General features: G+C 37.1%; 6 protein-coding genes and 1 pseudogene across 14 annotated transcripts; 2 read left to right on the forward strand and 5 right to left on the reverse strand.

Annotated features, from left to right (window-relative positions):
* Positions 1-4,083: 4,083 nt before the first annotated feature.
* Positions 4,084-5,441, reverse strand: LOC131435714 (adenine phosphoribosyltransferase). Its single transcript, XM_058603867.1, has 3 exons — positions 5,186-5,441; positions 4,580-4,817; positions 4,084-4,523 (listed from the first exon to the last, which is right to left on the reverse strand). Exons 1-3 carry the CDS (start codon positions 5,260-5,262, stop codon positions 4,287-4,289), a joined length of 552 nt encoding a protein of 183 aa, XP_058459850.1. The 5' UTR covers positions 5,263-5,441; the 3' UTR covers positions 4,084-4,286.
* A 6,434-nt stretch (positions 5,442-11,875) lies between these two features.
* Positions 11,876-73,661, reverse strand: LOC131434750 (uncharacterized). Its single transcript, XM_058601829.1, has 5 exons — positions 71,807-73,661; positions 12,829-13,015; positions 12,371-12,757; positions 12,209-12,306; positions 11,876-12,139 (listed from the first exon to the last, which is right to left on the reverse strand). Exons 1-5 carry the CDS (start codon positions 72,616-72,618, stop codon positions 11,917-11,919), a joined length of 1,707 nt encoding a protein of 568 aa, XP_058457812.1. The 5' UTR covers positions 72,619-73,661; the 3' UTR covers positions 11,876-11,916.
* On the forward strand, positions 18,389-71,778 carry LOC131434751 (carbohydrate sulfotransferase 11). Of its 2 annotated transcripts, XM_058601831.1 has the most exons (7): positions 18,389-18,758; positions 42,084-42,817; positions 69,682-69,946; positions 70,046-70,251; positions 70,329-70,496; positions 70,561-70,986; positions 71,048-71,778. In XM_058601831.1, exons 2-6 carry the CDS (start codon positions 42,683-42,685, stop codon positions 70,948-70,950), a joined length of 1,164 nt encoding a protein of 387 aa, XP_058457814.1. In that variant the 5' UTR covers positions 18,389-18,758; positions 42,084-42,682; the 3' UTR covers positions 70,951-70,986; positions 71,048-71,778. The 2 variants fall into 2 exon arrangements, with proteins under 2 accessions (XP_058457814.1, XP_058457813.1); XM_058601830.1 differs by having other exon boundaries at positions 18,390-18,758; positions 70,561-71,778.
* LOC131439711 (U4 spliceosomal RNA) lies at positions 48,307-48,424 on the forward strand (annotated as a pseudogene).
* Positions 73,662-76,569: 2,908 nt separating the features above from the next.
* Positions 76,570-121,718, reverse strand: LOC131439597 (transcription initiation factor TFIID subunit 4). Of its 7 annotated transcripts, none has more exons than XM_058610817.1 (11): positions 121,477-121,718; positions 115,103-116,264; positions 97,406-97,570; positions 96,744-96,998; positions 95,805-96,329; positions 95,624-95,737; positions 88,706-89,029; positions 78,237-79,262; positions 77,996-78,169; positions 77,807-77,932; positions 76,570-77,737 (listed from the first exon to the last, which is right to left on the reverse strand). In XM_058610817.1, exons 2-11 carry the CDS (start codon positions 116,021-116,023, stop codon positions 77,582-77,584), a joined length of 3,786 nt encoding a protein of 1,261 aa, XP_058466800.1. In that variant the 5' UTR covers positions 116,024-116,264; positions 121,477-121,718; the 3' UTR covers positions 76,570-77,581. The 7 variants fall into 7 exon arrangements, with proteins under 7 accessions (XP_058466800.1, XP_058466798.1, XP_058466799.1 ...); XM_058610815.1 differs by having other exon boundaries at positions 121,101-121,718; XM_058610816.1 differs by having other exon boundaries at positions 121,085-121,718.
* Positions 121,719-128,086: 6,368 nt separating this feature from the next.
* Positions 128,087-192,363, reverse strand: LOC131434909 (sensory neuron membrane protein 2). 2 transcript variants are annotated; one of them, XM_058602172.1, is made up of 9 exons: positions 191,425-192,363; positions 148,068-148,225; positions 147,864-148,011; positions 147,495-147,629; positions 142,418-142,672; positions 142,115-142,344; positions 141,849-142,048; positions 128,855-128,973; positions 128,087-128,786 (listed from the first exon to the last, which is right to left on the reverse strand). In XM_058602172.1, the coding sequence occupies exons 1-9, from the start codon at positions 191,533-191,535 to the stop codon at positions 128,409-128,411; spliced, it is 1,734 nt and encodes a 577-aa protein (XP_058458155.1). In that variant the 5' UTR covers positions 191,536-192,363; the 3' UTR covers positions 128,087-128,408. The 2 variants fall into 2 exon arrangements, with proteins under 2 accessions (XP_058458155.1, XP_058458156.1); XM_058602173.1 differs by lacking the exon at positions 147,495-147,629.
* On the reverse strand, positions 129,133-133,232 carry LOC131434908 (uncharacterized). The gene has a single exon (XM_058602171.1). The coding sequence runs from the start codon at positions 132,141-132,143 to the stop codon at positions 129,192-129,194; it is 2,952 nt and encodes a 983-aa protein (XP_058458154.1). The 5' UTR covers positions 132,144-133,232; the 3' UTR covers positions 129,133-129,191.
* Positions 192,364-204,241: the final 11,878 nt, after the last annotated feature.

The following is a 204,241-nucleotide window of genomic DNA, read 5'->3' on the forward strand; positions in this document are numbered from 1 at the left end:
CTGGTTTCGACTGTAACTTGCATTCCATTAGCAGGTGCGACTGTATGCATTCAAATGCACCTTTTACGAGCCAAGCAGATGTGGTTCAGTCGATTACTAGACGTACTTTGTGATCCATTGAATCCGGTTCAAGTCACGGCGGTCGCTATCAGTTTTCATTTTTTTATTTCAATGTATTTCATGTCATGGAATTTAAGACACAATGGGCCGTATGAATAAAATGTAGTAAAGTCTGTTGTTTATAGTATCTTCTCAAAAACAAAGTCCACAGAGTATAATTATTTAATTTAAGTATTTACTGCATACCGTATCGACACAGAGCCGAAAAAGCTGGCATAAACATGCACAAAACAAGAAACGTACTTACATCTGTAAAAATGCCACTTTTTTAATTTCTGTACTTCACTTTATCAGCAAACACCTCTAGAGCTACCTACCGAAAACTTGTAGTAAATACTACAGTTTGTAGCATGTTTTGACAGGAACGTGATCCACACGTAGCATTTACTACCGAAATTCAAGCATGCTACGTTTTATTCATACGGCCCAATATTTCAACGTAAATTTCAACGGGTTTTTTTAAAGTGTGTAGAACCAATTTCATGGCCTGAATTTCTGATTTTTGCAGCAAATTTGTAAATCAATTCAATCCAGGTCTAGTGTAGATGAATAAATGATGACAAAAATGAAACTGAGATGAAACTTAAAACATACATCGGATGAATTCCGTAAATCAATTTTTTTTAAAACCATTAAAATATTCTCGAAGCCGTCCACATTATCAGATCCGAATGGGTTCCGAATCGGCGAGAAATTTTCATTTGGAATTCCATGTGGAAATCATAATGAATTCCGAATCAATTCCAACTCCAGTGCAACAGTTTTCAGTTTATTTTTAAATGAAAACATTATATAACTGAAAAAGTAAATTTAAATCTTCAAGTTTTTCAGTTATACAGAACTAGTAAATAACCAGTTCTTAGAATTCCAGCATAAACTGTTGAAATTCGCTGGAAATTAACAAAACGTCCTACCTGAGTCAACATCATCCGTTCCTCTAGCTGGAATGTAGTTAAATGGTTTAAGTCGCCTAACTTTTACACTAACACATTCATAAAATGAGCGAATATTCAATGACATTTCTAATGTCACTGTCAATCGGGTTGATCGGGCAGCCAACTCAGGTGAAAATTCTAGCACTGAAAAATCATGCAATCGAGTGAGAATGCATTGCTCATTCCGTCATTTCGACAATGTGGGCGTCTGAGGGGAAATCTGCAAGCTGAACGAATATTTCGTGCAATATTTCGTTCAACAAGCGCTCAGCGGCCAACAAAATAGCAGTTCGGCTGAAAAGTTCGTATCGATTAATAGAAACACACATTTTTTTGCCAAAATTCGTTTTTATTATTCAACATAATTGCCATCAGAGGCGATACAGCGATTATAGCGATCTTCCAACTTTTCGATACCATTTTTGTAGTACGATTTGTCCTTTGCCTCAAAATAGGCCTCAGTTTCAGCGATTACCTCTTCATTGCTTCTAAATTTTTTACCAGCGAGCATTCTCTTGAGGTCTAAGAACAGGAAAAAGTCACTGGGGGCCAAATCTGGAGAATACGGTGGATGAGGGAGCAATTCGAAGCCCAATTCGTTCAATTTCAGCATGGTTTTCATCGACTTGTGACACGGTGCATTGTCTTGATGAAACAAAACTTTTTTCTTCTTCAAATGAGGCCGTTTTTTGAAATTTCGTCCTTCAAACGCTCTAATAACGCTATATAATAGTCACTGTTGATGGTTTTTCCCTTTTCAAGGTAGTCGATGAAAATTGTACCATGCGAATCCCAAAATACAGACGCCATAACCTTACCGGCCGATTGTTGAGTCTTTCCACGCTTTGGGTTCGGTTCATCGCGTGCAGTCCACTCAGCTGACTGTCGATTGGACTCCGGAGTGAAGTGATGGAGCCATGTTTCGTCCATTGTTATATATCGACGAAAAAAATCGGTTTTATTTCGATATAACAGCTCCAAACACTGCTCAGAATCATCAATTCGTTGTTGTTTTTGATCGATTGTGAGCTCACGCGGCACCAATTTTGCACAAAGCTTTCTCATATCCAAATATTCGTGAATAATATGTCCAACACGTTCCTTTGATATCTTTAGGGTGTCAGCTATCTCGATCAACTTCATTTTACGGTCATGGAAAATTATTTTGTGGATTTTTTTCACGTTTTCATCGGTAACAGCCTCTTTTGGACGTCCACTGCGTTCATCGTCTTCGGTGCTCATATGACCAGTACGAAATTTTGCAAACCACTTACGAATTGTTGGATCGCCCGGTGCATAGTCTGGATAACACTCATCAAGGCATTTTTTGGTATCGGCGGCACTTTTTTTCATTAAAAAGTAGTGATTCATCAACACACGAAATTCCTTTTTTTCCATTTTTTTCACAATAACAAAAGTAGCTTCACTCAAAATGCAATATCTCACAAACTAATAATCAGACAGCTTTCAAATTTATGCACGTATCTTTTGAAGGTTGGTACCAACTGAAAATGGTATGGATTTAATTCTAGTGGCGCCCTCTCATAGAAACGATACGAACTTTTCAGCCGATCTGTTAGAACGGCCTGCTGAGAGGGATGGCTGGAAAAAATCCATATAGAGTCCTACACTGAAAAAAATTGACTTTAAAAATTTTAAATCGATTTACAAAAAAACATTTTTGATTTCGATAAAAAAAAATTTCGAAGGTAGATGGTTTTGTTCCCTACCAACCGCCCATACATTGAAAGACGAACGCTTTTCAGGAAATAAAATTTTTCAAACAAAAGCTATTTCATGTTCAAACTTCCAGTGTATTTTTATCGAAAACTAAACTGAACTGCAAGTCATTATCATCCAATGAAACTCAATATGAGAGAAAATTAAACTGAATACTCTATTGCTTGTTGATCGATATTAACGTTGACCCTATTATTTGAGTTTAAGTTTGTGAAAATCGACTTAGCTGTTTCTGAGAACATGAAGAGAGTTCCATTTTTGAGTTTCCGGTATTACCGAAACCGGGAGCTAGGAACCGGCATAGCTGAAATCGGTTAGTTTGGCTAGCAACTAGCATAATTGAACAGTTTTGAACCAAATTTAGAAGGATTTTTACGTGTTTAATATTATCGCTCTAAATGCCAGGTTGCAATTTCATGCACACTACCCTGTATTTCCGGAACCGGAAGCCGGATCTGGATAAAATTCTACATTAACTTATGGAAACATAATACTTTTCATTTGAATCTGAGTTCGCGAAGATTGCTTTAGCCGTTTCTGAGAAATTGGTGTGATTTCCGGTTTAGAGTACACTAGCACTTTTCCGGTACTTCAAGAACTAAAAACGATGATCCGGTATAATCGAAGTCAACGTATTTGGTCATAAACTAACCATACCTACCTAATTGAAGAATTATAGGGCTATTTAAATGTATTTGGCTTGTTTTTTTCGTGTCATATATAAAACACTATCCTGAAAATAGAATTTTTATACTTCAACCTATAATTCCGGAACCAGAAGCCGAATCCTGATGAAATCCAATAGTGTTATATGGATTGTAAGACCTTGCATTTGCAGCTAAGTTTGTGAAAATCAGTCCAGCCATCTCCGAGAAAATCGAGTGCACTTTTCCGTTACATACACACAGAGACATCAGCTCAGTTCGTCGAGCTGAGTCGACTGGTATATGACATTCGGGCTCCTGAATATGCCCTAACTGACATTGGCCCCTCTAAAATGTTGTATGATGCAACGAATATGATTCACTATTTCCTAATCAAAGGGCGAAACTGAAAACTTATGTGTAAGTGCAAGAGAAGAGATCATTCGGGATTTCAATAGGAAAAGAATATCGATTTTTATTTGGTATGAGTTACCACAGATAAACTTTGATCTATGGTAACAATAAATATGGAATGGTATAGGCGAATGGAGAAAAAAATCAATTAAGCTAACAAGCTAACCAGAATCGAAGTCAATAAAGTAAACAACAGTTCTAAGACATGTAGTGAGGAATCAGCTTAGATATTGATTGAAATGAGATTTTATTTTAGTTTACGTAACAAAGAAACGCATGTAATAAATGTTAAGTCTTAGCATAAACCCAACACGCATTTTTTTTCTTCATCGCACAGATAACAAATGACTGAATAATATTGACCCTATTCGCACGTTGGTCTTCTCTTCCGAACCTTAAAACTAACCGTCTTTTGAAAACGTATCAACAGAAATTATTCAACATCATGGTATTGAATAAAGGAATGTACTTTCCAACCGGAAGACTCCAGCTTGTTTCTACCTCCCAGCGTAGTCAGTTCTATGACGACAATGTTTTGTTCGACTACTCCTCCGATTTGTTGGACCAATTTATTGGCGGCTTCCATGGATCCGCCTGTTGCCAACAGGTCGTCGATTACGACAACCTTCTGGCCTGGTTCAATACTATCTTTCTGAATTTCAAAAATGTCCTGAAATGAAACCATTCTAGAATAGTGATACAACAATGTACATCGTTAAACAATACCGTTCCATATTCCAGCTCGTATTCGTACTGCACACACGGGCCAGGAAGTTTTCCTTTCTTCCGAATCGGTACACAGGAAATCCCCAGTTCGGCAGCGATCATTAGACTAAACAAAAAACCACGTGCTTCAAGGCCAACTATGACCTTTGCATCGGGACAGGTCTGTCGAACATGCTCGACCAGAAGATGTTTCAGTGCTTGGCAGACCGGACCATTTCGTAGAGCCGTGAAAATGTCTCTACAGGAAAAATTATTTGCGATTGTGATTAGTGTTAGAATTGCTTAGTTATATTGTTAGTCAATCAAGGATAATATATTTACGAAAAAATCACACGCACACACGACAGATTAGACAAGAAAACGAAAGCCTAATGTTAAATTGACAATCAAAACCATACTCATTCAGCCACGTACATTTAAAAACAAATTCATCACGGTGATTCGATTTTGTAAGAAAACACGACAAACTATTCAAATGTGTAGTGTATTTATCAGAATTGCTGGACATCATAAGCTGCAATATATTATTTATTTGGAGATATTTTTGTGTATTTCTAAAAGCCCAAGAGAATAAGTTACCACGTTTATATGCGAACACGAACTTACTTGAACAAAATGCCTTTCTTTGGAAAATCAGGATACTCTCCAATGTGCTTTTTTACTAGCTCCAAATTGTCGGACATTTTCTGCAACACGACTTGTACTGATCGGAAAATATGATTATCAGTTATCAGCTCATGAAGACTGCATCAAAAACATATCGGCGAAATATGCAACAGCTGATTCAATGACAGATCGATGTTGTTTACTGCATGATAAGGCACGCATGAAAATCATGATTCGTATTTATCCGCAATACATGTATTGAAATACTCCAGTAGAACTACTATCCTAATTCCAAAAGAGGTTTGATTCGATTTAGAAAATGTTTTACGGTATTTAGCTATATATTTATTTTTATATTCAATCTTCAGAACGGGTTCAACAATAACTGAAATATAATGTAGGTCAAACATTCGTAACAATTTCGCACTTTTTTCTGCGTGCACAAACTTAATTACTTCAGGGTTGCCAGACAAAATGCAAAAGATGATGACAGGTCACCAACAGAGACAATAAGTTAGAGAGTCGTCAAAACCCTGCATTATTACTGGCGATTTCACTTGAAGATTAAACCAAAACCAAATAAATCGGAACCACATCTGTACACAGAACCGAAAAACTGCATAATTTTGCTCAAAGTAGTTTCCATACACTCAGGCAAATTGAGTAGTGAAAATCATAAGGCAAATCTTATGATGCATCAAAAATCACCAAAATCGAAATTTCATAAGATAAATATGAAAAATATACCTCTGCAATGTACATCTTATCTATCACTATTATAGTTTTCATACGAACAACTTATGAACTTCACAATATATGAGAGAAGTTATGTTTATCATAGAATTTTCGCACAATGTTCCTAAAAATTTCGTATAAATTTCATAAGGCGTTTTATTGGAATTCCTGTTTTCGGGATTTCATAAGGCGATCTTATGATTCGCTTACGATATTCTTGTGGCTAAAAATCATACGAAATCATTATGAAATTCCATATATTTTTTGCCTGAGTGTAAGGCACATCCAAAAATGTATTGAAAGATGAGTTAGTAGTAAATTATTTAATTAGTAATTTATTTCAGCTTATTGAATGAAGCTTTAGCTGGTGGACGGTTTTGCTTTTTGTGTTTGACGAATAATGGAAATAGCGTATGGGAGAAATGATTCAAAACAACTCAAAATTTTAAAAAATATGCTATATTTTCTCTATGTACTTTACCAGAGATATATGAATCGAAACCATTCGTCGTTTGGTTGAGTGATTGTTTTTCGGCAAAATACTGATCAACAATATTTAAGCTGATCTAGCTAGTCTATCTGTTTATCGATAGTGCAAAACAAACAGAAGAATGATTCTTATGAAAGTTTTGTATTACACCCGCTTTGTTCATTTCATATCGATTTTAACTCTATCGAAGAATGTATACTTAATGGGTTTAAGTGTATGACAGAGACAATTCGATGAGGATCTGACGCTTTACCCAAACGAACTACACACTTAAAATCAATTCTCGAGCTCGGTTAAGTAAAATGCCGACACAGATCGGCAACACACAATGATTACTGATTGCTCAGTAATCAGTAATATTACGTTTTCCGAGGTTCGTTACTGATTTTTCGGAAATGTGCATCTTTTTGGCCAGATTTGGTTAAATCTTAAGCTGAACTCATCAGTGATTAACAATTGTACCGAAATCAGCAAATGCGTTTGCCTTTATGTGTTAGCTTTTGCCAAAATTCAGCTAGAAAACTGTCATTAACGTTTTACATTTTCGCTGGGAACTATGCAGTTATTTTCTAATGAAATGTTTCGGAGAAAATTTCCGATGGTCATTAGAAAAAATGGAATTAGTTCAAAAGGAAGACGTGAGAATCGATCTAATCAGTACGTATAATTAATACATATTATTATTGATTATTTGTAGAAAACCCTTTCCAGATCTTGCTTTAAGTGTAGGAAAGTCATTTAAGGATATGTCGAAGAACTTCAAAGACACGTCAACCAACATATTCGACAATCGTCGTTTAGTTCGAATTGCATATTTTACAATTGTACGTTCTCGAAACATAAGTTATGTAATATATGTTTTTTGTATATTTATACGAAAATATGATGAAATCTTGATTTCCAATTCCATGTTTGAAATTTAAAAAAAAAATCTTGGTTTACTCTTAATTGCTGAAGGCCATTCATAAATTTCACTTTGTTGTTTTTGCCGAACATTCAGTAATGGTTATGCCTAGCAGACAGTAAACTTTTTGCTGACAATTTCGGTAATAGCTGACATTTGTTAAATTTGAGATGGCCGAGATTCCGCAAATTTATCTTTTGCTACCGAGTACTCAGTGATGCAAATCTCGGCAATTATTTTACTGAGATTCGGCGAAAAAAAAAGTTCGTTTTCTTCATGATATGTTTTACATTGATGTCGCTTGTTAGAATTAGTGCGAAAGGATTTTATCAGTTATCAGTTTAATGAAATTTTAGTACAAAATAGCTCATTCTGTCTATTCGCCACTCCAATATCGATTCGTTTTGCAGGAACCCAGATATTTATATCTATTTAACACTAGAAAGCTCAGAGTTTAGCTTGTACCTATATTGTTCAAAAGCAGTTAAAATGACTCCAAGAGAAAAAATATAAACTGTGGTATCACAACTAATTCGTAGATTTTTTTTATACAAAATTTTCATATTATTTACAGTTATACAACAAGTTTTCTTCAACAAATCACAAAATTTCAAGCAATTGTGCCACTGATTTCTTTGGGCAATTTACTGTTAACCCAACAACGCTCTCATGACTTTGTCTATGCGTAAACACTCTCTGGGTATATTTCTCAATGTTGCCAGGTATAGCGGTTTACTTCTGTTTTTTGGCAAATAACGAGCAATACCTCTTCTCCTATGAAAATTTATTATGGTCAGAATAAATGTCACATGCAGAATGTATTTCATTTGAAGCTCGTAACTTCGTTTTTCTTCCTGAATATCACTTTGAACCTTCTGAATCAAATAATAATGTGATAGGTTGTGTTACAGATGAATGGAAAGGCAAAACACAGATATTTAAATACAAGCACAACTCAAATTGTTGAATTGATTCTGAGATATCAACCGAATATAAAAACTTCATGTTACTTAATTTTGAGTTCTTTTGCATCTTTTCCTACATTCTGTTGTTGTAAAAATACAAAGAGCAAAGCCAACTTACAGTGAAAGTTTCGTTCACGCAGAGAAATTGAGCTTGTTTAAAATAACAAAACAGTCAGTAGATTTTAAAATATGATTTCTGTTAATTTCAAGCTAGAATATGATTGTTTTGAACCAATTTCTCCCTTCTACATCAACAATTATATCTATTTGATTTTATCGTTGAAATAAATCAGCCATTTATTACATGTCAACAAAAGTTGAGTTGAAGCTAATGGCAACGCATTTGTTGATTCAGTCGTGTTTAACATTTACATAAAAAAAATGATTCATTTTATCTATGATCTTATTTGTGTAATGACAACTAAGTTTATTGTTTGAATTAACCGTATCAGTTTTGTTTCTTATAGACCAGAGAGTTTGTCTCTCGTGGATAATCAAAATGGTTTGCACGTGCTTTAGAAGGTAAATTTAAGTGTTTCTTTCGTTTCCTTGGGGTCTTTTAACAGTTCAAGTGTATGTATGGATAATTCAAGATATTACTATACTTGCATTACATTACATAACACGTTTTTTACAGAAAATATTTGATGCAGGAACTCTATCTTGACCAGATTAATGGAGCACCGAATCATTGATTGTGACATGTGAAAAATTTGACAAAAGAGCCCAACAGCTATTGAAAGCAATTAACAACTCATTAACGAAAATAATGAGTCAATAAAACATTGAATATTTAAGGAAATATATCATACCGGCTTCTAATTAATAATGTTATGCAGTAGATTAGCGTTACGAGCGTCTTCATTTTTCTGGGAGATTTCTCATTACGAATAATCGCCCAATTCATTTTTGATATTGCGAAACATTTCACTACATTCGGATTTAATTTTTAGTTGCAACTGGTTTCACATATGAGCACATGCACTTAAGTACGATTCAGACGGTCCGTCTCCTTCCGCCACAGACACGGGAACGTCAGCTTCCGTCAAAATTAGTTTGATTCTTTCTTTACCGGAACGTTTACACTTTCCGTCCGTCAAGACGTTCCTTGACGGTGACGTTACGTGTGAATGTATCCGATCCATAAGAATGCATGCAACTCCGTCAACGACGGTGACGGAGGCTGACTGTGACGGAAGGAGACGGATCGTATGAATCGTACATTATTTTCATCTTTTTTTTGGCTACTTTTATGAATCGCCGAATCTCGGTTGTCTAAAAGCTGTTTATCGAGATTCGAGTAAGTTGATATTAATTTACTAATTTCGGTAAAGCGACCAATTACTGCTAAACACAATAATTTTTAAAACCGAATGGCAGTATAACATTTTGAATTTCCGACAAATCGGAAACAACAAACCGAGTATTTTGGTACAAGTTATCTTTGCCGAAATCTTAGTAAAATATCTTTTCGCCGTTCGTTTTAGGACAAATTCAAAATGAAGTTTAAGTGTGTAGAAATTAATTGCGTTTTTACTTTATTCATCGGCTAACAGAGAATTGATATCCTAGAAGATCTTACGTATTTAATTTGGCAAACATCAAAGTAATCATTTAGGGGTTAGCCAAATTTTGTGCTAGGGCACATAACCGTTTTCATTATTTTTACGTTTCGTCTTTGACTCATCAGTGCAGAGCAGTTCAAATTGAACTGCTTAGTGCTAAACTCGGCAGTTCAATTTGAACCGCTAAGCAGACGTAAAGTTTCTGCTATTTACAGAACACTTTTTGCAAAACAAAAAGTGTTCTGTAAATAGCAGAAACTTTACGTCTGCTTAGCGGTTCAAATTGAACTGCCGAGTTTAGCACTAAGCAGTTCAATTTGAACTGCTCTGCACTGATGAGTCAAAGACGAAACGTAAAAATAATGAAAACGGTGATGTGCCCTAGCACAAAATTTGGCTAACCCCTAAATGACCATACCTGCATCGGCCAGAAATAGTCGACAACACGTTTTCGTTCGGCACGTCAGAAAAGACATTGCACTTCGTTGCAAAACAAAAAGTGTTCTGTAAATAGCAGAAACTTTACGTCTGCTTAGCGGTTCAAATTGAACTGCCGAGTTTAGCACTAAGCAGTTCAATTTGAACTGCTCTGCACTGATGAGTCAAAGACGAAACGTAAAAATAATCAAAGTAATGTTTCATATAAACCTATCTGAATGTATTCCTGAATGCTTCATTTTGTTGTTGTTAGAAAAATATTACAAGAACTAGTGTAAACCGAAATATGAATTCGGTTATAAAATTTGAGCATCATCTAATGAAAATAATAAAAATTACCTGGTTCCTCCACTTTGTTTAATTCGAATGTGACATTTGGATATGACATATTTAAGATGCATACATGTATGAGAAAGGGAATAAAAAAGTCATGCCGTGGTTTACCTATATCACAACAATACCCTCTTAGTAAAAAACGTTCAACGGTGGTCCTTCATTGGTCCAGTACGTTGGATCATTGGTCCAGACCGTTGAACCGAATGCCATTTTTTTCGTTCAACAAATCCGGCAGACAGAGGTCCATTGTTGAGCCATTTTTAACATGAGGAGTTGGAGCCCCGTTGGACTAGTTTTACTGCAGAATTTCTGAAGTGTTTTTCCACTTATTTGTTTAAACTAACACTATATACCTGCACAATACTTCTACTTCATGTAGAATAACAACAAATTTTCTTTCTATGTAAAGGTAACACTTAATTTTCACACTGTTTTTGCAAGAGAAAAAATAACAACAAACCGTTCCAGCAAATTGAACGAATATTTCGTGCAATATGTCGTTCAACAAGCGGTCAAAGACCAACAAAATAGAACGGCCTGCTGAGAGGGTATTTACAAGATTTCGATATGAAATATTTTCAATACAAATTGAAATAATTCAGATTAATTTAATTTGAATTATTCTTTAGAGGAAATTCGCTATGTATTAATCACTATTTTGTAATTTGAAAGCATTCGAAACATTAGTTCAAGGTAAAAATTCCCAGAATAGAGGAATCACACGTGAGCAAAATGCCGTCTTCATAAAATTACATTTCAGTAATCATCATCATCTCATTTTCATATTTCGAAGAATGAAAATCACGACGAATAGTTAAATAGCCGAAAAATCTCAGTGGCAAATAGCAAACATATTTCTGAACTTTAACCTTTTTCAAAGGCTTTCTGCTAAAACTCTGCAAACCAATAAATTCCTAGGCACCCGCAAATCGCAAATCGCAAGCAACTACCGCGAAATACATGCGGATATCGAATCAGTTCATAAGTAAGTGGGTGAAACCTTAAAGAGAGGTTGGTAATGTTAAAGATTTTCCTTATCGAAGGTTTACAATATAAATAAAATTGAATAACATTGATGATAGATAAAATTAGACCTCCATTGAACAACCACCAAAAGTAGACTGCTCCAACGGACTGTTAAACGCCCAGTCAAGGTCAATGGTATGAAATGATTGGGAGTCGAAACGCGGTAAAACAACTCAAACGGTGACTGATCCTGGCTGTACATTTGGCGGACCACTTTATTATGGAGTTGCTATAATATGCTGCAAAGTTATTTGATCGTTTTAATTTTGTCTTTATTCTAGGGCCAACTTTGAATAGATAGAATCTGTTTTCAGCTCATGGGAAGCGATTTGCTGAATATCCAATGGCTTTTCGATTTTCACCTTCAGTTCATTGATGATGCTGTCCTTGAATTCCTCCAAGGTAGTATTTTTATCTTCTGCTAACATCAAAGAGCACCTTTCCTCATAGTCCGAATAAATGGTTTGAATCAGTGTTATTATCTGATGTTTATATCTGTAAATGGTAGACAATGATAGATGATGATATTTTTCAAAAGAGGTAATAACTGGAAAAGACAATTACCTGCCGTAAATTTTAATTTTTTGTTTAGATTGATTCAATTCATCCAATCTAATCAGCACTCCCTGCCAATATCCGCTATCAGGGTAGTACAAAATTTCCTGCGTCAATCGAATAGTCATTATCAATTGAATGTTCGTATTTTCATTGTAACTAACTACTTACTTGGGAATGGATTGCGCTAGTCAACAAAACTGACTGAAACTTGAGCGCTTCAATGAAGAACCGGTCCAAACCCCGATCGGGCGCTTTCTCAAAACTAACTTCAATAGCTACAAACTCAGAGGTTGCGGTCAACGAAAGGAGATCTTTGAAAATACTTCGACTGTCCTTAAAACTAACAGCACATCTATCACTGAACAGATCACTTCGTTTCACTTCTAACGCTCCCAAATACAGCTGAAGTCGGTCGCAGATATTTGCTTCCAGCGTAGCCACGTCGTACAGAACAAAGCACTCAAAAGTGGTTGCCGTTTCCAGCTGATCAAGGACGGATGTCAACTCCATTGTGGCCACGAAAATAGCTGATTGTTCCGGATGAAGTACATTGTTCTGGAAACAAAATAATAAACTTATAAGATAGATTGGTTGAACTGTTGAAGCGCAGTAAACGGTCCCAAAACCTTTGGCACGGCCCATTCTTGCTGGAACAAGGGGACATCGGATATGATATCCTCGGCAGCCAGAATTTGTTCGTAGTTTTTGAACAAGATATCATCGTCATCTAACTGGTAAAATTTGCACGAATAAGCAAGACGAGCCTTAGAAGCATTATCCAGAAACAAGCTCAGGTTCGTTAAGGTTAGACGTCTGAAACGAGAATGAGAGAACAGGAGCATGTTTTGTAGTAGTTTAAAAAAATTGTTTTAATGAGACTGCTTGAACGACAAATGTCAAAATGTAAGTTATCGTGATAACAATTAAAATGATATGTAAACATGCTTGTAAAAATGATGATGAAATTGTTAGTTTAGCCATAACATCGTAAACAATATTGTAGACAAAGAAAATAAAATATCATGAAAATTATTATTCACAAATTGGCCCAACAAAGAAGATTGATTCAAACATTCGTGCTCTTTTTGCAGCTTTTTTTTATTGAATCTTCCATATATTGATGGTTTATATATGTTTTGTTATAGTTGGCAACTCTGTAGTTTTGTCCCTTGAGTAGAAACACATAACGGCGACGTTTCTTACCATTTCGTTGTGTATTATAATATTTAAAGACGTACTTTATATAGGCATCGTTTCAAATAATGGTAAGCGATTTTCTATTCCTATTTTTTCTGCCTATTTTATTTCTATTCACGTCAATCCGGTTATGTTTCTGATACTACCCATTCGTTTTCCATTTAATCTTACATAAAAACAAGAATGTTTGTTTGGGCATAAACTATAATATCCTACAAATTGAGACAGTTTTAAATAATCAAATTTAGAAGAATTTCTCCCAAATTCAGAAGAATTTTGAACACACTTCACCCTGTAGTTTCAGAATGCGAAATAAAGGGTGATTTTTAAGAGGTATAGGATTTGATTTAAAAAACAATAAACAAAAAAATGAGAAAATTAATGAAATGTTTATTGCAATCGACAGAACGATCAATTTAATTTAATGTTTAAAGATGGATAACATGGACCCACACGAAATAGTCCAAAGGCGTTAAATCACATGATCTAGATGGCCAATTGACGGGTCATAAACATGAGATAAACTGTTCACCGAATGTGGCTCTCAGTTTGGACATTGTTTCGCATGACGCATGACATGTGGGATGTGGCGCCGTCTGGTTGAAACACCCCTGTCAGGCATGTCCAATTCTTCCATTTTGGGTAAAAAAAATCGTCAATCACGGTACCGCTCGCCATTCACAGTAACGTTCCGCCCATCGTACAGTGGTCCCAAACATGTCGAAACACACGTTTTTTTTTTATTTCTGCTTCGGGGGTTAATTTTAGAGCTTTCATGTCTTCAGAAGAATTTCTATTTGAAATAGTCTGCTTCTTTTAGTATACTCAAAGTTGTCATTAATCTACCTACAAATGAGTTAACAAAATTATTTTGAAAATTATTAAGACTCCCAAAATTGAGTTTTTCTATCATAACTTTTTTCAATGAATTTTTAGAATTCTTGAATGTTCTACAATTATATTTTAATTATCAAAATAGATATATTTGTCAAGTTATATTTTAATTATCAAAATACATGTTTTTGTATACACATGCTTTTTTAAAAGTGTATTTTCATATAAATTTAACTGAATTTAAGTTGTGACTACTAGTGTTTCTAATAGTGCTTTGATCATACCTTCAAACTTTGTTGAAATTGGTTCCACATATTTCCACATTTTCGAGATATTGATACTGGAATATGTAGTACATGTAACTAACCCAAAATTAACCCTTGAAGCACAAAAAACGCGTGCTTTGACATGATTGGGACCACTGCGCATCGTCGCCTTTGAAGAAGTATGGCCCGATGATGCCACCGGCCCACACCAAACAGTGACATTTTTTTAGATGCATTGGTAGCTCTTGCAATGCTTCTGGTCGGTCTTCACTCCAGATGCGTCAATATGCTTGTTGACGTTCCATTCAACCAAAAATGAACTTCGTCGCCTAATACAATTTCTCGACCATTCACCAAATGTTAGGCGTTGTAAGTCATTATTGAATTATAGTGCAAACTGAAAAAGTTTGTCAATGACACAAGACACGATTCACGCGTGATCTGTCAAAAACAGTATTGCCAAAAAGATACCAGCAAAAAAATCACCCTTTAGGATCCGGATAAAATTCACCAGTACTGTATACAGCCATAAAACTTTTCATTTGAAACTAAGAATATGAAATTCCATCACTGTAAATATGAAATGAGCTCGGCATTGAGGTTTTTGACTTGGTGCATCCGGAACTGGAAAGTGGGGTTGTCTGACCAGCAGCTGACATAACTTTTAAATAAAAAAAGTTTCGTGACAAATTTAGATGACACGGGCGTAGGTTTTTGGCTACTATTTCTGGTACTTCAGGAACCGGGAGCTAATAACCGATATCTCCTAAATAAATTTTTATGGCCAATAACGTACACGCTCTTGAATGAATATTTGTTTACTCACCACCATGTATTTTCGGAACCGAAAGTAGTCTTCTAATGAAAGTCAGTATCGTTATACAAGTATGTGAGACCTTTCATTCGAATCTAAGTTTGTAAAAATGGGTTCCATCATCTTCGAAAAAAATAAGTGCATCTGACAGACAAAATGTCAAAACGTCGAGTCACATTTCAGAAATCAGAAATTGTCAATAAAAAACTGTAAATGTTTTGCACTGAACAATCCAGTTTCGTTTAAAAGCACTCTAACTCGCTATCGTTCGTGACAAAAATTCATATCGTTTTAGAAATCATTCATGTAGGCTAATCTTTTTCTCGGCATTCTTGCGACATGTTAGAGATGGTCGGCTAAGCCCTTTTCCAAACCCGACCCGTACCCAATAGAAAATAGAAAACTTTAATCCATATCGGACTCGAACCCGAGATTAATTTTTCTTCCAACCCTAAACCCGACTCGAATCCGAAGAAAACTTGAAATCAGATCAATTTTTTTGAATCGAACCCGACCCTTACCCGTTGAAAATGAAAAAAACTGGGACCCGTTCATGACCCGGGTTCGGGTTCGGTTCGAGTTTCAGCTATATGTACAGTCCACTGTAGTCTGCCGTGTTTAATAAGCCTTCCGATATCCACATGTTTATACACTTGATTGAGCTCGTGATTCATGAGTCTGCGTTATTCTCCATTCTTCTCTTCTTTATCGCCGAGTATTGAGTCTACGTGAGTTACGGAGTCCGTAGAAAGCCCCATTAGCAGCTACAACACGCCTCACGGATAACATCGCATGTCACTAGTGTTCCAAGATATATAAACTCTTCAACAACCTCGTATCGTACCTCATCAATCCCCTCGTTCTTTACCAACCACCATGCACTTTGTCTTGAAAACGTAAAGCTTATCGTTAACCTTATACTCGCAGCTTCTCTCTTGAAGGTCACAAAGCCTCTTCCACACCTCTACGATCCACTCCAATAATTTTAATGTCGTCTGAAAAACTAAAGACCACGTGAGACTTGGTTGATGATGGATCCGTTTTTATGCACGCCGGATCTTCGTATCGCACCTTTAATACGTGTATCGAAAAGTAGTTAGCAACATTGATTATTGAATAAAAAAGCGAAATAAACATATTTTGACATCAGTTTTCGATATATGGTAGAAAAATTACATTTTTATGCATTTCACTGATTATATTGAAGAAAATTCTAGTTTCTGTGAAACGCTCGCACTTTGAACTTGACATTCTTCATTAAATTCTGCAGTTACTTTTGTGACTTTCCTGGTGGCAGCTGTCCAGTTTTTTCAACTCCTGGATGTTTTGGGACACTGTACCTTCCTTCCGAAAGTGCCGCTTAACAACATCCGGGCAGTTCGGTGAGTTGATGTCCTTTTCCACGAATTGTACATTATTTTTTGACAACCACTGTAAAACGGAGTTGGCGTAGTGGGCTGAAGCCAAATCCGGCCAGAAGAGAGGAGATGCCTTATGCTTTATGTACAGTGGCAGCATTCTCTTCTTCAAACATTCGTTACCTCGTACACCTTGGCGTTAATTGTGCCATTCGTGGAGAAAATCGACGACCGCAAACCACAGGTACAAATTGCTTGCCAGACCAACACCTTTTAAATATCTCCAATTTTTCCAAACAGCTCATGTGTAACATTTCAGTGTGAATGGTTATTGAGGCGCTGGTCCAACAAGCCAGATGCCGTATGTTCGAGTCCTGACTTGAATGGAAGGGTTCTCTTAGTATCAGTAGGCAGGCAGTGTTGGTGATTCCCGATAAGCTCGATATTTCTCTACATGGTATACAACATTTTCAATCAGATAGAAGATGCTACAAGAACTCGTGTCTCTCAATGCATGAATCGTGAGAAAATTTTTCTACATTTCTTCTCTCCACTTCATACTCTGAGTATTTCACGGCCCTTAAAAAAATTTACAGTCTGGTAATGAACGGTGCTGTGTGGAATTTACCAAGTTGACAATTATCACAGAAAATCGAATCGATGATTCGACTTGATGATTCTCATACTAGGTTGCAATATTTCAAAACCTTTGTGTGGAACATTCACATACATTTTCATAGACACAACTTATACAAAGATTATATGCACATAGTTAGAATAAGCGGCAATAGTAAAATGATTCTATCGCAATTATCAACTGCCCATGTAGAATCGGATCGCGAAACGAGAATGAGCGACCGTTTGTTGCTTCAGAGAGAATCCCCAAAGCAGCGTGCTAGCCTTTGATTCTCAGACAGGTCATCGAGAGAAATTGGCTCTCGCACTATTCTATTCTATGTTAATTGAACCATGCCGGTTTATTCTTGCTGCGATGATATCCGTCTCTCTTTGATGGTACTGATTGAATCGTGTGAAGAGTTGCTAGTGAACGTTCTTTGATATGATAAAAACCATCCTTGTCAGTAGGTAGAACTGGCCATGCAACGGTTCCTGTACACACTTACTTGACGATGTTAAACATGTCATCCGAAAACAATTTGATAACCTTCCACTGTTAAGATATCTCTTTAAGCTGGAAAAGGATAACAGAAAAAATACTCATGATTGCGTTGGCCAAAAAAATGTTTAATTCAAGTGCAAATTGATTTTATCATCATAGTTGTATAAAATATTGTGAAAATTGCACTAAAATTTCACTTTCTTATCACTCTCAAACTGAAGTCTCTAATGCGTAATAAACTAATCGTACGGAATAAGCAAATAAACTGCCACTCGCTCATTTCAGCCCACAGTGAACTTTTCGTAAATCATCCCGAAACCCGTAATAAGCTTTCTCCATCAACAATACTTCGGACGCTAAGATGCATGCATTAATCGGACAACTAAACCAGCATTGCACTCACAACGTCGCAAAACGTGACATCCGCCGTCACTCACAATAGGCTGTGAGAATCTCCGAAAAATACTGCATTATCCATTCCGGTCACTCACTCTCGTACTCACTCGTTTCGCGCAGTGGTCACTCCTCTCTCAGTCGGGTGGGAAAACCCAATTTTCCTCCCAGCGTAGCGCAGCGAGCTGCTGATTTCGCATTCCGGTAGAATTTCAGTTTGGCAGAGAACTTTGTGCCGTCAACATCCAAACGCCAGGAACAACAGAAACGACGGTCACGCGTTTACTCTTTGGCAACATTCCATCACTTCCTCTTCACAAACTCGGCCGTGTCGCTTATTTAGAGCATCTCACACTTTTCGATTCATTGTTTTATTTTATCAAACCTCGAAAATCGGACAGCAAAAATCAGTTGAAGATAACGTGGAACTCTTTTCTATGTCGATTAGTGCAATCAACGTTTGTCTGACAGTTGTGATTATCAGCAGCGTCGCTCTCCGACCGCAGTGTTGTGCTATTTTTACTGTTTTGTGTTGAAATAAATGACAAAGTGGCATCAATCTTCTCACGAAAAGGTAAAAAAAATCAATTTCCAATAGCCAGCACACGAACCGTGCAATTTTACTACTCTACGGAAAAATTTAACTCGCGTGCTCAATAATACAGTAAAGGATTCAGTCAGTCTAGAGGCTTGGAATATGACGAAACGGGTGCGAAAGATATGCTCTCGAGTAGAAGGACAGCACAGTAGAAACTGTGTGTGTGTGTGTGCGCGCGGAAAATTGAACGCTCTTGTGATGAGAGACAAAGGATACTGTGGGCCTAATTGGGAAGGAATGGCACGCAGAAAACAATAAACGTGGGAGTTTATGAATTTGGCATTAACTTTGAAAAATCACGCAGTAGGCTACGATTACTAGTCTGGTGCGAAATCTAGCGAATCAAATCACCAACTGCTGACAGCACTGTAAAATTTTGTGAATATTATGTTTTAATATGAGAATAATTTATTAGGATATCGTGATTCTGAACAGAGCCATAGAACATTGATAACGATTTCGTGGGTAACCAAAACGACGAAAGCATTCTAGTCCTCGGCCGTACATCATGCATTAAAAATTAACAAGTATTGACTGAATGGCAAATGTATGCATTTGTTACCGGATGGAAGAAGAAATCATTTCGCGAAAACGAAAATACCTCGCTCTTACTGACAAGTTATTTAAAACAGTTCCGCAGAAATCGATAACCCTCCGATAAACTGAGCCTATTTAGTCAAGCTCTGACTGCGAAATACAGTCAGTATTATTTATAAAAAAAATACAACACTTATTTTGAGTTACTTTTTTGAAGTCGACTGAACAAAAAACGAATAATCAAACGTTTAGGAATTTTGTCAAGCTAACATTTCAAATACAGATTCAGTAATCACACTAGAATTTGAATCAAAAACACCTTTTTAGATGCCGAATCGTTGATTAAAAAAATAGGAAAATAAAGTTTAGTTTAGTTTATTCTGGACTTGTACTAGAAAAAAAAACTTTGATAGGTCATCAATCATAAAGATCAACAAATCTTAGCAAATTTGTAATAATTTTTCATAGGAATCACAATGTAGAATCAAATTTAGAAAGCATTCTAAACGGCAGTTTGAGAGTTTAAGCTCCTCGTAATTCCGAAACCGAAAGTCGGATGCGGATAAAGTGCACAAGTTCTGTATATTACTATTACACCTTTCATTTAAATCTATTGAGAGTATAAATTTGTTCAGCCCGTTTTAAAAAAATGGTTCCGGCTGTTATGAATATTGAACAGCTTTCGTAGATAGTTCCAAAATTTTAGACATCTGTCATTAATATTCAGTTCAGCTTCGAGTTTAAAAAAAAAATTGGTTTTCAGTGTTGAATATGAATAATTTTGTGCTAACTAAAATGTGAATGTGAAAAATGAACATTCTATGATAACCCCAAGAGGAAAAATACTAAGCATTGCCCGGTCAATTGTTGCCATCGACCTCAACATCAACACCTAAGCCGAATATTCATCATGGTTCGAAGGTCATGTTGTGTACTACCAGGCGATACAATAATGGCTGCAAATAAAAACGGCCGGAATACAAGCATGATGAAGTTATTGTCCTGCATGACAACGATCGGCCTCATGTCGCAAAGGTCGTGATGAAATATTTGGAAACGTTCAAGTGGGACGTTTTGCCGCACCCGCAATACTCTCCTGACATGTCTCCTTCTGATTACTGATGGTTGGATGCAACACGATCTAGCAGTTCATCGATTTACTTCTTTTGCAAAAATCTAAAATTGGTTTCAAACTTGGATCACCTCAAAAGACAAGACATTTTGTCTAGATGGATTTCGAAAACTGTCTAAGAGCTGGTAAAAAGTAGTAATTAACTTTCTCATATCTCACATATTCTCATATATAAATGTGTGGTATTCTTCAAAATAATTTTCTTTGATTCTTAAGGTTTGTCCATAAACTAGTATGACCTACAAAGTGGAACAGTACTCAGATCGGGTAGGCCATCGCTGAGGAAACGAAAAGAGGTACTTCCGAAACCGAGTCTGGGAACCGGTATAATCGAAGTTGGTTCGAGAAAAGTGACTGAGATTCATTTTTGAGTCTATGGCTACAATCTTCGGTCGTTCATAAAAAAACCCAAAAAGAAGGAAAGCCAAATCAATGTTTGGCTGTCTACTGACAATGACTGGAAATTATTTTACTTTTTATTTCCGGTGCTTCCGGAATCAGAAAACGAGAACCAGCATAACCGGAATTGGGTTCTTTGGTTGTCTATTGACAATGGCTACCGATTGGAATAGTTTCAAGGCAAGTTAAGAAATATTTTTACGTGTTTAGTTTTGGCGCTTCAAGTGCCAGTATTCAATTTTCAACACATTTAACCATATAATTCCGGAACCGGAATTCGGATCCGAATGAAATTTGGACGTTTTGTATTTTCCATTTGGATCTAAGTTTGTTGAAATCGGTCACGCCATCTCTGAGAAAAGTGAGGAAGTAATTTGAAATAAGGATTTTATCACTAATCACCCCGTAGCTCAGGAGCCGGAAGTCGGATCAAAATAAAACTCAGGAACTTTGTAAAGGACAATTTTACCATTCATTTTAATCTAAGTCTGGTTCAGCCGTCTCTGAGAAAAGTAAGTGCACTTATTTTCATTTTTTTGCACATATCACCCTGTAATTCCGGAACCGGAAGTCGGATTCGAAAAAAAATCAGGAACTTTATGTGGGGTTACAAGACCTTTCATTTAAATCTAAGCTCATGAAAATCGGTGCAACCATCTCCGGGGAAAGGGAGTGCAAAAACGGTTACATACAAACACATACACACATACAGACATTTTGCGTACTCGACGAACTGAGTCGAATGGTATATGACACTCGGCCCTCCGGGCCTCGGTTCAAAAGTCGGTTTTCACAGTGATTGCGTAACTTTTCTATATGAGAAAGGCAAAAATCAGTTGTGAATAGCTGAACAGAAAACATTCTTCTCGAAGATATTCAAGAAAAAAGCCTTTCTGAAAATGTTCAGTGCGCGTATGGTGGTTGAAATGAAACAAAAAATGCTAAATTCTTAGCTCTTGCAATTTGATACTCTGTTGATGAGTGGATCAATAGTGGTGGAGTATTTTAAATTTATTCAAAAATGCCATGGTGGTGGAGTAACAGTAACAGCTGAAGTAACAGGAGCGCAGGTTATCGCTACGTCAATTCAAACACGTCATTCAAACACTGCGCCTGCTGTATGTTCGAGACATGCAAAATCCTGCGCTCCTGTTACTTCTATAAATCAAATAAATAGCATTTTATTGAGTTTCTAAATCTAAATAGTGTAGTGTAATCAACCAGCTGGGATTGGAACAACCTTTCGTCGCTATAATCACTTCGAAGTCGAACTGAAGTGTAGTAGAAATTCAGTATCGAAACATCATCGGAGACTCTTCTTCCTTTCGATTACCCCTTCTGTGGGTGAAAATTCGTCATCAAGTTTCGCTGACACAGAAAATCAATTGTGAACTTCGAGGAACTCTTTTTCTGATCATGATTTTCCCAACAGTTGCAATTTTATGTAAAACAACAGTTGCAATTTTATGTTTTCCAACAGTTGCAATTTTATGTAATACATTTTGTATTATATTTATACACAAAGCTAACTACGGTGCCACGTAACTTAAAATTGTTACGAAACTAGACGTTTTGTTTTCTTTTGTCAAATTCTCATAATTTTCAAAACGATGAATATTTTTTTTTTAATTTGTTTAAGGACCTTTTCAACTGTGTCATTTAGGTCCGTAAAACGATAAATTTAAAAAGTTTGAGTAATTTTAGTACGTTCAAAAATAGGCTACAAATATTACTGAAAGTCAACTTCGAGTTTTCACAGAATAGTTTTCGAAAAATTTATCAATTCACCGAGCTGTTATTGAAAAATCGGTATCGGTTTCTAATTTTTGAACAGGCATTCAGCTGTTTACCAGCGCATTCTATCATAAATTAAGTGAATCTAGAACTCTCACTAAACGGTGTCACCAGACGGCTCTATTACATTGCTATTATTGGGTCCCTAGGTCTATTTGCTTTATGATTTTATGGACAATATTTTTTTATTAATCATATCTTTCAAGTTACCACGATTTAAAAACAAGCACTCAAAAACACATCCGCCCTCTATGGAAATTAGTCTCTGGTAAATACATCTTATTAACAAGATATCCGAACAAAATGTTGGCAACATCCTTTTTTGCGAGCATGGCACACTCAGGCGAGTCCGCACCGAATCTCGTACATAGAAGTAGGGGAGAGAAATGTCAAATGTCAAATGTGCGATGGCGTTGCTGAACTGAAGATTGATTTCGATCCAAACAGACAGAATCTGTCTCTAGTCAAATTGGTCTCTGCATCCGTCACTGGGTTGACGGTTCAATGCGTTGGGCTCTGGTTATTTCAACATATGTTTGAACTCTGCCCTGGATAGATTCATAGTGTCAGTGGGATCGCAGCGCTAGTCAAGCCAAGCTTCTGTACACTAAGGTTGCTGTCAGAGTAAACGCGGAAAGCGAAGCGTCGAGGTGCGCGTTCGAGCTAGTTGCATTTGATCAAAACACACCTGTCAGAGTGAATGCGATGCGAAAACAGTACATCGCATTGAATCGCTTCGCTTCGGGTCCGTTCCGCGCTCACTCTGGCATCAACCTAAGTGGGAGCGACAAGCGACGCGAAGCAAAGTGATGCGAAACTGGATAGATCGCGCGGAGTCGCACGGCAGAGCTCCGTCCACTCAAGTTAAGCAGAAAAATGACAATTATGTCAGAGTGAACTCGATGCGTTGCGAAGCGACTACTGACCCTCTGACATACTTGTCATTTTTCTGCTGAGCTTGAGAGGACGAAGCTCTGCCGCGCGATCTGTCAAATATCGCATCACTTCGCTTCGCGTCGCTTGTCGCTTTCTCTCTGGCTTCACCTTAAGAATTGGCTGCGAATTGGCGTTGATATAGAATATTAGTTTCACAGAGGAAATTAAATACCAGGGCTTTACATTTACCGTACAAAACAAATGGTTTTACATACTGAAAACACGAGCTACGTTTCATCCAAATCGGAACTAATCGATTCTAAGTTTGTTTTTTTTTCTGTTGTTTCTTTCTGGAAATACTCGTCATCAAATATACATCACATTATGAACACATTATGGACAGGCAGTGTTAAACCAGTAGGACTTTAATGTCATTTATACTGCAGATATACATGCTAGAACTGGAAATCAGTAAAGACAAACTACGTTTTGATAAATCTCGGAAGATGGAAAAAATACTGGCCCTTATTAGCGGTGTCACTACACGGTGAAAACCAAGTAAAATGATTGTGAACCTTATTATCGGTATCACTTCACGGTGAAAATAGAGTGAAGTGACTTTAAAGACTTTCCCAGAAAGTATGGACGCAACCAAAAACCGCTGCCATTTCGCAATGGTTCCGAATCTGTCAAAATTGTCAAAATGTCGAAATTTTTATGGCTGCGTCCTATTGCTTACACTCTTCTCTAACCACTTGTGCAGTTGTTTATTCGTTTTCATTAGTTTGTTTCGAAATGCGTGGACTTTCAGCAGAACAACGTCGAAAAATTGTGTACAAATGGTGCACAGAACGCGGACTGTCACTGAGAAAGATAGCAAAAATGGAAGGAGTAAGTGAAAAAGCCGTGCGAAATGCAATCAGGAAGTTCGGTGAGGATAACACCTTTGAGGATAAACCAAAAACGGGTCCAAAAAAAGGTCCTGCTAACCCTCAGTTGGATAAACGTATACTGAAGGCGTTCGAGCAAAAGAAGGAGGTTTCAGTTCGGGATGTGGCCAAAAAAGTGGGCACTTCGAAGTCAAATGTTCTTCGTGCTAAAGAACGTTTGTCTCTTCGAACCTATAAGAAGCAGAAACAACCAAAATGTAGTCTGAAACAAGAAGCATCGATCAGGCCGAGGGTTCGAAAGCTGTACTAAACTATTCTTGCTGGAAATTTGAACTGCATAATCATGGACGACGGAACCTACGTGAAACTCGATTACAAATCCTTGCCGGGATAATATTAAACAATATTAAACGGTGCGAGAAGGGCAAGTGTTAAACCAGTCCGAGACAACGATTGAAGTCGAAAAATTTGCTAAGAAAGCTATGGTTTGGCAAGCAATTTTTAGCTGCGGTAAGATTTCGAAACCCTTCATCACCACTGCTTCAATGAACAGCGAAATATTCATCAAGGAATGTTTACAAGAACGATTTCTACCCATGATTCGAAGCCACAAGGATCCTGTTGTCTTCTGGCAAGATCTTGCTTCTTGCCACTACTCGAAATCAACGGTAGAATGGTATACTTCCGAAAATGTCACTTTCGTCCCAAAAGACATGAATCCACCAAATTGCCCACAACTTCGACCAATTGAGAAAATTTTAGGCATTAACGAAGGCACATCTTAGGAAACATGTCTCGGCAGCCGAAACCATTCAACAGTTCGAAAAAGATTGGAAAAAAGTGTCAAAACTTGTCGCCAAGAAGTCTGTACGGAATTTAATGAGGAGCGTTCGCAAGAAGGTGCGTCAGCTTGTCTACAATGGCTAAGTAGCAAATGTTGAGAATAATATTCTGTTGTTGTAGCCTAATACTATCAGTATATAGAATAAAATTTGAATATCTAACACTTGTGAATTATTTACAACGAAATCAAAGTGCATCCATACTTTCTGGGACAGTCTTTAGGGCCTTAGCACGGAAGTCGCTTCAAAGACAAAAGTAATTATTTGGATGAACTTGATGCCATTATGAACATCACGCAACCAACATTTTGTTGAAAAAATAGTATTTTCCACCACGGTGATCACTTCACTACGCGTGATACTTGTAGTAGGGAAAATTAAGTGAAGTGACATGTGAGTGAAGCGAATGTGAAAGTGGAAGTGAGAATGGTAATATGGGCCACTAATAATCGTGAATCAAGAGATACTGATGTTAGCTCGACTCGATATTTTAATCCAAGATCTCACATTGCCTACCCACAGTCAGAAAACTATTCTCTTATCTAATTCCACACTCTCGAACCAAAATCGGATACTACAGCAAACACGAAAAGTTCGCTCAGCTCTCCCATTGAGCAAAGTGAGTGGTGTGTTATTTGTGTAGTGCACTGTTTATCAGCAGAAGGATTATAATACCTTACGTTTCTTGTCTCCTCTACCTACTACCACCAACTACGCCTTGAGACATTCCGCCCGCATGCCCATCTGGCCGGATCTCACGGTTGATTTCTAAATCAAGATCGATATTTGAGCTATTATGAATGAACAAACAACAAAACGAAGTGATTGTGCAGCGCGGTGTATAGAAAATGGCAGAGCGGAACGGACAATACGATACCGGTCCGGGACTAGGGCGATGACAGCGGTGATACAAAAATAGACCATGTTACGTGAATGAAATACTTATTCTATTCGAGACCATCCCCGAATGGTCAGGAGAAAAGTGACAAGCGGAATGACACTGACGGACAACTCTTCGACCGGTACAGTTGGGGGAGCAAACCGATGGATCTGTGGTTTTACTTCACGGAAAAGTAAAAATTAGAGGGTTGTATTCAAGACACGACCGAGCACAATAACATTAAAAATGAAATGTTTCTAGGGTCTTCATAATAAATACAAAAATAAAGATGATAATGATGATGATACACTAAACTTCACTACACTTCACAGTTACTTCAAAGCTCAATTTTAGATACAAACAACTTAAAGATTTAAACCTGAACAAATGAAACTATTCTATTTTATGATGATAATTTTCGAGAAACGTACAAACTTATTAATTTGATTTGATTTATATCGTTTATTTACCCCCAGTTTTAGCCTAATAATGGTCGTTCACTGGGTGGACTTATTAATTTTATAAACAGTTAATCGATCCAAGAGAATGTTGTACGAGTAATTTCAGTTATGGTGTAATTTTATTAATTCTTCAAAATCGTCGATAATCTTCGGAAAGTGGCAACAATACGAGGAAGAAAACATCTGAAACAGTCCGCATAAAATATTTAGTTACTTACATTGATTTTCGCTTTGGCATATTAGGAATATACGGAATGGATACGCAACGAAATTCCGAAATTTTGTTCATATTGTAACTTGATGTTATTAACACATGAATAAACATTGTCACAGTTACAACGCGTGTAGCCATCAGACGCTTATTGTTTTGAAGCAAATAATAATTGAACTGAAACTGGCGGTTAACCAAATGCTACGAGGGTTCTTATTCAAACTATACATGTAAAATCGTAGGTAAACTTACCTTGAGTTTATCTTTGATACTATATGATATTGCATCTAATTGTACTGTATATGTGAGCCTGTGGAACTCATTTATACTACTAAACCGAGGAGGCCGCTTTTAGATAAGTTTCAGAATTTAAATTTGTATCTTTTGAAGCGTTTAATTCCTGGTGGGAGAACAACTTGTTCAGTCACATTGTCACGTTTTGTTCGTATGGGAATGGAGATTTAAGTATGCAAACCGATCCGTTGACAAATTAGAACATGTATTGAAGCTTTGGAATCATTTAAATTAGGAAAATCCATTAACAAATCATCGAGGAACAAGCGCTGCAAATTAGATCCGAAAAATCTATCGCCGATAATTCGCAATTGGCCTGATAGTTACCAGAGAACCAACATAAAATACTCAATTCAAACCAATTTTTCAATGGTATGCAATTGAAATATTCAAATGACGTTATCTCATAAGGTTTAGTTAAATGTTTCCGAATCGATGGGTTGTTGAATTATATAAATCCATCAACAAGTGACTGACTAATAAGCGTTCAAAAGTATGACAGAAAAATGTTACGCGATTAGTTTTGCATGTTTTAAATTGACACCCAGCCTCGGGAAGCGAAGTGTAAAGCATTTTTAATGGCAAAATCGGCCAAAAATTTGCTAAATACATGGGATATTTTAAAAGAATCGGTAACCACGCTGATTCGGTTCTTCAATAGCTAGATGATATATAAGATACTCAAGCGAACACGGTGTTGCAGACAACAGGAAATTTCACCAACGCATAATGCAAAGGCGACAATCCAGCAAGTGAACGCATATACAATCCAGTCATCAGATCACTGGACAAGCTACTTGTTTCATTAACAGTCAAACATCAACTAGGCAAAGAAATATTGTGCAGCCTATATTTATAGATTTCTCTTCATACTACGCAGAACGATACGGTGTTTTTTACGCATGACGCAAAGCCTCCTATGCCGAACAAGAAGTTGACGTCATTTTCTACAACAGGGATTGGTGGATGAAAACATAGGTCGATTCCAACCATTTTTCCAATAGTATGCTATTGAAATACTGAAACGACGTCATCATACATGTTTAAGTTAAAAGTTTCCGAATCGATTGGTTGTTAAATTATAACAATCCATCAATAAATGACCGAGTTATTAACGTTCAAAATTATGACACAAAAAGGTTACGCGACTATTTTTGAAACTTTTAATTGACACCCGGCCCCATATAGTGAAGAGTAAGGCATTTTTAATGCCAAAAAAGTTGTACAATACTTGTGACAGATTGAGAAGTATGCGAAATTCGCATACATAAATCATTGCATAATTCTTTAGAGGACCGCCGCTTCCATCAGCTCCATTTGTAATGGGAACGGTTGGTAGTTTAGCTTATCGGGGATGCTCGGACCATTTCGTCTATCCCAACTAATTTATCACATAAGTACCAAAACTGATTACCTCATTCAAATGACCGTGATTGTTTATAATGATAATAGAGCTGCGATGCCACTTTACTCGCTATAGTCCATAAACGAGATATTCAATTATATCAGGACACTAGAATGCTTGCGAGAGGCAAATCTGCACCTGAAATCATTCGCTTATCCGCGACCATAAAACAACTTTGCCCCCGCACGATTCTCTTTCTGGGAAATGTTTATTTGTGCACATTTCGAACTGTAAACGCAAAACAAACATAATCATTTCAACAAACAGAGTGGATATAGAATATAGATACTTTCGAATTGCTTCACAACGATTTTCGACAACTGGCAAATGTTCGCTGGATGGTCCATCATCTACTTTTAATTAAAATCTCGTTAGGTCCGTCACTGTCACTGTGCAGGTCACAGAAAACAACAGCGAAAAATAATGGTAATGACATTTTTCGGTATTCATTATACGGCGGCAAGGCCAACTTAGCAACGATTCCAACCGCCTAACGAGCTCGCAGATTATGATGCCGGTCAACCGGGAAAGGGATATCCCGCACATCAAATTGCGTGACTCTTTAAACGTCTCCCATCTGCGACGCGCACACTTCGTTGCGGTCGTTAATGTGATCGTTAATAATGCCACCCGAAAAGCGACCTACTGAAGTATGTACTAACTGAGTACCGTCAACTATACTGTAACTGGCTGGATAAAAGCCAACGTAGGCGGCCGGGTTTTACCTAGGCGACCCATAAAATTTGTCAACGTCAGACGACTGGTAGCAGAGTGTTGCACGGTCGCGGTGGTAGAATCTTCTTCAGCACACACGATAGAGAGTTCAGGGTCGAATGGCGACGGCACCAAGCTGTCTAGGATGAAACACATCTGAATGTGGAAGTTATGAGTTTCTTTTTATGCATGGAGGCTTATCAGAAGAATAGCGCAAAGAAAGAAAGTACAATAAATTAGGATAAACAAGTTTGCATCGGACCATATACATAGCTTTAGCTGCTATAAGCCAGCTGGTATAGTAAATCAAAATAAAACTATTCCACAAATTAACACTGAATTCCAAAACGCAATCCCAAATGGCAATCTTTTGTATACACATTGCTTTCTCTCGACATTCGTTCTGATTCTGACGTCGAGATATGATATTCTCTCGAAAAAAAAAAATGAATATGATCGACTAAGACAATTTTGACGTAGGACTTCATCTTTGATTTGATCTAGTGGGTGCGCCATCTAACCAGGATCTATTGAAATGTTGAATAATTGCGACAATTTTCAGTCGATTTTGTCAAATCAATCAGATTCTGAAACATGGATTGATCGATTTATGCCGAAAAATCAAGTTGAAATTGTAACGGTGAACATTGAAAACTATCGTTTCAGCGTCAATTATCGTAAAAACTATGGAAGACATTCGACGCCTTCCGTCGGACTTTTTTTTTCTGTGGGACTATTGAAGTGTAAGGTTAATTTTTCGCATTTCTTTCGACCAGTTTATCAAACTTTCTTTCACACAACTAGAATAAATATTCTACCGACTAGCACTCCGTGCGGTTTGTTAACAACGTAGGTCGTTTTCATGACATCAAAAATTCTTGAAGCATTATTTTGGACAGTATACTTCGCTTAAATACAAAGAAGTATATGTAGAACATATAAATCTGCTATCCGTAAATATTCAAACAAAGTTTAGGTAGGTTCGATTAGCCATAAACTAACAAGATCCACAAGCTGGAATAGGTTTTAGCACTGTCCCGAAGAGTTTTTATGTAATTTGCATCGTCACCGTAATTCAACGGTATGAAATTTTTAACATTCTTCGCCTTACAATATTGAAACCGGAACTCGGATCCGGATGAAATGGAAACCTAATTGAAGTTCTGTGAGATATGTTTGAATATATGTTCAGAATAGGAAAATCAGAGAATTTTATGAACAATTTCTAAGGAAATTGCAGCTCTTTGCAAGGCCATTTATGAAAAAAAATATATTTAAAACCAAAATTTTTACACCAATCACCCTCTAATTCCGAAACCGGAAGTCGTATCAAGATGAAATTCAGGTACTGTTTTGTGGAATGTCGGGACCTTTACTTCGAATCTAAGCTTGTGAAAATCGGATCAGCCATCTCTGAGAAAAGCTTAATTTCGTTTTTTGTACATATCACCCTTTGATTCTGGAACCGGAAGTCGGGCTCGAATAAATTTCAGAAACTTTGTATAGGACCATAAGACCTTTCATTTGAGTTTAAAATAGCAAAAGTCGGTTTTGCCATATCTGATCAAATTGAGTGCACAAAATTATTACAAACACACATACAGACATTTACTGATCTCGACGAACTAAATTGAATGTTATATGGCACTCGGACTACTCCAAAAACTACTCGATAACTACTAAAGAAACTGCCTGAAAACTGCTCTAAAACTACCTAAAAGATTGCTGCACGAAAAACAGCTCGAAGCTGCTCTACAAACTGCAAAAATTGCTCTAAAACAGCTTATAAACTGTTTAAAATAACTTCTCTAAAAAACACGAAAAAGCTGCTCGAAAACTACTCGAAAAACTCCTTGAAAAACTGCCCGTAAATTTCATGAAAAACTGTTCGAAAACTGCTAAAAAACTGCTTCAAAATTTTCTTGAAAGCTAAACGAAAAACTGCTCGAAAACAATTTGAAAAAGCACCTTGAAAACTGCCCAAAAAACAGCTCAAAATACAACAAAAGCTGCTCTAAAAGCTACTCAAAAACTGCTTTAAAGAAGCTCCAAAAACTGCTCGAAAACTAATAAAAAACTGATAGAAAACTGCTCAAAAACTTATTTAAAAATTTTCTAAAGAACTTCTCGAGAACTACACAAAAAAACTACTTTACAAACTGTTTCAAAACTAGTCGAAAACTCAATTTTTTTTCGAAACTGCTAAAACAACAGCTCGAAAAACTTCGAAAGCTGCTCCAAAAACTGCTCGAGAATTTCTTAACTGCTCCAAAAACTGCTCAAGAAACTGCTTCAACTGCTCCAAAAACACTGCTAGAAAACTTCTCGAAAAACTGCTTGAAAACAAAACTACACGAAAACTTGCGCGAAAAATGCTTCAAAAACACATAAAATCTGCTCGTAAACTACTCGAAAAACTGCTTGAAAACAAAACTGCCTAAAAACTGTTCGAAAAATTCTCTAAAAACTATTTAAAACTGCTCGGAAACTAAATGAAAAACTCTTAAAAGACTGCTCTGAAAACTGCTTAAAAACTGCTTGGAAGTTTCATGAACAAATGTTCGAAGATTGCTAAAACAATTGCTTAAAATCTTCTCCAAAAACTGCTATAAAACTACTTAAGGTCTGAGGACACAGGGCCACGTGTTGAGTTTTAAATCGACCACGTGGCTCGCTCGATTCCCTTTGCGCATAGTATTTCTCTTGTACTCTCTCGTATATGAGCAAACTGTACCTGGTTGCCAGCATACATTTTATTATTTTGATGAGAAGTTTTATCACATTAATCTATCGTATGGGTTGGACATTACATGATTCCAATGAACAATGAAAAAATATTCAACTTTCACAAAGATTGAATGCCTGTGTGTTTGGCAGCCTTGTCGACCCAATTTTATTTCTCTATCCTTTTTCAGAATGCTATCAGGAAACCAGAGCGAAAAAAATGGTGGATGCATTGAAACTGACTTTGTTTCACAGAAAAATACAAGACTTTATTTTTATCGCGATAACATACATGTTTTTATGTACTAATCGCATCTAAACTAAATTATCTAGACTTTGTCACGGTAGATTTATGATACAAGCCTTCAAAGCCGAGATATTCGATGGGCAAGTAGAGGTATGCATTTCCGAGCGTTCCAATTTTCAGCAGTTCTTCAGTCAGAAAAAAATACAACACGACCGCTCAACTCAATGAATCATTCTGAAAATTTCACAGAATATTCTCAACTAATTTTCGAAGACATTGTCAGGTGGGTTTTTCTATATTCTGCACCGTTTCCAAGAAAAATTAATTTGAAACGGGAAAATAGCAAAAAACCTACCACTTTACGGTAGTGTCCTCAGCCCTTAATCAACTTATCTAAAAAACTGTTCGAGAGCTACACAAAAAATTGTTCGATAACTGTTCTCAAATTGCTCAAAAACTGTTTTTTAAAATCACAATCTTAAAACTGCTCGGAAACTGTTGGAAACTGCTCGGAAACTGTTGTGACATGTGACATGTTAAAACAGTTTCATTGAAATGTGATAAGGTACTGCTAACAATATTTAGATATAGAATGAAATTCATTAGTACCCCCTCAATAAAAATTATGTTATCTCTTTCAACAAAAACGTTATATAATCCTGTGGAACTTTTCTAAAGACACCCTAGCTCTTGATCGTCACCGAAAGCCAGTAACGATTTTTAACTGTTTTTTTTCAGTTGCTTATCGAAGTTGCCGGCCGTTTTATCGAAGAAGCATGCGGCGTTGATTTTATCAAAGATGATAAATCGATTTTAGCTCCCAGTGCATTAGTTTATTAGTTTTAATGATTGATGATTCGACAAGTACGCAGCAAAAGATTATATGATGCAATTTAACGAAGAAAATGTTATTCGTTATTGGTGAGGAGTTTTGCCGTTAGAATTTAAATATGTAATTAAAGCACTTAGTTGAAGATGCACTGATGTACAATTGCATTTGTCTTCACTTTAAATTGATGTCAGCCGTTTGCCTTTATACAACTATACAATAAATTTGAGTTGAATTTAATTTATTTTTAGATGATTAAAAATATGATTAAAAATATTACCTACAGTAAAATCTAACCAAAAAACTTGGAGTAAATAATGTCAGAGACATAGCCGCGAGATTTACGTAGGACTGCATTCGAGATGTGTATAGATATTAACTGGTTTTATACCGTTTGATCGTTTAAGATTTTGTAGTTCTGAAGATTGTGTTTGTATTCTAGGAATGAGATCGACAGTTTCCTAAATAAATTCTTTACGTGGCATTTGGAGTCCCGAAAAGGACCGTTAGAGGCTTTGGAGTCTAGTTGGAAATGACTATGAGTAGCGCGCCAATTCAAGTCATTTGTAAGTTTGTACCTTGACCTAGAAGAAATCATAACATAAATATAACACAAGTAAAACAAGTCTTACAATCGCTCATATATTTCTGTATTTGAATAGAAGAAATTATCAAAATGCTGAACGGGATTCATTTCCGGTTATCAGAATGGTCAAATTGTGGAATTCTCAAAGATGTTAAACACTTTTCGAACATTTTCTCGAATTGAGCTCGTTCGGTGCGAATTTTTCATTGCGATTTTCTCGCCTATTGCGAAATTGTGCATTGTTACAGATCGAAACCTTTGGCCTATAAATCATTTTCTAAAAGAACTGATATTCATATTCAAACAAGATCTTTTTTATATGAAATTACAACTGCTTTGTAAATTGTGCACTAAAAATATCTAGTTTGTGAAAAGTAGGATATAAGTGGTATATATATTTTACCATTTCCCATGACTTCTGAAGAAATTATACATACTTTTTGTCCACACTTGGCTAGAGGATATCTATAAATTATATTTTTGAATTCCTAAATTCGGGTTGAGTATATTCTTTCAAATCTCTATACAATTTGTGTTTTCAAGATTGGTTTGACAATTAAGTTATTGGAATTAATGTCATTAGTTCCCAACTTAAATTTAGAATTCCTAGATGGCTAAATACGTTTGCTGTGAATTTTTCAATTTATGAATAAATTTGAGCATTGCATTTTTGATTTAATCGGTCTTGTCCCCTACACAATCCCGTAATTTTTTGCTCTCGTGTGTTCCGCCTTATAATTGTACCGTTACAATTATGCAAGTAATGCATTGAAAGTTAGAAACATTCACACGGTCAATCAACTTGTACGGTTACCGATATTCGGAAGTGTTGAAAAAGTACATCAATTTTATTCGTATTCACGTCATCCAGTTATGTTTCTGACATTACCCTCCCGCCTATTTTTCACTATTTAAACAATTTTTACGAAAAAAAACATGGTATTAACAACAACCTTACGCCTTCCTCCATTCGTTTCGTAGAAGAATTAGAGAAAATATTCAAACAGGAAAAAAAGTTAATAAAAAAACAAATCTGAAGTAATTTCGTTACACTTTCGTGTTGTGAAATTTTGAAAATGCACCCACACTCTTACCAGCCGCTACCTAATTTCGGGTCAAAGCCTACCCACAATCAACTAAAGTGCATCTCCCCAATTTTGGGTAACGAGTGATGACCTCAAAGTTTAAGTAAATGTAAGTTTAGTACAAGTGTTATGCCATAACAAAGCACGCTACACATTTGGGTAGCGTATAGAAGAGCTCGACAATGAGTGATTTCTGATAGGTAGAAATGATTTCCAGTGCAGGTGAGCATAGTAAAAAGAGACGTAGTCGAAATTCTTGATTGTTTGGAGGGTTGCAGTTTGGAGGGTTGCAGTTTTTTGGTACAATGTTTTTTTTTTTTTCATAAATACGTTTATTTCATAGGCAATATACATAAGTTTTTCTTCGCCGTGGCATCTACAATACATAGTACTTTAAACCTAATACATTTCGAATATCCTATTAGTATGTTGGTATTCATTAGTTAATCTAAACACTGTTTTTATCAAGCGAGTTGCTATTATAAATTACATTAAATGAAATACATTTATTTTGTACATGATCTTATAACTATTTCAGGTTTGTTTGTATCAGTTCATCACTTTTATTTAATATAAGATAGCTGGCTAATGGTTGAACTCATGGAAGAGAAAACAATCTAACATAAAATAAAATTTAAATTGGAACTCCAATGGACTTAATGAAATAATAAAAAAGTTTCATGTAAGGAACGTCACGACAAGCAAGAATGTCGCGAACTGGGACATTGGATAGTCTACCTTGGGTACGCAAGGAATTTATTAGTTGAGATCTGACATCACGATACTCCACGCATGTCCAAACAACATGGTCAATATCGCGGTAACCTTCGCCACAAGCACAATGATTAGTCTCGGAAAGTCCAATTCGAAGGAGATGTGCATCTAACGTGTAGTGATTGGACATGAGTCTGGACATCACACGAATGAAATCTCTACTCATATCCAATCCCCTGAACCATGCCTTTGTCGATATTTTAGGAATAATTGAGTGCATCCACCGACCCAGATCATCTTTATCCCAAGAAGCTTGCCAGCTGGCAAGTGTTCTTTGGCGAGACGCGCTATAGAATTCATTGAAAGCAATTGGTCTCTCATAAATTTCACCCTCAATAGCACCACGTTTGGCTAAAATATCGGCTCTTTCATTGCCTGGAATGGAGCAATGAGCCGGGACCCAAACTATTGTGATTTGATAATTATTATTCAATATGACGTTCAGGCACTGTTTTATTTTGCCCAAGAAAAAAGGTTCATTTTTGCCAGCAGCCTTTGAGCGAATGGCTTCAATTGCACTCAGACTATCTGTGAAAAGAAAATAATGGTTTGGAGATAATGTGACGATTACACTCAAACTATAATGAACTGCTGCTAACTCTGCTATATAAACAGATGCAGGTTCTTGAAGCCTAAAGGAGACCGAAACATTATTGTTGAACATACCAAACCCTGTCGCTTCTTCAATTCGCGATCCGTCCGTGTAAAACATTTTCTCAGAGTCGATATGCCTGAACTTACTTGTAAATATTTTTGGGATTTCCAACGAGCGTAGGTGTTCCGGAATTCCACGCACTTCGCGCTGCATGGATGTGTCGAAAAATAAAGTTGAGTCAGGGACATTTAGGAGGCTGACACGGATAGGAATATATCTTGAAGGGTTGATTTCCTGTGACATATGGTTAAAATATACAGTCATGAATCTTGTTTGAGATTGAAGCTCAACTAGCCTTTCGAAGTTATTAATAACTAGGGGATTCAGTACCTCGCTTCTTATTAGCAGTCGCGACGAAAGCTCCCAAAAACGATCCTTCAATGGAAGAACTCCCGCCAGAACTTCAAGACACATTGTATGTGTCGAATGCATGCACCCTAAAGCAATTCGCAAACAACGATATTGAATTCGCTCTAAATTGATAATATGAGAGTTTGCAGCGGAACGAAAGCAAACGCATCCATATTCCATCACTGAAAGCATCGTTGTCTGATACAATTTTATTAGATCTTCCGGATGAGCACCCCACCAAGATCCGGTTATTGTTCGAAGAAAATTTACTCTTTGTTGGCATTTTGTTATCAGAAACCTAATGTGTCCTCCCCACGTGCATTTGGAATCAAACCACACCCCAAGGTATTTGAAAGTCAAAACCTGTTGGATCATTCTTCCCATCATATGAAGCTGAAGCTGCGCGGGATCATGCTTTCTTGAAAAGACGACCAGCTTTGTTTTCTCCGCAGAGAATTCGATACCCAGATGGACAGCCCAAACGGACAAGTTATCTAAGGTATCTTGCAATGGTTTTTGCAGATCAATAGCTTTGGGTCCAGTAACTGAAACTACGCCATCATCTGCCAATTGTCTTAGTGTACATGGGGATACTAGACAGCTGTCAATGTCATTCACGTAAAAATTATAGAGAAGCGGACTGAGGCAAGAGCCTTGCGGTAGACCCATGTAGCTAATTCTGAATGTTACCAAATCGCCATGTGAAAAATGCATGCGTTTCTCTGACAAAAGGTTGTGCAAATAATTATTTATAACCGCTGGGAGTCCATGTTGGTGAAGCTTGTCTGAAAGAACATCAATGGAAACTGAATCAAATGCTCCTTTAATGTCTAAAAATACAGATGCCATTTGTTGCTTTTGGGCGAAGGCAATTTGGATGTCAGACGAAAGTAATGCAAGGCAATCATTCGTCCCTTTATTTCTACGGAAGCCAAACTGAGTATCTGACAACAAACCGTTCGTCTCGACCCAAGTGTCGAGACGTCGTAGAATAATTTTTTCGAACAATTTTCTGATGCAGGACAACATCGCGATGGGTCTATATGAGTTGTGATTGGAAGCTGGTTTCCCCGGCTTTTGAATGGCGATAACTTTCACTTGCCTCCAGTCAGGTGGAACAATATTTTGCTCAAGAAGCTTGTTGAACAATTCCAACAAACGTCTTTTTGCGAGGTCGGGCAGATTCTTCACCAAGTTGAATTTAATTCTGTCCAACCCAGGAGCGTTATTGTTACAAGACATGAGTGCTATGGAAAATTCCATCATTGAAAAGGGGCTATCAATGGAACCATTATTTGAAAAAGATTCCCTAATAATGCTACGCGTAGGAACAGAATCTGGACAAACTTTCCTCGCAAAATCAAATATCCATCGGTTCGAGTATTCCTCACTCTCATTTCCTACGTTACGATTCCTCATTCGTCTGGCCGTATTCCAAAGAGTGCTCATTGAGGTTTCTCTTGACAAACCTTCGACAAAATGTCTCCAATAGCTACATTTCTTGGCCCGAAGTATGCTCTTGTACTTGGTTTCTAAAGTCAAGAATTTTTCAAAATTCTGAGGAGTTCCTCCTCCTCGTTTTAAAAACGTCTTGAAGGCATTTTGTTTCGCGTGCTTAGCATCTGAGCACTCTTTGTCCCACCAAGGGTTTGGAGGCCTTCTTTTAGACGATGGACCAAGAATTCGTTTGGTTTGGGCTTGTTCTGCGGCCTCCAGAATCGAACAAACGAGGAAGTCATATTCTTCAAGTGGGGGGAGCTCTTCCATTGAAGTTAAGGCACTTGAAATATTACTTTGGTATTTAATCCAGTCAATATTTTTTGTCAAATCATATGGAATATTAACTGAATTAGCAATGCCTTTGTTACTGCTAATTGAGGTGATGATTGGTAAATGATCGCTACCGTGTAAATCAGGAAATACTTTCCAGGTGCAATCTAGTCGAATTGAAGTCGAGCAAAGAGATAAATCTAATGCACTTGGACGTGCAGGAGGTCTTGGGATCCGTGTCATGCTACCCATATTTAGTACCGTCATGCTAAAATTGTCGCAAATATTATATATTAAGGATGATCTGCTATCATTGTAAACGGAACCCCACATCATTCCGTGCGAATTGAAATCTCCTAAAATCAAACGTGGAGCAGGAAGGGCTTCGACAATTTCATTAAGCTGTCGTTGTCCAACTTGAGCTCTTGGAGGAATATATACTGAAGCAATGCAAATGTCCTTTCCTTTAATGTTTATTTGACAAGCAACAACTTCTATACTAGAAGTCGAAGGAATATTTAATCTATAAAAGGAATAACATTTCTTAATTCCTAAAAGCACTCCACCATACGGAGAGTCTCTATCGAGACGTATAATGTTAAAGTCATTAAAATTTAAGGCTGTGTTTGATGTAAGCCATGTTTCGCATAAAGCAAATACATCACATTTTTGACTATGCAACAAAACTTTAAATGAATCAAGTTTTGGCATGATGCTTCGACAATTCCACTGCAGAACAGTGATTGAATCATTTGCGGCGGATGATAAATTATCCATCAAATGATACAAAACCTGAAAGAACTGGCCATTGAGCTGATAACTGTTTCAAAAAAGTTCTAGCTATTGGAAGGAATGCCGTTATGATAGTCTTTAGAGGTTCAGAAATATTGAATGCTGCGAAAATCCATTCTACAATTTCCGAAAACTTAAGTAATCCTGTTGGTGAATGTGAAACGGAGCCCACTGGATTATTGTCTTTTCTTGAGCTAGTTCCTGGATTGGTTTGTGAATTTGACAAACCTGGAGGCACAGTTTTTGGTTTTAAATTTGGCTTTTTAGCTTTAACAGGGGGATCTTTTTTTGAAGATGTAATTTTAGGTGTCTTTTTAGGTATTTTGTGGTTTGTTAATCTCCTCTTAACAGACCCTTGAGGAGTGACAAACGAGGTATCTTCACTATTTCCGTCGGAGTCAGATTCCTCTGGCTCCATAAGATTTGAAAAACCGTTTTCGGTTTCCAAGGGGGAGACATGTATGACCGTTTTAAGCATTTCTGCATATGTGCGCTTAGACCGTGCTTTTAAAGAAAGCTTCATTTTGTCTTTACGCAACTTAAATGCAGCGCATACTGAAAGATCATCATGAGGTCTCTCCCCACAATAAACACATTTTTCAACATCTTTATCGCAAAGATTATCCTTATGAGGCCCTTGACATTTGATACATTTGGACTTATTACTACAGTAAGTAGCTGTATGCCCGAATTTTTTACAGTTCGTGCAATTCATAACATGCGGTACGAAAAGCCGAACAGGAAGACGAATTTTATCGACATAGACATGGCTAGGCAACGCAGATCCGGCAAATGTTACACGAAACGAATCTGAGGGACGATACGACTTTTTTCCATCGACAATAGATGCTGAGTACAATTGCTTGCACTCGAGTATCTTAACTCCCTCAAGCATGGAGTTTTTAAAACGACCAACTCCATTTTTAAGTAAATCATCGGCCGTCAGACTTGCTTCAGTCACAACACCGTCAATTTCCACCTCCTTCGATGGAATGTAAACTCGATATTCAACAGAAAATAATTTACAGGTTACAATTTCGTTCGCCTGTTTCAAGTCGTTGACAACAACTCGAATTTTATCTCTATTAACTTTACATATTTCTTTAACTTCAGAGAAATGTGATGTCAAATCCTTGGTAATTTGCTTCAAATTTAAAATCTTTTCTTTTTTTCGAAGATAGACTATCCATGGCCCAGTGGTACCCTGTGGATAATGTTTAGCCCTCGGAGTATTTAAACTCTTACTAGTATCCGGAATCGGATTCGGATGATCTTCCATGAGATCATCCATTACATTAAAATTTTTTGTAAATTGATAATACCAAAATAAAAACTTATTTTTAGTAAAATTTCAGATATAAGAAATAAAAAATAAATTAAATTAAATCTACCTTGTAGCTGATGTCTCTGTTCCTTTATCGTGAAGAACGACGTGAAGCTCTTCCAACGATTTCCAATTGGCAGTCTTCTGCTGTTTCCAATTGGCAGTCTTCTGTCGTTTACTGCTATCTCAGTTGCTCTGCCGTCGTTGTGAACACCACTGCACTTGCTGTGCTGCCTGTACCTGACCCCAGGTACAGTGCTTTTGCTCTTGGTGGCGATCAAATGCGATGCTTGCAGTGTAGCACCTCGCGATATATGCCGTCTCTTTTGATCCTACGCAGCGTACAAATTCTGGTACCTGGTAGATCAGCACTGGGTTGCTTTAGCACCTTTGTGCCTTTGCACCCCTTCGTCTTCGCACCTTTATGCGATGGCACCTCTGTGACTCGTCACTTCTATGCTCTCGCACCTCTGTGTTTCTACACCTCTGTGCGTATGAACGGGATGGCCTTCGTTGCTAGCTTTCCAGTGGGGAAACGCCCCGAATATTGCGTTTGCTATGAGCAGTTTAACTACCTGAAGCTTAGAATTGTCTCGGTAGCAGCCGTTAACTCACGAGCCAGTACAATCGAAACACAACCTCTTCGCTTGAATGGTTTTTACTGAATGTGAGGTACAATGTTGATGTTATGAAAATTTGTCTGTTAAAACCACAACTACAAATAACCTGCAAAACTAAGTACTTTTTTAGAAAACTAGGAAATACCGTCGACCTATTGAATACTTTTAAACGTTTTGAAATTCTCCCCAAAACGAAGTTAATCTTCATGGACAGCATACAACTACGTAATAATTCAAGTTTCCTGTCACAGCAAAACTAATTCTAAATTTGATTTAAAAACTGTTCGTGGCAACCGCAGTAGGCTATCTCTAGCATCAGTTCGGTAAACTTCCTGGATGCGATAACTATCGCATCCGCAACGAATCTCGTTGAATTATTCTGTTAAAACAAATCTATTTGTACAAGCACCAGTTTGTTTGTACCAAAAGACTCTAGTCGAAAACAACCTTCTAGCAACCATAATAAACGTACATCTTTAATCATATCAGCCAAAATAAATATTCATATCAATATTACGCGTACAACGTGTATCAATAACGTATTAATTGGAAGGTATGGCACAATCGATAACCCAACCTAACGAGTATCGTATTCCATATCGGATAACCGGATATTACAATATTCGTTTTACGTGTCAGAATTCATTGGTCTAGTTTTCCTTGCTAGATTGACAACAAAATTGTTTTGAAAACAAATACATATCTGCGAATGTCCACCTATGCAAACTAGAAAACCTTTGTTTGCAGGCTACTAACTGACGCGTTCTAAACAATTGAAGACTCGTACTAAGAAACTACGAGCCGGGGAGCTTATTAGCGAACAGCAAACTGCATAATGAGCATCGCACTGCACTGCGAAAATCTGCTCTCGACGGAGGAGCTCACATGCAAACAATGATTTATCTAAAACAGTAGCTTTGTCAATTAGAGCAGGCATGAATCCCTCCTACCGGTTAGATAGTCGATGGTTGCTTTGATCAAGTCCGACCCTGTTCCGTCGCAGCGCCTAATGAATCTCGCAAGAGCACGCGGGTCAGATTTAGTATCAAACAAGCAGTCAATTGATATGAACTAGTGAACTAAAAAGCATGCAAATTTCTTTCTTCCAGCAATTCAGACGGATAGCAACACTACGCGACAACTACGGCAAGCGTTGAGTGCAGTAGCAGCTGTGCCAGGCAGAGAATCTACGTGCGTGCGGACGAAGTGACAATGTTTTAAATGCAAAGTCAGGTTGCAGTTTGCCGCCTTCCGTCCGCCGTTGTCAGTGGAGTATCATCCTCTTCAGCAAAGCCAGGTGGGATACCGGCCGGGTGGAAAACAAACCAGGCCAAGTTCGAACCACTGCCTAGTGCCGGCCGACCAGTGATTCGTGATACATATATAATTTAGTGATACACCAATTGAAGCCAATTACGAGCAGAGTGTGAGCGGACGGAGTGGAGTGAGTGTTAGTCTGCCAGTCTGTTTGCCTATATGTATAGAATAAAACGCACAGCACCGCACAGCAAAATATAACAAACGCAACATAAATAACCGGGTCCGGATCGTGCCGCCAGGGTGGGCGAAACATCTGCCGTTCAGATCGATCGGAGGGAATCGAACGACACACATCACGCACTATAGTGAAAACCAACGACGGTTATTAATGGGTGGCGACCGAAACGACCGCAAACCAGCAACGCCGGTACCACGCTTCCTGTTCTAGATGAAAGGACTTAACAGGACGAAATGTCGCATCGTTAGACGCTTGTTTTTGTTTTTCGCCACCCTCTCGATCATCCCGTTCACCGTGCTGTACCTGATTACCTCGGAACATCTGGTCCGGTTCAGAGCGTACAATGTAAGTAGCGTACAAGCCTTTAGTAGTGCCATGGTTGAGTGAGTGCATGAAAATTATGATCATAAGAAAGCTATAAATTACGGTGCTGACAATATGAAATTGGACAAACATTACCAAAAAAAGTATATTTCGCTGCCACGACTCACAGCAAGGCGACTCATTTTGATAAAGTGAATCCTTGAGCACTCTCGGATCCGGATGACACTAAAATATTGTCATCTGGGTGCAGAAACTAATACCAAATACAAAATCCAATACGGGATACTCTGATGAATTTAGGTGGACACGTTTTAAAGCCTATTCGCACTATTCTGGGACGATCCGGGACGTTTTTTTCCCTCATCGCCGACGACGTGTGCATGTATTGGAATCCCGGATCCGGCATAAAATCCATTTGGTTGCCACCGATATTCCTCGTCGAGTTTTTCCCGGTGCCGATGGAGCGAATTTGATTTGATCCGTATCTAACGGGGAAAACAAATTGGAAAAATGACATGCGAATGCAACTATGTAATGAAAACCGCGAAAATGTTACCGCAGAGACGTGACTCGACCGTGGAAATTGTTTTGCCAATTAAACTACCCTGTAGAGACAGCCAATTTGTTCCAATCTGTTTTCTCAGTTAGATACTGATCAAATTTAAAACTAGTGCAAGACAGCTCTACGTCTTAACAAGACAAAAACAAATCATTACAAAATAGTTATCACAATACAACTCAAAAACTACTTGTCACGTAACGTCTTGAATATTTAAATAAAATCAAAATTCATTTGCAAAGTCTACAAATTATCAAAACACAGCAAACGAATTACCAACATGAGAACGTGAAGACATGACATGCAGACGTGAAGTCGATGTTTTTTTATACCGGATGTCTTAGAAATGCATGAAAAGTTCTGATCTGGTGCAATCTAAAAGAAACTACAAGGATCAGCCCCATGGGGTTGTTCGAGCCATTGATGTGGAGCAAGACAACCAAAATTTCTAATGATCGGCATTATCAATTAATCGTCACACTTTTGAATACTTTGCACGAGAGTCTGCTTAGATTGATCTTTATTAGGAACACGCGAACCTAATGATTTGTATTTGTTTTGTAGTCGACATTACATCAATAGCCCAAATGTATGCAATTATATGTTTGTCCATGCTTGCGATACGGATATCGATAATTCTCTTCGCCAAGCTTGTGTTCAAGTTTTGTATGCAAGCAGTTATTTTTATAATGTTTCTGTACCATTACTACCATTCTGCGATTTCGGTTGAAGCGATAAACTTTTTCTCAGTTCTTCTTATATAAATTAGAAATAATTATTATGCACTCAAAATTCACCCTGGGGACGTTGTCAATTTCTCAGGCGAAACGACATAACATGGGATTCATCCAATCTTGCATGACACAAGATCAGAGCATACCAATTAAAGCTTCAAATCGTTTTATGGCACTTTTTGTCTTGCTGTCTAGCAACAACCTACCTCTAACATGCTACACGTGGGACTGAAACGTTAGCTATAATTTTGCTTCTATTTATAGCTTCGTGCGCTTCCAACAGCTTCGCTATTGCATCGATTGACCAATCAGAGCACTGCTTTTCCTTTGATATATCGCTTACTTCTTCAGAATCGTCGACTATGGCAGGAAAATCCGGTATGCCGGCGATTTTTTGCATGCAAAATAGGACACTACTAGCTATTAATTAACATTTCAATGATTTACAATTGAAAATGCATGGCTATGAACATTCAAACCAATACGGAGAAATATTTCCAATCAAATGGTGACATAATATTAATAATTGATACAAAATTGACTGAGCTGTAATTGTTCAACATCTACCACATTTCTACGTGTATTTTTCTTGAGTTTCTAATTTGCACCCCTATATAGAAAACAAAAAATGTGTTCCACATTAAAAAAATAATTTGGAAAAATCGACTTTGGGACTTTGGAATATCCGAAATCGAATTTTTTCATGCCAAATGTCTTAGAAATGCATGAAACGTCGAGATCTGATGTAATCCCCAAAAATATTTTGTCGTGAATACGACATACTTTACTATGGGGCGCCTTTTCAAAATTAGCCATATGGAAGAATGGGTAGAACTTAATCGTGAATATCTCGACTTGTATAATGACAGCAACATAATTCTTTCAAAATCAAAAATATGATCAGGAATTTAGGATAATGTTTTGAACAGTGTAAGATAACCACAAACAACTCAAAAATTAAGTTTTTTGAAAATTAAAAAAAAAAAACGCGGAAAACTCTTTATTTTTGCTTGGGTTTTTCGCGTAAGGACGACGATTTTGAGGTAGTCAGGCACATATCTTCAACTGAACGTTATAAAAAGGGAACCGTGGTCAAAAATCGATCATTTCTTCTTGTGCGTTGGATGAAAGCAGACGTCGGGGCGAGAAGACGCATTAAACCAGTTTCGCATCTTTTGGCACTGCGAGCGGATGTGTCGTTGTGTACGCAAAACTAGTTTTAATTCAAGCAAGCACGATTGCATCAGCTGCTGGTGCTTTGCATTGGAGATAAAGAAAACAAGGAACGAAAAGTGGACAACATTATATAAAATCAGCCGTTCTAATGGCTCAAAATGCAAATCGTAGGGAGAAATCATCAGTTTAGTGAAAATCCAAAATAATTCGATTTGCTTCGTGTACTTTTCGCTGTTCGTTCGAGAAAAATGTTCCGAACTGTGCTAAATATCGTAGAGAATTCCACAATTTAGTCCTTCTAAAAGGCAGAATTGAATCCTGTACAGCAACTTGATAGTTTCTTTCAATGAAATACTCAAATCCGAAATGAGATAATCGACGTAAAAATCGTTGAAAATTTAAGTAGTGAAAAAGGGGAAAGTTTCGCAATTCACACAATCGATCAACTATCAATTCGAATTCGAAAGTGTAAAGAAATCGTGTCAGTTTTATTCGTATTCACGACATCCAGTTATGTCTCTGACATTACACACTCGTACCTTTTTTTGAAAAAATCGAAAATTGGTGTCAATTGACTTTAAAACTAACGGGACAACACCAGATTTCGACGACGACTAAAAAATACAAGAAAAGCGAAAAAATACCGCGCAATCTCGGGAATACCCGTAAAAAACTCGCATAAAAAATTTAAATAAAAAACCACGTGAAAAAAGATCTCAGTGTATTTATCAAACCCTCAGTTTTCGCGACAAAAACGACGGATGGGACACAGCTCGGGGACGTAGGGTGGGTTCGCTAATTTGGGTACTACATCGATGTTCAACCGCTCTATTTCCTCCACCGATCGCTTCAAATAGTGGGCGGAAGCCAGATCCGGTCAGAATACCGCGTCTTTGCCCTTATGATATTTCTTGATGAACGACGCCAACTGCCGGGATACTATAATTTCCCCGTTCCTGGCCAGTCCGGAGCGAATGAAGAGAGGCTTTGACATCGTTGTCAGCCACAGCAGCACCTTCTTGTGGAACTTGGTGTGTGAAATGAACGTCACCTCGGAGCTCACTTCCTTTGTGGGGGAAGTAAAACGTAAACGTTTCAAGTGAGGTAACCGACAAAGCAGGTTGTTTTTCTATTACCACTCAATATTCTCAGAGGTGGCTGAATTGATTTATAAAACATAAGCTCGTTTGAAAGCTTTGCGGTCATTGTTGATTCAATCGCATTTCCGCTCAATGCTCTCGGATATGGATGAACCGATTTCAATAATCGAAGGCTCGTTCGAGACTAAAATTGGGTTGTGGTTCGAAAATCATATGGCTGACACTTCAAGTTTCGGAGATATAATCGTACAAGTGACGTAACCGACAAATCAATTTTTTCTATCCGCATAATTATTTCAGAGAGAGATGATCATGTTCAAATGTATTATTGCTGATACACTTGGTTTGAGAAATGTTGTCAAATAAGTGACGTAAGTGGCGAAGCATGCCTTTGTGATCGACCCGAATAAATATGAATTTGAATCCCAAATTATTATCTTAATTAAACAGCCAATAAATGTTCTAACACATGGATCAATAAGTCCCGAGACTAACAATGGAAACAATATTTTTTTTGCAAATTTTTTTTATTCATCAACATAATCACCTTTTAGGGTGATACAATGGTTCCAATGTTTTTCCAATTTTTCAATACCATGCTTATAAAACAATTTATCTTTCGCTTCAAAATAAGCTTCAGTTTCAGCGATGACCTCCTCATTTGAGCCAAATCTTTTTCCCTGGAGCATTTTTTTAAGATAAGCAAAGAGCCAGTAGTCACTGGGGCTGGCGAGTATGGGGGGTGGGGAAGCAGATCAAAGCCCAATTCGTTCCATTTCGCCATTGTTTTCATCAACTTGTGGCAGGGTGCATTGTATTGATGAAAAAGGATTTTTTTTCTCTGCATGTGCGATCGTTTTTTTGCGATTTCCTCCTTCAAACGCACCAGTAAGTCAATATGATAATCACTGTTGATCGATTTACCTTTTGCGTGGTAGTCAATGAAAATCACGCCATGCGTATCCCAAAAAACTGACGCCATGACTTTGCCAGCTGACTGCTGCGTTTTCGGACGCTTCGGACGGCTTTCGCCAGCTGTGCGCTACTCAGATGACTGCCGCTTCGACTCTGGAGTGTAGTGATGTATCCATGTTCCGTCCATGGTCACGTAACGACGCAAGAAATCTTTTTTGTTGCGAGTAAATAGCGATTGCGAGTGAATGCTTTCTGAATCATCGACTCTTTGCTGTTTTTGTTCCATCGAAAGCAATCGCGGCACCCACTTGGAAAAAACCTTTTTCATGCTCAATTTTTCATGAAGGATAGTAAATACACTTCCATATGATATCTGTGTCATCTCAGCAATCTCACGGAGCTTCACTTTACGATCTTTCATTATGATTTTTGTCACTTCACTCACATTTTCCGGTGTAACCACGTTTAAACTCGGCGAACCACCGAAAAATCGTTGCTTTTGATGGACAAGAGTCCGGATAACATTTTTCAATCCATTGTTTTGCTTGCACGGTGTTTTTACCCATTAAAAACAATGTTTTATCAAAACACGAAACTCGGTTTTTTTCCATTTTTTAAACAAACTACGAAACGACTTTACTCCAACCTCGATAACTCAGCTGTTTCTGGTCGGATCGACTTAAAATTTTGACCCGTTCCAAGCAAAGGTTAGTACTCTAGAAAGACGTGGTTACTGGTTTACTACGAGCGCCATCTCTGCTTTAGTCTCGGGACTTATTGATCCATGTGTTAATAGGACTGTGTCTATGCCAGAAGAAAGGCATTATCACACCACCAGGTGTAATAAGAATAGTTTTGTTTTGTTTTGTAGCACAGTGTAATTGCTAATTATTAATGTAATTGCTCATAATGTTATCTCTTTTTGGATGTACTCCAGTGCAGCAATTGAACATTATGCCCGTTTAAAACAAGTTTGCTTTAGTAAATAAGCATGTTCGACAGCTTGTCTCATTATTAACCAGTGATAGTTTTGCGCAGTGGCGATATCGTAACCAATGAGGTTCACCCGAGGTGTGATTATAGCTAAGCGAAACAAAAATATAACCAGCGATAAATTTTCTATTGTTAAACCCATTGCCGAATGATCGAATGCTAGGGCAATTGTACTGCCATTGTATCGTCCGAGCTTCCCTGCAAAACTTTGTTTTTCTAAAACCGAACGCGTTGTTCGCGAGTTGGAGAAATTGAGATACGTAGCAGAAGCGACGAGTGAAAAATAACCAAGGTGTTATATGTTTTAAGAAGTCTGTGACAGAATGTTTAGATTCAACCGTCAAATGTCTGCAGAGAAGATAATTTCTTTAGATTAGATTTAGGAAAATATTATTTGTATTTATTACACTCATTAGATTATGTTCAATATTAAAATTTAAAACTTTTACGAAAATTTTGAATAGGTTTATCAGCCAGATAACCAATAAATATTAATATTGGCAGTAAAAATAGCATCCTACAGGCATTAAAACTTCTTCCAGCAATCTGAAAGCTTATTGGCTGTAAATCGATCAGTATTCAGAGCTCTGAATGCACACTAGCCATAAATGAGCATAATCAATGGTTTTGTCAAAGTCGGTATTAAAGCTGTCTTAAGGGCGACTATGAAGCCATTCAGATATTTTATCCTGTCATAATTAGGCATTAATCCGTGCTTACCGTGCGTTATCGGTGCGGTAAGAATAACGGCAGTCAGCTAAGGAATGAGACTCACTGCTTGTTGCTAAATGGAGAATGAGCGAATTCAAACCTGTGTTTTCTCCTATGTTAGGCACTGTGTTTTTTTTTAATTCGCAAGAATCCGACTTTTGGTTCCAGAATTGCAATAAAAAATTGTACGAAAAAGACAGCTGACCAATTTTTTTCCAAACTTAGAATTAAATTGAAATTACTCTTCCCACGTCACACAGGGCGACGAAGGAAAAAAAACTATAAATTCAATAACTTGCGTTCATAGAGAAATTTTCAAACATGAGCAATCTTCTCAAAAAAAGGTAATAAATTCATCTAGTTAGAAGGTCCGACAAGTTATCGACGGCCACACAAAACACATATACCGGTCCCCTGAATCCGGTTTCGTAATCAGTGATCAAAAGCCCCCAAAACGGTACTCACTTTTCTCCGAGATGGCTTAACCGATTTTCTCAATTAGATATCAACTAACATGGCCTACAAATTCTACTAGTTTTTTGTCACATTTAGAAGATTTTCAACCAATTTTTGAATCGTGCTTCTAAATAAGGCTTGAAATTTCAAACACTTAAGGAGTGCATCGAAAATAAGCTATCCACAATTTTTTTTTCAAATTATGATAAAAAACGATATTTCATTCAAACTAAAAATTGATCCTTTATTGTATGAAGTTAAACTTACGCATAATGAAAACCAGATGAAATTTAAGTTATTCATTCACGAATTTTCGAACTTTTAATCGAACGCTTTTCATCAAGTTCCGGCAAGTGTTGCATCGCATTTTTTGGACGCTTGAGCTCAAATTTTTTGAGCTCCTGCATGTTTCCAGCTTTATACCCTTTTCCGCAACCCAATTGAGAGTGGTTTTGGCATAGTGAGCCGACGCTAAATCCGGCCAAAACCTGGACCTGGAAGGGTTTTTGAGTCCTCCTCTACATAAGTCTCATCGTTCATCAAAACGCATGCATCCGGACACTGCAAAAGACGCGACTACAATTTCCGGGCCCTTGTTGCTGCTCGCTTCTTCTTTTCTACACTTTGTTTCGAGATTTTCTGCTTCTTGTAGGCCTTCAGGTGATTTCGCCTCTTGATACGCTGGTTCATTCCGACACTCATTCCTGCTTTTTTTGTCAAATCACGTATTGACATTGAATTGTTCTTCATGATTAGAGATACCACTTTCTGGTCCAGTATCGGGTTGGAAAAACCGGGTTTTCTGCCTCTTCCTGGTAGCTCATTAAAAGAATAGTGTTCCCCAAACTTATTAATGATGGTTTTAACACTGGCATGATGAATACCAAACCGCTTCGCCAATTTTTGCATAGTAATACCCTTCTCACTTAGCCATGTGTCTAGAACCTTAATTTCCACTTCGTTTTCAATTGGCGACATTTTGAAAACGCAGAATTACAACAACGAAACACGCTGACAAACAATCGAAAGCTGACAGCCAAGCGCACAGCATGCTGTGATCTGAGCATAAAAAACATCACAAATACATGCGTACAACACAAATGTATGTGGATAGCTTATCATCGTGTCGAATCCCAACAAAATTCAGAAGTTTTGTATGGAATATGGAATAGATGATATTGTCCGTCGCTCTGAACAACGGTTTGAAAGTTTAAGCACTCTTCGCTCTACAACTCCGGAATCGAAGGTAAGATCGACGACACGACCAGGCACTCCGAAGAAAAATCAGCATTAAAACTGTTCGCTAACGATTCACCGCCAGTTACCACAAATCTAGCGACCCCTTGTAAATGATAAAAATAATCTTCTCGAGCAACACTGTTTAAGTTGCTATGGACTAGTTACCAAGGAACCCCAAAACAAATAAACATGTTTTGAAAGCGGTGGAATAGTTCTATTAGTGTTCAACTTTGTCCAAATTAAGCAGAAATGCAATTAAATGAACTCGATTTTCGGAATTTAATTGAAACTAAGGATGAAACCAACGAACGAGGACAATGATCTGCTTCCAGCGATTTATCCGTACACTTCAACTGCTAGCTTTTCTGGGCAGTAGGATTCGGTGTAATATGCCGGTGTCAAAATTGTTTTGTGTCGGTTGATTGCGCAGCAGTAGAAACAGTATTTCACCTTGTTGGCCACTATTCGAAGATTACTAGTGAAATTCCACAATGAAATCATTTTACCGTACGTTATGCCGGTACCACAGAGCACTAGCCTCGCTCAGCTCGTTGTCGGTCATTTCCATGTCTTCCTTCTCACACAACGGTTTCAAGTCAAGACCTGAATTTTGAACTTGGCTTTATAAAAAAGATAACTCGTACTCCTCAATTTTTACATTCCGCTCGAGTCAGGTAAATCCATTAAAATGTTCTGTAATATAATAACCCATCTGAAATTTATTTTGTTTACATTCATCTTGCCTTCGATATGCAGTAACCAAGGTTATGGTGACTGTTATTCAAAATCAATAAATATATCAACTTGTGCTGCCAGTTTAAAAAAATTCACTAGCGTTTCCGATTTGACATTTCCAGTTACTGAGGGGTAGTTATATTTACGATACAGTTTTGATAGACGAGTGGCAGGTCGTGTCGTCGGTAAGATCCTGATAATATTTGGAATATGTTTATAGTATTGTAAGACCTTTCAATTGAACCCAAGTTTGTAAAAAATAGCATCACTTAGTCTAAGCCCTAAATTAGTCTCTGAGAAATCGAAGTGATTGATTGATCGATTTTAAAGTTTTTGTCCACTAGTTCCGGTACTTTCGACTTCGGAAACTGAGACTCTGTTGAAAAAGTCTTTGCTATGCGAAATAGAAAGCGAACTTTCGCAAATGAAATGTTCATCTCTGTCAGGGGAAGTAATTATAATGACACGGAAAACAATTTTCTAAAATATTCAGTTTTATCTACTCGAACCACTGTTAGTACGATTTTATTTTCCGTATTTTGAATTTGAGCCCTTACTCACTTATTCTCTCTGTGTTTTTTAAACGAGTAAGAAGGATTTGCTATCAGTGGCATAACACACAAAGCAGGGCGAAAATTTGCTTTTAGAGGAAATAACAAAACCAAAAATATTCCAAACTTTATTTGTTCAGCTTGTTCAGCTACGTCTCGATGTAGTTGAAACTTTAATCATCCGTTGGAGAAGCAAAATAATGCGATTCTTATAACTGTGCAACTCAGAAAAAGCACCCGCGACTGAAAAAGACATTGATTTAAGGCTTTATCGAAGCGGCACTATCGATGACTAAATTATGAAACAATTATTCGACAAAGATTCGCTTGCAATTAATAGATCCCCCTAGGAAGTATCCGCCGGTGATTGAAATCAATTGGAATTAGACCTTGACCTGCAATTATATCGGGCTGTTGTATGACACAGACAGGAAGTATATTGTTCATCACCACTAGATACACATAACTCATGGCCATCTTTGTGAAACTAGATTGAGCAGTTTCTGAGGTGACAGTAGTTACTGTTTTGATGAATTCTGTAATCAAGTAAGTATACAACATTTCACTTATGGCGTTTTCGTTTTTAATTTGCACTACACCGGTGCAGTGCTACACTGAGGCATGAATAAACGAACAAAAATGACGAAAACAAACAGTAACCATTGACTACAATAAACGATTCCATTGCACAGAGCTACACCAAACTTTTGATGAGTGCTACACCAGTGGTATCGGTGCAGAAAAAGTGTAGCTCTGGTGTAGTGCAATTGGTAAAAACGAACGGTTTCAGTGCAGCTTTCGCTACACCAGTGTAGTGCAATTTAAAAACGAAAACGACATTAATTTAAACGAAACAACAACAAAATCGATTAAATTGCAAGTTCCGTAGCCGTTTAGTTGATTGCCTTTCAATTGCACTAGCCATTGCGAGCATAATTCATAATAATTCAGGTCGGTCCGCTTCATCTATTAGAGAGCATGCCCGAAAAATAACAACAACAAAAAATAAGTTGGAAAAATCTGATCATCGTGGAGCCACGGAATGTGACATTCAAGCCGGCCGATTCCTGTGGTTGGCAGTAAACATTCGACAGGATGCTTGAAGCTGTTACGTTTATTGGACTTTTGCCAGTGAAAAATATGTCAGCTGGATATTATCACTTTACAAATTTGTAGCTTTTTCCAAAGAACAAGCCTCGATGTTTAAAATAGAAGCAATAGAACTCGCTTAAAAAAAGGTGGTTTCGAAACAGGAGTTCCTGCCGTATTTCAGTGTACGGTCCATCGCTAGTTTCAAGGGAAACGGTTGTTACCGAATCACACTTCTGGCAAGTGGCCAGCAATCGATAATTACAGCTGGAACGTGGCACTCAAATGAATATATTGTCGTTCGGTTTCTGGTACAAGATTTTCATTCATTTCTTTCCACCAGTATCGAAGGGGTATTTTTTTAACCAACAATTGCACTGTGGCATATTTTATGAGTGCGAGATTCCTGATGAGATGGCGACTGAATCACAGATGAGGAACATCGCCCAAGGCAATGCTTTAGAATGGTGAGAGACAAATAATTCCTATGTTACTCAGGGCATTTCCATTAGAAAATAATAGACATTTTCTCCAATCTTTATCATGTCTGTCACACTGGAAGAAAAATAGAAACAAGGCTCAGTTGCATTGTATATTGATCGATATATAATACAAACTAGATCTAGAAGTAAATTTTCAGCGTTTCCAGCTAGAAGGTGCCAATGTCAGCTTATATACGTATTCAGGACCTTTCAACATTGTTTTCTAATTGAAACTGACTTCTATAGTGGATGGAACCAAGTTAGAATACATTATGATTTATGCCAGAGGTTGCCAACCATACTAGCCAACGAGCCAAATATGAGCATTATAACAGTTAAAAAAAAGGCGGGTAGGTAATGTCAGCGACATAACTGGATATCGTGAATACGAACAAAACTGACAACCCATTTTACATTGATGGTCGCAGGCACGTACCCAGAGGGAAGGCCCGAGGGGCCCTGGCTCTTCCGAAATCGAACACTTTCATCGATTGATTTGATATATACTGTTTACACATTCAGTTTTCATGCATATTATAAAGCTTGATTTGATCTACCTAGTGGTGTAATTATGTCTTTCTAACAACTGGTAACACAAGTCATTTGTACAAGTTTAATTCAAGAAATTTTGACTACTTTGTTCGGTTACCGGCACCCTTTTATTTCAAGCTTATAACTTCTGACTAAGTACACATTATGCGGACATATATACTTCAATGGAAAGCTAAAGTCCCTAGCTAACAACTGATTAAAAAATCAAGTTGCTTAATTTGATTGAAAAAACTTTGTTATCAATTTAATAAATGTAATAATAATATTTTGCCATTTCAAAAAAGCAATTATTAAAAGAAAAAACGGAATTTATTCTTTCATAAGACGCTTTGGACAAAAGTCATCATTGTCTGATGGGGAGTGGGTCATTTCGCCGAAAGCCATTTCGCCGAAAGTCGTTTCGCCGAATAGGTCATTGTCTCTCTGCATCTCCGCATATCACTGACAATTTTTCACGATTCGTCGAAAAACATGGGGTGCCGGTAACCGAAATCGGTAGACATTCTGAAAATGGCAAAACAAATCTTTGGTTGCGAAGATTTTGATAGCATCTGGTATGAAATCACGAAATAGATCGATTTCACCTAATAAATATTGAATCCACTCACCTTTTAGATTGATGCTCTTCAATTCATGATGCTATAAAAAAAATTGGTTTGAATGCAGTAAAAAGTACAAGCGTATGTTTGCTTTGGTATTCGGCACAAAAAATACACACACATGACATTTGTCGTAATGTCGCAATCTACTTTCTGTCACAGGTTACGGTCGGCACTCCCACCGAACCGAACGCTTTACCCTATTTATCACAATTCCTCAGAGTTTTCACATCGTCACCTCGAATGACGGTTTGAAATTTAAATGCCACTCAGCCCTTCTAGCCACGGTTCTGAAGTCGGGTTTCGCAGTGATTGCGTAACCTTTCTATAGGAGAAAGACAAACAGATTTTCGTTTGGATGAATATTTTGGTGATTCCGATTACACCGTGAAGTAGTGATTTCGAATCTACAGATGGAAAATATATCCTGCTGCTGAGTGCTGCACATGCATACTCTGGACTAAAAAGACGAACGCGAGCTCACTTCGGAAACGTTTTCGGTTATGGTTATTAGGTTCGTTTGTACTTTTGGTGTCGGTTGGAACTGACATTGAACCGGTTTAGGGTGACTAAATAGAGCGGAATGGTTATGAAATCTATTCTTTGAAAATGTCATGATATAATGTTCGTGGACTACCTCGAAAAAGGAATAACACCATTGACAGCAAGCGATTGAAAATCGAACAAATCGTGTTTGCGGTACATAAAAAAATCACTTATGTTTCATTTTTGGAGTTATGATCGCTACCAGAAACCAGAAACAGAACCGGAAACCAGAAACCGCCAAGATAGGTATAGCCATCAAATAATATGACCTACAAATTGTAATAGTTTTGATGCGCGTTAAGAGGACTTTTTCGGTTCTTCACGAGTCAAAACAAGGGAGCCACCTCGGACCACTCCTTCTCAAGCTATAAGTGAATGATCTATACAGTGAATTGTTGTCAGATGATTTGAAAAAATATCGCAACATCGCAAGCCTTGTGGGGTGCTCTACAAATGGACATTGTGATCAGAACGGCATTCATTTTGTTTTTGTTTCAGCGAAAGACTATGAAGTTTTATGACTCATCAAACAAAACACTCAAGTCTTCAATACTCCTCTCCCTGTATTTCCAGATCCGGATGCTGGATCTCGATGATACGTTCCGGTACACCTAGAACTAGATATATAATCATCAGTTAGATGTTTTATTTTTCACTTGTGCACGGAACGACCGTTCTGCCCCTAATTCGTATTACTGTTTTTGAATTAGTTGATTTTAACATCAAAATTTCCAAAATAACTATAAAATTAGTTAAAATTGAGAATTAACTTTGCTGAAAAAAAAAACTCTTATTTTTAGAGAATGTGTTTAGTTGGCGAATATCCTGGACACAAACAAGCAATATTTCAATCCAACACGAAATTTTCATTGACAACTAATTTTGTTATTAAAATCAGGAAATTTGTTTCTATTTATCCATCACCATCATTGCTGAAGGACAGCACAAAGAAAACAAAAATGAAATTGGTTTTATTAATAAGTATATTAGCCAAAAACTCATGAGAAGTCATTCGGGCGTTAGCCAAATTTTGTGCTAGGGCACATAACCGATTTTGATATGTTTTCGTTTCGTCTTTGACTCATCAGTGCACAGTAGTTCAATTTGAACCGCTAAGCAGACGTAAAGTTTCTGCTACTTACAGAACACTTGTATTCTTTGCATCGAAATGCAATATCTATACTGACGTGCCGAACGAAAACGTGTTTTCGACTTTTTCTGGCCGATGCAGGGGTCATTCAGGGGTTAGCCAAATTTTGTGCTTAGCGGTTCAAATTGAACTGCCGAGTTTTGCATAAAGCAGTTCAATTTGAACTGCTATGCACTGATGAGTCAAAGACGAAACTTAAACATATCATGAGAAGTATCAAAGCAAAACAATCCATTAAAAAGCTAAAAAGGACAGTCTTGTTGAAACTGCTTGCAAATTGTTTAGATGTTTTTCGCATGAGCTACGATATATCCATATATAAATTTCGAAACCGATTTGTAAAAATGACGTAAACTCTTAGTGGAAAGTGTATTTATTCAGAATTTGTGCGTATTTGAAGCGATTGTGCGTAATAATGTTTTTACGCGGAACAGTGAAGTGAGTTTCGAATGTTGCTCTCTAATTGTATAAGTCAAATGATGTTTTTTTTGTATCATCTAACCTTCCGTGCCACGCCGTCCGGTGTACTACTTGTATTCGTGTTTTGTTTTCCAAGTGCTCAATATTTTCAGTGAGATTTCGCGAAGTCGAATGAAGAAAACAGCGATTTAGGAGACAAATGTTCAAAAGGAAGTTTATGTTTCGTTTTTTTTTTTTCTACAATACAACATCGTATTTATACCTGCCAATATAGAAAAGACAACAGCGACTGAAATTGTTTTCGGTAGTAGTGTGCCATCTAGTGGCTAGTAGTCATTACGGTGTTAACAGTTTCTCGGTGACAGAGCGCCATATAGCTGCAAATTGCAGAAGCCAATTCAACCATTCATATTGGTTGAAAACCAACGTTTTATTTCTCTAATTCAACTAAAAAATTAGTTGAATGGAAATGAAGTGTGCATTAGCTACTATTAAGAGAATTAGAATTAAAAAATCTGAATCAGCAAAAGTAAGATTTTTTAGTTGTCTCAAAAAATAACTAATTAAAATTAGAAAATCAACTAATTTTTTCGCCAAAATGCTGATTTCGGTCTTTCCGTGTGGGAATTTTGAAATATGAAAATACTTTGGTTGCAGATCATGTAAGGTACATATGATGAATGTCGCGTTGACATTTGTATTTGGTTTTTCTAAAATTTTAACCAAACTTTTTTACCAACTTTTTTTAAATAGTTCAATTTAAAGAGAAAGTGTTGTACTGATGACTTCCAGAAAATTAGTCCAGTTTTTAGAATAAATATACTGAAAAAATTCCTAATCCTACACTGAGAAAAATCGATTCAAATCCTAATCCTAATCCTACAAATTTTCAAACTGTCAAACGGAATCTTTCCAACAAACCAGCAAACTAGCATTTATATTTTGCAAATCTGATTCCCGAACTTTGATCGAAACAAAAGCTCTCTCTGTTTTATAAATGTCCAAGTCTTATCAAATTTTTAGAATTTATTGGAATACAAAATAAAATCACCTTACGAAAAATTTTCCATTTTGCATTGATTGCGTTCGATACGCACGTGTCAATAAGTCTGGGAAAAACAGCTGTGTAAACAAAACCTGCCGTCTATGTTTGTGCACTTGGTTGCCTAAATATACTTATCACGGGCTACCAGTCATACAGTTGTGGCCTTTGGAGGAGTTTGTTGTGCAGTGACAATGACACAGAAAAAACGTCTTCTCTTAGTCACGACACCTATGTAAATAAAACTCATTTAGTTACGAACCCATTACGCAGACACATTTTCACTGATGCTGATATTGAGGTTTTGGGCAGTAAAGAATGACTTGATTTCCGCCGAATTCGTGCGAGTGTAGTCGGTGTAGTGTAAAATACCATAAACAAAAATGGTAAAACCGTTTCAGGAACCCGGGAACACGTGCTCTTTTTTGACAATCCGCTTGATCAGGTTACCATGGATACATGGACATATGTTTATTTTTCCAAAGCCGCCATACCGAGACAGTATCGATATTTTGATCGTTTTGATGGCTTACCTGTGCAATCCATGTGTTCCGTATCATTTATTTCAACGTTTTTATTGTTTGTAACCAGGAGCTTTTAAAGCTAGATAGGTTTGTTAACGGATATTTGTTTTTCCTATCTCATATACAAATGTTATGCAATCAGTAGAGAGTATTTTTGGGATTAGCAAGAAGTTATCTGAAGGAAAGAATAGCCACTCGACTTATGGCGTTTCCGTTTTCAATTGTGACACTACATCGGCGTGATTAATTACACTCAAGTTAGAGCGAGTATAGACTAAGGTTTCAGGGAGTTAGGGAGGTTACGTACCGTGTTAAAAAAATATGTGTAGAACCAAACCGTGTTAATAACTCCAAAAACCATAGATTTGATTATATCTTTGTTTTGTTTTTGCCTTTCTCATATAGAAAGGTTATGCAATCACTCGTCGAACTGAGTCTGTGTGTGTGTCAAATAATCTCACTAGGTTTTCTCGAAGATGGCTGAACCGATTTTGACAAACTTAGATTTAAATCAAACGTCTTTCGGTCCCATACGGAATTTCTGAATTTCATCCGGAACCGACTTCCGGTTCCGGAGTTATAGGGTAAAGTGTGTTCAATATTGTACACCGTCACTTAAACCGGCGAAACAAAAAACTTAAAAAAAATTCTAAACTGGTCTCAAAACTACACAAATCGATAGTCATTTTTAGTAGGCAACTAAACAAATCGTCATTATCGTGCTAGGGCACAAAACCGTTTTTATTATTTTTACGTTTCGTCTTTGACTCATCAGTGCAGAGCAGTTCAAATTGAACTGCTTAGTGCTAAACTCGTTTTCGTTCGGCACGTCAGAAAAGACATTGCACTCCGTTGCAAAACAAAAAGTGTTCTGTGAATAGCAGAAACTTTACGTCTGCTTAGCGGGTCAAATTGAACTGCCGAGTTTAGCCCTAAGCAGTTTAATTTGAACTGCTTTGCACTGATAAGTCAAAGACGAAACGTAAAAAATAATAAACAAATCGATTCTGGCTATCCTGGTTCCCGGTAAAATAAATAATAAAGAAAAAATATGATTTTTTAAAAATATTAGACCCTACGGGCTCCCTTGAGTAATAAATAGTTTCCATTGATTTTATAGACACAAAACTTTACACGCTTTTTGCTCGAAAGCAGGTTTTGAAAGTCCGTGTTATTCAAAAAATACTGCATCAATTTTTTTTGCAATTTTGCACACACATTCTACACATAAAAAACCAGACCCCAACGTTTTCCTTTTCGTTGTTTGTTACTTTGGGGAGCTTTTACAGTTTCAAAATGGCGGATTTTTTCGTGAAAAATCGTAGTTTTCACTTTGAACAACCACCAAAAATTAAAAAAACATCAAACAGAAACGTTGGGGTCTAGAAAAACTTCTAATCTAACTATGCTGCGTTCACTTCAGATTAGTCTGTGCTGAGATACAGTGGACACCGCAAATCATGTCTTCAAACATATCTCTTCACTGACTTATTTCTCAACATTTTTCCACGAAAAATTTACAAAATGTTGTTCGAATGATGCTTTTTGTCATGCAAAACATTTGAATTTATTTTGTTAAACGATAATTCTTAAAAAAAGGCGGGTGGGTAATGTCACAGACATAACTGGATGTCGTGAATACGGAAACAACTGACATGTTCCTTAACACTTCCGAATATCAATTAGTTGATCAATTGTATGAATTATGCAAGCATTCCCCTTTTTCACATTTTTCGCAAAAACAAAGAAGGCTTCATTTGATCTCGATTACTGTGAATTTCACACAGCGAAAAGGTCACAAATCTCATCAAACTGTTCTAGATTTGCACTAAACTGAGGATTATATAAATCCTTTCACAGATCACTGAGCTATGAGCTTTAAAAATACGAGAAAGCAAACGCGCCTTATGAATTATCCTCTTTGATACTCATTTGTACCATACATTTCAGAAAAGCTTAATTTTGAATTATTTGAGATTATGTCACACAACTGAAAATTTTATCATAAAATTGTGATCATATTTCCGATGGCATGTAGCAAAAATTCTGTTGATTCGTTAGATACAACAAGAGATATTCACGATCAAAAACTTATCACTCTCTCAGAGGGTATATTTTGAAAAGGCGCCCCATAGTAAAGTAAGTCGTGTTCACGACAAAAATCGCAAAAATGATAATTCGAAAACGCATAAAGCAATTTGGCTCAAATGGCACGTTCCCCTTGATATTTGGAGATTTGTGCCTTGCCATCAATTTGTGTTTAGCATCATTTACCCGATATTCAAGAGGGAAGGATTGAAAGGAAATGGTAAGGGTTGGACTAGGAGGATGGGAAAAACTGACGACACAAAAACACATAAAAGCAGAAGTAAATTCTGCACCCCTAAGGGATGCTGAACAAACTGCTGGGGATCACATTTAGTGGAAGCAGAAGTAAATTCTGAACCTCTACGAGGTCCCGAACAGTCTGCTGTTAATAAAACCTCCAACCCCCGAGAGGATTTAGAGATCTTACAAAAGCGACACCATTCTGCACTCCCGGAAGAATGCAGAACGATTCGCAATATGTACGAGCAGAAGTAAATTCGGTACCCCCTAAAGGATGCCAAACAATCTGCTAAACCCTATTTAAGGTGAATACAGAAGGGATTCATTCACTCCAGGAAGAACGACGAACCCGTCTGACTATAGCTCCCTACCTCTCCTTCAATTTTAGCTCCGCATACACAGACTCAACCATGTATGGAGAACCAAAAACCCGGATACGTAGCTGCGTCAATGCGGGACAGTTACATATCAGATGATATGAAGTACCATAATCGCATTCACACAAATCACACGAATAATATTCAGCACGTTGAATAGTAGCCATGTGATAATTGAGTTTGCAATGTCCAGTCAGAGCTCTGACCAGAATACTGCAATGATGCTTGGAGAAATGCAGTAGACACTTTGACATTTTCAGATTTAAATCTGGTAGAAATGTTTTTGTCTGAGCGCAAGTTTGCAAGCTGCGCCAGTAGCTGGCATGTTTGGATGCAGCCCAAGAACGTATCTTGTGCTTTATCCAACTAGTTGAAAGTGGTAAAGCTGGTTCAGGACAAACGAAATCATTCGTTGCACCAGCTCTAGCCAACTCATCAGCCCATTCATTTCCAGTAATACCAGAATGGCCGGGTACCCATAAGAAGTAAACAGCATTTGAAATGCTGAGGTCTTCAATTTGAGTTCGACATGCGATCACTAGATTCGACCGTGAGTCATTCGAACTGTGTGCTTTTAAAGCTGCCTGACTGTCGGAACAAAAATAAATTCGTTTACAACTGATGCTCTGCTGAAGTGCCGATTGTACTCCACACAGAATCGCGTAGATTTCTTGGAACACAGTACAGTATCTACCAAATGAACGAGACTGCTCCAGCCTCATTTCACGACAGTAGACACCAGCACGACCATTCAACAGAGAACCGTCCGTATAACAAACTATGTGTTCATCAAGTTGTCGTTCCAGAAAACCAGAAAACCATTCCTCACGAAGAGGATAGCTGACATTGAATGTTTTGAAAGGAAAACTGCATGTGAGAGTTAGGTCACTAGGAGCGAGTAAATACTCATCCCACGTAACCATTTGAGACCACAAGCGTTGATTCGAAAACGCATAAAGCATAAAGTATAGAATTTGTACACAAAAAGTCATAGAATTCTAGCAGAGCCTTATATCTTGTCACAATGTTGTTATGAATGAGATTCATTCGAAAGCCTACAATCAAACATCAAACAGAAAATTAATTAAAATCAAAGCTAGAAGGACGATACACACTATGAATATTATAAAAATGTCCTTTGAAACAATGTTCGATCTTGAAATCCACATAAGACGCATTGTTCTTAATGAGTCTATGTTCAATATCTTGTTTGACATATATTGCTAGGCATCCACTAAAATTTTCTCTACAAGCGAAAAAAAGGCTTTATAATGCGATATTTCAAGGAGAGGAAAATGTTCGAGTTATCTTGCCTGTTACAAAAAATTGGCAAACCAAAACGAGTGTAATCGAAATAAATCAAAAACACACTTCTGATTTCAACCAACACAAAAATTTAGCATGGTGTCAATGCAGCTACTAAAATAGTGTCGATCGCGGCGACATCTGCAAGGGGTGAGCACTGGTTGCTCATTCAAAATTCACATCGTTCACATGCGAACCTATCAAACCCCTCGACATCAAAGCCCGACTACAATTTCTATACTACTGTAGGCAGGAGCACAGGCATTTATCTATTTTTTTCCTCAAGTGTTCTAAAACCCGCAAGTAAAACTCAACCTTCAATGGACGGCCTTCGCTTGACAATTCTTTTCATGTTTCACGTCAGCTGGAAAATTTGTAATCGTTTGTTTTGTGCAAACACGTACGGATGGTTTGACTCCACTGTGTAGATTGCTCAAACAAAAAAAATAAAGCCACATATTGCAAGAGTCCTTCCCTCCGGGATAAGAAAAATGTACCACATGATTCTCACACTTTTGCCGGTTTCAAGCAGCCCTTACTAGTATTCAGCACGGAATACACTCAAATAAAAATTCACGTTCGATTCACTTGAAAAATCACGTAGAATGGTTTCAAATGTCAAATTGAATATTTTACGTGACGAAAATGAATGTTATACGAACATCCCCTAAAATGAATATAGTCATCATATAAGGTTTACGTGAATTGACCAAACGTCAAACAATCTACGTGAATTTCCAGTGTGAAAATCTCGATTTTGAAAATGGCGAGCAGTGGCCCTCGAAGTGTAAGTAGTGTAAATATTTGCGAGAAAAGTTATTTAATTACAATTTTTTACTCCATCGACCGGACCATTCCAGTATGAAAGTTTCCATGTGTTCAACTGGACCGAGTGCCTGCGTGAGTACGGAAGTTTACCCGCTCCTGCCGACTGCTTCAAACAGGCCGTCGGTATGAAGGTAGAGACACTGAAACCATGTAATGCGACTTCAACCTGCATCGGTAGAGTTGTGGGAGTTCTTGGATCTCGACTTCGGCTTCGGTTGGATGGCAGTGACAACATAAACGATTTCTGGAGGCTTGTCGATTTGAGATACCACGACGTTTTTAGTTGCTTTTTAAGCCATTGGAATTATATGACAATTTTCTGAAATTAATGTTTTATATTTCATGGCATTTTTCATTTCATAGATTTATATCAAAACCGGAAATCTCTCTTTTGACTTCAACCAATATATAAAATAGTAATTTTCTGGTATCTAAATTTGATATGAACTGATAGATAAATGTTATATGAACAGTACATAACATTTTATCTATGAAACACGTAACTTTTACTGGATTATGCATTAAACAGCTTTTAAATGCCAGTCCATTAAAACCTACGTGAAAAGTAGGGTGGAAAATATTCACATAACTTTTCAGGTAACTATAATATGATTATTATTTTGAGTGTAGTGAAGTGTAGGTCGACATGAAAAGATAAAGGATTAAAAGCTTCCCGAGTTGATTCGTGCGAACCGATGGTAGAAACATTTTACCCCCGAAGGCCCACAATCGACGACTACCACGTTCGCTCTGGAACAGATTCACACTAGATGCCGCCAGAGGCGAGCAAAGCCATCATTATTCGAGGGTGGGTGTGTTATTCCGATGTAAGTGAAATGTTCTCATACAAATTGTACAGCAGGAAACCCTGGGTGCGGAACAGATTATCTGCAGAGAAAGATGTCCGGAATACAACCGGGAGGGTACATACTTCGATGGAGACATTTATGTCGTAATTATTTAAAATTACAAACTCTCTCTCTATCTAGCAAAGTGCAACGCGAGGACTCTTGAATTAAATGAGAATGGAATTCATTTTGATGATAACGTGGATGATAAATGATGAATATTTTTACTTTTCCATTCCGTCATTTCGAAGAATTCGATGCTTCGTATCTATGACTTCCGTCACCAGAATAATAATGCAAACAACAACGGTTTATGTTTAGTCGAAGACGGAACGTAAAACTAAGCAAACAAAAAAAACTTATCAAACTCACAGTTCTATCAAATATAAATTATAACGCGGAGTACTCCCGCAAAAATTTGTGAGAACACATTCTGCTATATGCGGTACACTGTCACTATGGCAGCGTACTTTGAAAAACTTTTTATGTAACTGGCAACCCTGCTGAAAAGAAATCAGCGCCTTCAAACTGCGGGCTTAGATTAACTCGTTTACTTCTGAAAAGGATTTTCTTTTACTCATAGTTATCAATAGGCAGCATTTGCTAGGGACTTCAAACACAAAAAGTGACACGAACATTATTGTGGAATTTTCCGTTGAAAAAGTCGCCTATGCTTGCTAGATCTCCGATAGGTATTTGGCCATAACGAGTTGCACAAGTGTTTGGCCGTCGAAGCTAAAAATACTAGATCGTTGAAAAAATGGTTTGGCGGGCAACGATCCATGTGATTTATCATTTCGAGCCACGCACTCAATTGGGTATCAAAACTATTGATTGTCAAATGACTCAATGACGGAATACATATAACTGTTCTAGGAAACCGCTGTAGGCAGGAGAAAATGTTCTGATATCATTTACCAGTTGATGAATTGTGTTCAATGGAGCCAGGGTCCGCCATCTAACTTTTTTTTTAACTCTCGGTTATTTCGACATTGGTAACCTTAATGTCACTTCTAATTTGACAGAAACTTAGTTTTATTCTTCCGCTGAACGAAAATGTTTGTGTATACGCTTGAGGAAGGCGTGAAAACAGTGCAGTTTTACTTTGAAAATCAGCTTGAAGAAGACATCGATTTTTACCGAAGAATCATCTTCTCAGATGAGGCACATTTTCATCTCGGCGGGTATGTTAATAAGCAAAATTGTCGCATCTGGGAGACGGAAAACACGCACGTTATCATGGAGAAGCCGATGCATCCTCACAGAGTGACGGTTTGGTGCGGATTTTGGTCTGGCGGCATCATTTGGCCATTTTTCTTCGAAAATGAGGCAGGAGCCGCCGCCACGGTCAATGGCGAGCGCTACCGCGCCTTGATTAGCGATTGGTTCTTCCCGTTACTTGAAGAGGAAGACTTCGATACTATTTGGTTCCAACAAGACGGCGCTCCGTGCCACACAGCCAACGCTACGATCCATCTTCTTCGCAGTCGGATGTCGTTTGGCCGCCTCGGAGCTGTGATTTGACGCCGTTAGACTATTATCTTTGGGGGGGGCTGTCAAAGATAAGTGTTATGTGGACAAGCCAGAGACAATTCAATCCTTGAAGGACAACATTCGTGCATCCATAGCTGAAATAAAGTTGCATACAATCGAAAATGTAATAAAAAACTGGACCGACCGTATGGCGTACTACAAGACCAGCCGAGGCAGCCATTTGAATGAAATTATATTCCACAATTAACCGGAAGGATTGTACTTTAGTATGAAAAAAAATTTGAAATCGGATGCACCGTTTGTGTTTTATTGCATGTTTAAAAAAAAGTTACATGGCTGTTCCAGCGCAACTAAAAACAGAGACTTTCCGATTTGATAAACCACTTTATTTTTCCGATAAAAGGCTGGTTAAAAATACCTTTCGGAGAAACCAGTGCAAATTAGCTAGACTTTTAGTTATAAATGCAGACCATCTAAGTGACTATTTGTACTCACGTTTAGTATTTCCCTGCTTAGGTTAGCTATAAGCTACGTTTAACGCGGATGTGCTGAAATTCATATTTAGGTTAAGTTCTACTCATCCACCATATTAATTACTGTTACCTATTGTTAAGCTTAGATACGACTTCAATTTCTATATAATTCAATGAGATGCACTTATCAATTGAAAATGTCATAAGAGTATATAATTTTAAGTTTATAATAATTATTTAACGGCAGAGGAATTAAGTCACCTACGCTTCACTTCTACGACTCTTAATTCTTCTTTTGACAACTTTACTGACCGAGAGCTGGTTCCATGGAGGTTCGTTGCACAGGGTGCGACAATGGCGGACCCTGTAGAAGATGATTTAGATTAGACAATTAGATGCATTTTTATGATTTAGAATTCGGCAATTAGATATAATGGATTGAGGAGACTGATATTTTCTATTTCATATTTCGTCGTCTCTCTAAGCAACCAATAGTACCTGAAAAATATCCACTTATTAGAACTCTTAAGTACGCGTGGCACTATATGGCAACTGGGGGTGCATCAACCGCTGGAAATTGGAATTTTTCGACGGCAATTTAAACGCGCCATTCAATCGCAGGGCGTTCTGTGTGTTTGAAACCCTTCGCTCCTGTTACTTTCATAAATTAAATTCATGTCAAAAAGCGTTTTATTGCTAATGCATGAACATCATCATCGGTATCAAACAGCTGGAAGTAAAACAGTCTGCTGGAAGTAAATCAATGATCGAATTTGAAGCATAAAATTTTTGCGCATACCTGAAAGATTACGAGATGTTCATTCATTAACATTTTTTTATTTGACACCAAATCTTTTTCATCTTAAACAAGATTAACTTTATCACAACACCGCTGTTAGATAAACATTTGTTATGGAATCATAAATTTCTCAAATCAAATGAACACAATTTCACCAAACGCCTTCACCATCGATGTTGTTTTCATTGACATTTTGAAGCGACGCGAACAGATTTCAACTAAAAAAGTTGTTGATTTTGCATGGCGATTATTGTTTTGCTTTCAACTGTCTCCAGCATTTGACAGCATTCAAAACTAGATATTTTTCAACTACTTGATTATAAGCAAATCAAAAACCATATTGGTTGAATGAAAAAGAAATTAGTTAAATCAACTATCGCAAAAATCAAAAACTGCGATATCGCAAATTTTATGATCGAAGGGTTCTCCGTGTACTTGAATTATTATGTATATGTTGTCCTCTTTGGTACACGTGCCAAACATGGTGGCGATTCGTTTAGTTGTTTCGTAGTTATGCTGAGATTTAAATACACTCGCGTTCATAAGCAGATAAAGATTAGTTTCCGAGTAGAGTGTGAGATCAAAAAGAAAACTAAATTTGATGTTGTGCTGTTAGTATATATCGATTACTTAATTTGCTATCATTTTGGTCGGTTTAACGGTTACAAGATCAAAATCGAAAGCAAAAAAATGCTGTGTGGCATCAAACTAAAACTAGTTTTGCTCTCAGTGAAAGCACATTGAAAACTTAATGTGATGTAGATTTTCTCGAAATGACACGTCACGAGCATAAGCTAAAAATAGACTAGCCATAAAAGGTCCGGGATAGTATACATTTAGGCGATATTACTTGCAAGCAAGAAAAAAGATTTTATGCAATCTTCATTTTAGTCGCAAGCAAGAAAAAAGATTTCATGCAAACTTCACACACCGCGGAGAGAATCCAGTTTCGAACTTAGGTGATGTGGAATGCGAACTTTTTGCGATTGCTATGGCCTGTAAGTGTTAGCTATAAGGAGACGGAAAATGTTCGGTTATATGACAAGCAGTGTTGTTAAAAAAGAAAGAGCATTATTTATGTAAAAGTTGAAAAAATGTTGAAAAAAATCGATTCTTCGCGGTTATGGTTGCGGTCAACTGCAGGATGTCGGCAGGATGTCAAATCATTTTTGTAAAAGGCAACATAGGATTGAAGGAATAATTCTTCCATTGAAACTTAACTTTGTATTTTTGTGTTGCCATATGAAATTTGCTCAATTTCAATAGATTCACAAAGTTGCTGATTTTAATATTTTCATTTTTTGAGTTCCACAAAACTTTTGCCTTCAAACAGCAAAATGATAACATAATGTGATATTAATTGAAAATTTGACGAGTCAATATCATAAAAGGATTTCAATCTGATGTTGCTATCATAATCAGATTCCAATTCGTTCTCATTTTGATGTTAGACTTTACTCGGGTCCGGAGTTATGCCGTTACCTGAGATGCCAGATATTTTCATAGAAAATCTGTATTGCTTTGTATGAAAAATCTGTATTAATCTGTATTCACCAATAAATTGAAATTTTTACAACAAAATGACGCTAAAAGATGTTATTCCAATTAATTGTGCTTGTAGGATGTTAGATTCAATCAGTCATTGCCGCGCTCACAAGAATATTCAACGACGAAATTTCATAGTTTTTTTTTTATTTTTTATCCACAACATTTGAATTGTAATTTAATATATTCATCTAGTTTGAAATTGTTGGCTTCATAATTTGACATGGAATTTTAACACCCAATATGCAACGTCAAGTCGGGTCATACCACTCTCAGTTTGACAGTAAAGTTTCATGATGCCATTACTTCCTTGAATATCAGTTCAAATTGGTTTCAAATTATAATATAAATGGATTTCACAACAGATTTTCATATTGTGATTTGTCCGTTGATTGATAGACTTTTATCTCGTCACTGGAATCAAATACTAAAAGATCGCTCAGGCAGAAAAGTTTAATTTTTCTTTTGCGATATTCACCTAACCAGAGACCATTTTTGTAGAAACAGAAAACGAAAATTATAGAATGATAGTACTCAAGGCAGAATAAGGATGTGAATATATAGAACGGAAAGGTGAGACGTGACAGAGGGTCTTTTACCGGTTCGGATAGTAAATGGTAAAAGACCTTTATCACTACTTTCCGACATACCAGAGACTCGAGAGATTCGCATTGTTCAGATGCCTTAGACCGACTCCTCTGGTAGAAGGTAAAAGTTCAGTTACTAAAAAGATTTCTGCTTGCTTTAATGACCCTCATCCCTTAATGATTCACATCCTTGCTCTCCCTTGAGTACTATCATTCTATAATTTTCAATTTCTGTTTCTACAAAAATGGTATCTGGTTAGGTGAGTATCGCAAAAAGAAAAAAGAAATATTGACTACTATACTTAGTCGTAAATAAAGAAAAAATAAAAAATAATGTTTTCTTTCTTACTTTTCGTGAAATCTGTAAAAATCTGTATTAAATTGAGGAAATCTGTATAAAATCTGTACTCTGTATTAAATCTGTATGAGCATGTAAAAATCTGTATAATACAGATAAATCTGTATAAATGACATCTCTGGCCGTTACAAACATTGACGTTTGACGAACCTAATAAAGGCATCATACTATATTTTTTTCTCGTTCGCACGACAAATTAAAGCCCGTAATCCGTGTTTAAGTTGAACATAGAAAAGTCAATTTAAAAAAAAAACGATAATTGGACATTCACGTAAACCGGTAGATAGGATAAGAGACGGATAAACGAGAAATTTGCATTTATTCGAAAACAATAGAAGCTATACTGATATTTGCTGTCCTCTTTTCACAGTTCAGCACCAATGGCTCCCGACATCCGCTACAGTTTCACGCGGTGCACCATCTGGCGCCACCAGCCGCCTATCGCATTCACAACGGCCACCATGAAGAGTACAATAATCACCAGGCACAGCACACCGACCAGCAGCAACCTAGGGCTATTAAAAACGGCACCGGCAACCAGTATATGATAGACTTGGAGTACATGAAGCACCGGATGGCGAATCGAGTGTCACGTTTGCAAGAGAAGTGTACCGAGTACGGATTAAATGTACCGAGTAAGCTTCAGTAGTTTCTTCTTTTCCCAACTTCTGTGAAACAAAGGAACGTAAAAATAACAAATTGTTTTTTTTCACGCTTCCATACTGGTTCTACAGAGCAAAACTACAAACCAAAAGCATGGGAATATCTCATCAATCGCGAGTACCATCTGGTCTGGTGCAACGTATTCAAGGCCGCATCCACCTCGTGGATGTACAACTTCAACTTGTTGGCCGGTTATGCGCCTCAGTTCCTTAAGAGAACCAAAGATGTTCCACTGCAGCTAGCACGTCTGAAGTATCCTAGGCCCTCAGTTGAAACCGTAAGTCGTTGTTTGATTGATGTTTGTTCGACTGCGCCGCCTCAGTCGCCAATGTAACCGAATTTCTAATGTTTTAGCTCCGCGAGGCCATCAACGATTCGATCTCATTCGTCATCGTGCGGCACCCGTTTGAAAGACTGGTTAGCGCTTACAAAGATAAAATTCAATACGCACTACCGAACTCGCATCATCACAAGCTCGGCATACGTATTATTCAAAAATATCGAAAAGTTATCAAGGGTCAGGTATGAAGCCTTTTGAGACGGTTTTTTGTTTTTAAAATTTCCTCACTAATTCTTCTCCGAGCAGCCCTGGAACACTCAAAAGTATCCGACATTCCCCGAGTTCGTCAATTATCTGCTGGACGAGGTTCGGCATCCGCACGCCGAGATCGACATGCACTGGATCCCGGTGACGTACTTTTGTACACCCTGTTTCTTCCACTACGATGTGATAGCCAAGTTCGAGACCCTGGAGGAGGACCAATCCTACCTGATCTCGGTGGCCAAATTAGGAAAAATGATTAAGCCTCAGTGGAAGAATGCCGGCAAGGGAGCGCACACCAACGAAGTGGTGCTAAAACTTTTCTCAGAATTGAACGAAGAGCAGTTCCGCGGTTTGTACGAGTACTACAAATACGACTTCGAGTTGTTCGGTTACGGTATGGAGGAGTATTTCAGAGACCGAGTGGCGCACTAGAACAATTTTACAATTCGTCAAATTACTACTGTTATAGTGAGACCAATTAGAAGCGCGCAAATAGGCAGCTGTTTTAAGCATACTTATCTCTTTATAGACATCGAATGTTGCGGTATAAAATTCTGGTTTGAAAGATAGAGCAAAGCGGGACGAAAAAGTATTTTTGTATTGCTAAAAGACATCAATTTAAGACGTCCACTAGAGTGTAGGTTTAGGCAATAGTTATTCTTGTTTGCATTGGGCATTAGCGAAGGAAGAGTTCAAAAGTTGAGAATACAATAATTCAAAATAAAAAAATTCTTCAGATTCGTTTTCACAGCAGTATAAAACACCAAAAGCTCTAGAACTCGTCTGTACATAATTTACCCAAATCAAGGTATTATGACAGATGAATGTAGCGCAACAGCTCCGGTCATTGAAGGGTCATAGCATTCAATTTAACCATCTTTACTATATCTAGTTCTGTCTTTTGCAAGGTGGCTCGTGATTAACCCCGTCGATATCAAAATAGTGCGTTCATAGTAAAAAGCGTTTAAAGCCTGGACGTATTTTATTTGTGATAAGTACACAAGGTAGCAACTATCAGCACACAGTCAAAAAACATTTTACTGCTGCTCATTCACAGCGTAGCACCGAAACAATGTGCCAGTGCCGGTATTCTCGACAGGCGGATGCCAACAATGAAATTTAACGATCAACTGTGACGATTTCATTAAAATATCAATTGCAATGTGAAAGAAAAAAACCTAATGTAGCAAACAAATTCGAATTTCAAATCAAAACATGGCAATAATAAAATACATTTCAAACAACTTAAGATAACTGCAACTCGCATGATGGTTCATAGATGACTTACCGTTTGTATGTACAGTTGAAGATCGGAATGCCGACTACCAGTTGTTCGTTGTGGACTTTGATCCAGATATCACCATATTTAACAAGCGGTCGTTTTTCGTCCGGATTTTCGCTTCGTAGTAGCGACGGGACTTGCTTCAAGCGATCATTCAGTTTATCAAATAGTTCTCCGGTTCTCGACCGCGCGGTGGCGAGCTCTGCTCGCTTTTCGTTAGTCTGTTCTCTTAACGTTTTCTGAATTTCGTGGAAACAAACGAAGCTATTCTCCGCTTCTTCATTGGACTCCACACAATAGGACTGAAAATCAGTTACAACAGGTTCAGTTTGATGCTCCAGATAGATCTCCACAACCGGAACCCCCGGATTATCTTTCAATCCAGTTATTTCGTGTCGGGAATAGGAATCGAAAGTTCGAAAATGCACGAAATTTACCGACGGTTGATCATTCCGCTCTAGTACCACTAATTTACGATCGATGCTTATCAAATAGAACAGCTTCCGTTCAGTTCCATCGTATGTGCGGAAAATGGAAAGCGAAATTTCCTTACCCTCGTTTGAACCTGTTTCTGGAACCAGTGGCGACGTTCCAAAAATGCTCGATACCGGAGCCGTTGGTTCTGCAGTATCTAAAAACTGCGCTAAATCAATTGAGGTAATTATGGCACGTTGGTTTACTTCCAGCAGGCGAAGCTCGGTACTGATTATCACAGCCAGCACGGAATGTTTTCGATTGATAGCAATTCTCTCCACTAAAACTAGCTGCCCAAGCAGACGTTTCGGAATTTCATCGTGATATTTATTGGTGGATTCCATCTATAAAACAGCTTAGAAATTTCATGTAATACTCAATTTGGGCCAACCGGCGAACATTAGTAAACAGAAAACATATCGCATCTGCTGGAGCATCAAAAAGTAAACATGGATGAAGTGTTGCCAATTTACGTTTTGACATGATAATTTTTAGTACAAGCTTGACAAGAGGTACACTAATAAAAAAAATAGTTTCAGTGAAATCGATTGAATTTTTTTTTTAATTAAACAAGATTGTAGATCATTCAAATATACCGCAAAATAAAATTTTTAAAATTAAATCGAAATCGCTCCGCATCACTCTTCAAGTTGAGTTTTGTAATATTATCATAGCTTCGTGGAAACATTCCCTCTTTGGACATAACTCATACACTCAGAAAAAAGTTACAGTAACCGCAACCTGTTCCTCATGGTAATTTCAACTGTGCACTCAAATAATAGTAACGACCATGATATCAGATTATTCACCATCTGTATTGTAATAAGCACTAGGACAAAAACTCTACTACTTGACTATACTATTTGTCTTTATGACTTTTCTGGCGTGGTAATTGTGACAATCATTAAAATAAGAACGAAAAAGTCCCAATGACAATTACAAGTAAGGTGAAATTGAACTCTCGGTCACCATTAAGTTAGGTCCAACTGATATAGTAATGACTACCATGTGAGTAAGTTCTTCTTCAGAATATAATAATGTTACCATGAATAAACACATAGTTGGATTGTCAAGTTTGAAAGCACTATACATATTGTTCATATCAACATAATTTATGTGTTTTTCAACCGACTATGTATTTTCTTAGTGCGACTATACAAATTGTCAATCAACGCGTCCGTTTTTTTTAGTGTCACATAAAGCTTCATTACAGAGGCAGATTTCATACTCCAACGACGAAATTGCGATATCTTGAATTAGTGTTTAATTTTGTAATAGTGCTTAGTTGTACTTCAGTATTGGTATTGCAGGTGAGTAAATTTAAAAATGTTACAAATTGTTTCAAAACACGGAGAGCTCGATTCGGAACATCGTAAACACTCGGCACATGAATATCTCTAGCGGATATGGAAGGGTTTTCAGAAATAATATCCGAAAAATTTGCTGAGTTGTCCGTTAAGCTTCTGTGTAAATACTTTTATTAGAAATTTTTATATAACTTTTTTTCTACACCTTTATAGGAACAGTATTATTCCCCAAGAAATTTGTGGTAAAAAAACTCGAAAGATTTCATAACAGAAACATAAAAATGTTAAAGAGAGCAACGAGTTTATAATTTTGAATGCCTACAAGCATTAAAAAACAAGCTCTTACTATGAATAAATTTTAAAATATTTATAGATAATGTTTATATATAATGCTAAATCAGTGAAAAATGTACTAGAAAAATATAGCAGGTTTTAATGTATTCTTGTTATTTTTGCATCGAAATTTCAATTACTATAACTTTTGAACATTTTTACATGTTCGAATGATCTTCATCATTGTCAGATTAACCAGAGTGTTTCGAAAGAACCAGAAATTAAATGTCAAAAATACCATGGCACTAGTACAATAAGTACAATGTAAAAATAACATGGTTTCACGGTTATGCGAAACATTCCAATTGTAGTAGTTATTCATACCATATACAGTTCAATATTACTATTCTAGAGCCAAAACCATTCATAGTAAAAGTGAGCTTGCATATTGTTAACATCATCTGATTTTATTGTGTGCTGAAAACCACTATACTCGTATTGTTAAACTAACCTCCCATATGGTAGCTATTACCATTTTATTTTTCTGAGCGTAGTTTGAGTTGCAATTACTCAAATTCATAAACAGGAACAATATGTCAAAATTTGACTATGGATTTGAGTAAAATTTACTTAAGCGATGAGTTCTCTCGTATTTATTCATACATTAAAGTAAACGTTAATTTATCAAACATTTGAGTGAAAAAAATGTTTTTTGCAGTTCAGTGCGTTTTCATTATTGGAATATTCTAAGCAAATTTAGGAACACACGAATACGTCGTTTTTCATGGCCGTTTCTAGATCCGGTCTTTGAACACAGGAATAAACAATCATAGTTGTTTTCAACTAGACTTTAACTAGAAATCCATGTATATAAACATTAACGGAAAAAATTCTTTATTTTTAGTACAAGAAACTCAAATTTTGAGATAAACTTACTTAAATTTGGAAAACATATTTTTTATTTATTTTGAGTAAAAAGCACTCAAGTTTTGACAGCCTCGTTCCTTAACTCAAAAATGAGTATAGACAGGTGACAACTCAAGCCTAGAGTACACTTCCGGTGAAACTCTCAATGGGTGAGCACGTTGCATCGTGTTAGTCCGGCGAAAATTCGAGTATTTCGCAAGAAAGAAAGGATTTTCCTCCGTATTTTGACGACTCGACACCACCACACAGCGAGATTTTCGCTTGTAGTCCAGGAAAAAGAAAGTCCATTGGAGTATGAACGAAAATTAACTGGCTATATAGCCTTAGTTGCTGTGCCATCAAATCGGCGTCATCTCAAGTGAGGTGACGCCAACCAGAATTAGAAGAAGAAGCCTAGAGTACGTGCATTACATTTGGTATTACATTCCTGTAGCGGAATTTGACCTTCTGTTTCAACAGATTGACTTCGCAGCCGATTCAGAGTGTACAGAACCATTGCATGGTTTTTGCTATCCTTCCAGGTCGGGGCTCGAACATACGACAACTGGTTTGTAAGACCAATGCCTTATGCATTGAACCGTCAACCCGGGACAGTCTCAGTAGGCGGTGAGTGCGAAAGTGTTGAATTTTTCACCACTAGTCAAATTTTCTAGTTCCACTATTTTCGATTGTAGAATATATTCCGGTGAGGCGATGGGGCGAAAATAGCCAATTACTAGTTAGGTAAAAATGACCACTAGAATCGGTCTGAGAGATAAACTTATCGTTGTTTTTTTTTACAAAAACTGGCTGATTTTATGTAACACGAACACAATTTTCTAGTAAGGAGTGTATCGAAAATAAGCTAGCATTAGTGTTGTACGTATGTATTTGTGTTTGTTGTTTATGCTCAGATCGCAGCATGCTGTGCGTTTGGCTGTCAGCTTTCGTTTGTTTACTTGTTTGTGCGGCGGAAATTCTGCGTTTTCAAAATGTCGCGTATTGAAGAGGAAGTGAAAATCAAGGTTCTGGACACATGGCCGAGTGAGTAGGGTATTGCTATGCGAAAATTGGCGAATCGATTTAGAATTTATCATGGCAGTGTTAAAAATATCATTAATAAGTTTGGGAAACACTATTCTTTGGATGAGCTAACAGGAAGAGGCAGAAAACCCGGTTCTTCCAACCCGAAACAGGACCAGAAAGTGGTATCTCTAATCATAAAGAAGAAATCAATGTCCATACGTGTTTTGGCCTAAAAATCAGGAACGAGTGTCGGAATGATCCAGCGTATCAAAAGGCGAAATCACCTGAAGACCTACAGTAGCGTAAGTTCACTATTCCAAAACTACTCTCAATTGGTTTGCGGAAAAGGGTATAAATTTCGTTGAGAAAAATATCAATCCACCAAATTGCCCTCAGCTTCGACCCATCGAACGTTACAGGGCAATCATGAAGAGGGTCTTCAAGAAGACTGGTAAGGCATCTGGAAACATGCAGTTCAAAAAAATTTCGGCTCAAGCGTCCAAAAAATACGATGCAATACTTGTCCGGAACTTGATGAAGAGCGTTAGATCAAAAGTTCGAAAATTCGTGAAAGAATAACTTAAATTTCAGCCGGTTTTCATTATGCTCAAGTTTAACCTCGTACAATAAAGGATCAATTTTTAGTTTGAATAAAATATCGTTTTTTAGCATAGTTTGAAAGAAAAAATTGTGGATAGCTTATTTTCGATACACTCCTTACTCTTCTGATACTTTTTTGATTTAATAACGACTGAAAAATTTCTTTCAAAACAAACTAGAAAATTCAGGTTTTTCTCGCGATTTATTCTTCATAAGAAAAGGTATCTCTATTGTTTATCTTTCCTTAACATTTTCTGATTTCATTTTTCTTAAAGTTTCGTCTCATTAAATTAAATTTGAATGAAAAGACGTTTAAACATAAATAATGGACTTTTGCATTTTTTTTTACAGAAACAATTATCATTTTCAGTTTTTAGTGATATAATCACAAAGAAAGCTTGTTACACATTGACTGTTCGTCAATTTAATCTATAACGTATTCGTTTTTTTTCTTGAAAATTTTGTTTGTTTTGATTTATAAACATTTCAATTTAATCTGAACTTTTCAAAATTTACCTTCGTTTACAAATATTTTTTTTAATTTCTTATTTGTTGGTATGTGCTTACAAATTATAAACAAACAAAAACAATGCTGGCGGTCGAGTGGTCTCTCCTCCGCACGGCACACAGCTCTAAAGGACTCAAAACTAGTTTTTAATATTTTTTTTCGTAGACCTACTATCTCCTATTCCTTCGACTTTAAACCATCCGTTTGGTTCATTCTATGTCCATTTCTGTACAAGGTTTGTATTTTATTGTATTGTAAATTAAATAAAACATCCAAAACAGTTCGTCCGTGAACCGATACTGTCGTAACGCTGCTTATTCTTCACTGCACTTGATATCTTGATCGAAAAAAACTATTTACAAAATTCCCTAAAGACATACGCACACAAACATAAATGCCCTGATGTCCTGTTCCTGCCATTCATCGCACGTACTGCTTCCCGCTGAACTAGACCTGACTTAAAATGAAACGCATGGACCTGTCCGTTTCGATTCGCCTTCAAACCGGAGCTTTTTTCCTTGGATTTAAAACAATCCAATCGTTGAAAGAAACCAAACACCATTTGGACCCTTTCAGGATCACTGTCGGCATTATCTCCCGCAGACCCGTTGCCGATGACCGAGAATGTCGGATGTTTCAGCGTAGAATTGCCATCCTAATTATCATCACCGTTCGTCCCACAATCGATCACTTGAGGTAGGCCTTGTACAGCATTTGGCTTCTGCAACTTTCCTTCTCCTGCTCCAGATAGAACAACATATCGCGCAGATTCACCCGTTTGATACGTGGCCTCAGTGGTGTGGAAGCCTTCCCACTAGAAGCTCCGATTCCGGAAGCACCAGGCTGATTTGTGAAAAAAACGAAAGAATAATTTAGAGAATTACAGTTTCAGTAACTAATGGTACTACTCACTGTAACGGGTGTTGCTACTCCTTCCTCAAGTTTGGGCTTTTTCCGTGGTCCGATGGCTTGCAGGGCAGTCAGGTTAGCATCTCGCTGCCGTAGCTCTTCCATTTCTGCTCGTTGCATTTCTTTCGCCTGTAGAACATGGTAATGCATCTATAATTTGACACTTCTTTTCTTAGATAATGGGTGTCTTACCTTTGCCTTCAGTTTGGCCTGCTCGGGATCCTCGGTTTTCGATCGGGATTTAGCTGCCCTCATCAGCATTTCTCTTTCCTGTTCTTCGTGTCGCTTCTGTTCCGCTTTGTCCAGTTCTTCAAGGAATTTGATTTGCCCGCGAACATCTTTCGTCACTTCGTAGCGAGGATCGACCTACAAAAAAAAAAACGGGTTGAACGTTGGTTTATTATTATTTCTATTGCATAATATAATAGTTTACCTTAATAATATCGATTCGATGTTCCGCAATGACTGCTAATTTTTCCACGACGTTTTTCAGTCGTTCCTGGCAGGCGTGTGATATCAGAACCCCGACTTCACTGCTCGGTTCTTCCAGTCCGTGTCTGGCGATAATACTTCTAATTTTGGCCTGTAGTGCGGGCATATGCAGAAACACTTCGTCCTTACAGGATCGGATCTGGGTCCCCACGAATTCGGTAGAACCTAGAATCCGTTGCGTCTCCTCGGCCAAATTGACACCACCCATCGCCGCGACGTCGTTGATGTCATCGTCTCCGTACATGGAGGAAGATACGTGATGCTGATAAAAAGAGGATTGCATTGAGGCAGCTGCCTTTTTCGCGGCTGCGGTTGGGTCAGTGGAATCGGTGGCACTAGCAGCCGAACTAGTACCAGCTTTCTTTTTAGTGCCCCCAGAGCTGGATTTCGTACCTGCACTGGCCTTGCCACCGGATGCAATGGTGGGTGTCGTACTAACATTGGTTCCGGAGCTAGTGTTACTACTGTTGGCATTACTACTGGGCACTGAATTGACCACTACCGTCGTTGCCGGCGAGAAGCTTGTACTGATTATACTTGTAGAATTATTATTATTAGAATTACTAGCATTGTTTAGAGTGGCAACGGCAGCGGCTGCGGAGGAGCTAAGCGCTAATGCTGGCAAAGGTTGCGTTCCGGCTACAACTAGTCCGGGTGCACCGGAAGCTGTTGTGGCAGTAGCCACAGCAGACGTTGCTGCGACGACCACATTGCTGTTACTAATTGCTGTCACTTGCTTAACCTGGGTTGCTGTCGAACCGGATGCCGCAGCGGCTGCCGCTGCTGCAGCAGCTGCCACTGAGACAACGGCCGGCGCTTGGTTACGGATCGTCTTAGTGGTTACCGTCGTGTTGCCGCTAATGATACTGTTACTAGCAGTGGCAGCACGCGACACTACCGGTGTGGCTGCACGGATTTGCAGGGTCGCTGGAGTACGCGTTATCGCCGTACCGGCCGGGGCACGAATCTAAAAACCGTGTCGCAATCAATCAAATGCACCGATGCGCGATACCGGACAGGGGAAGCGACCGGGGGGCCGACGACACCGTGAAGATAAAAGAAAAGAGAAAACAAACATCGAGGATGCGTTATTTTCGATTGATCAATGCCTCTGAACGGAAATGGGTGTTGTGATTCTATTCGAGTCTGTTTTTTACAGTTTGAGCATCGCAGACAGTGTTAAGATCGGTAAACGGATTATAAACAGTCAATTTACTGCAATGATTCGACGCCTTCGGCGTTGGTTTACTAAAAAAAATTTTTCTTTAACTTCATCTCTTTAGAAATCGATTGATGGTTATCAAAAATAAGATCCTAGAGATTGATTTGGCGCCCAACAAATAAATCTTAGGGGATGGTGGGGCAAGTGTACCATACTAAGAATTTTCGTGTTCAACGATTGATTTTGAGAATTGATACATCTATGAAAAGTACTATCAGAAGTATCCTCGATAGACCAAAAACCCTTATGGATAAGAAACATTTCGGCAATCACCACATGCACTTTTCGGAGGCGTGTTGAGCAGCTCAATATTTTCAGTGCAGGTCAGAACCGCCAGCCTAACAATAATTGAATTTTCTCCGCAGTTCAGTAATAATCACTGCTGTACTGCTTTATTAAATACAATCAATCAGATTCACGTTTATTTTGGACATTAAATATAGTAAAAAATCATTGGTTTGCCTTCTTGTTCATTTTGATTGGCAGTCTTGCCCGACCTTACCCTAAATTTATTTCTGAATCATTTCTAGACCTCGCGTCATTGCATGTAATCAAGCCTTAAAATGTAGACTGAAGACGTTTAAAAATTTAATGGCCAAGCCTTGGGATTATCGGAAGGAATTCCATAAACTGGTTCACCGCTAGTCTGGTGATATTACTTAGTCGTGTTTGATGAATGTTCGTAAAATGGCAATCACAGGATCAATTTTTGATAAACAATTAGCTATAAAATGAGACATTTTTCCTGCACATTCGAATGTTCAAATTAGCATTTTATTAAATATTGTGTCCATGAATAATATCCTATGCAGTCTGTTTTTAAGTAATCCATCCTTGAAAATAACTCGAAGCGACTAAACGATTGTTCCGATTAAAAAGGTCATTCGCCTCTTCGGGTCAGAAAATTTTCTGACCCTATTTTGCGGGGCTGGGAATCGAACCCAAATGGACTGCGTGAGAGGCATCGGCTTGCCCATCACGCTATACCCGTCCCTGTATTTGACCTCACGATTTCAACAGCAGAATCCTTTTAATGATTCGTTAAATGGCCAACATTATTCATCTAACTGATTACATTGCACACAATGCATCTACTGGTAAATGATATCAGAACTTTTGATCCTGATTACAGTATAACTGGAAGTCATATGTGTTCCACCATTAGGTCATTTGACATATCATATAAAGCACGTTTTTTCAAAATGACATGTAGTCTCCTCCCAAAACTACTCTTTGCGAGCCAAGCGATTTCCCAACGATCTAGTGTTCTTTTCTACAACGGCGAAATACTGAGCATCTCGTTGCGCGCCAAATACCTATCGATGATCTAGCAAGCAAAGGCGACTTCTTCAACGGAAAATTCCATTTTCCATACAAAATAACTTTATGTATTTTTCCCACTTTTCCGGCAAACTAATTAAACAAAAAAAAAAAAAAAGAATTATGTAAATCCGTTCTTAAGTGATGCGATTACAAAGAAGGACTTCTGCATTTTTATACATAAATAGATATTACTTCGTTGAATATCCCTTTCGACTCTTGAACATAAATTCACATATTGAACCATGGGAAAAAATATTGAAAATTAACCTCAAATTATGATATCCTTCATTGCTACTGGGTATCGAAAACCAAAGTGACTAATGGCCCTTTTTAGTCGTCAACGAAACTAGATCAGTATCACGGCCGTTTTTACAGGCAGTGGTTGGGCGGTCTTAGGGGGCTTTTGACGGAACCCACCGAGTAAAAAAAAAAACATTCAGTTAACTAGAGGCACACAAACAAATCTTGCCCCGGGTGTATCAATTTGTAAAAGTATCACTGATCAGTGCAGATTTATAATTATATAATATTAATAATTTATATTATATAATTCAACCCCCGGTTGTAACCTTAAATGATACTATAATTTAGGTAATTTTTCCGAAACTCTCGGCCTCTGGTGAAGCTTGTTTTCATGGAAAACTGGAAATTTTATTGTGTTACAATAACAAAAGCATGAAGCGTTGAACAAGTAATACCTACTAAAGTTTATCGCATATAGTCAAAACAAGGAGTTTATCGAAAAGTAGTTAGCAACATTGATTATTGAATAAAAAAAAGCGAAAAAAACATATTTTGACATCAGTTTTCGATATATTGTAGAAAAATTTCATTTTTATGCATTTCACTGATTATATTGAAGAAAATCCTAGTTTCTGTGAAACGCTCGCACTTTGGACTTGACATTCTTCCTGCACAGTTACTTTTGTGACTTTCTTGGTGGCAGCTGTCCAGTTTTTTTTTAACTCCTGCATGTTTTGGGACACTGTACCTTCCTTCCGAAAGTGCCGCTGGACAATTGCCCAATACCTTTCAATTGGCCGAAGATTCGGGCAGTTTGGCGGGTTGATGTCCTTTTCCACGAATTGTACATTATTTTTTGACAACCACTGTAGAACGGAGTTGGCGTAGTGGGCTGAAGCCAAATCCGACCAGAAGAGAGGAGGAGCCTTATGCTTTCTGTACAGTGGCAGCATTCTCTTCTTCAAACATTCTTCCTCGTACACCTTGGCGTTAATTGTGCCCTTCGTGAAGAAAATCGACGACCGCAAACCACAGGTACAAATTGCTTGCCAGACCAACACCTTCTGCTCAAACACTTCCATCGTCACCGTGGTGTCAGCGTCGTTCAGGTCCTTCATGGAAAGGGTCTTACCGAACTTCTCGATAATATTTTTGACACTGGTGTGGTGCACTTTCATCCGTTTTGCAATTTTGTTGTACGTGACACCACTTTCTGAGTACCAAGTGTGCAGAATTTTCTTTCGCAATCAATCGAAACCAATCGATTGCGCAGCTGTTATTGACATGTAAACAAACATGTCACCGCAAAACACGCTGCAAAAAATTAAGCCATTTCAGAGTAATAACTGTTTGAATGTTACTAACTACTTATCGATACACTCCTTATATAACGATAGGTTGTCTGGTTAATGTTGGAACATGCTCGAAAATCCAGTTTGGAAAACTCTTACTATTAACCGCAGAACAAATGTTGTGTTGTTTACACCAAATCGAACTCTGCACTGTATGAAAGTATGATCTTAAGTGCAACTGCTCCAGTGTTGCCAGATCATTTATACAAAAATCTGTATCCGTCGAAAAAATCTATCTGTACCATATCTGTATCAGGATCTCTACTACATAAATACTAGGAAAATATCACCGGGGTTAATTTAAGTGAACAAAAAAAGGTCCCACGACAATCTTTTTTATGCCTATCCAAGCAAAAACCGAAAATCGATATTTATCTGTATGAACAGTGAATTATCTGTATTTTAGGAGATCATATCTGTATATGTATTGCGGAGTAGAGGTCAAAAATCGGTATAAATACCGAAAAATCGATATACCTGGCAACGTTGCACTGCTCTGATCTGACAGAACGTTAACGTCTGTAAATGACAACACAAACATCTGATTCATTTTTTTTTCGTTTTTGCTCGTTGTCAATTTTGTGAGCAAGGTTTACCAGTTACGTGGATATTTGAAAATGCACAGAGGAAAAAGGTTTTCTTCTCGTTGATTTTTTTCAACTTTTATTAGGCAACCGTGCTTATGCAAGAAAAATGTGTGGTTAAGGAAATTTTCCAGAAATCCAACTTTGAAAGCGATTAGTATTACTGAATGTCTTCCCTTATATTGTTTAATGGATTTGTGATCCTTCGATGCGATGATTAACTATGTTGGTAGCATTGGTAATGTGGCAATGCAGCAGATCAGAAAGATCGATTCATTAGCAGTCGATTGATTTCACTTCTAACTCTCTAAGCTGCTACTTTCGAAGCTTCTGTAGACGGTAATTGGAAAACAATGGGGTCAACAGAGCTTCAATCAAACATTTTTTTTTTCGTGAATACGACTTACTTCACCATGGGGCGCCTTTTCAAAATTTCTCTCTGAGAGTGTGATAAGTTTTTGATCGTGAATATCTCTTGTTGTATCTAACGAATCAACATAATTTTTACAACATGCCATCGGAAATATGATCACAATTTTATGATAAAATATTCAGTTGTGTGACATAATCTCAAATAATTCAAAATTAAACTTTTCTGAAATGTTTGGTATAAACGAGTATCAAAGAGGATAGTTCATAAGGCGCGTTTGCCTTTCTCGTATTTTTAAAGCTCATAGCTCAGTGATCTGTAGAAGGATTTATATAATCTAACTACCAATTGAATCGAGAATTTTCAACTCGAACGTGTATTGCAACAACATTGAAGTTTTTCAATAGTACACAATTGAAAAACCAGTCTCATTTGACCCATGTCAACACCAGCTGATAAAAACGCGTTCTGAGGAAGAGAACAAAATATCTGTACTTAATATCGTAGTGAGTTGCATAATTTGGTCCTTCTGAAAGGCAGGAATGAACTCGCGTACAGCATCCTGATAGTTTCTTACAATGAAATGAAAATCCGAAATGAAATAATAGAAATTAAAATTCTTTATGCTGCTATTTTTACAGCCGTTAGGACCAACCATTAGTAAAAAAGCTACAAACGAAATCACGTAAAAAGAAACCTCTTAACAAAAACTGGACAGTTTGGATTCTATCGCCAGTGCGAGCAGATGTATTGTGTGTCGTTTGCAAAGCTAGTTTCGCTTCCAACAAGAGCGATTACGTCACAGCTACTAGTCGTTTGCATTGGTGAAAAAACAACGAAAAAAGGACAACGGTGGGGAGCATCACACAAAATCAGCCGTTCTAATGACTCTATGAGTTTTCTAAAGAACTATTAGGATTTCTTGTTCGCAAATCGAAGGTAAATATCCTCAGTTTAGTGCAAATCTATTAGATTTGTGCACTTTTCGCTGAATGAAATTCACAGTAATCGAGATCAAGTGAAGCCTTCTTTGTTTTGGCGAAAAATGTGAAAAAGGGAAATGCTTGCATAATGTATACAACTGATCAACTAATTGATATTCGGAAGTGTTAAGGATTGTGTCAGTTGTTTTCGTATTCACGACATCCAGTTATGTCTCTGACATTACCCATCCGCTTTTTTAAGAGTTCTCTTCTTTTGTGCTGAGTATAAGATAGGAATATCTAGTCCACTCAAATCTCTGAATTTAAAAAAATACAATAACATTTATTTTAGTACCCCATAACATACTTACTTTAGTAGTCAAAATAAAACTTCCGTGATGTAACGGTTTTATCAAGTGGAAGGAAGGGGGCTTCCTTCCTCCTCTTGTTACAATTGGTCAAAACCTTTGAAACTTCCTCCCCACTCCAAAGTACGACGTAATTTGTGAATGACGCCTAGATTGAATTTTGATTAAGATTTACGGCTGTGCGAGGAAGATACGCATTATGCTAGCTGTGTTGAACGCAACAAGCAATTTCCCGTTGTATAGGCGCAGTGCACGAAGTGGTATTTTACTAAATACCTTTTTTCCAATACATTTACAACACACACACTATTCCAATGATTCTAATTTCAGCTTCTTTCAATTATCTTCAACCGAGTTCCATTTCAAACTATTGTGCTAATGAAAGTTACGATTACATTTTGTCTATCGAGTGGAAGCTTTGGCGGCGCGAGTTCAGATGAATAAAATAGTTAGAGTTTATCACTAGACCCATTTTATGACCAGATATGTGCAAACCATTTCGACGACAGCCTCGAACTACTTAACCGCTAATTTTCGAATTTACGAGGCAAACAACAACATGATACGCAAACGTCAATCATCGGTGTTTGTTGGAAAACAGCCTGAGGTAGACTTGATACTCGATACCAGAAGTGAAACGAGTCTCTTGGAGTAGGTAGGTTTGACCGTTTAAAATTTTGTATTCCTGAAGAAGAGCAGGTTTTGGAAGATTCCGTTTATATTCTAGGAATTAGAGCGGCAGTTTAAAACAGTTGTCTAAATAAGTTCTTCACGTTACTTCTGGGGTCCTGAAGGAGATCGTTAGTGACTTTGGAATCCTGGAAAGGACAATTTTGTGTCGGATGATTACGTTTGTATTCCAGGAAGAAGGGCACCAGTCAAAGTCATTTGTTAGTTTGAGCCTTGACCTAGAAGAAATCATTACATAAATATAATTGTAACACAAATCGTACAATCGCTGATATATTTCCATATTTCATACATCTCAATATTTGAGTGATAGGAACCGGCATTCAAAAAAGCCGAATTGTTAATTTCTCTACGATATTAAACACTGTTCGGAAATTTTTTCTCGAACGCGATCCAACCAAATGCTAACTTTATTTACGCTCGTTTGGTGCAAATTTCGCACAAAGCTAATCAAACTCTTCTAGATTTGACCTAAACAGATAATTTTTACCTTTGATTTGCAAAGAAGTAAACATAATAGTTCTTTAGATGACATTTAGAGCCATTAGAAAGGCTGATTTTGTGTAATATCGTTATCTTATTTTTTATAATGCAAACTACCAACAGCTCGATGATGCAATCGCTCGAACTTCTAACAATGCCGATTGATTTAATACTAAACAAATTTTTCTTTACGTGTTTTTCTTTGTAGCTTTTTCACAAATGGTCTGTCCGAACGGTAACCAAAATAACAACATACAGAATTTTGATGTCGATTATTTCATTTCGGATTTGCAAATTTAATTGAAAGAAACTATCAAAATGATTCGCTTCTGGCTTTTGAAAGAGCCAAATTGAATACTGTTCGGAATATTTTTCTCAAACGCGATGCAGTCAAATACTAGCTTTATTTGCGCTCGTTTGAAGCGAATTTTACACTGAGGCAATAGCACAAAGCTAATAAAATTATTCTAGGTTTGCACTAAACACCTTCGATTTGCAAATAAGGAATCTTAATAGTGCTTCTGATAACATTTGGAGCTATTAGAACGGCTGTTTTTGTACAATGTGCCCCATCGTTGTCTCCTTTTCGTTTTCTTTTTTTCTCCAATGCAAAGGACCAACAGCTGGATGACGCAATCGCTCTTGTTTGAAGTGAAACTCACACTGCAAACGTCCAACAACAGACATGCTCACAGAAGAACTAGTTGTTGTTTTTCGGCCGTTAGGCTTGAGGAACGAAGCCTCGTACTCGCCATTGACTGAAGTACCAGTTGTACAATGCTAGGTGTAGTTCCATTGTCTTGACGTAGATGGGGGCCTGCGTACTCGAAGTGTCTCCGTTCATGAATTATCTTAGACTGAAGCTAGCAAGCGTGCAACAGGGTCTATTTATAAATTCGGTGATGTTTTGTATTTAGACCTATTTTTCCACTATTGAAACAATATTTACGTAATAAACGTGGTATTAACAACAAACTTCTTCCATTCACACGAGTGTGAGTTGACTCATTCATAATTGGGTCTTATTTGGAGATACTACTAATTCAATGAAATACGATAAAATCAGTATTAATACCATGATCACAGACTCCACAAGAATTTCTCCTAAACTCATTCTTCGGGGAAACTTCTTAAATCCTAGTTCGTGCTATCTAGCTATAATATTACACACGTTACTTTTGTGGTGGTGCGCTTTTGGTGATGCAGAGAATTCTTCGGTAAATAGTTGGAAAAAACTATCAACCAAACATTCTTTCATCAGATTCCTACATAGCCTTCATGTAATCTTGCCAGATAATTAAATGCGATTTGCTACAAACCTAGTACTTTAAACTCAGTAATGCATTTTACAATAAACTGTCGTTAACTTATTCCGACAAAACGATCCTTTACTCGTTCTGTGATGCTCAACTAGACTCGAAATCACAACGTTCTAAAACTCGGTAGGGTATGTTTAACAAATGGCAATTGTGACTATTAGCAGTGTATAATATAAATATATAAGAACAGCAGAGAGAAATTTAGTGTATACTTTTTGTTGCAGAGAGACACTTCTGAATACGATCAAATCTAATTGGAGGCATTGTAGTAGGGTATATGAATCTTACACATCCAATGAATATTAGAAATAAATCATGCAGATATAGGTACAAAGGGGAATATGTATAAAATATGATATGCAAAAACCATCAACACAGCAAAAGAAAATAATTTCGCGAGCGGAATCTAGTGTTAAGGGTCCTCAATCTGTTTGTTTTCCATCACCAACTACAGAACCAACAAATTATATTAGAGGATTAAACTTTGCTTTCTTTGCAAGATCAACAAAACTTTGTATACAGTATTGCAGTTCGATTCTGCCTTAAAAAAAAAAAAACAAACAATAAAAAAAACAAAAGAGTCAAGTCAATAAAAGAAATTTTCAAAATAAATCGTGTTTTCTTTTCCTAAAATGTATGTTAATAAAAGACTATATCGTTCGATTGGATCCGGAGTAATATTAGTAGGGCGAAAGTACAATAAAAAAAATAGTCAAGAGCAACGAACTAAACCATGGTATCATGCATTTGTTTACTGAAAATGTAAAAACGTTTAAAACAGCGTTCCGTTATTGTCCAGTAGCAAGTAACAGCAATTAATAATAGTCGAACTCCGCAGTTAAAATACTGAAAATGTATAAGCTAAAAATTATCTACCCAGAAGTAAAACTTGATATACACTAGGAAATAACTTACTACCAATTGAAGCGATTCGTTTTAACCTGCGAATCGCTGTACTAAAAACTGATAATTTGATATGCATTCAGTACTCGTAAATAAAAATCAAAACAATGCTACTCTACAAAGTATAATAAGCACAAGCAATAACTATGTTATTTTCTTTTCGTTTCTACTGTTTTCATTGCTGTCTGAGGGTTCTAACTGATCCATTTTGAAAAAAAAATCCACACCACATAAACTACCACTGGAGAAAATAGTTTTTGTTTTCTGTACACTTGGGAACTACATCCAGAGTAATTTATGTAAGATCAGATCGAATTTCGAAACAACACGAATTCTATTTAGAAGGAAAAAAAGTGCAATGTGTGTTTTCGCGACCATTGAAACAATGTGTTGTAGAGGAAAGAAATCCGTGATAGATAGCAGTAAACGATTTTGGTTTCGAAAGGGAACAATTTTGACTTGTTTCACTACATGGAACAAAAAACTAAATTTCTCTAAACAACTGCTGTGAAAAGGAAGGACTAGGGGGACGGAAGAAAGGTAGGTGGGGCATCTTCAACGACAGAAGGAAGGAGAAGCGCTTGTGTGTGTGTGTGCGTGGGTGTACTGTGAAGTACTACGAGTACTTACCGGCAGCAGAGCAGGGGGTGTCGTTGAGATCGTTTGAGGCAGCTGTTGGCTTGTTTGCACAATCGTGGTATGACCAACAGTGGCATTCGGTCGTATCTGTTGGGCCGTTATCTGCCGTGGTCCGCTGGTAGTAAGGGTTGTATGTTGTTGGGCTTGCTGTGGCATCGGTGCTGGTATCCGAACGGTATTCGCAGGCCGTATTGTCGTTTGCCCTATCCGAGGAATCGTGGTCGCTCCGGATTGCGTCGTCAGCATGCGAATCTGCGTCTGGCCAACCATGCTGTTCTGTGTGATGATGGGCTGTGTTACGGGACGAATTTGAGCCTACAAAAGAGAACCGTAATTAGTTGTGGTGTAGGATTCGAAAATGCGTTTTCTTCTGTGAAACCACAATTATGATTATTAGTTCTGTAAAGCAACAACTTGAAGAACATATAGTTTGTTACAGTGGCGGTTCTTCATTGAATAGCTGTGTCGGTGCTAGTGTCTACTGTTGTAAAATAAAACTAGAACAACCTTCCGCCATGGGTAGATACTGTACTGATTCGCACTGCTTTAAAAACCCTCAATTCGTCGAATACCTCGACAATGAGGTGTATTTTCCAACACTTTTCCAGCCACTGACTATTCTGTGATCTTTTTTGAAATCAACTAGGAAATATTATATCGTCTGATATGGTTTTACTCGGACGTGATGCAATTGCATATCCGTGTTTCAAGTTTTTCAGCATACATCGAAATAATAGCAGATTTGAAAGCAATTTATGATTTATTTTTCAACAGTGTAATATAACCAGTGTTGGTGATTGCCGATAATTTGACAGAAGCTGGTCGATATTTCTCTATATTGTATACAACATTTTCAATCTGGTAGAAGATGCTACATGAACTCGTGTCTCTCAATGCATTCCAGAGAGTTTTTCAACAGTTCTTCGCTTCACTTCATACTCTGAGTATTTCATGGCCCTTAAAAAAATTTACAGTCTGATAATGATCGGTGCTGTGTGGGATTTATCAAGAGAGAATCGCAAGTTGACAATTATCGCAGAAAATCGAATCTATGATTCGACTCGATGATTCTCATACTAGGTTACAATATTTCAAAATCCTTGTGTGAAGCATTCACAGACATTTTTATAGACACAACTTATACAAAAGTCGAATGCACATAGTGAGAATATGCGGAATATGTCCATATAGAATTGGATCGCGAAACGAGAATAAGCGACCGTTTGTTGCTTCAGAGAGAATCCCCACAGCAGCGTGCTAACCTTTGATTCTCAGACAGGTCATCGAGAGAAATTTGCTCTCGCACTGGTGTCCATTCTAGGTTGAATGAGCCATGTCGGTTTTTTTGTTACTGCGATGATATGCGTCTCTCTTTGATGGCACTGATTGAATCGTGTGAAGAGTTGCTAGAGAGCGTTCTTTGATACGATAAAAGCCATCCTTGAATATAACTATAAATAACTCAAAAATTTAGTTTTCTCGAACTTTTGGAAACAACGAGGAAAACTGGGACTACGGTTTTGAGATAGTATCAGTCTTGATGATCAACTGGACGAGTATATAACCTATACCATCTCGGACGTTGTGGTGAGCAATCGCCTTCAACCCGTAGCAGCACCAAAAACAGACCTTCAGTGTTGTGAAAAGCCTCATTTGTAGAACTGAATTCTAAAACTGAATTTTAGAATTGAATTCAGAACCTGGATTCTGATCCATCGAAACTCTGAACTTAATTTAAGATTTAAAATTTAGTTGCAGAAGACAGATTCAACTGAGACTCTGCAACTGAATCCGGATTCTAGAGCAAGTTTTTGGAACTGGATTCTTGACTACATTTTACAACCGAATTCTGTTCCTTAATTTACGTTCGGAGTTCGTATCCAGAGACCAGAACTCTGATTCAGGAATTCAACTTCCAAATTCTGGAACAATACTCAAGATATGAATTCTAGATCTGGATTCTGAAACAACGTTTTATGTATGAACTTAGAACCAGAATTTTGGAACTGACTTCTGAAACAAAATTTAATTCCTAAACTCAGCTTTAGAATTTGTTTCCAATATTCAGAACCTGCATGATTTATTCTCACTTGTTCAGCTTTTTTTGTGTGGTAGAATATGTTTGGCGTCAAAAAGTCATGCTTTAGTATAAAGAAGCAAAGTGCAGTCTTGGCATTACAATTCTTTTGTGGAATTTAGCCTTTCTGTTTTAGCCAATGATGCCATTTATACACATTTATCTGTATTATACAGATTTTAACATCCTCATACAGAAGTAATACATATTACAGATTTTATACAGACTTCCTAAATTGAATATAGAATTACAGGGTTATAACGAAAAACGAACCCCATGAAAATGATTTCATTTCTACTCTACATCTTTTTCGATGTCCTTAGTTAATTTATACTTTCTGATGTACGGAAAATGTTAAAGTAAAACTAAAATTGCCTAAAATTTGTGATTTCGAAAGAAGGTAAACTGATTTCAGCAAACACAATCTTTTTGCTTCAACATCTTCTGAATCGGAAAGCTTTTTATTCTCGGTAAGAAGAATTTGAAGCTTGACCACATCAGGATGATCTGAATTACTTTATCTAATTACAGTTTCAATTATTTATCGCCTTCTCATTAGCTTTTGTTCTCTGAGACAGCGCCTTCTCTTGTTGACGGATTTTACACTGAATGTTTTTCTTTTCCTTCTCATCTTTTATTCTTTCATTTGGAGCAGGGAAAAGTTTCTTTCAAATTTGCTCTCTAGTAGGCATAAAACTTCCTCATCTTTTGCATCAACATATTACAATCATCCAAATGACACATTTTACTTAAATCTAGTGCTTCTGTAGTAACTAGATCTAATGAGACAATAACACGAGGAACAATTTATTGATAAATGAAAGTCGAAAGAATCGACACATTTTTTTTAAATAATGTTATCAAAAAATCGTTCCTCATATTATTGTCTCATAAAATTTAGTTACTATAGAAGCACTAGAACTTCTAACATAGAGAATACGAAGAAAAAAATAGGATCGAAGATAACGACGTCGAATCTCTAATTGTAAAAATTGCAATAGCTCGGAGCAATCAATTCGAGACTGAAGTAGATCTGCCGCTAAACTAGCCTCACAAACATCGCGACGAACAAATAATAAATCGAGACTAATCAGTTTGCAGCGGTCATGATAACTCGGTAAGTTTAAAGGATATCTCCCTAGAAGACGTCGGAGATCGAATCGGCCAATTTGCGTTGAAGCGTTTCAATGTGTTGGATATCGTTTTGGTAATAAGATGACCTGATAACAGCAGCATATTCGACAGTTGAGCGAACTGAAGCGCAACACAGAGTATTTTTAGTAACGCGGAAAATAAATCTTAATAGATAATTTGGAGATAGTAATAAACTCTATGTTCTCCTTCAAATGTAACCTGGAATTTAGAAGAACTCCCAGGTCCTTAACAGACGCTTGAACGCTCAGCGTCCGAGAACAATTTATAAAATATTATAGTCGAATTTGAATACAAACTTTTTGCACCTAAAAGAGATGACGGAGCATTTAGTGGCATTTAGAACTGTTTTGTTGATGTTATACCAATTAGTTAAATTATATAACTGTTCTTGTAGAAACTCTGAGTCAGCTGCAGATTTAGTTATATGATATATTTTAAAGTCATTGGTTAAGTTAAGCTGTGTATTTGATAGACCAGCTAGATATTATGAGCGGTCGATTTAAGGTGAAACCATCACAGGCGAACGCAATCGATGCGTTTTAACCGAGCACAGGAAGAAAAACGATCACAACTTAAGTAAAGCATTCTCTAGCATGATAATGCTGTATATGTCGAAAAAGTAGCTACAAAAATACTTATAAATGTTGAATTAAGAAATCTTTCTAGTACCACTAGGATCTCCGGACGTTTCTACATGGTCTATTTTCTAATGAAGAAGTTAAGGGCATTGATTGATACTTGGATCGACTCGAAAAAAGAACAGCTTTTCTGTCACGAGATCTGCATGCTACCGGACAATTTGTAGACCGAGCCATCGAATCAACTCGTGTCCTGTTGTATGATGCGAAAAGCGGCAGCAGAAAGGACAGAGAAAAAGTGTAGTTATGTGTCGAGGAAAGGATGACTACAAGAACTGCTTGAGTTATACTGTCTTCAAATAATCTCAGACACAGTGGACATTTGGCCTGCTCATGGTTTGAGAGATGCAACTTCTATTGCTTTGGTTCAATAGCAATATTCCCGAAAACAGAAGCTTCCACGTCGGAAAATTATTTAAATTTTTTTCGTGCTGATTCCGACGAGAATCTCGCGGGCATTCATATTGTCAAACAGTAGTAGCATTCACAAATAAAATTTTGATCCAAATCTGTCGTCGCGATCTAAATGACTACAATTTTTTTGCTTCAGATTGCAAAACCAATAGCTTCTCAGCAGACAGTAAAGGCAAGTGTGTGTATTTTGTCCCGCAGTAAGTAGGTTCAGCCCACTGTTTACTAAGTTAATTGTAAGAGTCTATGAAGATTTCAATTATCTCTCGAATAAAACTAGTTGTAATAAAATTGAACATTATCAAACGGGGAAAACAGGTAGGAAAACTATGTTATGTAAACCGCAGAAACGGGACTCGAACCCGTAGCTAACTCCTTACTGGGCTGGTGACCAAGTAAAGCAAAGCATGCTTGGTTCTTCTGTTCAATTGGACTAACTCTTCATGTGTTTTCATATGCAGGGTGGTTTAGTTGGTAAAACAATTTCCCCGGTTAGGAGTTAGCTAACCGTTAGTAATATATTCGCGGTTTACATCACATAGTTGCATTCGCATGGCATTTTTCCAATCTGTTTCCCCGTTTGATACTGATCAAATTTAAAACTAGCTCAAGACGGCTCTACAGAGCCTAAGCAGTGTGCCTAAAAATATATTATATTATTGAATAAAAAAAAAAGACGGCTCTATGCACTCTACTGCAGTAAACTTTACATTCTAACACACTATCTTCGCTGTCGCAGCGAAAGGGCATCATCCCGTCCTGCATTGGTTTCTCTTTCTACCGAGGCTCAGTTTAACCACCGTCAGTTTACCTCTTGAAGTAACAAAATATCTCTTACAATTCAATGAAAGAGCGGCCTTCAAGTGAGGTTCACGTAAACATTCGAATTGGTTCAAGATAATGGATGAAAGATCAGTTTTCATTTTAAATATTGTCGTGAATACGACTTACTTTACTATGGGGCGCCTTTTCAAAATTAGCCATATGGAAGAATGGGCAGAACTTAATCGTGAATATCTCGACTTGTATTCATGGCAGCAACATAATTCTTTCACTATTTCATCAAAAATATGATCAGGAATTTAAAATAATATTTTAAACAGTGTGAGATAACTACAAACAACTCAAAAATTAAGTTATCTCAAAATTTGAAAACTACGCGGAAAACTCTTCACTTTCGCTTGGGTTTTTCGCGCAAGGACGAAGATTTTGAGGTAGTCAGGTACATATCTTCAACTGAACGTTATAAAAAGGAAACCGTGGTCGAAAATCGATCATTTCTTCTTGTGCGTTGGATGGAAGCAGACTTATTCTGCTGGTTGCCAGCATGCTGGTGCCAGTGGACTGCCCTCTTAGGAAAAAAACGTTCAACGGTGGTCCTTCGTTGGTCTAATACTTTGGATCATTGAACCACAGTTGAACGTTTTTTCCTAAGAGGGCAGTACACTGGCACCAGCATGCGAAGATCGTTCGGTAAAAATGTTCCGAACTGTGCTACATATTGTAGAGAATTCCACAATTTGATCCTTCTAAAAGACAGAAATGAATTCTGTACAGAATCTTGATAGTTTCTTTCAATGAAATATGCAAATCCGAAATGAGATAATCGACGTCAAAAATCGTTTAAAATTCTAGTAGTGAAAAGGGGGAAAGTTTCACAATTCACCTAATCGATCAACTATCAATTCGAATTCGAAAGTATAAAGAAATCGTGACAGTTTTATTCGTATTCACGACATCCAGTTATGTTTCCGACATTACACACACGTACTTTTTTTGAAACACATCTCAATACATTTGAAACAGTGGAAATTATCGATTTTAACTTGCTGGTGATAATTGAAAACTCAGATGAGCTCCGCTACCCTCTATTTACTGTTATGGTAGGAGAGAGTTTTGTGTTTTCGAGTTGATGTTTATGCCTATTCATTCGCACTTGCTCACTACCCACAGTGAAGACAAGGAAGACAATTGAACAGGTAGGAATGAAGTTTTACCGCGCTGGTAGAAATAATTATTCTGTACTTCTGGTTCGTCCATTATAGAGTGATAGAATTTGTGGATTTTCATTTTTGGTATACTTTTGGGATACTTCAATGTATTCTTTAAACATTTTTCTTATACTTTCAATGGTAGAAGATTTGATGCATACTTTTACTCTTCGTATTCCCATATGAGGTTTTTCTAGTTAGCAGTCTGTTCTATTTCATCAATATTCACAATAATTATGCAAATTATATCAAAATAACATCAAAATATTTGTGGTGTAAAAGAGATATTTGAAACACGTTTTTCAAATTACAGCATCAGACTGGAAACTTACGAAAAGGTCATGTAGAATTAGCCAAATTGGACATCATCATAATAGTTTCAAAACTATAGGAGGCGAAGTACTCGTTGCAGTCCACCAACGTTTCGAAACGCAGCTAATATCGAACCTACTCCTGGGAGTTGTGTCGAGCAATTGTGGGTCAGTATCAAGCTTGCCGAATTCTCATGCTTAAGTGTTAGACCCTACCCGCCCTTTAACTATGCTTTTTCTGTTACAGACGTATTCGACTGCTAATGAAGGTCTCAAGCAGTAACAGACGTACATATTTATGTGAAATTAAGAATTTCTTTACTTACAGGGATTTGCGTAAGGGGAGATCCAGAGAAGGCCACATTTGCCGACGGTGGATTGATGCCCTCTATCGTGATCTCCTTCGTGACGAGTGATTGCCGCAGAAGTGGTAAACTTTTCTAAAAAATTGAAATTTAAAAAGAACATTATTTTTACGATTGCTTATTGTTTATCAGAGCAACATACTTTCAAAAAGCCAATCAAACAGGGCTGTGGGCTTGCATTTAGTAGCCGCTCTAACCGCTCGCAAAACTCTTCCGGTTCCACGTTGGCATCAACCAATTCCTGAATTAGCGTCCGCACGTTCTTTTCCACCGGTTTCGGTTCCCGTTTGGAGAGTTCGATCAGATTGGTCAAAAATTTTCTGCATTTTTCTTTGGTATTATCCAGCGAGTTGCGCTGCTGAGCAGTTTGGCCACCGGTTGTGGTCGTTACGACGACGGTCTGTTGAGGTTGTTGTTGTTGTTGTTGCTGCTGGGAAGTCACAACTGCTTGTGCTTGCTGGGTAGTTACTACCGTGGGCTGTCCGGTGGCATGTGACTGCCCTTGTGATGGTGCTGTTGAGATGGTTATGTGCTGCTGGGCGGCTAACGCCGGAACAGGTGCCACCGAAGCCACCGGAGTTGACTGCGTTGTCACAAAGCTGGTCGGTGTGGTGGTGATTGATTGAGAATTGACGATAATCGTGCCGGAACCGGACGAAATAGGTTGCTAAAAATCATAGGGGAACCGAATTGAGGATTAATTATCGAATGCTTTTTTTTGCTTCTATTCGATCAAATAAGATTACTAACAATCAATCGAAGGGAAAACTAATACGAATGAAAATTCATTCTGCAAACGAATATAACATGGCAACTCAACAGGAGAAACAAAACATGGGACGAAGGGTCCCGTTTTTTTCAGTAGCTATAAACAATGGCTTGAACTGAAAGCAATGACAAATCAACGAATACATGCTTACCTAGAAAATATTTACTCTTTTGAATCATTTTACAATAAAAAAAATGATTCAAAACGATAATGAAACAAAAAAAAAACATACCAACCAAACTAGGAAAGTAAAGTAAGAGTGGAAATATATTGAAATATAGGCCAACCAACGGTAGCTTCAGTGGTAATTACATTTTGCTTCTGTTTCACCTGTTGCGTGGTGACAATGGTCTTGCGAAGGGCTAATGGAGGACCGGTAAACCTACTTACAGCTGGTACAGTTTGCAACCGTATCGTCTGATTAGTCCCCGACGTTGCCGTTAGATTGGCGGGTGTGATCTGGGTTCCGGACGGTGCCGGCCCGATCCGCAACAGCTGGAACTGGCCCTGCTCATTCTTCAACAGTAACGTCGAGCCCGGTTGTCCTTGAAGGGCACTTAGTGTAATCTGTATTGGAAGAATGAATTGGAACACACAAGAAACGAAAATTAGTGAAAGTCCTCGCACCAAACATTCGTACAGAGAATTGAAGAGACAAAAAAAAAAACGGAAATCTACAACTAAAACACTTTACAAAACATGGTTAATGGTTGAGAATTGGTTACTTGATTAATTAATTCAGGAGAAACAAAACAAAACAATCGAATGCCACGACCTCCTCTAAGGATTCCGTTACTAACTATTTTTTTTAGTTTCCATTCTCTCTAGAAATGACCTGTTAATTAATCAATCAATGTAATGAGTTTGATGAGGTAGAAGACAGAAAAAAGAAAACAGAAAATAAAAATAGAAAACTAAAGATGCTAAAACAAAAACAAAACAATAAAAAAAGATATCATTTGAAAGGTTCTTACAGCGTTTGCGTTTGGTGGTCTAGTACTAACTATTTGCTGACTACCAATAACAACTCTAGGTGATACAGCGGCAACAGTTTTTTGCTGTGCTTGCGTGGGCGGTGCGCCGGGTCTAACATTTACAATCTGTACACCAGCCGGTAAACCGACAATATTCTGTGTTGCCTTCGCAACGTGTTTTGGGGGAGCATTGTTTTGGTTATTACATTTGTGGTTCGTTAAGTTTTTTTTGTTTGGTTTGTGAGACGAAGATAGCGCAAAGTACCAGCGAACGATTTTGGTTTGGAAATGAAAAAAAAAAGAAAAAAATATACCAGTTGTGAAACGTTTTTAACTCCTGTGTTTGATCGATGCTGATATTATTCTGAAAACGGTATTATTGCTAAGGCAGTGGGATTAGGGTGAGGTGCTGTTAGGCAGAGCTACCAACCGCTACTGGTGAGGGGTGTTTGTTTGTGTATGGAAAGGAAATCGAGAAACTATTCAGGTGAATAAGATCGTGGTTATTCTAATAATGCTACAAAAAAAAAAATAAAATTGTTATTATTAAAAGTTCTGTGGTTAATGTGATTTTAAATAAATTGGTGAGATAAGAAGCGTTTAATACGAGTGTTTTTGTACAGCATATTCCAGCTCTAGCAAGTTATGGCAAACGACAAGATTCACAGTGGATATTATGGCAGAAATAAACGCAATTCGCATAACACCCATATGGGCTTCTCAAAACCAAGAAACAAGAGAACTTCCAAATTACATACTATTTATTGTGCGATACCATTTCGATTTTAACTAAACATCTCATCAGCACCATAGCTGAAGGATAAAGGAGACAAAGAGGAGAGAAAATGTTGATATTTAACCTACTTTACGGAGAGACGACGACCCATCATTCTATTCCATAAGAGTCGCGCTAAACTATCAACACGACCATATGATAACATGAAATAAAATGGAACCAAGAATGAAAAGTTTGTCATTCATCACGAAAAGAAATAAAAATGATAACAATATTACCGAGTAGGGGAGACCGGGGCTGGCTGGCCAAGTGGCTTTCCTGAAAAGGTTATTATGCACAGTGGTAACACCCAGAGTGTTTCAGGTGGAGTATTAAGTCACCCATGTACCGACGCAACTGCAGGTGTTTTTGTGTTGTCGTTTGTGCAGGAGCACGTTTTTTTTCGGCGACAGTGAATAAATTTCTGTTTTTGTAAAGTATACGTGTAACGCGGATTCGATTTCCAAAAAGGGTATTCAAAACTTTACAAAATGACAAATCGCTTTCCAGTATAACCTTACTTTTATTTTTGTGAATCGTGTGAACATTCATTGGGGCAGATGTACTTGGATATTCGTAAAATGTTATGCTTTTTTTTGGACGGAATTGGATAGTAAGCAATGGAAATAAATTAAAATGATTGACAAATAGAAATAAGAGATTAAAATCATTACAAGTTTGAAATTACAGATACAAAAGATGATTCCAATATTATATACACGTACCAAATTCCATCAAAACTTTTAGCACTTAGAATACCTGGCAGGATTTGAAGGAGATTTACCCAACCCCGAACAAAATATAGCATCTGCCTCAGTTGTAAGCCGCCATCCTGAAAATGTCAGACATCTCCTCTCATCTCCCTCCACTGTGAACTGATTCGGTGGAGCGTCAAGGTCGAAAACCGCGAATGTATCCAAAAATTTACCAATTCTCCAATAAAAGGAACATTGCAGGATTAGAAAAATGTAACCAAGCGTAAGCGCGAACGCTGGTGGAGGAAAAAGTGACAGTGTAGCTGCAAAAGTTCACAAATGCTGCCGAAACTAATTCCATAATAGTTAAGAAGACTAAAAACCAAGAAGGGGAGTTTTTTCTCGTACCTACATAATAAAAACCTGTTTTAATCCACCTAGTGGTGTAATGATGCCTTTCTCATATCAATCATACTATCATATATAATACTGTGGTATTCTTCAAAATAATTTTCTTTGACTCTTAAAAGAATAACCGAAATCGGTTTGTTTGACCGTCTACTGATAAAAACTATCAATTGGAAAAGATTTGAAGTCGATTTAGAAATATTTTTTAGGTTTTTCCCCGTTTTCAGTGATGGTATACAATTTTTAACCTACTTTACTCTATATTTCCGGATCCGGAAGTCGGATCCGCATGAAATTCAGGAATTACGCATGGAAAAAAGAAAAGTTAGAACACTTTTTCTTTTTTTGCACATTTTACCCCATAACTCCCGAAGCGGAAGTCGGATCCAAATAATATTCAGGAATTTTGTATGGGACCTCAAGACCTCATTTGAATCTAAGTTTGTGAAAATCGGTTCAGCCATCTCTGAGAAAAGTTAGTGCAAAAAAACGTTACATACACACATACGCACATACCCAAGTAGCAATCCGCAACTAGTTCTGATGCGACTAAGTCCAAACTATGTTGCAACAAGAGCACGAATATGTTTTTTATGTTATACTGGCTAAAACAAGGTGACAGCAATGTTTCTTCATAACCTAACCAGTTACGAAATAGTTATTTAGGTTTCAAATCACCACACCTTTTTGTCATATTGAATTAATAATAAATTATAAGCTATCGTAACTTAATCCAAACATATCTTTAATCGCAACTTTATTACTAGCTACTAGTTGAAAATAAGTTTATTAGACTCCAATATTGGCAACCCGTAACTAGTTCTGATACCACTTAGCCCAACTATGTTGCAACAAGAACACGAACATGTTTTTTTTATGTTATGGTTAAAACAAGGTGACGGCAGTGTTTCTTTATAACATAAACATTGAACTAGCTATCATTAGTAAGTTATCATTACTTGATTCTAACATATCTTTAATCACAGTTTTAGTTTTAGCTACAAGTTGAAAAAAGGTTGCGAAACCATTATAAATACGTAAGCGTATATGTAAATCGTTACTATGTGAATTGATGTAGTAATAACTTAGATATTATGAGATTATAACATAAAATTCTTCATTGATTCAGATAGTTATCGGTAGGTTTTCCCAACGTTATGATAACGAAAATGCAAACAAAACAACCTTTGTTGGCTTGAATATGGCGAATACAATATGGAGTCTCAAGAAGTGTATGAAACGTAAATAAAACCAGGAGATTACTTTTTTCCAAACTACTTTTTGCCGAAAATAGTGAAAGGCAGAATAATCATTTTTGTTCTATGCACTGTCATAAATACGAAGAAAATAATATAGGGATTGAGCATCGATTGTGATAATATTATAACTCTCATGATAAATGAATTTAAAATGATAAGAAATCACTCTAATTTGAGCATTCTGAACATAGCGTTATTTTGTTGTTTATTTTTCATATCTTTATAAACAGATTCTGATTGAAGGCGCATGAAAAACAGTTAAGTAAAATGGAATTCCGCTCGACAGTTTTAAAATCGTTGTGAAATTTGTACCTTGTATCAAGTTTGTGATTTAAAGCACTCTCCTGCTTTTTTATTGAAGATAGAAAAGTATTCTGGATTCATTCAATGTTTATAATGTCGATGGTGACTAAGTTTCAACTAGTTTACTTGGAAACAAGTTATTTTCAAGTTATGAAAAGATAAGTTATTCTAGTATGGCATTACAACGTAACGACAACTTATTTTTAGCTGAATTAACAACTAGTAGAAACTGCGCTTTTCGAGTCATGCAAGTGGTTAGATGTTAGTAACAATCACTCAAATATCTGGTTGCAAACTAGTCACAAACAAGCTAGCGTAACAAAAATTGTTACTTGGGTACACACACAGACATTTTGCGTACTCGACAAACTGAGTCGAATGGTATGTGACACTCGGCCCTCTAACTTCTCATAGATGGCGTGACCGATTTTCACAAACTGAAAGGTTCCGAGGTCCCATGCGTAATTCCTGAATTTCATCCGGATCCGACTTTCGGATCCGGAAATATAGGGTAAAGTGTATTAGAAATTTTAGACCATCACTGAAAGGGGTGAAAAATTGTGAAAAGTTTTCTAAATCAATCTCAAATCTTCTCCAATTGATAATTTTTTCAGTAGACGGTCTAACAAACCGATTTCGGTTATTCTTTTAAGAATCGAAGAAAATTATTTTGTAGAATACCACAGTATGATTGATATGAGAAAGGCATCATTACACCACTAGGTGTATTAAAACAGGTTTTTAAACTAATAAACGTTTTCCATTGATACATTTGATGTGTTTCACATATTTTTTCCCACTCGGCCAACCTACCCCCCGGCTCGGGGGATTATTTGTAGATTTTTTTCTCCGCATTTTGCTGTTAATAACTATTTTCTTATTTTTATTCAGGAATGAAAAAATCACATATGTGCTCGAAAGGTGAATCTTCATAACAGAGCAAACCATTTATCGAAAAGTCTAACCAGAAAGAGTACACAAATTCCAAAAGCGAAACTCGACCTACCAGCCCCGGTCTCCCCTACACGAGTGAGATTGTTGTAGTTCTTTCGCAATATTTAACTTGAATTTCAAATACAGGTAACAGAATTTCGCTTGATATGTTTATTTTGTTTAATTTGTTCAACACTCAAAATACCAAGGGGGTAAAAAAAGGTGGGAACGCTAATTTTGACTGACTACAATATCAGCTAGTTTTCGACCGATTTCAAAGTATTATCATCATTAGACAGGCGAATTCATTGAGAATGGAATTGTCTACCCAAAGTTATCAGAGAAAGTGCAAACCAAAGTCTTTTGGAAAAGATGGGAACGTTTACTTTGACTGACCATATCTCAATTTTCAAAATTTTTTGGTCATTTGAAAAATATTTTTGTCACAAAATAAACTGTGATAACTTCAATTACCGAAAAACTTCTGAAATTTCTAGCGAAACGTTTTTTTTAAATTTTGTAGAAAATACTAGAATTTTTACCTGTTACTAACATCAATCGATCGATAAACAAAAATGCTTAGTTGTTCCTTTTAAATTTCACTGTGCCACTAGTTTCGAAATTTTTTGTGAAAATACCGAATTTTATGATTTTTTTTAGGATGCATTAAATAATTTCCTTCCACATATTCTGCGATTAAACAATTCTTGTGAAAATATTTGAAAAATATGTCGATCAGTAAAAAAAGGCGGGTAGGTAATGTCAGAGACATGTTCCTTAACACTTCCGAATATCAATTGTATGAATTATGCAAGCATTCCCCTTGTTCACATTTTTTGCAAAAACAAAGAAGGCTTCACTTGATCTCGATTACTGTGAATTTCACACAGCGAAAAGTGCATAAATCTAACCAAACTGTTCTAGATTTGCACTAAACTGAGGATATTTACCTTCAATTTGCGAACAACAAATCCTAATAGTTCTTTAGAATACTTTTGAGCCATTAGAGCGGCTGATTTTGTGTAATGCTCTCCACCGTTGTTTTTTCATCAATGCAAACGACTAGCAGCTGTGACGTAATCGCTCTTGCCGAAAGCGAAACTAGCTTTGCAAACGACACAAAATACATCTGCTCGCAGTGGCGATAGAACCCAAACGGATTTGCATAATTTATTGAAAGAAACTATCAATATGCTGTAGGGATTCGTTTCTAGCATTCAGAAGGGTCGAATTGTGGAACTCACTGCGATATTCGGAACTGTTCGGAACATTTTTCTTGAGTGATTTGTTGTACATCAGCAGATATTTTGTTCTCTTCCTCTAGAACGCGTTCTAATTGGCTGGTGTTGACATGGGTTAAATGAGACAGGTTTATAAATAGTGTACTATTGAAATACATCAATGCTTTTTCTATACACGCTTAAGTTGAAAAATTTCGATTCTATTGGTAGTTAGATTATATAAATCCTTTCACAGATCACTGAGCTATGAGCTTTAAAAATACGAGAAAGGTCAACGCGCCTTATGAATTATCCTCATTGATACTCGTTTATACCAATTTTGGATTATTTGAGATTATGTCACACAACTAAATATTTTATCATAAAATTGTGATCATATTTCCGATGGCATGTAGCAAAAATTATGTTGATTCGTTAGATACAAAAAGAGATATTCACGATCAAAAAATTATCACCCTCTCAGAGGGTAAATTTTGAAAAGGCACTCCTAGTAAAGTAAGTCGTATTCACGACAAAAATCCAGGATATGTGACCTGATAAGTTCTAAATATCTCTAAGATTCTAAACAAATCATTCCTCATTTTTTCGTAAATATGAAACAGTTTCCTTCTTCAAACCAGGGGCGGAAATAAGCAAATTTTTTGATTCACAGTAAATAAAAATAGTCAGTATTATCTTTTCATATCACATACTTATTTTAGATATTACAATGAATTTTGAAATGAATGAATAAAAACATAATCGCAACTTTAGTTTAGAAAACATTTCATGCGCAAAATGGGCTTATTTCCACTTCTGCTTCAAACTTTAACTGGAGCATCGATTGGTGAAAAAATGCTTAAATGGATGCTTTGAATTCCTTGTAGTGTTAAACATTAAATTATGTAATAATTGTAATTTCTGTGTAGATTTTTTTTTTTAAATAAGTTTAAAACAATTTTTATCGGGAAATTATAGCTTATATAAAGCAATCAATGAGAATGCAGGATGACATGTGTAACAAAATTGTAATGTTTTATCGGTATTCGGTTTTCGATCCTGTAAGGAACCCAACAAAATTTATTTGGAACGCACTACGATTTGTCCAAGAAGATTGAACTAATACTCAAAAAAAATCGAATCAAATGAAACAGTTTACAATCCATTAGGTGAATTTAACTGACTTCGACTGCACCGATTTTCGAATTCCGGTTCGGGTATCGGCAATAGAGAAGGTCAATCGTTCTCTCCAAATCGAATTTTATTAACAAAAATTCAAAATTCGTAAATTTGTTCCGATTTCGACTTCCGATTAAGGAATTTCTTTGGGTACCCTCTCGTAAGGACATCCCAATTGATGAGTTTGCTGAACGTGAAGCGAAAAATGCCTGCATTCTTGGTTCTGATGATGATTATACTGTGACTGCGTTCGATATTTCATTTCCATGTAAACGAACAATTATGGAAAAGTAGCAAACGGAACAAAGGAAGATTCTGTGTTAGCATCCTTCCGGTAAACCGTGGTTCGGAAATTGTAATCTTGTTGTCAAAACTAATCAATAATAACTGTAGGTTTTTTTGCGGAGAAATGGCATAGTCACAGATACGAGCCCTTGTGAATTGTCAGCAGAGGATCCAGATCATCTGCTATTCGAATGTCTAAGATTTTACGTTCCAAAAGAATCCCTGTGGGCAAAATTGAGACAGAAAAACATCCTACCGGACATACATATAATACTGAAAACAGAAAGATATCCAGGGTTGTTAGGAAAAATGTTAAAATCGAAACGTGCGACTTCCGCGCGAATCGCAAAACTAAACGCGCAAAGTTAAAATATGAAACGGGCAATATTCTTAAATATAATTTTAACATCTGCATAAGTTTGTCCTATGAACACAATAAATAAGTTCGCATACAACATGTCACTTTGAGAAACCCCATGAAAAGGATTTCAATTTTATTCTCCATCTTTTTCGATGTTCTTAGTTAATTTATACTCTCTGATGTACGGAAAATGTTATATTCAAAATAAAATTGCTTACAATTGTGATTTTGAAAGAAGTTATAAAGATTTCAGAGAGGACCTTTTTTTGTTTGCTTCAACATCTTCTTGCTCGGCTAGCATTTTCTTCTCGGTAAGAAGAATTTTAAGGTAGATGATTTGCTCTTTTTAATTTCAGTTTCAATTATTTATCGCCTCATGTTTAGCTTTTGTTTTCTGAGATGGCGTCTTCTCTTGTTGTCGGATTTTACTCTGAATGACTTTCTTCTCCTCCTCATCTTTTATTCTTTTATTTGGAGCAGAGAAAAGCCCACCGGAGTTCGTTTCTATCAAACTTGCTCTCCAGCAGGCATAAAACCTCCTCATCTTTTGCATCAACATATTACAATCATCCAAATGATACATTTTACTTAAATCTAGTGCTTCTAAAGTAACAAGATCTAATGTGACAATAACATGAGGAACATTTTTTTGATAACATTACGTAATAAATGAAAGTCGAAAGAATTGAAACATTTGTTGAATATGCGACAGCACATTGTTAGGGCTCGTGATATTCATAATTAGTTCTAACATAGGGAATCTGGAGAATCGAAGATTACGACGTCGAATGTCTAATTGTTACAATTACATTAGCTCGGAGCAATCGATTCGCGACTAAAGTAGGTCTGCCACAAAACTAGCCTCACAAACATCGCGACGGACAAATAATAAATCGAGACCAATCAGTTTGCAGCGGTCCTGGCAACTCGGGTAAATTTGAAGGATATCTCTATGGAAGACGTCGGAGAGCGAATCGGACAAATTTGTGTTGGATCGTTTCAATGCGTTGGATATCGTTTTGGTAATAAGATGACCAGATAAAAACAGCATATTCGAGAGTTGAGCGAACTGAAGCGCAATACAGAGCATTTTTTTTAGTAACGCGGAAAATAAATCCTAATAGATAATTTGAAGATAGTAAACTCTATGTGCTTCTTAAAATTTAGGTTGGAATCCAGAAGAACACCCAGGTTTTTAACAGATGATGCGCGTTCGAGAACAGTTTGTGAAAAATTATAGTCGAACTTGAATACAGACTTTTTGCAACTAAAAGAGATGACGAAGCATTTAGTGGTAATTAAAACCATTTTGTTGATGTTACACCAATTAGTTAAATTATCTAACTGCTCTTGTAGGAACCAGAGTACGCTGCAGATTTGATTATATGAAATATCATCGGCAAAACTATAGTTTCATACACTTGATCAAAAAATTTGGATCGTAGAGATACAATAAAATTATAAACGGTCCAAGGTGATTTCCTTGAGGAACTCCAGAGGTAACATGAAGTGGGCAGTCTCCTATTTTCACTACCATTTCATGACCAGTTAGATATGATCGATGCCAATTCAAAAGTGATCCGTTAAAACCCAGTCTACTTAACTTGGAGATCGTTATGTGATTATTGATTTTGTCGAACGCAGCAGCGAAATCGGTGTATATAGGTAAATTTGGCAAAGTTGAACGGTTTGGCATGAATCCATACTGAGTCTCAGATATGTAGTCAGAGCAACTATGTGTTATAAAATCTAGAACTATAATTTCGAACAGTTTTAAAACAGCGAATAAAGCAGCGATTCCACGGTAGTTGGATACTATACCCTTGTTCACATGGGATTTTAGAACGCAAAGAACAATGGAAAATGTTGGATGTTCTTATCACCATAGATGGAATCCCGTCGGATCCAATACTAGATGAACGTTTTAACATCGTCTTCTTCGTGTCTGTTCTTGTCCAACTTCGCTTCGTAAGCCTGTCGTATAAATTTTGCTTTAGGAATGCGATTTTTATCACACACATAATTTGTGAATATATCATCGAAGAATAGCATTCCATTTATTACGTTCATTGCAATGTGTTTTCTTTGAGACTATATCTTCCATCAGACATTCATATCTTTGAGTGCGAAAATCTTCTTTCGATTTCCGCATTAGAATGGGAAAACGCAATCACATATATCGAAAAGTTTTCGTAAATCCTGGTAACAGCTCTGCTAAAATAGCAGTGTGTACCACTCGAGATCGAAGAGCCCAAAAATCGAAAACATTTGCTAGAACCGCACTATCGTTAATTTTGGTTTTATCAAGGGGAAAATTCACCAATTTGGCCAGCTCGACCAATTTCTGAAACGTTAGCCCATCTCTAAGTTAGAAGTTATTTTTTTTAATAAAGATTACATTCGATTGAATGACCGTAGTAAGCCGATAATCGCACCGTTTATCCCGTAGTCGGGGCGGCGTAAAGGCAGTCGAAGAAAAGCGTTGTTGCGGATTTTCGACTTTAACTGGCCGATTCAGGTTTGGTCATTCAGTCATAACCGTTTTGAAATTCGTTTAATTTAAACTGCCGAGTTTTGCATTAAAAGTTCAATTTGAATTGCTATGCACTGTTGAGTCTAAGACGAAACTTAAACAAAATTCATAATAATTCAAAAATATTCTTTATTTATGTAAAAAAATACATGAGATGAAGATTTGATCTCACTGCTATATGGATTAGGCACGTTTTTTTTTTCAACACAAATTGCCTGTTTTGTTTCAAATCAAACAGATATCAAATCTAGTATTAATTTTACTTTGAATGAGATGTATGAGAATGGTTCGAAAAGTGTGGTGGTCACTTCATTTCGAGATGAGTTTGAGTGTAATACTTATTTCAGGAATCTAAAGAAACAATAAACTCAGTTTGATATAAGAAGATTTTGAAGCCATGGCATGATTTCGCTTGTAAGTAAAATGCAAAAAAAATGTATCGTCGGCACTCGTTAAAGACAAAAAACCCAGTTACTTAATTCGTGATTCAAACCACGTGTATTCCCCAACACGATTTGTTCGATTCACGAAACTCAAAAAAAATTTTGCACACGTAGAGCACTCTGCCAATCAATAAACAGTGAGCGCAAGCAAAATTAAAGCCTCCGCCGCAACCGAATCTGGTGGTATCGATAAGGAAAAAAGAACTCCCACTCTCGAGAGAAACTGAAGAGAATTTTTGTTTCAACCCAAGCTACCCAACAAACCCAGCTGCGGAGTCAACGACCTTCGTCTGCCAAAGCGCGCGCCAGTCGTCGTTTGACGACGGTAATTCTCTCTTCTGAACGGGCTCGAAATGTTTCGGGGTTTTTCCTTACACCTGAGCTTGGTGGGATCCTGGCACGAATGTGGTTTCGCTCTCGGTCTGACGCTCAGTAAGAATTCCCGCTCCTTTTATCGATAGCAGGAAAGAAAAAAAAAAAAACACCGGATGCTGCAGTGGAAAATCTGGTATCAGGTGCTTTTTCGTTTGATGTTCGGCTGTGAGAGAGTCGTCAACACATTGGAGCAATTTTTTCCGTTCTGTTATTATTCAGAATTTCGTTCCGCTCTAGCAAATCGACGGGCGATAGAACGAAAGTTCCCATCAGCTGATTGAAGTTGAACACCGTTTTTTTTCTAAGCCGCGCATTGGAAATACGAACCGAGGATTGATCGAGCTCACAGCGAATCCGAATCCGAAGGCTGGCAGGACACACGTCGATACCACGACGATATCAATAAACATGCAGCAGTTCCGAAAGTTGTGCGTTGGCGCAAATCCAAAATAATAATCTGTGTGCCGTGGTGCCTTCACAAGTTGCTATAAAGCAACAATCAGCGGCGACCGTACAGCGAAGGACGAACAGAGTAACGAAGTACAACAGGTTGTGGTGTGTCTCGCCAGTGGTCGCCTACGTCCGTTCGTTTGTTTGTTTTACCTTGTTATCGATGGTTTTCCGGGGGGTGTGGGTCGTCACTTCGAAGTAATAATTTTTCGGATTTAATTGAACTCAAGCGTTGATGTGGAACAAGAAATGACATCGCTAGCCTAGAAGTAATCTGTCGAAAAATAATGACAATTGAAAGAGATGCGTTCCAAAGCGTATGGGGAAAGTTTCCCAGTTGTCTATTACAGTCATAACAATTTTAGCAATTTAGTGTTCACATAAAAATCGAGAGTTCCACGACCAAAGGGCCTAACTGCAAATGACAGTTTCTTTTTGTTTTACTTTTATTTCGTTCACGATTTACTGGATTAATTGTATACTCAACGCCTAGCACTTTGCTAAAATTTCAAGTTAAAACCACAATCTTCCGATTTATATTGGAAACTGTCAAGATATTGTAGTAATGGCTCCGTAAGAATCAAAACATAAAGTAAACAAAGAGAAGCTATCATTTGCAGTTAGGTCCTTTTTTCGTAGGACTATCGAAATATGGGTTCGATCAATGGAAAGTTAGAGACCCGAAATTTGGTTCTTCAACAACCTCTACTAAGGAGTGTATCGAAAAGTAGTTAGCAACATTGATTATTGAATAAAAAAGCGAAAAAAAAACATATTTTGACATCAGTTTTCGATATATTGTAGAAAAATTACATTTTTATGCATTTCACTGATTATATAGAAGAAAATACTAGTTTCTGTAGAACGCTCGCACTTTGGACTTGACATTCTTCATTAAATTCTGCAGTTACTTTTGTGACTTTCCTGGTGTCAGTTGCAGTGGCGTCTTGTGACCAAATTGACTAGTTGTGCACTGCGTATGTGGTACGATAGCAGATGTAACAGTTTGTTGTAAGTGAAAACTAAAGATTGATGAATGGAGATTCGCTTGTGTTTTTCAATACAATGAGATAACGATATACTTTCGGATGGGATTTTTTATTAAACAAACAAATCTCAGAGCTGAGCTGAGTGATTTTTTTTTTTTGAATCTGTGCAGTAACTCATGTGCAGACACTAACACAGAGACAACAGATACTTGAAATTTTATGTCTGATGTATATAAGATGTGTGTAAATACACGCAACTTCGCTGCGAACCAACCTGCTTTCATCGAATAAATAACGATTGCAAAAGAATAATTGAATTTGGTTGGGGTTGAGGACGCAGTTCATTCCTTCAATTCGACCCGTTGTGCAGTGCACGAGGTGCACATGAGGACGAGACGCCACTGGTCAGCTGTCCAGTTTTTTTAACTCCTGCATGTTTTGGGACACTGTACCTTCTTTCCGAAAGTGCCGCTTGACAATTGACCAATACCTTTCAATTGGCCGAAGATCCGGGCAGTTCGGTGGGTTGATGTACTTTTCCACGAATTGTACATTATTTTTTTACAACCACTGTAAAACGGAGTTGGCGTAGTGGGCTGAAACCAAATCCGACCAGAAGAGAGGAGGAGCCTTATGCTTTCTGTACAGTGGCAGCAATCTCTTCTTCAAACATTCTTCCTCGTACACCTTGGCGTTAATTGTGCCCTTCGTGAATAAAATCGACGACCGCAAACCACAGGTACAAATTGCTTGCCAGACCAACACCTTCTGCTCAAACACTTCCATCGTCACCGTGGTGTCAGCGTCGTCCAGGTCCTGGTACACCGATTTCGTATAATATTGCGGTCCGGGCAGTGCTCGAGAGTCTTCCTTGGCGTAGGTTTCGTCGTCGATCAGGATGCATCCGTCTTTATTCTGTAGAATCCGGTTATACAGTTTTCGCACTCTTGTTTTGGCCTGAACTTGCTGTACCAGGGACTTTTTCGGCACCTACTGTTTCTTGTACGTTTTCAGGGAGTTCCGAGCTTTGATCCGTCGAATCATCCCGATGCTGGTGTTGAACTGCTTGGCCAAATCCCGCGTCGACGCCGATGGGTTATTCCTGATGTACTCAACCACTTTTAAGTCCCGGCCGGGCTGGCTGAGACCCGTTTTCATACCGGATCGGGGCAAATCCGGGTCTTACCGAACTTCTCGATAATATTTTTGACACTGGTGTGGTGCACTTTTACCCGTTTTGCAATTTCGTTGTACGTGAACCCACTTTCTTAGCACCAAGTGTGCAGAATTTTCTTTCGCGTTTCCAGATCAATTCGACTCATCATTGAAACGATAAACCGTACCGAAGCCAATCGATTGCGCAGATGTTATTGACATGTAAACAAACATGTCACCGCAAAACACGCTGCAAAAAATTAAGCCATTTCAGAGTAATAACTGTTTGAATGTTGCTAACTACTTATCGATAAGGAGTGTTCCTTATATATAAAGCGAAAGTTAAAAATAATCCGAATAAACTAAGATATTATTCAGCTACGCTACGCAATCGACCACTTTGTGCCGAAACGATCGAGTCAGCAAACCCGGCATCCACCATGGCTGACCACAGAAGTGAAACATTTGAAAACGACCAAAAGAGCCGCTCTAATCCCAGATATTTCTGGAAACATGTGAATGAGCAGAGCAAAGAATTCTGGTTTCCCCTTGTCAATGAACTTCAATGAAGATCGTACTGGTTCGTGCACACAGGAAATCTGCCAGATGTTTGCAGAAAAGTTCTCTGGCTACAGAAGTTTTCCCCAATTTATGGAAAGCTTTCTTTATGAAAGGCGATAAAAAGGATATAAACAACTACCGCTGTATTAGTTTCCTCAGCGCTATACCAAAGCTGTTCGAAAAGGTTATACTGACACCAATTTTCATTCACTGCAAGCAATATCACAAACTTACTATCGTTTTTGTCTTATGTGATAGATGCAATGTCTAACGGTTTACAAACGGACGTTATCTATACAGATCTTCCCTCCGCTTTCGATATACTTTCGGTTACTAAATTGGACAGACTTGGATTCAATTCGAACATTCTTCGTTGGTTGCAGTCATATCTTAGAAATCGTCATCATACTTCCCGAGAGTTCGCATCATCCGGAATACCACAGGGAAGTCATCTCGGACCGTTAATATTTTTACTGTACTTCAATGATGTCAATTTTGCTTTGGAAGGTCCTCGCTTATCGTTTGCTGATGATGTCAAGATCTATCACATCATCTGCAACTTAGAAGAGGCAGCCTTTCTCCAAAGGCAATTGTTAATCTTCGCAGATTGGTGTAAAGTTAACCGTATGATTGTAAATCCCGACAAGTGCTCGGCCTTTACGTTCACGAGGAGAAAAATGCCATTGCATGTCGAATACTTCCTGGATGGATCCTTAATTGGAAGATCGACTTATTCAAGCATCACATCAGTTACATTGTAGCTAAAGCTTCCCGTAGCTTAGGATTCTTAATGAGAATGACTAAGCACTTTATAGACATACACTGTCGAAAATCGCTTTACTGCTCGCTTGTTCGTTCAACTCTCGAATATTGCTCGGCGGTTTGGAATTCCTGCTACTTGAACGGTGCTTATAGAATCGAGGAAATACAGCGCAGATCTGTTCGCTTCGCTCTTCGCCGATTGATGGGGACCAATTCTCATCAACTACCTAGTTATGAAAGTCGCGGGTTATTAATTGGTCTAGACACATTACAAGTGCGACGGGAATTATCACGCGCTTTGATAATAGCAGATAAATTCAACGGGTAGAATCGACTGTCCCGTTTTGCTCAACGAAGTTAATATTGATGTGCGACCCAGAGCTCCCCGCAACAGTGCTTTTCTTCGACTTCCTATACGACGTACCAACTAAGTCACAAACGTTTCTATGATTGGTTTACAGAGATCGTTCAACCGTGTTTCATCTGGGTATGATTTTAATGTGTCACGAAGCAGAATACGTACAAATTTTCTGAATATTATGAGGATTCTTCTAATCACTATAACTCAGTAACTGCTGATGGTGCTAAAAAAATTTTTGTGAAGTTGTAGAAAATCGATTGAGGTTTCTAAAATTATAAAAAAAGTCGAAAATTTCTCTAAGAATTTGTGAGCTAACAGAGAAATTAAATTAAAAGGAAACACAATTTTAATTCACCTATTAATGATGCCTTTCTCATATTATTCATAACATCATATATATTGCAGTGGAATTTTAAAAACATCTGTTCATTGAATAGAAACAGGAAAATTTATAATCAAAACACTCAATAGCTCCGGAACCGGAATTAGTATACACAGCAAATTCAGGGATTCCGAATGAAACCGTAAGACTTCGAATTGGACAAAACCGATTTGGCTGTTTTTTTACCACTTTTTCCAATACTTCCGAATTGGTCGACAAAAAGATGAGATAACTAAGTCCTCACAAGTTCTTAGCTGATGCCTCCCCGTCTGTCTATGATGACATTTGGTCAATAGAACATTCGCATTCTGCGTTAGTAGCGATATGAGAGGGTGCGAAATGGCACATAAGTTAAAACCCATCCTAAAGTGCAATATTTAGCATAGTATATTGCACCATATAATTCTGTTGTTTATTACATTGGTTTTTAAATATGGAATTGAAACGGCTCAAATTGAACTGCCGAGTTTTGCATTAAGCAGTAATGAATTTGAACTGCTATGCACTGATGAGTCAAAGACGAAACGTAAACTAAATTAGATATCTAAAATTCAACAAAACTTTTCTGCTGTCACGCCTCACTCTTCTAAACTGCATTTTTTCTAACATACCTGTTAGTTAATGAACGATGTATACATCCGTTATGTAATCCAAGTTTTAAAGTGAGGAATGTTTGCAAATTCAATGTGCAAATAAATCAAATGAGATTGGCAAAAACGCACAAGATTCACCTATTTTTTCTCAATAGGGTTCTAAATGCTAAGCTCGTGGAAAAAAAATGTCTAGAAAGTACGAGTTCTTCACAATGAACTCTTTGCTGGATTCTAGCCAGTTTTATTTCCAAATAGCCCAACTAGTCATTATCTTCTTAAAGAAATTCTTCAATTGATCTGGTTCTAGCAGATCAATGTCACATTTGTAGTGAACTGATTACTCAAATAGACTTTGATTCAGAGCAACTACCAATCACATTCAGGATTTCAAATGAAGCAATGATTAATACAATTAGTTCTATATTTTACCACATTAGAACTAATCGGTTAGGATACAGATCTCATCCCAAAAGCAATGTGCAGCGTTTTGAAAAATTTGATCAATTTTAAAAGCTCAAACTAAATTTAATTCTCCTATCCTGGACAATCTTCAACTGCTCCTTCGCCGACATCAATATCAACATTCTTGTGATCCTGTCATGAAATACTTAGTTGAGGACTTTAAAAAAACTTAAACACAGATCCACTGAACAAATCAAAACATATTCTGAACCTTTCTAAGGTTTACTTGTTCTCCGAAACCAGTTTCAGAACTTAAAGAAGAAAATCAAATACTCCCTGCAAACGGTGGAAGTCAAAGTCGATATTTATCTCACACTAATATGAGCATAATAGAAGTATAGTCTCAAGATGACATTACTGAGACAAATTATGATGAAATTTGGACAATTCATCCTTAGCTTTCATTGTGATGCTATTGATAAAAACTGAGAAAGATCTGAAAGAACTGCTGTTAAACCTTGACGTTACTCATTTATGTGAATAAAAAAAATTCGTTCATTCTTATTAAACAAGTTCTTTAAAATCTATCTGTAAGGCTCATCGCTTTTTAGACAAACGAGACCAAATTAAAACACTTTCTATATTCTGTCTAGACTTGTCCATACAACTAACTACTGAACGCACAATATCTGAATATTTCTGAATGTAAAAGTGTAGGAAACAAATATTAGAAAAACGTACGATTGTGCCCTGAAGTTTTAGATTATTCTAACAAATTTAGTGTAAGAACTAACAATGTGACCAAAACTTCCCCTTTAAATAAACCCTATTTGGTGCTGTTTGATATTTAAGTAAAACTTGATAGTAATCTGTGTCTGCTTGCATGACATTCATCCTTCAAAGTATTCAGTTCACTTTCGATTTGACAAGATACCCAGAAAAGATAAAAAATTAGAAACAAAAAACTATGCCACCGAAAATCCACGTGAATCAACCCGTTTGCCATTGTGCGCTGCATTTGTTTCCGCAAGAATCAACTACACATTAAAGAAAATAGCACAACGCACATTTATGTACAGTACAGAGAAAAGTATCTTTTTTTTCTGTCACAGAAACATTCGCGTTCGCACGAAACTCTTATTCTGTATGGGTGTGTGTATGGAAAGGTAAGGCGAACAGGTACAGGGGCAGGTTATTTAGCAATAGGCATTATTATCTTTTAATCAACAAGTAAATCCGTGTCCAGCACAGTCTCACCCGTTTTAATGTTTACCTGATTGTTGAGCGGTTTCGACATCGTAACGATTCCGGGCGCCCCGGAGTTCATCACCGCTCCGGTTTGCTGGTTCTTGATGATCAACGTTTGCGGCTGGGATTGGCCTTGCGTTCCCTGCGGTCCCGTTGCTTGAATGGTTGTTTTTCCCGCCACTGTTCCGGTCTGGATCAGCTGTGGGGCCTGCGACAGTGAAATTGTTCCGTTCGGCAGGGCCGTTGAGGTGAGGGTCACACGATTGTTGTTCATGTTGATAACCGCTTGAGTTCCGGCACCACCACCAGGAGCAGGATACACCAATTTCACTGGTTCATTCTTTGGCATGTTCGACTGTTGATGCGGATTGTTATTGTTGTTCGCTACGCTAAATGTCGTTGGGTGCTGGGCACCTGCAGAAACCACTATTTGATTGCTAATTATGTTAATCCCAGACGAGGAGGTCGGTACCGTCGACATCAACGCCGGAGGCGTTGACGGTGGCGGAACCCCGGTTGCCGAAACGGTAATATTTTTGCCGACTACCACGGTAGTAGTGCCGGAAGCTGAACTAGTGATCACGTTCTGTCCGCCACTAGTCGCTATGATAAATGATTTACTGTTATTATTGTTGTTATTATTATTACTACTACCGTTGCTGTTCATAACATTCGAAACGATTTCACCATTGGTAACACCTCCGTGATTACTCTGCTTCTGCTGCTGTTGCACTGTATTATAAATGGGGGTCGTTCCTCCATTTGACACAATTGCACTATTAAAACTATTTCCACCGTTTCCGCATTCAAAATTTTTACCGACTTGTTGCACCTGGGTTGTACTGGATTGGTCCAACTGATTTTCCAGCGTTCCGACGATCGCACTCACCGCGGATTCATCGACATCTGATTTAAGAGCTTCCTCCAAAAAGTTGGCAGACGCCATTTTCTGTCGAAGTGACACTGCCCATTTTTGTTCGAACGCACTTGCGCTGCCTGAACAGGCTTGTCAACGGTGGCTGAGCTGTCTCGGCTGTCATTCCGCTACACTTTCGAACTCGATGTTTATCGGCGGGAATGATACAAATCGCACTATGCTCACTTGAACAATTTCAACAGAACTGATCACACTTTACACTGCAGCTAGTTCAACTTTACATGACAATTTCCAGTTAACGAACAGTTTGCTGTAAGCGAGAAATACACAATTTTGAATCTGGTGTGAAACATTTTTTTTTCAGCTTTGAATTTCAAGTACGTAATCGAAATTGATTGCAGCGCCACGTTGCGATCACTAGAATAACTTTTTAAGAATTGGGGCAGGGTTGCTAGTCACACTATTTTTTTACCTAATTCATTTAATGAAACGTTATGTCCTCTCTTTCTGTTATATAGGGTAACAGGTATTTTGGCCCACTTTAGGATTGATTTTATTTTGGCCCACTTTGTAAAAATATCCACTAAATGTTGTAATATCTTTGAAAAACCCTTCCGCAGTAGGTAGTTTGAAGTGATTAGCGTCAAAATGATGCAACATGGGTTACTTAACATCGATTAAATCCATAAAATTTGTTAGGTGGGCCAAAATATATGAAGTGGCCAAAATACCTCTGTTACCCTACCACTAAAATAAATTACGCGTAAATAAGGCATTTTAACATTTTATGAAATACAACCTATATCAAATACGGATACATGGAACATAATAAGACAAATTAAGCAAATGCTGGATTCCTTCAAACGTTCACCACAATGGTACATTTTCTTTCAACCAAAACAAGACGGGTACTGGACGACGTAAATACGAATAAAACTGACATGCTTTTTCAAAACTTTTAATCCTTCACTTGCAGAGTTGTAACGTAAGGCAGAACACACGAAAGCAAAAACGTGCAGGATTGTTTTAGAGGATAAGACAGAATTCGATGACCCTAAAAAACAAAGGTTCAAATTCATTCACAAATTCTTTCAAATTTGGAAAAACCACAACAAATAGTTCGTTGCCATCTAGAATTTCCAAATTTACGTTAGAAATTTATGACAATTATTTGAATAATTTACTTGTCAAACACACCTCGAAAATAGAAATTATATAACGATTCGAAAAAATTATCCGCAAATCGAAAGCCATCTTGGATCTTAAGGATTCTACATGTACATATTTTACGTTAAATACAAGAGATATTCACGATCAACTCCTGCCCAGCCGTGTACAGTGAATTTTAAAAAATCGCCCCATTAAGATACATTCATGTCAAAAATAACACGCACAGTGAAGTGTTAATATCTCCGTCAGTGCGGTAAAATTTTATTTTCAGTCGAATGATATCAGATGAAAATGAAATTTATGGCCACTGACCGTCAGCATATCGATACAAATTCATATGACTGCCATTTCACGTGAAGCTCCCAGAATTCATCGTCAGTTTAATAATCGCAACTAGTCATTTGAAATTTTGCTTGCTCAGTTTCAAGTGCCAAGTAGTCTAGCTGTTTCGTTATCATCGCTCTTGGTAGTGAACAAGTTCGAATGAATAGAATTATAAATGGAGTAAAGTATTAATAGTGAAAACTGAAGAAGGAAACTATTAATTTATGTGTTTTATTCCAGCTACATGATTTGTCTTTCATCTATTATCTTGAACTAATTCGAATGTTTACATAAACCTCATTTGAAGCTATTTTTCACTTGGAGCTGTTAGCGAAATATGTTCAATAGTGTCACTATTTATGTAGCATTTAATTCCCCTATTTCACTGTCACGTTATTACACTTTCACAAAGTCATTATACTTTAATGAAGCATAACAAACGTTACACATAAAAATATACGAATACTCGAAATACGCGTATCTGTATTGTAGAGTAGTACAGTAGAGAGAAGTCAGTGTGTTTCACATTCGGTTTCAATTGAATTGAATGAAGTTTTACTGCACTGATCTCAGTCATGTTTCAATATTAATATTAATCTGCATTTTAAAAATACAAGAATAACAGATTGTTAATAAGCTTAACCAATTTTGGTCAAACATAAGAAAATTTTCAAATGATAGATTATTTAATCTATTTAAAAATGTCAATTATTTCCACGATATTCAGTTGGTCGTATCTACTGCTGGAACAGTTCAGCGGCTGAATAGGTTAGGCTGGCACAGATCGAATTGCAATCTCTGATAAAGGTTATATTCGATTTATTACAATTGACGTATCCAGCCAGCTTTTCTGTTTTATGCTTGTAGATCGAGAACACGGGTAAATTTTCGTATGTCTCAATAATTTTTCATTGTATATTTGATGAACCTGTTGTTTGCGATTTGGGAAAATTATTCGCTTATGTAGTTGATTTTACCGATTATTTGATCAAATTAATTCTTTTATTGTTTCTGCGTTTTTTTTATTTTTCCGAACATAAATTTTAGTGTTATATGTTCAAATATATTCGAGTTTTAAATATATTTCTAACGATTCGAGTTTCAAATATTTGGTACTCTTTTAGTCATATGATTACATACACGATAGTATTGTTTTCAGACATATTTGTAGATTTTATTAGGTGCAGTCGATTCATTCTAGTGAAATGTACATTTCAATTCGGTCCAATTACCAGCAAAACAAGTTTATTCTTTTTCGAATTGTTTGCTTTAATGGTTTATGTATGAATTGAAACCGTTACGCCTTGATTTTTAAACGGAAACGAAACTATCTTATCTTGAATACTATCCACCCAATGTCGAGTTTCCGTTCAGTCACTTAATTTTGGATTAAATTTTTCATAAGGTACATGCTAAAATGTACAGTAAAACAAGTAATATTAGATATTCACTAGAGATAGGCAATTCGTTCGCGAACGATTCATAGAAAATAGTTCTTGTGAAAGAATGAATAATCAATAATTCTTTTTTCGAGAACGGTAGCTCTCTAATAAGAAAGCGTCATCACGAAACTCGTCTCGCGAAAACAGCAGTACTGCGTACTCATACATTTGACATATGTCAAATATGATACCGTGCAATGGAACTGAACTGAAGAGATATTTCGCTCTAAGCTGTCAGGATCTGGTAATATCTACTTCATAGTACATTTACTTAACTGTTGAGTTGTAACTCAACGTTCATTCGTTTGATACGGCTTAATTTTAGAGCTAATGAAGGAATTCAAAACTCAAAATTAAGTAAAAATTGGTCAAAGGTATTCTTTAGTTACGGTGTAATTTTGTAATTGTTTTTTCATTCAGTAGTAAAGTTCATTGTTTGTTAGTACCGATAACGAACGGCAAAAATTCAGCATAAGATTATTACAGCTCCGAAATTTTTGCATTCGATTTTGAATCTTTACTCGCAGGTACGAAAAACTCACTTTTTACTTCTGCAAGTCTCGCCCTTTCCTTGAAACAGTCAGGTTATAGATTAAATTAATCCTGCCAGCACTTGAACCCGGAACAGCAGAGCCACCCGGCGTTGGATGGAGAAAACATATTCGAATTATTTGGCTGACATCAGCAGACATCGAACACACGTATGAAAACTGCATTGGTATCGTTGGAAGAACCCAAGCTCTCAATCGACACTTCTCACTTGTGCATAAATACCCGTGTATAGCAGCCCTTACACGTGACAATATTATTGTCAATCCAAAGTATTGTCAATACCGTCAATCCAATTGACTTGGTAACTTGAGTCCGCATTTTTCGAACAAATCAAGCGTTTGAAGCTTCAAATATTGCAACTGAACATTGAAACATTGAGAGGAGAGTTCATAGCACATATTTGATAGTTTCTTCTCTGGAGAGAAAGTATTGTCGGATTGATGAGCAGTTTTGATTTTTTGACAATATTTTCGTCAATCCAATGAAGTTTCCATTACACGATCAAAAGTATTGTCAATACTCCTTGTATTGACAATAAAATTGTCTCGTGTAAGGGCTGCTTATGGGAGGGTAGAGTACCGCGAGAAGAGACTCATAAATGTCTCTCCTTGAATAGTAATCACAAAAGATAATCTCTTGCAAACCCATGTTACTCACTCATTCTTAATTGTGCGTGTGTTTGTGTGCTGCATCATATTCTGAAGTCAACAAACATTTGAGGGGTGAATGAATGTTACTTTTTATATTTATGCCTGTGAATTTGGCATATATTGAATTGTTGCTTTACATTTATCTTTTCATTTGATTGCAAATACTTGTCTTAAGAAGACTTGGATTTGTTGTGTACATTAGAAATCACTGATTTACCCCTTGATGGTTGCTACACTAACACAAACATACCAACGACTGTGCAGCAAAATGATTCGCACGGAGCAGGAAAGTTGAAAGAAGAAACACACGTCCGATGAACAGCAAAAAAGACTACACCACGACCGCACTCCCACTTGGCTCTTCTTCCGACTTGGAGCTCCTTTACTTCACTGTCGTCATCTACCACTGCTGGCGTGAAAAAGTTTGCAACCAATCACGAAAACCCCTTAGATCAATCAATTCCGCACAGTCTGTTTGTTCGAAACGTGAAACTACAATCACTGCTTCGATTAATTACACTTCTGACGTGATAATTCGCGATATTTTGGCACTAATTTTTGAGAACGGTCGAACACAATAAGCAATGCGCTATCGGCTGTAGAACAAAATCTGTTCAGTCTAATTTCGTACTCCTGTCAAGTCCAGTAACAAGGAACAGCACGGCATCCAGAAAATTGATTATTTAGAAAAAAAACCATCACTTTATACAAATGACGCAGACTACTGTTTTGTAGCCGCTATGTCAAATGCAAACAAAAGCAAATGTTTGTTTTGAACGCGCTAAATAATATGAAAAGATTTGTGAACTGTTTTGTTCTCTATCCTTTTTTATCATAAAACAATTAAATTGAGGGTAGATCATAAATCAATTAATTTTCACGTTAAATAATTAAAATTTATTCCCTTGCAGCAACCATTCAAAAGATCCAGCATTTACTCGAATACATTCGAAAAACTTTTCGAAATTAGTTCAACGTTTGATGCACCGTACACGAGCTTCGTTTTACCGGCGGGTGGCGAAAGGAAGTGTATTCTTCAGAATCGATTTTCTATTCTCTCTGCTGCTCTGCCGATGAAAAATCCTTGCACTTTTCGAAATACCCCGCTTGATCGGACTGGATTCCCGTAGTCAAACCGGATGCATCCGGTTCAGGTTGCGATCAAAAGTAACACGTAATCCTGTACCCGCAAGTGATCGGCCCGATAGCGTTGACGGACAAAACGGAAATATGGCATCTTCGGCAGTAATTTCACAATCGGGACAGTACTGCTTTGCACTTTGAATTCACACTGCACACTAGCGGAGTTCCGTAAACCACGCACTACTTCCGGTTAGGATACGCTTTGCAGTCCACGGATTGCACAATTTTCATTCATATTCACCTTTAATCGATCACGGACACTTCACTCGCTGAATCATTATTGGACCCGACTTTATTCTTTCGATTCCCGAAAAAATATGCATAATTTCGCGAAGAAGAGGTGAATCGTCTGCACCTTTTTCTTTTCCAGCGCGACGCGGCGACGGCGACACCACGAAAAAAATGAGAGATCTGTGACGCGCGACTCTTCAGTCTGGCAAAGGCGAAGGATGCCAACTGTGCTCTGCTCTACGCTGTTGTGTGTACACTTTAGTGCTTCAATCGAATGGTGTGTTATATGCCGTGTATTGTACAAGCAGCTTTGCTTCATTCAAAACTGGCGAAAATCTCATTTCAGTCTGCTAGTAGTAGTAGTGTGAGAAATCTGTATCACCACAATCGGGTCTGGGAATAACCAAAGACATCATATTAACAAGATATCCAGCTCTCACATTTCCCGAACAAATCATTGGCAACATCCTTTTTTGCGAGCATGTCGCCCTCAGGTGAGTCCGCATCGAATCTGATACATAGAAGCAGGGGAGAGAAATGTCAAATTCGTGCGCGCCAAAATAGCAGGGCTGCGCACCCATACAATTGACATGATATGTTGAATGTGATGCCGTGCGATGGCGTTGCTGAACTGAAGATTGATGTCGCTCCAAGCTGACAGGGTCTGGAATAACGAAGAACATCACGAACACACACACACACACACACACACACACTCCAACACACGCTTTACTAATTCGATCAAATTCGAGGCGCTGAAAGTGATGCCGGAAAATAACGTTTTTCGACAAGAATAATTGATTTAGTGGATAACAGTCAAAAAATTTTGAACTAAGACAAAATCAGTGTAAATAAACTTGCAAGATTGTTCAGAATCAACGCAAGTGAATTATCATCATTGCTGTTTCATCTATTTCAAAGTATTTCCAATAATAGCGGCCCTTACACGATCATTGAAAGTGTCATTACTAAGTAATGACACTTCTGCTCAAAAGCCTTAAGGGCCTTACACGAGCATTGAAAATGTCATTTTAAATGATGTCATTTAAATGATGTAATTCAAATTTGTTAGAAATTTCGTCATTAGTGCACCACTACACGTTCATTAAAATGATATTTTTTTTTACTAATGACATTTTTAATGACTCGTGTAAGGGCCGCTAAACGCTCGTCATTACTGCATTACTGTACATCATTACTTTTTAGCATTACACGTTCATTATTAATGATGAGTATTTGTAACTATTCCAGCACGGGGCTTGTAACCAGAATAGCTTTCCCTCAGCAATTAAAGAATATTAGCAATATTCTTTATCTTCGTTCGTTTAGCCGAAAATAAATTTTATTTACCATTGAAACGTTAAGGTTTGTCATTTCCAGATTTTTTTTTCACGTACAGTTCTGAAGAGAATGTTTACTTCATGGTTGTCAAATTTTCTCATCTAATACAACTGACGATATTCAGCACTTCCACAAAAAAATAAGAAGAAGAAATAGTGTTGGTAATGATGGAAAATTCGGAATTCCATCATTAAAAGTGTCATTACTAAAAAGTAATGACACTTTTAATGATCGTGTAAGGTCTTTACACGATCATTAAAAGTGTCATTACTTTTTAGTAGTGACACTTTTAATGATCGTGTAAGGGCCGCTAATGATTTTCTTAGGGTCCGTACACAAATAACATACCTTTCTTTGATATTGCTCGGTTGATTTTTTAGAAGGCCGTTAGAACAAGCGACAGTTTCTCTTTGTTTGCATACATACATACCATACATAGGGTCAGAAAGCTTTTCTGGCCCGAAGAGGTGAATGACTTTAAGGTTGAAACCTCTATAATTGAAACAAAAAAAAATCAACAGGAATCATAGAAGTAAACCAATCGAAAAATGGCGAAACTTTTTTTATGTTGATTCATTCAGTTTATAAAGGGTGATTTTTTAAGAGCTTGAGAACTTTTTTAAACAATAAAACGCATAAAATTTGCAAAATCTCATCGGTTCTTTATTTTAAACGTTAGATTGGTACATGACATTTACTTTTTGAAGATAATTTCATTTAAATGTTGACCGCGGCTGCGTCTTAGGTGGTCCATTCGGAAAATCCGCTTTTTTATCGACAAATTTTGTTCAGCGATGAGGCTCATTTCTGGTTGAATGGCTACGTAAATAAGCAAAATTGCCGCATTTGGAGTGAAGAGCAACCAGAAGCCGTTCAAGAACTGCCCATGCATCCCGAAAAATGCACTGTTTGGTGTGGTTTGTACGCTGGTGGAATCATTGGACCGTATTTTTTCAAAGATGCTGTTGGACGCAACGTTACAGTGAATGGCGATCGCTATCGTTCGATGCTAACAAACTTTTTGTTGCCAAAAATGGAAGAACTGAACTTGGTTGACATGTGGTTTCAACAAGATGGCGCTACATGCCACACAGCTCGCGATTCTATGGCCATTTTGAGGGAAAACTTCGGAGAACAATTCATCTCAAGAAATGGACCGGTAAGTTGGCCACCAAGATCATGCGATTTGACGCCTTTAGACTATTTTTTGTGGGGCTACGTCAAGTCTAAAGTCTACAGAAATAAGCCAGTAACTATTCCAGCTTTGGAAGACAACATTTCCGAAGAAATTCGGGCTATTCCGGCCGAAATGCTCGAAAAAGTTGCCCAAAATTGGACTTTCCGAATGGACCACCTAAGACGCAGCCGCGGTCAACATTTAAATGAAATTATCTTCAAAAAGTAAATGTCATGTACCAATCTAACGTTTAAAATAAAGAACCGATGAGATTTTGCAAATTTTATGCGTTTTATTGTTTAAAAAAGTTCTCAAGCTCTTAAAAAATCACCCTTTATATAGGAAAAAAGGGAAAAAATTGCATTCCTTTTGAAGATAAACCAACAGAGCATTGATTTAGTAAAAATTGATTTTTTCTAACGATAATTTCTAAATAAGAATTGAAACCAAAGTCGATCCTTTTCTCCATTTGCTGTCAATGTTAGATTCGCCATTTTTGAAAAACAATTGGTTTTTGACGTGAATACGTCCTATTTAGCTATGGAATGCCTGTGGCAGATTCGGTAGAATTTAATATGGAATATCTCCTCTTGTACCAAAGGAAAAAAAACCTGAAAATATGTTTTGCAATTCATGAGATTTTCTGTTGTATGAGACAAACATGCGATAGTCGAAAACGACACACGACACGACCAAAGGGCCAGACTGCAATTGACAGTTTCTTTTAGTTTACATTTTCTTGCACGATTTACCGGATTGATTTTATTTTTGACACCAAAACTTTCAAGTTAAAACCACAAGCTTTCGATGTATATTCGAAACTTTCAAGAAATTGACCTCGTAATAATCAAAAAAGAGAGTAAGTAAAGAGTTTGCAGTTAGGCCCTTTTGTTGTAGGACTATCGAATAATTGAATAGTGGAGCTGAGATAATAAAGAGGTGCCGTTACCTCATAATTTTTCTCCGGATAGAACCACCCTAGATGGAATATGGAAAATAATAAATAAAAATAAATAAACAAAAAAATATAGGGTGTCTGTTTCTGTATTGCAAAGAGCCTGAATTGCAAGAGTCTCTCTTCTACTACTTTCAGTTACCAGATTAGTTCAATGTTTTAAATCCTTTTTTTTTCGCAGAACCGTCTTTTACCAATATCACACACCATTAACAGACATCCGTAACCGTTTCGATTCCTTCATAGCGTGTACGAAATAGAACAAAGCATGCACGTTTTGAGTTTTCTTCTTCCTTCGGTGTTGTACATATTGTCAATCTATATGGCGATTTGAAAACTTTGACACTCATCACCATGTAACTGCGAAACCGGAAGTCGGATCCGGATGAAATTTCACAGTATTTTTAAAGATTATATGAGCTTTAATTCAAATCATGATTTGTGAAAATCGGTTCAAGCATCGCAGGGAAAACGAAGTGAGTTCTATTTTTGGAGTTTTTCTTCGCCACTTTCGGGACATGAAAAGGGGAGACCGAATTAAGTTTTTATGCCCATAAACAAACAAGCTCTGTAAACTAGAATAATTTATCATACATTTTTATGGGATTTGTACCTGTTTTTGACCATCGTTTGTGAAAAACTACTAATGAAATTATCACGCGATTTGCTCAGTTTGTCGAACTGAGTCGAATAGTATATGACATTCGGCACTCCGGACCTCGGTTAAAAAGTCGGTTTTCACAGTGATTGCATAGCCTTTCTATATGAGATAGGCAAAAAGTAGATTCAAATGAAAGCTCTATGGGACCTACTAAATTCCTGAATTTTGTTTGGATCTGACTTCCGGTTTCGGAGTTATGGGGTAAAATGTGCAGCAAAATGAAAATATGTTTACTACCTTTTCTTAGAGATGGCGCGGCCGAATTCCACAGCCTTAGACTTGAATGAATGGTCTTATGGTCCTTTACAAAACTGCTGCACTTCATCTGGATCCGTCTTTCGATTCCGGAATTATGGGGTAAAGTATGTCCAAAATGGTTTACCGTCACTTGGAGCGGCGAAACAAAACAAAACACGATTTTTTTTTTCTAAACTTGCCTCAAGACTACTGCAATCGGTAGTCATTATCAGTAAATGGTAAAACCAACCGATTCCAGCTATCCTGGTTCCCGGTTTCCGATTCCAGAGGCACCAGAAATAGTGATCATATTTTCCCAAATGGATCTCATTTACTTTTTTCAGCGATGGTTTGACCGATTTCAAATGAAAGGTCAGGCGGTCCCATACGGAATTCCTAAATTTGATCCGGTTCCGACTTCCGGCTCCGAAAAATAGGGTAAAGTGTGTTAAAGATTTTATACCATAACTTAAAAGGGCGAAAACCCGTAGAACAGTTTTCTAAATCGGCCTCAAAACTACTCCAATTGATAGTTTTTATCAGCAGACGGTCAAACAAACAAACCGATTTCGGGTATTCTTTCAGGAATCGAAGAAAACTATTTTGAAGTATACCACAGTATTATATATGATAGTATGAGTGATACGAGTAAGGCATTATTACACCAGTAGGTGGATTAAAACAGGTTTTATTCTTCATATTGAAAATATATTAAAAATGAATGAAGTTAAAAAATTCTTTCAATGGGCTGTTAGAAAGGTATTATCATTCCACTAAATTCATTAGGGAGAGGATGTTTCAAAATATTTATTCCTAATTTGTTCAGAGAATTTTTTTTATTTATTTCTTCGAGGGTCTAAGTATAAAGGGTCCGCCATCTGAATGTATACCATTGCAACATTGAATGATATCGCAATTTTCCTACCGATTTTGACAAATAAACACAATTCTGTAACGTCATTCAGTGCCATTTGAAGACAATAGGCTGAAATATGAAAAAGTTGCTCAATGTTCAAATAAGATACGTCCAATTGGCACACCCTGTAGTTTCAGTTGTCAAAATTGAACTGCTTATGCCGTTTTTCATTGATAAACACTGGTGGCGTGGATTGCTCTGGTTTTGCACTTTCGAGCAGAAATGCAACATTCTGACGGTGTTTCATTGCCATTTCTGCTCGAAAGTGCAAAACCAGAGCAATCCACGCCACCGGTGTTTTTCAATGAAAAACGCCATTAGAGACTTTTACAATGATTTGATAACACGATGATAATAAAGAGTGATTTTGTGCTGGTATCTTTTTTGTAATACTGTGTTTGACAGATCACGCGTGAATCATTTCTGGTTGAATGGATACGTAAACAACCAAAATTGCATCTGGAGTGAAGACCAGCCAGGAACATGTGCCAAAATTTGACCTTGCTCATGGACCATCTAAAGCGGAGCCGCAACCAACATTTTCATAAAATTATCTCCAAGCATTAAATTATATTGATCGTTCTATCGATTCAAATAAAGATTTCATCAATTTTCTCATATTTTTGCATGCTTTTTGAAAATCAAATCCTATACCGAAAAAAATTACCCTTTATAACTCCGTTGCATTTAAACAATTTCTTCACACGATTTTTTAAAGCTGAAATAATGATGGATTACAATGTGTCGTGGTTACTTAAGAATTTCCATCCAGTTCGGAGAATGTGAAATCTGATAACGAATACCTGGTTTCTGATTTCTGATTGCAGAAATTAACCAGATGTTGTTCTATTGAAAAGTTAAACCACAATCTTCCCGTATCCAATAGGTTGTTGAAGTGAATAAAACAAAATAAAGCAGAGTACTTCACTTCAGGTTAAATTGAGGTAACTTTATTTACAAGCTTAGGCTAGTTCTGAATATAACACATATTACTCAAGCGATGTTTAACTATACTACAATGATCGGCCACTGTCGATCATATGGTATTGTTCAGCAGCAGTGCGTATCGTATCCACACAAAGAGAGATTGCTACTATTGTCTTGTTGTTTATTGTGCGCAGAAAGCTTGCGTTCCCCGCTTGCTTTCTGCGTCACTTCTTACTTCTTGTGGTGAGATATCCTCTCGCCGTATTTTGTTTGTGCTGATAGCGATTCACAAGCACATATTGCCAAGAATGACAAATTGACCGCTACCACGGATGAAATGTATATTTCAACATAGGTTCCCTCGCCAAATAAATTCGGATTTTTCGGACACAATGAAAGTCCCGAATAACAACGCTCAACTCATTTTACTCATGTACAAATAATCACATTAAATTAGCTATTTTACCATGTTTTTGCTTCGATACTGAAAATATTCACATTCAAATTAATTTTGGACGGAATCGGTTTGACTTAGTTTGCAACAAAATGCACAATAGTGAACTTATAACAGCTGTAGTAGTATCTAACCTACATGCTTGGTTTCCTAGAAAGCATTGGCACTTGAAACTCTCTCTCACTCTCTCGATCACACTAACACTACCTTACTCCCGTACCCATCCACTCCCATCGGAATCAGTCAACTCAGTCAGAGTGATGAGTGACTGTCGTCATTTCTGCGAATTCACTCCGATTCTGCCGTGCTCGGGAATGCTGGCGGCGCTAGTTGTCGTTGTAAGACTCGGTGTGACCGATCTAGACAGTGTTGAGGGTTTCCGTTTGACGAAGTACACGATCGGCATTACGATCGCCAGCACCACTCCAATGACAATCATACTCCATTGGATGATGTCCAGCAGGGTTAACACCTTCATCAGACTATCGTTGAGCAGTTTGACCATATCTTCGTTGAGCGCAATGCCTTCCTCGATCCAAAGTACCGGAAACAGAGTGGTTTGCAGTCGATCTGTCAACCGAATCGAATCGATCCTCCGAAGGAACATATTGAATTGAACCCGTTTACCACCATTCAGAGGGGTTCCGGTGAGCTGAAATAAAAAGGCAGAATTTTACTGTGATGATTGACGGAATATTAATGGCTGATCAGTTGCCCTACCGGTTCTACGTCGACGAAGATCTGATGCTTGTCCGGATCGGGGTTCAATCCTTCAATCAGCCCCCTGTACTCATCGGCTGCACCCATCATATGGGGAAGAGTTAGTACCACCGGTGCATCTGTTGAAGGTTAGAAGGGTAATAAATGTAGTATTGACAGAATCAATAAAATTGACACTTTATTAGTTAGGAACTTCTAGCGGAACGATCTTATACCATGGGGTCATCATCGATCAAAGGTATATGGCATTTCTATCGTCGTTTAGGAGACATTAATCATTCTGTTTATGTACAAAATTAATTTATTTATTAGAAATAATACGATTTCCATTCATTTTTCATCCATGTTTGAATCGATCGAATAGCTGATCGAAGTTTGAATACTTAGCGGTGCTTGCGGATGTCACACTGGTACTTCCAAGCTTCGGAGACCGTACAAATTGTGTGGCCCTTGTTGCGGCAGTGCTTGTGACAATTTTGGGAACATTTGACTGGGTTCTCAGGGTAAACCGGGGAGTGGTAGTTGTTGTGGCAGTGGTCGTGGAAGTTTTCCGGTCATTTGTTGTCCTGAATGCGAAAGGCGCATATGTCACCGGAGTACTGTTTGGTCGCCCAAAATGATGGAGATAGAATTCGTACAAACTGGTAGTCGCTTTACTGAATCCATTGGTCGGACGAGACGTTGTGCTTTTGGGGTTAGTTTGTTGAGTTATACGAGATGTTTCGGATGGCAATGTTGGTTTCGTGGTCGTGGTCAAACTTGTCGAAGGTTCGATCGTAAGTCGCGAAGTTATCGCTGGCGAGCTGGAGTATGTTGTTCTTTTTGTTGTTTGACGAGTAGTTCTAGTTATTGCTGCACGAGTCGTAGTACGAGGCGTCGTTGTTGGATCATCGAAACATCCGTTGATGTAATGATCTGCATTGCCCTTGCAATACGGTCTGTACACAGCCCAGGCATTGAAACCGTCTCCGGAAAGTCTGGTGTGCTCTTCGAATATCAGTTTCATGCATTCCAGATCATCGGTAATATCGTTGTCTTCCAGATCCGAACACGGTATATTGCAAACCCAGCCTTTCCCGGGAGGCGAGCACCAGTAAATGTCACTGATTTGGAACAATCCGTGATCCTCACTGCCATCGGCATTCAACCTACCGATTGCAGACACGTTATAGTTGGATTCTCTATGGGCAATGCAAACCCAAGTTGCAATTTGTTCGAACGGTAATCTATGCTTGTAGTACAGTTCTTGCGCTAGCTCACACCGTTGATAAATTTTTCCTACCCCTACATTCTTCTTTTTGGTGGGTTTTCTAGTTGTCGTAGTAACCGGAACCAGTGCGTTTTCTCCCTCTTCAAAACATCCTTCCGCCATCCCCGTTGATTTCCCTTTACAGTACGGTTGGTATACGGCCCATGCGTTGAATCCATCTCCGGAGATCCGCTGATGTTCTTCGTAGATGTGTCGCATACAGGCAAGATCATCGGTGATGTCGTCGTCCTCCAAATCAGAACACGGCATTCCACAGACCCATCCTCGACCGGGAGGTGAACACCAGTATTCGTCACTTAGCTGGAACATTCCGTGATACTTTACATCTCCCGGACCTGATCCAACGGCCGCTGTGTTGAAATTTGATTGATACTGTGCTATGCAGGTCCACGTGGCAGCATCCTCAATCGAATAATGGTGCTTGAAATGCAACTCTCGGACCAACTCGCAACGCTTGTATACTTTTCCTTTTGTGATAAGGGATGTTCTCGAAGGAGCACGTGTTGGGGCGGTTATTCCTGGCTTTGGCAAAGCCGAAGTTACGGCTTGAACTTCATCCGATCCGAAACATCCTTGAGCATAATTGGCAGACTTATCCTTGCAGTGCGGTTGGTAAACAGACCAGGCGTTGAAGCCGTCACCGGAAAGTCTTTGGTGCTCTTCGTAAATTGTACGAATGCACTGGACATCATCAGCGATATCGTTATCCTTCAGCTGGTCACAACTCACCGAACATGCCCAGCCATTTCCTGGTGGAGAGCACCAGTAAATATCACTGATCTGGAACAATCCATGATCACCGCTACCATCCGCATTCAGCCGACCTTCTGCGGAAGTGTTGAAACCGCTCTCGTGATATGCGATACACACCCAGGTCGGGATTTGCTCTTTCGGAATGTTGTACTTATGCAGGAGATCGTTCGCCAATTCGCAACGATCGTAGATTTTACCGGTCGATACGGTTCCAGATGTCTTGGTGCCTGGCCGACTTGTCGGGGCCGTAATTCCAGGTCTTGGACGTAGTCCCGTCGTCGTAGGAGTCTGATCGTCGAAGCAATTGTGCACAAAACTATCTTCCCTTCCTTGACAATACGGTCGATAAACCGTCCACGCAGTAAACCCATTGCCGGAGATTCGTTGATGTTCATCGAATATTTTCCGTAAACAACGAATGTCGTCACTGATATCGTTGTTTCGTAGATCCTCGCATGTCACCCCACAAGCTTTCCCCGGAAAGTTGGTTGCCGAGCACCAATAAATATCACTGATTTGAAACAGACCGTGATCACCACTGCCATCCGCGTTCAATCGACCTTCGGCCGAAGTGTTGAACCTACTCTCGTGATATGCTATGCATACCCAAGTAGCAATTTGTCCCTCTGGTAGCTGATATTTGTCCCGAAGTTCCACAGCCAACTCGCAACGATCGTACACTTTACCAACGGGAGTACCGATCACCAGGTCCTCTTTTTTGGACTTGGCTTTTTTCTTCTTGTAGTATGCTTGAAAACGGAGCACTTCCTCGTTCAAGCAATCTCCGAACGACACTCGGTTCACTGGATCCTGACAGTAGGTTTTATGGGTGGGCCAAGCCGCGAACCCATCGCCGATTTCGCGACTGTACTCGTCATAAATTTTTCTCATGCAATCAATATCATCTTCCACTTCGTCATCTCTCAGATCGGCACAGGTCAACCCGCAGATCGAGCTGCTCTTCAAGCAACCGTAAAGATCACTAATCTGAAAGATCCCGTAGTAAGCCGAACCGCCAAATTTTTTGTACTTCAAATTGACAGCCGAACTGTTCAGCTTCGAGCCATGCTCGGCGATACACAGCCAATCGGTGATCTGATCTTCCGGGACTTGTTTTAGCGCCAACTCACGTGCCAGCTCACACTTCTTGTACACCCGGCCGGAGACACCGCACCGATCGAGAAGGATGACAATAGCAGCAACGGTTACGAAAATCAGCAAACTTGCACCGCCAGTAGAGACCACTGCATTCCTCACAAAGTTCATTTCAACGCGAGTGCAACAAAACAAAAAAAAATTATCATCAAATATCACGATTAATGCGCACGATCGCAAATTCAAAACACGTCCGCCGCGCCTTGCTGCTCATTGTCGACTGTCGGTGGTGGTGGTTTCATTCAGGCATCCTTTGCTTTGCGTGCAAAAGTTTTTCAGAGAGGATCACACTCTCGATCATATCAGCAACAGTACTTTCACGTTGCTGATTTAACTAAACTAACTACAAGACTACAAGAGAGAACTGGCGCGACAGGAAACCTGTCCACATGGTAATCCAAACAAATGACCACATTGACAAATCATCCGAACAGTCCTGGCCAAAGGGATGACGTTTGTGTTATAACATGAGACGATAGAATCCATCCATAGCCAGCGTGTCTCTCTTCGATGAGGTTAGGATCGATCGATCTTCACAACTATGGGTGCGAATCATAACAAAGTAAACCTGATTATCGGGAGGTGAATGTGCCTATACCGAAACGGATAGTGAATTGATTATTGATTTTTTTTTTCTTGAAGTGAAGAACCCCCATGTTTTGGAATCGGACGATTATGCTTGAACAGCTCATGATCAGTTGACCTTGAGCTTGAGCGGGGGGTTGGGGGCTTTGAAGTGTTTGTTTTGATCAGTTTCGTATTCACCGGTCATCGCGTTTCCAGGGTGGGAATGATCCGTGTGTTATTACTTTGTTATCGAGTTAATTAAACGATGCGGGAGGGGGGAAATCCTATCTCGACTTTTTTCTCTCAAGCAGTTATCATTTATGGATCTTATCATCCTGCCTCACAATCGTGGGTAATGATAGTTTCGAAACAGTGCGTTGATTGTTATCGGAAGTACACGCTTTACAAAGCGTGGCACGCGGATCGATTAGTGGCACCGGCAGGAGAGCGTCCAATTAAGTGATTACATGAATAAGTTAGCATGGGAACTTAGATAGAATTAGCGCAGTAATAAAGCTCGAACTTTCACAATGATGGGATGATACAAATTACATACATTTTACTTGGTTCATTGTCGTAGAACTAAGGAATCTATTTAAGAAGAAACCACAGAGTTTTAAAACAGAAAAAGTTTCGACACATGAACTAAACAATTTATGTAATAAGCACAAAAGCAACAACAATGTATATTCATGAAAATCACATCTTTCGTGACATCCTATTTATCAAGTATTCATTTGCGAAGAAACGTCACCCGCATAGCGTTTTGGCTACCTGGGCAGCCATGGCCACCAGACGGCTACCAAATTTAATTCAGTGACGGTTTTCAAATCCAATTTGACAAAACAAAGTCGCCTGTATCTAAGTTAGCCGAGCGTTTTCATCTTCTCACCTTCGCTGAAAATGTCAAAAATTTCAATGTGGAAAAATCCTGGTGGATACGGTTGTATCGTTTAAGTTGTATATCTGGCAGCGGTGAGGCAGTCGGTCACCAGAATGTCTGCCAGCCATATTTTTCCAACTGGCAGCGTTTATTCAGCCATCTGGCAGCCATGCGTGTGCAGGCATTAGCTATGGTTAACACCAGTGCGGTAAAACTTCATTTCAATCGAACATTTTTTGATGAAAATGAAATTTTTGGCCGTTGACTGTCAGCATATCCCCGACGACACTCGTCTATCAAAACTGTATCGTAAATTTAACTACCCCTCAGTAACTGGAAATGTGAAATCGAAAACGCTAGTGAATTTTTTTAAACTGGCAGCACAAGTTGATATATTTATTGATTTTGAATAACAGTCACCATAACCTTGGTTACTGCATATCGAAGGCAAGATGAATGTAAACAAAATAAATTTCAGATCGGTTATTATGTTACGGAACATTTTAATGGATTTACCTGACTCGAGCGGAATGTAAAAAATGAGGAGTATGAGTTATGTCTTTTATAAAGCCAAGTTCAAAATTCAGGTCTTGACTTGAAACCGTTGTGTGAAAAGGAAGACATGGAAATGACCGACAACGAGCTGAGCGAGACTAGTGCTCTGCGGTGCCTGTATAACATACGGTAAAATGATTTCTTTGTGGAATTCCACTAGTAATCCTCGAATAGTGGCCAACAAGGTGAAATACTGTTTCCACTTCTGCGCAATCAACCGACACAAAACAATTTTGACACCGGCATATTACACCGAATCCTACTGCCCAGAAAAGCTAGCAGTTGAAGTGTACGGATAAATCGCTGGAAGCAGATCATTGTCCTCGTTCGTTGGTTTCATCCTTAGTTTCAATTAAATTCCGAAAATCGAGTTCATTTAATTGCATTTCTGCTTAATTTGGACAAAGTTGAACACTAATAGAACTATTCCACCGCTTTCAAAACATGTTTATTTGTTTTGGGGTTCCTTGGTAACTAGTCCATAGCAACTTAAACAGTGTTGCTCGAGAAGATTATTTTTATCATTTACAAGGGGTCGCTAGATTTGTGGTAACTGGCGGTGAATCGTTAGCGAACAGTTTTAATGCTGATTTTTCTTCAAAGTGCCTGGTCGTGTCGTCGATATCCCTTCTCATTAATTTTACATTTGTTGCCGAAGCTCCCAGAATTCATCGTCAATTGAATAACCGTACCTAGTCACTTGAAGTTTTGCTTGCTCAGTTTGTAGTGCCAAGTAGTCTACCTGTTTCATTGTCTTCCTTGTCTTCACAGTGGGTAGTGAGCAAGTGTGAATGAATAGGCATAAACATCAACTCGATAACACACAACTCTCTCCAACCATAACGGTAAATAGAGAGTGGCGGTTCTCATCTGAGTTTTCAATTATCACCAGCAAGTTAAAATCGATAATTTCCACTGTTTCAAATGTATTGAAATGTGTTTAGAAATATTAAAAATGAAAACTGAAAGAGAAGAATGTGTGTTACAATGTGAAGTTTACTGCAGTAGAGTGCTCGTCAGCTCGTGCATACATTCGATTTCAATTGAATTGAATGAAGTTTTACAGCGCTGGTGACACACACTATTTAATTTGCTCAGTCGACTTATATCATTATGAGCGAGCATGAAAAATTTTGCATATAAACCAAAGTCTCAATCCTTTATTTGAAAGTTGTTCTCAATGTGGCTCAATAAATTACTTTAGTTCAGTATAATTATTTGTACGGTACTCAAACTCAAAATTCATAAGCAGCTTCGAAATAATACAAATATTTAAAGAAATAGAAGTGGTGAGTTCAATTCTTCCTAATCCATATTCCGCATTTTTGTTATTTCTAGTGGAAATTCGTCAAAAATTGTATCATAGAGAATTTTCCCCTATAATAACGTGTGTAATTTCTGGTAATTTTGTTAGCTTAAATTGTATAATAAGTTTGATTCAGATGCATGTTTCAAATCGTCTGTAGAAAGTATAAACAGATAATAATATTTTGTTAATTTACAACGTATTTCATACACATATTTTAATCAGAAACTTGAATATAACAATATTTCATTGTTCTTTTTTTTCAAATATACTTTAGAATCAAAACTTATACAATAGACACTAGACAATAGACAATAGACAATAGACAATAGACAATAGACAATAGACAATAGACAATAGACAATAGACAATAGACAATAGACAATAGACAATAGACAATAGACAATAGACAATAGACAATAGACAATAGACAATAGACAATAGACAATAGACAATAGACAATAGACAATAGACAATAGACAATAGACAATAGACAATAGACAATAGACAATAGACAATAGACAATAGACAATAGACAATAGACAATAGACAATAGACAATAGACAATAGACAATAGACAATAGACAATAGACAATAGACAATAGACAATAGACAATAGACAATAGACAATAGACAATAGACAATAGACAATAGACAATAGACAATAGACAATAGACAATAGACAATAGACAATAGACAATAGACAATAGACAATAGACAATAGACAATAGACAATAGACAATAGACAATAGACAATAGACAATAGACAATAGACAATAGACAATAGACAATAGACAATAGACAATAGACAATAGACAATAGACAATAGATAATAGACAGCAGGTAGACTCAAATATCAAAATCGGTTACACCAGTGATTTTTTGTTTCAATTTAATTTGTCGCGAATAATTCTTCTTTTTCAAGAACATGTTTAAGAGAATAATGCCGCTTTTCATTTAAAACACTGGTGGCGGGAATTGCTCTGGTTTTAGACTTTCGAGCAGAAATGCAATATTTTGACCGTGTTTTATTGTCATTTCTGCTCGAAAGTACAAAACCGGAGCAATCCACGACACCAGTGTTTTTCAATGAAAAACGCCATAAGATACGTTTACGAGTGTCGGGTCTAAGAAATTTTAGTGCATAGAAGATATAAAACGGTGAGATAGAACAAAACTATGAAATGAAAATACGAAATTTAACATAACTGCTCGAAAAATTGAATAATTGCACGAAAAACTATTAAAACTACTCGAATACATGCTCTAAAAACCGCTCAAAAATTATTCAACTGCTTGAAAAAATTCTAAATAAAACTACTCATCATAAAAACTGCTCAAAACCGCTCGAAAAACAACAACAAAAAATGCTTAAAGTTGCATAAAAACTGCTCAAAAGATTTGCTCAAAAACTGCTCGAATTAGATGCTTAAAAAAACTGCACTAAAAATTGTTTCTCGAAAATACTACTTGGTAAAACTGATCTCCGAAAAACTCTTAAAAATTCGCTCAAAAAACTGCTCGAACAAATGATTAAAAATTTGCTCGATAAAGGTCTTGAAAAACTTATTGTAAAACATTCTTGGAAACACTGCTTGAAAACACTGATCGACAAAACTACTCAAAAAATCTACTCGAAAAACTGCTTAAAAAACTCTTCGAGAAACGGCTCGAATTAAAGCTCAAGATACTGATCAAAAAACTACCCGAATCAAGTGCATAAAAAACTGCTGAATACACTACTAAAAAACTAAATTATTCCTCGAAAATACTGCTTGGTAAAAACTGCTCCCCGAAAAACTACTTGAAATTCGATAAACTTCTTCAAAACACTGCTCGACAAAACCACCTAAAATCAGCTCGAAAAAATCGGTCGAAAAATAAATTCGATAAACTGCTTGAAAAACTACTTCGAGAAATTGTTGTTCGAGAAACAGCTCAATAGCTGCTCATGAAATTGATCGAAAAACTACCTAAAAAATTATTAGAAAAAACTGCTCGATGAAGGGCTCGAAAATTTCTTGAAAAACTTTTTCGAAAGCTGCTTGAAAACACTGCTCGAAAAAAACTTTTGAAAAAACTACTCAATAAGCTACTTGAAAAACTGCTAGAGAAATTGTTCAAAAAATTGCTCGGAAAACTGCTTGACAATATTGTGGGGAAAGAAATTGAGTGAACAACTAATACAGAATTTGAAAACTACTTGAAGAAAATATGTCAAATTTTTTACGTAGAAATTCTGACGCAAAACTTTTTTCCGTATGAATTTTTGACGTAAAATTTCTAACATGAAAATTTCGATGTGAATTTTTTTGACGTGCAAATTTGTGACGTATAAATTTTTGACGATATATTTCTGAAGTAAAACTTCTCGTGGAGGCTTCAATTTATAGTATTCAAAACCTTTCGGACTTTCAGAGCGCTTCTTGAAGCATTCTCGTTAGTCGGCTACCCAGAGCAATAAGCATGATGATGATATTATTTGGACATTTATTAATGAACCACCACTTCTTGTGATGCATCCGGAAATGTAGAAGATTCTTTGATTTATATAAGCAAGAGCAAGGTTGCGGAAAACTTACAACCGAAGTAACCATAAACATTCAGTGATAAAAAAAACAGGCAAGAAATCAACACTAATATTACATAAAAGTCGTATTGTAAACTTATCATTGCATTCAGATCATATATCAGAAATTTCAAATCTTGGAAGGTCTTTAGTGATTTAGCATCATAGTTTACTTGAAATGGTTATATAAATTTGACAGAAAGTGTACAAATATTAACTATTTTTTCGGTATCGCTTTAATCGACCGTTTAACATTTTAAACACTCGTCACCTTGTGAATAGTTCCGGACCTGGAGGTCAGGACAAAATTCAATAGCAAGCTATGGGATTATAAAAATGATTTATTTAAATCTAAGATTGTGAGAATAGATGTTATCATCTTCATGAAAACGATGTGCGTTTCATTTCGGAAGTTTTGACCTTTATTTCCGGTAACTCTGCAGCGAGGAACTGGGGTCCGATATACCCGAAACGAAAATTGTTGGCCATTATGGTTTTATGGAAATATAACATATCTCATTTGAATCTAAATTAGTGAAAATTAGTTCAGTAACTTCCGAAAAAAACGGTAGACAGTAGATAGACAATAGACCAAGATCTTTTTCAACTGGAAATGTCATTATTGAGTATTTAAATAAAATTTAAATAAACCAATTCACCGGTGATTCGAGATCAGGTTATTGTATTACATTTTTTAACGGCCATTTATAGAGCATAACAATCCACAAAACTTGAGGATGATGCGTAGATTTTGAGAGCTGGTCCGAGATAGTTTCCTTACTCTGAGTCGTGGAGAACGGGAAACAACTAAATTTGTAGGTCATATTAATTGATGACTATACAAACTCATTTGTGCTATACTGTTTTCGATTTCAGGTTTCGTAATTGGTGGTCCAAAATTGCAACACGAAACTCACATCAATTTCTCAGAGATAATATGAGGAACACATAATAGCTCGAAGAAGCCAATTCAGGTGAACAAGGTGGATCTGTCCGACCCATTGAGCCTCCTTTGAGACACTCGTGCCGTTTGGGAAGCACTCGTGCAGACTTCTTCGACTCCTTTTCTATGGTTCTAGCCAAACACGCATTTGAAGTGTGCTTGCGTCCGTCTTTTTAGTCCTAAATAAGTATGTAGGATATCTTTGTCATCTGCAGAATCTTTCCGGGTTTATGTATTATTGTTATTGTCGTTTATTTTGCTTGGTTTTAAGCTCCATTTTATGAAGTTTTGACGCTGTCAGTGGCGGTGGGGTTTCAACCATCACGAAACTCTCAAAACCACTATCTCACATTGTAGTCTGCAGGATAAGCAGCCCCATAATATTCATCAAACTGTTTATTTTTTCCGTTTTTTGATTTCGGGAGGGGCCAGCGTGGAACGAGAAACCAGTAAATCAGTTCGTGGTTCTAAAACCTCCAACGAATGTCACACGACCTACCCGATTCATGGACGTAATATTAAAGCAGGCTAGCAGCTAATTAAGCAAATACAATAAAACTGTATTGCTATTGTTTTTAACCAGTCCTCCACAAAATTTATAATAGTACAGGTGATAACATTTCAATGATTCATTGATTTGATATTGATTTTTTTTAAATAAGATTGAACTGAAATTTTATAAATAACATTTCGCCTGAATTCTAAGTACTACTGTGAGCAAGAAATAGTAGTCATAATTTCAAAATTCTTTATTTATTCTTTCAATTATATTTCCTCCCTCTCAAAGTCCCTCTCAAAGGAATCCCCTTTTGCAACATTCTGCACGTTTCGGCACCAGAAATTTGATTCCGCACACAAAATTTAATGGAACTTCTTTGTTGAATAATGTCACTCATTGTAAAAATCGTCGATTGCACTTTTAATACTTCAGAAAGACAGACGTATACTAAACACTAATGAACAACGTGACCAGAGTTGCCAGGTTATTTTTTCAAAAATCTGCCAAAACTCAAAAAATTATCTGGATTTGTCTGGGTCTATTATATACAAGGAAATTTTTGTCGGGCTTCATTTCCAGTAAGCAAAAAAAAGGTCTCCCCACCTATCGTATAGAGGCCAAAACCGTAAATATCTAACGAGATCTGACAATATATAGGAAAATTTGAAACATCTGGTAACATTTGGAAAATCTGGCAAAAGATCTGGTTAGTTTGAGTGTCTGGCGAAACGAGAATTTGCCAGACAAATCTGGCAACACTGGACGTGGCACTTGGCACAGATGTCACTGACAATCATACCAACATAGAAAAAAATTCGACGAATAAGCCCAGTAAATCCGAACATCGGACGCATCGTGCAAGAAAGCTTTTGATTGCGTTTCGAGCTTGCATAGTGTATCGGTAGAACAAAAGAGTGAAGATATACCAAAGCAGAGAGCGGATGTCTGATTACTCAGGTGATGAGATATATCGGGGTTGGATTTCCAACCTCGAACATAGGGTCAGAGTTTTTCTGGCCCTAAGAGGCGAATGACCTAAAGGTTAAAGCCTCTATGATCGAAACAAAAGAATGTTTAACACTCTTTCACACCCTTTCGGGAAGATGTCGGCTCGAAAATGCCTTGTTTGATATTCCTTCGCTCTGTTTCTCTAGCGATGCATAATGTAAACATAAAGCTTTTTTAGGTCGACGCGGTTGATGCAAATGGTGCAGAATTGTCCGATGACGGGCCGATCGAAGCGCTACGATCGGCCCCATATCGTGCTCAATCGGTCCGATAATCGGACCGATGATCGGACTTATGCGGGTCTACAAATTTCACTGGGAGGTGTCCACGCGAAACATAACAGAATTCAAAACTCTTACTGAGTGCTGTTTGCCCACAGTAGTAAAAGGTTTATAGAACTTTATAGGAACTAAAATTATTAGAAATCGGTGTGGATAATGTTCGTTGAATATCCCTCAAACAAAGTATTACAACGAAAATATCGATATTCTATTGTTGATAAAATGAAACATGTTTAGTGTTTGAATTTTATCAAAGTACAAAGGTTTCAGTAATGACACAGCCCGTTTGAACGTATGAGTTCGGGATTGATCGTGGCTGATTTCATACCATGAATTATAATCAAGCTTGATCTATCTTCCCCTCAAATCTCACTAACGGCAGTCAACAGGTCAGTCGTCTGCCTGTTTTGCCTGCACACTTCATCTTCATCGTATGTCGCCTACAGTGCAGCGTAAAAGTGTTCAGTCAAAAAAAAAAACAATCAGTAAGGGAAATGATCACCAATCGAGACGATTTCGCTCCGCTGTGTGTGTGTGTGTATGTGTGTGTGTTCGTAATATACCTGTACTAAACAATTAACGTTGATGGATTTATTTGTCTCTTCTGTCCTCGTGCAAAGTAATTGCTGCTCGTTCATATAACTGTTTTCACGATCTTGACCCCCAAACTTTACATTCAACCAGTTCTTACCCGATGACTTGGTCAATTCAATTAGCCTCCTAACACTCGCCGGTTGATTGATTGAAACGAGGTGCGAATATCACCAATTAGTTCTAAAGCAACGACGTCATCGGTGTAGGTTAGGTATGGACAACCTGTTTAGCCGGTTGCCGGTGGCATCTCCGATTTATTTCAAGTTCCTATCTGCGATTGTATGACATTTATGAGCCGGGTTGTTTTTTTTTTATTTAGGATTTTCATAGCTTGCGTAGTTGGCACGTATGCAGATGTGGATGACCGAATTGTTGCTCAAATCTCGGGCGACGACGATTCGTAAGCTTAATTTGCATTTTTCTGCTGAAGGCAGGTGCAGGTTTTATTTGTACGTATAAATATGCTAATCAATTTAGAATAAACATATGTTTACTGAAATTAATACTGCAGGACATTAGAAGGGTGAAAAAAAAAACACACGCAGATGCCAAGGTTCATCGCCGGAAATTCCGTAAATTTTGATTGATATGAGTCAATTTTGGATACTCACCGAAACACGTCGATAGGTCCAGGGCGCCTTTGTACAGACATCCGTTACTTCTCACGATCGCCTTCGGTATTCGATTGACACAGTAGCAATCATTACCAAACTCGGGACCAATCTCGTTCAGGAAGTTACTATCGGTTTCATAGCGCAGCGCCGGAATGCCTTCGTAGCTGGACGGCTCCACGTACTTGATATCCACAGTTCTGTGAATTAACACAAGGGTTGTAACTAGAATCTCTAGCGAAAGATGAAACCATGTCTATACCAACCTACAGATATCCGAACTGAAAATGGTCATTTTCTGTACACCGTACCGAAACGGAGGATATCCGGAACCATCGGTTCCGATTATACGATTGCAGGCAGCCGACGATCCCAGTGATCGATTACTCCACCGGTCCACGGTGCTATGACCGTTCCAGGAATCAATCACATGAGTTAGCAGGGCATCTTTCGTTCCGGTATTGATCGTATAGACACCGTCATCGGTCATATTTTTCTATGGGAATAAAAAAAAACACAAAAAACGCAATTTAATAATCGCATTAATCAACTATCGAATTTACACGTACATGATGGAAGAAGGAGAACTTCATCGACCCGTCCGGCATCACTCGAATGGTTTTGGTGTTGCGCTTCTCGATCTCTTTGCAGATCGCCTTCGCAATGCCGATCACATTCACGCAGAACGGTACGCCCTCGAACAGGAACTCCTTCGGTGTGGTCCGCAGAAACATGGAATCCGGTCGGCCAAAGATACGGTTTAGCTCGACGTTGATCAACCGCAGACTATCGTAGGTTTCGTCTTCGGCAATTTGCAGGATGGACTGCGTGCGGCATGGATACGGATGACAGAAATGATAGTGCGAATTTAGGTTAGTGACGTTTTTATTTATCTGTACTACACTCTGTTTGTTTGTTAGGTGCTCTAAGAGAAAACGAGCAGACTGGGTTGCAATTATATACTAAAATAAATGTAGGTGAAAAAAGGAACAGATAACATCTGCAATTCACAGAATATTCATTTGCGTGATGCAATTAGTCATTAGTGATTTTGAAGTGATTGTAATGTGCTACAGAGATGTACCTGAAACAGTGGAATAAGGAAGGTTGGTGTCCCAAGTAACAAATTATGTTGCGGCAATTTATTTCAGACCATTTTTGAGGCTTGCAACAAAAATGCAACAAAAACTGGTCACCGTAACATAACATTCTACTAGGGATGAGCCCAAAGTTGTCACATTAGTCATTACGTTTGGGAAAATAATATTGTTTTGTCTTTCACACAGTGAAAAGTTGTTGCAAAGTTTGTTAAATCCACTATAGTTATCGAGATGAAACATTTTTTTTTATAATAATTTAAAATATGTACTTATTCCAGTTTGCATTCGTTGACTATATTTTTTGGTTGAGCTTGTGGTCTACCATATCTGGTACTTTAAATTGATGTTCAAGGGATTTTATTAATTTGAGCAATCTTAGAAATTAACCACAGAAAAGGGGGCAAAATTATGATCGACTACTGAAAATTTACACACATTTTCAGTATGACAACATCCTAGCACTCTTATTGAGCGACCAAATTAACTCAAGACTGATTTTTAAGAAAGAGGGCATGCATATTTGCATGAAAATTTTTAAAATCGTTGTAAGTCGCAAACTGTTATAGGTAGAAAATGGTGTCGACAAAGAAGTCCTAAGAAGCATTGAAAAGAAAATAATTTAAATTTATACGAAAAAATCAAATTAAAAGAAAGTTTTCTTCATTTCGAAAAATAAAAATTTAAGTGATTAGTGTAAATTAAAAAATAAAGAAGTTATAGCTTAAACCACTTTTAGGCATTTTCTAGCTTCAAGTTAAACTTAAACAGCAAACCTCTTTGTACTAGATCAGGGAAAACGTTTCAAAATCGTTCTCAAATGAACAAATATGCAAAGGAAAATGTAAATAAATGCATCAATAAATCAATAACTAAATAAATAATTGAACAAACAAAGATATGAACAAACAGGTTACTTAATAAAAAGACAAAATAATACACGATTAAATGAGTGGGTAAACAACCAAAAAATTAACTTAGTATATAAATACGTATAAAAAAATCAAAAACAACTGCATGAAAATAAATGAATAAATAAATAAATAAGTAAATATATAAACAAATAAATTGATTATTTCATAAAAGAATTTTTAAATAAATAATAAATAAATGAATAGATAAATAAACAAACAAATAATTGAGTAAATATATGAATAAATGACAAGTTATTAAATAAATAAATAAATGAAAAAATAAATACACAAAAAAACTACTTATTAAAAGTATTACTAAAAAAAAAGATAAATAAAAATTAATTATTTGATGAACAAATAAAGAAAGAAAATAAATTATTTAATAAAAGAACTATTAAATAAATAAATAAATAAATTTATAAATAAATGCATAGACAAATAAATATATAAACATATAATTAGTTACTTCATAAAAGAATTATAAAATAAATTAATAAATAAATGAATTGTGAAATAAACAAATCAATAAATAAATGAATGAATGAAAAGATAAATTAATAAATAGATAATTAAATAAATGTATAAATAAATAAAAAAGGAAATACATAGATAAATAAATAGATAAATAAAAAGATGAATAGATGAATCAATAAATAAATAAATTGATAAATAAACTATTAAGTGGATAAATAAATGAATAAAAAATTTAATAAACAAATAACCGAAAGAATTGTAAATATATAAGGAATGAACAACTACATGAACAAATAAATCAATAAATGAAACAATAACTAAATAAACAAATAGATAAATAAAATGATAAATAAATAAACGAATAAACAACTAAATCTCTAACTAACTAACATATTTCATAATAAATTAGTTAGTAAATAAATAAAAAAAGAACAATGAACAAAAAAATAAATAAATAGTAGATAAAAAATTAAGGAATAAAATAATAAATATAAGGACAAAATATTGAATGAAAATGAATAAATAAAAAGTGCATAGATAAAGAAATAAATGAATAAATACATAAAAAACAAAAGGCAAAGTCTTGATATTACATTCTTTTTATGGAATTCAGTCCTTCTGTTTTAACAGACTTCGCAGCCGATTCTTAGCGTTCAGAATCATTGCGTGACTAGTACTATTAATTTACTGATACTAAGAATCCTTCCAGGTCGGGGGTTAAACATACGACAACTGGCTTGTAAGACCAGCGCCCTGTGCATTGAACCGTCAAACCGAGCATTAAAGAATAAATAAATAAAATATTATATAAAATTAAGTTAATAAATAATTGCATAAGCACACGAATATATAAATAAATGGACAAATAAATAAATAACTGAATATGAAAAAAATGAATAGAAAATTAAAACAAAAACAAATAAATAAAGAAATACAATAAATGAATGAATAAATAAATAAATAAGTTGATATATAAATGAACACAAAAACAAATGAATACTGAAATAAATAAACAAACAAAAAAGTTAAGAAATAAAAAATAAATAAATTAATAAAAAAATATTTTAATGAATAAATAAATAGATAAACAAATATCTAAACAGATAAATAAATAAATTAATTAATTAATAATTAAACTATTAAATTAATAAAATAATAAATTAAAAAATAATAAATTAATAGTTTAATAAGTTAATAAATTAATAAATTAATAAATTAATAAAAATGTAAGTAAATGAAGAAATTAAAATGAATGGAAGCGGGTCATATCAACGAAAGTCATTTCGCCAAAGTCGTTTCGCCGAATGCCATTTCACCGAAGGTCGTTTCGCCGAATAGGTAATTTCGCCGAAAGGGCCATTTTGCCGGAAGGGTCAATTCACCGAAAGGGTCATATCTCCTGCATGTTATGTCTCCTGTATAACTGATGTGGCGCAGCCACGTAACCCAAGCCAAGATGGCTCGGCGGCACAAAACCGCCAGTTGAGTCGGCCACCGACCCGCCGTCGAAAGCGACGGCTTCTTGCATACAAACCTGTAATCGCCTTGTTTGCCCGGTCTACTCAAAGCTAGGTTTCTTCGCTTTAGTTAGGTCCGAACGAACGGTAGCGAGGTCGGACAGCACATGAACCAAAACGATGTTTTCATTTTCACTTAATAAACGGAAAATACCACCTACATATTACTACCTATACAATTGCTTTGATGCTTAGTAGCTAATAGTCAAAAAGTTTTCTTGGGAACTACCTTCTGAGGTTCATGTATCAATCTTTATTCGAGAGTACAGGTAGGTCAACAAAACGGGCGTTAACGCTATCATCTTTCGTTTGTCTTTAATTTAAATCAATTCTAATTACGATTTCAAGACGATTTCAGGATTCGGCGAAATGACCCTTTCGGCGAAGTGACCCATTCGGTGAAATGTCATTCGGCGAAATAACCCTTTCGGCGTAATGGCTTTCGGCGAAACGGCTTTCGGCGAAATGACCCTGATCCAATTAATAAATTAATAGGTTAATAAGTTAATAAATTAATAAAAATATAAACTAATAAAAATGTAAGTAAATGAAGAAATTGAAATGAATAAATAAGTTCAAAATAAACAATTTAACTGTTGAATAAATAAATAAGGGAACACAAAAAATAACGAAATAAGACGCCAAGTTAAGTGCACAACTTCCCCAACCTATAGATTGCGAGTTCGAGACGCACTTATTCATCATTTTTAATTCTATCATCTATTTTCCGGCCTGTGTTTTCGTAGGAGAATACACACGAATGTTTTGATACGATAATGTTGTAAATTGTCTTAGCTTCCTGTGTGACGTTTTTGATCGATTCATGTCGTCCAGTACTTACCCCTAGAGACATCTATTGTAGTACAGCGTAAACGATGTTCTACACCGATTATATCAATTCGCACAGTCAGGTGTTTTATTATATTGGATTTTGTGGATTTAGTGTTAGTTGAATAAGAAAAATTTATTGTAAACCATTTAAGAATTTTTCGATTCTAAACCGAAATTGCTGAAATTCTCTCAGAATCGTTGGCTTTCGTATTAATGTAAAAGAGTTTCGAAGTCCTCGAATAATTGAAGTAAATGTACTCGATATTGGTAACGATCATTCGATTATTTTACAAATGTATGGAATGAAAATTTAATATCAACAGTAAAAATAAACATACCAACAACGACTCTGTCAGTATGAGGGTTTTCTTGCGCCGTACCAGCCGCGGTCAGTGTGAACTCACACCAGTTCGAATGGCGTCTAAAGTTACACTAGAGAAATAGTGACATCGATGGAGAGATGAGTGCAGTTGGAGTTCTACTGTATTAGCTATGAACTTCCATTGACTACGAACATAAATATATGAAGCTGATACATTAGTCCGCCACCCGAACTTGGTGATGGTTACACACAACGAATATAAAAAAAACACACATGGAATACGGTGAAGAAAGAATAGAACAGAAAGCTAGGAAGCGCCCTAACCAAACCGTCGACCGATGGCACTTCGAACAAACTAGAATAAAGTGGAAATACCGAACAACAAGTACCAGAAGCCGTTTGAATGGATTAAATGAAGTAAAACACAAGACACAATGTGGCAAATAAAAAAAAAGAAAAGAAAACACAAAAATAGAAGAAACAAACGTTACTTGGATCGGCGTCGTTCGCTCTATAATTCTTTTGATAACTCTAACTACTGGGATTCTTTCGAGAGTATTGTTAACATCGGACCGAAAATTTGTGATCGTTTCCTTTGCTTGGCTATCGATTATTTGTAATATACTCTGAAATGAAGATATACAAATGAAATAGAAGGAAATATAAACACAGGTTGTTTGGTTCTGAAGGATATGTGGCGAAAGATAGAAAGCCGATAAGCGCGAGTCGTTTCCGAAACGAATGTGTGAAGCAACCTTTTTGAATATTTCTTTATACAGGACCGTGAAAGAGAAAGCTTTGGATTTCACCTACCGAATTGACAGGCCTTTTAAAAAAGTGTGGGCGGACAAGTGACTTACATTCATATGCATATTAAGCACCGTCAGTTGATCATTCTCCGTCAGTGGATAGGATGATTCAGCATCAAATACGTACATCTGTTGCTGTGAAAAGTGTACCTTCGATCGGTCCCTGCTGAAGCGAATGTTGTCCTTCTGGCGGTATTGGCTGGAAGCAGGAAATAAGTGTACATTACCATTTTCAATGTTTTTGCTTGAACTTACAAATAGACATAAGGTCCAATTTCAACGACTCTCGGCCGTTTTCCCATCTGCACTTCGTACGGGTTAGTGACATTGAAGATATAAACCTTAAAATCTAACGGCTGAGGTAGCGATTCCCAACGTTTGAACTGCGGTGTTCCTTGGCGAAGCTCCGTGTTCTGAAAAAGAAAGAAAAAATAAACGAGTGGAATGAGTACCAGATAGCTAAATACCAGTGGCAAGCAAAATTCCCTGACCAACATATGAATGTTCCTCAAGGTCTTCCCATCCTGCAACCTTGCCCCTAATGTCTGAGGGAAGTTCGACATTCGACCGGATTGCGTGACAGTGAAAAGTTTTCCAGTGGTTTATTTTATTTGCTTGTTCTTGCTCCGTACCAGGCGGGTTAATGTCCTCGTGGTGGTAGGCAGACGGCATCGAAAGTGGGACAGATTCCGATAAGACGCTAATCGATCGTTACGTCGTATCGCAGGTCGGAGGTAGTGTATTTCAGGGTTAGATCCATTCTGAACGATTATCTGACAGGGCCAATTTCGGGCGTGACGAGCATGTTTACATATTAAAATGTTGGAACAATATTGATCCGGTTGGTCAACCGTTTTTTTTCTTTCAATAAACCGAGTAAACAGATTAATAAGTCAAACAATGTCGCGACCGCTCCATAATTAGTTAGTGGAGCTTCCCTATTCAAGAGACTGATGATCCGTGAGGGCAGCGATGTTATCTCACCGTACTTACGTTGTTTTCGTCTGTTGATGCTTCATAGGAAAAAGCTCTCTGATGAGCTGATTGTTATCTACCTTTAGGCGATATGCGTGTTGAATAGCGAAGCGAGTGCAGTGACATGAAAGTTTGCTGTGAGTTCGAGAGGGTGTAAAACGCTCTATTCATTCTAGGATTGATTGGGACATGGTTCGTCGTGCGTTATCCGAGTTCACAGGCTCGTACAGAATCAGTGGATGTTTTTTAGACAGTAGACTCACACCGATTTCTGAAAATTCAAATTTTTTCCAAACTTGCGTCAAAATTTACAGTCTTTCCAAACAACCAAATCCGAAACCATTCATCACACTTCACTCTATAGCACTTTAAATTCGTTCTAAAACTGTTTTCATGAGTTAGTATACTTTTTGAAACCAGTCCACAGATATTTGAATACTTTATTTGGCATCCATGTAGAGAATATACACGAAACCAGAAAACTATTCAATTTGGAAAATTTCATCCAATTTCGGTGTTTCGTTCAAAAACCTCATTCTAAAGATAAAAACGGCTCTAAATAGTTTCCAAAAAAACTCATATACTGGGATGAAGGATATATCTTATCCAAACTTGTAATGTTTTGCTTATTTAACTGTTGGATTTGACGCACTCCGATTCCGAATCAAATCTGAATGGGTAAAATTTTTTCGTTCGGATTTACATGTGAAATTCAGTGTGAGCTCCGAATAAATGAGAACTCCAATGCAACAACCGATTCTAACCGATACGACACTAACCGAATGAATAGGAAATCTGTCGGAGTTGAGGAAGCAAAATCAAACTAAATTGTTAAATTGCTTTTTTTCTCCGATTTTAGCTGATTTCCATTTTTATTCGAAACAATACTGTAGTTTTACAAAATATGTTAATCAAAAACTTCAAAATTTCCGAATATGCAAAACTATCCATAAACTTTTTCTTTTGACATTTGTTGAAAACCAACAAAAAGACCTACCTTAGTCTGTATCGTTCTTTAGCTGGAGTGTAATAAAATGGTGTAAGTCGACTGACTTTTACATTAACACATTCACAAATAGAGCAATAAGCAAGCAAAAATATTTATGGACATTCATAATGTCATAGTCAATCTAGTTGATAAAAAACTCAAAAACAAACAATCGAGTACGAACTCATTACTCAGTTCGTCTGGGAGAAAATGTGAAACTCAATCAATCAGAGTCTACACGGAATTGTGCTAAAATAAATCGTCCGAAATTTGTTGACCTTTATTATTATTTATATTATGTTTTTTTTTGCACGACAGTTTCTTTGGTCGAAAAATGTATAGAATAATTTTATTACTCGAAAAGATTTGTCAAAATACTTATGCAATCCGTGCATACGCGTTTTACCATTTCCGCCGCCTTGAGCTGTGGTAGGCACAGTTCTACAGCAGCATCGAGTTGGAAAGCAAAATCTAAATTCTAAATAAAGCTGATCTAAATCCTAGCAGCCTCACGACCGGTACCCTATATAAAGACAATAACACACTAGTCTTGTCGCTCTATATCTAGTTTCCGCTCAAGTACTGGGTGGCGAAAATGGCAAAACACATATGCACGGATTGCATAAGAATGCTGGTTCGAGTCCTACCTCCTACCGGCTGCTCGGCCATCCATGGAAGTTGACCATCAATGTTAACTTCCCTCTCTGAGCAGCCTAGATAGCCGTGTAGTGTCGGTAGCGGTTTCCCAACTGCTAAGAATAACGCTACGGTCCTCCTGTACCGGTGGTATAAGTCCACCAAACAGGTAAGCCGTGTGGCATCCGGCGGAATTATTTTTTACCAAGAATTAATCCACTGGTTTCCTATTCCATGTCGTAAAAGGCCACAAAAATAGGAACTCCTAAGTCAAGGTGTATTTCCGTGCCGATGGCTGAATGGCTGCAGGAGGTTAAACATTGCAGTCGTGAACGGAATATCTTGGGTTTTTCCCTTACTGGATACACGCAATGCTTAGCAATCAACTTCTTTGATCATCGCTTCGGCAGGCCAGAGATTAGAAAGCTGAGTGTCTGTGGGTGTCCTCAAGGTGGTGTACTATCCCCACTTTTATGGAACCTAGTCGCTGATAGTTTGTTAAGGAAACTTAATAACCTTGGATTTCCGACTTATGGTTTTGCCGACGATTGTCATATATTGATGACCGGTATAAGCATTAACACTCTCTTTGATTTAATGCAGCAAGCCCTGCGATCTGTTCAACAATGGTGTTGTCAGGTTGGATTGTCTGTAAATCCGGGCAAAACATCAATGGTGCTGTTCACTCATCGTAGGATAATCACAGGAGCTCGTTCGTTACAGTTCTTCGGTTCAGAGGTCACTGTGGTCGATCAAGTTAAATACGTCGGGGTTGTTCTTGACTCAAAACTGAATTGGTCTGCTCACATTGACTTCAGGATTAAGAGAGCTTGTATGGCTTTCGGCCAATGCAGACGAGCTTTTGGAAAATCATGGGGACTCAAACCCAGATATATTCATTGGATCTACACAACTATTGTTAGACCAATTTTAGCATATGGTTGTCTTGTATGGTGGCAGAAAGGAGAAGTCGCGACAGTTCAGTCAAAGCTAAATCATCTCCAAAGGATGGTCCTAATGGCGATGACAGGAGCATTCACGACAACTCCTACTGCTGCTCTAGAGGCGCTACTGTGCATTAAACCACTACATGTGTTCCTAAAACAAGAAGCATTATCTTGTGCATACCGTCTTAGGGTTACAGGGCTTTGGAACAGTAACCCATTAGAATATGCTACCAGTCACACTCGCTTGTGGTCTCAAATGGTTCCGTGGGATGAGTATTTACTCGCTCCTAGTGACCTAACTCTCACATGCAGTTTTCCTTTTAAAACATTCAATGTGAGCTATCCTCTTCGTTAGGAATGGTTGTCTGGTTGTCTGGAACGACAACTTGATGAACACATAGTTTGTTTTACGGACGGTTCTCTGTTGAATGGTCGTGCTGGTGCTGGTGTCTACTGTCGTGAAATGAGGCTGGAGCAGTCTCATTCACTTGGTAGATACTGTACTGTGTTCCAAGCAGAAATCTACGCAATTCTGTGTGGAGTACAATCGGCACTTCAGCAGAGGATCTGTGGCAAACGTATTTATTTTTGTTCCGACAGTCAGGCAGCCTTAAAAGCACTCAGTTCGAATGACTCACGGTCGAATCTAGTGATCGCATGTCGAACTCAAATTGAAGACCTCAGCATTTCAAATGCTGTTTACTTCATATGGGTACCCGGCCATTCTGGTATTACTGGAAATGAATGGGCTGATGAGTTGGCTAGAGCTGGTGCAACGAATGATTTCGTTGGTCCTGAACCAGCTTTACCACTTTCAACTAGTTGGATAAAGCACAAGATTCGTTCTTGGGCTGCATCCAAACATGCCAGCTACTGGCGCAGCTTGCAAACTTGCGCTCAGACAAAAGCATTTCTACCAGATTTAAATCTGAAAATGTTAAAGTGTCTACTGCATTTCTCCAAGCATCATTGCAGTATTCTGGTCAGAGCTCTGACTGGACATTGCAAACTCAATTATCACATGGCTACTATCCAACGTGCTGAGTATTATTCGTGTGATTTGTGTGAATGCGATTATGGTACTTCATATCATCTGATATGTAACTGTCCCGCATTGACGCAGCTACGTATCCGGGTTTTTGGTTCTCCATACATGGTTGAGTCTGTGTATGCGGAGCTAAAATTGAAGGATATTCTCTCGTTTCTCACCCAATGTGGTAAGGAGCTATAGTCAGAAGGGTTCATCGTTCTTCCTGGAGTGAATGAATCCCTTCTGTATTCACCTTAAATAGGGCTTGGCAGATTGTTTGGCATCCTCTGGGGGGTACCGAATTTACTTCTGCTCGTACATACTGCGAGTCGTTCTGCATTCTTCCGGGAGTGCAGAATGGTGTCGCTTTTGTAAGATCTCTAAATCCTCTCGGGGGTTGGAGGTTTTATTAACAGCAGACTGTTCGGGACCTCGTAGAGGTTCAGAATTTCCTTCTGCTTCCACTAAATGTGATCCTCAGCAGATTGTTCAGCATCCCTTAGGGGTGCAGAATTTACTTCTGCTTTTATGTGTTTTTGTGTCGTCAATTTTTCCCATCCTCCTAGTCCAACCCTCACCATTTCCTTTCAATCCTTCCCTCTTATATATCGGGAAAATGATGCTAAAAACAAATTGATGGCAAGGCACAAATCTCCAAATATCAAGGGGAACGTGCCATTTGAGCCAATTTGTTCTGATTCCTGATCCTAGTCTTGTCGCTCTATATCTAGTTTCCGCTCAAGTACTGGGTGGCGAAAATGGCAAAACACATATGCACGGATTGCATAAGAATGCTGGTTCGAGTCCTACCTCGTATCTTTTTCCAAAAATTCATATTTTCTGTGAGTTTCTCATTCATTTGGCTTCTTCAATATAAGTTGCTTCTTAGTCATTGCAAACTGAGCTAAGTTAGTTATAGCGACTTTACGTCAACCGAACTAAAAATATATAAATAAATTAATAAATCAATAAAAAAGTGCTATTTGGTATCTTGAATAAATTACTACATTGCCAACAGAAAATTATATTAAAATTCAAATCGTACGAGAAAATTCGAATGTTTTAAAATTCTTCTTGAACAGAGACACATTTTATCCGAACACGCTAGAGCTAAAATTGGCTACACATTGACATTTCAACTGATAAATGGCCTTGTGGAAATTGCTGCATGTATAGGCATTGATACTATCTATATTACTGAATAAATAAGATCACGCAAGCATTTTTGTTTCAACGTGTCTGATGCTTTGTAATCCCTTGGCTGTATTGTAGTGTTAGATGATTAGATTAAAGCTTAAACTTTTTTCTCCAAATTTTTGGTAAGTAAAATGAATTCGCAGTAGGCGTGTGCGTCGGATGCAAAATTTGTTCGCTCTTGTAAAAGTTCTAGAAAAGAGAAATTTTTCCACTTCCAAGTCTACAATTAGCCATATATAAACGTTTTAAATGGAAGAAGCTGTCGAAATTCGTAGCATATGGACTTGTGGCAAACGTTGTGAACTATTCGAGACCAAAGGCATTAAAATGTACGATTCAGACGGTCCGCCTCTTTCCGTCACCGTTACCGGAACGTCAGCGTTATAACTAAATATTCGTTTATTTTTTTCTTTACCGGAACGTTCACACGTTCCGACCGTCATGACGCTACGTGACGGTGACGTTATGTGTGAAAGGTGCAAATATTTGAAAAAAAGATAAGTTATTTGCACTTTTATATAAAAAGTGCAAATAACTAAACTTTTCTTTGATCGACAGTTTAGCCAGTGACAGTGATCAAGTGTGATTAATTAACGTATGCGCTTGTCGACGTTTCGCCTGACACTTGTCAGTAAACTCGAGTTTTGCGTGTTTGGATGAAATACAAGATCAATAAAGATTAAGAATCGGAAGGGAATCAAAATGATTCTTGATTGTTTTTTTTTCTTTAGAATTTTCAATTTGAACTAGAGGAATCTTTTTTCATAATGAATAAAACATTAATGCTATCATCAAAATCGCATTGTGTGGCCACGAATCGCAACGTTATGCTCTCGCAGGCAAAACTTAAAGACATACATGTATTTGCCTTCCAGCGTAACTTGAACATAAATTTGGCATCAAGTGGGTGCATACAGAAATCATGAACACTAGCAAAAGCTATATATAATTTGAAATAGTTTCATCAAATGCAAAACAAATACAAATTATGGCGAACAGAACCTAAGAGCTACTTGTTGTGAATAAGGATCGATCAAATGTGGCGCTTGATTACACATTTATATTGAAGTATAAAGAAGGATTAGAAGAGCGGTTCTCAAACAAAAAAAAAATGATCCAGCAATATTAGAAGAAAACCAACCCATTACTTTCATAACATTGTGCCAGAAAAAAAAACCAGCGATATAGACACAACATAGTCTCACATATCATTACCCAGCGGGAGAACAGAATGTAAACACGATTGACGGGGAGAAGCCTTGATTCTCATATATAAAGGCTATACAATCACTGTGAAAACCGACTTTTGAACCGAGGTCCGGAGGGCCGAATGTCATATATCATTCGACTCAGCTCGACGAACTGAGCAAATGTCTGTGTGTGTATGAATGTGTTTTCTCAGAGATGGGTAAACCGATATTCACAAACTTAAATTCAATTTAAAGGTCACACGGACCCATAGATCGCTATTGAATTTTATTCCGATCCGACTTCCGGTTCCGGAATTACAAGGCAATATGTGCAAATCTATAAGAAAATGCGCATTCAATTTTCTCGGAAATTTTCTAATCGATTTTTACAAACTAAGATGCAAATGAAAGGTCTTGAAATTATTTAAAAAGTCCATGAGAAAGTGATCCAGATCCGTTTTCCAGTGCGATTAGTAAAAATTTTCAATTTCATATGTATTTTTTCACAAGCGATGCCGAAACGAGGTCCACATTTTTATAAAATTTACTGGTAAATTCATCTAGCTGGCAAACCTTGTTAGTTAGTGCATATATAGGGTGATTTTTTAAGAGCTTGAGAACTTTTTTAAACAATAAAACGCATAAAATTTGCAAAATCTCATCGGTTCTTTATTTTAAACGTTAGATTGGTACATGACATTTACTTTTTGAAGATAATTTCATTTAAATGTTGACCGCGGCTGCGTCTTAGGTGGTCCATTCGGAAAATCCGCTTTTTTATCGACAAATTTTGTTCAGCGATGAGGCTCATTTCTGGTTGAATGGCTACGTAAATAAGCAAAATTGCCGCATTTGGAGTGAAGAGCAACCAGAAGCCGTTCAAGAACTGCCCATGCATCCCGAAAAATGCACTGTTTGGTGTGGTTTGTACGCTGGTGGAATCATTGGACCGTATTTTTTCAAAGATGCTGTTGGACGCAACGTTACAGTGAATGGCGATCGCTATCGTTCGATGCTAACAAACTTTTTGTTGCCAAAAATGGAAGAACTGAACTTGGTTGACATGTGGTTTCAACAAGATGGCGCTACATGCCACACAGCTCGCGATTCTATGGCCATTTTGAGGGAAAACTTCGGAGAACAATTCATCTCAAGAAATGGACCGGTAAGTTGGCCACCAAGATCATGCGATTTGACGCCTTTAGACTATTTTTTGTGGGGCTACGTCAAGTCTAAAGTCTACAGAAATAAGCCAGTAACTATTCCAGCTTTGGAAGACAACATTTCCGAAGAAATTCGGGCTATTCCGGCCGAAATGCTCGAAAAAGTTGCCCAAAATTGGACTTTCCGAATGGACCACCTAAGACGCAGCCGCGGTCAACATTTAAATGAAATTATCTTCAAAAAGTAAATGTCATGTACCAATCTAACGTTTAAAATAAAGAACCGATGAGATTTTGCAAATTTTATGCGTTTTATTGTTTAAAAAAGTTCTCAAGCTCTTAAAAAATCACCCTATATAAATCTACTTTGAGACTACTAGTGCCCGGTTTCTGCTTCCAAACGCACCGGTAATAGTACAGAAAAGTTCCAAAACCGGAACTCACTTCGTTTTCTCAGCAACGGTTAAACCGATTTTCACAAATCATGATTCAAAATAAAGATCTCAGTGTCTCAAAAGACACTGTGCAGTTTCATCCAGATCCGACTTCCGGTTCCGAAATTATAGGGCAATAAGTATCGAAACTTTCTAACTGTCATACAAAATGCAAAATCGGTACGTGCTGGTACGGAAGAAGAATAAGCCACCGCCTAACACACAGCGTGGTTTGTTCAATTATGTATGGCGTGCAGGGTTACCACATTTAAATCTATATTAACTTAACATAACTGTTTACAAATTGAAATGCTTGATAGTTTATACCAAAGAATGTGTTTGATTTATTCAAGTTGGAAAAAAAATCTTGACAGAATCTTCTGGTGATGTTTTTGAAAATATAAGTAATATGAGAAAGGCATCATTACACCACTTGGTGGATTAAAAAAGCTTTTTAGTTCTCTATTTAATCGATGAAAATAGGTCGGATGGTATCGAAAATGCACATGCACAAATCCACCCTAAGCCGCTTGCGCTTGCTGGTCAATGACAGCTAAACGATCCTTTCGATCTGAACTCGAACACTTTGCCTTGTGCACCGAAATTGTGTATATTTTCATACATCTTCTGTATGCAACCTTTTCCGTGCACATGAGTTATTGCACAGATTCAAGAATTACTCAGCTCAGCACTGGGAATTGATGTTCTCTCTGTCGTGTGGGGCTCAGTTGCAACGTCGAAGCGGTTTTATTGATGAAGTTAGTGACATATTTGCTCGACGTACATTGCGCGGAATTCTTCCATTGTATATCGCTATTTCATTGTATTGAAAAACACAAGCGTATATCTATTCTTCTATCTTTAGTTTTCACTTACAACGAAATGCTATATCTGATATCATACCACAAAACCACCCGTAGATTTTGTCACGAGACGAAACTGTGTATCAAACATAAATTTAAAAAGCTGACAGTCTCAACAAACAAGTTTTTGCAACAAATTTTAGATGTTTTTTACTCATGCGAAAATTTAGTTAACCGTAGAGACTTATTAATTTAGATCTGTACTTTAGTAATTTGTATTTTACCACATTTGGCACAGACAATCAATAACTTTGACATCGTTATTGTACCGATTGATAGATTCGTGGTAAATTTGAATTTTTTTTATAATTAACTTTTATTTCGATTTAGGGGGAGAAGTATGCCGTACCTCAAATCGTAATCGATTGAGAGGCAGTTGCATGAAGAAAATCAAAAATATTTAAGATCCAAACAGATTTAATTCGATTAACATCTGGATTAATATTAGTTGAAAACGCCACATTTTCCCGTGTAGTTAACGCAATAATAATATTTACACATAAGCTAGAATAAAACTCCTGATTCACAAAAAAGTATTCATTTCTACTCATCTACACTGATAATACATTTTGTGAATTTACATTTATTTTTATACACATATTTGGAGTAGGCAATTGAATGGAAATTTACATTACAAAACGAAGCGGTTTGTAAATATACAGTCTTGTTCAATGAAAAACTAAATTTCAATGTAATTTTACATCAATCATGGTATTAAATCCGATTTTAGTTTCAACTGATGTCTATTTCATAGTACTATCGGTTTACATGTCGTGTAAGTTTCATCTTTTCTTTCTGTGTAGGCTTTTAAAAATTTGCAAACCTTCCAGAAATCCCAAATTTAGGACATCGCCAAAAGTCGAAATAACGTCATTTTAAAGTGATACTAAAAATACAGTATCCCTTCAGTTAATCATTTTTTTGCCTGTAGTTGGGCGAGTTTCAATAATTGTGCGAGCTCCCTGCTGAAGCCATATTGCGTTTATTTTGGAATGTTTTCATGTAAATGCTGCTTTAGTCATGCAGAGATTTCACTGATCGCATTAAATTTAGTGTACAAATATGCTATATAAGCTATGCCGCATCTAGCACTCGATCAAATACGATGATAGAGTGAAATAGTTCTTTGAAATGACCGAAATAATTACTCTTTGAAAGCTAATGAACTTCCACGTGTAGTGAAAATTGAAACAAGACCTAAATATAATTATTTACACAGAGCTCAGTTGTCCGAAATCCTACTGAGTAATGCTATGACTCGGATAAAATTGTAAATATAGTATATCTGAACGGTGGAGAATGGCTTGTAGGAGCGCAAATTTAAAGAATACACTGAGGTCTTTTTTCACACGGATTTCCGAAGATACGCGATTTTTTTACGCGCATTTTCAAAGTTATCCAATTTTTTTTTGTGTTGTCTTAGAAATGAAATGTCATGATCTGGTGTTGTCCCTTATTTTTTCAGGTCAACTCTCTGACACTGACACTCTGACAGAAAATTTTCAATTTATTCCAAAAAAATATTTTTGGAGATTACACCTGATCTCGACGTTTCATGCATCTCTTAGACATTTGATTCAAAACAAGCTTCTTTAGTTTCGCGTTTTTGGCATTAAAAATGCCTTACTCTTCACTATATGGGGCCGGGGGTCAATTAAAAGTTTCAAAAATTGCCGCGTAACCTTTTTGCGTCATAATTTTGAACGTTAATAACTCAGTCATTTGTTGATGGATTGACATAATTTAACAACCAATCGATTCGGAAACTTTTAACTTAAACATGTATGACATCGTTGTTTCAGTATTTCAATAGCATACTATTGAAAAAATGGTTAGAATCGACCTATGTTTTCATCCACCAATCCCAGCTGAGGAAATTGACGTCATTTTCTTGTTCGGCATAGAAGGCTTTGCGTCATGCATAAAAACACCGCATCATTCTGCGTAGTTCGAAGAGGAATTTATAAATATAGGCGGCAAAATATTTCTTTGCCTAGTTGATGTTTGACTGTGAATGAAATAAGTAGCTCGTCCAGTGAGCTGATGACTGGATTGTATATGCGTTCACTTGCTGGATTGTCGCTTTTGCATTATGTATTAGTGAAATTTCCTGTTGTCTGTGCAACACCGTGTTCACTTGAGTATCTTATTTATCATCTAGCTATTAAAGAACCGAATCAGCGTGGTTACCGATTCCTTTGAAATATCCCATGTATTAGCAAATTTTTGGTCGATTTTACCATTAAAAATGCCTATTATGAGATTGAAGCTACATTTGAATATTTCAATTGCATCCCATTGAAAAATTGGTTTGAATTGAGTATTTTATTTTGATTCTCCAATTTAGCCCAATTTAGAATTATTTAGCCAATTTAGAATTATCGGCGATTGACTTTTTGGATCTAATTTGCAGCGCTTGTTCCTCGATGATTTGTTAATGGATTTTCCTAATTCAAATGATTCCAAAGCTTCAATATTGTAAACTTAAATATGTTTTAATTTGCCAACGGATCGGTTTGCATACTTAAATCTCAATTCCCATACGAATAAAACGTGACAATGTGACTGAACAAGTTGTTGTCCCACCAGGAATTAAACGCTTCAAATGATTCAAAATTAAATTCTGAAACTTATCTAAAAGCGGCCTCCTCGGTTTAGTAGTATAAATGAGTTTCACAGACTCACATATACAGTACAAATAGATGCAATATCGTATAGTTTCAAAGATAAACTCAAGGTAAGCTTACCTGCGATTTTACATGTATCGTTTGAATAGGAACCCTCGTAGAATTTGGTTAACCGCCAGTTTCAGTTTAATTATTATTTGCTTCAAAACAATAAGCGTCTGATGGCTACACGCGTTGTAACTATGACAATGTTCATTCATGTCGTAATAACATCATGTTACAATATGAACAAAATTTCGGAATTTTGTTGCGTATCCATTCCGTATATTCCTAATATGCCAAAGCGAAAATCAATGTAAGTAACTAAATATTTTATGCGGACTGTTTCACATGTTTTCTTCCTCGTATTGTTGCCATATTATTTACCGACACTTTCCGAAGATTATCGACAATTTTGAAGAAGGATTAATAAAATTACACTCTTACTGAGCACAACATTTTTCGTTAAAATAAATAAAATCTTCTCTTGGATCTATAAACTGTTTATAAAATTAATAAGTTTGTACGTTTCTCGAAAATTATTATCATAAAATAAAATAGTTTTATTTGTACAGGTTCAAATCTTTAGGTTGTTTATATCTAAAATTGAGATTTCGAGTAACTTTGAATTCATCATAATTGACTTCTAGTTGAAGAACGTTATTCAAAAACTTAACAATGTAAAAATTTGTGGAAGGGATCAAAATTGAATAGAATCAATTATCAAGAAAGAATCTAATTGTCAATTTTATCATTCGCTAACAATCTTAGCGCTTAAACTAGAGCAAGTTTGTAATTAGTCAATTGAATAAGTTTTTAGTTTAGTCTATCATCATCATTATCACCTTCATTTTCGTATTTATTATGGGAACCCTAGAAACATTTCATTTTTAATGTTATTGTGCTCGGTTGTGTCTTGAATACAACCCTCTAATTTTTTTTCTACGCGGATTTCCGAAGTTACGCTGTTTTTTTTGCGCGATTTTGTGTACGCGGTACGTATCCCCCGCGTAAAAAAAAACTTTGTTACACTGACCATTTTTTGTCTGTCGATCGAGCCGGTGCTGGTGTCTATTGCCGTGAAATGGAATTCGAATGAAATGATTAATTTTTTGTTACTGGGTGGTACACCGCATTTCAATAAAAAAAAAATATGCGATTCTCTCCGGAGTACCGGCTGCATTCCAACCAGGTGTCGGTGGTGATTGAATTAATTATTGTTTAGAAAACCAGGCAGCTAAGAACACAACTCAAATCAGCTCAGATTACTATCTTCTGTAAACATTTTACAGGTTCCCGTCTCTACTTATGTTGCTGCAGATAAACAGGCTGGAAAATCGAAAACTATCCTTCCGCTCTGTGCTGTAATCTATCGTTCCTTCTTTCCCTGTCCTTTTCATTCTGGAAATGATAGGAAGACACGACAAATCCCAAATCTCCGAATTACGCAAGGAATGTGCTATAATTACATTGTTATGTGTTTATACAGGGCTTAGTTTTCCGAAATCCAAGATCCTACTGTTCAAAACACCACATTTTATTGTCAAATCTAACTTCGATAAAATCGCGAATATAGTAAATTGTGTGGTGTCAACTTTTCTTTTCTTTCATATAAATTTCACCTTAACTGAAAGGTTTATTGTTCTATGCAGATCTATTTATTGTATAAAATGTTTGAAGCTAAGAGATTCATTAGAAATATTCCCACAAATTTATATAAGCTTGTCAAGAATTCATTTGCTCTTGGCCGTTCTTAAACAATTGTTTTGAAAAGGCTTCGCAGTCCACAATATACGTCGTGTTGACCATTAGGAGTTTACTGCCCACTAAAAATGAGCTAGCACCCAGCGGTGGGGTGCAGAGAATCACTGGATTAACCTGTTCAATAGAAATATCGAACATTTAAAATTCAGGATACCTTGTTCTATATCACCCTGTAGTTTTTCACATTAAAATCACAAATCTTGGGAAAACCTTCTGAGAACTTAACAGAACTTTCGAAATAATTTGCATCACATTAAGTTAGATCAAAATCAGATGAACATCTTTCGCGTATTTGTTTTAAGTCCATCAGTTAATTCACGAGCCCCAAACATTTTGTTTCGATTGCCCATCACTGGAATGATTGAAGCCAAACCTCATTAGTCTAAATGCCTGAAAAGTCTGGCCGACGGAAAAAAACGGTGCTTTCGTTTTCAACAACAACACCCCGACTACACCGCGTTTAACTTTATGCCTTTATGGTAACGTTAAACTATCCATTGTGTTCGATTCTCATCGTTATAAATCGTTAATTTCCCGCTTTTGCTTTGGGTGGCTGACCACCCGAATTTGTTTGCTTGTATGGTTTTCACCTGACCAAACCAAATTTTGGCTAATCGCAATCGTACGAACTGGAGTAGCGAATGGTTTGAAACGTTGAAAATGGATTATTTTTTGTCTGTTTCTTTCTCTGAACTTCATCTAAAATAGTTTTTTTTTCTCTGGAGTAAAGCTACCGACTGTCGTAAGACCTGCCTGCATCTAAGGCGTGTAAATCAATTGCAACTAACCGTACCGTAAGTGGAGGATCGTAATACAACCTACATTGCCTTGTGAGGGGGGCTTTATATAAAGACTACTCGACACAGTGAGTGTGTCATACAGCAAATGAATTCGCTGACCATGAATCAGTGTTAGAATCCGTAACAAAAAGTTGATAGTTTATAGCTTTAATAAATCATACCGATCTCAAACAGCGAAATGCTTTATTCTTTTAATTACCATACTCAGGAAGCTACTTTGCTGTTGTTGGTCGCTATTCATCCAATGTACTCCCGGTAGCTTTCCTACTTAGGAACTAATCAAAGTTCCATTAATTATGATCTACATACACAAAAACCACGGGAGCGTAGAGTACAAGTGATAACTACTGACGAGCCGGTTTGTTCTGTTCTTCCCGCGTCAGCAAGCCGAGATGCGAACAAACTGGTCCCATAATCTCCTCTATCTTGTTCAAAAACTTCATCTGACTTCAACTTGTCACACGTGTTTGATAATGAGCATAGGCATTTTCTCTTCATTCTAGTGCCAAACCAGTTTGGTCGAAACCAACACCAATCAATCTCAACTTGTCTGTGAGCAGACACCAGCAATGGAGGTAATCAGTTCGTGGCAATTAATTCATCGCCCACGACACGACTCCCGACGGTGACGAATAACAATCGAACAACCGCCACAGTGATGTAGCGAGATTTCAACGCCGCAAGCCACGAACCCTTCAACGCGATCGGTGCTCGAACCATCTGTTTGGTAGTTCGAAATAGGTCAGATATGCAAATTCGATGCCGTCAGCATTTATTTCGGTTTAGAAAGCTGGAAAGTATTTTTTTAGAAATTTCCCAGTCCTAGAGCCACATAAATAAACACTTCAAACCCTCTTCAAAATCGTTTCAACTTCTCCGATCGGCGGGTGTGTGAGTTGCGAAATTGAAAACAGAAGAAGATTCGAAAATGGAAATAATGACCTAAACCGTACACACCAAGCATTGGATACCGTTCGGCACCGCATGAATGTAGTTATGTAACCTTTCGCAGCTGCCAGCACGAAGCGTGGTATGGTAGTAAATGGGTCATTGATTTCCGATGAAGATGCATCTTCGGACTGAACGTTTTGTCAGTTGCTATATACTAATTGGTGATTGGTCTCACGTTTGGCTTGTCTATGAGCTTACTATTATGGTTGTACAAGCCTTAGGATATTTGTGTGGCACAAGGTATGAATTCAAATTGTTCACGTATTGTTAACTATCGATAGTTACTGTGAACTGTCCTATATTTTCAACCTTGCGATTTCAAGTATTTATGAGATTTGATGTTACCCCCACAAAATCGATAGATGTATTTTAAACTAGAAACACTTCTCAACGAGCAAGGATGTACGGAGTTTACTTCCAATTATGTGCATAGTTTTTTCGATACAAGAGTCTAATCTTCACAAGGCTAAATTGTCTATGAACGTAGCACATTCAAAATCACGTATGTATGGAAAATACAGACAACTGTTTTCATTTTACAATTTTCGGATATCTAAAGACTGTCCCAGAAAGTATGGACGCAACCAAAAACCGCTGCCATTTCGCAATGCTTCAGAATCTGTCAATTTTTATGGCTGCGTCCTGTTGTTTACACTCTTCTCTAACCACTTGTGCAGTTGTTTATTCGCTTTCATTAGTTTGTTTCGAATTGCGTGGACTTTCAGCAGAACAACGTCGAAAAATTGTGTACAAATGGTGCATAGAACGCGAACTGTCACTGAGAAAGATAGCAAAAACGGAAGGAGTAAGTGAAAAAGCCGTGCGAAATGCAATCAGGAAGTTCGGTGAGGATAATACCTCTGAGGATAAAAAAAGAAGAAGGTTTCAGCTCGGGATGTGGCCAAAAAAGTGGGCACTTCGAAGTCAAATGTTCTTCGTGCTAAAGAACGTTTGAATCTTCGAACCTATAAGAAGCAGAAACAACCAAAATGTAGTCCGAAACAAGAAGCATCGATCAGGCCGAGGGTTCGAAAGCTGTACAATACGATTCTTGCTGGAAATTTGAACTGCATAATCATGGATGACGAAACCTACGTGAAACTCGATTACAAATCCTTGCCGGGACCACAATATTATTTGGTGCTAGAAGGGCAAGTGTTAAACCAGTTCATGACATCGATTGAAGTCGAAAAATTTGGTAAGAAAGCTGTGGTCTAGCAAGCAATTTGTAGCTGCGGTAAGATTTCGAAACCCTTCATCACCACTGCTTCAATGAACAGCGAAATATACATCAAGGAATGGTTACAAAAAACGACTTCTACCCATTATTCGAAGCCACAAGGATCCTGTTGTCTTCTGACCAGATCTTGCTTCTTGCCACTACTCGAAATCAACGGTAGAATGGTATACTACCAAAAATGTCACTTTCGTCCCAAAAGACATGAATCCACCAAATTGCCCACAACTTCGACGAATTGAGGAATTTTGGGCGTTAACGAAGCCACATCTTAGGAAACATGTCTCGGCAGCCGAAACCATTCAACAGTTCGAAAAATATTGGAAAAAAGTGTCAAAACTTGTCGCCAAGAAGTCTGTATGGAATTTAATGAGGAACGTTCGCAAGAAGGTGCGCCAGCTAGTCTACGATGGCTAAGTAGCAAATGTTGAGAATAATATTCTGTTGTTGTAGTCTAATATTATCAGTATATCGAATAAAACTTGAATATCTAACACTTGTGAATTATTTACAGGGAAATCAAAGTGCGTCCATACTTTCTGGGACAGTCTTTACTTATGTTAATGAATAAAACTTTTCTATAATTGTGTCTAAATGTAATGTACTATGCAAAAGTTTGGATCCACTATAGAGGGTTGTGTACAAGGCCGTTACTTATACCGTTGTATCTCCGGAACCGCAACCGACAGCCAATGAAACTTGAAAGAGAATTCACGTTCCAAAAGTAGCTTTTAAACGAGTCTAAGCTTGTTAAAATCGGTTGAGCCATTTCGTAGAAATATGAGCTGAGAGAAAAAAAAGCGTTTTGTCGGTTACTTCACTTATACCGTTGAATTTCCGGAACTGAAAGTGACAGCCAATTGCTCTTCGAACTTCGATTCAGACCCCCAAAGGAGCTTTCAAACGAGCATAAACTTCTTGAAATTAGAAATGGGCAAAACAGTTCATTTCAAAGAACCGTTCAGTGATGCAGAGTTCTATTGAAAGAACTAGTTCTCGAGAGCCGTTCGTTCGTTCTTTTCATAGTTAAATTACTTGTTAAATGACTAACCGAGATCCCAATTATAACTGATGTTTCGTAGTTTTCTTATTGAACTGTTGAACTGTTTTCTACCGTTCTCGAAAAAGATTGTTGAGCGAGCAAACAAAAAAAAAACAAACAAAACAAAAGGTCTATGGTTTTGAACTGAAGAACTACCGTTCGTGGAAAACTGTAAAACGGCTGTCTCAGTCTTATAATACAAACGAATGTTGTTTACTGTCCGACGTTTCGGCCTTTGATGTAGGTTTTTTTCAAGGAAAATAAAGTCTATCGTTTATAGTCAAAATTTGTCGATGTCTGACGCTACGTTGTCTGGTCAATTTTAGAACATGCTTTAAAATATATTGACTGCATAACAAATATTTTGCTTGCATAAATCACGTACAGTGTCACAACTACTTGTGACACTGTACGTGATTTATGCAATTATGTCACAACTACTTGTGACACTGTACGTGATTTATGCAAGCAAAATATTTGTTATGCAGTCAATATATTTTAAAGCATGTTCTAAAATTGACCAGACAACGTAGCGTCAGACATCGACAAATTTTGACTATAAACGATAGACTTTATTTTCCTTGAAAAAGGCCTACATCAAAGGCCGAAACGTCGGACAGTAAACAACATTCGTTTGTATTATAAGACTGAGACAGCCGTTTTACAGTTTTCCACGATTATCACCCCAGTCGAAATCAAGTATGAACTACCGTTCTCAAAAACAGAACTATTGGTCAACTAGTTCCTTTGAACCGTTTGCGAACAAAATGCCTATCTCCACTTGAAATCGGTTCAGCTGTCTTCGAGAAAATTGCGCGCAAAGAAAAATCTTTGAAAAGTGCATATCGATCTCGTTAAGCTGAGCCGAGTGGTATACAACACTTGGCGGTCTCCGAAGCTCAGATCAAAAGTCGTTTTTTTTTTCAATAATTGTATTACCTTTCTATAGAGAAACGCAAAACATATTTTATCCAAACATTTGAATAGTGCTGTAAGTTTCAGATTTTGATATTGAAAACAAGATGCGCTCTGTGAGGTCGAAAGGTTTTGAAGACTAGAAACTGAAGGCTCCGCAAGAATTATTACTTCTAAAATTTAACGTCAGAATTTTTTACATCAAAAATTTTTATGTTAAAAATTTTACATCAAGATTTTCATGTTAAAAATTTTACTCAGAAAATTCATGCCACAACAATTATTACGTCAGAAATTTAACGTTAGAAATTTTACATATTTTCTTCGAGTAGTTTTCAAGTTTTTTTTTAAGTAGTTGTTCAATCAATTTCTTTCTCCACAGTTTTGTCGAGAAGTTTCCTGAGCAATTTTTTGAGCAGTTTCTCGAGCAGATTTTTCGAATGATTTTATCGAGAAGATTGTTTGAGTAGTTTTGTTGTGCAGTGTTTCAAGCAATATTTTCAAAAATGTTTTTCAAGAAATTTTTGAGCACTTTATCCACCAGTTTTTTAAATATATTTGTCGAGCAGTGTTTTCGGAGAATTTTTTTCAAGTAGTTTCTCGAGTAGTTTTACAAAGTAGTATTTGCGAGGAACAATGTTTAGAGCAGTTTTTTCAAGCTCTTAATTCGAGCAGTTTCTTAAGTAGTTTTTTATGCACTTAATTCGGGTAGTTTTTCGGTCTGTTTTTTTGACAGTTTTTGAGCTGTTTCTCGAGCAGTTTTTTCAAGCAGTTTGTTGATCATTGTTTTTTAAGAAGTTTGTCGAGCACTTTATTGTGCAGTTTTTAAATTATTCTACCGAGCAGATTTTTTGAGTAGTTTTATGGAGCAGTTTTACCATGTAGTATTTTTGAGGAAAAATTTTTAGTGTAGTTTTTCCAACCATTAAATTCGAGCAGTTTTTTAAGTAGTGTTCTGAGCAGTGTTTTATGCGTTTTATTCGCTTGGGCTTAGTTTCTTTGATAGTTTTTGAGCCTTTTGTCGAGCAGTTTTTTCAAACAGTTTTCAATGAAGTTCACCGAGAATTTTGCTCAATTGATTTTATCGAGCAGATTTTCAAGAAATTGATTGATCACTTCATCTGGCAGTTTTTTTAAATATCTTCTTCAAGCAATTTTTTTGGAGAAATTTTTCAAGCAGTTTCTCGAGGAGTTTTACCAACTAGTATTTTCGAGCAAAAAATTCTTAGAGCAGTTTTTTCAAGCAACTAATTTGAGCAATTTTCTCAAGTAGTGTTTCGAGAAATTTTTTAAGCACTTAATTCGGGTAGTTGTTCGATCAGTTTCTTGGGCACTTTTTGAACCTTTAATCGAGCGGTTTTTCCAAACATCTTATCGAGATTTTTTTCGAGCAATTTTATAGAGCAGATTTTTCAAGAAGTTTTTCTTGTACTCTATCGAGTAGTATTTGGAAAAAAATTTCGAGCAGTTTTTCAGGAGTAATTTTTCCAAGGAGTATTTTCGTAAAACAATTTTTAGTGCAGTTTTTTCAAGCACCTAATTCGAAAAGTTTTTTAGTATGCACTGAATTCGGAGAGTTTTCTATGAGTTTTTCAAGCTATCAATTTCTTTTCCCACATTTTATCAATCAGTTTCCCGAGCAATTTTTCTAGAAGTTTCTCGAGCAGTTTTTTTTTCAAGTAGTTCATTGAGCAATCAGACAATGTTTTCAAACCCGTTTTTCAAAAAGCTTTCGAGCCCTCTATCAAGCAGTTTTCGGAGAATTTTTTTCAAGAAGTGTCTCGAGCATTTTTACCAAATAGTATTTGCGAGGAACAATGTTGAGAGCAGTTTTTTCAAGCTATTAATTCGAACAGTTTTTTAAGTAGTGTTTTGAGCAGTTTTATTTACACTTCATATGGGTAGTTTTTCGATCAGTTTCTTGGGCAGTTTTTGAGTCTTTTATCGAGCAGTTGTTACAAGCAGTTTATCGAGAATTTTATTCGAACGATTTTATCGAGCAAATTTTTAGAGTGGCTGGTCGAGCAATGTTTTCAAAAAGTTTTAGAGCAGCATTTAAAAAAAATTACGAGCAGTATTTTTTGAGAAATTTTTTGAGCAGTATTTTTTGAGAAATTTTTTGAGAAATTTTTCGAGCAGTCTTTCCAATGGGCCATTTCTCGAGCAGTGTTTTCAAGCAGATTTTTGGAGTAGTTTTGTCGAGAAGTGTCTTCAAGAAAAATTTTCAAGAAATTTTCAAAGGGTTTATCGAGCAGTTTTTGAATCATTTTTACGAGCAGTTTTTTGAGTAATTTTTTCAAGTAGTTTTTCGGTTGACAGTTTTTCGAGCAGTTTTATCAAGTAGTATTTTCGAGAAACAATTTTTAGTGCATTTTTTGAAGCACCTAATTCGAGCAGTTTTATTAGGTAGTGTTTTGAGCAGTTCTTTATACACTTGATTCGGGTAGTTTTTCGATAAGTTTTGTGGACAGTTTTTGAGCTTTTTATTGAGTAGTTTTTCCAAGCAGTTGACGAGAATTTTTTTCGAACGATTTTATCGAGCAGATTTTTAGAGTAGTTTGTCGAGCAATGTTTTTTAGAAGTTTGTCGTGCATTGTTTTTAATTATTTTATCGAGCAGATTTTTTAAGTTGTATTGACGAGCAGTGCTTTTAAGCAATGTTATCAAAAACGTTTTTAGAGAAGTTTTCGAGTCCTTTACCGAGCAGTTTTTGGAGAATCTTTTCATACAGTTTATCGAGCAGTTTTATCAAGTTGTATTTTTGAGGAACAATTTTTAGTGTAGTCTTTTCAAGCACCTAATTTGAGCAGTTTTCTTAAGTAGTGTTTTATTCTTTTCGATAGTTTTTGAGCCGTTTCTCGAGCACTTTTTTAAGCGCTTTATCGAGCAGTTTTTTGAACATTTTTTCTGGAGTATTTGTTTTAAACAGTTTTTAATGCAGTTTTTTCAAGCACCTAATTCGAATAGTTTTTAGTAGTTTTCGAGGGTTTTTAATGCACTTAATTCGGAAAGTTTTTCGATCAGCAGTATTTGGGACACTTCTCGAGTAGTTTTTTAAAGCAGTTTTCGAGCAGATTTTCTATTAGCTTTGTCGATCAGTGATTTCAAGCAGTGTTTACAAGAGAGTATTTCAAGACCTTTATCGGGTAGTTTTTGAATCATTTTTTCGAGCAGTTGTTTAATCGTGTTTTCAAGCTGTTTTTTGAGTAATTTTCAGAGTTTTCCGGAGAGCAGTTCTTCGAGGAACAATTTTTAGTGCAGTTTTTTCTAGCATCTAATTCGAGCTGTTTCTAGTAGTGTTTTGAGCAGTTTTTTATGCACTAATTTCTGGTAGATTTTTATCAGTTTTGAGCAGTTTTTATACCGTTTTTAGCAGTTATTCAAGCTGTTTTTTAAATAGGTTTTCGAGCAGCTTTTTTGAGCCCCCGGTGAATGTTTCACATTTAGCACCCTGTTGTTCCGAAATTGCAAGTTGTATCGGGAAAAAACATGAGGGTTTCCAAGTAGACTCATGAAATAGCGGAATAACTCTAATTTAAAGATCGATATTTATCGATATGAAACAACTGTGAATTTTTTTTTTCAAAAACTACAACTGCAAAGTTGTTAAAGCGAAGGACTTTGAACTTCTGATTTCGGGTACGAACTCTTTTGAATAATCCGAGCTGAATTTTCACGGACACTTTTCTTTATTAAATTGAAAAACTGCCAAATATGACATATGTTTACTTCTTACTTTCCAAAAGTTTCCTCTTAACTAGAGCCCAGTACTTATACAGTTTTTGGCACGTATTTGACCTCTTGTGCCTCTCTAGCACGTATTTCGCCTAGTGACAAGAGACCAAATTAGGCCAAAGCAGAGCTGAAAAGTCGTGGATTCTGATAAATTGTAGTAATCGCTTTCGCAGACATTCTTTCTCCAACACATTCTTACATAGTACCGGTAGAAGGGAAACTTTTAAATCTTCGATCACAACTACGTTTGGCCTGCAAAATCAAATACTTTTTCGAGAATGCCTGAGTCAGTAAAATTTTTACAGGGCAACTTTGCTTGTTATCACGATTTGGCACGTTTTTCATTTCGTATGCTTTCAGTTTTTGTTTTGTTTTACGTTTTCTACGTATTATTTTGAGAAGTCAAATTTTCGAGCTACATTTCGCACAAAAAGATTGGAAAAAATAGCTGTCCATTCTTGTCCATTTGTCGGAACGGAAGCATACTTTTCGATTTGCTTCGCTTCCAATCTTTCGATTGACCGTCAAGCGCAAGTCTTATAATTTGCAAACACAAAACACGGTACTTTTAATACCTTGGGAAGATCCGTACCTAAAATTTCGGAATTCCACGTCATTTTACTGAATGTAAACATTTTGTACCACGCAAAAACAGCGAGAGTTTTAGCTGTCATATAAGTGAAACGTTTCGGCGATCCGTGAAATATTTCAAAATCTACACTGAAAGGAAAGTGTTAACTTAACATACAAACCATACCGTTTTCGGGATGATTTTTTTTCAAATTAAGTCTCTTCATGCTATTCAGTTAACATTGAAAATTGATATCAAAGTTTTCTACTTGTTCAGATTTTTTGTCAATTTCAGATCATTTCCAGTTCATGGTTCACAATACAATCTTTTTAAACTGCTGTCAAAAATGAATTGGTAAGTATACATTTCACGAAGGCGGCATCATAACAAATAACGAGCTGAGTGTAGACATAATAAGATTAGCAGAGCTGAGTCGGCTTTTCAACCAATTAGGCACAATAACCAGGCACAATAAGGAGGCTGTTGTGAATTTTCCGTTAAGTCGTTAATTCATTCGGTTATTTTGACGTTCGTGAAACCATTGTGTCAATTTTCAACATGAATGAGCATCGATCAGAAATATTTCACACGCGCTTCGAACTGTATCAATGGATCTATTTCCGCTTAAAATAATTAGCGATAGTTATTTTGTTGTTTGTTTGCTGAATTTCGCTTCCAATGATATGAATAAAGGCATTGCATAAAAACTTAATATGATTGTGTCAAATTTATTTGTTTTAATTTTGTCATTTTCAATGCACCAGAATTGATCAAACCTTCATTACCTAACGCGACCCGTAGCACCGAGATCGAAAAGTGAAAGGCTATCCCAAAATTTCGTTATTGACAACTAACATGAAAATGAGAAAAAATGATCAGTTTTCAATTTTATCGGGTTACGAAAGGTGTGTCGAGCTTGGCTGATTTGAATACCAGTGAGACCGGTTAAACTTTCAACCGGGTGCTTTCGATCAAGCGGTTGCAGGCGGTGAAAAACAAACAAAAATCCGTTTCGTACGATGCGATCATCGTTAGTTCTGAATTCATCCGAAAACAACTTGACCGCGGACCGTGGTGTCAACCCTCGTCGTTTGTATCGATAAGCGGGTTTTCTTTAATCGGATCGCTACTGACACGCACTTTCTAATTGTCGTACACCGCCTTTTCACCGGATGATTTGCCCCCGTCGGCTATCATCAGTGCCACCGTGATGGGAAACAAACTACAGCAATTTTGTTATTTTTTCTCTATGAAAAGCTCTGTCAAGGGCCGTAATGTTATCGGTTAACGATCGGTTCACGCGGTAGGCTGTGAATTGATGGCTATTGAGACATCCAACATCACTGCGTGTGTACCCAAGCGGAATAGTCAAATCGGTGATAGCTCATGGTATTCACAGCTATTAGAGACATGGTCTGCTTCCTGTGTACAAATCATTACTTAACCGAATCCAACTGTCATTTTTCATAGTTACCGTACAAGAGGGGCGCAGTACCTCACCTCAGCCGAATGATCAAACACACTTTGATTTACGGCATCCGTCATTGATGCGGATATGATGAAATGATTAGGTTTTGTTTTTTCCTGGAGTCTCCTTGCAACAAGGTCGGTGAATGGGAGCTTCTTCCATAAACATTCACCTGGCTAATCGGAGGAGTTCTAAAGCTACCGAATAACTAATATATTAATAATTCATTTGAAATCAAATGCCTCCGATGCAGTCACTTTCAAACCGCAAAACCCGTAACCAGGTGATGCGGTCAGACGCAATTAAAGGCATTTATCCGTAGCGTGAGTTTCACACCGAATGATTTTCGCATTTCCACGGAATGGCGGATTGATGAGGAAATGACTCTAGCTTCAAACTCAATAGTTTACCATTGTCTGGATTCTAGAGCTTCACAGCCCAGCGATAAAAAAAAAGTCCCAAACATTTGAGCTCAAACGTCTAAATACTACTACTGGTTGATCTTGAACTACAGAGATTATAGTGTGTTTTCAGGGCTTTGTCGCTGAATGCAGTACATTTTAAAAGGTGACATCAAAGTCTCGTAAAAAGTGCGCATTCCAACTACATAGCGAACCTTCATCGAGAGAGGTCGGGTTCTGTGCTTTGCGTCACTTCGACCGCAGCCGGTCGTGCCCTCAAAGTGGTTGCGACATGCGGTTGACCCACCGGTTGACATGCGGAATCGTTCAACAGTCTCAGGTGTGACTTACACTACTGACCTAGGAGAAGCACGTGGGACATTATTTAATCCAATTGAACGAGTTGCTTGCCGATTGCATACTGATGCACGCCACCGGAGTCCAATTGAATTTGCGCGATCAAGTAGGCTGTGCAGAAAGAAGAAGAAAAAAAACGGTCAATTGCTGCCATCCCCAATGTCAATGGCGTCTTCGGCAGATATCACCGCATGGAAAGCCTTCAACATGTTGCGTAATGTGTCGTGAATATTGGTTTTGGTAGTGATTGAAGTAATTTGATTGTATAACAATGGGTAATTCTCGCAAGATAACATCCTTTTTTGTTTAACAGCGTAACTTGCGGAAAACCTTCTACTCGGCGTAATAATTGAACTCAGGTAAATCAATACTTGTTTATTGATCGTGAATAAAATTACTCGAATCTATGAATCATGATAGGTATACAATAGGGAAAAAATGACAGATGATGTGTTCAGCACCAAAGAGTACTTGATTGTGCAATGAGCTGGCTAGAACACAATTTCTTAGTACTTTCTAGGGTTACCACCTGCACTTGATACGTGCCTCGCAAACTTTCGGCGTGGTTCAGAGCATTTCATCAAGCGGTTATTAACGGATTTTTTACAGACAGAATCTAGCCTGGCAAAGGTTGACACAACTGTCCCCAAGTTAACTGGCCTTTCGTCAGCATTCTGCAAGAGTTATATTTCATTGACAAAATCAAACAAATATGAATTAAGGAGAACTAGTGAAACAATAAGGCTGACGAGGGAATCAAAGTCGTTATTATAGAAAAAGATGATTATGACAATCTAATAATTAAAAAAAATGAGTAACCTTATAGAAAACAAAGACTCTCCTTCAATGTAATCCTAACTTCGATATCAACCTCAGTCGCCTCAAAGTTCCTAATCCACACCCACCCAAAAACCGAAGTATTGCCAAAGATTCGCAATCCTGGTAACGAAATAAGGGAAATTATTTTTTCAGTAAGAGCCCAAAAAGACTGTTGCTATTGAAAGAATTCAAATCTATGCCGGAAAAGTTTTTCAGTAGAACAGGCCCTAATACGCAAAAGTTCGCTGCTTAACTTCAGAACTCAGGTGAAATTGAAGATGACGGAATAATGGAATCTTTTGACGTAATTTAACGTTTAATTTTAACCTTACTCGACTCAGCATTCAGAGGTGAATTTTATAAACAGTTAGAAGAAGTACCAATGGGTAACCCTCTATCCCCATTTTTATTCGAATTGTTTATGTTAAATTATCTCTCCTAGATATTCTCAAGCTAATCAAAGTCTTGGCATCAGAGCTTAAAATTGACACGCATTCTCAATGAAATATTCCAATCCAATAGTTCAATTATTTTCAATAGTTTACTGTCTTCATTGTGAATGATCGACACCAGAATAGAGATGGCAATTCGTTCACGAATGGTACGAAAGAACTAGTTATTTTGAATGAATGAATGAATGAACAAAAGTTTTTTTTTTTTAAGAACGGTAGTTCCTCAGTTCAAAGTCGAGTGACTTTTTTTTTTGATCGTTCATCTTTTTTTCGAGAACGGTTGTTCTCTAATAAGAAAGCTTCATCAGATCTCAAATATGTTGAAAAATTTTTTTTGTTCGCTTAACCTAACAAAACTAAGTTCTCGTTTATTCTTTGAAAAAACAAACCAACAATGAAAAGAACGAACGAACGGCTCTGGAGAACTAGTTCTTTCAATAGAACTCTGAATCACTGAACGGTTGTTTGAAATTAACTGTTTTGCCCATCTCTACGCCAGAACAAACGAAGAGAGAATATGCATTTGCCTTTCTCATTGAAATAAAAGACTAAACTAACGTCTGCAGTAGAGATGGGCAATTTGTTCGCGAACGGTTTAAAAGAACTAGGGTAAAGGCTCCCTATTTCATCTCATTTGTAAGGAAGTTACCTTAAAAACCTGATTTACCCACCAAAATCACTACGATTTTTTGTATTTCTGCTTAATTCGCCTTGCTCCACATTGGGAATTGATTCACATTCCATGGAAATTAAAATAATAATTAAAAAATCAGCTAAAAACAGTTCTGATATGTTCACTACTGTGCTCCTAATTTCATCTCAAAGGTTTTATATTCACGCTTGGTTATAAAGAGTGACTGAAATATGATATATATAAATCGAAGTAATTACACCCCAGAATATCTTTTGAAACCAAAACTATTACATATTCGAGCACCAACGGGTAAAAGTTATTGTGAAACCCTTTTCTGTCATTTTCGATTCTCAAAGGTTCGGTTAAATAACGACACTGCATACTATGGGATTTTCACTAAAAACCGCAAATCACTGAAAGGGCAAATGAAAGAAAGAACACAATTTTGAAACAACTGTTCCGCTTATGTCATTGACTGGATATGGATTTCGTTCTCACAGTTTGAAAGCGATGCTGAAAGTGACATTCATTTCTCGCCATTTTCGTCTATTTTGAGTCAATGAAAATGACTTTTATTAGCTCTGCTTGGCATTACATTCCTTTCTGTTTCAACAGACTTCTTAACCGATTCATAGCATACAGAATCATTGCATGGTTAGAACTACGATCCTACTGACACTAAGAATTCTTCCAGATCGGGGCTCGAACATACGACAACTGGCTTGTAAGACCAACATACGACAACTGGCTTGAATCGCCAACGCGGGATATATTCTCATTGTCAGGGAGTTAAAAAATTTAACTTTCGAAGTCATACTAAATACTTCCAATCATTCGTACCAACACATAATGGCAGCATTTCACCATATGATTCATAGAGTGCTTGCCCTGTCCCTCAGAAAAGAACTCTGCAACTAGAAGTTGGAAAGTTCAATTGATATCCGGAGCGCTCAATCGAAACACAATCCTCGAAACAAAATTAAGATTGTTGGAAACAGTCGGTGTTGAACAGTCGTTCGCACCGCACGCGTATAGCTCTTGGCTCCTGGAATTTTTTTTCTGGCTACCTAGAGTTTCATTGATTCAAGGCTTCAGTCTTTTTCAAGGCTACCTGAATCACTAACTAAGTGACTAAGTGATACAAAGAGTGATATTAGAGTGACTAAGTGATACAAAGAGTGATATTAGAGTGACTAAGAAATTAATCAGCCTTTTTTAAGGCTAGCTAGGAGTCTAATCGAAGACTAATTTAGCCTAGTTAATTTAATTTAAAATTTCATTAATTTCAAAAATGCCTGCGTCCAACCGGAAAGGCAACAAGCCTAAGGCTAAAAATAATTCAATACGGAATAAATCACAATCCGTTATTCAACATTTTTCTAATAACATTCATGATCTTATAGAATCTGAATGTAAAAATAAAAGACAACGGACGGATTTCCCTTCCGTTGATCCTATGCCGTCTAACAATATTTACGAGATTCTTCCTGAATCCGATTGTAGCGACATAGAAGAAAATTCTTCAAAAATTCCCAAAATGGACGCTTGTCGTTCTGGGAAGAAACATCAATCTATGCCACCAGTGACGGTGATGATTTCCGACTTCAAAGCATTCCGTACTGAGCTTTCTACTTTTCTCCCGGAAGTAAAAGTCTCATTTCAAATCGGACGAAGAGGAGAATGTCGAGTCTTGGTGGATGGATTGGAAGATTACGAAAGTCTTATTCGATATTTGTCCGAAAAACTTCATAAATTTTATTCATATGATATAAAATCAGACAGACCTTTCAAGGCTGTCTTGAAAGGATTATCAAATGATCAAAGTATTGATGAAATTAAAAATGAACTAAAAGAATTGCTTGGTTTTGCCCCTTCCCAAGTAATACTTATGAAAAAAAGAGCGAATGGTACTTCTAAACCACGCTCTGGAATTTCCCATGAACTTTACCTAATACACTTCAATCGAAGTGATGTAAACAATTTGAAAACTTTAGAAAAAGTACGTTTCATTTCCCACATTAAAATTCATTGGGAACATTATAAACGGCATAATCGTATTGCAAACTTAACGCAATGTCGTCGTTGCCAAGGCTTCGGTCATGGAACCAAAAATTGTCATATGGATATACGGTGTTTGAATTGTGGTAAATCGCATTCGAAAGACGCTTGTCCAATGAATGAAACCACTGATAAATTTTCATGTTCAAATTGCAATGGAAATCATAAATCCAATTATTTGAAATGTCCTGTCAGGGAAAAAATTTTAAACGCTCGTTCGCTTAGACAACAAGTCAAATCAACGACCTTAAATTTACAGAACATACCTGAAAATTCTTCTAAGGCACCTGCCAATTCGTCTTCTAACGAAAACAATTTATTGACAGGTAGATCGACCTCGTCATCATCTTCTTCTAATGTCAGTTATGCTGGTATATTAGGTAGAAATCTATCTCCTATTTCTTCTAATGTAAATAATCAAAACACAGGACCGCCTTGCAGTTCTTCTTCTAACGAAAACAATTTATTAATAGGTAGACCGACCAAATCATCTTCTTCTAATGGCAGTCTACCTACAAATATTCCTTCAATGCCATTCGCTTCTTTAAATGAAGTCGATTTAGGCGATATAACTGAAAATAAAATGATCTACCTACAAGATCAACTTTTTCAAATGATCATCCAAATGAATTCGACTTCATCACTTTTTGAAGCATTTCAAATCGGATGGAAATTTGCAAATAATATTATAATGAATTTAAAATTTAACAGTGATGTTAAATAATTATTTGAATATTTTAAATTGGAATGCTCGATCTTTGAAATCGAGTGAAGATGAATTTTATAATTTTCTCAAAGTTCACAAAATTCATATTGCCATTGTGACAGAAACTTTTCTTAAACCAAATGTAAAATTGAAAAGTAATCCACATTATGTGGTTCATCGATTTGACAGGTTTACTGGAATTGGTGGTGGAGTTGCCATTTTTGTCCAACGGCAAATTAAACATCGAATTTTACCTTCTTTCAATACTAAAGTTATTGAAAGCTTGGGAATCGAAGTTGAAACCATTCATGGAATTTATTTCATCGCTGGAGCATATTTGCCATTCCAATGCACCGGCGAACAATTAAATTTCTTTAAAGGCGATTTGCAAAAACTCACAAGATATCGATCGAAATTTTTCGTAATAGGGGACTTAAATGCTAAGCATGTCCAGTGGAATTGTAGGCAAAATAACAGTAATGGTAAAATACTTCATAATCAACTCTCAGTTGGTTACTTCACAGTTCTTCATCCCAGTAATCCTACTTGTTTCTCTTCCGTGAAAAACCCGTCTACAATTGATCTGGTTCTAACAGATCAAAGTCACATTTGTAGTGAACCGATTACTCATGCTGATTTTGACTCAGATCATCTTCCTGTAACATTCAGACTTTCCAACGAAGCTATAATTAATCCAATTAGTTCTATTTTCAACTATCATAGAGCAAATTGGTTGGATTACAGATCTCACATTGAAAATCATGTGGATCATGAAACTATTTTAGAAAATTCTGCGGATATCGACACAGCAATTGATAATTTGAATCATTATATTATCGAAGCTAGAAATCTTTCAGTTCCCAAAGCTCAAACTAAATTAAATTCTCCTATCATCGATGACAATCTTCAACTGCTCATTCGGTTGAAGAATGTTCGTCGACGACAATATCAACGTTCTCGTGATCCTGCTATGAAAAACATAGTTAAGGATTTACAAAAAGAAATTAAACATAGATTTACTCTTTTGCGAAATGAAAATTTCGCTAAAGAAGTTGAACAAATTAAACCATATTCTAAACCTTTCTGGAAACTTTCTAAGGTTCTTAAGAAACCTCAGAAACCTATTCCTGCTCTCAAGGAAGGAAATCAAATACTTCTTACAAATGGCGAAAAAGCTCAAAAACTTGCTCAGCAGTTCGAGAGTGTCCACAATTTTAATTTGAACGTTGTGAGTCCTATTGAAAATGAAGTCTCACTGAAATATGATCATATTTCAACCCAAGTGTTATCACACGATGACATTATTGAGACGAATTTTGATGAAATTAAATCAATTATTAGAAAACTTAAAAACATGAAGGCTCCTGGTAATGATGGAATTTTTAATATTCTTATTAAAAATCTTCCCGATGTTGCCTTGAGACTCCTGGTTAAAATTTTCAACAAGTGTTTTTCATTAGCTTACTTCCCAAAAAGATGGAAAAACGCTAAAGTAATTCCTATCCTAAAACCTGATAAAAACCCAGCAGAAACATCAAGTTATCGCCCAATTAGCTTACTTTCTTCTATCAGTAAACTTTTTGAAAAAATTATCTTGTTAAGAATGATGACTCATATAAATGAGAATTCAATTTTTTTACCAGAGCAGTTTGGATTTCGTCATGAACATTCAACTACTCATCAACTTGTCAGAGTAACGAACGTGATAAAATCAAATAAATCTTCTGGGTTATCCACTGGAGTTGCTCTTCTAGACATAGAAAAAGCATTCGACAGTGTTTGGCACAAAGGTTTAATAGCAAAAATGTCTGATTTCCAGTTTCCTATTTATTTGATCAAAATAATTCAAAATTATTTAACTGATCGTACTCTTCAGGTTAGCTATCAGAATTGTAAATCTGAATTGCTACCCGTACGAGCCGGTGTTCCGCAGGGTTCGAGTGTAGCTCCAATCTTGTATAATATTTTCACTTCTGATCTTCCAAATCTACCCGTTGGTTGTCAGAAATCGCTATTCTGTGACGACACAAGTCTGTTAGCCACAGGTAGAAATCTAAGAGTGATCTGCAGTCGCCTACAAAGAAGTTTAAATATTTTCAGTGATTATCTGTCAAAATGGAAAATTAAACCAAATGCAGCAAAAACGCAATTAATTATCTTTCCTCACAAGCCAAGAGCTTCTTTTCTTAAACCAAACAATAATCACATTGTCAAATTGAATGGCTTGGAATTGACATGGTCTGATCAAGCTAAATACTTAGGTTTAACGTATGACAAAAAACTCACTTTCAAGGATCACATTGAAGGAATCCAGGCAAAGTGTAATAAATATATTAAATGTTTATATCCTCTTATAAACAGAAATTCTAAGCTCTGTCTAAAAAACAAATTGTTAATTTATAAACAAATTTTCAGACCAGCCATGCTTTATGCGGTACCAATTTGGTCAAGCTGTTGTTCCACCAGGAAGAAAACGCTTCAAAGGATTCAGAATAAAATTCTGAAAATGATTCTGAAGCGTCCTCCCTGGTTTAGTACAAATGAGTTACACAGACTCACAAATATAGAACCATTAGATGTAATGTCACATAATATTATAAGCAAATTCCGACAAAAATCGATGCAATCTTCAATTGAATCGATTCGCTCTCTGTATTAGTTAGTAAGTTAGTATATAAGTTCCTTTTCCCCATTACACAATACAAGTAGGTTTAGAATTTTCCCTACACAAAAATCTCAGAATTGCGGAAGCAAATGATGTCTTCATGGTAATAACCAAATCATATATATATATATATATATATATATATATATATATATATATATATATATATATATATATATATATATATATATATATATATATATATATATAGATATATATATATATATATATATATATATATATATATATATATATATATATATATATATATATATATATATATATATATATATATATATATAACAGGGCTGAAAAGTCACCACTTGTGGCTGAACACCCAATTTAAATCTTAATAATTTAATTTTAACTCATATTCCAATAAATAGTTATTTAAAAAAAAAAAAAAAAAAAAAAAGATTGTTGGAAAACAATCACTTACAAATTTTTTCCTCAATTTGGTACAATTGACAGCAAAGGCTAGATACACCGATTGCAATATTGCAGTTTTGCGATTGTTGGGTTTCCCGTGCAGGGAAGTCATCCCGGACTTTTAGCATGTTTACTGTACTTCGATGAAGTCTCGAGTCGTTACTACGTATTTTCGTGGTATGCCGCAAAAACTACCGAGTTAATGAAGTTAGTAAAGGGTGATTTTTTTAGCGGTATAGGATTTGATTTTCAAAACAAAAATAAGCACAAAAAAATTAAGAAAATTGATGAGATATTCATTGGAATCGACAGAACGATCAATATAATTTTTTTGAAGATGGTTACATGCAAATGTTGGCCGCGATGCGCAAGGTCCAATTTTGTCACACTCTTCCCAACATATCGGCCGGTATTTCTCGAATGAATGCTTCAATATTTCCTTCTACTGCGCAAATTGTTGCTGGTTTATCCTTGTAGGCATGTGCATCAATATGGTCCCACAAAAAATAGTCCAAAAGCGTTAAATCACACGATCTAGGAGGCCAACCGGCAGGCCAAAAAGGTGCGTTAAACTGTTCACCGAAGGCGGCTCTCAATATTGGTCATTCTTTCACGTGCCGTGTGGGATGTGGCACCGTCTTGTTGAAAACACATATTAGGCATATCCAATTCTTCTATTTTGGGCAAAAAATCGTCAATCATCATACAGTAGCGTTCGCTAATCACAGTAACGTTTCGCCCATCGTCGCCTTCGGAGAAGTACGGCCCGATGATGTCACCGGCCCATAATCCTCACCAAAAAGTGACTGTTTTGGGATGCATTGCACAATGCACAGTGGGAAAAATTCTATGAAAACCCGCAAAGAATTCTGTAACTCATGAACTAATTGAGATAGATCAACAAACTAAAGCGTTTCTTATGTTAAAATGTCCAAGGAATTCAATGTGATGGTTTACAACGGCCGCACGAATCGCAATCCTGCTCGTTTTACCCCAAACGTACTGTAGTTTCGGGGTTTCCTATAACATTCGCTCTGTAACTTGAAAACAAGTTGAGTGCGGTATTCTGAAATAGTCTACTTCAATGTAAAAAAGTCTGGAGAATCGATTAGAAGAACTCTGGCCGCACGAAACGTTTTGGTGATTATTTTATCCCAATTCCTCCATTACATGAGTTCCTTACTGTAAATCGTCCTTAAATATTGGTAAAACTTCTTGCAAGTTTGCTAAATCTAGCTTATCTTATGTAAAAAAGTCTGGACAATCGAATGGAAGAACCTTCACTGGCCGCACGAAATTGATGATTATTTTATCCCATTTCCTACATTTTATGATATTTTATAGTAAATCGGTCTTACATCATGGTTAAACTTATTGGACGTTTACTAAATCAAGCTTATCTTACGTAAAAAAGTCTGTAGAACCGAATGGAAGAACCTACACCGGTTGCATGAAACGTTTTGATGACTATTTTACCGAGGACGATTTACAATAAGATATCTTGAAATGGAGAAATGGGGTAAAATAGTAACCAAAACGTTTCGTGCGGTCAGTATAAGTTCTGGCATTCGAGACCGCACTCGACTTCTTTTCAAGTTACGGAACAAATACTACAGAAAACCCTAAAACTGCTGGGAATTTGGGGTAAAACGAGCAGGATGGCGATTCATGCGGCCATTAAAAACCATTCCATTGAATTTCTTGGATTTTTTTTTACATAAGAAACACTCTTGTTTGTTGCCTTTTTCCATGGTTCCCGATTTCTTTGCGGGTTTCCTGTTTTTTCCCCACTGTGCAATGGTCCGAAACAGGAAATTAGCGAGTAATAAATATTTTTCCTAATAAATATTATTTTTTTGTAGTTTGTTTCTTCACAAAAGTTGTTTGTATTCAACTGGCGCATCTTTTAATGTAAAAGATCATTATGGTGGTTCATGTGTGAATTTAAATCTGAATTCAAACTTTTTTAATTGAACTTAAAAAATTGTACTTCACAGCGAAGTTGTAGGAAATTTTTATTTTGAGCAACTTTGCTGAAGAAGTCATCTTCCTACCTCTTCTTTTGATCGAGTTACTTCAATACTTCGGAGTAAAAGTAGGGTGGTTATCGAAAAATCACATTTTTTGTTCTAACTTTTTTGTGAATAGTTCAACGAAAAAATCGTCTTCCGAAGATTTGTCGAGCTGATTATTGCGCACAATTTAGGTTTTTAATTAAAGCTACCATACAAAAGTTATGATTGTTTTTTCGTCAAAAGCTTGTCAACCATCTAATATAAATATTCAACAGATGCCAGATTGATAAAGACTAATCTCATACGGCTTCCGAAAGGTCATAAAATAGGAAAATCTTGGAAGGGTATTATTTTTTTAACTTTAAATAAGTGTTCAAATTGCCTTATAAAAATCGAAAAGATCATATAACTCTTAAACGCCAAAACGTAGCAACATACTACTTTCAGCAAAACGATGTTTCTAATGTGCCCTATGAGTGTCTCATACCTAGTTTTTTTCGAAAAATGATTATCAAGAAAACTACAGCCGAAAATAGATTTTTCGCTTAACAATTTCAATCAATTTATTCACAAAATGATTGAGTCGATTGCAATTGAATGACTCCCAGTATAAGATACAATTTGATACCGTTGTAGGCCGACCTAGTAGGCCATGGCATTGCTATCACATCTTCATTAGCAGTGAAAACTGGGTTAGTCAAGCGAAAACGACATTAGAAAAATCTGTTTGTTTATTTAGCATTTGGAACATCATCCTCAAACACTTATAACGGATTTGAGAACACCATTTATGAACTGTGATCCAGAATATTCCCTATTTGTGACAATTCTCGCTGCGTTACTTATTGGTTTTATTCTGTTTAGTTTTCAAGCAGCAATTCTAATGAAAATCCTATGCATTGTCAAATTGTCAAAATTGATGTAATGTTTCTTGCAATTTAAATCAGGTGGGCTTCGAGGTCATTGGAGCACATTTTCAAAGGTCGATGCAACGAATCTGAATTAAAAAATATCTGTTGTAATTAATATTATTTATCAGAATGATGATTAAAGTAACCAATAGAAATGATTTTCTCAGGTGAGTCCAAAGTTTTGCAGAGTAGTGTAATGTTTATTTTATTTATTTTTTTTTTATTTATTTCGTCAAGCAAATGTAGACTACATATAAATTGTTTACAATGTTCACTTACATACTACGAGTAGTGTAATGTAGGGTGTCAATATTTTATGGTTATCTCTAATTTTTTTAAGCGGTAATGCTCGAAAGTGTAAGCACCTCAGAAAAAAATCTCTATGCAAAATTTGAGCTAAATCGTATATGAATAAGGGGTTCTACCCGGCGGTCAAAGATTGAAAATTTTGAAGAATCACCTTGAAATGACGAGTTAATATCGCGTTCTTTACATCATATAGTTGGTCTCGACATTCTCATTTAACTTGTTAATCTTTTTCCCCAAAATAATTGCAAGTTCATCGGATGAGTAATGGATCCATGTTGGTAACCCTAACGCTTTATATGACAAGTAGTCTCAACCTGGATCAAATCGTTTCGAAATGATAATCGACCAGAACTCTTCATGGTTATCGCTAATCTTCAAAAACAAATCTGTAAAAGTGCTTTACACTTTGCATTTAGCGCAATTAACACACACTGACTGTCAATAAACGCCTTCTGTCGCCGTCGAACAAAGTGCGCAGATTTCTGGGAATACCTAATTAGCTATTCATATTTGATGTGATCTCCAACAACTGCTGGATCGTTTTTACAGCATGTACGTGAATCATCGTTATCAACGCGAATGACGTCCGGGGTCTTGCTCTGGTCGCTTCAACATTTTCCTCATTGTTCTATTGTATTTCTATTGTTCTCGATGTACCCTTTGAACTAGCGGAAAAACGTAGGAATTCCTTCTCGTAGGCAAACGGCCGTAGTTAGTAATCAACAACATTCGAAACTTAGCTACAGGTATAAATTTTGTTTCCATCTATAACTCGTCAATCTAATCTCTCTGGATTTTAAAGCATTATGTTACAGTAGCTTACTGTAACAAATATTAGCATTGTTCGCACTCGAGTAGAACAGCAAATCGAAAACGTTAGAAGGCATACCGGGTTTAGTTCGCACCTAGCTAATGTTCATTAACATGTAAAAGTTGGTTCCGATTCATGCACACTATAATGTTATTAGTACCGACGGAGTCACAAGCTGACAAATATGTCAAATCTGTCAGTAACAATTGAAACCTCTTCAGCTTCGCTAAGCACGCCACCTGCGATGGAATTTTCTGTACCCTTTCTCTTGAGTACGTGTAATAAATGACTCAAGTTCAAGTTCATTACAAAAACTGAAACGGCCCATGTGTGAAACAATTGCAGCACATCTTAGCAAGCCGTTGCGGCAAGTCCAATCTACGACTCAACGCCTGCTGATCAAACGATCAAGCCTGGCACGAATAATGCTGTTGATAATGCAGAGATTCAGAGGCGTAACGGATTTACAATCCAACGCGCCGAAATGACTTCCTGGTTTGTTGGGTGACCTGCAAGTCCGTTGAATGATATGGTCTGTTGTTTTCTTCAGTTTATCAATTAATATTTTTCGGCAAGTAATCCAGAAGTAATCAACATGCAAGCTATAACAAGTCAGGCATCAGATTCGAGTATCCGGATTCTCTGCGATGTTATCCAGACTGTTTCATCCACTGTGCTTTTGTGGGCCATTCTCATATTAATTTGTCAAAGACATGCTAATTAGAGAACTGCTGCTGTTTACTAGTGGAACATGACTCAAATGCCGGTTATATTGAAATTCTGCTTGTTTTTTTGTGAGATCAGATTCAGAACACTTTGCATCGATTTATTTCTACTGTTACGATGCTCCACAGCGAATCAGTTTTGGAACTTCATATATCTCATCTCATTCGAATTTCGTTGTCATTAGAGCCGGTCAAAAAGAACTAGCCGTCTTCGAAGTATAAGTGAACTGGAGTTCTTTTTTAAAGAGTGATAGTTCTTATTTTTTTTCAATAAAAATTCTTTGAAGATGTATACTGGCAGGTTTGAATGATCTGGTAGAAGTTGCATACATTTGCAACCTTGAAACGAAGTTTTTTATGGAGTAGAAAAGAAACCAATAAAAAACAGAACCATATGGTTAAAATGTCTTTTATAGACAACAGAGTTCTGTCAAATCAAAGCAGTTGAACTTATGATCACACTTTTGATTCAGCACACTTTCATACTGTGTAGTTCGATTTTATGGGAACTGTGCAATATATACAAACGTATAAATGTTTTAATGAAACTATTTGTATGGCACGAGAAAGGCATTATCACACCACGTTTTTCTCAAAATGGGTCTGCGAGGTGACTACTGCGCTTAAACAATATTTGATATTCTGTTGACCATTCGCATTCTTGATTATTCGATTCATTTTTGAACCAAAAAATTAAGTTAAAAATGTTCTATTATATATTGTTTCATTGAAATTAGAAAATCCTGATCAATCAAGAAACTGTTCGTTTTCTGTTTGTTATAATTTGGCTCCGCCTTTTTGGCGACAGTATGCAGTGGTGCTGATATTTATACAGAGCCGTTTCACATCTATAGGCATTAGTATAGAGCAGATTAGCACTAAGCGAAGTTCACAAGCGCTGGTGGTGTCAAACAAGGCGATTGTTTTCAATGATATTCTTTTGATACATTTGAAAAACATACACGCACTATGTTCGGTAATTCTTTTGACGAAAACATTCGGTAATCATCAGAAGTAACAGATTTTTCGATGAAAAGAAATTTATTTTAGTGAAATTGTGCGAATTATTACCGGACGATAAGTTTCACTAAAGATATTTTGCATAATTCTGTAAGTAAAAATACAATTTTGACAGGAAATCTGAATCAACTCCAAGTACGGTAAAAAATACCGAGGAAACAACGAAATTAACTTTCGATCGTCAAACTTCGGTAAATTCGATAATCAAGGAAAATCTGCCGAATTCTACGCGATTTTCTTATTTTGTACATTCAACATTATGGAATGGCGAAAAATCGCTGCGATACAATATTTTCTTGCATTGAAATAAGTTAATCTATGATAAATTTATAAATGTGTAAGTTTCAATCAACGTGTAAGTTCACCTCATCCCAAATATATATCTGGCATCATCCATCTGAATTTTTAATACCGCTCCTAGGAGTCGGTTCTTGTGATGCTCTGGCAGCAGACTGTTTGAGAGCCTTCTTCTTCTTATTTCAGTGGTAAAAGTCTCATCTTCCAATGGAATATTTCGAACGAATGTCAAAATTTAAATCCTGAATTTCGATCGAGTGATGTCTTTGTATGAAAATCCTCACCTCGTTGAGATTTTATTAGTTATGATATATGGAAACCGAAAAAATAGAAAAATAATTTCGGATACCATTGTTAAAAATCCAACGTTGTTTTGTTTAAAATGGAATCGTTTCGACTGAATCTACATGTTAAGATTAGCTTCAAACAGTTTGTTTCCGAAAAAGTTTTATATGTACATGCAAAATTTTCAACAGATTTTGGTAAGTTATGAGCGGTTGTGTAAGTTTATAATTTCGTTAGCGCACTGGACAACTTGCATTCTACCCAGGTCCTACGGTTTCATGAAAAACTTTCAATTTCATTTGGATCCGACTTCTAGTTCCGGATTTACAAGGTGATATGTGTTAAACAAATCAATTTTAAATGCGTGAAAGAAGTGAAGGAGGATTTCTCAGAAATGGAAGCTCTTGACGTAGTGGGTGAAATGTCTTCAAAATGAAATTCACATTGATTTCTCTGAGATGAATGAGCAGCTATTAACAAATATACTATATCTCAATATGGATTACTCTTGCGAATCACGAGGGACATCACAGTAAAGTGCGATGGCAAAAAATTAGGTTTCGTCTGTTCAGCACTATTCATAACATTCTTGAGCAAAGCTATATACTATTTTATACGTCTTGAAAGTGATTTATAGGCTCGTTTCGTCAGAAAAAACACACTTAAATATAAAAAAAAATATTTACTTTCATCAGAAAAAAACACATTTAAATATAAAAAAAGTTTACACCTCTATGTGGGCATCATGCTCAATTATTTTTGATCTCACTTCTGGGTGCACGCTAAACGCAAACTATTAAACATGACTGAACTAATAGCCTTTTTCGTCACGAGATGGTGTTACTGTGAAGTCTTTTTCAATTTGCATTGGATGCGTTAAAGTGATCCAAATTGGTATATAATATATTTGTTTTTATCCTCTCCTGTCTTCAAAAAAAAGCTACCAACCTAGCTTTATTGAAAAATATCTTAAATTTAGTAAAACCATCTGACATTTTTTTCATTTGGAAAATATAACTTTAAAAAAATCTCATTCTCATTCCTGCTTTGATGACAAAACACGAAATATCTCTTTCATGTTGAAAGGCAAAATCGAACCCATTGTTGACATAATACTTTTGGCTTTACCGTGCAATTCTGAAAATAGATTTCGCGAAGTGAGATTATATTGCATACCTTTAAGCGATTTCATTTGCCACAAAAAAATCATGCCCAGTTAAGCGACTGGTTCCGAACCGGGAAGTTTTGAGTTGCCAACATACGCTACAGTTGCATCGGGGTATGAGAACCAACTGAGGTTGGAAGGATATATTGGCATCATATAATAACTAGTGTAACATATAATAACTCAATATTACTACAAAAATAATCTATTGCTCTTCTCGATCCCTCTTTCGTCGTTTCCTTCCAACCGGCATATGAATGACAAAGGGGCTATTTTAGAACTATGAGCAAGCTTTCTTTTGGTACTGAAGAAAAGTTGTAAATGAACGGAAATGACTAAATTCAGTGAAACAAAACTACATTATAGAATCTGAATAAATTAACTAATGAATGATAGTTTCAGTTTTTTCTTCTTTGTACCAAGAGGGCCGACATTCCAATAACATTCGAATCAGTTCGCTCGTTCAATTGAAGTAGTGAATTTTCTGTCGGTGAATCGATTTTCGTAAATTTCTATTGGAAAAAAATTCGTTTGAAAGAAAGTGAAAAATCAGAAGAAGTGTATATAATATTGTTTCGAAAAGCAAGTTTTTATGATTGATCATCAACCAATTGCCTAGTCACATTAGTTTGCGATATCCGCTGCCAGAAGCCCAGCAATTAATGCTCAAAAACCATCAAAATTTAACTTTTATTCCGGTTTGATTGTTAGATATATACCTAGATTGACTCACAGAAAAATGATTCAAATGGAAAATCTCATAATGCGGGTCGGTTGCTTTAAACTCTTCATAGCAAATTTCGAATCCCAGCTCATGGTTCCAAATTGGAAGTAATCAAAATACTACGGCTATAATAAATTTATCAGATGTGAATAGATTGAACTTTTCAAATCGAAGATATTATGGTTCGATAAATCGTTTTTGTCACTTTTTCCAATATTTATTACTCGAGTTTTAAAACTGTTGCCTTACCTTTCTTTGTTCGTAAGAGAAAAAGCGAAAAGTCATCTTGAAGAATATTTATTTTCAATTTAAAATTAATATTTGAATAAAAACTTTACACAATTTAAGTAGGAATTACTTAGGAACGTTCTCAAATTTAAAATTTAGGCCGTCATTTCGAAAACAAATATCAAATTATTGTTTTCAAAGGCATCTTCAGGAATGTGAAATTGGGGAAATATGTTTGTTACTGCTCTTTAGTGAAGTATAGCATTTTTCGGGTTGAAAGTCAAAAACATGATCGACAAGAGTGTTTGAGCTCTTTTTTTTTTCTCAATTCTCTAGTATAGTTTTATCTGAAAAATAACGGCCCTTAATATAATATCTGGGCTTGCTATAATCTTAATAAAATCTGAATGATTGCTTCTGATTTGGAATCATATTTATAACATAATGAGATATAAATATTAAGATCATATATAATTTTGATAGAATCCTGTTATGCTCTGTTGATCGGGTAGGTAAAAAATAATTCAACCTGTTGAAAAGCTGTTCAATAGCATGTTTGGTAAGGCATCCCCAAGCTGGTTACTACTGACTTCTAAAAGATTCTCTTTTCCAGTAACCTTGGCTTTTCCTGTTTTTTAAAGAGTATGCTCTTTCTGTTTGATCGCTTATTTATTTGCATTTATTTTGTGGTAAACCTTATTGAATTGATTATTAGGTTTACAGGACCTCACTGAGATTCAGCGAAATCTGAGTATTGATTTGGATTTGTAAAAAATTCTGTAGATGACAAAATTTTCTGAACCTATGCTCGGGAATCGAATCCATGTGAGTCACGCGACGGTCGTCTGCATAATCGATCGCTTCACAAATCCCTTCTCTTACGGTGAGTGAATCGTACTGTTTTATGGTAATGCGTGCAGAAAATTTAGGACTTCGATTTTCGTCTGGTCTCCATTGTGGTTGGGAATATCCAATCATTTAAATTCATTTTCAGAGAAACCTTCGAAAGAGGTTAGGTGCTCGTCGGTAAACATTGATACGTGCCGGTAATTTTGATTGTATCGTGTGGGAGTGTGCGGCACGATTTGTTGTTTGATTTTTTTTCGGAGGGTAAAATTATATCTAATTGAAGAACGCCGATGTGTGTCCAATCGATGCCCTTGGTAAAAGTCTACTGGATTCGATAAGTTCATTGTCATGCTTACCTATTGATACGTGATTTGCAGTCGTCTTGCATTGACATTGCTATGAGTTATGCTTCGACTGGTTATTGGGCGGATTTGTGTGGAATCAAGGGGTAATTTACACGTCGTTTTTAACTTTCCACTGGACATACACATTAAAATTAGAAAACCAAGCTTTATTGTGCATTCGGTTTGATGAATTCGTTTCTAACGATAAAAATTTACCACGTAAAAAGGTTGTGAGAATTCCTCACAATCTCGATGACACCAGCTTCATCGGAACGTCATTCAACTAATAAGTTTGAGTTTCCTGAAATCCACTCAACTCCGCCACGGCGTTGGTCGTTGATGCGTTAAGACTACATTAGTTTCGTTCGTTTGCCGGAGTCGCATCTCAGAGAACCGGTCGGATGTGAACGCAGCCAGGCATGTCAGAATTTTCCATTTACAGTCGTTTGACGATTTTTGTCCAACTAGCGGAAAACTAAGAGGTTGCGTGCATGTTGCAACCTTTTGAAAGTGCGCCACACTATGATAAACGAAGGTTGTCGTTTTTGATAGTGAGATGAATACGTTTTCACTACTGGACTTTACACAATCCAAAATTGATCGAATTGTAGACAGAATCCAATTTGACAAGCTCCATCGAACTCCCGATGTTCAAAAGTAAAAAAGCGTGTCTTCAGACCTTTTGCTTCAAAACGTAGAAACTGAGGATCAACAAACAAAGTAAATCATAAGCTACTGAGACCACATTTCAAATTGGGTTCACATACGGATATGGAGCAAATCCTATCGCAGCCTACTCCTCTTATCGCGCATCAAAAAAAAAAAAAAGAACTCACCTCAATAATTTTATCATGCACCGCACCGGGGAAAACTATCCATCCTAAGAAAGCCCCGCTGATGGCCAACAGGACACCGACGCCAGCCCAAATCAGGGTCCATTGCACCATCGTTCACGCCGTCTCGTCGTGGCCACCGTTGACCAATACCTGCTACTCGATTCTTTCTGCGTCTGTAGGTCGGAGACCGGCGTTGATGTTGAGTGTGTGTGCAGCCGTCCAAACGACAACCGAGACCGAGAGTGTTGAAAAACTTAAACAATCTTTTCGAGAGTTTTTTTTCGTATTTTATTTCACTTATGTTGAGGCTCTCGGCATTCACTTTTACTAGCTAGATCCAATGCTGCTAGCTACTGTTGAACATGTAAACTATCGATGTTAATAGGTATTGCACGATCCACACTGACGATGTAGATTCGAGTGGCTCGACGCTTGAATGTTTGTTCTTTCACCAACAGCATTGCCTTTTGGTCACTTTTATCGATGGGATTGAAAACTATCCCCGCATCCTACATGGTCACCACCGTTCACTAAAGAAGAAAGGCTTCGTCACTGACAACCTCTTGCTTGATATGCACTTAGCGCTGTAAATCAATTAGGAGATGGAAACAAGTTTCCTCGTGCCCGACAAATTTTCCACCCTTGAACACGGCCTGCAATCGAACAACTGTTGAATATTATATGAATCAGATCTGTTTTGTCGAACAACTGTGCAAATTCACATTCCCGACAGCCCACGGTTGATAATTAATTACTGCTTGTGTTTCGTTCTATATCGCACTAAGTGCCGGACTAACAACACCCCGGGGGTGGAAATTCTACAAACTACCAACGTGCTGCGGCACCGAAGAAAAACACCAGTTACTATTCGGCTACGGCGCTCCGCTTGTTTTCGTGTCAATCACGGAGCACGGTCATTGGGCAACTGAAATTCACTGATCGAATCGACGAGCTCAAGCCAACCACAGATGCCGTTCATATTCGAAAAAAAGTAGTATTTATTTGCGAACACGACTTGGCACTAGGCTTCAAGCTTGATCCGTTTACTACGCGCGCGAAGAGAGCGAATACTGTGTACCGTTGTGATCAGAGCTTCGGACCGATTTGTGTTCTGAGAATTCCGATTTCAAACACATCAAATCTAGAGTTTACTGAAAATATACCGCAGTTTAATCCGTAACATTTCAATCGTACACTGCTTACCAATAAGTACAACTAAAAGTCGCCAGTTTAGTCAAAAACAGCTTTTGAATAGTCATAAGGGTTGTTTAAAAGCTTATAAACGTCTGAAAATGGCACGGAAAGCGCTGCCAACTCATTCTTTAGAATGAACTGCCCGAAAGTCGAATCAAAACGGTAGCTCCATTTACTAGCTGTAGGTAAACTCAAACACAGGTAAAAAACCTGTCATGCACAGTATCGAACAGGTCTGACATGAGATGTGGAGGAGAGACCACCAAGCAAAGCTCGTAACTCCCGAAATATAGAGAGAGGAGAGCGAATGTATGTAATCAAACATCGACACCTGTGTGTAGACAAACAACGGTGGTAAACTTTCTTGTTGAAGCTGCCTACTGCGATTCTGTTTACTATGTGATTGTGGGAAAACATTGAAATCCCGGAATGAATGCTAAAGCTTGAAAAATAATTCAATATCTTGACATAAGAAACCAATACTAGCTCGGAATTAATTCCTCGAAATTAAACCAGTGAGAAGCCAAAATAGAAGAAAATAATCTTACCCCTATTTGGCTTCAAAGAAATGACGAGCTTTTCCAAAAATGCCCTCTAAGAAAATGACTTGTAGTGGGTAATGTTAGAGACATAACCGCGCGATTGATGTAGGACTGCTGTCGATAAAGGCACATTTAGTTCGGCACATTGTTCTCCGAATAAATTATCCATTTCAAGTAAAATCTCATACGTTCTTTGTAAAATGCTTTGGATTCTGAAAAGAACCGAAAGTTACCATTTCTCAAACATTCAGCACAGTTGACAATCATTTCAACGAGCAAAATTCCGAACGAATCGGTAACCTCTCGTTTGGCGAACGGCGCACAAAGTAAATCTGCCACATGCTTTTGTGCCCTTCCCTACAGCGCTAACGTTCCGCACCGAGTCGTGGCACCCATGAAGTTGAACGTCGTATGGATTAGTGATGACACTTATTCTGATTGAGAATCGATTTTATAAAATCAAATTAATGTACAAAGACTGTCCCAGAAAGTATGGACGCACTTAGATTTCGCTGTAAATAATTCACAAGTGTTAGATATTCAAATTTTATTCGATATACTGATGATATTAGACTACAACAACAGAATATTGTTCTCAAAATTTACTACTTAGCCATTGTAGACTAGCTGGCGCACCTTCTTGCAAACGTTTCTCATTAAATTCCGCACAGACTTCTTGGCGACAAGTTTTGACACTTTTTTCCAATCTTTTTAGAACTGTTGAATGGTTTCGGCTGCTGAGACATGCTTCCTAAGATGTGCCTTCGTTAATGCCCAAAATTCCTCAATTGGTCGAAGTTGTGGCAATTTGGTGGATTCATGTCTTTTGAGACGAAAGTGACATTTTTGGTAGTATACCATTCTACCGTTTAATTCAAGTAGTGGCAAGAAGCAAGAGCTGGCCAGAAGACAACAGGATCCTTATGGCTTCGAATCATGGGTAGAAGTCGTTTTTGTAAACATTCCTTGATGTATATTTCGCTGTTCATTGAAACAGTGGTGATGAAGGGTTTCGAAATCTTACCGCAGCTACAAATTGCTTGCCAGACCATAGCTTTCTTACCCAACTTTTCGACTTACCAATCGATGTCTCGGACTGGTTTAACATTTGCCCCCTATTATACGGTGATATTGTGGTCCCGGCAAGGATTTGTAATCGAGTTTCACGTAGGTTTCGTCGTCCATGATTATGCAGTCCAAATTTCCAGCAAGAATCGTATTGTACAGCTTTCGAACACTCGGGCTGATCGATGCTTCTTGTTTCGGACTACGTTTTGGTTGTTTCTGCTTCTTATAGGTTCGAAGATTCAAACGTTCTTTAGCACGAAGAACATTTGACTTCGAAGTGCCCACTTTTTTGGCCACATCCCGAACTGAAACCTCCTTCTTTTGCTCGAACGCCTTCAGTATACGTTTATCCAACTGAAGGTTAGCAGGACCTTTTTTTCGACCCGTTTCGGTTTATCCTCAAAGGTGTTATCCTCACCGAACTTCCTGATTGCATTTCGCACGGCTTTTTCACTTACTCCTTCCAGTTTTGCTATCTTTCTCAGTGACAGTTCGCGTTCTGTGCACCATTTGTATATAATTTTTCGACGTTGTTCTGCTGAAAGTCCACGCATTTCGAAACAAACTAATGAAAACGAATAAACAAGTGGTTGGAGAAGAGAGTAAACAACAGGATGCAGCCATAAAAATTGACAGATTCTGAACCATTTCGAAATGGCAGCGGTTTTTGGTTGCGTCCATACTTTCTGGGACAGTCTTTATAGAATTTTTAGGTTGACTACTTCATTTCAGATTATCGTTTTTCATTTTTCGGGCCGATTTAATGTATTTTTTTTTGTTACTCGCATGCAAACGACCAGCAGCTGAATGATGTATTCGCGAGATTCATTTCAGGCTTTCAGATTTGGTGGTGTTTTCTACGATATTGATATGCAATATGCTGGCTTTATTTGCATTCGTTTCGCACAGCGAAAAGTGCTTAACCTGTCAAATTGTTCTAGATTTGCACTAAACTGATGATATTTACCTTTTATTTACAAAGAAGGTAATCTTCATAGTTCTTTAGATAACATTCAAAGCCATTAGAACGACTGATTTTGTATAATGCTCTCCATTGTTATCCACTTTTTGTTTTATATTTTCCTTCAATGCAAACAACCAGAAGCTGAATGATGCGCTCCTGTTTAAAGCGAAAGAACCGCAACAAGTCTGTTTGCACCGTCCACTAATTCCAAACTAAACCAATTTTGGTTAAGAGCATTCTTTTTACGTGATGTCGTTTGTAGCTTTTTCACAAATGGGCGGTCCCATACGGCCACAAAGATAGCAAAATATAGAATGTTGATGTTGATTATTTCAATACGTATTTTCACAATTCATTGAAAGAAATTATCAAAATGCAGAATTCTCTACGATATTAAACACTGTTCGGAACATTTTTCTTGAACGAAGCAAATTAAATTATTCTAGATATTCTCTTTCTTTAAATAACATTTAGAGCCATTAGAACGGCTGATTTGGTATAATGTTCTCCATTGTTGTCCACTTTTCGTTTCCTTTTCCTCCAATGCAAATGATCAGAAGCTGGGTGATGCAATCACTTTTGTTTGAAACGAAACTCACACTGTAGATGAAGACCTGCGCGCTCGATGTGTCTCCGCTCATGGATTATCACAGACTGAAGCTAGCAAGCGTGCAACAGGGTCTATTTATAGATTCGGTTGATGTTTTGTATTTGGACCTATTTTTCCACTATTTAAACAATGTTTTCGTAATAAACGTGGCACTGACAACAATCTTGTACCGTCTTCCATTCGTTTCGTAAAAAATAAGAGAAAATACTCAAACAGGGAAAAAGTTATTAGGAAAACAAATTTGGTGCAATTTCGTTACACTTCCGTATTGTGAAATTTTTAAAATGCACCCAGAAGAGCAAAGTAAAGAAAGACGTAGTCCTACGTAAAAAAATACGTCCAATGAAAGTTCTTCGTTAGTCCCATACGTTGAAACGTTTATGCGATGAATGTCCAATAAATCGTCCAACGGGAGGCCGATTCAGGACCTTCGTTTGCCAATTTTGAAAAAGACCAATTAACCGAGAGCCATTATTTTTTCGTTCAATAAATCCGGCAGACAGAGGCCCATCGTTGAACCATTTTCAATATGAGGAGTTGGAGTCACCTATTTTTACTTTTTTTTTATAAATAAAAAAATAGCTATAGAATTCGCTCAAACTTTAGAGGGCCGAATGTCATATACTAATCGATTCAGCTCGACGAACTGAGCAAATGTCCGTGTATGTGTGTATGTGTGTTGTCAACTAAGAGATCTCAGAGATGGCTGGACCGATTCTGATCAAACTAGTCGCAAATGAAAGGTCTCCCCGTCACCCCGAACGCTATGGAATGGTTTTGAGATCTGATGTTTACTTTTTGAGTTATACAAAGTTTTATGTCAAAATGTTTTTTGACAATGTCTGTCACAATTAACCTTGAAAACGGAATACGTTTTTGGACTTAGATTCCGCAAGCTATAGATTGTTAAAATCCAACAAGCTATAGATTGTTAAAATCCGTACATTTTTAACGGAGATATCGAAATTTTTGTGTAAGTTTTGAACACTGAATGATTTTTTATACTGTTACATACAATTGTTTATAAGTACCAAAAAGACTGTGTACAACATCCTTTTTCATGACATTTTGAATGGGACTGAATTTAGCACGGTTTGTTTTTGGCAATATAATCATTCGAATATGACATATGTAAACCAGATGATGGCAGCATTTTCGAGTTGAAAGCAATTCCATAATTATATTGATTTAAACTACATACAGCAATAAATGCTGGAAAAACAGAACACCCATACACCATTCGAATCAGTTCGTCGAGATCAACAAATGCGTGTGTGACCAATAATTTCACTCAATTTTCTCAGAGATGGCTTAACCGTTTTCTACACATTCAGATTCATATGAAAAGTGGTATACTCCTAAATAAGGTTCCTGAATTTCATTTTCATCCGACCGATTTAAAATTCAAATTAAATTTAAGAACCATTCAATAATCAAATGAAAGACCATAAAATCCTATAATACATCTAGCTTTTTAGTCAGATCCGACTTCCGGTTTAAGAGATACAGGGTGATTAGTATAAAAATGTTTATTTCACATAAATGTATCAGGTTTATCGGATTTGCAGATTTGGATAGTTGATAACCAAATAATCTTATTTCAGATTTAGCGGAATTCAGTTTTCGATTTGGAAGGTACCCAAAAATTTAATTCGCACTAAGGTTTTTCAAAAACTACACTGATTTTCAAACATTTTGAATCAAATGTAAATTATACAGCTCCTCAAGTAAAGTATTGCACTGAATTGAATCGTTTTTCAAAGCTCAATCGTTTTCTTGAAAAAGGCCAAACCGAAATAAAAAAAATCAAATTTAATGATTTATGGTCCCATACATAAATAATGAATTTTATCCGATTCTGAAATTACAGGGTGATGAGTTTTTGAAATTCAAACCGATATAGAAGATGACAATCTCAAAAAGCTTCAAAGTTGGACTCAAAACTATTGCAATTTATTCGTCATTTATGATCATAGATCTCGTTTTCGCTTATGCTGGTTCCTGAATATCGGCTCTGGAAGTACCGTAAATAATGACGAAAAACTCTAAAGTGGAACTTACTTCCACATCTCATGGAATTTTCAATCGATTATCCCATGTTTAGATTCAAATTCGATTCGATTTGCAGTTTCGACATTACAGAGTAATGAGTGATTAAAACTTTACTTCGCGTAGAATAAAAACACATTTTGGTTTCATAAGAACAAAACGGAAGAAATTGAGGGAAACTGGATGGGTTGCACATTTGCAGCGAAAACTTGATTTTTTTTCATCCTCAGCTGCAAGTCGTTTGCCAAATCAGAAATTCGTTCATTTTGTTCATACCACCACTGAGTTTCCTCAGGAATCACAAATCTTTCAACATCCATGCTGCGAAGTCCACCGGTATAAAAGTAGGTGATTTTTTTAGTTTGCAGAGATTTATTTAAGCATTCTCACGTGTGTCTCTGAATGTAGTGCGGGCGGGATGAACAGACAATTTTGCGCTTACGAATCCTCTCTCGATTTATTTCGTGCTTTAGAGCTTATAATGCCGAGTGAGACGGAGGGTAGGAGCTTTTGCCTTTTCTAGCCAAGAAGCTTCGCTAAACTGTATTTACAGCTAAAAAGCTCACCATTTGAACTATTTAGACGGGCAATACACTACCGTTTAATGCATAAGTGTCTCATGTCGATAAAGAAAAAGGCACAAATTCGTTAATTTTAGCTAAAAATTTGGCGTTTTTGGAAAGATTATCAATTCATGTCAATTTGTAATGTCAAGGACCGATGATACCACCAATTTGAATTTCGTACCAAACAACAGTGTTCTTTTCAAAGTACAGTAATGGTGTCTTTAGAGTTTCTTGAGGATCGTTCTATCTATACCTTAAACCATTGAAAACAGTTTTACCACCTTTTTAGTACTGATTATTTCGTGGGTATATTTTCGAAATACCTGAAATTTTCGTTTGAGATAACCATTCGCATAATCGACAAGTAAATGGCGTCTTTCGCTCTTAGTCTATTCCTCGATTTATTAATTGTTAAGTTAGTTTGACGTAAAGTTTGACCATAACTAAGTTCAGTTTTGCAATTACTGAATGGAAACATTTATTCAAGAAGCCAACTGAATGAGAAAATCACAGAAAAGATGAAGATGATTTTTTGGAAATTATTAATCGATTACTCGGTCTTACGACACCCCTTTGTCTACCACAGCTCAGGGTGGCGGAAATGGTAACGCGTATGCACGGATTGCATAAGAACGCAGGTTCGAGTCTTGCCTCTGAGCGTATCTTTTTCCAAAAAAGCATAACGTATGATAAAGAAGTTCGACGAACTGAGCAAATGTGAGAAACGGCTGGATCAATTTTGATCAAGCTAGTTGTAAAGCTTGACGACGACGGCTTGAAATCAAAATTAGACACAATTTTCAATACAACCATTTCTGCGTGATTGAAAGATTGAATGCAGTACTCATCAGCATAGTATTTTGGCTCGATTTGGTTTTAGCACGGTTCCGTTTTAGAAATATAATTGTGCGAACGTGACGAGTTGGAAGTTGGACATTCTCCATTGTCTTCTAATTCAAAGTGATAATTCTTATAACTAAATCGATTGTAATTGTCTTCAACTACAACCATCGAAAAAACGAAATTTTTATATCTTTCAAAAATAAAGGTTGATTTTTAAGAGGTATAGGATTTGATTTAAAAAAAAACAAGTAAAATTTAAGAAAATTGATGAAATCTTTATCGGAATCGATATTGGAACGATCAATATAATTTATTGTTTGAAGATGATTTCACGCAAATGTTGGTCGCTGCTCCGCTTTAGATGGCGGAAGGTCCAATTTGGGCACAATCTCTTCAACATATCGGCCAATATTTTGCGAATAATGCCACCGGCCAATAATCCATGGTAGCTCTTCCAATGCTTCGTTGACATATCCATTCAACCAGATATGAGCTTCGTCGCTGAACACAATTTTTCGATAAAAATGTGGATCTTCCTCTAATTTTGTCAGCGCCCATTCATAATAAAATTTAAAACAAAACGACGATTCTTGGTAAAACTATAGACCAAACTGAACAAGTTTGACAATTACGCAAGACACGATTCACGCGTGATCTGTGATGTGTTGCCAAAAAAAAAACCGCAAAAAATCACCCTTTATACGGTATGATTTTGCTTGTTACTTAGCAAGGTGCGATTGATGAAAAACTCGCAGTCTCGAAAAAACCGATTACTTCTAACCATTAAATTAAACATAATGTGCTTATAATGACCCATTATTATCATAAATTCTTCTTACCAAAGTAAAGTTTGCTACAGGTGCTAGTCAATTTCATTTTTGTAGGTATCTATCGTACTTTTTGTACTGAATAAAATGTACCGTAGTTCGAATTCAAATTCATCGTACTTACTTGGAATGAAATTAGCAGATAGCGTAACAGAATCCCTGAAAAAAATATCTTCAAGATATTTGCGTAATCTCATATAATTTGTCATAAAATATCGTAATCTCATATAAACAATCATAAAAATCGGAAAAATAGGAATCTAATCGTCAAGTCTAAGGCGAATTATTAATATTATTTGCACACTAACATCATTTCATTACCTTTCTGTTTGCTTTGAAAATTCTATGATGAAACGGATGCAGATTTTCTCCGGAAATATTTTATAAACCATAGTTTTCCACTTTAAAATAATAACACAATGAACAATAGCGAAGTAAGTGGAAATGTTGACAGTCGACTTTGTTTTATTCGTAGCACACTTTAGTCGAACAAATTCATCTGGTGTGCCACAAGGTAGCAACATAGGCCCATTGTTATTAATCTTGTATTTCAACGATCTGATGCTACTACTTCAGCCTGGTTGTAGGATTGCATATGCCGATGATTTGAAACTGTATTTTGTCGTTCGTACCACCGAAGATTGCATCCGTATTTAGTCTACTTTGGACCTCTTTGTCGATTGGTGTCAGCGGAATAAGCTAACTGTTAGTGATTCGAAATGTATAGTTGTGTCATTTCACTGTATCAAGAAACCAATTATGTTTGAGTATAATATTAATGGAGCGATCCTCCAAAGAGCTGACCTGATCAGTGATCTAGGCGTGTTGCTTGATCAAAAACTCACTTTCAATCACCACCGCACGGCCGTTATCGCTAAAGCTAATCGACAATTGGGTTTCGTATCGAAAATTGCAAAGAATTCACTGACCCGTATTACCTAAAAGCATTATACTGTTCACTCGTCCGTCCAATTCTAGAAAATGCATCTGTTGTTTGGCTACCCTATCAATTGACGTGGAGTTTAAGGATTGAAAATGTACAACGCAAGTTCATCCGATTGGCACTTCGCAATCTACCATGGCGAGACCCCATAAACCTTCCTCCGTATGATGATCGATGTAGATTATTGAGCATGGATACATTAGAACGGCGTCGGCGTATTCATCAAGCTAGTTTTGTGGCTAACTTAATGAATGGTGAAGTTGATAGCTCTGAGCTCCTCTCCATGTTGAATTTTCGAGTTCCTCCGAGAGTTCTTCGTAGTAGTACTTTACTTGAGCCACGTTTTCATCGCACTACTTTTGGGTATTTCGAACCAATAACTGCAATGATTCGAACCTTCACGACTGTCGAGGAGTTTCATGAGTTTGAAGAACCGTCCTCCCGGTTTATTTCACGAATTAAGTCACGTATTTAGTTAACTGTTTTATCGTATACTTTTAATTTGTTATTTCATTTAGACAACAGTCAGATGGAGCTAATAATAAATAAATAAATAAATAAATAAATTACAAAATCCGAATGTCATCCGGGTGAAGTCATATAGCCCAGGGACGGGGTAATTACCGCAGTCTTGAGTACATCCGCCATCTCTACCGGTATTTGATGAAAGGCTCTTTGTAGGTCCAAGGTTGTTGAAATAGTTTTGCCCTGGAAACAGAGGGAACAGGTTAACGATCTGGTACGGTCACATTATTTAATGCTCTATAATCCCCTACAAATCTCCATTCTCCGCTGTTTTTTGGTACACAATGGAGGGGACTTGCCCAGCAACTGCTCGAGGGTCGGCATATTCCGAGGTCGATCATAACTTGAAATTTTTTTTTTTTTTTTTGTTGCACTCACCTTGTCTGGTGACAGGTTTGTATATGATGGGTAACCTCGTGTTGTACTGATGTCCTGATAAGCGTTGGTAGTGTACTTCCTTGAACTCCGCAAGAAGGTTCCGGAACGGGTGATCTGAAGCTATCAGTGTTACGTTGAAAGTAGAGGCCTCAGCCGTGCCACGGGTCGATGACAGCTTGGTTAATTCGTCCACCAATCGTTGGTGTTTCAAATCCACCAGTATACCGAAAGAGACTAGAAAGTCTGCACCGATAATAGTCACCCCCACGTCAGTGACTAGGAACGACCAGATGAGTCGTCGACGCAAGCCCAAATCTGTTGTGACTTATCGTTTGTCGTATACTTCTATTGCTGTATCATTTACTGTATGTAAGACGAATGACCTAGCGCCTTTACTTCGGTCTTTATTTGTTGCTGGAATGATCGACACATCCGAGTCCGTATCGATCAAGAATTTCGTCTTGGACGAACGGTCGTATAACATAATACGGCGACTTTTTGAGAATGCGTTCGCTTCCGCCGTTTCAAGCAAACAAGATTTTAGTTTTTTGTCGTGAATACGACTTACTTTACTATGGGGTGCCTTTTCAAAATTAGCCATATGGAAGAATGGGCAGAACTTAATCGTGAATATCTCGACTTGTATTAAAGGCAGCAACATAATTCTTCCACCATTTCATCAAAAATATGATCAGGAATTTAGGATAATATTTTGAAGAGTGTGAGATAACTACAAACAACTCAAATATTAAGTTTTCTCAACTTTTGAAAACAACGAGGAAAACTCTACTTTTGCTTGGCTTTTTCGCGCAAGGACGACGATTTTGAGGTAGTCAGGCACATATCTTCAACTGACTGCGTATAAAAGGGGAACCGTGGTCGAGATTCGATCATCATTCGTCATCTAACACTCGATGTGGATAGACGAATAACCTACTACGACTAATTTCGATTTTGTTTTATTTTTTATTCGCAGTTGTCTACCTACCCAAGCTATGGGTAAAAACCGCCATAGATCCGAGAAGGATGGTGTTTAAAATGAAGCGACATAATACGGACAAAAAGTTTAGAGATCAACTGTACCTGATTCATCTGGAGAAGGGCTCTATCACCATGAGTCAACTGAAAACGATTAAATCGTTATTTCACATAATCATCGAATGGCAAAAGTATAAACCGGTACATCGGGATGTCACACAGTGCACGAACTGTTTGAACTACGGCCATGGAGCGAGGAATTACCACATGAAATGTCGGTGCGGGAAATGTGCCGAATCACACAATACCAACGATTGCTTACTAGATGACATCGCTGTAAAATGTGTGAACTGTGATGGCGACCATCCATCTACTAGCAAATCGTGCCCCAAACGTGCTGAGTTCACAAAAATTCGACAACAGGCGTCCCGCAAACAATCAACGCGCAAGAATGTTCCACAGAAGGATGAAGTTAATTTCCCACGGCTCCCACCGAAGAGGGATATTCCGAATTTGCCGCCACTTCCTCGCAGCAATCCAAAAGATTCAGCCGCTGGATCACAAAAAGAATCTTCCTCAAAAATCCCTCCTGGATGGGGCAATAATCAACCACAAGCAAAGGATGACTCTGGTGATTTATTTTCTGCTGAACAACTGATCGTCATTTTTGAAACAATGACAACAAAACTATGAAACTGCAGAACGCGGTTAGATCAAATCAACGCCTTAGGCAAATTCATCATCGAATATGCAATATAATGAGTTGGTTATAGTAAATTGGAATGCTTGCTCACTCAGGAGCAAAACTGCTGAATTGTCCGACTTTCTTCAAGAGAAGAATGCCGATATTGCTATTTTAACTGAAACTCATCTTAAACCTGAAATTTCTATTTCCAATTATAGGATTCACAGGCTCGACAGGGCAACTACCAGAGGAGGGGGAGTTGCCATTGCCATTAAACGATCCATTCAGCACAGGCTTCTGTCAGCCTTTAAATTGCAACTCATAGAAGCCATCGGAATTGAGATTACAACGACGATGGGACCCATCATCATCATTGCAGCGTACTGCCCCAAACAAACCAATCTTCGAGATGGTACGTGTGCATCATTGAAGCGAGATCTGGCTATGCTCACTCGACGACAGAACAAATTCATCATTGCTGGGGACCTGAACGCACGGCATGAGCTGTGGGGAAACAGAAGACAGAATCGAAACGGATTCGTACTTGCCGAAGATTACGAAGCTGGACAATACAACATCTTCGCTCCGGATCAACCAACGCGACTTTCCAGATCAGGAGTTCATTCCATTTTGGATATATTCATC

This window comes from Malaya genurostris, chromosome 3, assembly GCF_030247185.1.
Source record: "Malaya genurostris strain Urasoe2022 chromosome 3, Malgen_1.1, whole genome shotgun sequence".
In the NCBI taxonomy this organism is placed as follows: domain Eukaryota; kingdom Metazoa; phylum Arthropoda; class Insecta; order Diptera; family Culicidae; genus Malaya; species Malaya genurostris.

What these genes read in the sequence shown, in the direction of transcription:
- LOC131434751 (XM_058601831.1), top strand. Translation starts at nt 42,683, where the DNA reads ATGAAAGGACTTAACAGGACGAAATGTCGCATCGTTAGACGCTTGTTT. An exon ending in TCCGGTTCAGAGCGTACAAT is followed by an intron (nt 42,818 to 69,681) that starts GTAAGTAGCGTA and finishes CTCTTTTCACAG; the next exon opens with TTCAGCACCAATGGCTCCCG. An exon ending in GTACGGATTAAATGTACCGA is followed by an intron (nt 69,947 to 70,045) that starts GTAAGCTTCAGT and finishes CTGGTTCTACAG; the next exon opens with AGCAAAACTACAAACCAAAA.
- LOC131435714 (XM_058603867.1), bottom strand. Translation starts at nt 5,262, where the DNA reads ATGTCCGACAATTTGGAGCTAGTAAAAAAGCACATTGGAGAGTATCCT. An exon ending in AAGAAAGGCATTTTGTTCAA is followed by an intron (nt 4,818 to 5,185) that starts GTAAGTTCGTGT and finishes TTTTTCCTGTAG; the next exon opens with AGACATTTTCACGGCTCTAC. An exon ending in ACGAGCTGGAATATGGAACG is followed by an intron (nt 4,524 to 4,579) that starts GTATTGTTTAAC and finishes GTTTCATTTCAG; the next exon opens with GACATTTTTGAAATTCAGAA.
- LOC131434908 (XM_058602171.1), bottom strand. Translation starts at nt 132,143, where the DNA reads ATGAACTTTGTGAGGAATGCAGTGGTCTCTACTGGCGGTGCAAGTTTG.
- LOC131434909 (XM_058602172.1), bottom strand. Translation starts at nt 191,535, where the DNA reads ATGGTGCAATGGACCCTGATTTGGGCTGGCGTCGGTGTCCTGTTGGCC. An exon ending in TGCATGATAAAATTATTGAG is followed by an intron (nt 148,226 to 191,424) that starts GTGAGTTCTTTT and finishes TTTCTTTTTCAG; the next exon opens with AACACGGAGCTTCGCCAAGG. An exon ending in GGACCTATCGACGTGTTTCG is followed by an intron (nt 128,974 to 141,848) that starts GTGAGTATCCAA and finishes AACCTTCAACAG; the next exon opens with ATGCACCGGTGGTACTAACT.
- LOC131439597 (XM_058610817.1), bottom strand. Translation starts at nt 116,023, where the DNA reads ATGGCGTCTGCCAACTTTTTGGAGGAAGCTCTTAAATCAGATGTCGAT. An exon ending in GACCACCAAACGCAAACGCT is followed by an intron (nt 96,999 to 97,405) that starts GTAAGAACCTTT and finishes CTTCCAATACAG; the next exon opens with ATTACACTAAGTGCCCTTCA. An exon ending in ATCGAATCGATATTATTAAG is followed by an intron (nt 78,170 to 78,236) that starts GTAAACTATTAT and finishes TTTTTTTTGTAG; the next exon opens with GTCGATCCTCGCTACGAAGT.
- LOC131434750 (XM_058601829.1), bottom strand. Translation starts at nt 72,618, where the DNA reads ATGGAATCCACCAATAAATATCACGATGAAATTCCGAAACGTCTGCTT. An exon ending in TTCAACTGTACATACAAACG is followed by an intron (nt 13,016 to 71,806) that starts GTAAGTCATCTA and finishes TTCTCGTTTCAG; the next exon opens with ACGTCTAACCTTAACGAACC. An exon ending in AAAATTAAAATTTACGGCAG is followed by an intron (nt 12,140 to 12,208) that starts GTAATTGTCTTT and finishes TACCATTTACAG; the next exon opens with ATATAAACATCAGATAATAA.